At 39.1% G+C, this 285,342-nt stretch overlaps 3 protein-coding genes and 2 long non-coding RNA genes across 8 annotated transcripts; 3 read left to right on the plus strand and 2 right to left on the minus strand.

Moving 5' to 3' along the window:
* The first annotated feature begins 11,770 nt into the window (after positions 1 to 11,770).
* LOC306846366 (phospholipid phosphatase-related protein type 5-like) lies at positions 11,771 to 45,508 on the plus strand. Of its 2 annotated transcripts, XM_079379692.1 has the most exons (7): positions 11,771 to 11,928; positions 15,487 to 15,675; positions 23,343 to 23,475; positions 25,418 to 25,668; positions 27,637 to 27,813; positions 40,757 to 40,891; positions 43,277 to 45,508. In XM_079379692.1, the coding sequence occupies exons 1-7, from the start codon at positions 11,896 to 11,898 to the stop codon at positions 43,304 to 43,306; spliced, it is 948 nt and encodes a 315-aa protein (XP_079235818.1). In that variant the 5' UTR covers positions 11,771 to 11,895; the 3' UTR covers positions 43,307 to 45,508. The 2 variants fall into 2 exon arrangements, with proteins under 2 accessions (XP_079235818.1, XP_079235819.1); XM_079379693.1 differs by lacking the exon at positions 11,771 to 11,928 and having other exon boundaries at positions 15,287 to 15,675.
* A 981-nt stretch (positions 45,509 to 46,489) lies between these two features.
* Positions 46,490 to 48,321, minus strand: LOC306845946. The gene is made up of 4 exons (XR_013782027.1): positions 47,903 to 48,321; positions 47,643 to 47,712; positions 46,972 to 47,331; positions 46,490 to 46,847 (listed from the first exon to the last, which is right to left on the minus strand). It is a non-coding gene; the product is annotated as an uncharacterized lncRNA (long non-coding RNA).
* Positions 48,322 to 110,218: 61,897 nt separating this feature from the next.
* Positions 110,219 to 238,125, plus strand: LOC306846365 (dihydropyrimidine dehydrogenase [NADP(+)]-like). 2 transcript variants are annotated; one of them, XM_079379690.1, is made up of 24 exons: positions 110,219 to 110,511; positions 111,626 to 111,703; positions 122,009 to 122,119; positions 126,431 to 126,513; positions 140,807 to 140,894; positions 141,113 to 141,274; positions 143,230 to 143,426; positions 147,581 to 147,662; positions 148,668 to 148,755; positions 154,763 to 154,870; positions 155,211 to 155,380; positions 158,985 to 159,195; positions 163,202 to 163,386; positions 166,312 to 166,527; positions 179,941 to 180,105; positions 183,746 to 183,814; positions 194,428 to 194,511; positions 201,571 to 201,691; positions 204,214 to 204,333; positions 220,130 to 220,272; positions 225,797 to 225,976; positions 236,105 to 236,263; positions 237,077 to 237,217; positions 237,622 to 238,125. In XM_079379690.1, exons 2-24 carry the CDS (start codon positions 111,656 to 111,658, stop codon positions 237,784 to 237,786), a joined length of 3,096 nt encoding a protein of 1,031 aa, XP_079235816.1. In that variant the 5' UTR covers positions 110,219 to 110,511; positions 111,626 to 111,655; the 3' UTR covers positions 237,787 to 238,125. The 2 variants fall into 2 exon arrangements, with proteins under 2 accessions (XP_079235816.1, XP_079235817.1); XM_079379691.1 differs by lacking the exon at positions 111,626 to 111,703.
* An 11,033-nt stretch (positions 238,126 to 249,158) lies between these two features.
* On the minus strand, positions 249,159 to 264,785 carry LOC306846465 (polypyrimidine tract-binding protein 2-like). Of its 2 annotated transcripts, XM_079379884.1 has the most exons (15): positions 264,407 to 264,785; positions 263,695 to 263,725; positions 263,436 to 263,496; positions 258,759 to 258,931; positions 258,418 to 258,561; positions 258,142 to 258,300; positions 257,930 to 258,040; positions 257,399 to 257,597; positions 257,004 to 257,063; positions 256,233 to 256,348; positions 252,896 to 252,929; positions 252,249 to 252,341; positions 250,966 to 251,182; positions 250,595 to 250,672; positions 249,159 to 250,509 (listed from the first exon to the last, which is right to left on the minus strand). In XM_079379884.1, exons 1-15 carry the CDS (start codon positions 264,412 to 264,414, stop codon positions 250,380 to 250,382), a joined length of 1,614 nt encoding a protein of 537 aa, XP_079236010.1. In that variant the 5' UTR covers positions 264,415 to 264,785; the 3' UTR covers positions 249,159 to 250,379. The 2 variants fall into 2 exon arrangements, with proteins under 2 accessions (XP_079236010.1, XP_079236011.1); XM_079379885.1 differs by lacking the exon at positions 257,004 to 257,063 and having other exon boundaries at positions 264,407 to 264,509.
* Positions 264,786 to 265,230: 445 nt separating this feature from the next.
* Positions 265,231 to 267,911, plus strand: LOC306845629. Its single transcript, XR_013782000.1, has 4 exons — positions 265,231 to 265,302; positions 265,898 to 265,930; positions 266,043 to 266,307; positions 266,397 to 267,911. It is a non-coding gene; the product is annotated as an uncharacterized lncRNA (long non-coding RNA).
* The last annotated feature ends 17,431 nt before the right edge of the window (positions 267,912 to 285,342 follow it).

A 285,342-nucleotide genomic window follows, 5' to 3' on the forward strand; every position in this document is an offset into this window, starting at 1 on the left:
CTTTTTTTTATTCAGAATGACTCGGGGTTATTTTTTCCCCTTGAATGTTCTTCTAAACTCCTAAACTCATTCAGAGTAAATTTAGAAATGGCATAAAGCTGGCATAAGTCTGCTTTGAATTTTGTTTTAGTGTACACACGCGCCATCTACTGGTTATTTAGTTACAATTTTATATAGGATGAGTGACGATTGAATGAAATTCATGATATATTTCTACATTTCTACCTCCAAGTTTGTCTGTGGAGGAAGTTTTATTTTTTTCTTAGAAATGCATATTTGGGGACATAGTTATGGACACATTTGTTGAATATGCAGTATGCTTGGATGAGACACACTCTGCAGCCGCAAGAAATAAATTATCAAAAGACTTTTCTCATGCCTTTATTTCTCTGCACCAAATCCAGTACCTGATTCAGATTGTTTATTCATACATTCAGCTTGATGTGTCACTGGAGAACAATATGCATATTAGCAAAACATTATGTTCTGTACTTAAATACTGCATTCAGATATAGGTTAAGACATAGACTGAAATGATGAGCATCCACATGAAATGAACTCTCCAGTCACATTCAATCTAGAAAAAGCTGTTTTGTCTCCCCTTCATGGGTGCCGTCATTTTGACATCACATGACAAGCCTTGTCGTGTTATTAACAGAAGTACTACTGCTTCTACTACGATCACTACTACTACTACTACTACAGCTAAAATATAGCTACACAACTAATTATGAGAAATTATTACAATATGCAGAAAATCTATAGGCAGAGTAGCTCAAACATTTTATGTCAGTGTGTAAAGCAGTGGTTTCCAACATGTGATCCACACAGCCCCTTGCACAGGGCACAGGAATATTATGAATATTATTATTATTATATTATTATGGTCAAAAATGCAAAATGGTTGCCCTCGACTGACAGACTTTTGCTCCAATGTCTTAACTGCTCTTTTTGGCATTATCTCGAGACCTGACTTGACTGTCTGATCTCACCCGGTTATCCCTTTTACCGCTGTTTTAGCTAGATGAGAAACACATCATCCCTCCATCACATGATGTGCGGCTATAATTATTATAATAGTTCAGAGGGGGTGCTAAAAACTAATTAAATTGAGAGAAAGTAATGAACGCCTAAACTTTAGATATCAGTTTTTTAATATACAGCAGCTTCGAAAAAGGCATATTTTACTTTTTTCTGTGGTATTAAACCTCATATGCCACTGTTATTATAACTTCTAATGCCAACTGTTTTCTCTTATTCATTGTTTTATCTTATACACATATATATACACATATATATATATATACACATATATATATATATATATATATATATATATATATATATATACACACACACACACATATATATATACACATATATATATATATACACATATATATATATATATATATATATATATATATATATATATATATACATATTTATTTATTTGTTTATTTATTTTTACACATATCTAGTCATTTTTTCTGGCCATCAAGTGTCACTCACTCTCAGTGCCAACTGTTCAGTAGCCCCTCACTGCAGAACAAATATCCAGGGGGCGGGGTTGGATCCGCATCTAGGGGGTGGAGATGGGTGGGTTTAGGGATCAGGGTTGGAGACGGGTAGGTTTAGGTATATGTAAAGTCGGAGGAGTTGGATCTAGATCCAACCACGCCCCCTGGATCTTGTGTTCTGCAGTGAGGACCATCTCCCTGCACTAGCTGTTGTATACCGTCCGAATAATTAACACTGTGACGGCCACATGTGAACGTGATATTTTATTAACAGAGCTCGTGTCACCAACATGACATATCAGACACACACTGACTGCGTGCTCGTGCGTCTCTTGTATATATACCCAATGAGGGTGAGCCTGTTCTTAAAGAGCCCAACACATTTCTAATACAACACATTAGAATACACAAATCACATTGTATTTCTGAACAGATCATTAATCACAATGATCTACATCTCCTTCCTTTAGCTGACACCTCCTACCAAAAGAAAGAAAACATTTTTTTTTTTAACAATGAAGAAATTTGTGGCATGACATTAACTTGGTCAGCAACTGAGAATACGAATGACTGCCATTATAGCAATGTAACCATTGCAGAAACAAATCTCAAAATGGTTTCCGTATACATTAAGAAAACACATCAACAAAAAATTATATTGGCAATATAGAAATAGCCATAACAAACACATTTAGCAAGTATTCAAAATAATAACCAAAGTGTCACTAAATCTATCATTAGTAGAACTCACTGTTCATATCTTGGGTTAGGCTTGCAAATACGACCTGAACGTGTTCTATAAGGTGCACTGCCGACCTTAGTAGGGGACTGTACTGTATGCTTTGGCAAGGCAGTCGGTGTGGATTCTAGTTGTGGAAGGTGTGTTTGTGGTGCAGGGGGAACATAGTCCTGTGTATGTGTCGTGGTATTTTGAGAGTCAATGTACTCGGGGGTAAGCCGTGAAGGAGGGGGCTCTCCAGCGGGAAGGATGTGGCGTCGGTTCCTCCTGTATGTTCTCCCATGTTCTCCTTTCGGGGTTTGCATTCTGACAACTTGTCCCTCTGTCAGTGGTTGCAGTGGACGACTTGAGGCATAGTAGTATCGCTTTTGGGTCATCCTCTTATGGAGGAGCTGTGCAGTGACTTGCTGCGCAGGTTTGGGAGCTGGCTCTAACAGCTTGGAGTTGACGGGAATGGCTGAACGTGTCTGTCGTGACAACAGGCGTTGTGCAGGGGAACCTAACGTCGGGTCACGAGGAATGTTTCTCAGATTTAGGAGATTGAGGAATACATCCGTCCCATCTCTGTGAGATTTCTCCATCAGCTGCTTGGCACTGCGGACCGCTCTCTCTGCCAGGCCGTTTGACTGCGGAAACTCTGGACTACTGGTGACGTGGATAAAGTCCCACTGTTTGGCAAAGTCTCTGAATTGTTGACTTGTGTACTGCCTGGCGTTATCAGAGATGAGTGTGTGCGGAGTGCCATGCACAGAGAAATGTCTCTTCAGTTTCCTGATCACAGCTGACGATGTCGTGCCATGGAGTAGGTCAATCTCGAACCAACCCGAGTATGAGTCCACGAGCACCAGGTAGTTTTGGCCACGCCACTCAAACATATCTGTTGCCACTGTAGACCAAGGCATGTCTGGAACTGGGTACAGTTTCAGTGGTTCTTTCTGCTGATGTGGCTTTGTGCTATTACAGACTGAGCATGCGAGGAGTTCCGCTGTAATATCAGCAGTCATCGTTGGCCAGAAAATGATACCTCTTGCTCTGTGCTTGGTAGTGTCCAAACCAGGGTGTCCTCCATGGACTATGCCAATGTATTCTCTCTGTAATGAGCGAGGAATGACAGTTTTGTGGCCTTTTATCACTATTCCGTCTTCCACAGCTAGTTCATCTCTGTAGGGAAAGTATGGACGCAGAGCAGGGCGCAAGCTATGTTCTTTATTTGGCCAACCTCGTTGAATCACAGTGCTAAGAGCCTGCAGCACTTCATCCTCCGCTGTTTGCTTTCTGAGTTCCTCTAGTCGGCCAGTAGAGATGTAACTGACGGACATGACCTCAAATGTGTCATTTTCAGCATCTGGAGGGACTTTTGTGTTTGGAGCTCGAGATAGGGTGTCCGCAAGATACATGTGTTTACCCTTCTTGTACACCAGAGTGATGTCGTAGCACTGTAACCTGAGCATCATTCTCTGTAATCGTGCAGGGGCAGTGTGAATGGGTTTCTTTAGAATGGTCACCAGGGGCTGGTGGTCTGTTTCGACGACTGTTGATTTTCCGTACACATAATCCCTGAATTTGGTACAGGCGAATACGACAGCAAGCAGCTCCTTTTCAATCTGTGCGTATCGCGTCTCCGTGTCTGTGAGTGTGCGAGACGCGTATGCAACTGGTCTGCCATCCTGCACACATGCAGCACCGAGTCCAAAACATGATGCATCACAAGTTAATGTGACTGGCTTTTTTACATCATAGTATGACAAAACAGGTGGGGTGGTCAAACAAGCTTTGAGAGTATCAAATGCTTGTTGGTGCTGCTGGTACCAGCACCATACAGTTTCCTTGTGTGTCAGTTTCCTTAGAGGTGCAGCAACATCACTAAAGTTTGGGATAAACTTCCCCAGGTAATTTGCCATTCCAAGGAAGCGCTGCAATGCTGGAACATCCTTGGGAGCTGGCATCTCAGAGATTGCTTTTGTTTTTGAAGGATCCGCCTTCAAGCCTTCGCTAGTGAAGATATGGCCTACATAGCTGACTTGGTCCAGACGGAATTTACATTTGGCAGGGTTTAGTTTGAGCTTGATCTCGCGTGCTCGATTCAGCACTCTTTTCAAATTGACATCATTGTTCTACAGCATCATGGCCTCCAATGATGATATCATCGACAATGATAGCACAGGGGTAACCTGAAAACAGCTGCTCCATTGAGCGCTGGAACACTTCGCTTGCGGAGTTTATGCCGAAAGGCATACGAAGAAATCTATAGCGCCCAAATGGAGTGCTGAACGTTGTCATCATAGAGGACTTGCAGTCAAGTCGTATCTGCCAGAAAGAGTTCTTTGCGTCCAGCACAGAAAATACAGTTGCCCCCGACATCTGGGATGCTACTTCCTCTACGCTGCGCATTGGATGATGGGGTCTCTTTAAGGCAGTGTTGAGATCTTTAGGATTTCTGCACAGTCTGATTTCTTGTTTGTCCTTTTTATGTGTCACAACCATGGACGAAACCCAGTCTGTTGGCTCTGAAACTGGTGTTATGACACCCAAACTCTGCATGCGGTCCAGCTCTGCTTTAACACGGTCCTGCATTGCCAGTGGAATGCGATGTGCAGGGCGAACTACAGGCTGCACGCTTGAGTCTACTGTCATGGAGTATGTGATTGGGAGTTCTCCAAGTTCATCAGTGAACAAGTCTTTGTAGTCTTTGAGGATTTGTTCAGTACTGCTCTCCATACTGACCAGATGAACATGTGGGCTCATCGTGACAATCCCCATGTCTAAACATGCACGAAATCCTAACAGCGGTTGGACTTCTTGGTCCACCAAGAAAAATGGGAGTGAGTGACTTTGTCCTTTTAAACTACACAACAATGTAACTAAACCTTTAGTTTCGATTTTACCACCACCATAAGCCACAAGGTTAGGTGTGCTTTCTTGCTCCACTGGTTGTGCATTGGTGGCAATTCGTTTGAATGTCGTTTGCGACATTACGTTACACTTTGCCCCAGTGTCGACTTTCACCTCAATTGGGGTTTTGTTTATGTGCAAAGTGACAAATCCCTCTTCCTGCTCAGCCATGAAAGAGTTAACAGTGTTGACACACCTGTCAAATTCAATGCCATCAACATAGAAAGTGTCATCATATACAGGGGGCTTATCCATTTCAAGTTCATGTACAGTCTTTTTGTAGTTTGCTTTCTTTGGTCCAAACTGACAACGCAATCTGCAGCATTTTTTGAAATGATTCATTTTCTTGCAGTTGTGGCACAGCTGTCCAAAAGCCGGGCATTTTTCTTTCTTTGCCACATGATTGTTTCCACAGTTTTTGCAATTGGTTATGGTGGGTGAATCACTCTGTTCTATTCTGGGCTTTTGTCTTGTGCACTGGCGCCTCCTGCTGGAAATGAGATGTACTATTTTCTTCAGTCATTTCATGTATGCGACATATTGAGATGGCTTTAATCAAAGTTAAGTCGCTGTCCCTTAACAGTGCTTTCCTTAAGCTTTCACTGTTTATGCCGCATACTATCCTGTCACAGATTAGCTCGTCTGTCAATTCTCCGAAATGGCATGCTTTTGCTTTGATCCTGAGATCACTGATAAAGGACTCAATAGTCTCACCTTGTTTCTGGTTTCTGGGGTGAAACTTGTGTCTCTCCATGGTTTTGTTTTGTTGAGGGTTGCAAATTTCACGAAACTTCCTTTTCAGGCATTCAGGATCCTCCCTTGATTCAGCGGGAGTTAAAATAGCACCATCCGCACCCGGTGCACGCACCTCCGCTGCGTAGACGAACGAACGCTCTCGTTCTATGGCCTCCGGCCCTGCGAGATTGAGGAGGATATAGGCCCTTGTCTTTGCAGGCTTATCATGGTGCGCCGCCGCGATGAAAATGTCATACTCCTGCTCGAAGATTCGCCAATTGTCGGCAACGTGCCCTTCAAATGAGAGCGGGTCAGGTCTCCGAAAACAATCCGCCATATTCACTCACTATGCAGCTTTGAGAGAAAAAAAAAACTTTTAGGAGCAGACTCTGTTTTCTACAAAATGGTTCACTCGCAGGCGAAAAGTCCGTGCCGTCTTCTGACACCATGTTGTATACCGTCCGAATAATTAACACTGTGACGGCCACATGTGAACGTGATATTTTATTAACAGAGCTCGTGTCACCAACATGACATACGTCTCGGTTACGTATGTAACCCCGGTTCCCTGAAGGGAACGAGACGCTGCGTCGAAGCGCTAGGGGAACGCCCACAGCGTGACCGCGCTCTGAATCAAAGTGTAACGTGTCCAATGGAAGGGGGCGAGACGTCATAGGCGGGTGACGTCACTGACCGGAAAGCATATAAGCACGTGCGGTGGAGCCGGCGTTTGCTTCCAGGAATGAAGCAACCGCCCGCAGGGATACAGGAAGTATGGCTTCGAGACGCAGCGTCTCGTTCCCTTCAGGGAACCGGGGTTACATACGTAACAGAGACGTTCCCTTCCAGGAACTCGAGCTGCGTCGAAGCGCTAGGGGAACGAGATGCCCACGCCTCCAGACTTCCAAAATACCTGCCCTGTGTGTATCACTGGGAGCACAGCGAGGGCGAGAAAGAAGAGCCGGGAGTGGCCGTAAGATCAAGGTGATAGAACCGAACAAAGGTGAGGGGCGTGGACCAACCCGCAGCATTGCAGATATCCTGCATCGAAACCCCTGCCAGAAAGGCCTTGGAGGCCGCCATACTCCTAGTTGAATGGGCCTTAAGCCCCAGAGGCGAAGGGATGCCTGAAGATTCATAGGCCAAGGAAATAGTATCCACAATCCACCTGCTAAGGGTCTGCCTAGAAGCAGGCCGACCCCGCTTAGGAGGACCGAAGCAAACTAGCAATTGGTCCATCCTTCTCCACAGGGCAGCTCTGTGGACGTATGCGTCCAGTGCTCGCACTGGACACAAACAGTTATGCTTTCGCTGGTCAGGCTCCCGAAAGGGAGGAGGACTGAGGGCCTGCAGCACAACAGGCCGTGGTATAGAAGAGGGGATCTAGGAAATAACCCGCTCGAGGGTAGAAAAACGCTTGGCTAGTGGCCAGACCAGGGGCAAAGACGAGATAAGAAGGGGCCATGAAGGGCCTAGAAATCCCCACTCTCTTAAGAGACCACAGCCAGGTCCCCGTAGGGACACGTCGTACAGGAGGCCTCAGCCTCAGCGCACCGTGGAGGAAACATGTAACCAGGGGGTGTCGACCCACTGTAAGGCCACCGAGAAGGGTGTGGTAGGCCGGTAAAGCCGCCACGTAACCTTCAGTGTGGAGTGAGTTACCCCTGCGGAGAAACGGGCCTGCAGGACCTACAGCACTGTACCAAACGGGCAGTTAACTGGGTCAAGGTGGCGGTCTCCGCACCAAGAAGTGAAATATTTTCACTTCAGGGCATACAGTTTCCTCGTAGAGGGAGCTCTGGATTGGAAGATGGTCTCAGCAACCTCGGTTGAGAGACCGGAAGCTATGAGCTGCGCCCCCTCAGAGGCCAGAACTTCCACACGTAATGCGCGCGTCGCCTCGGCAACGCGCGCTGCAACAGCGAGCAGTCACTCAGAGGGGGAAGAACCGCACACGCGGGCTTCCACGAGCGAGAGCGCTAGATCTGGGGAATGCAGGAGGAGATAGGGCGAACCCGTCTCCAACCTGTTCACCAGATCCCTGTTGCCATCCAGAACTCCCGGGAGCAGAGCGATCGGGGAAAAACCGTACAGACGAAGCCTCGGCCAGGTCTGTACCAAGAGTCCAGTCCAAAGGAGCTGGAGGAACTAGAGGGGCATAGCGCTGACTCTCGAGTCGTACAGCCAAAAACCTCCATATCTGCTTCACCACCTCGGGGTGAAGCATCCATTCCCCGGGCCTCGGCCCCTGCCTCGACAGGATGTCTGCTCCCACATTGAGATACCCAGGGATATCGAAGGCTCTGAGCGAGCGAAGTTTGCCCTGGGACCACACAAGGATCTGGTGCGCCAGCTTGTACAAGGGGCGCGAACGCAGACCTCCCTGGTGGTTGATGTAAGAGACCACCGCTGTGCTGTCGGTGCGCACCAACACATGGTGATCTCTTAGGTCCGGGAGAAAGTGCTTGAGTGCACGAAACACGGCCAACATTTCCAAACAATTGATATGCCACGTTAGATGGCGACCGCTCCACAGACCGCGGGCAGGGTGGCCACTCATGACCACTCCCCAACCGGTGAGGGATGCGTCCGTCGCTAGCATTACGCGGCGACAAGAGGCTCCCAGCACCGGGCCCTGAGACAAGAACCAAGCTTGGCTCCACATGTCTAAGGCACGTAGGCATCGCCGCGTGACCTTGATCATGCGAAGCGGGTTTCCCCTCGGGGAGAACCCCTTGGTCTTGAGCCACCACTGTAGGGGTCTCATGTACAGGAGGCCAAAAGTAATCACGTTGGACGCAGCTGCCATGAGCCCCAGCAGTTTCTGAAACTGCCTGACAGTGAGTGACTGGCCCTCTTTCACTCTCTTGACTGAGGTGAGGATCGACTCGCTCCGAGCAGGAGACATACGTGCCTGCATCGTGGTCGAATCCCACACCACGCCTAGATAAATGGTTCTCCATACTGGAGAAATCACACTTTCTTGGCGTTCAGTCTCAACCCCTTCATGTGCGCGAGAACGACATCTCGATGCCGAGTCGCCACCTGCTCTGATCGAGCTAGAATCAACCAATCGTTGATGTAAAAATGCGGGGTACGAGTGCAGGGCCAACGGGAAGAACCCGATATCGGTAAGCTTTGCCCCTAAAAGCAAACCTGAGGGACTTCCCGTGAGTGGGAAGGATGGAGACGTGAAATATGCGCCCTTAGATCCATCGTGACAAACCAGTCCTCGGACTTGGTCTGAGACACGAATGATGAGTGTAAGCACCCTGAACGTCAGTCACATGACTGAGCGGTTCAACTGACGCAGATCTACCATCCTTCCTTGGAACAATGAAGTACCGGCTGTAGAACCCGGACTCTCTTCCGTGAGGAGGGACCACCTCGATGGCCTCCTTTCCCAAGAGAGTGTCTACTTCCTGTTCCATGATCAGAGCCTGCTGGGGGCCCACGCACGTGGGAATCACCCCGTTGAAAGGCGGTGGCGGAGCGCCGAACTGAATACAAAAGGCCTTTCTCTACAGTACGCAGGACCCAATGAGATCCATTTGGCAGTAGTTTCCACGCTGCCTAAATGGTCTACTAAGGGAACCAGTCTCTCGAGACTGGCCTCTGATGTACCCAGAGCTGCTGGCATGGTGCCCTGAAGCGGAAGACCGGCAGGAGACGGCCGAACAAGGAGCTCTAGGGACCCCCGCAGGGGTGGCGAGCTTCTCAGCACCGCTACACTTCGGGGCGGAAGAAACTGAGAACATCGCTCGCTGGAGCCAGCTGCGCCCTGGAACTCTGGCAGGGTTGGCAGACTGCTCTCCCGAGGGCACTGGGGGAGACGGACACCCGATCTGCCCCAGAGGGGTCTGCCCTCGTAAGTCCTGGGCACAGCACCAGGACTGCGTCAGCCTCAGCCTCCTAATGAACGACGGTCCTCAGACCCGCGTCATTCCTAGGAAGACCAAGCTGAAGAACCAGACCCTGCAAGGCAGGACCCAAAGAGACACATCGGCAGTAGTTCCCACGCTGCCCGATGGTCTCCTAAGGGAACCAGTCTCTCGAGACTGGCCTCTGGCGTGCCTAGAGCTGCTGGCTCGGTGCCCTGAAGCGGAGGACCGGCAGGAGACGGCCGAACCAGAAGCTCTAGAGACCCCCGCAGGGGTGGCGAGCTTCTCAGCTCCGCTACACTTCGGGGCGGACGAACTGAGAACATTGCTCACTGGAGCCAGCTGCACCCTGGAACTCTGGCAGGGTTGGCAGACTGATCTCCCACGCCCGTAGGCTTCTTGGCCGAGAACCCCCTTAGACTTAAGAACGGTCCGCAGATCCGGCTTAGCCTTAGAGGTCCCCGACCCAGAGCGTTAGCCGCCACGGCCCCACCTCGGTGGGGTGCGAGTAGCCACGCTCTGTTTTGCACCTCTCTAAAGAGGGGCTGGCACGCGGCGAGGGCTGCTCCCGCCCAGCAGCCCCCTGAGCTAGAGACAGGTGAGGGAGAAACCGCCGACAGCGTTTCTAGGGAGCTCAGAGATCAGCTTATATTTCAATCAAATTGAGCCCCAATCCCTCATCCAGCTCTCTAAGCAGGTACGTCAGCTTGGTGCACACTCTACTTTTTTTTTTTTTTTTTCCGGTGTGCAGACACGCACCAGCCTGACCTGCAGCCGCGAGCCTTCAGAGACAACGCCACGCAAGGGGACAGATAGCTCGCGAGCGTCTGTTCCACCCGGGGCATCGCTCTGATATGAATGAGAATACATAATGCACGCGTCGCCTCGGCAACGCGCGCTGAGATCCCCGCACTCACACTCGCCGCCGTGCCTCAGCAGCGGCGGGAATGCGAGATGTACAGCGGAGAGAAACACAATCAGCCCCCTTTCTCCTTTTTTAGAGCTGACTGCGCGCCGTTCTCATTCATAATATGCTTGTGCAAACACTGTTTCATTGACGCGTCCACCTCCTCGGAGGAAGACTGGTCTAGGAAGGGAAGAAGACACGGGCTCGCCCGTCTTCATTCAAGGCTAGTGAAACTCACTCCTCTCTTTTTCTTTTTCAAAGAGAGCCTTCAGAGAGCAGGCGTAAGAAATGAAAAAGCTCACAAACGAGCAGTCAGCTCCCTCGAGAGCTGAATCTGCGCGCTCTGCTCTCAAGCAGACCACACACAGACTGCGTGTATCCCAAGCAGTGATATAATGTGTGCAGGGAGGAACACACAGCCCGAATGCGATCTGCTATCGCCCCAGTGCTTGCACATATTGCTGGAGCCTATTCAAGTGATTGTGCAGGACAAACAACACTAAATAAGACTCACAACATGAAAAGACAGTACACACAGACAGAGTAGCGGTTGCTGATGCTGAATGACAAAAAGCAAACGCCGGCTCCACCGCACGTGCTTATATGCTTTCCGGTCAGTGACGTCACCCGCCTATGACGTCTCGCCCTTCCATTGGACACGTTACACTTTGATTCAGAGCGCGGTCACGCTGTGGGCGTTCCCCTAGCGCTTCGACGCAGCTCGAGTTCCTGGAAGGGAATCAGACACACACTGACTGCGTGCTCGTGCGTCTCTTGTATATATACCCAATGAGGGTGAGCCTGTTCTTAAAGAGCCCAACACATTTCTAATACAACACATTAGAATACACAAATCACATTGTATTTCTGAACAGATCATTAATCACAATGATCTACACTAGCCAAATCATGACAGTCCAGCATACGAGAAACTAATCCAATCGCATGTGAATAAATGCAAATATTCTGTAAAAACATCCAGTAAAGACAGTGATGCGGTCAGGAACGTGACGTAAACACTCTCATGCAGTGTATGTTTCATTTAGGGTGCTCGAAGCCGGATGGCGCTCTCGCGCAGAAAATCCGAAACTGCCTCATAGAAATAGCCTTAAGAGTCACGACGTGCAAGAATCCAGCTATCGCTGTAGCCAAAGCTATCTCTACTGTAGCTAAGCCGAATAAAAAGAAACGTGAAGACAGTAATGACACGATTGCGACAATATGGTTTATATGTGTTTGTCAAGTCATCTCCAGGTAGGCTAATAAAAAAGCATTTGATTCTGAATAATGCAGTGCTAATTGATAGCATTTATTACACTTGGCAGTATAGGGTACTGGGCTATAAAATATATATTCTGCCTTATTCTGTGATAAAAATGGGTAAAAATGTAGTAGCTATATTGGCTAAACAAATAATAAAATTGGCATTAGGAAAATATATTGTCGAGCAGTGTATTTGATTTCTCAGCCAATTAAAAGCAAGAGGTAATAATAAATAAATAAATAATAATCGCATTAAAATCTGTCAATTTGACAAAAAAGTTATTATATTTGACATTTCTATCCCCCTCACTTCTGAAATGATTGAGAATCACGATTGTTTTGTTTGTTTCAAACAGAGGTCATAATTCTCCCACAATTCTGAACAGACAACTAAACAAAATATTATGCGTATTTTTAGGTTCTGACAAAATGCCAGTTGCTGCAGTCTATTTATATTTATTTATTTTAATTAACATATGTATTGCAAAATCTGCACCTATTCTGTGGATAATATTATTTTCATAATTATCCTTACTCAAACAGAGGAAGTTAAGTGACAGTGTGCAATGCAACACTAGTTTTGCATGTCACTGTGGTCGTTCATCCTTTGCCAGGTCGTTTAAACAAAATTGGGGGCATAAATTAAGAGTAGGCTATACCTACTTCTCCGGGCACCACTGCGCCATGGTGCCGTCAATTCATAAAACTATTTATATACAGGGACACATTGCGAGCGATAACCTCCCCGTGCGTCGTATCATGTGTCGTTGAGGTATTGTCAAAAGCATCAAAAATGGGCAATATTAAGATGATTTAGCATTTCCATTTAATGTAGGCCTGTTACATTCTTCTTATTATTAGGCCTATTATTATTATTAGATTACTTTTATTATTAAATTACATGAAATTGTTTTTTAAAAGTTTTTTTTTTTTTTTAAACAGGTCTAATTTATACAACACTGTAAAAAGTGATAAGTTGACTTACCTTAAAAAACTGAGGAAACCCCTTGCCTTAAAATTAAGTAAATAATAATAAAAAAAAATAAGTTGCATGCTACGGGTGCGAAAACGCAAAAAATCGAACCTGATCCGAATTTTTTTAACGTGCGAAAATTTTGGACTCAGTGCAGACGAGAGACCCTTACTCTGTTCTCCTGATACTAGCACTAATACACAATACTTAACTTCTATTGGAAAGAGGGAGGACATTTATTTTATTTTCATTTCTTTTTTTATGTATTTATTCGTCTTTAATTATTTGCTTATTTATTATTATTATTATTTAGTCCCTTTTTCTTTTCTTTTTTTCCTCATGTATATATATATATATATATATATATATATATATATATATATATATATATATATGTGTGTGTGTATATATATATATATATATATATATAAAATATGGTTTAAATATGGACACACCCAGCGATTGGGTTGTTTAGACCCAGCGGTTGGGTTACTGTCCAGAAGGCTGGGTTAAACATCTAACCCACCTGTTGGTTGAAAACAAACCAGCATGTGTTCTGTCCAATATTTGCCCAGCACTGTGTTGTATTTAACCCAGCATTTTTTAGAGTGTATATATATCTTAAATGCATTTCTCAGAATGCTTCAAATGATCAGGCACTGAAAAATAAAACAGAATATAAAACAACAATAAAACAAGTCAATAAGAGTGTTTTTTTTGTATGTGTGTGTGTGTACTGAAGGAGACACTATTTTCAAAACAAGCAAAAATCTTAAAAATGCAATATAATAAGTGTACATGAAAAACTTTACCAGGAGAACAAATATAGGAAACAAATTTAAAATACTATATTATTAAAAAGCAGAAAATGTAATTTATTATAAATAAATAATTCAATATAATCTTTAAAAATTATTATATAACAATCAATGCATTAAATTATAAAAATTCTACAGAAGTTAATTTACATTTTACGTATTACATTAATTCATTCATTTATGTTTGTTTGTTTGTTTAAAGGGTTACTCCACCCTAAAATTATAATTTTGTCATTAATCACTTGCCCCCATGTTGTTCCAAACCCGTAAAAGCTTCATTCATCTTCGGAACACAATTTAAGATATTTTGGATGAAAACCGGGAGGCTTGTGATTGTCCCATTGACTGCCAAGTAAATAACACTCTCAATGCTCAGAAAAGTATGAAAGACATTGTCAAAATAGTCCATCTGGCATCGGTGGTTCAATCTGAATATTATGAAGCGACGAGAATACTTTTTGCACGCAAATAAAATAACTTTATTCAACAATTTGTCTATTCCGCGTCACCGTAGCGCCATTTTGGAGAATATCCATCCACTGAATGCAAACTGCGTATGCTGTTCTGTGTCAGCCACACCACACGGATACGCTGTTTTGTGTGGTGCGGCTGACACAGAACAGCATACGCAGTTTGCGATGCTTTTACGGGTTTGGAACAACATGGGGGTAAGTGATTAGTGAAAAAATTTCATTTTGGGGTGGAGTAACCCTTTAATCATGCTTTATGTGTAATCACACCGAAGGGTTGTTTTTAATATTGAGGATTTTGTTCAAATAACACTATAGGCCAAAGACTGCTTTATCGCTTCTTGAACACTTTGATGCTCAAATCATTGTATACATTACATGATTTTCGAAGTCTTCTGATCAGTTCCTTTCACACTTCATAACTGTTTTGGGTATCATGAATTTGCTGTAGTTTGCATTTACACACATTGCACAATATTTCACTAGTAAGAATCCCTGACTACATGACTACAACTCTTCTCGTGTAATTTTTTTACATGTAGATTTAATATTTGTTCCTTTTTTAAGTGAAATTGCTAAATTCTTTTCAAAGCCAGACTTTTGTCCATTCACAAGAGGGCAGCAATTCCTACCTCATCAGACTTAAGAAATATACTGAAGCCACTTTCCTACATTTCAGTCTAAACAGTAAGCCGATGGCATAACCTAAAAAAGTTAATCAGCTAACCTAATTTTGTGTGTGACTGATGTATCAACCCGAGGACTGTAGAACGGTTAATCTAATTTTCAGATAGGCCTATCATTCCAGTGTTTCGAGATTGAACAAAAACGCTTAAAATGAGCAGCTGTACGTTGGTCTTCGTACTTTTACCATATTGTTAATAATAAAGAGGAATTTTGACAAGTCCTCATAATAAGAAGCAGCAAAGTGCGACTTTGAGTAAAAAGTACATTAAATATTTGGAGTCTTATGAGCACGAACTGAAGTACTCGATAATATTGCAAGATCAAGTGCATGTTTGCAGGCATCCCATCACTTATTAAAGTGAGGCACGCCTACAGCGCGTGCGGCTGCCCAGTTCTTTCTCACAGACTACAGCGCACTTTACAGCGCTCAGACTGTCACTGACACAATGCGCTACTATTTCTGACGGATTTTTCTACGAGGAGTGACAGTGGAATAAGCGGAAATCATGCCAATGCTATCGTAGGAGACCGAAGACCCTTCACTTCTTTCCCGGGATTGTTCTTTTCTGTTTAACCCTTATCCACAATGCTTTACTTTCAGCTGGTGATCATGGCAGGGACTGTCATGCTGGCATACTACTTCGAGTACACCGATACTTTCAACGTGCACATCCAGGGATTTTTCTGTCATGATAATGCCTATACGAAGCCCTATCTCGGACCAGAGGAGTCCAGTGCGATCCCGCCAGCCATCCTGTACGCGGTGGTCGCAGGGGTCCCTGCACTCGTGGTGAGTTAGTATGTATTGAAGGTTAAAGGAGTTTAGAATAAGCAGTGCATGCTGGTCGTGGTTCTTGGGAAGATCTTTATTTATATAATACCATAATGTTAATCAGCTTGTGGATTGTAGATCTATCTATCTATCTATCTATCTATCTATCTATCTATCTATCTATCTATCTATCTATCTATCTATCTATCTATCTATCTATCTATCTATCTATCTATCTATCTGTCTGTCTGTCTGTCTGTCTGTCTGTCTGTCTGTCTTAAAGGAATGACTATTTTTAATAAGCAAGGATACATTTGATCAAAGATGTCAGTAAACACATTTATAATGTTACAAAAAAGTTTATTTGATTTAATTTTCCAATCATTAAGAATCCAGAAAATGAACCCATGGTTTCTACAAAAATATTATAAGCAGCACAACCGTATCTCAGAATTGAAAAATAATCATTAAAAAATGTTTCTTAAAAATAATATTAGAATGATTTCTGAAGGATCATGCGACTGAAGTAATGACTACTGAAAATTCAGCTTTGCCATCAGAGGAATAAATTATGTTTTTACAGTGGTGGCCAAAACTATTAGAACACCTGATAGATCTGAAAATATTGACCTTTTTTGCCTCCAAAACATGATTTCATTTCATAATGTTCATGAAACAAGCAAATGATTGCTCTGAGCACAACTATCAGATGAAGTGAGTAGTGCTGTCAAATGATTAATCGCGATTAATCATTTGACAGCACTATAAGCGAGTCGTACTGTTTTTATCAATTTTTAACTTAAACATTTGATATGTCCACCTTTTGCAGCAATTACAGCAGCACATCTCTTTGGCATAGTGTCAATATATTCCCTGAGAACTTCAACACTAATGTTATCCCACTCAAGCCAAAGGCTTTCTTTTGAATGTACAATAGATCTTTCCAGTTTATTTTCCAACTCGCCCCAAATTTGCTCGATGGGGTTGAGGTCCGTACTTTGAGTGGGCCAGTCCATCATTTTGAATGTTCCTGCAGATTCCCTCTATCACAGACAGTTCAGGCAATAGTTTATTGGTTTTGTAATGGTCAGTTCAACAAAAACAACTGAAACCTCTTAAATATGCCAGGTGTTCTAATAATTTTGGCCACCACTGTACAGGTGCTGGTCATAAAATTAGAATATCATGAAAAAGTTATTTATTTGAGTAATACCATTAAAAAAGTGAAACTTGTATATTAGATTCATTCATTACACACAGACTGATATATTTCAAATGTTTATTTCCTTTAATTTTGATGATTATAACTGACAACTAATGAAAGTCCCAAATTCAGTATCTCAGAAAATTTGAATATCAATTAAGACCATAGGTTTTCTATGGGGTTAAGGTCAGGCGAGTTTGCTGACCAATCAAGAACAGGGATACCATGGTCCTTAAACCAGGTACTGGTAGCTTTGGCAGTGTGTGCAGGTGCCAAGTCCTGCTGGAAAATGAAATCTGCATCTCCATAAAGTTGATCAGCAGCAGGAAGCATGAAGTGCTCTAAAACATCCTGGTAGACGGCTGCGTTGACCTTGGACCTCAGAAAACACAATGGACCAACACCAGCAGATGACATGGCACCCCAAACCATCAATGACTGTGGAAACTTTACACTGGACCTCAAGCAACGTGGATTATGTGCCTCTCCTCTCTTCCTCCAGACTCTGGGACCTTGATTTCCAAAGGAAATGCAAAATTTACTTTCATCAGAGAACATAACTTTGGACCACTCAGCAGCAGTCCAGTCAAGACGCTTCTGACGCTGTCTCTTGTTCAAGAGTGGCTTGCGACAGCTGAAACCCATGTCTTGCATACGTCTGTGCGTGGTGGTTCTTGAAGCACTGACTCCAGCTGCAGTCCACTCTTTGTGAATTCCCCCCCACATTTTTGAATGGGTTTTGTTTCACAATCCTCTCCAGGGTGCGGTTATCCCTATTGCTTGTACACTTTTTTTCTACCACATCTTGTCCTTCCCTTCGCCTCTCTATTAATGTGCTTGGACACAGAGCTATGTGAACAGCCAGCCTCTTTAGCTATGACCTTTTGTGTCTTGCCCTCCTTGTGCAAGGAGTCAATGGTCGTCTTTTGGACAACTGTCAAGTCAGCAGTCTTCCCCATGATTGTGTAGCCTACAGAACTAGACTGAGAGACCATTTAAAGGCTTTTGCAGGTGTTTTGAGTTAATTAGCTGATTAGAGTGTGGCACCAGGTGTCTTCAATATTGAACATTTTCACAATATTCAAATTTTCTGAGATACTGAATTTGGGACTTTCATTAGTTGTCAGTTATAATCATCAAAATGAAAGGAAATAAACATTTGAAATATATCAGTCTGTGTGTAATGAATGAATCTAATATACAAGTTTCACTTTTTGAATGGTATTACTGAAATAAATCAACTTTTTCATGATATTCTAATTTTATGACCAGCACCTGTAAATATGTTAAAATAGAGTTATTTAAAAGTGTAGAAATATTTCACAATATTAATGTTTTACTGTATTTGTGGTAAAAAAAAACAAAACAAATCAGCCTTGGTGAACATAATAAATGTCTCTCAAAAACATTTTATATAAAAAAAATATATAAATTTTTTTCGATTTTTATATAAAATAAAAATTACAGGCCCCAGACTTTTGAATGATAGTGTACCTCAGATGCAAAAATAGAAAACAAATGTAAGACACTTAGTAAGAGTATTGGTATAAAAATAACAGCATAGTTCAAGAGGTGTTGGGTTTTATGAAAATTTAAGAATTTAAGGAGAGTTTGTTATATTGTTGAGATCTCTTTTGAAACTCTAGAGGTGACACAAGATTACCTTGTATGAACATGAAACATGCAAAAGTCTAAATTTTCTTCCTATTTTATATAATTGCTGTGCAGAAGAAATGAAGAAATGAGATATGACAGATTTGAAAAGCCTGCATCTGCAGGGCACCATTGGTTAGTGTTTGCTCGGTTGGCCACAGTGAATGTCGGGATCTGTCTTTGAGAAGTCACTTTTTGGCTTTAGGCTCTAGCTTTCTGTGCCTACAGTATTAAAAGAGAATTTATGATGAGCAAGATATTGGCAGCTCCGAGGATCAATTAAAGAGCACCAGGATCACCACAGAGCCCCCCTGTTCACATCTCTCATAAGAATTCCAATGGATTTGCTCAATCGATCTGAAAACACTCTTTCTCACCTTATATTAAGGCCACACAAATCCCCCCCCCCACCACCAAATGACTATTATTATCACCCATTTGCTGAACGCATCACCTTTGAGCCAAGTGTGGAGTGAAAACTTCGATCTGGCCTCCAGCATGCCCTGCGGTGGACAGTAAAGGTCAGATATCATATTGAAGTGCAAGGCTTACAGTGTTAGTCCCAAATATTGCTGGCATGCTGAACTTGGGCATTTCTGACAAGGCAACTGATACGTTTACAAAATCTGAGACTTTTAATGCAAGTGTATTTCTTACCCTCATGTTACTTTACTTTCTTTACTTTTACTTTTAGTCATTTAGCAGACGCTTTTATCCAAAGCGACTTACAAATAAGAAAAAGTAACTAAAACTAAAAGTTAACACTCTGTAATACTCTATACACACCCATTTAAGAAAATACAGAAATTAAATAAAATTGACAAATGCATACAACAACAACATTTCAATAGTGAACATATAAAGAAAAAAAAATAAAAAAAAATAAAATAAAACAATAAAAAGCGATACTTATATCCTTTGCCGGTGTCCTAGCCCGGTGGAGTCGCACGGTAGAGTCGATGGTCTTTACACTCTTTACTTTTTACTTTTAGTCATTTAGCAGCCATTCATGTTTGTATTTATGTTATTATAAACTGTGTAACTGACTATCTTCTGTGGAATACAAATGAAGAAAGTTATTTTAGTTTAGTTAGTTTTTTTCTATGCAATTACAATTAATGTGGATTGGAGTTTTTAAGTTTCAAATACAATATCGCCATAAAAGTAGTCTATGACTTGTGTCCTGCATAACTACTTTTCTGAATTTATATGATCGCTTTGTGTGAGGAACAAAAATGAAATAGAAGTTTCTTATAACCTTTCTCCTCCAGTGAGCTGTTATATATATAAAAATTATATTTTAAGTTATGATTATGACAATGTCAAATTTAAGCTTTTATGCTTATACCTTTTGTTTTCTGAATTTTCAGTTTATACAATAACTGACTTTTCACCTCATAATTCTAAATCAAGATGTGAGCACAATGGTCAAAGATGTCTCATCTACTGCATGTTTACAAAACTATGGAAAAGTAGTGAAGTGGAATGGAAAAACACATTCTGTGTGAATGACCCCTAAGACAGCTATCTACTTGGAGAAGCACTTAGCAAACATACAATAGCTTTCCATAGCATTTCTGATACAGTGTGTGTCTACCAACCAGTGGTATCGATAGCATCAAGCATTCAGCTTTCATTAAAATATTGAAACCAAACAGTCCCAGTCCCTTGTATGATGTTGTGGTTATATGTGCATTCATAGCACTTTCACACTGAAAACTTATTGTGGCTTTGCAGATCAGCAGCATACATATGTACCTACCCAGTTTTAAATGACACACCATTTTTCACCCTTTTTAACTGTCAGTGTAGAGGATTCTTGAGCAAACCAAATAGATTCATCACTGTGCACTGACTGACCTTTGGCAATTGTTCCAGACAGATGTGAAACCTGCCAGATAGAGAGTTTTAACTCTTATAATAGGATTCGACTCACACTACTCTCCCCAATTTCAATGTGACCAACCACAAATAACAAGGAATATAATTTGAACACTTTCCAAAGCTTGAACTGCCCTTGAGGCTTTTTTAATACTTGGTCTGAACCTGAGTATAATCCACCACCCTCCCTCTGTCTCTGCTATTCATTTGGAAACAAACAACTATGAAAAATGTATTATACTAATTGTGACATAAAGCATGCAAAGATGCAAATTATATGTTAGGATGGATTATATATTGGGATGAATTGCTTTCATACTAATTGCTAACTGTGCTAGAGCTCTTGAATAAATCGAACACTAGGCCAGGGGTTTTAAAACCTTTTAACGCCACAGACCTTCAAATATAAAGATCCTGTAAAAATATGAAGCATTTTTTATGTATTATGGTAGATGGTAAATCTGCTTAACACAGGTGTGTTGTAGTTAAAAGTTCTCCTTTTTTTTTTTTTTTTTTTTTTTTTTTTTTACATGTGGAATGCCTGATAACGGATGAGATTGACTTGACTCCAGGCCGTGTGGAGTTGGAGGCAGAAAGCATATTAATAGAATTCTTCCTTGGGGCTGCATCTCACGTTCTTCATATTAAATATGAATATGAAAACAAATAAAAAATTAATTAAAGAACTTTTGGAGAGCCGATGTGCCAGTGAGAGAAACGTCTCACTCATCAGGTTTGGCTTTTTGACATTTATGGGCCAGATTGACATGATGTCTATTAGAATTGAATAGTGAGTCATGCCAATCCACAGTAACAGTCCCACAATGCATAAGAATTCTATCCTGTTCATTGACAGATCAGACCATATTTATCATTAATTTTTGAAAAAGTGTATTCATAAATCTCAGAGTTTGCCAATTTATGTATTATTTTCTATGATGATCTAAAGGAATACGTCTTGAAAGTGAAGTAAACAAAAATAACAAATATTCTATTCTGTAATATGGGTCTTGGATGATTTATATAATGCTTCTAACTTTCCAATTCAAAATTTCTACATTTAATCAGTGCAGTTTGTCTTTTTGCGCTTATTGTACACACCTCATATGTAACCAATAAAGAACAGAGATTCATGCTGCAGTACTAACAAGTGATGTCAAAGTGATATATCCTCAGACTCTTGCTGTAGGGTTCCCACTTCAAAAGCTCACTCAGCCGTGCTAATATTGAGATATCACTGATGTTGTAAACCTGGAGTTTGCTGCACTGTTGAGTTGGCTCAAGAGTTCACAAGTTCACCTGTCACTTCCTGTGTTTTTTCACATTGGTAAAGGTATTGGAATAAGGGCACTGGGCTCTTCTATAGCTGAAGTCTTCACATGCTGTGAACCAGTTAGTTGCAGACACTTTTATCCTAAGTGACGTAATACAAAGTTGCAAACGAGAAACCTGTTTTGCATTTTATGAGGTTGCTATGTAGCAAGAAAACAGAAAGTGCACATAGTGAACAATTAAATTATGTAGTTGAGAATAAAAAAGGTATTGTGATTGCTTTGATGAATCACAGGAAAAAGGACTTGATCAACATGGGTTAACAAAACAACTGTTCTTTTAGCTACTTAGAATTACTAGGAACTGAATCTCCATGATGGCAAGTTTCAGTTAATTTCATCTTCTCTTGTCCACATCTAAATAATTTTTGCAAAAATGGTACCTTTAGGGGTACAACAACTTATCATTGGGGCAGTATCCTCAAAGTGGCATCTTTTTACCTCTAAAAGGTTCATCATGTACAGACTGTAGTACTAATCTATTTTACTGACAATGCAAACTTGGAACTTTTTAAAAGTGATGTGAAAAATATTGACAGTTACAAGTTAAAGGTGAATTCATGCCAAACACTGAATGAAAGCAAGCAAAAAAGTGTATTTATTTATCCACACACACACACAGCAGTGGCAAGAATAAGCTTGAAAATATTTTTGAAAATGCCAAGTTCTGTCATGAAACTCTAGATGGCTCAGACTAATGGGTGGTTAATGCAAATTGATGAAATTCACAGTGTTAAACTACTTGGCACAAGCTGAATGGTTCATGTTGCATACACAGCCAGTGAGCTTGTTGCTTTACATTTAAATAGCTGGTTAGCATTCACTAGAGCTGTTCACAGCGCACTTTCAGAGTTCCTCTGAAACTCTTCACCTTCCCCAGCTCCACCTGTATAGATCTGATATGGGTCATTATTACATACAGTATGTTACTTGTGCAGTAGCAATCGTCTACTCACAGCATCATACCAGCAAAATCTTCACCAAATGTATTGTGTAGCTGCTTAAAAGACTTTTGACCAATTTTGGACCATCCCTCCCAACAGATGTTTGAGTTTATCAATTGTTTTGATAGTGCAGCATTCTTTAGGTTATGCCATAGCGTCTTGTTCACCGTAAAGTTTACCCTACAGGATTCAGTGCATTTGTCATTGATGCAAGACATTTGAAAGTTCCTGGTTTGCTTATAAAATGGGCTGAACCAATTTATAGCAAGTTATCACAAAACCCCCATAGCCTTCTACAACTTTGTTCTTTCAAACCCTTCCAGCTCTAATTGCGAGTGTTTTTTTCATGCTTCCTTTGACCCCTTGCACACCCTGCCAGTTTGGCAAAATCAAGTTCAAGACCTTGCTGGGAACTGGCATCTGACCGGCACAAAATCAACCTCTAATCATTTCCATTGTGTTCGTGAATTGGTCTTTATACGTGTTCCACTGTTACAAATAGCTGAAATACTGCCTGATTTTGTCTTCAAGCCTAGAGAATTAGATTTTAGCTTCATTTAGATCTTAGTTCTAAGTAAAGATCAAGGAAAAAGCAGAGAAGAGAGAGTATGTACAAACAAAATGTACCATTAAAAGCCTCTTATTTGATTTTTGTTGCCCTTTTGTCTGCAGATTACAGTGACAGAGTCCGTACTCTTCTTGCTGCAGTATGTCTCTGAGGATCTAGACAACCGAGAGAAGATCATTGTGATGGGTGACTGTTGTTACCTAAACCCTCTGGTCCGAAGGACATTTCGCTTTCTTGGTATGTTTTCACAGACAGAAGCACACTAATTAGGGCAAATGTAGATTTAGACTTTTTCCTTTCCTTGTGCATCTGTGCCTTCAGCAGAAGAAAGGCAAATCGAGATGTCAGACGCACATACAGTACTTGCTAAAAAGTTTCTTGTGTGGGGCAGACGATACATTCATGGTTCATGTCAAAGCATTCTCTTAAATTATTTATGATATTTCTTCTGCAGAGAGGAGTTGAAGGGGAAAAGTATGGGACGTTCCTTTACCCTGAAATCAGACCAGAACAGATATTAACTCATAAATCCAGTAGATGCTAAAAGGAAGCGTAGCCACATTACATTTCAATTAGCGTATTTTTAATATTCATTTAATCTTACAAAATCAAGAAAACAGGTTTTACATTTACTTTCCTTAAACACTTAAATCACAATCACTGACCACCCAGAAAACATCTCAACCAGTCAGTGATTTTTTCCTAGTAAAGAAATAGCATTCTTATCAAGACAATCACACATGCGTATAGAAGGTAAACAGTGTATTTAATGTAATTTATTTTCTTAGCATCTTCTTTTGAACATGACAGCAGCTGTTTATCAGGATTGACAAGAACATTATACATGAAAGATGTTAAAGAACTGATTTAAGTGTCTGAATTGCAGTGGCAAAGCAATACTGTATAGTTTTAGTAAAGTATGCCAGATTGTGGTAGTCTGCTCCATATTTCACAATTTTAAAAGGCAACTTCAAAACTATGAATTAAAATAAAAAACGTGTCCTGAGCATGAACCTTTAACGAGTTCATCCTGAAACAAAGACTATAATTGTACTAATGCAGTAAGTGTTAGAGAGATGTTGCATAGTTTCTGCATTATTCCTGCACAGTAAATTCACTGGCTTGTCTGTTATGCTGCTCTTCTCGCTTCCCATTTAAGTGTGCAATCATGTAGTTTTACGAACCATATGATTACACGTTAATTTTGTTGTGAGAACATCACAGCTGAAGTACATTAGATTTCTGGTTAAAAGATGGAGTCCTCTGGAGCATAATGAATAAGCTTGTTAATGTGGAGGCTGACGGAGGAGCTGTGAGAGTAAACTGACAGTGGTAGCACTCATTGTAAACTAGTTTCGGTCTGCTGCTTCTCCAAGCTCTGCTCATAGACAACATTCAATATGACAAAGCTGCCCACACTTACATTAAGATTTGAGTACCGTTCCTCTGCTTTCGTGCCTAATATTCTGGTTGTAAAAAATATGGAGACTCACCCAGCACTGAATGGACTGTCATTTTCCATGATGTGATTACAGTTTGGCATCACTGAGCTTTTCAGGACTGGTTTCCTTTTTTAAGTGTTACATTAATTATGAAAAAATAAAGTGCAATTAATCATCCCACTTGACCAATATTCACACAAATGTTCAGAAGTTTGAGGTCAGTAAGATTTTTTATTTTTTTTTGGAAGAAATTTATTCAGCAAGGATGCATAAAATGAATCAAAAGTGACAGTAAATACATTTATAATGTTACAAAAGATTTATATTTCAAACAAATGCTGAAGTTTCTGTTCATCCTGAAACAGAATTCTGAACAAAATGCATCACAGACCCCAATAATTTTAAACAGCACATCTTTTCTGAATACTGATAAAAATAATAAATTCTTCTTGAGCGCCAATTCAGCATACTAGAATAATTTTTGAAGGAGCACTTTTTCACAACAATTCAGCTTTGCCATCACAGGAATAAATAACTTTTTAAAATATTTTAAAATAGGAGAGCAGTTCTTTTAAATTGTTATAATATTTCACAATAATGCGGTTTTGTATATTTGATCAAATAAATGCAGTCTTGTTGACAATAAGAGACTTCTTTCAAAAATACAAAATCTTACCAACCTCAAACTTTTAAACAGTAGTGTGAAATCCTAGATTTGTGCCTTTGTGTTCCTCCAGGTGTGTACGCATTTGGCCTCTTTGCCACAGACATCTTTGTAAATGCCGGACAGGTGGTAACAGGAAATCTGTCTCCATACTTCCTGTCGGTGTGCAAACCCAACTATACAGCGCTGGGGTGCCAACAGGTGGTGCGTTTCATCAGCCAACAGGAAGCCTGTACGGGCAATGAGGATGATATCTTACATGCTCGCAAATCGTTCCCATCCAAACAGGCGGCCATCAGTATTTATGCAGCTCTTTATGTTGCTGTGAGTGAACTTGACATCTACACATACACAAAAGAAAGAGACGGGTCAAACTCAGTGGTTCCTGGTTCATTGTAATTAAATTTTTACTCTAAACAGCAAAAAAAAACAACAACATGAAATGCAAACCTGATCCAAAGCTATGAATTGTAGTTTGAAATCTTACAATTTATGAAGGCTGTTTATGAGAAAGTTAAATCAAGGGGGGAAAACAGCCTGTACTGTAAATATGGGTCAGACAGAAGGTGGAAACTGATTATTCAAAGCTAAATTAAATCTAACATTATAAGAGGAGCTCAGAGAAAAATAAAACAATAATGAAATAGCTTAATCTAATGTAATATGATGTATGAAGTAAATAAATAATATACTACGACCCCTTTCTAAAGCATATGCATAGCCTTTTGCAAGTAGTGCTGGGTAGAGTTTATAAAAGCACAGTATCTTTAATGCCTGAGGGCATTGTGTCCTTCTTAATATTTAGTCTGTACTTTACTGATTATTCAGACTGACTTGCGATTATACTTACCTTATAACATTGTTGTCCGATTTAAGATTTTAGAAAGAGCATAAAAGGATTTTGCTCAAACACGCCTTCAAATTCGAATGAGAGAAGCCTTTTATCCATGCTATGGTATTGATCCAGGCATGAATTAGGTTTCATAACATTTTTCAAAAACGGTACTTTTTATAAGCATAAAAAGCCATTTTCCATTTATTCTTGAAGTGCAATGACTTCAAGGCCCATCCCAGCTACACAGCACTCATTTTGGACACAGAAAATTGATTTTCATTTTCCATCAGTTCTCCTGAGGTCTTTACATTGCTTTGCCTTGCTCTCTGATTCTCGATCATGTTAACGTCTGGGGTGATCTGTAAGATTTAATACAGGGGTGTCCAATCCTGCTCCTAGAGGGCCAGTGTCCTGCAGAGTTCAGCTCCAACCCCAATTAAACATGCCTGTATCAGCTAATCAAGGATAAATCTTCATTTACCATCATAAAATCCGCTGAAACCCTGCTAATGTTTACGCACTGGTTACATATTTGAATTTTTAATTATTGTTATCAGATGATATCAGATATTTAATTGCTCATGCTTATGTACACTTCATTTTCAATTTATATTATCTTTTTCATCATCTAACACTCCATTGTATAAAATTAGTATAAAATTATAACATTGATTATTTATCGTTAATTGGACATAACATGGAAATAATTATCAAGCTTATCGCATTGGCCATAATTTTAATCAATGTATTACTAGACCTATAAAATGCAAGCTTCCTCAGGAGTATAAGGATGCTTGGAATACCAGGTCTATCAAAACTTCTAGCAAACCTTAATTTTTTCAACATACTTTGGCTTCTTTATTTCTTTATTCTTTATTTGCGACTTCGCTAATTTGTGCTGTGCTTGGTATATTGCGTTGGTTGATATGTAAATGAGATGCTGCATCTATGTTCTATAATTTGCACATTGTTAGTAAATCACCCGCAGAAATTTTCATATTTTGGAATTGTGCTCTTGCGCTAATTTGCCCTGTTTAGTAAAACTGGCCCTAATAGTTGTACTTGATCAAATCCTCACATCACCCCCACCTTCCCTTTCTCCCCTAAGGCTTGATTCAGGACAAAAGCAAAGCTGGTTGTCTTCAAATACTAGCCTTCAAATGCCACCCTTCCAGTCAGTGCCAAATTATGTCTGGGATAAATGAAACAGTGTAGCTGAATCATGGAAATGTATTAGCAGCAGACACATTCAAATGATTACATACACTGATCAGAGTAATTGGTGCATGTTAGCGTCCAGTTTATTATAGTGAAAGCCACTGTTTAAACGATTAAATTGAAACCTGCGTTTTCAGACAAACATGCCCACACGTGAGCAGGGAATGAATGAGCTATGAATAGTGATTACACAGTGGCTAGGATGAAGATGTACTACAGAGTGCTCTGTTTTTCCTCAGATGTACATCACATACTCGGTGAAGGCCACAGGGACACGGCTGGCCAAGCCAGTGCTCTCTCTGGGGCTCATGTGTCTGGCCTTCCTAACTGGGATTAATCGAGTGGTGGAGTACCGCAACCACTGGTCTGATGTCATCGCTGGCTTCATCATCGGAGGAGCCATTGCTGTCTTTATGGTGAGGTCACTTTTGAGAACACACACTAATAGTAAAGATACATATGCAGTTCATATGAATACTTACAGGAATATGCACACTTAGAAATTCAGTTGCATTTTCATATGCAAGTACTGGTACAATTTTTTTAATGTTTTTGGAAGAAGTCTCTATATTTACAGTAGGAAATTTACAAAATATCTTCATGGAACATGATCTTTACTCAATATCCTAATGACTTTTGGCATAAAAGAAATATCGATAATTTTGACCCATACAATGTATTGTTGGCTATTGCTACAAATATACCTGTGCTACGTAAGACTGATTTTGTGGTCCAGGGTCACATATGCTGATTTTGTGGCCAAGAAATATTTATTATTATTATTATCAATGTTGAAAGCTGTGCTGCTTAATATTCTTGTAGGAACTGTTTGACGGGATTTTTTTGATGAATTAAAAGTTCAAAAGAACAGCATTTATTTGAAATACAATGTTTTTGTAACAATGAAAGTCTTTACTGTTACTTTTGATCAATTTATCACATCCTTGCCGAATAAAAGTATTAGTATTTTTTAAAAGTACTGACCCCAAATGATTGAATAGTAGTGTATGTTGGATAATGTATAGTATTATGCAACATTATTCCTTTTGCATTTTCTCATTTTGTGTCAATCATAAAACATGCAAGTTATATAAAGGCTATATGTATATCTATATATATAACATGATATGCACAAATCTAAGTGCCTATGAAGTCACCAATGATGAGACCAGACATTTCAAAGCATTGTTGGGGAAGTGGGGAACATCAAAAGCTTGAAAACACCTGATTTAGAAAAAATATAAACAACAAACATCATAGTACTTAATAATTTAGCAGTGCTTTAGCAAAAATACAAGCTTAAAATTTCTGTTTAAATACCTCATAGACTTAAAAGTGCTTTACTGTACATATTTTTATAGTACACACTACATATTTGCAGGGAGTTTGGAGGGATCTGCAGCACTGTGTTGCCTTCAAGACATTTTAAATTTAAAGAAGCCACATAGCAGCAAACTTCTGATCTCATGCTGGTTTGACTTTTGCCCATCACACACCCTGCATATGCCTATATACTAAGAGAAAAGGTTTCAGATGTGTTTGTCAGTAAATACTCTATGTGTGTTATTTAGATGGGAAAAAATATGAATCATGAAGAAATGTTTTATACTGAAGAAGAAAAGTGACATATGGATAGGTATTTAGGTCAGGGCACAGGATTGGGCACATGTGTAGCTTCCTCTTCAACAAAACACTACTGTTTGTGCTGTGCTGGCCACACTGTTGTATAAAGAGTGCACAGTGAAGATGAGAAACCCATTGTGAGCCTAGAGAAAGGTCACACATCAACTCATGCCTGATTGCCTCACATTAGGCATAACAGCATTGTGAGTGAGTTTGTGGAAGCATGGATGTTTTATTTTCTGTGGTGCTGTAGTCATACTGTGCAATATATGCACTGACCTATTTCTGCTGTTAGGATGGTTTGGGGGAGGGGATGGAGGGAGGAAGGTGAATATAGCCATCAAACTCATGGTTAGATCAAATCTTATAAAGCATCACATCGTCAGGAGGCAGTAAAGGGGAACAACAGTGTGTGAAAAGAGGGGTATATTTAAATTTATACTATTTATAAACAGTAGGTGCAAATGTAACAGAGGCCCACGTCCCATGCCGAAATGCTGTTTTGAATCCCCCCTAAAGTACCCAGATTACCTGCTACTTCCATAGAGATTCTGAAGTGTTATCAAGTGTTATCGACTTATCAAAAAAGTAAGTTCTTCATCAAAGTCTCAGGTCCGGCAGGGATTGTAGGCAGGGGGATTGAATGTCCAGCGCTCTCTCCACCCTCGGTACCACGACTGAGGTGAGACCCTTGAGCAAGGCACCAAACCCCCAACTGCTCCCCGGGCGCCACAGCATAAATGGCTGTCCACTGCTCCGGGTGTGTGTTCACGGTGTGTGTGTGTGTGTTTGTTCACTACTCAATGCTGTGTGTGTGCACTTGGATGGGTTAAATTCAGAGCACAAATTCCGGTCCACCTACTACCTGTGATTTCAGACACAACTAGTCACTTGTTTTCTTCCATAAGGGTTAGTTCACTCACAAATGAAAATTACTCCATGATTTACTCACCCTCAAGGCATCCTAGGTGTATATGACTTTCTTCTTTCAGACGAATCCAATCTGAGTTATATTAAAAAGTGTCCTGGCACTTCCAAGCTTTATATTGGCAGTGAATGGGTGTTATTTTTCAACAGTCCAAAAGATGTCCAATAAAGCGCATCCATCCATAATAAAAAGTGCCTCACACAGCTCGGGTTGGAATAAAGGTCTAGATTCCGCTAACTGTCATACGTGTGTTCACAATAGAAAACCGTTCTGAGCAGATGACGTAGGACGTATGTGTAGCACATGAGCTGGTGAGAAGTTGACGAACGCGGAAGCGCAGAGGAGAGAGCAAAACAAAACACCGGTCATGAATTATGAGTATAAAACGTCTCAGGTTACGTATGTAACCATGGTTCCCTGAAGGGAACGAGACGCTGCGTCGAAAACGCATATGGGAACGCCTTCAGCGTGACCAGGCTCTGAATATGATGTGTAATCAGTCAAACAAGGGCGAGGCGTCACGGGCGGGGTGACGTCACGACCAGGAAGCATATAAGCACGTGCAGCGGAGCCGGCTTCAGCTTCAAGTCATGAAGCAAGCGCTGGCAGGGATGCTGGAAGTGTGGCAACGCGACGCAGCGTCTCGTTCCCTTCAGGGAACCATGGTTACATACGTAACCTGAGACGTTCCCTTCCAGGAACTTCGAGCTGCGTCGAAAACGCATATGGGAACGAGATACCAACGCCGCCAGACTGACAAGTCACTGCCTGGTGTCAGGACGAAAGGACAGAGGAGCCGGGAGTGGCTCGGATGTCGAGGTCATAGAACCTAACGAAAGTCAGGGGCGTGGACCACCCAGCTGCGTTGCAGATGTCCTGCATGGAACACCTGCCCAGAAGGCCTCGGAGGCCGCCACACCTCGGGTTGAGTGCGCTCTGACTCCCACCGGCGGGGGGAGGTCAGAGGCCTCGTATGCCAAAGCCATGGCACCCACAATCCACCTACTAAGAGGAGGGCTTCGTAGCAGGAAGACCCCTCTTAGGCGGACCATAGCACACGGGCAGCTGGTCCGCTTTCTCCACAGGGAGGACCTGTGGATGTATGCGTCTAGTGCTCGCACTGGACACATACGGTTGTGCTTCTCCTGGTCTGGCTCCCCGAAGGGAGGAGGACAGAAGGCCTGCAGTACGACCGGCTGTGGAACGACCGATGGGACCTTCGGAACATACCCCACGTGGGGGTAGAGGAATACTTTCGCCAAACCGGGCGCAAAGTGAATAGAGGCCGTAGTCAGGGCCTGAAGGTCACTCACCCTCCTCAGAGAGGTGATAGCCAATAAGAAAACGGTCTTGATAGTGAGGAGTCTCTCAGTTATCTCCTGAATGGGCTCGAAAGGTGCATTGCACAGAGCCTCCAGAACCACAGCCAGATCCCACGTAGGGACGAGATCGTACCGGAGGCCTCAGCCTCAGCGCACCGCGGAGGAAACGTGTAACCAGGGGGTGTCTACCCACTGACTGGCCACCGGTAAGGGCGTGGTATGACGAAATAGCTGCCACGTACACCTTAACAGTGTAATGGGTTACCCCTGCGGAGAAACGGGCCTGCAGGAACTCCAGTACTGCACCAACGGGGCAGTTGACTGGGTCGAGCTGGCGGTCCCCGCACCAAGAAGTGAAGAGCCTCCACTTCAAGGCGTACAGTTTCCTCGTAGAGGGAGCTCTGGATTGGAGGATGGTCTCGACAACCTCGGTTGACAGACCGGAAGCTATGAGCTGTGCCCCCTCAGGGCGTCACACCAACAGCTTCCATCACTCCGGGCGAGGGTGCACCTCGGTGCCCCCGGCCTGTGAGAGGAGGTCCCTCCTGACGGGCACTTCCCACGGAGTGCTGTCGAGGAGAGATATCAGGTCCGAGAACCATACTCGGCCCGGCCAGAACGGTGCTACTAACAGTAGACGGACCTCGTCCCGGCGCACTCTCGCCAGAACTCCAGGGAGCAGAGCGATCGGGGGGAAGGCGTACAGACGGAGCCTCGGCCACGTCTGTACCATAGCGTCCAGTCCCAGAGGAGCTGGAGGGGTCAGCGAGAACCAGAGAGGACATTGTGCTGACTCTTGAGTCGCAAAGAGGTCCACCTGGGCCTGGCCGAAAATACCCCAAATCTGCTTCACCACCTCGGGGTGAAGCCTCCATTCCCCGGGCCTCAGCCCCTGCCTCGACAGGATGTCTGCTCCCACATTGAGATGCCCAGGTATGTGCATAGCTCTCAGAGATAAGAGCTTGCCCTGGGACCACACAAGGATCTGGTGTGCCAGCTTGTACAAGGGGCGCGACCGCAGACCTCCTTGGTGGTTGATGTAAGAGACCACTGCCGTGCTGTCGGTGCGCACCAGCACGTGGTGATCTCTCAGGTCTGGGAGGAAGTGCTTGAGTGCACGGAACACCGCTAACATCTCTAGCCGATTGATATGCCACGTCAGGTGGCAACCTCTCCACAGACCGTGGGCAGGGTGGCCACTCATGACCGCACCCCAACCGGTGAGGGAAGCGTCCGTCGCTAGCGAGACGCGGCGACAAGGAGCTCCCAACACCGGGCCCTGGGACAAGAACCAAGGATTCCTCCACATGTCGAAGGCACGGACACAACGGCGTGACACTTTGACAGCGCGGAGTGAGTTTCCCCTCAGGGAGACCCCCTTGGTCTTGAGCCACCACTGTAGGGGTCTCATGTACAGCAGGCCAGAAGGTATCACGCTGGACGCAGCTGCCATGAGCCCCAGCAGTCTCTGAAACTGCTTGACAGTGAGTGACTGGCCTTCTCGCACTCTCCTGACTGTAGTAAGGATCGACTCGATCCGAGCAGGGGACAATCGTGCCTGCATCGTGGTCGAATCCCACACCACGCCTAGATAAGTGATTCTCAGAACCGGAGAAAGCACACTTTTCTTGGCGTTCAGTCTCAACCCCAGTTCTTTCATGTGGGCGAGAACGACATCTCGATGCCAAACCGCCAACCGCTCTGATTGAGCGAGGATCAACCAATCGTCGATATAATTGAGTATGCGGATGCCCTGAAGCCGCAACGGGGCCAGTGCCGCATCCACACACTTGGTGAAAGTGCGGGGTGAAAGTGCTAGGCCGAAGGGAAGAACCCGATATTGGTACGCTTTCCCCCCAAAGGCGAACCTCAGGAACTTCCTGTGAGAAGGAAGGATGGAAACATGGAAATATGCGTCTTTGAGATCTATCGTGACAAACCAGTCCTCGGACCTGATTTGAGTCACGACCTGCTTGATAGTAAGCATCCTGAACTTCAGCTTTCTGACTGAGCGGTTCAGTAGACGCAGATCCAGTATGGGCCTCAGCCCTCCATCCTTCTTCGGAACAATGAAGTACCGGCTGTAGAAACCGGACTGGGTCTCGTGAGGAGGAACCAACTCGATGGCTTCCTTCCTCAGCAGAGTACCAACTTCCTGTTCCACAACCAGAGCCTGCCCGGGGCGGACCGCAGTCATAACCCCGCAGAACGGCGGGGGTGGCCCGCCGAACTGAATACGATAGCCTTTCGCTACGGTCTGCAGGACCCAAGGAGACACATTCGGCAGCCGCTGCCAGGCTGTCAAATGCTCTACTAAGGGAATCAGTCTCTCGAGACTGACCTCTGGTGCAGCCAGACCGCTGTCTTGAAGCGGCGCACCGGCAGGAGACGCGTAATCTGGCGGCTGAGGCGAGTTTCTCGGCTCCGCGCTGCCGGGCGGACAAACCTGAGAAATATACTCGCTGGGACTGGCCGTGCCCTGGAACAGCGGCAGGGTCAGCAGACAAGTCCCTGGAGGGCACCGAGGTGAAGTGGTCACCGAGTGCGGCGGTGCAAGCCACTCCACCCCAGTAGGGGTCGTCCTCCGTAGTCCTGGGGCTCACCCGTCAGGACCTCTGAACGAACCAGACCCTGCAAGGCAGGACCTAAAGAGACACATTCGGCAGCTCGCTGCCCAATGATCTTCTAAGGGAATCAGTCTCTCGAGACTGACCTCTGGGTTCAGAGAAGCGGCCAGACCGCTGTCTCGATGCGGCGCACCGGAATGAGACGCGTAATCTGGCGGCTGAGGCGAGTTTCTCGGCTCCGCGCTGCCGGGCGGACAAACCTGAGAAATATACTCGCTGGGACCGGCCGTGCCCTGGAACAGCGGCAGGGTCAGCAGACAAATCCCTGGAGGGCACCGAGGTGAAGTGGTCACCGAGTGCGGCGGTGCAAGCCACTCCACCCCAGTAGGGGTCGCCCTCCGCGGTCCTGGGGCTCGCCCGTCAGGACCTTTTGCGCGAGGAGCTGGTATGCGGAGGAGGCTGCGCCCGCCCAGCAGCCACCTGAGTTTAGAGAGCGTGCATACCCTCTGCCCACCAAAGATGTTGTAAGCAGAGCAGGAGCCTTCAAAGGCGATGCCGTGGAGGGAGACAGATAGCTCGCAAGCGTTTGTTCAACCCGCGGCATCATCGCCGCATACCCGCGCTCATTCAGTTCCCGCGGGAACGACTGGCCGGGACGAAAAAATTTCACCCGCGATCTCGACACCTCGGTGAGGAGATCGGGGAAAACGGAAGGCTCCTGTGTAGAAGTAGCTCTCTGGGGCGAGAGAGGCGGCGAAACCTCGTCAACGCTCGTCACATCAACCTCCTCGGAGGACGCAGCGTCAAGCCCTCGTCTCGGGGGAAGAGACCGCTTCCGAACCGAGAGACGGGGCGCCAGATCAGGCGCGGGAGGAGATAGGGACATGCCCGTCTGACTCTCGCCAGCCAGATCAGCCTTTTTCTCTTTTTTTTTTTTTTTTTTTCTCTCCGCAAGCCCCGCGAGCGCAGCCGCCGCTCTGCCGTTTTTTTCTGATTTAAAGGCAGAAGCGGGACCGGCTTTATTCATTTTATGCTTGTGCAAACACTGCAGCTTACAAAGCTTTCATAGTTATATCATATTGGGGTGACAGAGGCGGCGAAACCTCGTGAACGCTTGTCACATCAACCTCCTCAGAGGAAGAGAGACGAAGCATTGAGCCCTCGTCTCGGGGAAGAGACAGCTTCCACACCGAGAGACGGGGCGCCAGATCTGGCTGATACGGGAGGAGATAGGGACATGCCCGTCTCACACTCGCCAGCCAGATCAGCCTGCGAGCCCCACGAGTGCAGCCGCCGCTCTGCCTCGGCAGCAGCGGGACCGGCACCGCGTGGGGAGATCGCGAAGGCTCCCTTCTCGAAGAGAGCCCTCCGGGTGCGGAGACCGATTTTGCGTGCTCCGCACCCAGGCAGACCACGCGCAAATCGTGTGTGTCCTCGCTCATGATATAGCGAGGGCAAGGATGCACACACGACTCAAAACATGGTCTGAAAGCTTCACCCCTGAGCTTGCCCTTGGCTTTGGCATGATACTGAATGCTTTCCACTTAAAACTAGGACAAACAACAGTAAATAAGACTGACACACACAGAGCGCTTCGCTGAATGACAAAAAGCTGAAGCCGGCTCCGCCGCACGTGCTTATATGCTTCCTGGTCGTGACGTCACCCCGCCCGTGACGCCTCGCCCTTGTTTGACTGATTACACATCATATTCAGAGCCTGGTCACGCTGAAGGCGTTCCCATATGCGTTTTCGACGCAGCTCGAAGTTCCTGGAAGGGAACAAGGATTTGTCAGAGGATTTCAGTATAATCCAAGAGGAGACTGGTTAATGTAAGGAACAAGTCACAGTTGCTAAAGTAAGGAAACTTTGCTTCCTTTACTCCTGTGAACAAACATTGGTTCTCACAAGACTAGCATATTCTCACTGGAGCAATCTATTGTGAATGTGCATACGACTGTTAACACAAGCTAGAGATGACTGTTTATAATGTTTTAAATATGGATATTTTTCTTACAAAAATGCATTGATTAGGTACAGGAGGCCGTTATTTACCCTCCGCAGCCATGCGAGGCACTTTTTATTATGGATGGATGCGCTTTATTGGACTTCTTTTGGAGTACTGAAAAATAATACCCATTCACTCTTATTATAAAGCTTGGAAGAGCCAGGACATTTTTTTTTTATTTAACTCTGAATGGATTTGTCTGAAAGAAGAAAGCCTTGAGGGTAAGTAAATCATGGGGTAATTCATTTTTGGGTGAACTAACCCTTTAATGAATCAGTGTTCAAATTCAAATAAATGATTCAATGAGTACATTTACATGGACAACAATAATCCGATTTGAACACAATTAAGAGATTGATTAAGAATCTACCATCTAAACAGAGATTTTTGATTACCTTAATCCGGCTAAAGTCATATTCGAAGTAAACAGAAATCGAATTAATACATGTGGAGTATTCCTATTTTAATCGCATTATTGAAGTGCAGTATAGAAATGTACACACCTTAATCACGTTATTACCGTCGTGTAGGACTTTTTGCAGCATTTTGCGACAGGATACACACGGCAATTTTCAACCGTTTGACAGCAAATAAAAGAGAATGACTATAACAACGTCTTCATCTGTTTGCACGTATAGGCATCATAATGAAGACAAACTATATGTTTATGTGAAATTCTGGGTTGAACGTCGGATGGCGTGGCGAGGGGACGTAATTATAATCGATCTATTTACTAAAACATGTAAAATGGGAACATGAAAGGAATATTCTAAAAGCAACTCATGTAAACACCTTAATCATAATATTGTCTTATTTAGAGTAAGGTAAATACTTAGATTACTGATGTCCATGTAAACGTAGTCAATGACTCTAAAAGATAGTGGCTATGTCTGAATCACATAGTCTATACGTAGTTCCTTTATTTGAGGATTGGCCTCATGGGATGGTAAAGTGTACATCAGATGTGCACTTAAGAGTCTTGCTGGAAGTAGTAAGTCATCCGAGTATTTACTTACTGTTTGTGAATACTGTCAATTCGGACATACTTACTGTAATGCTCACATACTATTTTTTGCATCACAAAAAGTAGGGCAGTATGAGATTTTGAATGCAACCCAGTTACTTTGTTCCTGAATTAATCAGCGTTTTGAATAAATTGCTTTAGTGAATGATTCAGTGACTCACTTATAAAACTTCTCTCCACCATGTTTCAATGTAACCTGCCGCAAGAGTTGTTGCGTAATTGATTATGTCATTAAACAGTACGTTTTCTTGACAAAAAGCTATAATTTAGCTGCATGACAGCTATAAATTTCTAATCACTTTGTCTGGAAAACTGTCAGGGAACTGTCGTGTGTGTGTGTCATGTGTTCCTGCCCCTTGTGTCCATATTTGGTTTGTTTCCTGTCATATCATTAGTTTAATTCTTGTCCAGCCTTGTTTGTCTCATTAGCTATGATTTACCTGTGTATATTAGTCCTGTCTGTTGAGTTACAATTTGTCTGGTCTACTCGTTACTCCCCTGTGTCCCTGTCAGTGTCTGCCTTGCCTTGTCCTGCCCTGATGTCCTAGTAAAGTATGTTTTTGAGTTACATCCTCGTTTCCGTGTTTCCTGTGTCCTCCCTGCTGTGTGCACCGTGACAGAAGACCAGACCACAACAGTAAGCGGCGCCCCTTCACCTCGTTTTGTTTTTCGTTTTTAAAAGTCTTTTGTTTGTTCCTGTTTGTCTGTCCCTCGCGGCATGGAAGTCGCCGCTCGTCATCCTGCCTTAGCCCGCGTCAAGTGGGCGTGGGAGTTTGGTGGGATCACCGCGAGTGCCGCGAGTCCGCTGGCCGCGAGCCCTGAAGTCAAGCCCGCGGGATCGCCGCTGAGTCAAGCCCGCCGATCGCGGGAGATGTCCGCCGCTGCCCGCGGCTATCCCAACCTCGCCGCTCACACCGAGCCCGCCGTTCGCGGGAGTTCACGCCGCTACCTGCGGTTCACCAAGTCCGCCGTCCGTGGGGAAAGCCAACCCACCGTCGGCGGCTTCACCGAGCCCGCCGTTCGCGGGAGATCAACGCTGCCGTCCGTGGGGAAAGCCAACCCACCGTCGGCGGCTCACGCCGCTACCCGCGGCTCACCGACCCCGCCGTTCGCGGGAGTTCACGCCGCCGTCCGCGGCACACCGAGCCCGCCGTTCGCGGGAGTTCACGCCGCCACCTGCGGTTCACCCAAGTCCGCCGTCCGTGGGGAAAGCCAACCCACCGTCGGCGGCTTCACCGTGCCCGCCGTTCGCGGGAGATCAACGCTGCCGTCCGCGGGGAAAGCCAACCCGCCGTCGGCGGCTCCCCCTGTTCACGCCGCCGTCCGCGGCTCCCCTGTGCACGCCGCCGGTCCGCCTCTGACTCAATGCCCGCCGGTCCGCCTCTGACTCAATGCCCGCCGGTCCGCCTCTGACTCAATGCCCGCCGGTCCGCCGCTGACTCAAGCCCACCGGATTGCCGCTGACTCAAGCCCACCGGATTGCCGCTGACTCAAGCCCACCGGATTGCCGCTGACTCAAGCCCACCGGATTGCCGCTGACTCAAGCCTGCCGGTCGCCGATACCCTCTCCGTGGATCAAGTCCCACCCAAGTCCGCCGTCCGTGGGGAAAGCCAACCCACCGTCGGCGGCTTCCCCAAGTCACGCCGCCGTTCGCGGCTCACCGAGCCCGCCGTTCGCGGGAGTTCACGCCGCTACCCGCGGCTCACCGACCCCGCCGTTCGCGGGAGATCACGTCGCCGTCCGTGGGGAAAGCCCACCCACCGTCGGCGGCTCCCCTGTGCACGCCGCCGATCCGCCTCTGACTCAATGCCCGCCGGCCAGCCTCTGACTCCAGGCCCACTGGATTGCCGCTGACTCAAGCCCGCCGGATTGCCGCTGACTCATGCCCATCGGCCGCCATGACCCTCTCCGTGGATGAAGTCCACACGTCACGGCCAGGAGTGCCGTATGTATGTCTCGTTGTGCCCACAGGAACATTTTAACTTACCATGTCATGTCTTGTCCATGGAGACTCGTCTGGGGCAGGCGGCTCCTTGAGTTGTGGCCATGGAGGCCAGTCGCAGCCGCTTGCCCCCCCTGTCGCAGAAGTGGAGGAGGTTGCTGAGGGACCCTGTGAGGGCCCCTGACTCCTCGTCATGCCCAGAGGAAGCCTCAGCTTCCTAGCCAGCCCAGGAGGGCTTCTGGTTCCTGTGGGATGTCTTGTCGTGTTTGTCTGACCCTGGAGGGTTTCCTGTCGTGTCTTGTCGTGTTTTGTCTGTCTAGCCCCAGAGGGCTCCTGATACCCCCTGGATTCCCCATGGAAATTTTGGGGGGGGGTAGTAGAGCTCTGGGTGGAGTGGGTGGGCCGAAGAAGGATGCCATGGCCACAGTTACCACCTGCCATGGCCTCCTGAGCTCCCTGCTCCGCCATGGGTCCTGTCTGTCTGTTCCGCTCTGGAGGTCCCCGTCCTGTGGTCCGTGTCTGTCCTGAGAGGCCTCCAGAGCGCCCACCCCCCCTCCCTGATGGAACTGTTAAGGCTCGGGACGAGCCTTTCGGGAGGGGGGAGTTATGTCAGGGAACTGTCGTGTGTGTGTGTCATGTGTTCCTGCCCCTTGTGTCCATATTTGGTTTGTTTCCTGTCATATCATTAGTTTAATTCTTGTCCAGCCTTGTTTGTCTCATTAGCTATGATTTACCTGTGTATATTAGTCCTGTCTGTTGAGTTACAATTTGTCTGGTCTACTCGTTACTCCCCTGTGTCCCTGTCAGTGTCTGCCTTGCCTTGTCCTGCCCTGATGTCCTAGTAAAGTATGTTTTTGAGTTACATCCTCGTTTCCGTGTTTCCTGTGTCCTCCCTGCTGTGTGCACCGTGACAAAAACAGTGCATGTGGTACAAAGCTATTTGATATCCTTTTCAACTGAAACTACAACTGATACTTCTGAGTCTATCACAAGTCATTCAGTAACACTTTACTTAAAGCCTGTATGTATAATGCATTCATAATGTATGTTGTAATCCATTTTATTTTTCATAAATAATTGTAACCAAACTTAAAATGCATTATAAGATTTTAAGGTTTGTTTTTTGTTTGTTTTAATGTATATAATGTATTCTAAATTATGCATTATACATTCTAATTGTGGTTATAATTAGGCGCATTACAAGGCATAATTAATGCATTAAAACTATGTTTATAATGTATTATATATAAAGGCTTCAAGTAAAGTGTTACCAGTCATTCTTTCTGTTGTGAAACAACCACAGCTATATTAGCCAAATGGATATTACATAAGCACTATTGGACAACAGTGTTCAGTACATCAAAAATAACAAAAACATATTTCATTTATTAAGCATAAAAACACATAGATAATCAACAAACAAAAGAAAATGACAACACAGCACTCTGATATGAGCAACAGAACCTCTGAGACTGGTCCAGCATCATCTTTATCATTGAGCCCTGCTGCATACGGTTATAAAATGGTAAGGGCAGCACACATAGTGCAGAAAATTAATTCCTCCATCTGTTTAGTTCAACTTAGGGCTCCATGAGTGGAGAACGCCCTGAGATGTCCTCTGCTGAAACCCTTCCTTGCGTTATGCTGCAGTCTTGCAGAGGCAGAGCATTGCCTGTAGTGTCTCATTGAAAGTATTCATTTTGGTCCGATAATGGATGAATCTCCTCCAGGACATGAACTCGCATGTTTCCTCTTCCCAAAAGAGTACAGAGCCTTTTTACTTTGGGCAACAAGTCATGCGAGCGTCTTTGCCCTTTCAAGACTTACATAAATCATAATTTACAGCTTGTGAAACCATACATGTGTATGTGTGCTACAAAAAGGCTTTCAGAGGTGTAAAACTTCCGTCTTTCCTTTTGTTTTGCCTACGGGCGCTCTTGTGTTAGGTGCTGTGTGTGGTGAAACATTTCAAAGGGAAGCCCTTACTGAGCGAGATACCGCCAGAGGAGAGTGTGTCCAGTGGTCCCATGATCACTCAGCCCAGGATGGAGCACACTATGGAGAAATACATAGCGTCCCAGGTATTCAACCACAAGCATTCATATTCACTAGAATGTACGCTAAAACGCCTTGCGACCAGTTTCTATCAAAAATTACATTATTAACTGTACACCGTAAAAGATTTTTAAAAGATGTAAATAAAGATTATTAGAGTTTTACAAGAAAAATAAATTTTCAGTCTTTCTCCTTCCCATTTCTTGTTTAATTAAATGTGTTACTTATTTATCTGCAAAATGTACTAGAAATTTGAAAGTCACTTTTTTTTTGCAGTGTATTAAGGCCTGTTTACACCAATAATGAATGTTTGGTGCAAAAATTGGTCCACTTTTAGCAAGTGATGTTTTCAATCAGCAGTTCAGATTTTTGTATTCGCTATGGTGTTTATCAAACAACACCAAATACAGGAGTATAACGACACAAGACAGCCGCTTCTGGATTCTTTCTCTGATATTCACTGCCACTTAGCAAAATAGTCCATCCGTGAATGCCACCAAGTCATAGTTTTATGTAACAGCAGAGGCTCTAAGCATGTGACTCTAAGCATTAATCTGATTGGTTGGCCAGTTTTCTCCACAGTGCGATGGAATAGAAATTAGAATTAAAATCTTTAATGCACTGGATTTTTGCACTGAATATTCGTCTTGGTGTGAACATACCTTTAAATATCAAGCCCTGTTCACACCAACCACAATAATTGTAAAAAATACCGTAATGATAACTATAATAGTCTAACATCCACAACAATGGATAATAAAATTCAGTTTATTATATAAGCATGTGCAGCAGTTACTTTTTGCAAGTTCTTAAGAATTAAAAAATAACTCTGAAAGTCTTTCTGAAAGTGATTCTAGCAATATTGTTCCTCTGTGTCATTATCATTATTGTTGTAGTGTGGACTTTGCTATTATCATAAAATTAGAATGATTATTAGAACTTTATAGTTATCATAGTTACCGTGTGAAAGGCCTTAACTCTAATATAGATGAGCTTCTTACATACGTCTTGTACAAGATCATTCATCCGTTGCAGAACAACATGTCATCTTTATGTGGGTCATCTTATGACTTTGCCTGTGGCAGTTTTCAGTTTGCAGCATTAAAATTTTAACTCTTACTGTATGGCTATGAATTAAAATTCTTAAACGGTATTACACATTTTTGTAATGGGGCTTAAAGATGAAATCTTTAATGTTTGATAAACAGTCCTTTCCTTTTAGCTTCTTTTTTTTTAGTACTAATCTCAGTTCAGTTTCTTTTATAGAATAATAAAATACTTTTGATGACAGCAAAGGTGAACAGCCTTTGGACACTGAATATTATGTTCTGAATGTTAAATGTTCTTCTCTAGTAAATCCCATAATTTCTTTTCAGTATGTTAATTTGGCTGCTTTGCCTCAGGCCAGAATTTCTTGTATCTGTGTCACAAGAGATCAGAGTTAGTCAGTGGGTTTATCTTCCAGTCTCGGGAAAAAATAGGCACATCCAGCTGAATATATCACTTAGTACATGCTGCTTTTGAGCTAAAATGTTGGATTAGACAGACACACCTTTTATTGTTGTTGTTTATTTTCAAATTTACATGAATATGATTTCAAATCCCATGTTTTCCATGTCACCATCCATCCTCAGTATCATCCACTTACTAATGTTTGTACCTTGCTGTCCACAGATCAGATGTACACTGCTTTTTGTTTCAGAATTCAACAGCATTGTTCAGCAGGGTTGCCATACAATATTCAATAGGTAGTCTGTCCCCTTGAGGTCATGAACCCACGGTTTGGTAACAGATATCGTCGACTTTGAACTCCATTATGCACCACAATCAGCAGGAGTCCCACCCATCTTTGATTAATAGTTCAATATGACTTCATAAGATTCATTTTGGATTCATATAAGGGTGAGCCCAGGGGCTCTGTGAGGCAGTTCATCAACATTACGTCTAAGCCCAAGACATATGCACCTGCAATGCATGGCTAGCACTCACACATAACACCTTGGTTATTTCAAGGCTATATCATTAATCTTTAAGGTAGATATTACTCATTCCCACAGCCTTAAGTGTGCGCCAGGTCTTTAACATTGCAATGAAATGAAGGTAGAAAACCACTGGATCCTCTGCGAATGAGTGAATGGGTACGACTCGTACGACTCCAGTTTAACAATTATCATCTTTTTTCTTCATTATGATATTAGGACAGTTTTATCACCCTGAAATTTCTGACCTAAGGGTGAGAAGCATTTTAATTCAGACATCAAAAACATGGTCAGCATGTCATATTCTACACCTCATATTCAAATGATCATATTTATAAATCGCATTTTAATGTTTTTAACAGATTGAGACAACAAATGAGTGTTTTGTAATTGACTTAGATGTTAAACTCTATTTTTTTGTTTGATTTTCAGAATCCCATCACCTATGCTGAGATCACATGACAGTGAAAAGCCCACTAGCCAAATTCTTTGGATAATGTTGCTGCTCTCCAGTGCGACTTCTTACTTTGAGTGCAACGTCGATATGTGCTATTTTTACACTTCTATTTTCAAGTGTGTGGGAAAAAAAAAAACATCTATACCTTGTTGTCCTCCTTTGAACTTTTTTTTGTAAAATAGTTAGGGTAGGGTAGCATCCCTATTTTTATACAAACATATTACTGTTATAATTTTTTTGTGGTTGAATATGCAGGGTAATGTGTGAATGTGAAATTGCAACATGATGTCCATTAAAATGTTTAACATATCCTGATGTACTATTTACAACTGTGAGTCCATTGTTGAATTTTGAAGAGGTTTCTGACCGACAATAATTATTGTTGTTGATCCTCATAGAAATCAGGTTCTTCTTTTATCTTTCTGCCTGCCGTAACATATCACATCAACACATTTACAAAGTTTTTCTTTTCAGAACAGCAAACTGTTCCAGTGTTGCATCAGATGTTATGGTATGTATTTCTAAGCATGTTTAAATAGCCAATAAGGTTTAGTTATTTTACAGTCATAAATTATGATTTGCTACTTTCTAGTTGAAACAGTACTGGGGGAGGGACATTCTCATTCTAGAGAGCATCTGATTGGTCAATACTCAGTGTAGTACAGGATGAGTCATCAATATTGTTGCTCAGTTTTATAGGAATATAAAGGAATATACTAGCAAATACATGATCTTGATGGGACTTAAAAAACTTTCATTTTGATTTCACAGGGTCTTTAAGGTGGGCCGATGTGAACATGAGGTGATAAGCAGAAATAATGATAATAATAATGATTTTGATGTCATTATCATAGCACCTTGGGCAGAGTTGATGAATTTAATTGTGACTGGCAATTGATTACAGCTCAAGCTTTTGCAAAAGAGGCTGCAGTGTGTGTATGAAGGATCGCTTTGTGTGCTTTAACGTGGCCAGTGTGTGTGTGTGTGTGTGTGTATGTTTGTGCTTATTTGTGAGTCTGCCCTTGATGTCGCCTCTGTGAGAACGCAGTCTCTAGTGGCTTAGAGAAGACTGTTTGTTTTCTTGGCTGAGCTGGAATAGTACCTGTACCTGTAAAAAACCGAGAGATGTGGAGACGGAAAGAAAGAGAGGATGGACCTTCACTGAATGGAAAACAATTTATTTCAGTGAGTTCACACAGATATATGGCAATATTTGCATTTGGATACATTTGCGATTTCACAATCATGTGTTTTTATTGTATCATAGACCTCATAGCATCGAAGGTCTGCAGTGTTTGGTTGAATTTACATTCTGCGGAGTGATTTTTACATCATACTGAACATATGTTTGATCTCTCACTGACTAGTGATGAGATTTGATTTTCAAATTCATGCTTGAATACATTAAGTGTCTCCTAATGATGTAATTCATCTCACTCATGTAGTACTACTACTGAACATTCTGAACCCTTTTATGTCCACTGTTTGTCTCATTAGTTGATTCTTTCATCAAGGAAATCTTGTGAATATAACTTTTGGCTGGCTCACTGCGTTTAGAAGGCACTCTTTGTAAAGCTGCTTTGTGATTGTGAAAGTACTATATAAATTGAATTTACAATTATTCAAAAAGAGCTACTGCATTACCTGCACATTGACTTTAATTCAGGGTTATTTCTAATGACAGAAATAACCCAATGTTCAATCAACAGGCTTTAAGTTGGTATATAGGCTAAATCCATCATATTTGGTTTACAAATGGATTTGAAGCCCAAAACCCAAAAGCTGTGAAAGGAATTTTGATTGTGAAAAAGCCTGAAATGTTTGTAGAACCATATTGTATGATAGGCAGCTTGTGTTGATGGGTTGGCAATGACATCGGTGACTGAACTGGAAAGGAAAGTAGATCTTACCTGAGTCCAAGATGTCAAACAGTAATTCAATATTTACCCTCAGACTCACTCTGTATCTTTTATGTATGATCACTGTATAAAATTCTGTGATTTTTTTGTCCTTAATATTTAGTTCTCATTTTAGATTTATAATTTACTGTTGTGTAAAAAAAAAAACAGTACAATCCAGTATATGTTATATATGCATTTTTTTTACTTATCACCAGAAAGTTTAATTGTTTCTTTATTTATGCATATAGCCTAATTTTGTTTTTAATACGACAATGACTATGAATAAAAATAATTACCTGCTACACTATAATTACCTTCATGTGATTTATGACGTTATAACAAGTGCAACAATTTAAAAGATGTGAGCGACAGGTTTATGTAAATATTTTGATGTCGATGAAATTTGCTCATTTTCGGTCTTGTAGAAGAAACAGTTGCCCTTGTGATTGTAGTATAACCAATACATTTTGAGTATAACCAATACTTATATATACACACGCAAAACTGGTTTAAACTGGTCCTCTTTTTTTGTTGAATGTCTCTCACGTTTAATCCCTGAGGATTACAGTATAAATAAAAACAACAAATGCAATTTAAAAAAAAAATAATTTTATTATTCAGATATTTATTCTTTTTCTCCTGTGTATATAATCTCATACTATGATGTATACAAATCCATTATAGTTGTTTTGTTTTTTTGTCATTATGATTGTTCATTGTTAAAAAGACCATCTTTCCCTGAGCTTATATGTAATTATAAATTCTGCAGTAATAATACTAAAAAGAAAATAAGAGCAACAGGTGCACAAACACCTCATAGCATCAATAAATCCACAACCCTACCTAGTACAGTTTTCCTCCATGTTTGCAATATCTGCACAAAGGAGACGCTGATCAGCTGCTCTAAGATCTCATCTTTGGAGAAGACTATTGATTTTACACTCGAAAAATGTAAGTATTACTACTTTAAGTAGAAATTAATTTTACCTCAGAATGCATTGCTAGTCCACACCAAAAACTATGAACAATAATAAAGATAAATGCTGACCAATAATTCATTATATTTTTTAGTAAAATAAGCTAAATGTATTTTGTTTTGTCATATAGCTATGCATGACTTCACACTAAACAAATTCAGCCAAGGTGAATACATCAGTAATGAATTAATGAATTAATGCATGTTAATGAAAGAATTATATTTTATTTATCAGGATATCAGGAAACATGAATAAATGAGTAAAACAATAAATAAAAGTAATCATGACAATAAATAAATACAAGTCAAAGGACACCTGAAACAAAGCTTTATTCAAACATATTGTTCTGATAATCATGTATTTACAGATGGTGAACCCAAATCCTACTGCCATCTCAACACAGCTGAGCCAGTTCTGCAGCTTTATTCTGATGAAGCAGCTGACCACCGTGTCCACATTCACATGTCTCTGCTGTCCATCATGTCCCTCACTGCTGCAGTCAGACTGAATCTGATCATGGATGAGAAAGGTGAGGCTATCATTATCTGAGTACACAGAGAGGATGAGGCTCCCCGTACCACACAATCTTGAACAAGAGCAGGAGAACGCGTGTGGGAAAATCTAGCTGCCGCTGTGTCTGCTCTAAACATCTGTGTGCGAACAACTACCTGTAAAACATTTACACAGAGTAAAACATTTTAAATCTCATGTTGTCAGCATTCCATTTCTTGCCAAATTTTACTTCACATTTACAATTACATGCTAATTTTTGATATACTGTAGCTTCGTTACTTTTGTGGTGTAGTGAACTGGTGAGCAGAAGGTTGCTGGTTCGATCTCTGCAGTCGTCACCATCAGTGTGTCCTTCAGCAACACAAAAGGTGATTTTGGTCAAGTTTGTCCTGCTGGTTTCATGATTCATGACCTTATTTGATTATGCTTTTGAAGCTTCTGAAACTCGGGCTTAATTGACTGATGTTGTATGAACAGTAACCAGCAGGACAAGAAGAGACCTCAGCAACATCCAGCCCAGATGAGGCAGTAAGGTCAGGTTGAGTGATGGAGTGTCTCATCCATGGCACTGGATCATTTCCAGGATGGCAGGATTTCTCCTTTCTCACTGCTCACACCAGTCTGCAGACATTTCAGCTCCTGTAAAAATGCACAAACACAAAACAAAAGCAGACATTTTAACAGCACAGTGTCATTTGATTTCTGTATTAGAAGTAACACACTGATTTTGTACTTTCTTACGTTATTCTTTATTATATTTGTTTAAAGTTTTTCTTTTTCACAAATACTGCTGTCACATGTTCCACCACAAAAGCTCTGCATCAAATGCAGAGAAATCAAGAATCAGAGAAGTGCTGTAATAGCTCTGTTTGAAATGACAATAATTACAATAAACTACAATTTAAGATTAAAAATATGTTTAATTCAATTCATAAGTACTGTATACTCACTGAGAGACTTTGATGGCAGCATTCCTTCATCAGTCACTCTTTACTGGATAAACACACGTCTCATCTGTCCCTGTAACATCCAGACAAGAGTCAGTCACCTCTGTGATTTATCTGCTCAATACTACATTTATTTACATGTTGAGGTAGTTGCTCCTGTGTTAACACGCTTTTTATCCAACACAATACTCAATTAATCGATAATACTAATGAATGAAATAGATAACTTATATTTAGTTACTCCATGTAGAATTGTTACTTACATTCATCTAAAGCAGTGTTGACAACAGTGAATTCTACATAACACACATACATCACTCACTCAGATGTCTGTTCATGTTGTGATCTGTAATTCTTTTAGAAAATTTTCCTGTCTCATATTAAATAAACATTAGTAATCGTCTTTAAGATGTATGGTTTATGTAAATGCACTTTGGAAACGTGTGTGTGTGTTTGGTGGAGCTCCGCTGTTCGCTATATACTACGTACATAACAAAATCGTAAATATACTGTAACGTTACTGTCTAGCGCCTTTACACCTTAAGCTAATGAACAGTTTACTATACAGTAGCTCAACAAATGCGATTTTAACACATGTAACCGTGTTTTTGGTTGATAATACATTTGTAAATAGCCTCGTCGCTCTTCTCCATCACGTTCGATGATGATGTATTAATCTCCCGTGGCCTCCTGGGATTGAAAAGTATCCATCGCATGAGCACTCGAGAATCTGGTCTGAAGCAGTAGGACATCCGGGAACTTCTCGACTTCTCTTTTATGAATACTGAGGTTTCGGAACTGAGGATTTTATGACTTTCTTCAGAAGTCGTTTGCAACTGCATGTAGAGTTAATAAGTTAAGTCACGGAAATGAAATGAACTTGTCAAATCTGTCGTCACTTCGGTTATTCTAATTAGGTTTAAAGTAAAAACGCTACGAATTTTAGTGAGAGCCACCATATTTAACTTTATGCGAATGAAAACGAGTCTATGAGGAGAGGCCTCAATGGGATGTATTGTTTGTTACTTAATATATCCTTACAAAAAAATGTTGGTTGTGAATATTAGAGCTGATCTAACACGCATTGCTATGCCTGGTGAAAAAAAAAAGTCAAAAATTCAGATGTTTCCAGTTCTTGTTAACTAGATGCTGTTTCAAGAGTAGCTACTTAATATCTTCCAGTGTTTTAGTATCGTTATCATCCATTTCAGTCAGGCTGGCGTTTTGTAAAAATAATAGGGATTTGATGTTTTTTACATCACTCAAAATGTTAATGCTAACAGCTCTCAGTCTGTATCTGTTTTCCTGACAATAACAAACATTCACATCACATGTGATAAGAGATGCAGGAGCATGTTGTTCTCTGGGTTGTATGCTGTGTTTGCTCTGGGATTATCAGTTCTCTGGTCATGCATAAGAGCGGCTGGTCCAAGCATAAAGATGCTGGAGTTCAAGGGTCCTCCTGGACTTCCTGCTTTCATCTCCTCCATTAATGTTGCTCATGTGTGGTGGGTGAGTCCCAGTGCATATGCCCACCACCTCCCATCTGCCCCATTTACAGTGCAAGTCTCCCATGGACAAAATGTAAATTAAAAATGCATTAGATGTTTCGAATGACATTTCAAGAACTCTGTACCCGGGGGTAATCTATCTTGATTTCATTTCTTAAGATTTCATTCAGGCTTCTCATAAAATGAATTTAATTCAAAGGAAGGGCATGGCAAGGGCATGAGTCATTGTCCAGATAAAGGAATGCAGAACACAGTGTATAATATATTGAGATACCGTATATTTTAAAAGAAACTTATTGCAGTATCTTTACATAGGACAGTTTTCATGTTTACACTTCACAATAATGTAATCGTAATCTATTTTAGTGTACAGTGGTTTAAAAAACAAACAAAACCGTGCAAAATACAGAATTTCTCTGCAAGATCAGAAAATGTTTGAAAAACTCCTTTTATAAGAAATATAAGAGACCCCTGTTTTTCCATTGAACATTAGCAGAATCTAAGGTTGAAGACGGAAATGAACGATTATTGCAAACAGGGCCAAAAAGAGAAGCAGCAGCAAGTTAAAAATGTTGTCTGAATTGCCTCCAAATCCTGAGAGAAGTATACACAACTGGGTTTGTATTGTACTTCGAGGGGTGAGTGGACAAAGGAGCACATACCAAGGCAGAAACCGAAGATGAAGATATAATCAGAGAATTATACCAGCTGTGAATTTTGCTAATATTTGCTGCCCAGTAACAAATCAAACAGTTGGGCAGACCAAGACCCCTATCTTTGAAGATATGCCTTGCTTAACCTAGCATGCCTGCGCTGCCATATATAAGCAGAAAAAGCCCCATCCAACAGTTTAAAAAGGACTTGGGTGAAAACACCGAGAGGTTCTGAAAAAGGAACAAAAACCTAGGTAAAATACTCATTTTAATTGACTTAATTCTACCAAATAGAGTAAGATGTAACTTATCCCAACATTGCTAATCTAATTTAACTTGAGCGAGTAATTTTGAAAAATTATACTGATAGATCAAAGGAATGTGAAACACAAGTAACAAAATTTTGTTGAGGATAAATGAGGGCAGCTGGAATTGAAGCATACACTTTTATTTATATTAATCTTATATCCAGAAAAAGGATCCAAAGGTGTTAAGCACATGCAAAAGATCTGAGATGGCAGGGTTTGAAATATAGAGCAAAAGGTCATCGGCATAAAGAGAGACACAATGTTCTATCCCTTCCCTAACAATACCTGAAAATAGCAGGGCATTTTTCAAAGCTATGGAAAGAGGTTCTATTGCTAAAGCGAAAAAACGTTTGTTCTCACACTGGCAACTGGAGCAGGGTACAGAAGGCGTATCCATAACATAAAAAAGGGGGTCAAAACCAAATTTAATATGAATAAATGATTCCACTCTACCCAGACATTTCTGCATCTAATGAGATGACTATTTCACTGGTTAAAGAGGTGGATAGGGAAGGGATACTTTTAAATATTTAAAAGTAATCGAATATTTTATGATAATTGTTGCCTAATGAAATTAGTCTGATTTTCCGAGATTATTGTAGGAAGACAGGGTTCCAGACGGCAAGCTAGCACTGTAGCTAATAATTTTTACATCTGAATTGAACAGACTTGGGCCTCCAACTGCCACATTCATCTGGGTTCTTTTCATGCTTGAGATATAAGTGAAATCGAGGCCTGAGTCAGAGTTAAGGGAAGAGAACCATTTACTAAAGAATCGTTATACATATCTTACAATAGAGGTGCCAGATGTTTGGCAAACCTTTTGCAGAAATCAACTGAAAATCCATCTAGACCTGCTCCCTTAGCACTTTGCATAAGCTGAAGATCTTTCAAAATGTACAACATTTCATTTAAATTTAAACATTAATTAAAAGAAATTAAACATCATTAATAAAAAAGAGTTTGCAAGCAATATGGGAAAGTGACAGTACCCATAATAAATCATGAATCAACATTGTTTGCATAAAAAAGAACTTGACTCAAGTACAAACACGCTCAGTGTTCAATCCATAAACAACAATAAAAAAGGGTAAAACAACTATAAAATCATCTGCAACTGAATTTAATGCGGTATAATTACATAAGTCATGTTTCAGGATATTGGTTTCAGTAAACATCTGGCATGTCTTATTGAATCTAATATAGTCAAGATATTGAGAAAATGATCAAGAAAAGATGAAAGACGTTGCTTTGCAATTAAAAAAGTAAGCCAATTGTCTTCTGATTTAATCAGTCACTTTCAAAAGCTTAATGTTTTTATTTTTATATATTTGACAGACATAATACCAAACTGGCTTACAGTTCATTCAAGCTGGAGATTTTATCAGACTGTGCATTCCTTTGTCTTTCTTCCCATGACCTATGCTAGTGCCATGCTCTAGTTGTGCTACCGGAATCCATTCTTTTTTTTTTTTAATGTTTGGTAGACTTAAATGTGGAAACTTTGCTACTTTACATATTAGACTTTTAATTGAGTAAAAGTTTGACACTGTACTCAAACTTCAACTTACTTTGTGCTCCCCTGGCATTAATAAAAAAACACGCCAAAACTAATTGACAGTTAATTTGTATATATTTAATAAACTAATGTGGCCTTGACTGTTCTGCATCAGAGGAGAGAATATATGAGGAAGGATCTTGACCATATTCAGCAGTGTCACTTTCACATTTCACATGATTTTATTCCACTGAATCACCCACTAGGTCAGGTAATGACCTTGCGATGAGGTGTTGGAGCTGATCTCAGATCAGTTTTGCAAAAAAAAAAAGTGTATGCTCTGATCTCATCATGAGTAGCTCACTCTCTGACCTTGAGAGAGGTTGTTGATGTGTCAGTCAGCCACAGCGTCTCTTTCATCCTCGACTGTTCTCCATTAATTTGCAGAACTACACAGGCGTATGTATCTCATATTCTATGTGTGAACTTCTCGTCTGTGAGTAATGAGTGAGAAGCATGTGCTGGGTGATAAACACTTACACCCATCTTCACTGCTACTGACAAACTAGAACACTACCATTATAATTTTTTTTTAAATCATGGGATCTTAATGGAAAGGGTTTTTATGTTGAGCTTAAATTGGTTAAAATGTGCCCCTTTTACAACTGTGATATTTTCCAGTTACTTTTTGCTACTCTGACCAATATGGAAGTCAAAGATCTGGTGTTTGAGGTTTCAGCAACATGATTTGTCTGTGATTTAGGGGTTGAGGTCAGGATTAAGGAGGAATATTGATCCAGAAATATGTCCTTGCTGGTTAAGTCACAAAGCATGGCACAAACACACTGCGGAGTGGGGTGAAGAACAAACACACATCTGCCAGTGACAGCTGTGCACTAAGGTCTCACAACACTGATGCTTCAGCAGTCATGTGTACAGTATACACTTTCATTGGGGCGCAATAAATGGATGTTTTCCTTTGCTGAGACACAAACTCTGCATTGCAGAAAGCTGCACTAGATTTGACATAAATCAAGACCGTTAAATTTTTTTTTTATCAGGCTGAGGACCTGAAAACAGCACAATGTTTTACAAATGACCAGTGTTAAGTTAAAAAAAAATCTTTTTATTTTTCTCCTGACCAAATTCCTTAGGCTATCATACAGTGAACTTCTCACCTAAAAAAATCAAAAGTATAAATCAGTACGAAGAAGAAAAAAAAAAACTATGAACAAAGGAGGTAATATTATATTAAACTAAACTACTAGCCAACAAATAATTTACAATCATTTACTGAAGACATTTTTAGACCAGAGAGAAACCTCACTTGCAGCAGGCAATGCTTGAATATACTGAAGTTGGTGTGCTGCAAGCATTTTATTTATTATGATTAATAATTAAGTCCAAATATTAGAGGCTGTGTCTGAAGAACTGAAATAAACATACGATTTGTCTAATATCAGCATCAGCTAACCAAGTACATAATATTTTTCTATACATGTAATATCCAAAACATTTAATAATATTTCCAACATTTATTCAAGTATTTAGTCAAATCCCGAGGAGCTTCTACTGTAATTCTTTGAATGAAATATGATGCAAGCAGGGTGCAACTGACATTCTGTTAGCTAAATGCCTATGTTTGCTTATCTTGTAATGAGATCTAATTTTAGGATAGTGATGCCATCCTTATACCTCATGAGTCTGTAATGTCTCCAGTTTGAAATTAAAATGCTTTTAATGTTGTTTTTGGCTTCAGTTTAACTTGTACTATGATTCTGGTATGTTCTGTCGGGAGTGATCATGGTGCCAGTCCTCTTAAATTCACTGGATTTTGTGAGATCTAGTTTCTTTAGGCAGTTTTTAAAATAGTAGTGTTTTACACAAGTAAAGGGTCTGATATGTAAAAGGAAATATATTCAATGTGAATTTTCTCCCTCAGTAAGCAGGCTGAGTGTGTCTCTTAGATTGTATGCCACAGAGCTGGGGGCTTTCAGAGTGTTGAAGTAAAGAGAGAGAGAGAGAGAGAGAGAGAGAGAGAGAGAGAGAGAGAGAGAGAGAGAGAGAGAGAGAGAGAGAGAGAGAATGGTCAGACGATGGGCTGCCTGCCTCTCTCTGTCTCATTGAATCAGGCGAGCATCTCAGTGCCCCAAATGCATCCCCTCTTAAAATGAGAGTTTCCACTGCACAGATAAAACAGCAGAGAGCTCCCAGGGCTTTCACTAGCATGCATTACTCTCTCCATATACACCGGCCACTTGCACAGAGACATAATGGAGTGTAATGTTTTTATTCACCTCTGCTCATCTAGATAGTTTAGGGGAACTTCTTCATCTTACATTTAAATGTAAGAATGAAGAAATGTTATGTAATGGATCTCGAATCAAGTAAATGTCTGACACTTACCATGTGACTTTTTGTACAGATGGTCAGATGTTATTTTTCCACCGAAGCACATGATACTCATTGGATCATTCTTAAATCAGGCTGAGAACCTGAGAATCAGGTTTTATACAAATTTGTGCAATTTATGCTGATTGATTGCTGTGGTCATTAAAGTAAAAGAGAGGCAAACCAAATATTAAGAAATTCTGACATTAATTTTACTTTTTCAAAACAGTTTTCAGTCAGACTTGTTTGTTAATAATATTAGTAAATTATGCATTCTATTCAAGTAATTCAATATATGCAGTTACTTTGAAATGCAGTTATTGCAGTAAGCTTAGTATTTCTCAAAATATGTTTTCGGATTAGTGTAAAATTGTTGTTATTGTTCATTAAAACTATAACAAATCATTTCTATTTTGAAAAAAAAGCTGAAATAAAATATAAATATTAGGAAAAATTAAAAAGTTCAAGTGATGACTAAAAGTGAAATTGAATAAAAAATAAAGCTAAATACAGAAATTTTAATTAAAATAAAAACTAAAAATATAAACACATTTTTATGAATACTACAGTAGGCTATACAAACAACACTAGTGCAAAACAATACAGCTGAATATGTGTTCCTTTAATTTTTGTACTTAAAATGATTAAATAGGAAAAAAGAAAACAAAAACAATTACCACTATCTAGCAGGGTATATGAACTAAAAAAGTTCATATTTAAAGTGAATTCAATTGACAATCAGACTTTGAGGAGCTCTTTGTCATCCATATAAAACCAAGGAAGTACTGCATAAAGAGTTGCACTGCACTCTCATCCCAGCCTCAAAGCCTGTCTTGTTTAAGCTTTTGACAGACGGATATTTAAAAGTTGCATTTGTACTGGTCTAATGCTGTTCATTTGCATAACCTTGCTATTGAATCACACTGAATCACAGTTCCTCTGGTCAAGGTGGTTGGTCAAGCAGGTCTTGGTTTATCTAGTGGCGTCACCAGCATCCAGGTCTTTTCCTTCAGGGAGTGCCTTGTGTGGAAAGCACAAGTGGCTCCCCTTGACTCATTTCTCTTTGTCATTGTGAGGCGCTGAGCCGCTGTTGGAGGTGCCACTCAGTCCTGTATCTGTCTCTGTCTGCATCACAGCAGCTGCTGATTTTCTCTGATAGGCTGAGCAACAGGCTGATATTACACCTGCCTCTGCTCTCTTATTAGCGAGGGAACTGAGGGTCAGCTGTGTAGATCGACATCCAAATATCGTTCAGAGGGTCTGAATGGGACTGTCCAGCACACACCTCTGGTTAACAACACGTTTACAGTCTGTAATGCTTCTCATTAATCAGCTGTGCTTAGTATTTGTAAAGTTAATGAGTCATGGGTTTAAGCCAACCCGATCTCAACAAAAACTTGTGGTATTGATACGCAAAAATGGACTTTGTGTATATGCTACGCGATGTGTATAGGATTAGGGTTGTGGGGTAGATGCGTATCATATGTATGCAAAAACTGCATATCATATGCAAGCCAACCAATTTCGTATCATATGAACATGAAAACTGCGTATCATATACACGCCAAAGTCAATTTTTGCGTATCAATACCACGAGTTTTCATTTTTATTTGGCGTACTATTTATACACATTTTTCATGAGACCGGGCTAGTTTAAGAGTGGATTAGTGACAAATAATAAAACATTTTCAGTTTTTAGTTGAAAATGGTATTGTGTAAATGCTTCCTCAGTCATTTTTTGCTAGTGAAGGGTTTGGGATCATGCAGCAAATCATCAGCCAGTCAGTTGTCATGATGTCATTTCCTGCAGCTCTAGAGTGAGTTGTTTCATCATTAGATTTCATTTTTGCACATTTGAGACTTTTACTGTTATACACCTTATAATAATACCATTCAAGAACTTAAAGGAAGTTTGTCCTTGTGTTCACCAAAGTGGCAAAAACAATAATACATGGTTACAATGGGCGAAAGAAGTGAAAGTGATAATAATAAATGTTTCTAAGTTCGTGGTGATGTGCTGATGTGAACCATTTGGATGCATAGGTAGTAGTGCCATACAAGCCAGTGACACTCATGAAAAAAGCTACAAGAAGATGAAACTTCAGGTAAATATCTTCATAATATGTCTGCAAGAATGTAGTGCTGCAATTATTTGATGAACAGAGGGCTTGAATACAGCATTTATCTGAAAGAGAATTAGTCATTTTTAACCTTATGTCTTTACAATATTTTTTCAATCAATTCACTGAATCATATGTGAATAAAAGAGTCAAGTATTTCCAGACATTTAGTGTATTTTAAATTTATCCAATACCAACGTCTAGCCTTTTAAGACAAGATATTAGACTTTCTTTGTAGAACTAAAGGGAAAAATCTTTGCAAAGTCATGTCAGAAATAGGTGAACAACTATTTAATGTTGTAATTTTTCTGCTTTATTGAATTTCCATCAAAAAATATTTGTTTCTGAAACTATGATAGTGTCCTTTATGCTGTAAGTTTATGGAAAGACTTAAGAATGAGGGATTTTAATCATGATTGAATGTCATGTTTTATGACATTATCTATGTATTACAAAAGACATATTTGAGTACTTCAACTGATAGAATAATCATTCTGTGTGCGATAACAGTAGTTCCCCCTTATTAATCTTCACATGACCATGAAATATTGACATTTCAATGTCAACAGACCTCTGGTCTGCCTATAAAAGCTTTTCAGATTGAATTTCATCAGTGGCAAAAGGAATTCTTCTGTGTTTAAGGATGATGTTCGATGCCATAGTGTTTTAGCATCTTCAGTGCCGGGAAGAAAAACATATGTATCTGATGTGAACCACCTCTGTCTGAGCTCACATGCACAATGAAGTGTAGCCCTCAGGACACAACACCTCTCACATGTGATTATAACCAACCTGATGCTGATCCTCTCCATTTTTAGTTACTTAACAGCACTCTCAATCCAGCTGAGAGGAGAGTTCTCTTCATTATCATCAGGTCAGACCTACACACACACTCTTGTATGACAGATAATGTTCGAGTTATAGTCTGTATCTATTTATTTATTTACTAAAAAAAATTATCGTTCCAGTTCTTGAATTTGATTGGTCAAGATACGTTCCAATAGTGATATAAAGCCCAACAGCACAGTGACTTTTGCAGTACTTCATGTTTGCATGCTCCAGACAGACTGGCTGTATCCAAAATCGCTCCTCCTTCACTATTCCCTGTTATTCTATTGATTTAGTCCAATGACACAGTGAATGATAATAAGGGAGGAAATATAGACACTGAGTGCGCCAGAAGTGGCATCTTCTGGTGAGAGGCAGGGATTCATGTGGCATGATGTGTCTTTTCTAGCTGCTAGCCATTCATTGTACATAGTTATGCACTCATTATTGAGGTGCATTATGGGATTCAGTGAGTGCACTTGATAATGTCTGTGGTTTTGGACACCACTATAAATGGCTGTCCCCTTAAAAAGTTCACTACATAAAGGTATAGGCCAGGGGGTAATTTCGGACACAGCGACTCTCTTTATGATTGAGTCATTGAATCATTTACTCAATCTATTGGTTCTATTTGTATCAGCAGTCAATGAGCTTGCTGTTCAACATTCAAATACTTAGCTAGTGCATGCTGTAACAGTTGCAGTGTGCTTCAAAAACCCTCCACCTTCCCCAGCTCCACCTGTATAGATCTGCTGCAGGGTGATTTCATGTATGTTATACATGGGGGTTATTATTTCATATGTTATATGTGCAGCAGCAGTATTTCTTACATGCTTACAACAGCATGTTGTGATGTATTGGCAGTAGCAAATGGTTCAACGCTCTCATTGTCAAGCCAAGATCTCAGCCAAAACTTAATGCAACTCTTGATGGAAATAAATGCTGTGATGTTGTATGACGTTGTTGAAATAATGTGGCAGCGAAAGCACAATGTTATCAAACCTAAAGGCGCTACAAAACAATATTAGAATGTAAACCTTTCTTTGGACCAGCAGTGTAAAGTCAACTTCAGCACATCCCAAAGACTGGTTTTAAGGTCAGGACTCTGTAGTGGACAATCTTTTACAATTTGAACTTGAAGAATCTGGACATCATCATCTGGAATATAGACAAAGGTATGTTTTCCAACATGGTTGTTTTAGAAATGATAAGCTACTGCATCAGTTAGGGTTAAAATAATTTTAACGTACAATATTCCTTATTAATAACTGCAATAATGAAGATTCAATCACAAAATCTTAAATATTTGCTATATTAATCCAGATGGCAATTTTTTTTTTTTTTTTTTTGCCAGGCAGTGTATTTGTGTATAAATAGCATATGGCTCCAGATGTGGCCTTAACTGACTCTTTTTCTACACTCTTTACCAAAGGGTAAAACATGCCTTAAAGTCTGATCTATCACATCATTCACTCATCTACTGCATGCTGTACTGCATGCCATGAACAGGATTACATAGCAAAGTATATTCAAACAGAAAACAGTTATTTAGAAATGTAGCAATATTAGAGTCACAAGGTCATTTCTAAAGCTACCAAAAGGGTTTGAGCCATTATATCAAAATAGATAGATAAATAGATTGATAGATCAATAGATCGATCCTAAGAGAAATTCAGGACCAACCAAGTGTAGTCAACCACTTGAGTGTGACTCATTTAGCACTGAACATACTCTAAAAGATAGAACACCGAAAATAAGACTCTCTCTCTCTCACTCGCTCTCTCTCTCTCTCTCTCTCTCTCTCTCATACTCTGTGCAGTTACTCTGTGCAAGACCCCAGAATCAGTGCTAATTACCACACATTAGCAGTAATTCACACAGCTGTCGGTGAGGCTGTTGGGACACACATATTGAACTGTGTTAATACTCCTGAATCCAGACAAGGACAGTTATGCTAAATTTGGCAACATTGTTGGTTTTATCTGAAATTCAAGGTCAGAGCACCACAAAGAAAATATATGATGGCATTATAGGACTAAATGTCAGCTTATTAAAGGAAACCCAGTAGTAAATGCTTTTGGATGAGTTGGTGAGATTTCTATTGTGGCCACACGTTATGTATTACTTGCATGTTATACCTACCTCTTTAATCCATATTCCAGTATCTGTGCATTTGTTACATTTCCATATTTCTGATTGTAGATTCGCCTGACCCCTGTCATTTGTACCTTTTATTTCTCATTCAGTTCTTGTTTAGGACAATGCAAATTTGGTCAAGATTCAAAAGTAAATTTAACATCTAAAACATGTGGTATGTACATTTAAAAAAAATTGCATTTAATTCATTAAATAATTAAAATGAATATTTTTAATCTGTATTTTTTAATACTTCTAACAAATATTACATTTTTAATAATTACAAGTAATTTTTTAAAAATACTTCAATGAAATGTATGTTCTATTATATGCAGTATCAAAATAGCTACATTGTTGTGCTGTTGAGAGAAAAAAAAAAGAAAGAAAATAATTTTCCTAAATGATTTCAGTAAGGCAAGTGTTTTGGATCCAGCCCATCTCTCCAAAAATCAATTATCTGTTGATTAAAGAGCTTTGCAAAGACCTTTGTTGAGGAGATATCTAAAGTGCTTTGAGATGCGGCTCCAGGAAGCACCATCTTTGTTGTCAGGCTATGTGTAATGAAGTGCTCTTGTGTTGTTTTTCCAAATCTTCACATCAGATTCTCTCCAGTGCTTTGGGACTCATCTGTTGATGCAGCCACTTGTACGTCAGCGCTGGAAACAAAGATGGAGAGAACCTTTGAAAGAAGCACAACCCTGCCTTTAAATGCCAAATCTGACTGAAGCACAGCTAAAAAATACATCTTGTGCTGGTATATGATCGATGACTCAAGCGGCTTTTTTACAACTTGATTTAGCCATTTAATTTCCTTCAGCTCACAGGGCTCCTTGCCATAAGCATAAAACGGCTATGAGACCATTCAGGATGTAAGGATGGATTGATAGTGAATCAATTACAGGCCATTTCATCCATTTATATCCATAGATAATATAGTGCTGTGTTAATTGGATTTACTCATGGCACAAGATTTGATACGGAGAGACTGGGGCAACTTGTCACACATTACTCTAATGAATATTTCTCAAGATTCGAAATTTGAAAGTCAGCTTGTGTATAGACGTGTACCTTAAAGTCTAGGCCACATTTTACTATAAATAATTAAAATGATTTAACAATTATGTTTAGTCAAAATAAATAGTAATAATATTAAGTAGTAAATAACATTTGTTAATATAATATAATATAATACAGTGTAATCAGTCGCCCCTGACTTGATATTTATGAAAAATACCCATCCTGAGAACGTTTCTGGTTAAAATCTACCTTAGTTGTGTATTTGATTATGATTATGTCTAATGGATGTATGTGTAAGAATACTAAACTGTGTAAGTATGAGTATGTGTGCTGTGTTCTGTTGATTCCTCTGGCTGAAGTTCATCACTCCACTGAACACAGCCGAGATGATGACGTCAACGTTGCCCCAGGAGGGAAATTCGGGACCTTGCAGCTGATTTGCTGGATTTCATGTCTGTAAAGAGAGTTTTTGTCACCCATTGGCTAGCGCTCAGGGTGAGTGGGTGGGACCTTATGGTTGACTGGCTTGGCATACTGATTGATTAGACACTGTTACGCTTTTCTTTCCAATTGAGACTCTGGTCAACTCATCATCCACAGTCAGTCAGAGTCTGCTGTCAGAAGCACAGCTTTACAGTGAGACCTCCCTAAATGCCTAATTACATGCATTTAGAGAAGCTGAATTTTTATAAGAATGTGAGTAAATTCAAGCAATTAGGATTTAGGAAGGCTTAATTGCCCTGCTGTGCTCATGAAAAAAATAAAATAAAAAACATATTTGGAACCTTTGTGCGAATCATTATGGCTGCTCTGAAATTAATTTTCAGCATAAATAGAAGGAAATCAAGAGAAGGGAAATATTATGCTTTAAAGTTTCCATTTAGAATTTTATTGATAAGACAGTACATTTTCTTTGTGGTATAATCAGGATTAATGGCTATATGATCTAACACTTTAGAGGAGACACATCTATAGAATCGCTTTATTTTGACTTAATCTGTGCATTTGCCTCCATCTGTTGGATAAAAATTGTATTACAATATTAAATGTAGAAAAAAAGTATATTCCAAGAACTTCCCCTTTAATTAAAATGCCTATGTGCATATCTGCAAAATCAAAACACTGAGGGAAAATAAGGACATGTACAAGATGTTTATTATTAATCTAACACATTTATCTCTTTGCAGTTATAACAGTTTGCCCTTAATGTATATTTATGAAGATATAAAACAGCATTTTGCGGGAGAAGAAAAAAGAGAATTAAACAGGCCTCAAATTAGCATAGAACAGAGGAAAACAAAACAGCTTGAGTTACAGTTACTTCCTGTTGTTATTAAATCAGATGATGTGACAACACAACAGGTAATCTCTCTCTCTCTCTCTCTCTCTCTGTTTTACAGAAAAGTTTGTTTTTCCTCTATAATAAGCATCTTTTGATGTTTTATGCTTTTACAAACACTAGCTCCATCTTCAATTATTCATTATAACACAGATGAAACAAAGTTTCAAATGTACACTGGCATGTAAAAATGAATGTAAATTTATAGTAACAATGATAGTATAAATGAAAACTATAGCAGAACTCATGACACAAATTTAACATGACTGATGAAGCACCTATATTTTATTAAAATATAGTATATAGTCTTTCTCTCTCTCTCTCTCTCTCTCTCTCTCTCTGAATATATATCAGGCATACAGTATTTGTTAATAGGGCTTTTCAAAATTTCCATTCACTGTGTTTACTATTCAAAATAAAACGGTACAATTTTCAAAGCAAAGGTTTTTTTTATATATTTTTTTTTTTTATACTGGATACCCAGTATGTCTACAGATGTATTTCACCTAAAATACATTATTTTTGGGGTACAACAGGTCGGGAAGATTATTTTCTTGCTTTGAAGCAAATTTAATGCATTATTAAAATATATATATTTAAAATATATACCGTTTGTGTTTGAATAATTAATTCATGCATCAGAGGGTTAAAGGTAACCCTTCATTTAATTCTTATAACCCATGTGATACCACCACAGTTTTCTTATCATATATCATTTTCAACTCGATGAGTCATGAAGGAGTAACTTCTTGTAGTGCAAAATGAAAGAATTTCAGTTTCATTTGTTTCCTTGAGGAACAGTCATTTTGTACTTTAATCTATTGCTGTGTGTAAAGGTTTAGTACCCTTAATGTATTAGTTGATGTCAGTATAGTAGTCAGCTAATGGATGTCCCACAATGCAGAGCGGGTGAACTCGAACCTGTAGTCTTTCAGTTATTAGTCCTCTTACCAATAAACTAGTGAAGTGTGAAGTGACATTCAGCCAAGTATGGTGACCCATACTCGGAATTCGTGCTCTGCATTTAACCCATCCAACGTGCACACACACAGCAGTGAACACACACACACCGTGAACACACACCCGGAGCAGTGGGCAGCCATTTTATGCTGCAGCGCCCGGGGAGCAGTTGGGGGTTCGGTGCCTTGCTCAAGGGCACCTCAGTCGTGGTATTGAGGGTGGAGAGAGCGCTGGACATTCACTCCCCCCACCTACAATCCCTGCCGGCCCGAGACTCGAACCCGCAACCTTTGGATTACAAGGCCGACTCGCTAACCATTAGGCCACGACTTCCCCTAACTATTAGCTACCACCAAGACAGAGTCAAGCTGGGGAAATGTCCTTATCTGGCCCTTACAATCTCAAACACAGTCTAATGCATTATAGATGTGACAACATCACTCATGACTCAATGTTAGCTAGAGACTATAGACTCATCAGTGATGTGAAAAAATGCCAAATTGGTACTGAATACGAACTACTATATGAACTGTGAACAGTGCAAATATTATAATTCTCATCCATTATACTATTATACCAGAAAATGAATGCCCATTTTGGAAAAAACTTGCTTCATGTTGCAAGTTCAAGCTGAATAAAGTTCAGCTGACTTGATAATTATTTTAATCTGAAATTGAAAATGAGTCAGCACACATTAGGAGCTCGAGAGGGGGCATGAGTTCCCAAATTTCTTAGAAAGGGAGCAACAGTTTTTAAGAAACCCATTTTACCAATGACTGACTATAATGAGGCTGAAATTGGAAAGGCATTCGTCAGATGACTGCTTTTTAAATGTCCTAGCTGTCTGTAACTCTCTTTGATCCGAAAGCAGCTCTTTTAAATAGACTGAAATGTGCCCGTTTTTATGACTGCGCTTCTAATTAGGTAGTAACACAGAGAAAAATTAGCTCAATTATATGGACTCAATGATGTTTTCCAAAATTCACAGTGTAAAGAAATTATTCGAATGGCATTCATCAATATCCCATCAATATCATCAATGTAATTATAACTGAGGAAGTTCAAAATGACAACCTGAACTCCAAAAGTTTGAGCATATTATACAATTTAAAATATTTTTTTTTCTGATCACAACATTGTTATACATTGTATATACAATGTTATTTACATACATGTATATACTATTTATGTATATGTTTTTGTGTACAGTAGGCCTACATTCTATTCTATTGTTATGATTATATGGAATATGAGTGTGACACCAGCAGATGTCCCTGTTGCCTGCTGCATTGTACAGTAATCATGTGGGGAAGCTGAAATAGAATCATGTAACCTTACATCATATTTAGAACATATGCCTGAATATCTGTTGAGTATTAATAGTGTATCTCCATAGATATATAGACAATAAAAAACAGGAATAAAATAGCAGTTTTACAACATTTTTATTCTACATGAAGCGGGCAGCCACGTAATCTCAGTAATAAAATGTGCTGCTCACAAATAATGATAATATTAATAACCACATTTGTAACTGAAAACAGTTTCTTGACAAACAAAAATGTCTGGCTGTGCGTGAGTGAGAGGAACATCATCCTGATTTGTATTTTGCCTAAATAGCAGTACGATTTCTATATCACTTGGATCTCATAACTCATTCCTGTATTTTGAATAACCTTTTGTTGATCTGTAATTGGCCAAAGGGAAAGATCCACTCAGAAGGTCATTCTTTTGTTTAGACCGTGCAGACCGCATTCTCCTGATTTTCTTGTTTTGATGCCCTGAGATTCCTTTATTCTACTGTTACACAGCGATCTGGCGCGTAACCTTCTGTTCATATGCATTTATAAAGGGTAATCCTAGTGAACATCTTCAAAGGTCACATCTTAAACTGAGTAGATTACAGTTCTGTATGAAAAAGAGCACTAGAAAGGTCATCAGAAGCCAGACATAACTCTTAACGCACTTTCAATAGATTTTTGCTTTGATTAATTACCATTATCTGTTTGTGACTGACGGCTTGTATGCATAAATATGCATTAACCCTGATGAATGCGAGCACGAACGAAGGCTGTGACATAAATAAATTCACGTTTCTGTCATGACCTCTCATCACATTGATCCAAAACGTTATCTCGACATGAAATGTTGGTGTGGAGGAAAGAAGTCAAACCCTGAGGGGGCTTAATGCGTTTACAATGGATGGAAGTCGTCTTGCTGGACGATTCAGGGTCAAGATGTTACAAATGCTCAGGAGAGAAAATATTAAGATGAATGTTTCCTGGGACGCCACCTAGCAGATGCCAATAGCGAGAAGGAGAACCATGCATCCTGATCCCAATTGAGCCTGGTGGCACTGTCCCGTCCCTGGAGTGAGTCAGGGCTCCGTACTCGGCCCTGCTTCATCACTGCCAGTCTCTAATCAGATCAACACTAACCTCCCCCTCAACAACAGCCTCCATACATCAGTTCCTTTCACATGGCATTTCCGTCCATTTGCTTCATTAGCGTGGCCAGTGCAGACAGTGTCTGTTCGAAGCATTTCTGGCCAAACCACACTGAGGTGAATGGGTGCATTATGTCCTATTAGGTCCTGTGGTCTCGAAATCACCAACAGGCTTTTGCTGACTGGGTTTTTGATGGAGTGCTAGTGCTAATGTTAATGTGTAGGCCTCGGCTGTACATAGATGCAATGGGTAAACACTTTGAGGTGATTTCACTAAACAGTGTTTCAGACCAAATAAAAAACTGCTTTTATTCACTGGCCGCCCTCAATCCGGTTTAACCAGCCACTAAATGTGCTGCAATAGAGAGTATCATCTGAATAATGCGCTAAAAAATCGAATAAAAATCAAGTATAAAACACATTTTTGTCCCATGAGTCTCATGGTTAAAGGCAGGCACAGAGACACACACACAAAATTTTGAAGTATTTTATGTAAGTTGGCAGATGCTTTATCTGAGGAAATATACACTTTATTGAAGGCATACAAGTTCATGCATGTTATTTTTGCTGGGAATCAAACCAACACTGAAAAAATTAACTTTGAAACAGTTTTCACTCAGAAATTGCTAGTAAATTTCACAAATAATTACAAAGAAACAGCAAGTAACATCCAAACAAATGTGAAAGTTTGAAGAAGTAAAACTTGTATAGTATTTTCTTGTAAAATGTTGTCCAATAATCCTTGTTTTAGTTAAAACTTTATTATTATTTTTTTTACAGTGCATGATTTTTGTATTGTTAGCGCCATGCTTTACTTGTTGAAAACACACGCAAAAATTAAAATAATATAAAATATAAACAAATTTAAAATACTGTTTACAATATTTACATTTTAATACAGTTTTAAGAATCATGTTCCCATGTTTAAATTTTTTTTTGTATTGAATTGTATTGAAACCAATTAAGATCCAATTGGACCTCATATACAGAATTTTAATATAATACAAGTTCTTTTTTAAAGATTTTTATCATATCAGTTGGGCTTTTTTATCATGATATCAAGACAACTGTATCACTCTGACATTTCTGACTTTATAAAAAATTTAAAAACTCATTAAAATAAGATGTACAGTTAAGTCATTGCATATACAAACTGCTTTTTTAAGTTATTCAACGTATTTAACGTAGCTGCTGGTGAAATCGACAGAGGCTACACATGTTGTGTGCTCCAGAGATCAATGCTAAACATAAGGCACAAAAGATGAAAAGATGATTGTCACAATGAATCGGAGGAGGGGGGGTGTTCTCTCCCAGAATCCTCTTCTCCTTGTCTCCATCCTCCCACCTCCCTCCACCAGCCATCTCTGTCTCTTTTCTCTCTCGCCCAGATCTCCCAGTTCATTTCCTGTGAACACATTCTCCTAATCCTCTGTGCGCGCGTGGCTCCTGCATGCTATCACACAGTTCACAGGAGTCACATTTGCTCCAACACACACCGGCCAGGCCGCCTCTCCTCTGCCTGCAGTTACTATAGCAACCTGGCCAGAGCCGAGTTACAGTGGCTGCAGTGCCGCTGCCAGCGCACTAAATGACTCCAATGTACAATTTGAAATTGATCGAGTTCCCTGGCACTTTGATTTGCCAGGTCTAAATTACAGGCCGTCTTTGGCGGTAGCACCTCACAGGTTAAAGATCCCAGGCCTTCGATTGCGCACGGCTACTTGCCATTTATGCCGGCCATGTGCGTGCATGCTAGCGGATCCAATTTAGATCGAAAGATAGGCTATGCGGTGAGCGCTTACATCTATCAAGGGCATATTAAGTGGGAGAAAAGCAGATTTCAAGTTTCTAATATTCATTTACAAGTCCCTCAGGAACTGGGCCCATAGTATCTAAAGCAGTCTTCCATTAATAGCACACACAGAGATTTCTCTAAAACAACTAATGCTTCAAGTAATTACTGTATGTGTTTTTCCCTGAGTCGTTGGAAATTCTTTTCGGCACTAATTAAGCTCTTTTAGTTTGCCAGTTAATTAAGGGATATATTGAATAGCGGTCAATTCTATTCTCATATAGAGGTGTCATCGCAATAATGAGTTATTATCCCGGTATAGATTTACCTTACAAATAATCTAGTTCCAGTTGAAGAGAGTGGGTGTTTAACATACCGATAATATTCACATCAAATTAGCTCTGACAGCAGAATCAAAAAAGTTCTGATTTTCTCCTGGCAGAACAATGAAAACAGCGTGGCCTCTTTTGAAAGGTGTGTAGGATTAATTAATTGGTGTTGAAAATGTGGCGTGATGCTTTCAAATCCTCCAAATCCTAAAAATGTCTTGATTGGGTTAGTGATGTTAGGTGATTTGTTTTGAAAGGAACCAGAATAAACACATCTGTAATGGAAGTTTTACTAAGAAAGTTTAGGTTAATTTGATATTCCGATAAAACACCACCACAAACAAAAGTGAAGTAAGAAATCTATCAAGCTTATATGTTGCACAGTGTCACCATGCAATCCAACACTCTTAAGAGTACAAACACAACTAGAAGACCTTCTTCATTCTGTTGAACTATGCACTTGATCAGGTTTTAGACTGGAATGTGACACATTATGACGGTAACGCTGACGGCATGTTATGATGCATGAATTGTACATTACTTCTATTTGTGGATTTAGTGCAGCATTGCAAGTCTTAAGATGAGTGTGAAGAAGTTAAAAGACGGTGTATGAACAAACTGATCGGGGTTTCAAACCCAAGCGTCTCTTTACTACTGATATTGACTCTAATCGTTTGTCTCTTTCTAACATACTGTCTCTTTTAATTCACCTATTATAACCTTTCTTGCTGCGAGCAGTTTATTTTTTTGGAAACACCATGCATAAGGTCCCAACTACATTGTATAGGTTTGTGGTTCCTGCCATCAGGTTGGCTGACACTTTTGCAGGGTGGGTTTGTTTAGGGCATGTGGTTGAAGAGATGGCAGTCTTAATATGGGGAGATACCACCCTCTGCGAGACCATTGGAGAAAAAGCTTGGATCATGTGTGCCTTGATAACCAATCACATCACAGCCTTGACGTTATCAAACTGCTGTCAAGAGTTGTACGACAGTCAATCACTGTTTGCGGATACCATGGAAATGAATGAAAAGTGCCGTAAATTGAATCCTGTAAGTAAATTGTCTGTGCATTGCTTCTCTTATAAAACTGTTTTTCTCAGTAAACTCTAAAAAAAACAAAAAAAACAAAATCAATCTAAAATAAATATGTAATGGCAAAGTTGTTGAAGATTATCTATCAGGCTGTTGATTTATTAAATGATAGCCTACAGGGGTGGGGAACGTTGGTCCCGATGGCCACTCTCCTACAGAGTTTAGCTCCAACCCTCAAAAACCCCAGAAAAAAAATAACTAACTGCATCCTGAAGACCTTGAGTAGCTGGTTCAGGTGTGTTTGATTAGGGTTGGAGCTAATCAAACTCCAGGATCAACGTTCCCCACCCCTGGCCTACTGGAAGCCTCTCCTCTATTTATAAAAAGAAAAAAAACTAAAGATTCAAATGCACCTGGGAAACTTGTACTTTTAAATAGTGCATTCGTTGTTGTAATTCAAGTCATGCATTCAAGTCAGAAAAAACTTGGAAGTACCCACAAAAAAAATAAAAATAAATAAATAAATGAATATTGTGAATAATAAACCATTAAATTGTAATGTAAAAATACATTTAGTAATTTAACGTTCGTATGCATATTAAACTTTTCGTAGGATATATACTAAGCTAGCAGGTTAATCAGTTAGCACAGGCTAAGCAGGTGAATCAGCTAGTGGTATGAAAGCTAGTAAGCAAACAGGTTAGCTTGCAAGCAAATTGGAAAAAAATAAAACAAATCTAGAAATGTTCATTTGTATTTACAGATAACCAATATGAGGTTTATTTGTTATACGTTAATTGTCATATATACAAATTAAACAAGAGCACAAACGTGGAGTGCTGAACAAGTCTGCATGGTACGATTCAACCTTATTTTTAACGTAGGATTGGATGTGTCTATTTTCAACTTGTGCAATTCTTCTAGTTATTTTAGTTGTACAAAAACAATCCGTTATGCTGCTTGATGTTGCAAACTGATATTTATTATTATATTTATTATAGTTTAATTTATTATCGGAATCATGAACAGGTTTGTTGCGCAAATAGTTTTACCGTTTACTGCACTTTGTTATTCTTACTTCCGCTTATAAGCATTACTCAACTGTTGTCCATTTAGCACCTGGTTAAACTGAATGGCGGGTGGTTAGTGAATAACACGGACTGAAATACCAAGTGCAAAAATAGTGTGATTTTAGTAAAGTTGCCCCTGAAGTTTAAATCACTTTTGATTTTCACTTTTTAACCATTTCTGTCGTATTCTTTTCCACCTTTTTCCCTCTCTGTCCTAAAAGAAAGTTAATTAACACACCCTCTTTCTTTTACAGTTAATGCAAGGAACCATGCATGATTGTGTGTGTGTGTAGCAGATCTGCAAAGGAGGGAAGGAGAGAGTATTTCAATAATTGGACTGTGGCAAGTCTGCAGTTCACCCTTACAAACTCGCCCATTATTTTCTGACCCCTCACCAGATCCAACACCCACTCCTCCCTTTTCATCCATCTCTTCTCTCATCTGCTCTCATGCACTTTGTTTCCAGGTTGCTTTTATTATCGGCAGGCAAGAGAAATGTTTTCTGCCTGTGAAACATATGGGATCCCAGCTCAACTCCAAATGTATGGATGACAGGAACTACAGCGCTCTAAAAGCACGCACCGCATGGGACCTGAACACAAATATCGGTGAGTGAGAAGGGATTGGAGGCTGGCGGGGGTGTTGAGTGGGAGGCATCATGGTAGCTCCACTCTTTAATGAGGCCTTTGTGAGCACACGGCAGTTTGGATGGATTTCATCGCCTCCTTCCCTCAAAGGTATTGATTTAAACTCGGCCTGCAATTAGCATACACAAGGGAGCGATGCTAACAAAGACGGGCAGGATGTGAAAGCCAAAATAATGGTTGGCTACAAGCACACCAGTCATAATTTTTACAGTCTATGTTCCTCTGCTTAGATCAGCTTGTTTGTACTGCTAAAAAGCTGCTATGTCTCTTTCTAGCACCACCTTACAGTTTATGCTACATCATGTCATGCTGTAATTTGATGATAGTTACACATAATTATGTAAGTTCAGCCCACAGTGGTTTATCACACTTGCGATGGTAAATGTTATACCACGAGCGATAACAAGATGGGGGAAAATAAATTGTTTTTGGTGCATGTTCTGATATTTTAACATTTTTGTTTTTTTGTTAATTGGATACTGTAAAAAGCATGTTTTTATGATTTTTTTTTATTTGTAAATAGATTCCCGAAAGTCACTGTGTGCGCGTTTACATGTACAACAAAATACTCATTACTCAAAACCAGTTAATTATAAAAACTGGTCAACAAAAGATGAAAAGTTTGGAAATGCTGCAAGTTTCAAAGTTGGGTTTTGGACAATATCAGCTTAAATCCTCATCATTTTTTACATTAATGCATTAAAGTACAACAATAATAATTTTCTTTTTCTTTCTTCTTATTTTTCAACCATACAGTAATAATGAATGGATGAATTGAGACATTTTTTCCCCAACCATCTCAATGGAAAAAAAGTGTCGGTAATCACAGCGTGCCGAAATACAGCCATATCTCAAAGCTACGAGTGTGATATTGCATTTATACAACAGTTTGACAGCATGAGTGTGTAAATACATACAGTAAGAAACAACAATGGAGTGTCTTTTGTGCAATCTCTCTTTTGTGCAGAGCTACTTCCTTCAGCCATGGATTCAAATCTCGGTTTGACAGTTTAACAGCTGAGCCCAAGCCTCCGTTACAAATTCAAAAACGTTATTTTAGAACTAGTAATGAAGGAACATTGAGTTGCTTCATTGAAAGCTTATTCTATTACTATATAAAAAGCTCACTGTATTATGTTAATTATTTAAAAGAGTAAAATATTTAATAAACAACAACAACAGCCCCCATAAAAGTTGCATCATAAAAATTTAGTCAAAAGTACAAAGGCAGTGCTCTGATATACAGCATTGAAGTTACATAAAATATAACTTGATGAGATTTTGCCCTCAGCAAAGACTATTTGTCCTGGAACAAATAATAGATTAATGAGACCAAAGACTAACCCGTTATTTACCCATGATGAATTATATCTCATGCTTAACCACTATGGAGACATCAGAGCCAGTGGAAAATTCCAGAAGATCTGGCCGAGGTGAGGCTGCTCTCTGTGGGTTTATGAGTGCTGAATGGCCAGTGACGACCTGGATCTCACATCTCCAAAAACGTGATAACAAATTTTCAAGTAGACGTTATCTTTATTAACAAAACGCATATTTGAAGTCTAAACAACTACATTCTCATCTAAAAAACTCTTAAAACTACATTTCGTGACACAAAAACAGTATTATTTATAAAATTATAGTGTATTCGGGCGTCTGCTATGACACTCTCTGTGGGAAATACTGCAAGCGAAGTGATACAAACTGTGAAATGGTTGGAGCTCTGTTATCACTATAATATCGCACTCCTCTCAGATTCGGGGACCAGAAAGAGCTGGTGTGTGTATGTATATATATATATATATATATATATATATATATATATATATATTGATTAAATACATTTTTTCTTATTTTGTGTTGTCCTTTATCATTGCAAAGTAGGGGTTGGAAATATGACCAAAATCGTGTTTTACGATATATTACGATATATAATTCGCCGTTCACCTGTCAAGCCCGGCAGCTGCGGCTAAACTAAGCCCGCCGGCTGCGGCTCTCTCCAGCCTGCCGGTCGATCCTCAGTCAAGTCTGCCAGCCATTCATCTCTCTAGTCAGCCGGCTGCGGCTAGGTCAAGCCCATCAAGTACATCAGTCAATGTTCACCGGCCGCTCCAAAGTCAAGTTCACGGGCCGCCACTCCCTCAAGTCTGCCGGCCGTTCCGATGTCAAGCCTGCTGGCTGCGGCTGTCTCAAGCCCGGCTAACTTCAGCTCCAGATTTCGCTCCAGTGTCCTGACTAGAGTCCAGTGCAGGCTCCAGCCCCTGACCAAGAGTCCAAGCCTGCTGGCTGCGGCTGTCTCAAGCCCGGCTAACTTCAGCTCCAGATTTCGCTCCAGTGTCCTGACTAGAGTCCAGTGCAGGCTCCAGCCCCTGACCAAGAGTCCATTGCAGGCTCCAGCTCCTGACCAAGAGTCCATTGCAGGCTCCAGTCCCTGACCAGAGTCCAGTGCAAGCTCCAGCCCATGACCAGAGTCAAGTCATGTCCCCTGAAGTATTGTCCACAGGAACAATTTTTATCAGTCTTGTTAGGCCCCGTTCACACCAAGAACGATAACTATAAAGATAACTATAAAGATAACGGTATTGGCATCTGTTTATCCTAAGCGCACGTGCATCTGCCGCTTGAAATTCTCGAGCACATTATAGCAGGATGGATTCTGATTGGCTGTCAGTGTTTTTATTGTTCATCAGCTGGAAAAAATCATTCTGGAAGTGATTCCAACGATATCGTTTCTTTGTGCCTTTATCGTTATAGTTGTGGTGTGGACGCTGCTATTCTTTAGTACTGAGAACGATTTTTAGAAGTATATCTGTATCGTTATCGTGCTTGGTGTGAACGGGGCTTTAGTCTTGTCCACTGGGGTTCTTCAAAAGCAGGCTGCTTCTCCCGTCATGGCCACGGAGGACATTCCCAAGCCGCTTACTTCTCTGGTTGGCCCGATGGAAGCGGTTCCTGAGTTCACCCCTGAGAGGGCCCCCATCACCACGTTCAGCCCAAGGAAGGCTTTTGGTCTCATGTCTAGAGAGGACCTCAGATTCCGAGCCTAACCCTGAAAGGGCTCCTGTTCCTGTGGATAGCCCACGGAGGGCTCCAGTCCCCATATTCCGGCCCTGAGAGTCCCCGTATTCCGGCCCTGAGAGAGCTCCAGTTCCCGAATCTCTAGACCCGAGATTCTAGATTCTAGACCCAAAGTTATTTTGAGGTTGGGGGGGGTTCTAATGGGATCCGGCTGTAGTGGCCGGGTTGAGACCAAGGCCACGGAGGCTGGCCCGCGAGGGCTCCCCAGACTGTCTATCCCACCATGGCCCCAGAGCTCCCAGCTCCGCCCTGACTTCCCAGACTGCATGCTCCACCATGGCCTCCTGAGCTCCCTGCTGGCCTCCCTCCCCATTGGATTTACATTTACATTTACATTTAGTCATTTGCCAGACGCTTTTATCCAAAGCGACTTACAATTGGGGAGTACAAAAAGCGATTCATCTTGAAGAAGCAATCAGACAGAGGAAGTGCTCGTAACACCAAGTCTCAGTCATTGTTCAAATAAGTACAAGCTAGTAAGGGAGGGAGAGAAGGCCCTGAGAGGGCCCCTGTCACCACGTTCAGCCCAAGGAAGGCTTTTGGTCTCATGTCTAGAGAGGACCTCAGATTCCGATCCTAACCTAACCCTGAAAGGGCTCCTGTTCCTGTGGATAGCCCACGGAGGGGGCCCATATTCCGGCCCTGAGAGTCCCCGTATTCTGGCCCTGAGAGAGCTCCAGTTCCCGATTAAGTTTTTTTTTTTTTTTCTTTTCTTGGATGTTGTTAAGGCGCGGGACGCACCTTCTGGGAGGGGGGAGTAATGTCACATTTTTGTCTTCTTTTGCCCTAATTCTTTTTCCTTTTCTTGTTTAGTTAATTAATATTTCCTCATTTAGTTTAATTACGATTCTTTGCATCTGTGTTTGTTAATCATCCTGTGTTTTTAGTTCTTGTTTGCTATGTGTTCCAGTGTCGGGTCTACTCATTATGTTCCCTGTGTTTCTTTGATTTATGTTCAAGCCTTCATGTTGGATTATCCCTGTGCTTCATCATTAAAGACTATTCGAGTTATTTCCTGCCTCCTGCATTCTCCCTGCTTCCACGTTACTTGACAGTAAGCAATTACTGATTATTTTACTGTTTATTTCAGACATAAGTTACTGTTTTTGTGAAAATTATGTGAAAATACTTTTTTATTTTGCATTTTGACAATTTTGTGTGTATTTGAATGATCAATTATAATAAGATGCTAAATAAAAGTGATAGATTAATATTGGGTGCTATTTCCATGACATAAATGGGCATATTGCCCAGCCCTAAATGATAAGAATTTATACTGATATCCAAACTTTTGCTGATAGTATTTTGCATAAACCATTTATGGCCTGATATACCTTGTGTTTTACCTTAAATGTCAAGTGATTTAGCATAATCAGTGTAACTCGTCGAATATTAGCTTCATGTCAGTTTCCCATTTCAGTAAATTATTTAGTCATTAATCAGACTTTGTGAGGCTATTGTAGCATTAATTTGATTACTACAGGAATACACAAATTAATGAGTGCAGCTTGTAAGATTTTGTTTTTGCTTACTTTTCAAACTTGTACTAGTTTGCTCTGGCATAACGGCCTATGTTTCGGCACAAAATAAAAACAACCACAAAAAACTGCTTGCTGCTACAAAAACCCACATTAATCCTACAGCACACACATTTCTTCGAAGAGCACTTGTTTTATACTTCGTTTTCTGTTGCAAAACCAAAAAAAAGAGATAAAAAGCCATAAGAAAACAAAGTCTGGGACAGCAAAACAGTGCAAAGGGAATACAAACAGCTAATATGTCAGCTGGAGATGTGACAATGTTCAAAAATGTGCAGGGAAACACACTTTAGTCAGTCAGCAGCGGCATGGATGAGTCACCTGAATGTAGTCAGGAGTTCTTACTCGCTCTCTCTTTATTTTGATGTGGAATTCCATTGTCTTCTCATGGGTACATGAGAACAAACAAATATTAATAAATAAATAAACCGTGCACAATACAACAAACAACCCACAGCTATTTAGAAATGTGACAGAACAGCTGTGGCGCTTGCTTCGCCTGAGCGCCTCGGCCTGTTAATAAAATACGGCAGATAAATATTTAATCCCCAGTTGAAATGAAACAACCTGTGCTTTTTATTTGTCCTGCATCTGTGTATGAAATGCATGCCGTCGGAGTCGGAGGAAAACAGGTTTCACCGGGTGTTTTACAAAGACTCTCCCCATGGGTGGGGAACAGCATGGCTGATGTGCTTCCTTGAATTACACACTTCACAAGCCTCCGTCTCTTTCTCAATCAAGGCCTGTTATCTCCAGCTGCTCCGACACTGATCACGACCTGGTTTTTACACCCGATCTGCAGCGTTGGGACTCTATGATCTCTTACCCGACAAGAACTCTTCATGTTGATGCCAAGGAAGGAGGCGTTACTGATTTGTCTTTGTGAATTGATTTGGTGCCCAGAAAGGGTTTGGTGGTAGGGTTGTGAAGTTTCGATGGGGTCTCGGGTCAGCGGGTTAAAAAGAGTGAGGGCTGTCTAACAGTGCTTAGGTCGGTGTGGATCAGAGGCTGCTGGGAGCGTAGCGTCACAATTAAAGCTGCTCCTCTAATGCAGTCCCCCATCCCAATTAACCACCGCCCCTGTTTAGAGCAATTAGTTAAGCTATTAGCACTCTGCTCGTGACTGCAAGCATGGAAATGAGATGAGCGCCGCTGCATTATTTATGAGGCACGAGTGGGGAAAGTGCCTCAAACAGGCCTTTGGCTCGCTCGCTCCTCTTGGCCCTCTCAGCAGTTCAGCTCTTCCACCCCATTGCCTCTGCTGGAATTTGAACCTCTTTAGCAATTCCACTTTATGGAAGACGGCTCCAATCTTTCCAAACCCCTCTCATGTTTAATGTATCACTCCATACTTCATGCGCACAATAAACAATAAAACTGTGATCTTTAAAATCAAGGATGTAACCAAATATTCAGATTGAATGTACAGGAAGACACTTAAGAATCAGCAACTGAAAAACCCATATTGATTAACCACTAATCTGAATATAGTACCCCTCTCAATGTCATTTTCTCTTATCTCCTGCAGATCAGAGATTTCCTAGATGAATGTCATGTGATCAGAAGACATGTACGCAGGTATGTGAAATTGGATTTTGGGCCCTCACCTAGTTGTCGCCCCCAAAGGGCAGTGTAAAAAGCTCATTACAATAAATGCAAGCTGCGGTTGAAATCTTTATTTACATTTATATTTAGGACACTGCAGTGCTGTGTTATTGGTTATGCATAATTTTATATTATATATTAATAAATAACTTTAATAAATAAATTGCATTTTTAATTTAGTAAAGTTTTAACTGAAAATCAATCCAAAGTGAAAAATCACTCATATAAATGATAAAATCATATAAATGCCTAAAAAACATTCATAATTCTTTCATTAAACTGGGTAGTTTAAGATTAAGAATCACTTTTTTAAAAACTGGATTAATTTTATTACTACTCATTTACATTAAAATACATTTACATTTACATTTGCATTTAGTCATTTAGCAGATGCTTTTATCCAAAGAGACTTACAAATGAGAACAATGGAAGCAATCAAAATCAACAAAAGAGCAATGATATGCAAGTGCTATGACAGGTCTCAGTTAGTCTAACGCAGTACACGTAGCAAGGTTTTTTTTTTTTTATTATACAATAAATAAAAAGAAAATAGATAGAATAGAAAAAGAATAGAGAAGCTAGTGTTTTTTATAAAGAAAACAAACAGCTAGTAAATTAATAGAGTGCTGAAAGGGTCAAGTTTTTAATTTATTTATTAGAATTAGAAGAGTGCTAGAGTTAGAGTGTAAAATAAAGATGGAAGAGATGTGTTTTTAACCAATTCTTGAAGATGGCTAAGGACTGAGCTGCTTGGATTGAGTTGGGCAGGTCATTCCACCAGGAGGGAACATTAAATATAAAAGACACTGGAAGTGATTTTGTGCCTCTTTGAAATGGCACAATAATGTACCATTCACTTGCAGAACGCAAGCTTCTAGAGGGCATATAAGTCTGAATTAAGTGAGTGAGTGAAGTGACATTCAGCCAAGTATGGTGACCCATACTCGGAATTCGTGCTCTGCATTTAACCCATCCAACGTGCACACACACAGCAGTGAACACACACACACCCGGAGCAGTGGGCAGCCATTTATGCTGCGGCGCCCGGGGAGCAGTTGGGGGTTCGGTGCCTTGCTCAAGGGCACCTCAGTCGTGGTATTGAGGGTGGAGAGAGCGCTGGACATTCACTCCCCCCACCTACGATCCCTGCCGGCCCGAGACTCGAACCCGCAACCTTTGGATCACGAGTCCAACTCTCTAACCATTAGGCCACGACTTCCCCAATTAATGAATTTAGGTAAAGGGGTGCAGAGCCACTGGTGGTTTTGTTAGCAAACATTAATGCCTTGAATTTTATACGCGCAGATATAGGTAGCCAGTGCAAATTGATAAACAGAGGTGTGACGTGTGTTCTTTAAAGTTTAATCCTGCAGCCGCGTTCTGGATTAATTGTAAGGGTTTTGATAGAAAAGGCTGGAAAACCTGCCAAGAGAGCATTCCAATAGTCCAGCCTGGACAGAACAAGACCTTGAACAAGGAATTGTGAAGCATGTTCCGAAAGAAAGGGCCTGATCTTCTTGATGTTGAATAAAGCAAATCTGCAGCACCGGGTAGTTTTAGCAATGTGGTCTGAGAAAGTCAGCTGATCATCAATCACAACTCCAAGGTTTCTGGCAGTTTTTGAAGGAGTTATGGTTTATGTGCCTAACTGGATGGTGAAACTGTGTTGAACCATAAACAGTTCTGTCTTGGCAAGGTTGAGTTGAAGATGATGGTCCTTCATCCAGCAAGAAATGTCTCTTAGACAAGCTGAGATGCAAGCAGCTATTGTCGGATCATCAGGATGGAATGAGAGGTAGAGTTGAGTGTAATCAACATAGCGGTGATATCAAAAGCCATGTTTCTGAATGACAGAACCTAGTGATGCCATGTAGACAGAGAAGGGAAGTGGTTCAAGAATTGAGCCCTGAGGCACCCCAGTAGTTAGATGTTGCGACTTAGATCACCTCTCCAAGGTACCTTGAAGGAACTATCTGAGAGGTAAGACTCAAACCACTGGAGTGCGGTTCCTTAGATGCCCTTTGCCAATAGGGTTGACAGGAGGACAGATCAGTGGACAGATCCGGCAAGATAAGTATAGAAGATTTGGAATCCGCTCTTGCCAGCCTTAGGGCTTCAACAACTGAGAGCAAGGCAGTCTCGGTTGAATGTTCACTTCTGAAACCAGACTTTCTGTCCAGGAGATTGTTCTGTGTGAGAAAGTCAGAGACTTGGTTGAAAAGCTCATTAACTTTTTGTGCGAAAAGAAAAGAAAAATAACAACATTATTTATTTTATTTTATTCCATGTCAGTGTGTGCCATACGTTCACGAGAGAGATAATTGATGACAGAATTTCCAATTTTGGGTGAACTATCCCTTTAAACCCCATGGCCAACATATTTTTGTCTATGCTTATATAATTTTTCATTATCTTCTTTCTTTCTTTCTACAAACATAAATGTAACAAAGGTCATAAAAAGGTCATAGGCCAGTGATTGTTGGACTTAAACTGCGTGCTTGCTTATACTGCCGAGATATTTCAGAGCGATGCAACAGAGCAGACTTTATATTCTCACACCCGCACACATGAAACTGCCCACTCATCACTGGCTCCCTGGCAGAAAACTATCAGAGGAGAGATTTTCCAATAACTGCTCCTTATTTGCACAAAGAAGTTATCTCCGCAATCATTCTCTGATCTTCATCACGCCTATTTGAAGACCCCATGAGACCTTTTCTCTTAAAACACAGAATCCGCCTCACCACTGGTGGTTTTAAGAACTGTAGATTAATCTGACACTATCGATCTGCTCTAAAGTCAAATGCAGGGCGCACCTGGTCAGGAAGCTCGTCTTTTCTGGCCCCTCGTGTCAATCATTAGGCTAACGATCCTGTTATTCATTTGCCTTTCCAGCACCTCGCAACAGGGAGCGGTGGCGACTGTTTCTTGTCCTTTTGTTTGTTGAGTTTCCAAATATACTCATGCTGCCATGCAAGAGAGAGAGAGAGAGCGCAGAGAGAAAGAGAGAGAGCCTCCCCCGAAACATTTGGAGGTCCATCTGTGAGGAGAGTTAAAAAAAAAAAAGAAGAAGAAAAAAACGGTATGTACTCTCTGCTCGTCATCGGACCTATCAGAAATTTCCATTTCAGAGAGCTATATGACTTCCTTGACAGCTGGAGCCGTATCTAGCAAGCCCCACGTTTTTTCTTCCAACACTCTTTTTCCCATCTTGGTCTCTTTCTCTCTCCCTCGCACTCCCTTTTTTACAGCTTCATAAGGGAAAGCTGACTTTTTGATGCTGGACTTTGATTCTCTTTCAAACTCTCTCTCTTTCTCTCCCTCTGTCGGTTTTATCTTATTCCCTGCAGGCGATGCGTTCCAGTCCACCATGCTCGGCAGGGGCTGCTGGAGCTCTGGGGTATTTGGAGAACATTAATGATTCTAAACAGCCAGAGGAGCTGCCAGGAGAGTCCGATGCTTCGCAGTCCACGGGTAGAAACCAATATATATGTGTGTGTATAAAAATACATAAAACCGTCTTGACAAGTCATCTGCCGCCCGGCCACAGAGCAGGGTGACCTGCTGCGTGGAGCAAGACGAGAGCCATGGGCTTTAAAAACAGGCCCACTCGCTTAACTGACTCCATTTGCTCTGATTAAAATGGTTTTACTTGGATGGACGCGTCTTTAAAACGAATCACAGGGCTTAGCTTGCGAAAGAAAGGCGCAGTTCGCTGAAACCCTGTGGACAGCGGGGCTGACTGGATATTAATGAGAGTGCTACGTTCAGTGTTGCATGTGTTTAATGATTCAAATGTGTCGGAATACAGGCATCAATTATTTACGCGGGATGCCATGGCTGGGCAAGGTTACAACTATTTTTTGGTATTATATATTTCATGAGCATGTAGGGAAAGAATGCAATGAGCAGCATGTGTCTTGCGTGTAAAGCGTTTTTGTGAGGGAGATGCTGAAGGGCATGCTGATCGCTGCAAAGTCTTGTCATGGAATATATTACCAGGCTTCAGACTACCCACACACAACTCTCACAAGAAACAAATTAGTCACTGAAAACTTTTCCTGAAATGAAAACTGATTCATGCGGTGAGATTTGCAGGCTAGATGGGACTCGGTAAACAATATGCAGTATGTTTGTTTTCTGTTCTTGCCTGATTACTCACGCTTGTCATAGTTTGCTTGTTAGCCTGTGATCGTTTTCTGGAGAGACTAATGCATTGAGAAAATATTGCTCATACTGTACAGTGGGGACCGAAAAGTCTGAGATCATTGGTGAATATGCCTCTAATTTAGCACATTTTTATTACAAATCATAATATCAAGGTAAAGTTTAATTGATTTTTTTATTTGGTTTCTCCCTCTTTTGCCAGCATGATCTGCTAGATGAGGCCTAGTGAAATACTGTTGATAACTCATATTACTGATAATTCATCGTCTGATGGGATTACCATATACTGTACCAACATGAAAATAATTTTCTCTAATATTTCAGAAATCATGTGTTTTCTGTTTGTGGTTTAGAATAAGTAGTGATGACAAATTTGTCAAAGAAGGACTCTTTTGATTCAATTGGTCAAAAGGTTGCGATTCAACGATTGATTTGTGCAGTTCACTCAAGCACACTGAATCATTTGCAGCAGGTTCTTACACTGAAATTGTAATGGCAGTAATATGTATATCCATTGTTGGAAACAAACTTGACTTTCCTTGTATCATGATACAATGAATATTAATCATTTTAAATTTAAATTTTAAATCACATATTTTCAATGCCTTTCAAAATGTTTGGATGCCATGAAAGTATGAAAGTTTACTGGTTATAATTTACCCTGCAATGCCTTTGTTGGCTACCACTTTGTTTCTCATTCTATAAATAGGTATTGGACTTCCCTGGGACAGTCAGACAGAGCCATTAAAACACAAATCAGTGAGCATGGAGACGGCTAATGATCGACCCAGCAGATCTATGAGCAGCAGGGGAAAATTCCTCATTATAAGCTATATGCTGTCTAACTGCTCCGACCTGAAGGCAACATTCTCCATATCCTTTACCATAATGCCATGCTCACTGACCACTCACATTATGTACAAATACAGGTCTGATTAAAATGTTATCTTATAGTTTCCTCATTTAAAGCGATCGTTCACCCATAATGAATATTCTCTTTATGTTCATATACTGTCCTTACAACTCTTGTTCTAAATTCCACATGTTCTGAAGCATTACTTTAGCTTTTGTTTGACTAACAGTCTTGAATTCAAGTTGTTCCCTGATAATCTTCCCCTCCATTGAGCTGTTAACTGCTGCTAACGAATCATTGAGTCAATTGAGCATCAGTCCAATGATTCATTCATGAAGCGGACAATGCTACTTTAATGGACGAGCCAAGGAAAGCTAAGGAGGATAACGAGACTTAAATTAACACTCTTGTATGGCTTCAAAGGGTAACACTTTATTTCAACAGTGTCCTTGTTACGTTACAGTAAATTATGAATAATTACAAGCAACTTACTCTAAACCATAAGTATAGTGTATTTATTATACTACATGTTGCTTCAAAGAGCCTGGAATATAGAGCATGAGTTTTATGATACCTTTATCTCTTTTTTTTTTTTAAGTTTGGCCGCTGAATAGTTGACATTCACTTTCATTATATTGAAAAAAGTGGCCATGATATTCCTCAAAAAGGCACATTTTGTGATCCTCAGAAGAATGAAGAATCAAACGCATAAGGACACGAGGGTGAGTAAATGATGGCAGGTTTGTGATTTTTAGGTGAACTATCTCTTTAAGAATGAGTTCTGAAGCACAAAAAAAAAAAAAATTAAAAGGGAGAAAGATGATGATGAAAATGTGACAAACCTGTGTCAAAAAAAGGGAAACTTTGGGGCACTTTGAGGTAGACATTACCCTGGATTACATCACAAGTAGACAGTGTTCTGAACAGCTATACTTAACAAAGCTCATTTTTATTCTCTGCTCTTTCCTCTTCCCCTGGAGATTCTCCCTTGTAAACAATCAATTCGGTAGGGTTAGAATAAAGGGTGACTCATAATCAAAAGATAAAGCAATAGGTATCTGTCGATACATTCAGCCGTGAGACAGTCTCTGGCACGGCGCAGCAGAGACAGGTTGCAGAGATTAGCGCTGACCTTTGCCGCTTTGACATTCGACCATTTGACTTAATTAATAGCGAGGAGCTACCCCGCATGCCATTCGTCATGTGTGTACTGTCCTTGGGCAGCTTAGCAGGTTAGTCTGACTGTGCTGTCATCAAGTCGGCTAGTACGGGAACAGGATCCGACAAGATAATCAGCATGAAGCTTAGCCGGCGAACCTGTAGGGAGGTGTGAGGGGAAGTGTCTCAAAGTGGCATTCATTACTGTGTAAAGAACTGAAACATCCAGGAATGCTACTGTCATTCTTGAGATAACCATTGGTGAGAGGTATTAAATGATAAAAACAGCTTTATTTCAGATATTATCCCTCTGCTTGGGAATACAGAGATAGAGAAATACCTCTGTAAATCTAGAGCATTTTGAAGAACTAAATTGCAAACTAAACCAATGACTGAAACCAAATGACTGTCACATCAAGCTACAATGCTTCATTAGCTAGACTCATGCTGATAGACAGCTACTCTTAGCCTCTAGCTTTGCAACAGAAAACACACAAACAAGATCTTATGCATTAAAAGCCTAGTTTGGCATTTTTCGCAAAGCCCCTGCTGTTTCTATTATGTGTTTTAAAAATATTGTTTGTCAACAAGTAAAGAAGAAAGGAATTATTGCTGATTTAATATTTGATTGAAAGCAGAAGTCAAAGTACTACACAATGCACCCGGTTTTGTATGGTGAAAACGTACCAGGTTACGTATGTAACCCAGGTTCCCTGAAGGGAACGAGAGCTACGTCCGAAGACGCTATGGGAACACCATCAGCGTAACCGGCACTCTGAATATTGTATACAACCAGTCTAATGAATGGGCGAGGCGTCACGGGCGGGGTGACGTCACGACCAGGTATATAAGCACGTGCGGCGGAGCCGGCTTCAGCTTCAAGTCATGAAGCAAGCGCTGGCAGGCGGCGTTGGTATTGCGTTCCCATAGCGTCTTCGGACGTAGCTCTCGTTCCCTTCAGGGAACCTGGGTTACATACGTAACCTGGTACGTTCCCTTCCAGGAACTTCGAGCTACGTCCGAAGACGCTATGGGAACGCAATACCAACGCCGCCAGACTGACAAGTCCCTGCCTGGTGTCAGGCTAAAAGGACAGAGGAGCCTGGAGTGGCTCTGATGTCGAGGTTGCAAAACCTGGCGAATGTCAGGGGCGTGGACCACCCAGCAGCGTTGCAGATGTCTTGCATGGAGACACCTGCCCAGAAGGCCTTGGAGGCCGCCACACCTCGGGTCGAGTGTGCTCTGACTCCCAACGGCGGGGGAAGGTCAGAGGTCTCGTACGCCAGATTGATGGCATCCACCATCCACCTACTAAGAGTGGGCTTCGTAACAGGAAGACCCCTCTTAGGCGGACCAAAGCACTCGAGCAGCTGGTCCGTCTTTCTCCACAGCCATTCTGTGGATGTATGCGTCCAGTGCTCACACTGGACACACGCAGTTGTGCCTTTCCTGGTCGGGCTCCCTGAAGGGAGGAGGACAAAAGGCCTGGAGTACGACCGGCTGTGGTACGACCGTCAGAACCTTCGGAATGTACCCCGTACGGGGGTAGAGGAAGACTTTCGCCGAACCGGGCGCAAAGTCGATATGCGAAGGGGCCACAGATAGGGCCTGGAGGTCACTCACCCTCCTCAGAGAGGTGATAGCCAGCAGAAAGACGGTCTTGATCGTGAGGAGTCTATCAGTTATCTCCCCGAGAGGCTCGAAGGGTGCTCTGCCCAGAGCCTCTAGTACCACAGCCAGGTCCCACGTGGGGACACGGGATCGTACAGGCGGCCTCAGCCTCAGCGCACCGCGGAGGAAACGTGTAACCAGGGGGTGTCTGCCCACTGACTGGCCACCGATAAGGGCGTGGTACGACAAGATAGCTGCCACGTAGACCTTAGTAGTGGAGTGGGTTAACCCTGCGGAGAAGCGGGCCTGCAGGAACTCCAGAACTGCGCGGATCGGGCAGTTGACTGGGTCGAGCTGGCGGTCCCCGTACCATGAAGTGAAGAGTTTCCACTTCAAGGCGTACAGTTTCCTCGTAGAGGGAGCTCTGGATTGGAGGATGGTCTCGACAACCTCGGTTGACAGACCGGAAGCTATGAGTTGTGCCCCCTCAGGGGCCACACCCACAGCCTCCAGCACTCCGGGCGGGGGTGCACAAGGGTGCCCCCGGCCTGTGAGAGGAGATCGCTCCTGATCGGTACCGGCCACGGGGTGCCGTCGAGGAGGGAAATCAGATCCGAGAACCATACTCGGCCCGGCCAGAACGGCGCTACTAACAGTAGGCTTACAGCGTCCCGGCGCACTCTCGCCAAAACTCCCGGGAGCAGAGCGATCGGGGGGAAGGCGTACAGACGAAGCCTCGGCCAGGTCTGTACCATAGCATCCAGTCCCAGAGGCGCTAGAGGAGCTAGAGAGAACCAAAGGGGACATTGCGCAGACTCTCGAGTCGCAAAGAGGTCCACCTGTGCTTGGCCAAAGACCTTCCAAATCTGCTTCACCACCTGGGGGTGAAGCATCCATTCCCCGGGCCTCGGCCCCTGTCTCGACAGGACGTCTGCTCCGACGTTGAGATACCCAGGAATGTGCACAGCTCTCAATGATAGGAGCTTGCCCTGGGACCACACAAGGATCTGGTGTGCCAGCTTGTACAAGGGGCGCGACCGCACCTCCTTGGTGGTTGATGTAAGAGACCACTGCCGTGCTGTCGGTGCGGACCAGCACGTGGCGATCTCTCAGGTCTGGGAGGAAGTGCTTGAGAGCACGGAACACAGCTAGGATCTCTAGCCAGTTGATATGCCACGTCAGGTGGCGACCACTCCACAGACCGCGGGCAGGGTGGCCACTCATGACCGCACCCCAACCGGTGAGGGAGGCGTCCGTCGCTAGCGAGACGCGGCGACAAGGAGCTCCCAGCGCCGGGCCCTGGGACAAGAACCAGGGTTTCCTCCACATGTCTAAGGCACGGATACAGCGCCGTGATACCTTGACAGCGCGGAGCGAGTTTCCCCTCAGGGAGACCCCCCTGGTCTTGAGCCACCACTGTAGGGGCCTCATGTACAGCAGGCCAGAAGGAATCACGCTGGACGCAGCTGCCATGAGCCCAAGCAGCCTCTGAAACTGCTTGACAGTGAATGGCTGGCCTTCTCGCACTCTCCTGACTGCCGTGAGGATCGACTCGATCCGAGCAGGGGTCAAACGAGCCTGCATCGTGGTCGAATCCCACACCACGCCTAGATAAGTGGTTCTCTGAGCTGGAGAAAGCACACTCTTCTTGGCGTTTAGTCTTAACCCCAAATCTTTCATGTGGGCAAGAACGACATCTCGATGCCGAACTGCCAACTGCTCTGATTGAGCAAGAATCAACCAATCGTCGATATAATTTAGTATGCGGATGCCTTGCAGTCGCAACGGGACCAGTGCCGCATCCACACACTTGGTGAAAGTGCGGGGTGAGAGTGCTAGGCCGAAGGGAAGAACCCGATACTGGTACGCTTTGCCCCCGAAAGCGAACCTCAGGAACTTCCTGTGAGAGGGAATGATGGACACATGGAAATAGGCGTCTTTGAGGTCTATCGTGACAAACCAGTCCTCTCCGGACCTGATTTGGGACACGATCTGCTTGACCGTCAACATCTTGAACTTCAGCGGTCTGACTGAGAGGTTCAAGAGACGCAAGTCCAGTATGGGCCTGAGCCCTCCATCCCTCTTCGGAACAATGAAGTGCCGGCTGTAGAAGCCGGTGTGCACTTCGTGAAGTGGAACCAACTCTATGGCTTCCTTTTTCAGCAAAGTGTTGACTTCCTGTTCCAGGACCAGAGCCTGCTCGGGGCGGACCGTAGTCACGCAGACCCCGTTGAACCACGGGGGCGGCCCATCGAACTGGATGGAATAGCCAGCCTCTACCGTGCGCAGGACCCAGAGAGACACGTTCGGCAGCCGTTGCCAGGCCGCCAAACGATCTACAAAGGGAATCAGTCTCTCGAGACTGACCTCTGGTGTTAGAGAAGTGGCCAGACCGCTGTCTTGCTGGAGCGTACCGGCAGGGGACGCGTAGTCTGGCGGCTGGGGCGAGTCTCTCAGGCCCGCTGAGATCACAGGCGGTAGAACCTGAGGATAGTACTCGCTGGGACCTGCTGTGCCCTGGAACTGCAGGGTTGGCAGACAGATCCCCGGAGGGCACCGAGGGGAGACGGTCACCGTGAGCCGCGGTGTGAGCCGCTCCACCCCAGTAGGGGTCGTCCTCCGAAGTCCTGGGGCTCGCCCGTCAGGACATCTGAACGAACCAGAGAGACACATTCGGCAGCTCGCTGTCCAACGAGCTACTAAGGGAATCAGTCTCACGAGACTGACCTCTGGTGTCAGAAAAGCGGCCAGACCGCTGCCTCACTGCGGCGCACCGACAGGAGACGCGTAATCTGGCGGCTGAGGCGAGTTTCTCAGGCCCGCTGAGATCACAGGCGGAAGAACCTGAGAGCAACACTCGCTGGGACCTGCTGTGCCCTGGAACTGCAGGGTTGACAGACAAATCCCTGGAGAGCACCTGAGGGGAAATGGTCACCGTGTGCCGCGGTGTAAGCCGCTCCACCCCAGTAGGGGTCGCCCTCCGCGGTCCTGGGGCTCGCCCGTCAGGACCTGTTGCGCGAGGAGCTGGTATGCGGAGGAGGCTGCGCCCGCCCAGCAGCCACCTGAATTCGCGCATACCATCTGCCCTCAAAGATTCCACCCACGATCTCAACACCTCGGTGGAGATCGGGGGAAACTGAAGGCTCCTGTGGCTCCTCACACTGGGGCGAGAGAGGCGGCGAAACCTCGTCAACGCTGGTCACATCACCTTTTCCTCGGAGGACGCAGCGTCAAGCCCTCGTCTCGGCGTGAAGAGTACCGCTTCCGAACCGCGAGACGGGGCGCCAGATCTGGTGGATACGGGAGAAGATAGTTTATTTTCTCTTCTCTTCTATATGCCCGCCAGCCAGATCAGCCTTTTCTTCTACGAGCCCCATGAGCGCAGCTGCCGCTCTGCCTCAGCAGAGCGGGACCGGCTTTATTTGTGTCTGTGCAAAACACAAAGCTCATCGATGCCTTCCTATCCACCTCCTCGGAGGAAGACAGGCGGGGCGTCGCGCCCTCTCTCTGGGGGAAGAGAACCGCTTCCAAGCACAGAGAGCGCGCGCTGGATCTGATGATCCATATGCGAGCCGCGCGAGCCCAGCCACCGCTCTGATTTGCAAGCGGGACCGACAGCGCGCTTGGCGAGCTCGCTATTACATTGGAGCGACGGAGGCGGCGAACCCTCGTCAACGCTCGTCTCATCAACCTCCTCGGAGGAAGAGAGATGAAGCGTCGAGCCCTCGTCTCTGGGGAAGAGAACCGCTTCCGCACCGAGAGACGGGGCGCCAGATCTGGCGGATACGGGAGGAGATAGGGACATGCCCGCCTGACTCTCGCCAGCCAGATCAGCCTGCGAGCCCCACGCGTGCAGCCGCCGCTCTGCCTCGGCAGCAGCGGGGCCAGCACCGCGTGGGGGCTCGCGAAGGCTCCCTTCTCGAAGAGAGCCTTCCGGGTGCGGAGTGTGCGCAGCGAGAGCCGCTCACAGTGCAGGCAATCGGCTCCCTCGAGAGCTGATGCCGCATGCTCCGCACCCAAACAGACCACGCACAGGTTGTGTGTGTCCCCACTCGTGATGTAACGAAGGCAGGGACTAACACACAACCTGAAACGCGATCTAGGATCGCCCCTAGTCTTTGCCTTAGCTTAGGCATGTTTCTGAGACAGACAACACCAAATAAGACTCACAAGACAAAGAATCAGACTGACAACACACAGAGCGCTTGCTGAATGACAAAAAGCTGAAGCCGGCTCCGCCGCACGTGCTTATATACCTGGTCGTGACGTCACCCCGCCCGTGACGCCTCGCCCATTCATTAGACTGGTTGTATACAATATTCAGAGTGCCGGTTACGCTGATGGCGTTCCCATAGCGTCTTCGGACGTAGCTCGAAGTTCCTGGAAGGGAAGCATACTTTTACATATGAATTAAAAGCATACAATTAAAATGGAAACTAAATAAGATATGTAAGACCCGCTTTTCCAAAAATTCCCAAATTAAATTTGTAACATACACCAAAAAACAAACAAACAAACAAACAAAAAAACATGATTTTGTGGAATATGTATCAGTGTCCAGAATTTTGAGACCACGTTCAAAATTGCTGATTCTAATCATAATAATTTGTTTATACTTCTCATAATTCTGTTATGAAAAGAATTCCAACTCATTCCAATGAATTCCAATGCACTATTTCTAGAACATGCTCATTAGGTTTTGAACAAACTTATGGAGTTCTTGCAGCTTGAGTGCTGCTGTTGTTGCCACTCAGAAAGCCTGTCATTTCTCAGGGTTTCAGAATGGCAAAACACTTCACTCAAATTATTATGCTGATTATATTAAAAACTAAAAGAGAAGGATGTCAGTTTTGGATCCCACTCTATCTGTTTTATATGTAATCATTCCATGCAGAGGAACATTAAGAATCTTCAGCATCTTCATATCGCCAGTGAACTCAGTCATAAACTTTTATCACTGGCTCCAAGTGACCAGACCACAGCAGTAATTGCTCTTGCCAGAACCGGCAACAAATCAGCAAGCAACCAGCAGCTGCTTCCAGGTCAATAATTTCTATTCAGGTCTAAATGAGCTTTTTCTTAACTTATCGGTATTCCTGTCCACCCAACCCCTCCCCACATCCTACTGGGGTCGATTGGCCAGTCAATCTCATGGGAAATCGGCACGTAATGGAGGGTTATGTAACATTTGCAGGACACCGTGCCCATAAAGCATTATTTGATTCGGGTCTTTTGGAGCTTTCTCTAAATGCCAGTGGGTGGCAGGGGCAGACGTATGATGGCAGGGAGCTGGAGACAGGGGCAGAACTGTTTGGGTTCAGCTCTTTCATCAAAGTCAAGCGATATACAGCTCTGGCATATTGACAGTGTTATTATATGCATCTATGTGGTAAACGATTACATTGTAAACTCAATTTATATTGCAATCACACTGATAAATTAAGTAATCAGTCCCAAGAGACCGCAAACTACAGTGATTTTTCAATGGGTAAAGAGTGGCCTTATAAAGGAATAGTTTGCCCCCAAAATGAAAATTTGCTGAAAGTTGACTCAGCCTCACATCTTAATGATGGAATTGTTTATTACAAACATGCATCTTTGCGTTACATTAACTGATGGAATGGAGTCATGTGGATTAGTTGTGGATTATTGTAATGCTTTTATCAGCTGTTTGAACTCTCATTCAGATGGCACCCATTCACTGCAGAGGATCCATTAGTGAACAAGTCATGCAATGGTAAATTTCTGCAAATCTGTTCTGATAAACAAACAAACTCATCTACATCTTGAATGGCCTGAGGGACAGTTTTCAGCTAATTTCATTTTTGGGTGAGCTATTCCTATAAAATGAGATTGTAGTGACAAGCAAGGCACTTTTCATATACCTTTGCCTAAATAATTTTCAATAACACATAACTACCATTACAAATTTAATTTAATTTAATTTAATGTAACCTATTTTACAGGAAGGTTCAGTTGTAAATCTATGCTAATTATTTTGTGTATCTATTCTTAGCGGTTTCTGCTGAATTTCCCAGTAGCTTAATATTCTAATGATTGCTAATGATCAATGTTAAATATTCTCACGGTCTTGTTCATTTTGTTCTGTAAAGCTTTATAAATGTATTTTGTTGAAATCCCTGTAACAAGGTTTATAAAGCTTTGTTCAGCTGTTGGGTGCCCAATGCACAAATGCACAGTCCTCCACAGGGTCAGAAGCAGAGTTTAAATAGTGCTTGCACATCTTTCGATATTTGTTAAAAAATACTAAATAAATAAATAAAAGATCCTAATAAGTGCCTTTAGAAGTCAATGTATTGTTTATTTCATTAGGCCTATCACTGGCCTAGTCCACAACATTAGTCCAGTGAATGAAATATATATATTTTTTGTAATTTTTTTGTATACGGTCTTCTATATTTTCAAGTGCTGTTTTATGCAAACATGCACTGAAGTCTTTGGATGCTGCATCACTTCTTGAGTTTAAAGTGTTTAAATGAAGACAACAACTACACAAGAATCATTCAGTTTATTGTATTTCGTTGAATATCATTTACTTTAGTTTGAACTCTCTTGTAATTTATTTTCTTCATTATTTTGAATATGTATTTGATTTCAGTACTCATAAATATGGTTTATAGCAGATGTTAACAGTGATTAACAACCATTACTAATGAAAGGTGGGGTCGGGTGGGGTTACTATAAACCATTAATGTTCATTTGTTTAGAGAGAATAACCACCCCGCTCTCCTGTTGTCAATCACTGTGTCACACCCCCCACCAAACACAGCACACTACACCACACCAGTCATTTACGACTCTACACGAACCCCCTGCACATCCACAGCCCACCACAGCCCGGCAGGGGGGCAACTATACCGGATTCACGTGCTTTTATATACCACAGGGGGTCTACATGTGAAGCTGGGTGCAAACTCGTGCCGGTCAGCAGGTAAAGTACCACGGAGTTACAACAGAGAAACGTGTCAGTATGCCATCATGCCTTTTTTTAAATAGCCTACGTAATGTCTCCAGTTTAATGGAGATATTAGGCCATACATACCAAGATCAATACCAAGAACTTGCACACATGGTGTTAAAGGGGATCATATTTTAGCTGGGTTCTTATAAGTTTATTAAAACTTTAAAATGGAAAGTCATTTCGGTTTTTTAAAATGTTTTATTATAAACATTTTTACCACATTTAATTAGTTAAATTTCGAATGCTACAGTATTTATGCATACTAGTTTTTATTGTTTAGTCCTCAAACTTCAATTATCTATAGAAATCCGTCAAAAAAGTGAAGTATTACATGTTAAAATTGTGATGAACAAAGAATAAAATAAACAATTTATATATTTATTAGTTGAATATGATTTATATAAATTTTTCGAAAATGTGTTCTATCAAACTCATATTGCAAAGTAGCGTATCTGAGCGCAAAACCACTCACTTTATATTTTCATGACTTCCGTGTTGCTTCACCAGGGGCACGTTCAAACTCACACAGGTGCACAATGTTTTGCTCCGGTTTCCGGGTTGAACGACATGTTTCCTGGAAATGGTGTGCAAATGGGTTTGAGATACGTTTTCACTTGTTTGGTGGGTGTGTCAAAAATGTCAGTCCAATCAGCAGCAACATGTATATAAATTTAATATGTGGTATTAAAGAGACAGTTCGCACAATGGGTCCAAGTAAAGTCATTTACAAATGTGTCCGCTTCAGCTGGGTATAGCAACAATTGAAGATATTAGAAGACATGTTGTCAAGTGTATTTTACAGTATTAAATACGTATTTATACCGATTTCATCAGGCTACGAAAATTCTTCAAAAAGAACACCAAGAATGGCCTTGCACTTGTATCATCAGAACAGGGTGTTCAACGCACCTTTCTGTTTAAAAAACGGGGCTGAACGTTTTGTCGAGGCTGAACACAGCCCAGATGGTAGGCCTATGCTTTTCACGGTTTCCTTATGATGGTATTTGTTAGATAATATCCACTTAATTGTCTACATCAGCCTCTGTTCATCCATATTCGGTCCAGTGTGAGCAGGGGCAGTAACTGTGCGACTACACACACACACACACACACACACACACACACACACACATGTTGGTTTTTGTGGTTTATGGGGACTCTCCATAGGCGTAATGGTTTTTATACTGAACAAACTGTGTGTGCTATTGCCCTACACCTAAACTTAGCCCTCACAGGAGACTTTGTGCATTTTTAGAATTTCAAAAAAACACCATTTAGTATGTTTTTTAAGCCCTTTGAATTACGGGGACATAGGCAGTGTCCTCATAAACCACCTTCATATTGTAATACCTCTGTCATACCCATGTCATTATACAAATTTGTGTCCTCATAAACCACATAAACATGCACACACACACACACACACACACACACACACACACCAAGAAACCGATGCAGTGTTGTTTTTAATGTTTTTTTCTTGGTAAAACTTGAGAGATCTGTAATATCTGTTTCTTCACAAACATCACAATCAGTCTCCTCATGTTTGTTGATAAATAGCCATTCGTGCTTGGAAGTTCATATTTATAATCGTAATCATTTCTATCGAAATGTTTTGTACATGCAAGCTAGTTTTGTTGTAAAATAAAAATAATAATTGTTTAACTTGAAACAAATTTACTGCAAATACAGATAATGCATCTGCCATGTTTTCTCACTGACACGCCCCCAACTTGCACATTCATGAAAATCCAGAATTTCCCCATTCACAATTACGACTTGTGATGCAATTCATATGTGTTCAACTCATAAATACAATCCTCTGAACATGATTTGCACCAATACTTACGAGGAACAGTAGCCTACTTCAATCCAATGAGATTTCACACAATGCCATGACAGATTATGAAAAAATGATTAACACGGAATAGATTCCTTTTTAGGAGGTTGTTTTATTGCATTGGTCTCGTTCAGGCAAAATGCCGCAATGCTTGTATGCGCTGTATAAGTAATGCGTTGTAATGCTAGTATAAAAAGGCTGCAATAGCAATATGTTAAACTTAGATGTTCAATGAAGTGTTACATTTATTACTACTAATAATAAAAGAAATCCTGTAAATAAATGAAAATTATTCTTCCAATTAATATAATCCATTTTCCTATTGGCACTGTCCAATTTATAAATGTAAACAATACACTGAACTGGTATAAAGGATAATCATTTTCGAGATTGGTAAAAGAAAGGCTTTTTTTAATGACACTGTCATAATCAAACACGAGACATGAGTTGTTGATAATAGAATATAGTGAGTATGTGTGAGGTAGAGGAACCGCAGCCAGCCACTCGGGGCCAAAAGCAACATGATCCCAGTGTAATGAGAATGTGTCAACAACCCGTCAGCCACGGTCCAACACACACGCACAGACACGCACACACATACACACAAGTAAAAAATACACACCCCATCTTGTGTGTATCTCACGCTGGAGTGGACGTCCAATCAAGAGCTCATATGTTTTGCATGATTTCATGCAGTCCCCGTCAGACAGGGATTGGGCTGGAGTTGGCCTTGTCTGCTGCAATTCAAATGGCCTGTAAGACTGTTGACTGCTGAATGATGTGGAGATGTACTGTTGTGCTATCATGCATGCTGAATGCCGCTGACAGGGGCCTACTAGACAATATGGAGATGAGAGATTTGCAAGATTATTGCGTCCTATGTGGCGAAAAACCACTCAGTTCAGCATTACTGGATCAGATATAGTACAAATGTTTAGAATGTGTTTTTGCATGCATTTTGATGCTGATTATGGGTACCTTTTTGCTTCAGAAATTAGTATTCAGTACTAGTGAACTACACTATATCAATCCAGAAAAACTTAAGCACATGCTCGAAGCAGATGCCACTTGCAGCACTCATAACTTGCAAATAATTTGCATGAGAGAGTAGTCAATTAGCATATTGGTGAGGGGGAGTGGCGAAGTGAAAGCGAGCTTGTAATCTTGACAGGATGGGCCAATCCCGTGATCCGCTGCTGCGTGGGTGTGTGTTTGCATCTCGGGCCACGGGCAGGTTCAACCGTCTTGGGGAACCTTTATACAGTACTGCATATTATTAAACTGCTGGTACCATTTAAATTTTATAATTTGTCTACTTTTAGTCTAGGATGTGCTAAACTGCACTGTTGGTGCTGTAACTGTGAATACAGGTACGATTTCCAGGCAATCCATTTCTCTTGTAGCACAATAAACGCTGAAGTTGGAAAAACTTGTTTTTAAACATTGAAATTGATGTATATTCACACTTAAAGAAAACACACCAAATCAAACCTCTGAAAGGAGCTGGAACCTGGTGAAGAATAAACATTCAGCATTGTATCGCACTATTGATTCAAAAGATTTATGTTTCCTTAAACATAGCGAGTGAATAACAGGATAAATGCAGAAACACTCGCCATGACCAAAACCACTCAGGAGAGGCCTGTTTGCAAAACACCTGACTTGCAACACATTCAGTGGAGATTCATGGCTGGATGCATAATGTTGTAAGAGAGTAAAGGTTGTGAGTGAGCAGCTTTATGCTTCCTTGACAGATACTTATCCCTGAATTCAGCTTGCCACCGATTAGCCTACTTGAAAAAGAGTGATTATTGAAAGTTGAGGTGTATTGTTCACTGTACTAACTGATGTCTTTACCCAGAGGTACAATACAGAAGTGTATAACACAGCAGCAGTATGTTGTAATGCATGGTTGGTGGGGAAACATGAATCTGAGGTATATTGATGTATGTTAAGAGTCTGAAAGCTGAATCTTTGTGACTCTGGTTCAAATGTATACTTTAGTAAATGTGTTTGTGTAGAACATTTTATTCAAATTAGAGAATTAAAATATAAAATACTTAATAAGTAATAATATATGTTAATAAATATAATACATTTAAAAATGAATTAGAAAAACTCTTTATTAATGATTTGTCTATATTTCCCCATTATATTAAGCATTGATGAAAGTCAGTATATTGTTGTCTAAATCAACAGATTTCATTATGACTTGGTTGTCAGGTAGCCAAAGAAACCGCATATTCTCTGAGCATAACAGTAATGAAGACTGGTTTTGTCAACCTAAAGGAGTGGCTCTGAAATGTGTGAACTACAGCTGGACAAACCAACAGAGGGCAGTATGTAGTTGCAAAATGGGGTCAATCACTTCGGTGCCTTTGTCTAAGATAAAAGCAGGATGTGCTTCATTATTTATCAAATAAATTGTCATATCTCAAATGTGTTCTTTCAGTAAAGTGATATATCTGGATTTAAGAAATCTGCTAGCATTTTTCTCCGACGCTATGATTTAATTTCCCAGTAATACACAATAGATAATGTCATGAAGCCTTTTCCAAATATTACAGTGGAAATCTGTCCATTCTGTGAATGTGTTTTACTTGAGGCAAGACTGAGAAACAAACAAATATAGCACAATATTTAATAACATTTATTGGTATATATGCTGATGGGTCCTTTATTACATTTTGATTTTGGACACTACTCTGATTCGACTCTGATTCATATCATACCTTTTTGGATTTAATATACTCTTATTTTCATTCCACAATTTTAGTTTAGGCTATAAAAAACAGTCATGACAGATAGACATGTATGCATAATTTTTAAGAATTAAGAATTTTAGTTTCTTAAAATGCTCATATACAAGCAGCAGCAGGATATACACGCAAATATCTATAAGTATGTTTAATATGACATCTTTTTAATTTTTGCTTCATGTCTCAACAGCGAATGACTCTCACAGTGAACTGAAGGGTTTGTGAGAAGCGGTGAAGTCATGCATACAGATGGCAGTGCCGGTATTGGTGGAAATGAGGCTTCCTGAACTGTTGTAGCGGCGGTCCCAGAGGACTGAGCCACAGTCCAATAAGATGTCATGAAGACTAGACCGATAGGAGCGCGCATCAGATCTCCCTCAATTAATCCACCATTAGATGCCTGAGATTCATGGCTCACTGCCTTTGCTTACTGCGTTGGAGCTCAAATCTAATTAGACTCTCTCTCTTTCTCTTTCTCTCTCTCGGCTTCTCTTTCTCCATGTCCATCCCTCCTTAGATCGAAAGATAGACAGATCTTTCCTCACTGAGCCCTGCGGTTGGGTATTTTAGGTGTTCCTCCCTCCCTCTCTCTCTCAGTATCTTATCCTTACAGCCACATACTCACTCTCAGTCTGTCCCTCTCTCGCACTCCTGCTTTCTCTCCCTCCCACTCTGTCTTTCTGTAACTCCCTCGCTCCTCTCATCCTCCTGTGACTTAGTTTGCCGTGCGCAACAACTGGCAGACATCTCTCCTGTTCTCCGGCGAGGTGACAAGCTTGTTCAGGAGGAGATCCTGCATGTTTGGGCACATGGTCTTACGGCAGCGACGGATCGGCGGCACAACAACCTGAAGGAACGGAGGCACGGCATCCTCAGCCTTCCCCATCACTGCCGGCTCAAGGCAGCGGACGAATGGGCGGCTTTGTGTTCAGCGGGTGCCGCTCTGTAGAGATCTCTAGGGTAAGCCTGCTTCAGTGGAGTAAGGATTTGTGCCTGTTTTTTTTTTCTGCCACTACTTTGCCTTTTGTTCCTTTTGTGACTCGTCACAATATCGTGGGGGAAAGAAAGATTTGTTGCCTTGGGTATTGTGTGAGCTGATTGTCACTGTGCTGCAGATTTGTGTAATCGCGCTACTATCGGGGCGGTGGATATTTTTCTGCTGGATTTGTCAACTGTGTTTGCGTATTAACATATTCATGGGATTCCTGCTCCTTCAATTAAATGGCAATCACTGGCAGGCAGCAGGAGCCCTGTGTCAGTGAGCCTCTGTAATGATGTGTGAGTGGAATGAAGAGGAGCTTCACGAGAAAAAAAAAAAAGAAAAAGCTTTTTTGTCCCTTCTGTCCACGTTTTGTCTTCTCTTTTCTTTCGTTTGTCCTCTCTTTGTCCACCTCTCGTCATGTTTCGTTGTTTTGTTGTTCTCAAAAGCCCCAAAATGGAGAGAAAAGTCACAAAAGGATTGGGACAGTCACACTCGTGCACCTGCTGCAGGAAAAGCTTCTGGAGATGAAGCAGAAGATCATGTATTTTTGCTATTGGCCAGAGGAAGATGTTGTACCATGGGAACCTGGCTGTATACATGCTTTGGGGGGCACGGGAGGGTGGTCTTTTAGCTTTGAAAGGGCTGTCCAAACAAGATAAGAAGGGAGTTTGTTTTTTGACAAGCCCATTGTGCTGAACCAGGGGTTGTGTTGCTGTTACACTGTCTCCCATGTGTTGTTTCTCTACTACATGTCTTTTTTGGTGTGTGAATTCTGACTAAAATGTTGTAACCATCAGTGGATGGGTGTGTCTGAGTGTTTCGAGTGTGCTAGATAGCCACGGTCCATGTTTACGCCATGTTTTTGAATGTGTTGTGTTGGCTTTCCACTGTAATGGTGAATCACCACTGTTCAGTCTCTTAATATTTGCATTTAAATGCTTTTTTTTCCCAATGGCATGTGAGAAATGTTTCAAGAAAGCTGTTGTAAACACATTTCGCACATTTACATCCTCCCAGCTCAGAGAATCTTTTTTTTTTTTTTTTTGTATATACATGTTCATGCTAATTTGTGGTTCCATGTGAGTCAGAACGTGTGTATGAATGAATTCCACAAGGCTGGAAAAATACATGTTCTGATGTCCATCTTTTTCCACTTCCATTTGGGAGCTGCTGCACCTCTCAGAAAATGAGAGCCATAATAACAGTCATTGTTCCCCGTTTCTGACAGCCATCATTGCATTCCTTTTTTTCCCCCAAACGATCTGTAATTTGCTTCCCGCTGCTAATGGATTTTCTGTATGACTCCTCTTCTCTCTCTCTCTCTCTCTCTCATTCTCTCTTTCTCCCTCCCTGAATGTGTGTGATGAGCATGTGAGACTTTGAAGGTGACAGTGTTTGACTGTTAATGTGCTGTGCAATAGCAATGTTAAACCGATGGCGAAGAGAATGTCAAGCCACACTTTTGTTTAATTCCTTCCTCCTTTACATCGTTCCCAGATCTGGCCTGGATGTTTGCGAGCGCTTTTGCCCCCAGAGGCCGGGCTGGACTGAGGACAGGACGTGAGGTCCGTGAGCACCAGGTAAGATGATCCCCCTCACCATCTGTCTCTCCACATAACTAGTTAAACCCAGGAAGGGAAGCGTTTTACATGCAATATCTTCCCTCTCCTGCTACAAATGCAAAGTGTGTTCATTTCTGTCTGCAGATGCAACCTTTGACGGGGGCCTTGCCTTGTGGTAAAGGGCATCTTCAATCAATTCCCCTAGAGAGAAAACTCTGCTTTGGCCTATGCCACTGTGGATGGCTGAAAATCAGGCGAAGCCCCCTTTTTCTAAGGCTCTCTTCGGTGACGGGTATTCTTGGGTGGATAATACGGCTCTCGTTGTTATTGCTTAAGAATACGCGTAGTTGAGGAGAGTCATTGTCGACTGTCTTCGGGGAGATAACCTCCACTGGTCCCAAAAACCTTCTGGCTTTGCACTGTAGCCATTTATGTAGCAACTAGATTTTCACTGTGGTTTGTTTGATTTCTGCAACAGGAGACAGACAGCTCTTGCTCTCACTGGATTGTCTCCACCTACATTGGCAAAGCGCCGCTTTATGTACCGCTATCCAACGAGCGGCATTTTGCATTTCACACAACTTGTTTTTTTTTCATCTGAGTGTGCGTGCGAGGGGCGGTTCATGGGGAACGGCGTTATTTTTGCTCTCTTCGGGGAGTGTTTTAGTGTACACATGCCTGCTTGCCTGGCTGATAGGAATGCATTTACTGCTCTTTATTGTTAGTCCTGAGCACCAGCGGGAGCCCCGGACTGCATGGGGTGTTCACACAGATTGATTTTGAGATGGCATTAGGCGTACAGTTTTCACCATTCAGCTGACAGCGATGGGAGGCAAAATGTCCACGGAATCTAAGAGGCTTTGCTATGAAAGGGGAGGGGCTTCAAGTCTAATTACGAAACGCAACTAAGCAGAAGCAGCATAATAGATTACATGAATGTATCTACTGGGCTCACAGCATCAGCTGTTTCCTTCTGATTGTAGCACAGTTTCTCAGGACAAAAACTGATTGAATACTATCTTTCTCCTAGATAAAGAGACACGTTCACATAATGTTTTTTTTCCGAACCACTAATTACTTTTTAATGATGCGCTCAAATGTTTGAGTTAGCTTGTGCTGGTGAAAGCCAATGAGGGCTGTGGCATATAAAGATGGTCAGTGTTTGCAAAGCAGTCATATCTTTCTCTCAGCTCTTATCTTAAGAGTATGCTGCTTGTATAATACTTAACCAAACAATTTTCATATAACTGAATGCATTTAAGGTTAACCTGAAGTCTATTTTGAATGCCTTGTTTTTATAAACTTAAGATAAAACTGAAGGACTGGCAATTTTAGATGAAAAAACAAAACACTTTTTTTTAATTATTTATAATAATGTTTGTGTGGGTTACAGTTTAATTGTTATACAGAACTGTTAAGAAATTGTAAATACATAGCTTACTTCTTTCATTCTCTGCTTTTTAATAAAAGGCCTGGTAGACAGAGGCAAAATGCAAATTGGCTGCAACTCTGTTTTAGTCACATTAGCCACAGAGCTTGTGAAAATAACTAGAGGCTTATTCGAAATGCTCATGAAAAGTCCCCATCACCAAACACAAAGCATATTACTTATATTATAATGTAATCTAGTGATATATTGCTGATATTATACATATCACAAGGTTATATCAATGAATGTTATATTATATTATTCTTTAATTTATTACTGTCATTAATTTATTGTAATGCCATTCTTTGTTACTGATGCACATTCAATGTTTTTTTCACTGTAATTGTATTTCACTCAAAATTTGCATTTATTGAATGATTTTACTCGAAACTGAATGAGCCTTTATCATTAAGTCATGGCAAATGTTGTATCCAATGACAATTTGAAGCCTTAAATAAACTCTCTATAAAAAATTTGTCATGACTTGAGTAAGTTTACTCTGCCTTCCCCCTGTTTCCTCTCTCTGTGTTAATAGCTTTCATACACCTGTATCCGTGCAGGTGTTTTCCTCTTTATGATTACCTCTCCCACCCACAGAGCTAATTTCAGCTTTGGAAAAAAAAAGAGAAAAACACGAAATAACCCATGGAAATTTCACTAGTTTACTAAATAACGACTTCATTTGGCACGCTCTTTCTCTCTCTCTTGTGCAGACAGCCACATTAGTGGAGGTGTTTAACTGTTGTGTAGCAGGGAAGCATTTCAAATCCATTTGAACTTTATTCAGCTTTAAGAGGTTTATCATGATGCATTCCCCTCTTGGGCTGCTATCAACAACAGTCAGGTACCCTATGTCTTACTATAATGACACTTTAAATCTAATCTATTTTTGGGTGTTTGTGACACACACCCTTAGTGCGAAACCTGGATCAAGCGCTCCATTTCACCAGCATTTTGGGGAGAAGAGATTGTGCTATGGGGAAAGAAAAAAACCTGTTAAAATGCAACTCCTTGATCAAAATGCGTCTTAAACTGTTCTGTATTTTTACAAGATGCATTGCCCACTTGATACTTGTGCTGGCAAATGCTGGTTTGCTTTAAAGCAGTTGTCAGAAATAAGCTGACAGATTCTTGTATGCCAACTGCTACCCAGAATTCTGTGTAGGCAAACGTGATCTAGACTAAACAGACATTAGCACACACTCCAAAGACTCTGCATACTTGGCTGAGCTCGAAGCTGCACTATCAGCTCACCCATATGAAATGAGAATGCTGTTCATGTGTGTGTGTGAGCGGGCGCTCTGTGTTTTTATCCCTTACGGAGGCAGAGACATTGGATACCTTAAAATCCCGGGCGGTGCCGCCCCCAAAGCTCTTTTCAAGAGACCCTCGGCTTTTAGCTACGTATCAGAGGCCAGTCGTAGTTCTAGTTAAAGGGCCAAACGAGGCGAAAGTATCTGAAGTTGAAGATGGAGAAACTGGGGTCTTGCGATTGTTTGCTCAAGGCTATTAGAGCAACGAACGCTTTGTGGTGACTGAAAGCTCTCAGCGAGGCCGTCGCAGTCCTCATGGTCAAGTGGCTGCACTTAAAACATTTGAATACTCTGAAAGGGCCACAAAATTGTGTTTGGCCCATCTCTATCTCTCAGTCTCGGCCTCGCTCACTCTCCCTTCCCCCTCCCTTTTCACTCTCTATAAGCTCTAACCTTTTGATACATAATCATCTCCTGGGGGCTGCACGCAGAGCCTTTGTTTACTCCATCATCAGGACCACCTTCAGACAAGACCCCCCTCCTCTCGCAGCTCCTCTCTTCCCTCTCCATGCAGGTCATATCTTTAATTATTCTGTGATAATTAGTCCAGCAGGGCATTTTCATCTGCATTGATATATGTGCAGTTCAGGGTAGGACGCTCGCTTTGTGAGTTTAAGAGCGCGCGGAGGTGATCGGTATGCACGCCATCTGCCCTCCAATTGCCTTCGACAATTTCGCTGTGGAATAAATGGAGGCCTATCGGCACAAAACAAAATAAGCAAATCAATTATCTGCGCCGCTGCAGCTCTTTTACCGAGCACTACGCATGTAGCGTGGGCTCTCCATGAGAAACAATCTGTCGGGTCCTCGCTTAACTGACGGAAGACTTAAAAAAAAAAATACAACTCAACAATCGCTCTTTGGTTGTTCATGCACTTATTTGCTAATTTAATAGCCACGTGTTCTGTTGTCGCAGCAGGTTTAACCGCGTCTTGTCAGGGCGTATCACAATAGAGGTATTGGAAGGAATCAACAGCTCTTTCAGAGGGAGATTTTAAGCATTCGGTGCCTGATAAGTCAAAGTGCAAAATAAAACCGACTCGGAGAGGCAGTTCACTCAGCCAGCTTTGTTTCATCCTCGGTAAGATTGACACCAACGGGAATTCCAGATCAACAGTTGCCAGTTTTGTGTGCTTAGAGCTGACACATAGCGGTGCATCTCTCTGTTAAACAAATGGCTCGTTGAGCCGCGGCTGACTCCGAGATCAAATAAAAGCTTGCCTAAATCCTCTCAAGGAGGACAAACTCTGTTTCTGTCAGCAAGACGAGCGACTGTTGTATTCACTGCTAATCAACTTTCACACTTCAAGCTCGCTTCAAGAGCTAAACGTGTAGTCGATCCATCGCCCTGAAACCCACAGGAGCATGCATGTTGCTATCACAACGTTTTTGGGATGGGCCCCGGCCAGCTGTTGTGGGTCCAGATGCGCACGCCTTGCTCTTTTCTCACTTGTGCTTTATCACTCTGACTGCCGGTGAAGAAAGTTTCGCAGATTGCTGTTGAACAGAACGCTATGGCTTGGCTTGTGCGTAGATCAGTTTTCATGATACATCTAACTCTCACAGGATTGGCCAGAACCCTGCCGAGAGAGTCTGTGCTGCTACAGCCATCTGGCATGCGTTGGGTCAGCAATGCTTCCCTGCCCTCTGTTTTGGCCTCTATCTCAATCCTGCCCAGAGTTGTTTAACAGATATTTACTGTCTGCGTGCCAATTGCTCATCTTCATCATTTTTTTTCTGTGCTATATAACAGGTTAGGACTGTTGGTTGTGCTTGGAGACTGCGTGGTTTGAATTAATTAGTCAATTTAGTTAATTAGTCATTTAGCTGATGTTTCTATCCACTGCAATGTACAGTGTGCTTAGTGCTATGACAATCACACTGGAGCAGGCAGGGGTTAAGTGCTTTCATCAAAGGTGCAATGGTGATTTTTCATGGTGTCTAAGTGTTGCAGGATATGGACAGTCACGGTTGGATGACAGTGTCTGCTAAACGAACAAATGTAAAAGTACAAATTGAAAAGCTTTGAGTTTAATTACATTTCTCAGCAGTAAGATGGTATCATCGCTAGTTTTTAAACCATTTAGCTTGTCTGGATGTATTGTGTGTTTTATTTCCTCATTGGTACAAAGTGGTACAAAGTATACTTGAGTTCAAGTACAGATACCTTATTAAATAATAGTCTTGCAAAAGTACTTGTTTTAAATTTTACTTTACTAAGTAAAACATGTTCTAAAAATTTTTTATCATTCAACATCCGTGAATGAATCAGTCTTTTGAGTCAGTTCCTTTAAATGAATTAGCCAAGCATGTTAGCAGAATCATCTAAATCAGTTCACGAATCAATCTGAATTCAGTCTAAACACACTGAATCAAACCCTAACCCTAACCCGGTTTGTAAATTAGTTACGTTGCAGCAGTTTGTTACTTAGTCAAATAATAACCTTTTAAAAAAACGAAATATTATAAAAATTATCAATAGTACCCAAAAAACGTTAAAAAAAGTACCACCGCATTTCCACGTGTTGTTTGTTGTTTTATTGTTGCTGTTTCTGATGTATTTTGGCATACTTTGTAAACAATCATTCAGTAGTAATCATTCGGTGTTGATGTTCAGTGGCGTTAGTCCAATTACAGCTGAGTATTTTTAATATTACATTTTTATAAAAAATGTAGAATAGCTCAAATGCTCAAACCTTTCTCAAAACTAGGGTTTCTTGGTTCTCTGGCGAACCCCTAGGAGTTTGTGAGTTGATAATTAAATCATAAAAAGGCATGTTTAAAAGTTGAAATAAATGATTTAAAAATAAAATCTGTTAGAATAAATAACATTTGTTTGCCTGCATGTCTTGTGCCCATTAAGGCAGCTAACAAAAATAAGTGCTAAGAACGTTTGCTAACATGCCTAAGTTATGAAAACATTATTTATGAATGTTCTCTGAAAATTAAACGTTTTTTAAATGTTTCTAAAAGTAGGTTCTGAGGACTCAGTAAGTTCTGAGGACTTTCCCAAGTAGACTGGCAAATGATTGAAATATTACTTTAAAACTCAGGGACAATCAAGTAAAGATTTTAGGTCAAAAGGGGTTCACAAAAAAAGTTTGCGCATCCCTGTTGCAAACAATATCATTGGATTTTTTCTGTAAATTAGCCCAGGACTGAGATATAAGCTCACAACCTTTCAATTACCAGCACAGAACTTTAACCATTAAGCAGCACCGTATGTTACACAAAGGTCCGTCACAGCAGTTAATTAATTTTTCGGTTATATCCTTTATAATGGAACAAACCATGCTGCTTCTTGTCACATGAACTTAAGCTGTTCCTTCAGCACTTGCTGACAGAAACCTGTGAGACCTCCAGTGAGTGCAGGGATGAAGTGGAGAGGACTGCAAGGGCTGACGCTTTTCTTGTTAAAGTAACCCAAAGGTCAGCCACAACCCGACCCTTCCAATCCAAGTAGAGCTGCCGGCAAAGCTGTCCAACACCTCGCTTTTTCTCAGTGCCCCCAAATCCTTGACTGGCAGTCAAAACAGCCCTGAGCAGAATCAGAGGTGTAGTTGACCGCCTCTCGTCTGCGCTTTGCAAACCATCCCTTCAAGTCGCCTCTAATCCTCTGCTAGCCCGGCTGGCCGCGGCGCCTTTAATCCCGATGCTTTCTGACAGAGCTGAGCCCAGGCCTGAAGTTTAGGCTCTGCTTGCTTGTGAGAAATAAAGTTTTGGTGAGAAGCGTTTCAGAGCTCAGCCAAACAGAGCCGAGTCTGGACGCATCCGATGACAAACAGACACGGCCCGGATCTGCCTTATGGCTGATGGTTAGTAAGCCTGAACCTGCTCTGTTATCATTCAACACGCTTTTCTCTGCAGTCTTCCATCAGTGTCAGATGGAGGAAAGCAGAGATGACAACAAATAGTAGCTTCTAACCTCTGATGGTTAAAAATAGCGTTTTTGAAAACAGGCTCCAAGTTAAGAAAAAGGTTGTTATTTGCTTTCAGCAGGTCTCCTTTTTAGGTGCCAATTTCATATGGTGCAAAGAATCATGTTTTCTCTCACTCTCTCTCTGTAGTTTTCCAATAAAAATATCTAAACATTATTAAAACATGATAAACGGAAACTGTGTAAGACTATATACATATTTTGATTTGCTTCTTGTTCATTTTTTTTTCTTCTTGTTTTAAACATATTTGGGGTGCATATTTTGTTGGATTTATTCTTAAAGAAAATAAAAAAAATTGCCAATTCATTTAATATATATTCTCTGAAAACGTATGTAAGATCTTGATTTTTATTGATATTTATATACACTACTGCCCAAAATTAGTATTTAATGCAAGGATGCATTAAATTAATCAAAAGTGAAAGTAATGACATTTATAATGTTACAAATGGTTTATATTTCAAATAAATGTTTTTCTTTATTCAACTTAACTTTCCGTCCATCAAAGAATCCTGAATAAAAGTCTTATGGTTTCCACAAAAAAATTAGATATTGATAGAATCATTTCTGAAAGATCATGTGACACAAGTAATGGCTGCTGAAATGTTAAAATAGAAAATAGTAAAAATATTTCACAGTGTTAATGTTGATTCTGTATTTTTGATCAAATAAATGTTTCTCGACGAGCATATGGGATTTCTTTCAAAAACATTCAGAAATCTTAACAACCCCAAACTTTTGAACAATACATTAGTATTTTTAATGGAAAACAAGAAATCGTGATTTAAAAAAAGGAGTTTTGCAGTGTTTCTAAAATCCCTACATTTCATTAGATGTTGAGTTGTTATTTGGTACATTATCTTTGTTGGGATTTCTGTGCACCGTTTCTGTGATTTCGGTCGTGACGTGTGAGCGACTGGCTCTCTTCTCAGGCCTCTGTGTTTTCGAATGGCGTTCTTTCTCATGTCTTCACCAAAGATGTACTGCTAGATTTAGACCTCTGTGGAACACTGAAGGGAAAATGAAAGAGTGTTAATGTTTAATGCTCCACCAACAACAGAGAATAGGAAGTTAATATAAAATGTCATGCATTTTGAACCTCGACGTTTCATTCGATCTGAATTTTCACAGACCTGTCATTTATATGAATTACTGTATCAATTAATTGGAATGACTGGGAAGCTGTGTGGTTCCTCCTGGAACAATATTGCAGTATATTTCTCTGTTGTTTCATCATATCAGAAATAGTTATGGTTTCCAATATTCTTTTTGTTCTGGATGTCTGCCAAGTTCTACACAGGCAGTGTTGCCAGACGGCAGGCATTTTCAATCCAGAATGCTAAGACCTACTGTGGTTGGCAGAGAAGAAAAACATTCGAAGCTTGACATTTGTTAATGCTTTGTCCTAATCCACGGAAGACATAAATGTAGAACAAAGAAAGTGAATAAAAATGAATTGGAATTCTCTAATTTCTCCGTAAAGAATGCGGAAACTGTTGAGTGCGCAGTTGAAGAGAACGATAGAAAGAAAAGCACTTACACTGAAAGTCATGACAAAAAACGTCCAGGCTGAAAACTGATGAAAGAGCTGTAATTTTCCATGCATGCTGCAAATAGGACATTTCCTTGTGTTAGTCTTTTCAGAGACATCAAATGATTTGTGTCACAAACATTATTTACAGAGGTTTTCTGAGAAGCCCAACAAGAAAAAAACGAAAGGAAGAGGGGAAAAAAGGGAAAGTGAACCAAAGTCTGTTTTCTCTCTTCCCTGTCACTGTCTCTGACTGCCACACAACGCTGTTTGTCGCTCCCTTTTGAACAGTTGCCTACTGGATCAAAGCATGCATGAAAGTGTGCAGGTTAGTTAAAACCAGGGATGTGTTGAACCACGTTCCATATTTACACACACACACACACACACACACACACACACAGAGAGAGCTCAGTCACTAAGGATAGCTCCACTCTGATGATAAAGCAATGCGCTTGTGTAAAAGGTATGTGAGACTGCAAATGAAAGAGACCTATTGATGCCGAAGAAATCACAGCTATTTTTGAACCCACAAAAAGAAAAAAGGCCTAAATGTTATAATAACTGCCAGATTAATTGGTTGCTATTTGGCCATTTTGAAAGCATCTGTAAAATTATGTCTGCTTGGCTGTTATTTTTGTCATGTAACACTTCCTAAATCCATGCAATAGACATTAAAACAAATTCACATGTTGTGTGTTAGTGAATTTTGAATATTTTGTAGAATAAATGAAGTAAATCATTTGAATTATTTTGCTATCATTGTATTTTATATACACTAACATTCATTTTTTTAAAGCGTAAGCCTCTTGTTATCATTAAAGCTGCATTTATTTGAATAACATATTAATAATAATATTTTTATTATTATTAATAATAATATTTTAAAATAGTGCAAAGTTGAATTTTCAGCAGCCATTATTCCAGTCGTCTGTGTCACATGATCCTTCAGAAATCATTCTCATATTTGCTGTTCAAGATATATTTCTTCTTATTTTCAGTGTTGAAAACAGTTATGCTGCTTAAGATTTTTGTGAAAACTGTGCCACATTTTTAATAATTCTTGGATGAATAAGAACATTTAAAATGTATTTAAAATAACAATCAACAGTATAAATGTCTTTACCGTCTTTTTTGATCAGTTTAATGCATCTTTGCTGAATTAAAGAAAAAAAAACTTTTGAATGGTAGTGAAGCCTATAATTGTTCAATTGGTTGAATATATTGTATACATAATACAATAAAATATATGCAATGCAATTTAATGCTAGTAAAATAATTATAATACTTATTTTAAATATAAAATATATATTACATATTTTAAACAGTTATTTGACACAAAATGTGCAATTGAATGTTTTTTGTTTATTTTTGTTTTGGTTTTATCATTTGTCACCCTAATAACTAAACATCAGTATCTCCATCAGTTTTTAGCCCTTTTTTGTTCAGTATTAAATTTCTGATTATCTACATGCAACCTCTTCAAAACTGTTTAAAAGCCTTTCAATATATAGCCGGCTGTTTTGTTTTACAGCAGGGCAGTGAAATATCCCAGTGTACTGACAGCAGCTCCGTTCACAAACAACTAATCAAGCCGCCTTCCTCTGCTTTGAAAATGAAAGGACACTTATGTGATGTCAGGTTTGTTACTGCCCAAGGACTGAGATCATTTCTCTTTCAGCACACAAACGCTGGGTGACGAGAATCAATCAAACGCTGATTCACCGAATTGGCCAACACGGAGGAGAGGAAAAATTCACGGGAGCCAAGTGTGTCATCTGTTGCCAGAACCTGTATGCGTGATGACAATGCTGTGCTGGATTCTGGTCCAGAACACTAGGTCTGTACTACTACAGCTGCTTGATTATAATGATATTCTGACCCCTGCTGATTCTAGAGGATCCACAATCCCTCTGATCAGTAAGTTGCCTCGGGCTTATCAGCTCTCAGCATGAGGAGGCTGCTGTCCCGAACATAAATATTAGATTTGAAAAATATAGGGCGAATATGAATGTAAGTGAGAGCAAATAGAAAATACTGTTTGGGATATTGTTTTTGTTTTTGTGATTATCTCTGAGTTGTTATTTGTATTATAACATCTAAATATTTAAATGAAGGATGTGTACTGCATTCAAAGTGCACTAAACTCTGCATCACTGTGATTACAATGAGTGGCAAAAATAATTGTCTTGTGGAAACGACTAACACTGTGTTGAATGATTATAATGAGTGACAAAAATAATTGTCTTGCCATAAAACACAACATTGCATTGAAGGCTAAGTAGACTGCAAAAGAACACTTGAGGTGCAAACACGCAACACACATGCATACACATAAACAGACCCGGAGGCACACACTCACCACTGAGAAGCTCAGCTCAGCTCCAGAGTTGCAGATTTGAAAAGTAAAGCTCCTCAGCAGTCGGCAGGTGTTTGAACATCAAGCCCTGCTCACGTTTGGCCTGCTGTGTTGGGTTGGAGAGAAACCCGCTCTGACTGCAAAGACGAGAGATGCAAGCAGGCAGGAGGAATAAACACTAGTGAATGGAAGGTGAAGTGACCTATTTCTGCATGTGATGGCAGAGGTGTCTACATAAAAGCAGCAAAACAAAGCTTCTTGTCTTAAGGCTAAATGGAATTACAAGTCTGATAAGACGCGCTGTATGTTCATTCTTTCATTCTGTCTCATGTACTACAGCACAATATTACGATGAAAAACACATCTGTTGGAAATATTTGTTTTTATAATAAAGTAGAACTCTTTAATGGCGTTGTGTGATAATTTATGTAATTTGGCATTATTTAGACACATCTTCAGCTCAAGTTTGCACTGATTTAAATGAAAAAAAGAAAATGTGAGATTATTATTTTTTTAACATGAGGTGGATCTTAGATAAATCCCACAAATATTTTAATTTAATTTTTGATTACCAGCATCTCCATATTTGAATTGCTATGGCTGTTAAAGCTAAATTCTATAAAATAGTAACACAATCAGTTTACAACAATATAAAATTAACCCTCACTCATAAAAACAAAGGTTCTATATTTACATCTATTGTCCCATGAATAGCTTTTAATATTTATGGAACTTTGGGCAAACAATTCTTTATAGTGGGAAAATGTTCTTTAGATTATTAACATGTTCCAAGGTATTATTTGGAGAACCCGAAATGTTTCTTTTATGGCATTGCTGTGTAAATTTTTAAGTGTGTTGAATATTGCATAATACCACAGCTCAGAGACATGTTAACTTGGAGTCATCAGACTTTGAACCTCGGGTTTACAGAAGAAAGAAAGAGGGGGAGGAGCCAGTGACATAGTTTTGATAAGCCCTTCCCCTCACTTTGAGACTGGCTCAAAACATTTAACCCTACATTCCAATCTGAAGCCAAGAGTTTTTCATCTTTTGAGTGTTCTGAAACCATAAGGTATTTTGAAATATGTGATTTGACCCAAGTCATATCAGTAAGCAGTAAAATTATATGACTTATTATGACTTACTTAAATTATATAACTTACCAATTATGACAACAATATTCAGATTAGATATGAAAAATGTCAGTATTATACCATTAAATAGATGAGTGTGTAAAAACAATTATATCGACACTGGAATGTATATTTAAATGTGTATATAAGCTTTATGATTATTCATTAAATTAACAATCACACTTAAACAATTATAATTTCAAACTGTAATATAAAAGTCATATGTATTCATGAGATTAATGACATATATATGAGACCCTGGACCACAAAACCATTCATAAATAGCACAGGTATATTTATAGCAATAGCCAACAATACACTGTATGGGTCAAAATTATTGATTTTTCTTTTATGCCAAAAATTTGCTTATTTGTTCAGCTTTGATGTGTATATCTCAGTTTAAAAATATTGACCCTTATGACTGGTTTGGTGGTCCAGGTTCACATATGTATAAATGGAAATATTAAAATATGTAAATTAATCAACTGTATAGATAGATAGATGGATAGGATTTATACAATTAGATATTGTAAATATTTAATTAAATATTGAAAACGGGGGCTATAAAATCAACACGTGCACGTGCAGCATAGCCTTTACCCTCCATGTAAACTTTGACCCTCTAAACTTCCTCTGTTGTCGGAATCTACCATTTCACTCAGAACTACTAACATTTTGCCCATTCGTGACAATTTCATAAATGAATGGGGTGAAAAGAGACAATAGATATGTGAGCACAGGTGGATTAAGAATAGCACTTTATCACGTCTGTGTCAATACAAAGTTCACAGCTGCTGCTGAGGTGACATAATGGACTAGTCGCGTGTTTTTAGAGCGCGTGCTTAGATCTGCTGCAGCGCTCTCGCGTCTCTATAACGGAGGAGAGATCGGATCACAGTACTGCAGATCGGACATAATGGCTACAATGCTGAGCAAAGAATTGCCGGATATCGAGGTAAAGCGACATGCATATAGTGTATCTGAGCGTTGTATATTTCGTTCGGTAAGACGTTTTTACACTCATCTGTTGCTCGACTATTTTTGGGCACGTGTCCATGTTTTAAAGTCAGGTAAGGTGATTTGTGTGGGAGACTGCGAGACACAACTTTGAAAGTTGCTCTGTTGTGCATAACACAGACACATCGAAAGAAGAAAAATAGGCGAATAAATGAAAATAATGCTTGATTTTAATAAAACAAAAATCTAAACTTTAATATTATACTTGTTCAGTAGGCTATATTTGATTTCAACCTAAAGATATTTATGATGATGATGATGATGATCTTATTATGAATTATGATTTTGAAGTGTTGGTCCATTTACAGTTTTCTTAAGATTTTTTTTCTCCAGTCTTTAATATTTACACTTGAATGACAGTTAAATCCCTCTGAATGTTTTAAAAGGTGGAGATGAATAAAGGTAAAATGAATAAGTTTTTAACATGGCCTTGAGAGCTGCTAGGAAGAGATTTCAGGACCTTGGACAGTGACTCGTTCAGTAGTTAAGCTCTCAGTAGCTGTTCAACACTGATGAAGCCATAATTAGAAGCTTAATGAAAATGTACAGTACCAATTTAAGGATCATTTCCTCCAGATAAACAAGTGCACAGTCACATATGTTCCACAATTTCTTCTGATGTACAATGCACTTTGGAGACAACAGGCCCATTCATTTGTGAGCAGTGCATGATTGATGGCCTACATTTAGTTTTTTTTTTTAGATTTCAAAGCAGTAAACATTACTTTTAAATCATGTTTTGTTTCTATCAAGTGCACTTAAGCAAGCAGGTTGCTAATTTAGTGGTTAAATTAGTCTAGAAAAACAGAGGCATTAAATGTTTTTTTAAAGACTTCATGTCGCTGAATTAAAATCAGTTAACCTAATCAAAACATAAGAAGGCATAACCAAATGTTGTAATTTTGTTCCTTTTGAAACAGTGCTTCAGCTCAGGCCCATTAATCTCAACTTCAGTGTCTCTATATTTCCACTATTAGTTCCTGCTGTCTGTAGCGTTTGCCATGTTTGATCTAGCATTTGCAAATCTGATTTACATGAATCCTATCTGTTAGCGGCGAGCCTAAGAGAAAACGGTCTTCTTTATGAAGTCTTGGTACACACACCACACGCCGGATGACATCTCTGCTCAGGTAAGATAAAGCTTTCTCTTTTAAGTTGAGCAGATATGGGCATTGACTTTCATAGAGAAAATAGAACTGTTACTGACAACTCTCATTAGCATTTCTATTCATGAGTGTTATGACTATGGCAACGTGACCTTGGCGTGCAGAGTGCACTTAAAACGTGCTCTAAACGACTCCTGTCTGCCACTGAAAATACCTCACTAAATGTCATAATAATGGCTGTCCGTGGGGCAATTAAATTGGCCATTCATTTTGGCAGTGCTGTCAGACGTCTCATTTTAATATCCTGCTTTTCCGAGAGCGCTAAACGTGTGCCTTTGTGTGTGCTCATGGATTCATTAAAAAATCCTCCGGGATGGCCATCGGTGTTCGTTAAAAACCAGATTAATGTGGCCGCTTACACAAAGGGCTACGGCTTTTTATGGAAGGCCCTGAACCCCAACAATGACCACTTCCTGATAGCGAGTCAAGTACCGTGATAGAAAATTGACGACTTAAAAGCCAAAATTGCAATATGAACGTTATGAAAGCCCCATTAGCTGACAGACATCCATATCATGGACGTCAAAGTTAGATGCTGTACCTGCTGGAGCTTTTATCCGTGCCGTAAAAAAAAGAAGTGCTTTTCGCATTCAGGAGGAAGTTTGGGAATATTTACAATCCAGTAATATAATCCAGTAATGGTCTGCAAACACATGCGGTGCTTACCAAGACATTGGCCTTATGACATATGCTACTGATGTAAGAGCTTACATAAATGGTTACATAGTGATTGCACAAGGTACCGCTCTCTGTCAGTGACCAAAAATGTGTACTTGTTTAAAACAGATTAGTTGGGAAGGAGGAGCTTTTTTATTTTTGAATTAAGGCTGATAAGTAAACAGATAAATTCTTGAGTAATATCCATTTTTTTTTAGCATAAGATACAAAAACAAAAACATTAAAAATTGTAATTATTGCAAATTTTTCACCAGTAATATAGATAGATATATAGATATTCTGTATTCAGATTTGATCTGGAAAGTGGCAATATCATAATATGAAATATGAATGTGTACAGTTTCAAAGAATTATGTGAATTGTGGTCTAAGAACTGTATATTAAATGTTTATAGGCTTTGATTATTCATTAAAATTAATATTTCCCATACATTAATAATTGTAATATCTTTGATATTAAAATAATATAAAATTTAAATGAATTAATTTAATTAGATTATAATTAAAATCGATAGATAGACAGACAGACAGACAGACAGACAGACTGACTTTTTTTAGATCTAAAAATACCAGAATTCAACAAAACAAAAAAAACTTTTTTTTTAAATTGAACTTTTAAAAATCCTGTTCTGTAACATTGATGAGCCAGAAACCCTTCAGCTTGGGTTATCATACTGTCATCCACTCAACCAGTTCATGACCCTAAGAAGTCAATGATTAACCCAGGCACAAGTGAGCGGTATTAAGAAATCTGTTCACAAACACCCCATTCAGAACCTTTGAACGGCATGACAGGTCTCTCATCTGGAACACAGGATTTTGAACTTGGTCTACCCTGTTACCCCCTCCTTAGTTTGAAATAATAAACCTTAATATATATACATTTTCTGAGTTGTTTAAACATCCAACATGTTAAGACAGTATCTTGAGAAATAGTCTGACAAACTAGCACATAGCCAAGTGCTTTTCTTACTTTTTGGATTTAAATTAGACCAATCTAATGATCTAGTCGTTTTTTTGTCCATACACTAGTCAGTTGAGGTCTAGTGCTGTCTTGGACCACACAAAAACATTCTTCAATATAGCTTTAATGAATCTTTTCAGGAATGTTTAATACATTTCACATAAAATCACGTGAAGAATGTGTGAACATGGTTGGTCAAAAGCATAGTAGGCCTCTTACAGATGCCCAGCCGGTAATCGGAAGTGATTTTCTGTGTGAATCAGCTCCATTTCACTCATTACAGTCTCTGAAACCTGAAGAGAAGCTTCAGGAGACCTATAGCTGAGCAAGATGATGTTGATGCCAAATGATCTGTATTGCTCTCTATAATTATGTTACAGGACTAAATGATATTCTGGGCTTGTACTGAACATTGCTGGGCTGCTGAGCGCTGTGGCTTCATTTCAGCTATGGTGGATCAATTCCTGTATTGATTTCAGGCAAAAAGACTAGGCAAGAATCTCTGTAGATTGTGTTTAACTATTCTGCCTTAGGGAGGGAGGGGGTTGTGTTATGAAAGATGAAGTGTGCTTTGGGAAGGGGTCAAGTTGCCTACATTGAGATCATTGCATAAATGCTTTTAGTTATGAATTTGACCTTTTTCTGCATCTTGATGATGTTTCATTGGTATTAATTATAGCAAAGAACACACCTGAACTAATTTAGACAGAGACAAAAGCTTGCTTTTAGTGTGGGCTCTATGTTCTGGGCTGGTGCTGTCGTTTATAAATTACCCATTTAAAAGTTCACATTGAAACTCACTTTGGGGTTCAAAATCTAGTTTAAAACTTTGGTTAAACATACGATTTTAGACAAAAATGTAAAACAAGAAATACATAAAAGAAGGTAATAAAATATGAAAAATAAAATAAATAAGATATATTGACGAATTCTACTTGTGTCATTTATCATGTGAATCTTTGTACAGTCAGACAGATGTTCTTCCACTGAAGATCAAGATGCGCTTTGGATCATTAAATATGAATTATATTTCAATAAAAAAAATATTTTATTCAGGAACAATGCTGAACGTGACAGTAAAAACATTCATAATGTTACAAAAGATTTGTATCACAGATAAATGCTTTTAAACGTTCTATTTATTCTAGAAAAAAAACGTTACAAAAATCAATACATTTTTACATTTTAAATATATTCAAATAGAAATTAGCTATTTTAAATTGTAATCACATTTCATAATATTATTGTTTTTACTGTATTTCTTATAAAATACATGCTACCTTGGTGAGCATACGATGCTTCTTTTGAAAACATTGAAAAAATCTATATGGAAGCTAAAAATGGAAGCAAATAAAAAAATGGACTTACTTCAAGCAGATTTCAATTGGACTGTATATATTACACCCTATGAAAGGCTTGCAGAATCCTTATGACTGATATCAGACAACATCATTTGCAATCATTTGATCATATTCACGGTTCTGGATAGGGAGCAAATTTAGCTTACTTTGGCAGGAGAAAAGCCAGTATTGATTTGTTGTCTCAGTGGATCACTATGACCAGCAGAGAGTGATAAAGCCAGTCTCCAGAGCTCTCCCTGTGGAAATGAAACACAGCACATCACATGCTGCTTAAAAATGCCTTCTCTTTCTTGCCAAAGCCTGGCATGTTTTCATGAAATGTATACACTTGCTCTTCAGTGTGCGATTCTGCTTTGATTTCATCCTGCTGAATTCCACAGCTTTATTTTCATCTCGAGGCTGTGGTGTTTTGAGAGGAGAAACCTACCTCCCGGAAGATACTCGAACCTTGCTGACATTTTAAAACAGGTTTTATTTCAAGCGACAAAGCAATGTACCCTCTTGTGAACAGAGTTCAATCTCATGAAGGCTTACTGCATATATCTAGTAAAAGAAACCCATAATACCTCACCAATTACCTTACAACCTTTAGAAGTGAATACACAAAAAGCAATAACTACGCAGAGCGACCCTCAGTTTGGTCATAAAAATGGGCCCACACTTTCATTTCTATCTTTGTTCCACTAAAAGCCTATTTGACATGAAATAGACTATGATTTCCATCTAGAGCTTGTTTAACCATCACAGAGGGACTTTAGAAGAGATATTGGTCTCTTCTTATATAGATCTTCTCTTCTTATGGATGTGTTTCCCCTTACACAATATTGATCTAATTGGCAAAGGTGCACAATGTTTTCCATTGCTTACAAGAAACAGCCTTCACTCTAAAATCCTTAAGTCACTCTAAACATACTGGGCATGCTTTTGTACTGCCCTTGATTAAGTGTTCTTTTTGATTATTAATGTTTGTTTGTTTTTCCTTTTCCGGCTCTATGTGGACTGTGCACCACTTTGAGGTTGCCGTCTATAGATTTCCAAATCTGTTCATCTGCGACTGGTCAAACATGGCTTAACGCACTCATTATTACTTCTGCTTCTCAGACTGAGCCTATTATAGCAAATAAACAGTAGCTTGACTGATTCGGTTATCAGTTGTCCCAGCAAGGAAAAATACTCTCCAAACCTAATGTTTTTTGTCATTTCTGTGAGACATGAAATGAATGAAAACAAACAAGATTTCCTTTAAACAACACTATTTAGAATTGTAAATTCCTTCTAGTTTAAGCAGTGCTAAAATAGCCAAACTAAATGCCACAGAGTGACTATATGCTGAAAGGCTATATGGTGGAAGTTTTGTGTTTTTCTTTTTAAACTGAAACTGATTCGCATTATTCAACAGTCAGATATTCCCTAAATATTTGCTGTCATGCAAATAAACTACAAAAACTGGCTAAAACTGAAATGCTACTTTCATGCCTCAGCTCTGACGCTTGATAGTATACACAAAATCACATACAAAAGCAACTTGTGACGTCTCAATTTTTTTAGTTATCAGAGGACTTCAGAATTAACCTCTTGAGCGATATGGTCCCACATATGGGATTTTTATTTCCGTGCCCCTGGGAGTACAGTCCCACATACGGGATTTATAACGTTCGGTGATGTCGCACTGCGATTGTCATATTATCACAAATATGCAGTGCTCTTAACTGCATAATGCATATTTTAGGTTTCAGACATTTAAATACACATGTACTAGTAAAACAATACATTTAGAGCTTGTAAAATACACACAGATGTCTATGGAAGCAGCAATAACAATCCATTCAAATTTAATTTGCCAATATGTTTTATTCATGTCAGATACACATAGTGTAAGTAACTATAAAGTAATAAATTCTATTCTTCACCCAGTTCACCGGCCACTTACTTTCATGTATTTCGGGAGAAATTGATGAATTCACATGCTGTAAATCCGACTGACAGGACTCTCTGAACTGCAGCACAAACAAACATTGCGGCGCCCATCTCACGTTACAGATCACGATCAAGATCATTTATAAAGGTGTTTAAACAACGAAACACACTCATTTACACATATGTTTGAATTGGAATATCAGATTGTCCATGACATGAAAAGCAAGTTTGTGAATATATTAAATAAAAAAGGAAAAACGAAATCAAAGCGATCCATCTGTCGTACAGTGTTATTGTGGCCGCTGTGTGTCACGTGACAATCATGACGCGTCGCCATGGAAACGGTAAGGGCAAACGTTCTAAAATGGTCGCCTTAAAGGGATCCCCGGGTATTAAGACATGTACAGCTTAATATAACGTAAATTATGTCTCTTGTTTATATGTAGTAGAAAACCCATCAAAATATATGTTATTTAAAAAAATCTACATAGTTTTTGGACTATGAAGGGCGCCATTATTTGATAATTCATTATTCAGTCAAAGGGCAACAAGAGAAGCAATGTAAGGCCGTGTTCACACTTGGCGTCTTTTTCGAAGCTGCCGGCGTCTGTTTTACATTATAATCCTATGGAGTAAACCGTGTTTTCAAAAAAGTCCTGAGCGCTTTTTAAAACGCCACCGCCGGCGTATTTTTCTGCAGCTCAGAGCGTTTATTCGAGTTGAAAAAATTTCAACTTTTCTGAAAAAAACGCCCTACGTCAAGCGCCTTTTTGACAGCTGACCAATGACAAGCGAGTAGCGAGATCTGTCGTTTCCATAACAACAAGAAGAAAAATGGAGAAGGTGCCGGTAGATAGACTGCTCGTACTAGTTTCGGAGCACAAGGAGCTGTATGATATGAGCACAAAACTCTATCATAATATTGGTTCCTTCCCCGTATAATGTCGTGTACCCACAAACGTCGTTGTGAATCGACATTTTCTTTCCCGTTAACTTCAAAAGCCAACGCAAGAGCCAACTTTTTACTCTTTCTTGACATTTCTGCAGTACACAGCGCTAGGCTACTGTTACAGCTGTTGCTATGACAACAAAAGACGCTCTCAGCTGCTATTTGTAACAGACGCTGCCAGCTTTGTTTTTCATTAAAAACACGCTCTTGTCAACTTTTTCTAGTCAAAAAAGACGCCAAGTGTGAACACGGCCTAAGACTGCTTTCCTAGCGATAATAGGAGCAAAGCATGGGAAGATGCCTGTGGATGAATAAAACTTCATAAAAACCTGCTTCTTTTTTCTCTCCACTTTAGCCCTGATGCCTTTGAGTCTTTTTTACTGCTCCGGGTGTGTGTTCACGGTGTGTGTGTGTTCACTGCAGTGTGTGTGCACTTTGGATGGGTTAAATGCAGAGCACGAATTCCGAGTATGGGTCACCATACTTGGCAGTATGTCACTTCACTTTAGTAGTATAGTATACTTATATCCATCGCCACCTGTAAGCTCTTTCAGTAGCTGTGGTCATCATATCAGTATTTTATTTTCTGTGTTGTCTATTCCGAGATGTGTTGTGATGAAAATAGCAACAGGTAGCACTAGTAGCTCACCGAGTGCAACCATTTTACGTCATCGGAATAATGGCAGCCCCATAGTCCATAATATGTATAAAATAATGTGATTTTTTTAAAATAACATAAATCTTTGATGGGTTTTCTACTACATATTTTAGTAAGAGACATCATTTACGTTATACAAAGCCATACAAGTCTTAATACCCAGGGATCTCTTTAAAAAAACTCTCTCTGGGGGGACCGCTAGAATATTTTAAACTCACCACTGAAAGGGTTAATATTACTGTAATTTGCTAATGTGTTTGTTTTGTTGTTACACTGTTGTTAAGAAAGCTTGTTGAAATTTTTCGAGTGAAATCCAGTCATTTGCTGCCAGGGCGGAAAGGTTCTCATGTAGTCTTTGCGAATTTGCTGCATTCACCAACAGACAGCTGCTTAGCCCGTTTAATTTTGTAACTGCTGTGACATCTTTTAAATGTCTGTAAAAATGTAATAAAAGAAACATGGCAATAGAACGCTGCATGGTTTGAAAGAGACTTCTGTAGCTGCATTTCCATTATCCTTCAAATTGCGCTAAATTGAAATTGCGAATAGAATATACCCAATGGAAACACATCAGTTTTGACAAAACTCCCATGTGTTTAAATTATTAAACTCGCTCGCATGAGGTGGTTTTTCAGGCAATTCGACAAAGGAATATTTTGCAAAACTGTAATAGAAACAGCATCTTCACCTTTACAGGTCACCTGGTGTATTTTAACATCACATGATCATGTACTATAACCTCCAAGAAACACCTCATACAAGGCCGCTCTCAAGTTCAAGGGGTTTTCTTTGCCATTAATGCTTGGATAACCCCTTTTTTACACTGTACACGTCTGCACACATAATTTCAGAAGCATCCCAAAAGTGGTTTTCCACGTTGCTTCCTTTGTTAAGAGGATCTCCCTTTGTCTCTTTTGAATTAAAAATAATGGCTAGTGCAGTGGCTGTGATATATACGTAAACCTACAAACATCCATCGCCATGACTTATTGTTAGAGAAAAAAAATTGCGTTTTAGTTGCATAATGCCGTCATTTTGCAAGTTTTTTTATCAACATTTATAAAATTTCACAAACGTTTTGCTCAAATCTGTAATGGAAATGTGAGCTTCAAATCTCTGGATTATTGATAATAGACTGGACTTTTTGCGTTTATCACCTTCTGTTATGGTTACAAAAGAATGTTAACTTAAGTCAGTATTAAGTCCATATTTATTTGGCGAATAGCCATGTAATAAGATATGCTGTCAGCCTATTAGCATCCAGCGTTGGCATCCTGTTGCAGTTTATTTTTTTGATAATGGCCAGCTGACGGTTTCGTTACTGCAGTTGTTACTCTTTATTAAATGTTATGAGATTTAACAACAATTATGGTGAGATTTCTTTAATGAGTGGTCAGTGCTGTCACTTTTGAGTACTTGCGTGCATTCGCTCATCCTTAATAGAATAAAATTATAATAAAAGATACAAATATGAAAGTTTCATGCAAGACCTACCTTTTCAGCTCAGTGCACTATACCCCCAACAAAACTAAGAATGATTTACACATGCTACATATTAATAGTGCTATCAATAATTTATCCCTCCATGCTTCTAAGAGTAAATGGAAAGCCTGTAAGGACTGTTTCCTCCATCTCACTATATTTGTTGTCAAACATATTTCTTCTGGAAGTTTTGTAGCATAAAATGGCAAAACACAACACTGAAATTTGTTTAGCAAACAGTGCATGACTGATTGCAAACCATATTAATTGGACAAATATTCACGCAGATAAAACACAAGAGTCGCCACAGCATTCAAATACCATGTCAGGAATTTCCATCAGTGGTTTTACTGACACCTAGCTTATGGGCTAGAATGCCAAAGTGGCTTATTTCAATTTGCTCCTGGCCTCCTGTTCTGGCCTTTGTCAGATAGTGTTTCAGAACAGTGAAATGACTGTGGACATGGTATTCTTTTACACTACGAAGAGCATGAAATTGGTATTAGTGTGATCGTAATGGTTGCTTCTCCCTCACTTGTTCTCTTCTCCCTCAGTAAACTGCCTGTTAATTGTGTTTGCTATTAAAAGATCCCACACTGGTGCCTGCCTTCAGCTCCTTGACTGTGGTGGGGTGATTTGACTGGCAGGCGTGAAGGTGCCGTGCGTATTTGAAATGAAGGTTGCTCCTGAATCAAATGATGATGGTCCCCATCATGATTCTCATTTCACACTTTACTGTTTCAGTTGGACCCCTCTTTATTGGCCCCACTGCACTGGCGTTCTAATCAGTCTTGTCACAGACGGCTTTGAAGGACCTTGACTTAAGTGTGCTTTGTAGTTCATATCAATGTTTTAAATGCTTTCATGTTTGTGGAACACAAATGCATGATTATCTTTGCTTTTTCTTCATTTGTGCTGTAGAACTAGACATGTTATTTAGTGTTGGGTACTTCAGAGTTACTTTTAAATGTAATGTGTTGCAATATTGAGATTTTACATTTTATACAAAAGTAATGCATTAAGTTACTGTATTACTGTCAGTTGACTCAGAATAGAAGGGCATGGCTTGCATGCATTTTTTTTTATTTCAGAAGTGCTACTTGCAGGTCTATCACATCTCAAAACTTTTTAAATTATTATTTACATTGTTTAATGTTTCCTTTTGTATCTGAATATCAACATATGTGAGATTAATCAGTTGAAAGTTTTGAGGTTAACTGATCTAATTTTATGTCTCTGGAAAATATCAGTTTACATTTCCAAACGTTCATTTTGCCATTAATTGTAATAATCCAGTGAGATTTTTGTTTGCACAAGAAGTCTGACAACAGCCAGTGCTCCACACAGAGATCTGATCTTATCATCTGGAATGACATGAAGAAACAGAGACAGAATAAATCCAGAAGAACTGTGGCAACGTCTCCAAGATGCTTCAAGAGACCTTCCTGCAAACAAAAATCTCACTGGATTTTTACAATTAATGGCCAAATGAATGTTTGGAAATGTCAACTGATATTTCCTATTGACACACTGCAGGAAAAGATAGAAATAACTGACTTAAAACCATTTTTTTAGCTGGTGAAAATACTAGTGTTTGAATAATTTTGTTATTATATGGTGGCCACTGGTATATTATATGATGAAAATTTGACTTTCAGAATATATATATAAAATAAGGAATAAAAATGATAATTTCATACATTCTGTTGAAGTTTAGCCAGGGGGCTTCATTGAATAATGTAAAATTCTGTGCTAGAATAATATAACTAAATGAGCAAATGTTTCTATTTATTTCCCTTAATAATAATGGCTGATGTGCCACCATCCTGCACATGCTAAACTTATATCTAAATATATTTAAATTTAAAAGTAAATGCACATTCCCCTATATGAATAAACAATAGAACATAGACTCTCACTTGTGAAAAGTAACATGGCTATTATGGTTTAAATTATCAAGTAGGCCTACTGGGATACTTTACTCATTACTACTACTTGAACATAATGATCTGATTATGTAACATGCATCAATTTTAACAGTATTTATCAATGTATCATATATATATATAGTATATTTATGTAAATTGTGTAGATCCATTACAACAGTTATACAACATATCTTTATTTTTGTTGTTGTTGTTGTTGTTTACATTATTTGTTCTGCATTGATTAAAAAACACACATTATACATTCAGCAATGATCTTGCATTGATTGAACCTTTGAAATGTAACAATCTTGATTAAGTGTAATTGTTCTTCAGAGTATCCTTGCCTTGAACCCAAGGGTGAAGACCAACACAAGTCTCCATTCCACCACCGCTAAGAAGAATGAGAAGAAGCACTGGAAGAGAAACCCAGAGAGGAGCTGTGATGTGAGTAAACAAAGACAAGTTCTTTTCACGGGCTGCCTGAAATAACTCACTTTTCCAAAACTCGCACATAAACTGCTGCCTTTGAGCTTTACATTAAATATTAAAGAAACAGCCAATGAGAAGAAAAGCCCTTGTCACGACATTCCAAACTTACATGTCTTTCCTTGTTTGTGCAATGTTTACATGCTTCCGTTTGTTACAATGTATTACGGTCACAACATACTTCTCAGCATTATGAAAATTAGAGGTTGAAGAAGAACAACAACAGTGAGTCGTAAAGATGTTAGAGCTGGTTCTCCGAATCTCCTGGAAGCTGTATCCCTCGTATCCTGTTTTGAGAGCAAACTTCGTCCCAGTTTACCGATGATAATGAGTACTCTGTGATGTAGTTCATGGTGTGGTGATTCAATGATTATGTCGGCGATGGCTGTGATCATATTACTCTGATGAGCAGTAATAGGGCCGAAGATTATAATTCTATAATTAGCTCCAGCCGGCTAGTTTGTCCAATTATTGTAGAGATTCAAATTTTGACTCCTTCTGCCCTTTTGCTTACAATTTGTCAGTGAGTAATTCTTTAGCACTCATCAGAAAACTGCAACAAAAGCCTAAAGGAGACATTATGAAAATGCATCATAAGCAGATGCCCCCCACCCCCCAAATCCCCCAAGTGGATTAAATATTCCAAATTTCCTCTCAATTATTATCATGTCCTCTGAGCCCTATGAGTCGAGGCTCATAAGCATATTCAAATGTTCATTTTAAATGCTTTTTCACCATGTGGCGACTGTGTTGATGAAATACCAAATCTTGTTTCCAGAGCTTGCATATTAATTACCTGTTAAATTATACTACCAATTCCCAGCACTAAGCATTTTGTCTAATTAATAATAATAAAGCCCCCAAGATGTTGGATTAGACTAATCCTTTGCAGGGGGAAATGCTACACACATAATTTCAAGAGAAAATGTCAATGGTTATCCCAGTCCCAACAATGCCTCAGTGTAATTGGAAATGTAATTATGTTTCATTTTACCACACAGATGAGTTTAGATGAGTTTTAATGCCACACAGAAGCTGTGAGATTAGTCCACTGTGACACAGGGTTGACCAAGGTCAAGTATTTTTACATTTCAAATCACAACACAACATAACACATGGAGCTTTATATGATATAAGAAAAGCTACATATAAAATTATCTACATAAAAATGTGTGACTGAAACAATTACGCATTCTCTAATGGCTCTGCTCCAACCCCACTCTGGGTTTTCCATTGCCCACTTCTTGACTGGAGAAACACACAGCGATTTGACTCCATTACAAACATTATTATTATTTTGAACATGTGCTTACTATGAGGATGTGTTTGTTTGATATGTTGACTACACTATATATCTAGGATGGGATTTGACATATTAAACATTTTAAATGTTATTTTCATATCTGAAAAGAACAAATTATAATATATTTTTTCTCTACATGTCTTCTTTCATCACACAACGTCTCTTCACGCTTGCATCCATTTAATCTTCTGTTCATTTTTACCTAATATTTGACATTTTTAATCTTTTTAATATTTCAGAAATTCCATGTTTGTTTTTTGCTAATAGTCTGTTTTCGCCACTGTTTATCATGTGGTGCATTCTTGGTGACTATGGATGTGTCAGCTCTGGTTAGGAAGCACACAGAAGATTCCAGGAAACAGTCTTTTGGTAAATTAAACCAAACAATTAATAGATTTCAGGACTAAGAACACTAACCATATAAATCTGGAACAAGTGGACACAATTGTTTGCTACTGGAACACATGATCACACATTAGCAAATGTGATCAATCTGAACACATGATCAAGGAACACTAAGTAAACCAAACAGAACATACATGTGACAGGATGGGCGATAAACTACTAAAAATATAACTTGTGATTCCAATATTTTTTTTAGTCACATGTCTTTACTATCATTTTGATCAATTTAATGTGCCCTTCCTTAAAAAAAAAGTATTAATTTCTTTCAAAAATAAATAAATATAAATATAAAAGTACACTAAATAAATAAAAAATCTTACCCCAAACTGAATGGTTTGAATGGTAATGCATTTTTATTAGCCATCATTTATTTGTACTGCATTAATCTTTCAACGTTTATACTTGTGTTCAGATAAGCAGAAAGAGAAATGGCTTCTATCTGCTAATGCAATTACTTTTTCCTTTTCAAAACTTGGGATGCACATAAACTTTAATGCTTAAATCACTACTTAAACTCTTAAGATTAATAGATTTATGTGAGGATCGTTCATCTCGATACAGCATCAGTATCAAAAGTACTTCAAGATTGATCCACCCATCTGTATTGCTGACATGCAGTTGTATTATGGACTGTTAACATGTGTTCTGCTCGTGATAGAGCGGTGTCAGATTGATCGCGGAGAGAGCAAAAACATGCTCCAACTTTCAAAAAACCCGCTTTTCTATCCAGGCAAAATCATGCAAGTACATCCCGCTTACAAGATGATATATAATCAGATGTTTGAACTTGGTGAGGTTATCATATGATATTCTTTGAAATCTCAAAATCAAAGTATCATACCGAGGCACCATTTAAAAAAATTGAAGATGTGCACTGTAAAACAGACTCTATTCTGGATTTGTCTCTTCTGAATCTGCATCTTGGCAGAGGTTTCTGCAACACAATGTTGAATCCAGTGGAGGTTCATAAAAGAACTATAGCAGAATATCAGATGGCTTGCTGGATTGGTTTCTTATTCACCACCCATCTGTGTTATAATAAAATGTAGTAACTCTGTCTCATGCCATAAATTAACTCAGTGTGTGAAATCGAGTTAGCCTCAATCTCAATCATGTTGTGATTTTATTTTCTTGGCTCCTAAGCCGTATATATGTGCGGGGGAATTTCCTGGCTGCTCATCCCTTTGAATTTCATTAAATAGCTTAAGTCAGTTGTCACAATGGCTTCTGTGAAACTGTATTAGTTTATGGAATAAAGAAAACAGCTTAAGCGGCTTGAACTTTGCCTCCTAAAAAGGGAGGGGCTGGGGAATCCTCTTTAATGCTTCTCTGATAATGTCAGCCGTGTCATGTTACAGTGTTAAATGGCACTAATTAATCCTTCCGTTTTAAAGAAGAAACTCGTAAATCTTTAAAAGCAGGATAATCTCTGAGCAGTCTACTCGACGGCATAATCCTTCAGTGTGGTCATATTCAAATCTACAGACTACAGAATATTCCTTGTGTTCCTTACGATTTAGAACCATTTAGAGGATGTTTGGTTTTATTTGTAGGTTAAGGATTGCTGTTTTTCTCAACAGCAGTCTTATTTACAGAATAAATAGGTTCTATAAATATACCATAAATTTATGGTTTACAGATTAAACCTACCAAAAAGACCAAAGGTTGGAGTGATTGTAAAACAATAAAAGCAGTTTTAATTCTTCATATTACATGGGGGAATTTTCAGGGTCACGTGTCACAAAAAAGACGCATGTTTCACAAAACATGTTGCTGCAAAGTTGTTATTTTTTATATATATTACTGTATTTTTCAAAGCCTATTAATTGTTAAAAATAATGGCTTTTATTAATTATACTGTAATGTTAAATGGCTATAATTAATGGCTAAAACTGAGGGGGAAATGCATTTAATAGAGACAGCAGTAGCAGTATTTGCATGCCTTCCATTATACCAATATAAATATATAATATTAATATGGAATTGATTAATTGCAGAAAAATGTGTGATTAATTAGTCATTTTTTAATCAATTGACAACACTTATATATATATGTATACAGTATATATATATATATATATATATATATATATATATATATATATATATATATATATATATATATATAGTAAATTATTAAATAATTTTAATCTATGGTTTCAAATTTTGTTGTTGTTGTTTATATATGTATATATATATATATATAAACAACAACAAAATTTGAAACCATAGATTAAAATTATTTAATAATTTACTTGTCGTCATATATATCATTCCAAGTTCCAAAACTGTATGACATTTTTTTTTCATTCTATGTGGAACATACAGTAGAAGATATTTTCAGATTTTTTTTTTATCAAAGAGTAAAACGATCATAAATAATTTTGATATATATTCAGAAATAAAGTAGCCTATTTATTCACAGATCATTCATAAAATGTATTCTTTAACAAACACATTAATTTAAATGCGGTTGTTTTTGTTTTGTTAGTCCACCCCCAAAAATTCAATAAATGTGCCGCTTTGTCCCACCATTGTCTCTGTGTGTCTCCCTCCCACAGACTTGTGTGAATTTGGAGAACAACTTCGATGACATCAAGCACACGACTTTGAGCGAGCGTGGGGCACTTCGGGAAGCGCTGAGGTAAGCACTGTCTCCATGGCAACAGTCACAGTCAACGCAAAGAGGAGTTTTGGGTGGGCAGCTGAAGGAACGCGTGTGCATATGTGTGCCGTTTAGCGAGGTGAGGACGAGTAGCGTCGTAAGTCATTCTTCATTATTGAGGGAATAGAGGAATGTACAGGCAGCACTCTGCTTTTCTCAGGGATTAATTTGTTGGAAGAAAGCCTCCCTCTGGGCTTTGCCTTGACTCTTCAACCCTGCAGGAGATGCTAAGGCTGAGTGCACAGTGAAAAATGTAAATGTTTAATTTGTTAGTTGAAAATGCTTTTGGGGATCCCAAGACAACATCAGAATACTTGATCATGAGGACCTCTGGTGTTCTGGTGTAGCTTTCAGTGTGCAGTCTTAAAAAACAATGTTAGTGATAAATAAAGATTTGCGCATTGCAAATAAGCTGAACAGGCTCCTAACTAAAATCTGTTGATCTTCATATAAATGACACTGTTTGCTATTAGACCTGTTTCCCAGAAAGATCTTAATGTATACTGTATATATTGGTGTCATTTTTGCACTACAGAGATCTGTTTATCTAGTGTAAACTATTCATCCATTGTTTTAAAATAGACATCTTTTGGGCTTTTTCTGACTAAAATGCGATGATTAAGTTGTATATAGTCTGGATTTTGGCCTTTGGGTTTCATTCTGTGCCAGTTAATTACTGTGTAATGTGATCTCTTCCTCCTGTAAATTAGATTTTATGATGGTATAATTTGTGATAATTCTCAATGGCTCACTCTATGCACGGATTTGATAAATTATGGCTTATATTAAAGGAAATATAGAAAAGGATAGATATCATTTTATTTTCTGCATACAGCGTAGGTCTGAGTGATATAATGAATATTCACAATGTATTTGTGATGGATTTGCTAACAGTATAAAATTCAGCATGAAAATGATTTTAGTTTGCTGTTTATTTGGTAGTCTCGTTAGATTACTTTCGTAATCATTTCTTGTCTTGCATCGATTCAAAATTCATTTAACTGTTGCTGCCATCAATCAAAATTAAGTTTCAGGCATTTTTAATATGTTAAGATGTTTTATTAAATATGTCATGTTAGTGGATATCAATGAAAATGATTAAATATCATCTTGGGCTCATTAGGATTGTTAAGTGTTTTTGAAATAATTCACTTATGGTCACCAGGTTTGATCACCATAATATTGTAAATAATATTATTATTAAAACAACTTTTTTGCAAAGTCACATTATCCTTCAGAAATCCTTCTTATATTCTGATTTGCTTCTCAAGAAACATTTCTCATTATTATCAGTTTGTGCTGCTTAATACTTTTGAGGAAATTATACATGATACATTTTTTTCAAGGTTTTAATTGAAATATAATTTAATTGAAATATAAATCTTTTGTAACAGATTAAAAGTCTTTACGTCACTTCTTAAGTTAAATTCATCCTTGTTGAAGAAAAAAATAATCATTCAGTTAACACTTTAGTTAAAATTGTTGTATGTGCTAACATTATTTAATGGAAGTGAGTTAACAATAACTAACAATGAACAGTTAATGAATGCTAACAAAGATGAATAAATACTGTAACAGATGTATTGCTCATTGATAAATAATGTTACTGCAATAACTAATGTTATCTAATGTGACCTTATTGTAAAGTGTTACAAAAAAATATTTTGAACAATATTTCCCAGCCCTAAAGATACCACAGTTTGGTTAGTTGTGAAACGCAAGCCTGTTGAAGCAACACTTATACGTTGATTATTTGTATGGTAGTGCATTGACTTTAGATGAGCCTTTCTCAGTCAGCCAAAGGATACTATCATTGACGACACAACAGGTAAAGTTAATCAGATCGTTTACCCTGTATCTGTTCTGATCACATCTAATCTGCTTTTCGGACATCTGTCTCCTAAACATAATGATCTATTCAGATGTATACTGAAATAGCACCACATAATGAGTTCATTTGAATAATAATTCTGCATGGCATGAGCACAGCATTGCATCTGCTGATCATGAATAAACAAACAAAGAGTTGGGAGAAGAAAGAGTGCTAGAGATATATTGGAGACATTAATGCACACTTTTGTCCTGCAGAGGTTTGATTTTAATCCTTCTCTAAACGAAACTCCCCTGCAGTGCCGGTTGGAGGATTTGATGAAAGATTTAGGTTTTATAACTGCTAATAATGCTGAACATGAAAGTCCGAGCGGCGCGCTGTTCTGGTGCTCATCACAGGAGGCAGCTGGCTTATTTGGCCTGTTTGTTGGGTGCAGAGGAAGCCCCAGGTCTGGATCCCAGTGTCACGAAACAGCCAGAAAGTTGAGTCCTCATTAAAGACCACAGATTGGTTCACATAGTGAAGCAAAGTTACTAAAATACTACTTTCATACCTAAAAACTCTTATCAAAGAGGCTGCCTTGTAGCTCAAATAACTGTATTTTGATGGCTTAACTTTATGTCAGTAAAATCACAAGCACTTCTAGCACACACAGCATGAATCCACTTTGATTTCAGAGTAAATGAGATAATGACTATGGAAAATTGTGATGTTTCATCTGGAAATATTTTCTTGATGATTATGAGGTAAGGCAGTTTAGTTGTCATATTGAATTCTTTATGTAAGACCTACTTTGACATTTCTATTAAAATTCTAGTTGAAAAAGCTAGTTCCTGACATGCTTCATCTTCAGTTAATAGAGGGAGGTGGAACTTTGTTATATTTATTGTGTTCTCACTTATAAAATAATCATCCATTTGAACTGCTAGTGGTACATCTTACACTGGCCTGTCCAAATCCCATTTTAGGGGTCCCATCAGTAGGGTTGGGAACTGAGAGCTGTTTTTAAATATGCCTCGCATGAATCAGAAACGTACAGCAGAGTTAGTGTAGTCCACCTACTGAATGAACCACTCTAATGAGTAAGTTCTTTTTTTAGTGAATCAAGTTCACATAGTGTACAACTGTGAGACGTAACCAGTCATTACACACTTTTGTTCATACAGTATGACTACATGTAGTTGAAGATACACATTATATATTTTATCAGTGATATTTTATAAAAATTTGCTGAAATTGATCATTCAAAAGTTTAAGGTCAGTAAGTTTTTTTTCTTATGCTCACCCAAGACTGCATTTATTTGATCAAAAACACAGTAATATCGTGAAATATTATAACAATCTAAAATAACTATACAAACTTGTAAAATGTCCCAGATGCCCATTTTCCACAAGTTGATATGATTCTTTAGGGTCTTAATGAAAAGTCTATAACATAATCTCAGTGGTATTGTAAAACAACACCCTTTTTACCTTGTCAGAAACAGCTCTTTACACAGCAACCCATTCCCTATCAGTCAGTCACGTTTGACGTAACGTCAGTGTGACTGACTAATGGGATCTCGCCCGAGAGCCCAATCACCTACGAGTGTTAATAAAACAAGCCAATGACAGCTGGCGTGCGTGTTTCGTCATGTGCATCCTGCCCCGCAGCGTGGGTATTAAAGGAGAGCCTGTGCAAGCGCACATCAGCTTTTGGCTTCAGAGCCGAGCCTTTTCAGCGAATCTCCGAGAGTGTTTCCAGACAGAAAGTCTCGGCATAGTGTCAGCGGGGGTTGCCGATCCAATGCTGCTGCTTCTCTCACGGCGTGTTGCAGCCTATCAAAAGCGCTTCTCTAAAATAGTTTTTTTCTAAGAGAGCAATATCTAAAAGAGCTCCACGAGTGATGGGCGTCTTTTTAAAGATGGCTTCCCGCTCGTGTGTTTCTGGATGTGGTCGTTTCCTGGCTTCATCTGACGCTCACGATCGCTGTCTCTCGTGCTTGGGCTATCAGCACACTGAGGCAGTGCTCGTGGATGAGTCTTTGCTCATTGCGGGAACATAACCATCGCGACGCTGCACTCCAGATACCTCCTCATCAAACGGGGGGTATCCCCCTTGCCATGCCTCGTTCTAGCTCCTCTGGTTCTTGGAGGGCTACTTCAGCTCATGGTCAGGGTGACTTGAGGATCACAGTGAGAGCTTCCCCGTCGAGTGTGTCTCCACGGGCCTCTCACTCCTCCAGTGCCTCGCACCATCTGGTGTTCCTGGACCAGCTCGCGGGGTCCTCGGACAGGGCGGGGCCCAGCATCTCATTCGGAGCACCAGCGGATGACATGATGTCGACCGCTGCATCGGAGGGTGAGCTAGGTTCTGGAGATAACGATTCGGCTGCGCTTCCTCCGTCAGGAAGAGTGGCGTTGCCCGAGCCAGATCCAGAACGGACTGCTATGCTTTCCCAGGCCGCTGAGAGCGTCGGGCTGCACTGGAGGCCTCCTCCTTCTCCCGAAAGCTCGAGGCTGGACGATTAGTTCCTGGGGGCGCAAGCAACCGTGTCGGCAACCGGCTCCGGTTCCAATCTTCCTGGAGGTGCATGAGGAGGTGACTAGGTCTGGGAGGGTACTTTTTCTGCCCGAAAAAGGCCTATTGCCTCCTCCGTCCTCACTACCCTCGATGATGGGGCGGCCCAAGGGTATGTGGAGATCCCCCCCAGTCGAGCGCACTATTGCCATGCAGCTCTGCCCGCAAAGCGCCACCGCCTGGAGGGGTAATCCACGCCTTCTGTCCAGGGCCTGTAAGTTCTCGTCCGCTCTAACGGCCAAGGTTTGCAGTGCTGCTGGACAGGCCACTTCCGCCCTGCACGCCATGGACCCTCCTGCAAGTCAACCAGGCCAAGGCGTTAAAGCAGCAGCCCGTCTCCGCCCCTGCCATGCCCGTGAAGTGCCAGGGCAGGCGGCGTCCCTGAGACGAGCGACCCAGAGTCTCTGGATCCTGCTCTTCAGGAGATGGTGACCGCACCACTCCTTCCTCCGGAGGAGGGCCAGGTGGAGAATCTTTTGTTTCCTTTTTGTTCTGTTCCGCCACTGGCTCCCCAGCCAGTGGTACACAAAACCTCAAAAAAAGAGCAGTTTCCTTTCTCTCCGGGTTCCAAGAGGGCGAGGATGGCAGTGTACGAGACACTCCACACTCCCATCCCCCTCTCCTTTCGCCAGTGGGCAGTAGGGTTCGGTCCGAGGACGCGATGCCTTCTCCCGCACCCCTGCCCAGCCGTGAAGCCAGGCAAGTGTCGCACCACGACACTTTAATGCACTGGTCCGTATAGACAACACTGCGACCATTGCATACATCAACCACCAAGATGGCCTACGCTCCCGTCGCATGTCGCAACTCACCCGCCAAGTCAGAAGCATCTGAGGTCGCTTCGCGGCGTTCATGTCCCAGGCGAGCTCAATCGTGTAGCCGACGAGCTCTCACGTCAGCCTGCTCTTCCGGGAGAATGGCGACTCCACCCCGAGACAGTCCAGCTGATTTGGAGACGCTTCGGGGATGTTCAGGTAGACCTGTTTGCCTCCCCGGACACATCCCACTGCCAGCTGTTTTACTCCCTGTCCGAGGGGACCCTCGGCACGGACGCGCTGACATACAGCTGGCCTCGGGGCCTACACAAATATGCATTTCCCCCGGTGAGCCTTCTCACACAGACACTGTGCAAGGTCAGGGAGGACGAGGAGCAGGTCCTCTTAGTAGCGCCATACTGGCCCAATCGGAATTGGTTCCTAGAACTAATACTCCTCGTGACAGCCCCTCCTTGGCAAGTTCCTCTGAGGAGGGATCTCCTTTCTCAGAGAGGGGGCAACCTCTGGCACCCGCGTCCAGACTTGTGGAATCTCCACGTGTGGTCCCTGGACGGGACGCAGAGGTTCTAGGTCGGCTACCTCCAGAGGTAGTAAACACCATCACTTCGGCTAGAGCCCCGTCTACAAGACACGCTTCGGAGATACCCGATCGCGGTCGTGCTCTCTTTCCTGCAAGATGGGTTGAAGCGAAGGCTGTCTCCCTCTACCCTCAAACTGTAAGTTGCCGCGATTGCCGCACATCACGATTCAGTAGACGGTAAGTCTGTGGGGAAGCACGACTTGGTCATCAGGTTCCTCAGAGGGGCGAGGAGGTTAAATCCTCCGCGCCCTCATCTGGTACCCTCTTGGGATCTCCCCTCGGTCCTGGCGGCCTTGAAGGAGGAGCCCTTCGAGCCTCTGGAGTCAGTAGAGCTTAGGCTTCTGTCGTTGAAGACAGCGCTCCACACTGCATTGGCCTCGGTCAAGAGGGTAGGTGACCTGCAGTCATTTTCGGTCGACTATTCGTGCCTAGAATTCGGGCCGGCTAACTCTCACATTGTTCTGAGACCCCGGCCTGGATATGTGCCCAAAGTTCCCACCATGCCCTTCAGGGATCAGGTGGTGAACTTGCAAGCACTGCTTGCCCGGGAGGAGGCAGGAGAGGAGGAGGCAGACCCAGCCATTGCTCTGCTTTGTCCCGTCCGCACTTTGCGCATTTACGTGGACCGCACGCAGAGCTTCAGGACCTCAGACCAGCTCTTTGTCTGCTTTGGAGGACAGCAGAAGGGAAAGGCTGTCTCCAAACAAAGACTTGCCCACTGGATAGTGGAGGCTATAGTCTTGGTCTATCAGGCCCGGTGCTTACCGTGCCCCCTCGGTGTGAGAGCACACTCTACGAGAGGTGTTGCTTCCTCTTCGGAATTGGCACGGGGCACCTCGATAGCAGACATTTGTAGAGCTGCCGGCTGGGCCACACCTAACACGTTTGCTAGATTTTATAATCGCCATGTAGAGCCGTGTCCTCCCGTGTACTTGCCTCAGATGGCCAGTAACACTGGAACCTGCTCGGTGTCAATCACGCTTGCTGCGCCATTCCCCTCTATGGACTGGATACGTGCGCTTTTATTGCTTCTCAGTTTAGTTCCCCGCGGCGAACCCCGTTTTAGTTCCTCCCACACCCTCGGCAGTCAGGTTCGCCAGGTCCAGCACTCGTTTGTTTGCCCAAGGTCAGCAATTCCAACACCCTTCGGGTAATCCCACATGTGTATTCTTCCACGGTACGGCTCCCCTCACGGTGAACCTGTGTCTTTCCCTGGCAGAGACCTTCTGCCGTCTCTGCTGTGTAGTTATCTCATCCCAGGCTGGCTGAGTCTACCTCAGAGACTTCTATATGTAGTACTGCCCCTGGTCAGTCAATGTTTATCTCCACATGGTACCTCCTTTACACAGGATGTGGCTTCCCCTACTTGGAGTACGCTTTCCCATTATGGGAATGTCAAACGTGACTGACTAATAGGGAACGTCTAGGTTACGTATGTAACCCTCGTTCCCTGATGGCGGGAACGGAGACGTAACGTCCCGTCTCCACAGTTGCTGTACCACCGCTGTACGGCTGGGGCGCACAGTCTCGGCTCCTCAGCGAAAAACTGATGTGCGTTTGCACACGCTCTCCTTTTATACCCGTGCTGCGGGGCAGGGTGCACATGGCGAAACACGCACACCAACTGTCATTGGCTTGTTTTGTTAACACTCGAAGGTGATTGGGCTCTTGGGGCGAGATTAGTCATTAGTCAGTCACACTGACGTTACGTCTCCGTTCCCTCCAGTCTCTCCTCCAGAATCACTAAATTCTTGAAGGGATAGTTCACCCAAAAATGAAAATTGTCATTATTAAGACCTTTGTTCATCTTCGGAACACAAATTAAGATATTTTGATGAAATCCGAGAGCTTTCTGACCCTCCATAGACAGCAACACAACTACCACATTCAAGGCCCAGAAAGGTAGTAAGGACATCGTTAAAATAGTCCATGTGACATCAGTGGTTTAACCTTATTTTTATGAAGCTACAAGAATACCTTTTGTGCACAAAGAAAACAAAAATATTGACTTTATTTAACAATTTCTTCTCTTCCATGTCAGTCTCCACCACGCATTCACGAGAGTACCATGACACATGTCTGTGATGCTGCTGACGAAGAACTCGGATGCGCTGTGCCTTGTTTACAAGCAGAGGAATGCACATGCATGCGTCGTGGTACTGTCGTGAACGCGTCAAAGGCTGACACGAAATAGAAAAAATAATTTTGTGCACAAAAATTATTCTTGTAAAATTAAGTTTGGAGCACTAATGTTACATGGACTATTTTAACAATGTTTTACTACCTTTGAATGTGGTAGTTGCGTTGCTGACTATGCAGGGTCAGAAAGCTCTCAGATTTCACCAAAAATATCTTAATTTGTGTTCTGAAGATGAACGAAGCTCTAACTAGGTTTTGAACGACATGAGTCATTAATGACACAATTTTCGTTTTTGGGTGAACTATCCCTTTAAAAATGTCTGTCTCTAGTCACAAAAGTTTCACTGCACTTGTATTAACAGTCTGAAAGGTGAGTTTGGCTTTATATGATACATTCCTGCATAAAAGCGAGGGTCTCAAAGCTGACAGCTGCCTTTAGTGCCTATTGTCAAACCGATTTCACAGATGTCAGATGACTGAAGTCAAGTAGCATGTTGCGTTGTTAAAATGATGAGCTCTAATGAGAAGTAACTCCTGTTATTATTCTCTTCTCCACCACACCCCTGACAGAAGCCCTCTTTTTCTTTCCCTGTATTTTCTTTGACACAAGAGCCACAGTATATAAAGGTGGATTGATCATTAAAACCGTCCTCTCATCCCAGCTGTCCCGGCACCTAGTTTGAAAGGAGGCGCCTTTGATTCGGAGCCAGGCTTAATTGGTCGTATCTGAAATGGTTTAAGTAATTAAGATGACAGAGCCGGTCTGTGAGAGGACACTTTCCTCGTGTCCTCTCACAGAGGTCTGGCACCTCCCTAGGGTCCTCATTATGACTCGGTCCCCACAAGTTACATGTCCTCACAAGTGAGGATTTTGACGGGTATCTCTCCAAGTTGACCTCCCACACATACATGATAAATTCATCATCTCTACAGAAGAGCATTTGGGATTAAGCTGGTAGTGGTGGGAGGCAGGAGGTGATTTGACAGCATTTGCTAATGCCCACGTTGGTTTTGAAATGAGCTAACATTGTATCATGTTTTGTTGTACTGAGCAATGAATGTGCTGCGTGTTATTGCACCAGAACAAGCGCGCTAGAGGGATCCAAAAGAGAATACGATGAAAATCTGGGTTGTAAAATCTAATTTAAACCTTAGAATTTAAAGGATTAAAAAAAAAATGAACAAACATTCAATTTAATTCAGATTAATTCAAAATATTTCAGATTCTAAACTATTTCCAGGTCAGTATTCGAGTAAATTTGTGACACTGATCATGTACAGATTGTCAGATGTTCTTCCAGGATGCTCTTTGGATCATTCTCAAATCATCCTGGAGAACATGATCATCAGGTTTTAAACAAATTTGGGGAATCGTTCTGGCAAAAAGGGGGTGCAACAACTTGCTCAAAATGGGACATTTTTAATCAATTTTCCAATTCAACTTTTCAGAAATTGTTATGCTAATTATGTAATTTTGAAAAAATGTACTTAATTTAAAAAATGCAAAACAATTTTCACTCGTGTTCTCAGACCACACTGTATTTCATTTGTAAAATTTGATAGGATCAGTGGTTCTTGCAACTCTGCCATTAGCATGCATTTATTGGTGTTATTGTTGCTATTGTTATTATTATTATCATTATTATGCAATTTGAGGTGATCTATTGATTCAAAATTAATTTTACAATTAAAATGAGAAAGGCAGATGTCTGAGAGAGTAAGAGAATCTGGTTGTCAGTGTATTTTGTTGAAAAGCTACACAAGCAATGTTATTTTAGCAGTAATATTAATATATATTGTAGTATATATAAATTTGCTTTTATTTTTATACTTTTCAGTTATAATTTTTTGGTTTCATTTTAGTAATGTTATATGTTTTGTCTTTTTTATCAGTTTTTTTAAATATTTTTAAATGTTTTTAATATTACTATTTAAATGTAATTTATTTTTATAACATTATTTTATATTTATATATATTTTCATCTAAATATATAAATATTTAATAACCATATAATATTTAAATATTTAATAGTTTTAGTTTTATTTAACAAGAATAACCCTGTTCCCAATCCCTATCCATCCAAATAAAATGTTTTACAATTATTGTTTTCCACCCATGTATTTTATGCATGCATATGCTCCTCAGTTGGTCACGTTCTTAGCATCCCCCAGGCAAATCCTGCAGGCATCCTTGTGAAGGATGACTGTGCAAGTAAAAGAGAATATAAACTGAAGTGTCACAGGAAGATGGTTTCACAGGATCTGTTTTAACCTCTGTTTCTGTAATAAGAGTGGTGTAAGTCAGGCTTATGTGAGGCTTATGGGGTTGAAAGAAAGCCTATGTTTGGGCAGTGACTGGGTTTCTGAAATTAAAACCAGGCCGTTTGTACTTCAGCGATCAATAAATCATTGAATTTTCTAATATCGTCTATGAATTAAAAAGGAGAGTACAGCTTTATGTATTTTGACCCTGATAAATGAAATACTGTGATGAACTGTGATGATGGTCATACTACTCAAATGTACATTTAGTCATTCACAAAAGCTTGAACATGAAAGACTGTTCAGAATAACCACAGGCACCCTTGTTCTCTTCAAACTGAATTAGGTATAAAAATTAAACTGAATACTGTCAATAATATTGTTAATCATCTAATCAAGTGAGTAAATCTAATGCCATAAGTAGAAACTGTGAAGTAAAAAGTATATATGTGACCCTGGAACACAAAACCAGTCATAAGGGTCAATTTTTCGAAATTGAGATTTATACATCATCTGAAAGCTGAAAAATAAGATTTCCATAATTGATGTATGGTTTGTTAGGATAGGACAATATTTGGCCGAGATAAAACTATTTGAAAATCTGGAATTTGAGGGTGCAAAAAAAATCTAAATATTGAGAAAATCGCCTTTAAAGTTGTCCAAATGAAGTCCTTAGCAATGCATATTACTAATCAAAAATTAAGTTTTGATATAATTACTTTAGGAAATTTACTAAATATCTTCATGGAACATGATCTTTACTTAATGTCCTAATGATTTGTGGCATAAAAGAAAAATCGATCATTTTGACCCATACAGTGTATTTTTGGCTATTGCTAATATACCCCAGCGACTTAAGACCAGTCCAGGGTCACCAATTTGGTCCAGGGTCACATATAGTGTGCTCGGCCTAATTACTTTCTGTTCAGTGAGTTTATTTTGTTAACCTTAAAAATGATGAAACAGGACATTTATGAAGACAGTAATATAAGACAGCTCAGTCAGAGATAAATTAAATAAATACAGTCCCTTGTCACTTTATGTATCTTGTATATTCCTTCCAGCTGTGCTAAGTGCAGACAACGCTACTTAATCAGGTTCATTAGGATTATTGATGGGATTCTCAGTTGAGGATCATTAACAGCGAAAGATTCCCGACCACACTGCACTCCACATGTGTGGATGACTAGAACATATATTTCCTCAACATCAGTCAGATACGACCTATGTCAGATTAAATGAGCGTACAATGCTTTGACACTATAGCGACATGAAGTATTACCGCTGACACTGTGCTGGAGCAGAATGCTTATCGCAGAGGTCATGTTTAGTCTGACTTCCCATTGTGGCTCATTTACAGGCAGGTGCAAAGAACAGGTAACACGCAAATAAATAATGAAACAAGGTGTTGAATTTAAGAGTGCAGGGGTCAGAGCTTAGCGCTTCTTCTGCGTTCATACAAGAGAAAAATGCCCAATTTCCAATTCAAAATGTGTACCCTGCCTCCAGCGCTGCACTGTGCAATACTAACGAGGTACGTACTGTACATGCGTAAATGAGTTGTTTTACATCAGCCGAAAACAAACTGAATTGTGCCATTGTTAGGCATAAGCAAATATTTTAAGTCATAAATGTTGTGAGATAATGTCTGATATCATTGCACGGCCTGAATCCCCACGGCCTCCATTCTTAAATAATGTAAAAATCCCAATAGCAACAGCGTGCAGCATCTATCAAAGATCTCAGCCGCAGCCCACAGCACAAGCTGACTCCCTTAATGACCACACTGCAATTATTCTGCCCTTGAAACTTCAAATGCATATTCATTTGACTGAATTGCATTTAAGGCTTAAATTTATCATTTCTCAAGCAGTGTAGCATTGACTTTTTGAGCATTATATGTTTGTCTTCAGTGTCCCATGCTACAAATAAAATTGTCTCTGGACGTTTTGTGAGATGGGAGACTTTGGAAATGTGCCTTTGTATCTTGTAAATATGCTTGCCACATATTTACAAGACAGAATTGCGATGTTGCAACACCACTACTGAACAGCATGAAAAAGATGCAACATTGTAGTCAGATTACAGAACAAATGGCTCTTATGAGGTGGCTCTTTTTAGAGAATCAACAACACAATGCACAACCAGTGCAGTCTGATTCCAAAATACTCTTATGAAAACAATATTATTAATTAATCAAAAACATACATCACAGACAGTGTTGTCTGCTTCTTATGAACCAGTTCTTTTTAATGAATAAAAACCTACAGCGCAGCCTGTATAGTATGACTCATGATACTCATGATACTCATGATACATATGAACCGATTTTTTTTAGAAAATCAGAAATACAGTGCAACCAGTATAGTCTGATTCCTGAACAAATGACTCGTATGAAACATTTTTTAAAGAATCAAAAAACATAGAGCACAGACAGTGTAGTCTGATTCCTGAACAAATTATTATTTTGAACCACTTTTTATTAATAAACAAAAAAACCTACAGTGCAACCAGTTTTGTCTGACTAACAAACAAATGACTCTTATGAGCCAGTTCTTTTTAGTAAATCAAAGACATACAAACAAATGACTCTGAGTTGGTTCTATTTAGAGAATGTAATACATACAAAAAAGTGATGCTTGAATCAGTGTTTTGTGATAGTGAATCACCACTATTTTATAAAAAAAAAAAAAATCTAATCACATATTACCAATATAATAGATGTTGCCACATTTAAAAACGTAACCCATCATTTGGTGATGTGAATTTCTTTTTGCAAATATTCATTCCTTACAAGTTCTAAAAGAATCGTTAAAGAAACCATTAAGGTACTGGAACCATACTGTTTCAGTAATTCTTAACGATTCCCATCTCTACTCGTTTTATTAGTTGCAGTTTTAAGCCAAGATTTTTTTGTAGACTCATTCAGCCTTCTGAAAACCCTTAAATGAATGCAGTCATTTCCGTTGACATTTACTTAAATGCATTTGCTCCCGATCAGTCAGATATTGTACGCTCAGAAAAAGTGGCAGGTCATCATGAGCCAAACCATTTTTGAAGATATACTGTCTGTGACACTGACCAAGAATCGGAAAAGTGACCTATGATTATTGCACCACTATTGCATGTGTCAAACGCATGATATTTTCACTTTAGATTTCACGGTCACAGGGTCCTTACCTATATCCAAAGCTGCTCTGTTCGCTCTCTTCGATGGAATGTGCCGCATGCACTTTGTTCCTCCATGAATATTTAATTGGCTGGAGCCAAATTATCCCATGTATAATTTAAAGCAGGCATGTTGTTGTCTACCAATATGGCGTTCCCTGGTCATTATGAAGTCAGCAGTATTTATAAGAGGTATCAGTCTTCACCATAGTCAGTGCAGAGACATGTCTAGGATAAAACAAGCATCGCTCAGCCATTTGTTCTCAGCTCTCCTTTTTCCAACTGCACAATGGCCAAACCATCATCTGCTGCTGCACACCATCAGCAGTGCCAGTAGTACTGTATATCTGACTTCAGATATTGTATGCTTTACTTTTCTTTGGTATATAAATGTGTGGGTTTTGATTTAAAGGAATAGTTCATCCCAAAATGAAAATTTGACACCCTTAGAACATTCCAGATGTAGATCAGTTTGTTTTTTCATCTGAACAGATTTGGAGAAATTTAGCATTACATCACTTGCTCACCAGTGGAGCTTCTGCAGTGAATGGGTGCCGTCAGAATGAGAGTCCAAACAGCTGATAAAAACATCACAATAATCCACAAGTAATCCACATGACTCCAGGGGATCTATTAATTTCTTGTGAAGCACAAAGCTTTGTTTGTAATAAACAATTCATCATTAAGATGTTTTTATATTTAAACTATTCCTCTATTGTTCTCTTCAGTAAAAAAAAAAGTTGTCTCATCTGAGTCAGATGACGGCACCCATTCACCTCATCCATTAGTGAGCAAGTTTCGTTTATATCTTGGATGGCTTGAGGATGAGTACATTTTCAGTAAATGTACATTTTTGAGTGGACTATTCCTTTAAAGCAACGGAATAAAATTTTCTTTCATGTATACCGGTTTTGCATATAACTGTGTGGTTTCAAAATTAAAATGATTTTTCATAGATGCCTGAAATGTGCAGATGCTCCTTGCCAGAAAAGCTGCCCCACCAATTTGGATATCAAGTCTTTCATCACCAGTATTTCCAACAAGGTAACACCTACTACAATGCTTGAACTTGCTCATTCAGCAGCTACACCGAACACAGTTTATTGATGTTGGCTTAAGTGATAATCTCATAATCCTTTGTGTATTATATTGCTCAGTTAGTTAAGCACAAGCACTTATACGTGGCTTTATTCGGTCAGGTAAAATCTCCAAATCTCTGCTTGAGTCCATGTTTATAGTTGACTGTATTGTGTGTTTTCTAGAACTACTATGGTGCTGCCAAGGCAATCCTGTCTGATAACCCTCTGGGTTTGACCTGTGGCATGGTGTGTCCCACCTCTGATCTGTGTGTGGGGGGTTGTAACCTCTATGCCTCTGAGGAAGGCCCCATCAATATTGGTGGGCTGCAGCAGTTTGCTACTGAGGTATGATGCTCTTCAATGCAATGGCTAAAATTGCAGATTTTTCACCCTTAAGTCAAAGGTCTGGTGTGGTGATGATTCAAATAAACTTGAAGCTGAAAAGTCTTATTTTTGTACTTTAATGTAATGATTCTGTCAGTGGTCTACTAATGGTGCTCTCCTCTGTTCTTTTCTGCTCTCTTGTACTTTGTGCTGTTTCGTACGTTGAGTTCCTCACTCACATCCCTATAACAATCACCAGGCTCTTTTTAGTTCCTCTGAGAAAACTCAGTGGGAAAGTCTTTTTCTCTGATGGAATGTTTTTTTTTTCAAAGGTGTAAATCAAGAACAAGCTCAGAGAGGGAGAGAAAAAGTTAGCCTTTGCTCTCTTTTTCTTTAGTTTTTAATCTTTTTGAGAAAAAGTAAAAAACAAGGACCTTAGAGTTGTGTTTTTTTTTTTTTTTTTTCATGTTGCCTACCTAGTAGCCTACTACTTTGCACTGTCCTATTTATTTAGCTTATTGGCTTATTTGCTGGTAAATATTTATTGCTTGTTGTCTGGCTGTGATTGAGTTCACTGTGTGATTTCAAATTCTTATTTTTAACATTAAATCAGACAAATACTATATAAACAATTATACACTACCATTCAAAAGTTTGGGGTCCGTAAGAAGTCTCCTATGCTCACCAAGACTGCATTTATTTGATTAAAAGTACTGCAAAAACAGTAATATTTTGAAATAGTATTACAATAAAAAAAAAAAATGTTTTCTATGTTATTATATTTTAAAATACAAGTTATTTCTGGGCAGTATTTTCAGCAGCCATTTCTCGAGTGTACATTATTACATGATGCTTCAGAAATCTTTCTGAGCTGATGTTAATGTGCTAAAATATTACTGACCCCAAACTTAACTGAACTGTTATTGGTGTATATATTATTTATAAGTTATGGAATTTATTATATTAGTAGGGAAATATGACTAAAATGATTAATGCATAACCTAATGACACTTTTCTTAAAAGATAAAACATACATTGTCTAACTATGCTTTATTTTGTTTACTAAAAATTTCTATATTACAACATGGTTATCGCTGGCATTTTTTTTTCCCCCACACATGGCAGCATTTCTGTAGGATGACCCAGCTTTACAATAGCCTGCTCTGCCTTATTTCTGAAACTAGTCTGTCCATCTGTCAAATGTCAAGCTGTCCCATCTTCACTTCTGTCTTATCTTCTCTTCACCTGACCTAAGCGAATCTCTCCATTTTCACATCCCCCCTCTTTGAAAAAAAATCATCCTGAGAGGTCCAGAGAGTCCTGCCATACCATCCCACAAGCTGCCCCCCCCCCCCCCCCCCCCCGTCACCTCTCAGCACAGAGATGACAGCTCCTCTCTTCTCAAATGTAAAAGGCCAAGGTTGTTTATCAGCCTGTTGATTAGATAAGCCCTAGACAAGGCCATCAGCGGCCGCTCACCTCCTCTCCTCTCCTCTCCTCTCCTCTCCTCTCCTCTCCTCTCCTCTCCTCTCCTCTCCTCTCCTCTCCTCTCCTCTCCTCTCCTCTCCTCTCCTCTCCTCTCCTCAGTATGAGCTCGCTGACATACACAGACCAGTGCCTGCATTAGTGTAAAGCAGGAACTGTATAGTACATCACATACAGTAAATCATATTATATGCCTAGGCCGGCTTCTGGTAAACAGTCAGTTGAGATGATGCAAACGGGGCCTGAAAGGCTTTCTGGAGCTAAATAAGAGAGGAAAGAGAATAAGGCAATCACACCATAATGTTGTTTCATTAGGCCTCGGCAGATCTGTGCCTTTACTGTAAAAAGCTCTAGGGAGGTCAACTTCGAACAGTAATTTGCACACTGATTCCTTATAAATATTCCAGAGGTTACAGTGCCAGGGAAATAGGATTTATGTGTAAATGTAAATTTTATGCAGCCAGAATAAAGGTGAAGTTTGCTCTCCTCAGGTGTTCAGTAAGATGGGCATCCCTCAGATTAGGAATCCAGAGCTTCCTCCAGCACACGAAATGCCGGAGAGCTTCCACACAAGGATCGCTCTCGTTGGCTGCGGCCCTGCCAGCATCAGCTGTGCCTCCTTCCTGGCTCGGCTAGGCTACGATAACATCACTATCTTTGAGAAACAGAAATACATCGGTGGCCTCAGGTAAAGTAAATGATTTTTGAATCTCTTTATGCAGTGATCCTCTTAACGTAAGCCTGAAAAGACCATGCTAGTCTTGGTCTTGCTGGTGGATGACTGTAGTCATGTTTTTATCCAGAAAAACATTATCATCTTGTCAATAGACTTAGCTGTCTAGTTTTTGCTGACAAAAATACTGTAGGTTGGTTAATTGTCAATCAAATAAACAAACATTAAAATAGTCAGTAACACTTTATTTCGATAGTCCACTTTAGACATTCTACTAACAGTAAGTAACTTTGCAACTACATGTCAACTAGCAGTCATTAGAGTATTAGTAGACTGTCTGCTTAATACCTTCTAACACTTTATTTTGATGAGTCCACAACATACAACATACTAAGTATGAGAAACTTTGCAAGTATATGTCAACTTATTCTACTAACCCTAAACCTACCCTACTGAGAGTTAGTAGACATGTAGTTGCAAATTAATGAGAATTAGTTGACATGTAGTTACAAAGTTACTTATAGTTAGTAGAATGTCTAAAGTGGACTATCAAAATAAAGTGTAACCAAATAGTCATTTTAATAGGCCTTTAAAAACAAGTAGGCTTATTTTTATTTTATCAATATTTGCAAACATTTTAGTATGTTAATGGAATATTATTTATTTTATTAATAGTATATTAAGGATAGCCAAACTTATTTTAAATATAACACACATGTAATTAAATGTGACAGTTTAGTATATTACTCATTTATTTATTTGTTATTATCATTCAATGACATTTTATTAATTTTGTTTCTGAATATTAGGTATTTATAATACTGTTTTGGGGTCAGAAAGTCATACATCATACATTTATTCATCAATGATGCATTACAATATTTTTACATTACAATTTATACAGTTATTTTTTACAGTTACAGTTATTTGTAATAATAGTTGTAATAATAATGTTTCACAATATTAAGGTTTTACTGTATTCTTGATCAAATAAATGCAGTCTCGGTGTGCATAATAGCCGTCTTCTAAAACATTCGAGAAAAAAAAAAACTTTTTAAAAAAAGGTGCCAAACCCAAACTTTTATGTATGTCAGAATACTGCTTGCTTGCTTATTTATTTATTTATTTGGTTTTGTGTTGGTAATATTAGTTTCTCTATTGAAAGTATGTTCTTCCTGGATCTTTAATGAGCAGAACACGTGCTTGAGTGAATCACATGTGTGATTTGAACAGGTGGCGTTTCCCCCGAAAGTTATTTACTGAAGAAGTCTGAATTATGCACCATCTTGTAATTCCCATTATTATTATTTTACTCACGCCCGATGGAGAATGAGATGTTGCCGATCTTGTCAAATACACTATATCTTTCACCAGTGCTGGGCAGTAGCGTCGCTACAAGTAGTGACGCTACTAGTTTAACTACATTTCTCAGTAGCGTGATGGTAGCGTCACTGTTTTCCGAAACAAATAGCTTTTCAGTAGCGAAGCTCCATTTTTTTATCAAGTAGCGTGGTAGCGTCAACAAAAGCTAACGTTACATTTTCCAAAGCATTTCTGGAACTCAAGCTCAAATCAGAAATATAACTGCTACGGATCTCTGATCTTGGATCAGTAAAAGTGACGCCACCGTCACTAAAGCTTGTAACGCCATTGGCTCCTCAAACTATCAATCAAACTTCGTTATTCCTCCCGCCTCTCTCGTCAATGAAATGCGGCGCTCAGTTTGGAGCTTCTCAGTTTGTTTGCTGTCTGAAGGGAAATAAAGAACTGTTGACTGAATAAGTACAGTGTTTTCTTTACTCAATAAACACTATATTTATAAAGGCTAATGTTTATTTTTTTGTATTTGAGGAGCGGAGAATAGTGTCTTAGTCTATCATTTGTTGCCAAGTCACAGCAAAATAGCTTGTGCGAAGCGCTGAAACTTTTATTATATGATACTTTGGCCAAATAACAGAAAAAAACTGAGTGCCCACATAGCGACAGAAAACTGTATGACCTGCAAGTTCATGAAAATGTAAATAGGACGCACGTACTGCATTTGATGTGGTGTTAATGACGAGGGGAAAAAAACATTCGCTGGTCAAAAGCTTGAACTTGATTTTGGTGAAATGTTAATAACACGAATGTAACGCTGCAAATAAATGTAGCCAGGCCTATACATCTATATGGTAACATCATACAATACGATTTTATTCATGTTAGCTAATGTATTTACTAACATGAGCATACAATGAACAATACATGTTAATGTTACATTGTTAATGTTAGTTAATGAAAATACAGTCGTTCATTGGCAGTTCGTTAGTTCACAGTGCATTAACTAATAATAACAAACACATCTACAGTTTTACAGTTAGCACTTTAGTGCATTTCTCGAATCTTAATATTTGCAAAGTATGTGCATTTCTCAAAACAATTTGTACAAACAGCACCACACAATGGATTACATGCAAAAGCCTGTAACATATTCAAAAGCTTTAGTTCATCTCTCAAAGTTAAGTATTTATGTCAATGAACAAATCAGTGGCATGAAAATGAAAAGTCCTTGTGTCATTGTTCACAAACAAGACAGGCAAAGTGCTTAGTCATGTTGTCAATATAACAGTTCACTCTGTTACCTGATGTAAACTATGGCAACAGTTTGGATGACAGTTGCTGTACTGAAATGCAGAAGGCTGCACTTCTTATATTTGCCATATATTCATTTTAAAAGTACAAATGTACACATTACTGTATGTGGGATATTGATTGAAAGAGACAGGATTCACAGTTACACTTTTACTAGTGGTCTGACCAAAAAAAGACAAAAAAAAAAAGACCTTACAACATTATTGTGATATAGAAAAGAAATATAGGCACGAAGGCAAAACTACAAAATTAGAAAGGCAAACACAGGCAGAGCTTTGCTTTTGCATGCAGCAATGTATGAGGAATTTCAGAGAACTGGTTAATCATTGGTTGATCTACATTCTCTTCATTAGTGAAAGTCACATGAGCAATCCATGGCAAATTTACAAAAAGACTAATAGAAATGTGTAGAAAATGTGCTTGACAGTTTATACACAACTAGATCAACCATTTTGCATTTAATGACTTATACGATGAACTAATGACTAAATGTTTTGAGGGGTAAGACTATTGCACAGAGAACTAAATAATACATATTGAGCAACATGACATTAACAACTGATAATGTAGGAAAACGCAGACAAATGTACATAATCATTTGCATGAATGTACCAAAGCAATTGCAACTTGATCAAACGAATGAGAAACTCTTTTATCATGTGCACAATTGACTAGATGAATTTCATTTCTGATCTAAGAAATGCACAAAAACGACTGAGAAAAACTGTAATGCAAATGTTGTAATTAAAATACTTGCTGCAGAAATATTGTTCATTCTTAGTTCACGTTAACTACACGTTAACTAATGTTAACTAATGAACTTTATTGTGAAGTGTTACCATTAATATAAATGTATCTGTATACAATAAAGCCACAATATCAACTACCACTAGGAGGTTTCCGACCGACAGCAAACATTTATTTTGCCTAGTATGTCACAATATAATGTAAATCTGGCCCTGTACACGATACTGATTTTTGTTGCTAAATTGGTTTGGAACAGTTGTTGAATAAACAATTAAACTGAACTATTATGCCTATCTATCTGCTTGACTGACAGTTTTATTGATCACTGAGAGAGCATTGACTTGGTATGATATTGGTTCAATATAAAAACATTTTTTTTAAATAGCTTGGATGTAGTAAACTACTTTTGCCATGTTGCTGTAGCTTAGCTTGCTACATTTCCCAGGGCTGTAGCTTTAGTGTAGTGAAGCTTCATTTAATGAGGAGTAACTGTTAGAGTAACTGTTAGCTTAGCTCACTATATTTTCCAAGTAGCTTGCCCAACACTGTCTTTCACAAGCGTCATGGGGTTGTTCACTCGGACATCGATTTGTACAGCGTCAAAGCAACTGGACGTCATTCATTTTCAATGAGAGGTGGCACAAGCATGAGCTAGAGAGACAAAGTTGAACAGAGCTCAGCAGACTGATCAATCAGGGCATCCTGATCATGACTAATCAATATCATGCCACAAAGAAACAATTGCAAATATTAAAAGTTGTGTTTATGTGTTTCCCTGTCTTTTTTTGCAGCACTGCTGAAATTCCTCAGTTCCGTTTGCCCTATGAGGTGGTGCAGTTTGAGATTGATCTGATGAAGGATCTTGGCGTAAAGGTACCAGTGAAAGAGAGATGGGGGATGTCAGATCCTTCCAAACCATCAACAGCCAAATGTCACTGACATTAATAACCGTGCAGCGAAAAAAAGCAAGCTAACAAAACACAATTAAAAGCCACATTAGTGAGGCAAGTGGCAAAGACATCCATCTGTCCATTGCCTGAGAGCTGTGATGGTGAGAAATGGCAATCGATAGTCCTCATCCAGATCGCCTGACCATGATTAATTTGATTTTAGTCTTGAGAGAGCTGGAGAGAGACAGAAGGGGTGAGGGAAAGGGTTTCTCAAACTCGATGGAGGTTGGTTAAGGTTAAGTAAGGGGGACACTGACTTCCATGTACATCAACACTTTATTCATTTTCAGCAAAGGAATACCATTTACAATTATTTTAATTAAGAAAATGTGTGCTGATGAGGATTCCACCGTTCATATTCTGTGAACAAAAACACTTAATCTTGCTTAAATAATTATTGTTTTTCTCTCTTTTTTTCCCAAAAATAAATTTTTCTTGGTCCTAAACAGACTTAGAACTACATACAAGTTTACATACATCATCTTTACAATCAAGCACTGAAATGTACTAATATTACCATTACCAGGTGACAAATCAATTGCTGCACAATATTATACAGTCTGATTTATATTGTTAGCTGTGCTTTATTATTTGCATTTGGCATTATTTTCACCCTGCAGCCTGTGACCCTTTAAGAATAGACCTGTGACCTACCACTTGTGAACCACGGGTCTATTTGTCATTTGTACCCCAACACATAGCGGCACATGTGACCATTGAATCACTCTGTTTGCACTAATGCATCATAACTATACTCGTCTGTATACTGCCGTCACAAAGGTTGCGGGATGATTGATGTGATTATGTCCTGGAATTCACAGCAGCGTAGAATAATTGACGCTAACATCCTCTTTATGTGAATAATACAGACAGATGGAGGCAGCTGAGACAGATGCAGTGTGGATGTTTTGTTTTTTGTTCTCGACAGGTTGTTCTTGAGAAGGGACTGGGGCAGAATGGGATGACTCTGACCTCGCTGAAGGAAGAGGGCTTCAAAGTGGTCTTTGTTGGCATCGGTCAGTCCCTCTCTAGAGGTCTTTTTTTCTTTATTTGAATAAAACTGTCACGTGCTTGTTGACATCCTGTGCCTATAAACTAATTAGTCGCTGCATTAAAAAAATCAGTGTCCTCCATTGGAGGTCACTCTGTGAAGTTTTTTTACTCTCAAGGGAAACACATAACCCCTGTCCTCGCTTCCCTTGATATCTAACTGGCCTGTCTGTGTAATGCTCCCTGTTTCATTGTCTCTTTTTTTCTGCCTTCCTGCATGTCTTGTATTCTGCCTTGCTCTCCATCACCCCATCTATTCTGTGTCCTTCAATCTGTCATTCCTTTTTGAACACACACACACACTCACACTCACACTCACACACACACATATTTGCGCTCTTTGTTAAATGGCACATTTATCACATTTATTCATTATTCCGTCCAGACATGAAATAAATGTTTAACCTTAAAGAGATCACCAATAAATGAGAAAAGTGGTTCAGAGTTACCAATAAATGAGAATGCTGTTATTTTTTGTCAAAAAAATTTATAATATGACTTTGAAATTAAATAGAAATTCACCCCGTTTATTTTCTTAATGCATGTCCCTACTGTGAACGATTCATCCATGCGTCTTTAATTTATTTATTTATTTATATGTCATAACTCCATATTCCATTTAAATGACAGATCTCATTTCGTTTAATCATTTAATCCTCTTCCATTTCTTACAATCTTCTGCTACCCTCACAATATCATAAAATGTCTTCATAATACGTCTCCATTTGAAGCTGTATTTGTGTGAGGAACAGAATAGAACAAAACTTTTTTTTTAAATAATCTTTATCTCTCTTTTGCGAGACGTAGCGAAGTCTGATTTGTATGGAATTGTTCTTTTGAGTCAGATCTTTTCAATGAATCAAAAAACAAACAAAGTCGCAACTGTTAACAGCTCACTGGAGAGGAAGATCATCAATAAATAATGATGGTGCTTTTTATGGGCATTTTTTAAGCATGAACACTCCAATCTTTATTCATTCTAATTCGAAAAAGATCGACCAGTACATTATTCAAAATATCTCTTTTTGTGTTCCACAGAAGAAAAAATGGACACACTTTAGTTTAGGGACCAATTCTCACTATTAACTAGTTGCTTATTAGCTGCCTGTTATTAACATATTAATTGTTTATTAGTACTTACAAAGCACATATTCTGCATGACCATATTCTACATCCCTAATCTGACCCAATACCTAAACTTAACAACTACCTTACTAACTATTAATAAGCAGCAGATCAGTAGTTTATTGATGCAGAAGTCATAGTTAATTGTTTGTTAATGGTGAGAATTGGACTTTAAAATAAACAGTGACCGAGAAAAGTCATATAAGTACAGTATATATGGACATGAGGTCAAGTAAATGATGACCGAATTTCAATTTTTTCAACTAATCCTTTAATGCCTGGCATTTGTGGATTCTTTGAGCAAAAAGAAATGTGTCCGTTGAGTCATTTTGCCTTCTATTTTTATTAAAGTAAGGAAATATTGTGTGCATTGGTGTATTGATTTGATTTGAGAAATTCAAACATTCCTCAAGGGTGACTGTGTACTTTGTGCTTCTTTCTTCTCCTTATAATTAAAAGGAATGCGTATCATTTATTATGTTTGAATAGCACTACTTTTTGGTAGCTAAGCTTCATTGTTATTGAGACGGACGAGTCTCAGAACTGCTGTGGGATTTCTTTTTCTCATAAAGCAATGGCAATAAGCTGGGAATCATAAAGGAAATGATTACATTTGCGCCTCTGTGATATTTTTTCACCACTTCTCTCATGTTGTCTCTAATGTCAGCCTCTACAGTGATTGACATGCAAATGTGTACCTTTGCCTTTGAGAGAGAGAAATGGTTGAAAAACACAGATAAGGATGTTTCTTTTCGGCCTGTAAAAATAACCGACGTGTTCCACGCACACCCTTTTTGGTCATTTTATCATGTGATTTCCATGTCGTACGCTCCCCGGCTCAGTAATAGCTATCATCACAATATACATTTTTGGACCGTTGCCTTAAAAATATTGTTTTCCGTGTACACCCACCACAAAATCGTTCACAATGGAGGCAATTAAGCCCGGAATGCTTTAAGGTTAGCAGCAGTCATGTGGGTTTATCTGAGGTATTGAAAAAGATGAATGCAGCTTCTAAACTACACCATATGGGTAGGCAGATTGGTCTAGATGTTCAGTTCTAATGAATATGACTCTAAGGAGGTCTTACTGAGGTCAGCGTGTATATCATAATGTTGCATTAGTTGAGTTTCCTACAAAAGCTTATGAAATGCCAGGAGTTGCCTAATAAATATACAATTTTCTTAGATTAAAAAAAAAAGATTTTCTCAGTGTCGCTTTACATTAACTATAATTTAAAACTTTTACATTTTACTGCATTATATAATGCTTACAAATCATTAGTTTGACAGCTACAAATAAGTTCATAGTTAGAAATGTCATTTACATTTTAAATACTATATTTTTTTTTAGGTATATTCCTTCCTGGAGTGCCTTCGGGGACTCCTGGGGAAAAACTTTGGATTTAAGGCAATCACTGTCAGGGAAGGATAAAACCGCCTTTTTAACTGTTTTGCATCGTATTACTGCATATGGCATTTAAGCTGTTAAAGAAAGCAGTCCAAGAACTACTTTTCAACTAAAGTTGAACACCAGATGGGATATTGGATATCAATATGTTGGGCTTTACATTTATAGCAGAACTCCAAACAACTGAGCTGGTTACTTTTTATTGTAGTATATTACTTCTTGGTGTTGCTGTTAGTCACACAAACTTCGATTTATGTCCTCGCTGTGGTGCTGATCCAGGAACAGTAAAAACCACAATCCATCTAAATCATTACTTAAAAACTCAACTTCTTTTATATTTCCCCATCGATCGTGCTGTAAATAGTTAGCCTAGAAGATCACAACAGGACACAGAACAGAAAACAAAGTGTTTCCTTATTACTCGAGTATAAAATCTGGAAACAAATGTCTTGATCCTAATACAAAACCCTAATGTTTGTAACACTCTCGGCAGGGTAAGACAAGACAAAAACAGCTCCTGTAAAATGTCTACCATATAGATATACAGTGTTCTGAGACCCTACTTTTGTTTTAGAATTGTCAAAATCCTAACACTTTGTTTATTTTTCAGGTTCAAATTCAATTTAGAATCCCAGAAATATTTAATTTAAATCTGTAAAAAAAAAGAAAGCTACAATGTAAAAATAAAAAATGGCAATATTTTAGATTCTGTGCTATTTCATGCTCACTACCATAGTGAAAAATAAATATACTAAAATGTATTTGAAATACTTTTATTTCATGCAGAGTATACTACAAATACATTTACATATTTATGTACTTAATAAGAATATTGTTTTACTTTTAGTATTACTAAACTGGTATACTTAAAGTTTGCTAAACTGCAACAAGTAATTTTTTTACTTAATGGACTTTAATTGTGCGGAAGTCCAACTCAAGAAATACTGAAGTATATTTGCTTGTGCTAAAGTGGAGCTATTACAAGTAAACTTCAGGTATCTCGCATTTAAAGACCGATATTATTCAAACTTCAAACAATCCTCATCAATAGTGACATTAAAACACATTTTAGGCTTAATAATAAGAAATATTCATTGTGCACAAGTAGTACTCCAAATAAAGTTATTAAATTGTCATTTTTATATCAGTAAGTCTTGAGCAATATATCAGTAAATATGTCATATAAATAAATGTATTTTAAACATATAATTATTTTTTACTTGGGGAATCAAGTGACCACATTTAAAACACACACAATGTGTATAGATTGAATAGACTGTCATATGTTCTTGTTCTTTGGATCACCTCAAATCATGCTGGAGAAGTAGTTGCCAATATTATATGGTATACTACCAAATATGGGCTTTTTAAAAACAGTTTTTGAATAAATAGAAGAGGAACTCGCAAAACACCTTCAGGGTCCCTCATAAGATTTCATTTCTAAAACTACATCTACTTCTTTACTTACCTTTCCTATAAAACCATTACCAGTCTGGGAATCACTGTATTTTTCTTCAGCTCTTGCAGTTGCTTAATGCATTATAGGCATACGGGAAAAGACTAGTATTTAATTTGTTCATGGATTTGATCTGAGAAGTGTCAAATGGTGCTACGAAGCAACTGCTCTTAGCCGGTTCAAGGCAAAATTACATTTTTAGACATCTCTCAGCAGCATAACTTTGTGAATTTAACCGTTATCCTTATGTTGCCTTGTATGAAGCGCCCACATTGTTCAGAACAGACTTTAAATAGCCTATAATGATGGGAAAGAAGTACAGGCAATATTTTGTTTGTACCTGGAGCATCTGTGAACTTCCAGTTACCTTCTGCATGTCGTATTTGTTAATCTGTTCTTTGTTGCTTCGGCGTACAAAGTTTTCGTCTGTTGCTTCAAGGCACACAATGGCTTTTCCCTCCCATCACACACGAGGCCTTCGTGTTCATCACTCAAACAGTGATGATGGGCATAATGAGATAGAGATTGATAGCCTCCATCATGCAGTACATCCTTGGGGTGCGTGCCAGCCGTAATAGACAGATTTGAAGTGACAGGGGGTTAAGTATCCCTTAGATCCATTTCTGTTTGCCCTTTGTCTTATCGACATACTTCTTAAGGAAGCCGCCTGCCATTGCTCTAGTTCATTATTATACGTTACATGTCTGTGGAGGACATAATTCCAAACAAACTCTATTAGATCATTGATTTATATTCAATTGCTGAAGTGTGTTTATGCTCTGTAGTTACAGTTAATGTTTGTACTCATAATGTTGATATCAGCTGCACAAATCATGACTTCGCTGAAGTTTTAACATGGGTTGTTTGCCCTATTACAATAAGCCAGATGCTCTGTGAATATTAGTGTTCAGGGACGTCATGCACCTCATTTTATTTTGAGGGGGCACAAGTAATAGTTGCAACTCACTTGGTGGAAAGTAATAGTTGCAACTCACTTGGTGGATTTGTGGTTCTGTTTTTGTTTAGCATGTATAATATAATATAATATAATATAACACTTAATTTTAAGGTGTCGTCATTACACGTTACATGTACTTACTATTACAATTAATTATGCATAATTGCATGCAAGTAACCCTAAGCCAAACCCTAATCTTAACCCAAACCATATAGTAAGTACATGTAGTTAATTAATATTACTCAGTACTTAAAGGTATAATTGCACTGTAACAAGAACACCTTAAAATAAAGTGTAACCTAATATAATATATTAGATACTATACATGAACAGATGGATGAATTCATATAATTAATTAAATTATAATTTATTATTTGGTGTGCTATATTGCCACTGAGCTTGACAGCAAGTGATCACCATGCATTTTTACTTATTTTAATTTTTTGTTCTGTTAACTCGTTACACTTAAACTCATTTTCAAGTTAAAAGTGACATGAAGGTAGATAGATTATAAATTAAATTTGAAGCAAATGATGAACAGAAATTAAATTGAGACATGTTTAGAATAGGCAATTTAGACCATTATTTATGCTTAATCACTGTAAAAAATAAAATTGTAATTTTAAAGGAAAACACTGGAAAAATGCTACCTTAAAAATTGGTTGACACTTTGTTCCCTTACTATATACAGAGAAAAACTTTTATCGATATAACGGGACATTTCATTTTCCTTCATTTAATTTACAATACACACAAAAAAAAGTAAATTCACAAGTGCAAATTTCCTGTGTGACACTGAACATTTGATGTTTTTTTCATTGAAATGTCTTCATACCATTATTTTATTTATTTATTTGTTTATTTATTATTTTGAAGTTGCATTCTGAATCCACTTGGCTCACAACATGAAAGGACACAATGTTTCCAATGTTGTTTTATGCACCTGGTCACACATTGCCTCCAGGTGTATTCATCCTAACACACAATATACATTCTTGATTATTATTTTTTTCATACTGAACAGGTCTTCCACAAGCCAACAGGGACAAGATCTTTGAGGGCTTGACCACAGAACAGGGATTCTACACATCAAAGGATTTCCTACCCTTGGTTGCAAAGGCCAGTAAAATAGGTACTGAAAGAGATTCCAGTTTATATTCCTTTCAACATGGTGTGACGTAAAAAAAAAGTGTGAATTTACAGTATACCTTTGAATACCAGCTGCTATCATTTCACAGTAATTTTATTTTACTTATTTCCTGTTGTGTTCTCTTGTAACACTATTACACTGACTGAAAAAAAAAAAAAAAAAAAAAAAAAACCTCTCCTCAATAGTTCTCAGTTGTGGCATTCAGTGGTAATAGTTTCTGTTAATGATATTTGATGCTGGTTAAATCTCAATACACTGAATTTTACTTACAATTTGTGTTATTTGTTGTGTTTTTTTTTTCTGTGGAACATGTATTTTGCAGGCATGTGTAATTGCCGTTCGCAGCTGCCAAAGCTGCATGGGAATGTGATCGTCCTAGGCGCAGGAGACACAGCGTTTGACTGCGCCACCTCTGCTCTCCGCTGTGGAGCTCGACGAGTCTTTGTGGTCTTTAGAAAGGGCTTCACCAACATTCGCGCTGTTCCAGAAGAGGTAAAAAAAATCAGTTCAGCAGCACCTGCAGCCAGTGATAAATTCCTATTGAAAGAACAGCTGTATACCCCACGTCCTTAAGAAGACATTTTCTCTTTTTGTCCTCTTAAATTACATTTTGTGTTAATTTTGACATGTTTTTTTGTTGTTGTTTGTTTGTTTGTTAGAATTCTGGCAAACTCTCTCACTACATCTCTACTGCTCACTCAAATGACAAGTATAGATATATAGATTATGGTGTACCTCTACAAGCTCTTTTACTCAAAGAAGTATTCTGCCTTGAAGATAATTCCAATCTTTTTTTAAAATCTCTTTATAGGTGAAGTACAGTATGTAATATCTGTTTTGTAAGTTTTTTTTTTTTTTGGTCAGAGTGGGTCAGCAGTAACAAAATTGTCTTAACCACAGAACCTTACAGTAAAGTGTTACCATTATTTGCTCAGTTGCACAGAAATAAAACTGTTCACCTTTAAAATGATCTTGTCTGGAACCTGGCAGACTGTTGCATAAAACCCTGAAATAATTAAAATGATTCCCAAATGGACATAATGTATTCAAGGGAATGTAAAAAAAAAAAAAAAAAGTGAAGTTATATTCACTATCCACCTTTCCTCTGCTCAATTGAGAACGTAGCCTAGTTTCGAAAGCCATTGTCTCAGTTATTACTGATATTTTGCAAAATTCTGTCTGTAATGTGGAATAGTTTCATGAAATATTAATAGTTTCAAATGGAACCTTATCAAAGTTAACACAGCTAGCCGTAGATTACACAACGGACAGTCGGAATAAAAGCGATAAAAGTCAGCTGAGAAAAACTGATTGGCCTTACTTAATGGAGTAGGCTGACAGTAAAAAGATTGAGTAAAATATCTATGATAGCTGATCTGAAATCTAGTGTAAAATCTAGAGTGGAGTGAGCTGGAGTTAAAAGTGGACCTTTCTCTGTGATAAAAAAAAAAAGGTTAAAAAACAAAAGGTACGTGAAAAAAGAAGCTTATGTGTTTTAAAACTATTAATTCTGCCTCTATTTCCTATACAATATTTTTTTCAGTTACACACAAATAAACATTATATACAATGATTATACTTTAATACATAGAACTGAATATACAGTATTGTTTATGAGACATATTTTGAGACATATGAGACAAATTTATGTATTACACATATAAAGTATTATGTACATTTAGAAAAGCTAGTAATGTAGTTAAATGGTGATAGAAAAATAGTTTTTTTTGTGGGGAATGTTTAGTAACCTTCACAGTACTGTATGTCTGTGCACTGTTAAGACTTGGACAGAGATTAGTCTGTCGATGCATCTGTGAAAATGAATTACATGTTTGCTATATTGTCTTCCACTTTATGCTCTATACAGTTTATAAATAGCAATTTAATTAACTTAAATCTTACTTTCCTCTAGTTTATACTGTATACAATTTATATGTCTATACTTTACCTAGTGCTTAATTTAGCTGTTGTCAAACACAATAGGTATTAAACATAAAAAAGACTTTCCCATCTCAGAGAAAAAAATACCTTGGAGTTAAAGCAGTTGAAAAAGAGTTTTGCAGAAAAAAAAAGTGAGAAGTTTCTGTAAAGGTGACCATGTTGAGCTTTATATAATAAGATTTATTTTTCTGTGGAGCTTTTTAAAAAAGTAATTAAGACATTCTTTTCTCAATGACAACTGTTGCAATGCTGCCATGGCAACAGTGACAAGAAAGTTAAACTTAGAAATGTGTAACTACAGCAACTATTAGCTCTGCCTTTGCTCTGTGAACGTTCAAACAGGGGTGTGCTAAAGCACCATGGCTTTAAATTAAGCATCTTCATAATGGAGAGATTTTTTTATGAAAGGTGTTAGTTTTACTCTCAGTTCATGTACGTTTAAGGAATTTAGCAGACTCTTTTATCCAGAACAACTTACAAAAATCTCTTTAGCTTGTCGCATGAGACCATTGTGATTAACAGATGGTAAGCATACAGTTTAGCACATTAGCTAAGAAAAGAATTTATTTGTGTACAAATACAAACAAGTGCTTGCTAGTACAAATACAGCTGATATATACATACTATAAAACCTAGTGCAAATAAACAAGACACTGTTTGATTTCTTTTTTTAATAATATAATATATTTGAAACTTTATTTGCAATTTCAGATGTCATTGTGCAGTGGAGTAAATTGCAGAATGGGGGTGGAGATTTAGATGATAGGGGTTGACGTGCGGCCAATGTACGAATAAAACCTACAGCACTGTTCCCTAGTAAGGAAAGGGCTGACTCTGGATATTCAGCTGGAGAAATCTGTGTGTCTTCACTGTGGTTAGTTTATGTGGTGCAAATGACAGGTTGTTGTCCAGTGCGGCATCAGGTTTCTTGGCTTTCTGTGTGGGTGAGATGGTGGAGTTGTTTATTGAAATGACAAGGTCTTGTCAAGGGTGGATTTTAGATGGGATGCACAGAAGCTTGTTTTTTTGATAAATTTAGCTTCAGAAGACAGCTGTTCATCTAGGTATAAATGCTAGCCAGACATGAGGTGATTTGTGAGAATCGTGGTTGTCAGAGGGTGGGAAAGTGACAATTAATTGATTATGAGCTCAATGAGAATGATAGATGAAGCCATTAGAGGTGTAAAGGAAGAACAGAACTTGTCTGAGTACTGAACCCCGTGGAACTCCAGTGGTTTTGGAGATGAAGTGGGTCCTTCCCATTATATCTAGTGGGTTCATTTCTGAAGGTACAATGAAAAAAAAGTGAGTGCAGACTTTGTAATTCAATCACTTTTATTAGGGCTGTTTTTGAGGATTGTGCCATTTCTAAACCAATTTTCATCAATGAAATTGTTTTTGCAGGTGTAGTCTGGGATACGGTTGAACACCAAATTCTGTGTGGTTCTACAATTGACTTGCTTCACAATGGACATAAAGTTTTATTTTATTTTTAACTCTTCCATCCATGATCCTATCAGAATAGACTTGTCACCAATTTTGGGGTCACTACCTACCAGTTGAGAACTACTGCTCTTCACTGTTGAGAGAGGGCAGTAAAGATTCCTATAACCTGTCAGATGTCCATGACTACAAACCGATGTGAAGAGTACCTGAAGTTAGGAAGGTCAGGTGATGGTGGAGGTGATGAAAAATAATCTAAGATAGAGTAAAAAAGGGTTGAACAAGAGTCCAACCCATTTGGACTCTTGTGCTTGTGGTCAGTGGTTTATACTGGAGTGTTTTATTGGAGATTATTAAGGGGAAAGAAGCAATGTGCTGGAAAAGTTATCAGGAGATACAGTGGAATGAGTAGGATAAGCTGGATATTTAAGTAGAATATAGAAGATACAAAAATGCTTTCTGGGATTTGAAACTTGGCTTTGTAAAAACTTTTAGGAGATTTTCACTGGGAAGATTTGGGTCTCAAAATAAATGGTACGGCTGATGCTGTCTGTAAGCAGGCTCAGGCAGATGTTCAGGTGTCTGTGAAGTATAGCCAATACTTAAATTTTAGTGTCATGACCACCTTCTAAAGATGAATGCACTTTGTTTTCAGTCAATACAATGTTAACAATTAGGATCACATGCTTCTCTTTTGATTTCTGTTTTTAAGATGGAGGTGGCCAAAGAGGAAAAGTGTGAGTTCCTGCCCTTCCTGTCACCACGTGAACTAATCAAGAAAGATGGACGTGTCATAGGCCTGCGTTTTTTCCGCACAGAGCAGCAGGATGATGGGACCTGGATTGTTGATGAGGACCAAATTGTCCACCTGAAAGCAGACTTCATCATCAGTGCCTTTGGGTCCATGTTGAACGATCCAGAAGGTGAGATCAGAGTTGAGCCTGGTGACTCAGAAAGGACACGAGATGTAGCTATATTAATGAGCTTATATGGGTTTATTTTGTATACATTTTTTACTTCTTTTTGAAGCTGCTTATATTGTATGAAGTGAGAATTACATTTCTCATCATGCTCTAACTGTATTTGTTTCCAGGGCAATGTAGTTTGAAGGTACCCAAATGAATGATTCCAGTACGTATTGTTTTGTGTTGCACACTGGGTCAGTTAAAATCTGGTTCTAATGTGGTATAAAGGAGCACATGTTGGCATACCTGTGGTCCATGTGAAAGATTTCCCCAGCGAGCCATCACGGAATCCAGACTGTTCTCTCATCAATAAGCATTCAGCACCGCCCCACTTATCTTTCCTTAGCAGATTTTAGTAGCCACAGCGTGATAACCATCACTCTGAGGGAGAGGCAGGAGATAAGACCCTCAAAACGAGAGCCTTGTTTCATTATGGGAATCCTTTATCAATCCACCATCACAAAAACAACCTTATTTCAACAGATTAGCCAAAAACATCAACCACACATTCCGATATTATGTCTGGATCACATATTCTGTGCTCCTTCACTATATATATATTAACCAAGGTCTTTTTGTTTAATCTTTATCATAATATATTTTTATTGCAATTTATATATTTTCATATTTATATATTTATTATATAACTTGTAAAAAAAAGGTTATTAAACGCTTACAACTTGAAACATATTCACAAATCATACAAACCAAATACCAAAATGACAGTTTTGTTATTATTTACATATCCAATCTAAATCTCTATACTGTTTTTCGTCATTTTAATGCTTCAAACTTTTATTTTAGTTGCAAAGGCAACATTTCTAGTTTTCATTAGAGTTACATTTATTTAAACTCCCTCTCATGAAGTTCTGATTTTATTTTGTTTTGTGAAAGACAAAAAGTGCAATTTTAAAGACTCAAGACCAGTGTTTTTTATGGTTAACCAAACCTAAAACTATTAAAAAATATTTTTTAAGTGAATTGAAATAAATATTGAAATAAATATAATAAAATAAAATAAAAATATTTGATGAAGAATGTAACTTTAACTAAACTGAACTCTAAAACTTTGAAAATGTCTCAGTATTTGGTTTGTATGATTTGCTTTAATGATCAAAGAGTTACAGTATTAAATATGTAATGTTTATTTGTTTTGTATTTTTAGATCCCAAAACAGTTTATTTCCAGGCTTAAATTAGATTTTAAATCCCAGATGTGGCCTCAGACTTTTGTACCTTGCTGCATTTCTTTGTGTCTTTTTGTCGGCACACATTCGCCCAGCTATTTTTCACCTCCTCATGATGTTTTTTTCTTTACTTAGCATTTTGTTGTCCCAGTGTTGTTGCTCTCTAGTGGACCTGTCATTCATCCTAAACACTGTAATGTCTCTGAGCAGAGAGTCGTTTCATCACAGGCTTGAAGCTCAGAGATAGCAAGCTTATAAATGCCACTCACTCCCCACACCTTGCCCAAGATATGAATTACTTATCCACTCCAATGGCCGGCAGAGCCGAAAGAGAGGGTTGTGTTGCAGCGTTAGAGAAGAGAAATGCTTAGATAGTGAGACATTCTCCCCCTGCAATCTTGGGTGGGCTTGCTGGTCCGTGATTATATCACCACTGGCCAGCGGGATGTGCAGCTGACTGGCTACTTTTACCACTGTGGGGACCCTTTGCTGAACCCCATGAAGCATGAAGTTGTCTGTATTCAGGCCCCTAGGCCTCAAAGAAATGCAGTTTTGAGACAGTTAAATAAGTAGTCCACCAAAAAAAAAAAAAAATTTCATCATTTTGTCCCTCTCAAGTCATTCTGATCCTGTTATTTTCTTTTGTGAAAGACAAAAAGTGCAATTTTAAAGAATCAAGAGCAGTGTTTTTATCTTTAACCAAAACTAATACTATTAAAAAATATTTTTAAGTGAATTGAAATTATATATATATATATATATATATATATATATATATTTATTAAAATAAAAATATTTGATGAAGAATGTATGTTTAAATGTAACTGATGAAAATTACAAATGTTGCCTCTGCAACTAATATAAAAGGTTGAAGTATTAAAATTATGAAAAATAATGATTTAGATTTGATATGAAGTGAGTAAATAACAAAACTGTCATTTTCTGAAGCAGTGTGATGTTTTCACATCGCTCTTTCAGCATCATAACAATAAATGAATCCATATATTTACATTTTCAGTGATGCATTCTGCATTCTCACTTTCATCCATCCAAAGTGGCTTTGTCTCCTGTAAGCTGTTGCATTTCTTCATGCCAGTATCTTCCTGCTTGTATTTCACACAGCGGTGTGCATTCCATCTTCTAATGGAGCTTGGCAATGAGCAGCTGTATGAGAAGTGACTCGGGAGACTACTGCTGGATTCTGAGAGGAGGCCATTTCATTTAAGGGGAAGATCTCAGGAGTCCCTTAGATTTGTCACACTCCACAGCTCGCGTGTGTGTGCATGAGACAGACAGAGAGGGTGGGAGCAGGGAAACAAACAGGAGGGTGTGAGGATGTGTTTTTTTTTCTTTTGCTGAAAGTGATGAGACCGGCAGTCTTCATGATCACTGGAGCGTCAGGCGAGGAAAGCTGACGGAGGGACCAGGGGATTGGTCTCGAAAAAAAGGAAAGGGAAAATATACTCAACAAAAACAGCCACAGCAAAAGCATCAACAGGGCCGTCAGGGTTACAAATTCCTCTGCTTGTCTCAGGCAAGAATCCGGAGGGACTGTCATTTCTTCCTCCATCAAAGACATGTCTTCATTTTTCAGCCTAAACAATATCCAGCAGTCACTAAGTGAACAGTTATGTGTCCTCAGTGGCACCAAAAAGTATTTGGACTTAAAGATGCTATAAAATCAAAATCTAAGTTTTGTGACTTTGACTAGGTCTATTAGGCTGTTTACACTGGCTCACGTGATTTTTTTTTTACTCACATGTGACTCTGATCGGATATTGCACACATGTAAACACAAAAATCAGTTTTTTGCATCCGTTTTGAGATTCTTCGAAATGTGGTTTTAAATCAGATACACACAGATACCACATCTACATCTAAATGCGTGAATCCCATTCTTATTGGAATTCCAAGCCATCAAGATGTAGCTAAAATAACCCATGAAAATACATTTATTTTACCCGTTCAGTCAATGATCATGGTAGGCTATAAGCAGCATAATCACATCTGATGTGAATTAAAGTCAGAGAGCCATCTGACTTTCACGGTGTACACACGAGGGAGGAACAAGGAACACGCATACGAGGATGTAAACTCAAATAATACTTTACTTAAAGACATCAAGGTCAGGGCAGGACAAGGCAAGGCCGACACAGACATCAAACACCGGGAAGTAACGAGTAGACCAGACCAAATGGCACTACACAGACAGGACTATAAATACACAAGTAAATTAACGAACACGGCTGGACATGAATAAACTACTAATTACATGAAACGAGAACAGGAAACAAACCAAATATGGGCACAAGAGGCAGGAACATATGACAGACACACAACAGTTCCCTTACACTGACATAAATTATATTAATTATTTTTATATATGGCTGTTCAAAACACAAAGGTCAACCGTGCCATTAAAAGTGATCAAGGTGGAATTATTCTAGTATGGATTTATAAACTCAGTATAACAGTAAAGTCAGATATCGAATTTGAGTCGTGTCTTAAGTGTAATGTAAACTGGTGATACAAAAATTGAATATGGGCAAAAAAATCAGATCTGTGCATTAAGCCTTGCAGTGTAAATGAAGTCCAACTAAAGATATACTGAAGTATATTTGATTGCACTAAAGTGGAGCTATTGCAAGTATACTTTAGGTACACTTTAAATATCTTGCTTTTTTTAATGCCTAGGGTGTCCTGACATAGTTGTACAAAAAGTTGTTTTAGTCTAGCTTTGATACACTCTAATCTCTTTAATATTATGTGCTGGAACAGTGAAGAAGGCCCTGGAACCAGTAAAGCTGAACGGATGGGGGACACCTGAGGTGAACAGCGAAACCATGCAGACCAGTGAACCCTGGGTGTTTGCCGGCGGAGACATCGCCGGCTTGGCCAACACCACCGTGGAGTCTGTCAACGATGGCAAACAAGCTTCCTGGCACATCCACAAGTACATCCAGGTGGGCTCTCCACTCAATAAGCCAATCCATCTCATTCTGCATTTGGACGTCTTACACAACATACTTAGTGTTTGGCCACAGTTGTGTAGCTCTGAGAGCCTGCTTCACATTATGTGTCAGTGCCAGCAATTTTCAGCATTAGTGTAGCACTCAAAGTTTTACGTTCACAGTTTTTATAGCGAGGGCATTATTCCACTGGGACTCTTTTTTTTCAGGGTGACAACTTGATTGCTTTTTGGCTTCGACACTCAAACAGTAGAAGTTTCATCCTTGGTTTTCCTTGCAGAAGACTATTTTCTGTGATTTTGCACACAGACCTAAGCGGCAGCATAAAGAGAAGGTTCATGCAGAGGTTAATCGCTAATGTAACTGTGGCCAGAGGAAGCCACGCTGAAGTGTTTGTTCGGCAAATCCACCCCCCCCAAAACCAGTCTGTAATTTTGGAATACAGAGAAAGAGCTGTACAAATATTTGCTAATGGGTTCAGCGGTTCAAGATCACGTAAATGATCGGAAGATAAGATTTTGTTGTGAGTGTTCTGTTTAAATTTTGGTCATTGGGCTTTGTGTTTTGATTTTTAGCAGGATGAGCAGCGTGCTTGTTTTTCTTCCTTTTTAGCTTGCAAGAAATATTTCTGTGCTAGTAGGGGAGACCGGAGGCAGTTGTAACACAATAAATTTCCTCAGCCACAAACAAAGTGATGACACATGCTCAGAAAAGTCTCCCTCTCTGCCTAAGAAAAATAAGTGCCATCATTTCAACTTCTGAGAAATTGTCAACACAAAATGTTTTTGTGGTGTGAAAGTGTTTTCTTTTTTTTGGATGAAAAAAATATTATTTTGCTAAGTTTATTTTATGCCTAGTATGTACAAATTAAAATGAATTGCAAATTTTAACACTTTAACTCAGTGTAGCTTCAGAGTAGGATTTTCTCTCAGGGTCATGTGTAACAGATTATGAAACAGAAATGATTTGACTTTAATAATAAATAAATCCTATTTATTTATAATTGTATGTGCATGTATACATGTATGTTCATTAAAGAGCTTTATTAAGCTCTTTATGAAGCTGTACTTTCATGATGCAAATCTCTCATATTCCAAATTTGCTGTATTTGATTGGGATCTATCTATTAGAAAATATCCCCTACACAATTACACCACCAGCTTGAACTATTGATACAAGGCAGGATGGATCCATCCATGGCTTCATGTTGTTTATGTCAGATTCTGACTACATCATCTGAATGTTGCAACAGAAATGAAGAGTCATCAGACCAGGCTACCATTTTCCAATCATCTATTGTTCAGTTTGGTGAGCCTGTGTGATTGTAGGCTTGGTTTCGCTGTTGTTAGCTGACAGCAGTGCTCCTTTGCATACCTCATTTGTAACAAGAGGTTATTTGTGTTGCTGTTGTCTTTCTATCAGTTCAAACCTTCAGTCTTATCAGTTCAGTCTTCCCATTCTCCTCTGACTTCTGGCATCAACAAGGCATTTTGCCCACAGAACTGCCACTCACTGTATATTTTCTCTTTTCTGGCCTATTCTCTAAACCCTAGAGATGGTTGTGCATGAAAATCCCAGTAGATCATCAGTTTCTGAAATACTCAAACTAGCCTCTCTGGCACCAACAACCATGCCATGTTCAAAGTCACTTAACTTCTTTCTTAACCCATTCTGATGCTGAGTTTGAACTTCAGCAGATCGTCTTGACCATGTCTACATGCCTAAATGCAATTGGGCATGAGTTGATGCCATGTGATTGGCTGATTAGATATTTGCTTTAATGAGCAGTTGAACAGGTGAACAGTTGAACAGGTGTTATGCTTATATATATATAAGCATAACAATAAGCATTCTTTAATGAATATTATTGAGCTAAAGTACTAAAATTCTGTAGTTTTTACAAAATAATTCTGGCAGCTGTGGTTGCTAGAATAATTTTGTAAAAAATACATAAAAACGGTAAACACATTTACAGAACAAAATTTGTAAAATACAGTAAAATTTATAATGTAATTTACAAACAGGGAAATTTGAATGTAAACCACTAAATTCAACAACACACACTGCTATTAAAATCAGTTTTGTACCTTTAACATACTGACAACCACCATAATAATGCAGGTGGTAAAAGAGAAAGCCACATGAAGAATCAAAGCTCAAAGCTTTGCCACAAGCAGAAGTATATACTAATATATAGAAGGTGCACAGAGTCATTCGTGTAAACACAAAACACCATCATGGCAACACACTTGATACTTAAATAATGCAATAAACTTTCATTAAACAACAGTAGATGTAACATAAAGCCCAAATGTACATAACTGATAACAAAAACTATTAAAAAACATGATTATTTAAACAAAATACTTTCAAATGTGGAGTGTCACGCAGGGAATTCTGGGAATGTCAGTTTACAGTTTTTGACTGTAAATTATACATTGATTTGTTATTTTTTACTCCTAAAAATTTTACAATTTACAGCATTTTACTGTAAAATTACATGAAATGTCTGGTTAGATCTTTTACAGTTTTTCCCTGTATATAGTACGGGAACATACTGTTAACCTATTAACAGTTTTTTTCAGTAGCATTTTTACAAAATGTTACAGTTAAAATTACACTTATTTTTTACAGTGTAACTGTCTGAAGGCTGTTTTTCATTCATTGCAGTATATATATACAGTAGTATGTAATATAAATATTTACAATCAAATATAATTGTAATATAGGTTCAACCTAGACCATTCCTTTAAACATTTATCTGCTAAAAAAAACAACAACATATAAATGGGAAAATAATTCAGCATTATTATTTCCTTTGAGATGTATTTTTTTGTTTGTGTGTATTTATTTTTTTTATTTTTGATGGCAGTGCAGGCACAAGAAGTAATTGTTTATACGTGTGTGTTTTCTCTGCAGTCCCTTCATGGTAACACAGTAAGCACCTCTCCCAAACTGCCTTTGTTCCACTGCTCCATCGATACAGTGGATATCAGCGTGGAGATATGCGGGATTAAGTTTCCTAACCCGTTTGGGCTGGCCAGCGCTCCACCCACAACCAGCGCAGCCATGATCCGCAGAGCCTTCGAGCAGAGCTGGGGCTTTGCCCTCACCAAGACCTTTGGCCTAGACAAGGTATATTTACAGAACACAGAAACAAAAATCAACATGCAGTACGCCATAGCCTCTACATGCACTTGTGCTTGGATTTGGGTGGTGTGTTTGTGTGGGAAGCGCACACTGCATTGCAAAGTATCAGCAGAGCATTTTCGTACAACATCACAGAAACTGGAACCTTGGCAAAAATCCCCAAAAGGTCATAAGCATATGAAAGCACCAGCACTGGGCACTGCTAACAATAATGCAAGCCTTTCCAGCTTGTGCTCGCAGACACACACTCATACACATGTATGCACACACTAACACCAGTCATAATGATCCACATTCTGGTGGCTTTCTTAAAAAAAAAAAATCAAAACCAACAACCCTCCCATTAGGCAGGCATGCATCTGCCTTGTTAGCAATGTAACATTTGTTCTTGACAGAAGGTAAAAAAAAAAATGTAAAAAATGAAACAGGCATGAGTTGTTTATTGAACTCCAGCAGAAAATCTTTTTTGTTTTAATTTACTTTCTAATTCAAGTGATGGGAAAATTAATCGGTAACATCTGTTTGTTCTGGGCTTACTGGCAGTCCTTGATTAGTGGAGCTAGAAATGGAAATAGAATTAAAAAAAGAAAAAAGAAAGGAGAAGAGAGGCAGAGCACAGGGTTTGAGTCGTATCAGATGTCGCCATGACGACGGCAAGAGGCGTCTGCACAGCTCTTCGATCAGAGCGTCAATTTCACAAAGAATTTAAGAAAGCAAATGACAGCGTTTAAGGGACTTCAAAGAAAAAAAGTAGTGGAAGAATAAAAGAGCAAACATTTTCAAAGATTGCAGTTTCATAGGAGGAGCCTAAATAGTTTCAAGTCTGAAGAAAGGAGAAAAAACAGAATGATTTTTGTAAAAGTTATTAGTCTGGGTTGAATGCAGTAAAGATATTACTGAATTAATATCTCATTCTGTTGTGTCCACCGTTTGCATTCTGTGTCTTTGCTGTTTACTTTTTCCTCAAGACTAAACAATCAAATAGAAATAAAAGCATAGACAGAGTACTAAATAATTTGATTTTGTTCAAAATTCACTCACTATTGGCTGGTATATCAAATGTACCAACCACCTAAACCCCCATTTTTGCTCCTCCACTCTAAAACTGAATTTATTTCTAGTCAGTTTTAAATTGGTCATGAACTGAGAAATCATAATTCCCTTGATCTTTTGTCATATAATAGGTCATTGTGCTATAAAAAAAAACTTTCTATAAATTTCAAAGTGCAAAACTTTCTTGTTAGTCTAAAAACTAATTTATATTGAAGTCAATCTGCCAAAACGACAGGATGTGGAATGTGCCACTTTATGAGTAATAGTGTGGCTAAACACCACCTCCGCAGAAGAAGATCAACGCCTGCTTCTACATCGCTGCCTATTTAGTCCTGCCTACCAATTTGTGCATGTAGTGTAAATGACAAGAGAGGCAAATGCGAGTCTATGCAGAAACCAAATTATCAACTTTATTTGATTAACTTTATTTTTAATGAATGCCAGGCCACTTTGTTCACTTAATTGTACAGCAGATTCATTTACAACAAAATGCACAATTCGACGCAGGATTTTCAGAACGATTGAAATTAAAAGATGATGCTGTGCCGACTATATTGGATCCGATGTTGCACCACACAAGTGTAAGTAACTGTATGGTCCCTATTGACCACTATTGGTCACTATTGCTTTGTCTGTTATTATAAATCATTTGATATTTACTGAGTATTTATTAGGGGTGTCCCCGACTAAGGATTTTCATAGTCGAATTGGAAATTTTGAATCTTGCCGATAGTCGACTGATAGTCGAATCATATGTTTGGGGGCGGGGGCAAAATACATTACATTCCACAGTCATAAATACTGACGGTAACACACAGGGGAAAGGTGTAACAGACAAATCGCAGATAATGCTTTATCTTTTGATTAAAAGATAGTTAACATTAAACGTAAGCGAAACCCTAGGAATTCACAACATTTTTTACAATAGTGCTCTCATTATAACGTTAGCCTATGTAAATGACAGTAGTTATTAATCTTCTGCATTTCTGTTTTGAGCTGCGCGCGCTGAAGATGACCAGTAGAGTGAAGCATTTGATAGCAGGTTTATAATCAATGGGATTTAACGTATCATTTATCTCATATAGAATATGCTTCGTTATTTATACAACATAACGTTAATTTTACGACTTATAGGCTATCTGCACAAAATCCCCCGAATGTGAACTTGTTTGCTTGGCTCTGAATTAACTCATTTTGTGGACGCGTTCTTCTCACAACAACGTGCAGAAACAGGCAACTAAACTCTAAAAATTTTCAGCGTTTTATTATAATAGTGTTCTCATAATGTTATGTATATGACAGCCCCAGTCATAGTTATTAACATTATGCATTGTTGTTTGTAGTGCTCGCGCGGCACACCGTAGAGATAATCACCTTTTAGCAGGCTACAATGAACCGCTTACTGCAGCTTATACTTATACTCTAATACGAGATAAATAATATATATAAACCGGCTGAAATGTTTCTGATGTGTCTGAAATCACTTGTACCCTACCTGATCGAAAAAATCCAGACTTGGATTTGAGTCTTGTTAAAGATTTAAATTCCTGCCGCCAAGATGCTCCTCTGTCGGTCACAGATTATGGAAAGTGAAACTTAAATTTATAGGGGTGTTTGCCTGGTTGGATTTATTCAAAATATTTATTTAAAGCTTCCTTCTTTTCAGATTCTTATTTACTGCATTATCACAATAGGCTGTATAATAACTATTACTTCTAAATTAGGATGTCTTTTGATGTTAAAAATCTTGATAACATTTTAAGTGGACTTCAGAGAAAATAAAAAAACAAAGGCAGTTCATGACCAATGTCAACAACAAACCCCAGCTAATAATTCTTTGAATCTTACTCTGCAGCAGCGAGATGAAGCCATAGTCTAGAAAGACTGCACTGAAACACTCTGTCCCTTTCATTCTCTCTCGCAGACAGGATAAAGAAAACCCCTCAGTGTCAACATGTTCTCTGTGTCTCTGCACAGTGCTGTCATTAGAACATAGGGGACTTCTTTTTAATATCCTGTTCTCTTGAGCTGAGCTAAGATGCGTCGTCCGTCGAGGCCGCCCTGCATCAATAGCGTTTGGAAAGCCCTGCGATTGTCACGCTGGATATGAAAATAGCCGTCTGTGTATATGTGCGCCGAATAGCTAATTTACCTAGTGCTAACAGGGGCACCCAGCAAGGCGGCACTTTCATTAATTATAATTAATGAGATGCATTGCATATGTAAATGTTTTATTTTTCCCTTCTGTCTCAAGATGCGAGTCCCTCGGGAACTGGCACCACAATGGCTTGGAACGGGCCCCGGGAACGGTTTTGCATGACAGTTAGTGGCACTTCTCTGTTATTCCTCGTCTCTGATGATCTAAGAGTCCATTGGTCCTCAGATCCACACGAGAAGGTCATGTGGTCAGATCTTAGCCATCAAACGGCGACTTGTAGAGCTGATGGGTGCTGAGATTTCAGATGGATCAGAACCTCCAGGCCCAATTAGCCTTTTAAGTTGTCTCTGTGTGAGAGAATTCGCACAGTGTCACGCTTTTCCTCCGTGGTGCCATCGCAGGCAGGCAGCCAGGAAGTGGCATGTCAGAGCGCCGGAGGGCTAAGGGGCCATCACTCAGTCAGCGCTGCGCTAATTGTACATGAGAATGAATGATGGCTGCTATTGTTCTTTTATGCGAGGTTGATTGCCTATTACTCGTGTTCTTGAGCTCACATGAGCGGTATCCTGAGCCGACGGATCAGCTGGTTGGAGATGATGTTAATGCCGGCTGATTTTTGATGGAGTTCATTATGCCCCTGCAGAGTCATGATGAATTTTAAAGTTAGCTAGAAAGGAGGTGAGCCAGATTTTCGGCTGCGGAAAAATACATCTCCCTCTCACTGACACATTCATCATAACATTGTCTGGGCCGCTCCTGACAAAGCTCCGCAGCTATACCCACTTTCCCCTCTACTGATTTAGCCGGTTGGTTATGGATCGGAGTGCAGTGCAGAGACAGAACTTGCTCGCTTCCTGCATGAGAAATAAGCCCATCCCCTGCTGTTTAAAACACATTCAATCATTGTCATAGCTCAGACAGGAGCTTATCACACCTAAGCTTTAAAACACACCACTTCAGGCTACGAGACTTAATATCTGCAGTATAAAACTGCAATGGAAGAGCAGATGAGATCCACATCTCCTAATTAGCCTGTAATTGCACAGTGCTTTGTCTAATTAAGTTACGTTTATAATGGTGGGTGTGAGCACATTGTGTTCTTTCTAGTCCACTCTCAAAGCTATTTGACTCATTGATCTAATCTACTTGGCAGATATTGACATGTAAGGTTTCATAAAACATGTAATTCAGTGGCTACAGTATATTCATACAAGCAGTATTTGAGACTGACAACCGCATTTATCAACATGCTTGACTCAAAAAAAATTTAATGTGTTCATTCATTGATGGACAACTCTCAAAAGCTGCATTCACACAGTCAGTGTTTGGGATTGACAACCATATTTACTAATAGGCTTTATTCTCAAAATCTCACAGTTTTTGGATTGACAATTTTATTTATTAACAGGTTTCACTCTAAAATGCTGTGTTCACAGTCAGTATTTGGGATTGAAAACCGTAATTACTAACAGGTTTCACTCTCAAATGCTGCGTTCAGTCAGTATTTGGGATTGAAAACCACATTTACTAACAGGTCTCACTCTAAAATGCTGTGTTCACAGAGTGTTTAGAACCGAAAATATTATTTAATAAGAGGTTTTCAAACCTAAACACTGACTGTGTGAATGCAGCTATTGAGAGTGAAACCTCTTATTAAATAATATTTTCAGTTCTAAACACTGTGTGAACACAGCATTTTAGAGTGAGACCTGTTAGTAAATGTGGTTTTCAATCCCAAATACTGTTAATATTTATTAACAGGTTTTACTCTTAAAAGCTGTGTTCACACTCAGTATTTGGGACTGAGAACTCTATTTACTAAACCATAAAAAACTATGAATATTGTCTGTATGAATGAATAACCAAAGTAAGCTCACACTTCTATTTGCATAATAGTTGTGAATAACAACTGTAACCACAGTGAGTAAATATTAAAGATGGCGACTGATGAAATCATAAAGACTAATCACAATTCACACTTTGTTTAATAGTTTATGGTTTCCATAATTTCTACTGAATCATGGAACACTAAACCCAGCAAAGCATATCAGTCTGACCAGACCAGGAGACCACTGAGGACCTGCATTTTAAGACTAGTTTAAACTTTTTTTCAGCAGGGCACACAATACAATATGTTCTCACTCCCAACTTGTCACATATTGAAGCTTGGTCAGGACCACTTGGCATCCCTTTTTGATGCTCAAGGTACCCTTTTAGCATAATTTTTCGACTTACAGGCTTTAAATAAGAAATTATTGGCGTCAATATGCCGACTTGAAAGGTACTGGCAATTTTATCATCATGATTAAATTATTTATTGTGTAATAATATTGCCATTATTGCATATATGTTGGGGTGTGATTTTTCAATGTAAACATTCACAACAGTTTTATTTATATTACATTATTTACACATTTATGAGCATGTAACCTGCCCCTAAACCTACCATTTGTCAATAAAACAAGATATAACAGGCAGATACAACTGTCGTCATAATTTATTTAAAAAGTATTATCCAGAAAATGCCGCCAGAAAAAGCCTTACATCAGCCTTGGTTGTGAAATGCTAGCGGGCTCTTGTGTGTCTTGTGACCGACTGTGTCATGCCATGGGACAGGAGTGCTTTTGAATGAGATCTGAGTAATGCACGGGATCATTTTCAGCAATTAAAACCTTATGTTTTACATTCTTCTTCACATAAAGACATTGTATGGCTTCAGAAGACTTGGAATGCAACATGACTTGTTCGTAATGCTTTTATACTGCTTGTTTATGGTCACTTTTTGCAACCTGTGACTGCACTTATCTTTGCCTGTTACGTGTTTTATATTGTTCTGAAGTGGGTAGGTTTAGGGTAGGGGTGAGGTTAGGCGCTCCAATGAAATTATAAAATTATTTCAAATTTTTACAAATGCATGCAAACCATTAAATTAATACAAACAACTGAAAACAACGGAGAACCCTGCAAGTCGAAAAATCATGCTAAAGGGGTAACGTTACCTTGAGCATCAAAAAGTGACGCCAAGTGGTCCTGACCAAGCTTCAATATGATGAGTTGGGAGTGAGAAATTGTTGACACAATATGTCTGTTTTCTGTTATTTTCATAACCTGAGAGTATTTGACAGCCCTAACATTAGTGACTGACTGCAAAGAACAACCCACAACTCCTGCCATACCTATATGTCAATAACATCACCAGCACCTAGTTGTCCACTGCGGTTCCATTTATACAACAAATATATAACTTAATCTCAAAGTTCAGGCAATATTTTAAAGACTGTCAGTTATCAATCTCTTTCATAGCCAAAGTTGTGTGAGCATAATCATATATAGCACTCCAAACAGGACTGACAACCATGGTCTGTTGCTGTGTGAACATAGCCATTATGACATACACTTGTCTGACATATGGCCATTATTGAGGTCAGGTACTGACACTGCATGATGGGGTGATGGTGCCTGGAACACTGTTCCAATTTATCTCAAAGGTGTTTAGTAAGGTTCAGCTGTGGACTTAGAGCAGGTTTCAGCTGCGTGCTTTGAGCAGGTTTGTCAAGATTTTTTCTTTTCCACACCAGTCAATAAAACATTTCTTTATGGCACTGCTGCAACTAAATTGAAAGCATACATTTCTCTAGAATTGTATACTGCAGGATTAAGACTAGTTTTCCCAGGAACATACAAACCTGTTTTGATTTAATTAGTAGTATAGTTAGAGCTACAGTATGTCTGTATTGCCAGTCCATAGAAAACATTCTTGACACGCTGTAACCCCAACAGGAGCACCAAGTATTGTTGCACAGTTAGGTAGGACATGTGTGCTCTCTTCCACTTCCTGTCTGCTAAGGCCCTTAAAAAAACGGGCATCCTACTCAGTCCCTCACGCCCATGTGGGCCAGCCGGAGCAGGCAAGAAATCAATGGTGGCTGGGGACAGACGGCTGCCGTCCCACAATTAATGCCAATTTGTTATGTGCACGTATCTCTGCAGGGAGACATGGTGTAGGCGGAACTTTCCTGTACTGATTCAGCCACCTTGAGTACACAACTCTAGAGAGCGAGCTAGATAAAGAGTCTTTTCCCAGAGGTGAATTTAGATGGCTTTACATTCGTAGATGTTTGCATGAATATGAATGATTGCAATGAATTATTCAGATGTCTTGACATGTTTTGTCACTCTGTACTGTTATTAACATACACTGTATTCAATGGATTGTAAGTCACTGCCACTGAGCTATAAGGGTTTCTTTGTATAGGGATTATAAATCTTGGTGATGTTCTACATTTAACTAAGTGGCATTTTCATAACTGGATGAGGGAAATTTTTTAAATTTAAAGGTTTTATTATTTCATTCCATACAGTACATGGCAACTGAACACATGAAATTGCTGTTGCTAGGCCATGATGCATGAAGATTTAAGTAAGATCTATATATATATATATATATATATATATAATGATATATAAATAATATATATATATATTAATACTTTATCCAGCAAGGGTGCATTAAGTTGATTAAAAATAAACATCTTGAACCTTCTATTCATATATATTCAAAAATATTCAGCAGCATAACACCATTACTGAAAACCGAGCACCAATAATAACTGACAAGCAAATCAACATATTTGAATGATTTCTGATGGATCATGTGGCACTGAAGTTTTTATTGTTTTTTTTTCATCAAAAATGCAGCTTTGGTGACCTTTTGGCCAGCGCCAAAGGGGGGCACTCGCGGGCCATGCCGCCCCAAACGAGTCACTGTGCCCCCCCCCCCCCCCCACACACACACACTTTCCATCCTCCCCCCTACTTGCTGAACGTGATCGATTTTGAAAGCGAAAGTACCGATAAAACAGCGCACATAAGAAAGCGATTGCAACGCTCCGAGACATTGCGACAGTGTGATTTATGCCCCCCCGATGGAGGTGACCTGGCGCCGGCTCTGAGCATAAGAGACTTCTTTCAAAAACATTAAAAAAATGTTAATTGTTCCAACCTTTTGACTGCTAGTGTATATTAAATTAGCAAATTAAACATCAACAAAACAGCTCCATTTGGAGATGTACACATGCTCCTACATGTTTTAAGCACACAACCTGAGCTTGTTTCATATTTTTGTTCCCATCCCCCTGTTTTACCTACTGTTTCCTGTCTTTTCTTTGATCGTCATTATCTAAAGGCAAAAGGCAAAAATCCTTCACACTAGACTGTGATATTTGTACATGTAGAAGAAAAAAAAATACATGACATAAAACAAAAGGGAGAATTTATCTAGAGGGCTTTTTCATTTGTTAATGCAGTACATGTATATCAATAAGCACTATCCTCCTCTACATACTGCTGGAATGTCCTTGAGTGTGCTTCTTAATTCACTATCACCCCAGGCATGCTATATGATAGCCAATCCTTCAGCCTATAACATGTGTATCAGATCCTGGAACAGCGTTCGGCGGTGCTGAATGGGTGTAACAGTGCCAAGGCCCTCATTAAAGAATATATAGCATGGAAACTAAAAGATTCACGCTGAGATGGCAGAGATGAGTGCGAGAAACAGTTTGGTGCAAGAGTGAAACCTGCGTGGGGATGTTAGCATGTAGCAGTTAATTTTATGTTTGTTAAATGCAGGTGTCGTGTGTGGGAAGTTTGAGTTTCATGACAGAAGAGAAAGCTTTGTAGTGACTTTTTAATCAGTCTACGTGAAGAGTGGGAGTTTTAAGCCTAACTTTTCATTCCTTACTTTGTTGCAAAGATATTTTTATGAGATGTAAATCACGTTCACTCACCTTTATAAGGCCTTGGAGTTAGGAGAGTTCATTTTTCTCTACAGCACTTGAAGCCCTGAATTATTAACAGATGAAAATAATCAAAGAGACATAAAAAAAGAAAGTTTTAAATCCATGTTTAATTGTAAAAAATACAATATGAAGCACAAAAGTTTTTTTTTACGTTATTGCTTAAAGGAAAAAAGTGAAGGTTCTGTCACCTCTTACTCACACTAATGTCATTTCTAACTTGTGTGAGTTTCTTTCTTCTGTGTAACACAAAAGTTTTGAATGATAATTTTATATGAGGAAAAAGATTAGAATTTTACCTTAAACCCTTCCTTGACAGCTGTAGTCTCCATTCAGGGCTAAACAATGAGGCTCACAATGAGCTTGCAAATTTTAATTATTGATTAATTTAACATTTTTATGACAAGTAAATGTATTTGATTGGAAAATTAGAATAATGCATAATATTTTTAATAATGTTAAAATAAAAAATACTGTTGTTGTATGGAACAACGCAGCTTGGACATTCAGCTAAATAACTCCAAATGTGTTTTTCCTGAAAGAAAGAGACATTTTTGGGTTTCCAAAAACAGTGAGGGTGCGTAAAAGAAGAATAAATTTTTCGGGAAAGTATTCCTCTAATATGGGCAATAGCACAAATACACTATATTGCCAAAAGTATTGGGTCACCCCCTTCTAATGAACAGGTTTGACTACTTTAGTAATTTAGTACTTTAGTTTGACTATGAGTACAAATTCTAATGTTAAAGCATATAATGATATTCTACGGAATTGTGTGCTTCTAATTTTATAACAGTTTGGACAGGACTCTTTTCTATTCTAGCATAACAGTGCCTCTGTGTATAAGGCACGGTTCAAAAAGACATGATTGATTCAGTCAGTGTGGAAGAACTTGACTGGTCTGCAGAAAGCCAAGTCCTAATCCCAGTTGAACACCTCTGGTGTGACTTTATATGCAGACCTTGAGCCAAAAACTCATCACCAAACACCAATGACTTGTACATAAGTGTACTGTCATTTTAGACATGTCCAAAACTGTTGCAACAGAGATGGAAATACAGTTTTTAAATACATGAATTATGCTTCCATCTTTGTTGCCACAGTTTTATTAGTGCATTGTTCTGTTCTAAAGAAGGGGGTGTCCCAATACTTTTGTCCATATAGTGTATGTACAAATCATTGGTGTTTGTGATGAGTTTTCAGCTCAAGGTCTGCATTTAAAGTCACACCAGAGGTGTTCAGCTGGGATTAGGAATTGGCTTTCTGACTCCACACTGACTGAATCAATCATGTCTTTTTGAACCATACCTTATACACAGAGGCACTGTCATGTTAGAAAAGAAAAGGGTCCTGTCCAAACTGTTGCTATAAAATTAGAAGCACACAATTCCCTAGAATATTATTATATGCTTTAACATTAAGATTTGTACTCATAGAAATTACTAAAGTAGTCAAGCATGTTCATTAGAAGGGGGTGACTCAATACTTTTGGCAATATAGTGTATTTAGAGGCCCTTAATGAAGTCAAGAGCTACTTTCATGGGAGTATACAAAACATCTTTCCACTCTTTTTCTCTGATAAATGTTGGTTTTATACAGGCCTTGGAATATGTCTCATACAAGCAGCATTCATGTTTTTCTTGAAGGCTTTTAATGACTGAGATCTTTCCTTGTTGTTGTACTTCTCATCATTGTGTCCTAAGTGCTGTTAAATGACTTCCTACATTAATGACACTCAGTTATACCATTGAAATTTGCTCTGAAACGTGTATTGAGTGTATATCTTTTCATTAGCAATTTGTGACACCATCTGCGATGTTCAGATACTGTACTACTTTCACAAAGCAATTCATATTTGTGTGCGATTTTCTGGTAGTACATGAATCAAAAACAATGTAACTGTTGTTGTAAGAAACTCATATGCACAATATAACATATGACAGCGTCTAAGATGAGTATCTGATTATATAGTCAGTATATATCAGTATGAGTGTGGTCATGTACGTTTTTCAGGTATTGAAAAAGCTCCTCAGAAAGCTTGATCTATACAGTATTTGTTGATGTGAAGTCATAAAGGGACATTTATCCTCACTAAACAAACTCAAATTCCCTTCACTTTACAGAACCGAAAGCCCAGATAGCTGAACTCAGTGAAAAGCAGAGTGGAACCACTCTGTAAAATGTGAATATATCAATTAGTAAAGTGGCCATGACTGCTGAAAGTTTTGAAAGATGGTGATTTAAGGCCACAGCCAGTATACTAGACGTATAGACTTTTTCAATGAAAAAAAGAGGACTTGAAAGTAAAGGTCATTTTTTAGACTTTCTGGAAAATCCATGCAACATGAATGGATCGATTTATAAAAGCCTGCTCCGAATAACCACAAAAAAAGTAAATAATAGACAAACATTAAATTTAAAGCTTTATTTTGTCCATTCATTGCCATTAAGGTAAAAAAAGCTATACAAGCAGAAAGAAAAGCAGTTACGCACGTCATTACCATCAAGGCAATTTAGCTGTTTACCACGCCACATCCTGAGGTAAATCAGGTTGCTTTAGCTATACATCTAATCTGCAGTCAACGACCACGGTCTCCAACTTGTACTTCCAAGAATTTGCTTACATAAACCAGCAGCCAGCGATTATGTAAGGTGTAATTGTTTTGCAGTCTCCAGTCACGGTCACTCGTCCCTTGATCTGCGTCGGACCTGAGCTCAAACGCAAGGACACAGCAAAAATAATAGCAGCGGGAATGGATTCTGCACCCTCCCTCACAGGAGTGTCAATATAATGGCAGCTATAGCCGTAGAGATAATTGTGGCCGAATGCTTTCCAGTGTCAGCTTAAAAAATAGCTGGACTGTTTAAATGGCAGGCAGACTAATATTTAACCAGAGATTTTCTCTGAGGAGAACGAGAAAGAGGAAACGTGGGTTGGCAGCTCGTCGGGATGGCGTAAACGCAGCGTCTGTAATTACCCTGAATATGCCTCCAAGCTGGCCTATCAAAGGGCTTCCTCGGACGCTCGAGTGTGGCGTATGGCATGACATTTAATCATCCTATTATCATGTGTGTTCCTTTTGGGAGAGGTGCTGGCTTAAAAGGGGGGATTACTGGGCTGTGCCGGTCTGATAACCCCCTCAGTTTGTTCGAACGCCACACACGCGGCCACGGCTAACCACTGACCTCATCTCTGACTAAAGAAGTGTGTGAATTCAACCCAGGCTAATGTTTAACAGGTTAAAGCATGCTAATGGGCTCTGAGAACCAGAGATTATTTACTTACCACTGGATATCCTTCACACGCATTACTTTAAAGAGGGTACTCACGCTGAAAGTGTAACTGTAGGTGGTGATGTGGGTAATGTGAGTATATGTACTTGGTAATCGCAGCGTTTTCTACTCTCTTATTACCTCTAGACAATTTGTCCACACGTCTCCTTTATCAGCAATGCAGCTACGCTTAGTTTCTAACTTAAGCAATGTATATCATTCCTGTGAAGACACTTGGGGTATTAGCTTTTCAAGGCAGATGTGTTGAAACGGAAGCTACAAACCACAGGCAACAAAATCACTGGTAGGTTTAACACTCTCACGTTTGGAGGCGTTTCATGTAGGCGTTTATGATCGGAAGATGCTCCAGTTTCACTACAAATCACATGTGTTTCATTGTAATAAAGATGTTTTTTTCTACCTATGCTTTAAAAGGAAACTTACAGTAGATACGGTAACAGATTGTGCTGTAGTTATTTTCAGAAGCGTACAGATTTTTATTTATTTTTATTAAGGTTCTATTTTGGAGGCAGAAAAATATATTTGCATAAATCGTTGTGACCGATATCAATTTAAAATCAATCAGTCACAGGGGTCCACAGACTATTTACAGAGAAAAATACATTTAAATAATCATATTTGAGGGTCCCAAGTATTGAAATGTTTGAAAACGCCTGTACTTGTCTAATGTATCTGAAACTAATGTAAAGAAAAATTAAGTTTTGTTTGGTCATGTGTTATCTTGCCTCTGGTGCCACCATATAAAATGTTGCACGTGTCAGCTCTGGTTATCTTAATTGTTTAAAATTGTGTGAATCCTAATTGCTCTTACTAATGGGCCATGCTCTTATCAATTCATTTATCATAGTTTTCTCTTAATTGTGAAAATAATGCTGAAATGTGCTTGATTGATGCTTATATCATGAACATATAGCAAGCATTTGTGGAATTTGACATTTTGATAAAGAAAGTACAGATGTGTGTGTAAAGGTTCCAAAGGAAAAATGCATTCAGGCTCCAAGTTTGATCACTTTTAGCCTAGCGAATGTGGTTTGTGTGCTCTCTCAGTGCTAATTGCAGTTTAGCGAACAGTGACAAAGTTTCTCTCTCCTGCAGGATTTGGTGACCAATGTGTCACCGCGAATCGTGCGTGGGACTACCTCAGGTCACATTTTCGGTCCTGGCCAGGGCTCGTTCCTCAACATTGAGCTCATTAGTGAAAAGACAGCCGCCTACTGGTGCAAGAGCGTGGCCGAACTCAAAGCCGACTTCCCCAAAAATGTGAGTTCACTTTCAGCTCCTATTTATCTCATCTCTATCTCTCTTTTACTCTTATTCTTACAGAAGTTTTCTCATAATGTGATTCATTACTTTGTTTCTCACTTTTTGTGGCTGGGGAGCCTGTCAGTGTTTTATCAACAGCCATAATTCTCCATAATAGAGGTGCCATCTTTTTCCCTCATTTTCTGTCCCTCAGTAATTTGAGTCGCTTTTGCTCTGTGCATGTTAACTGCTTCACGAGTAATTGTGTAATAGAATCTCACTAATAGAAGATTTTCCAAGGCCTTCATTCTCTTCTCCTCCCTCCTCTCAGTAGCTCTGTAGGCAGACGACAATAGCTTTTTGTAGTGTTCTTTTCATTGCAATCAGCCATCTCTTTTCTCTCTAATCATTTGCAATGAGACAGCCCGTTTGAGCACAAAATAACTTCCTCAACTTTTGTTGTCTGGCTGCTTCACTCAAGGGTGAGATTAATTTTGAATTACAGGGTGTAATTATGAAGCACAACGTCACTTTTCACACTAACCCTTCGAATCCCTCCTTCACACAGATGTGTCTCTGGGTTTATTTTTTTCAGACTGGCATTTACCTCAATGTCTACATAAGCAGCTATATTCTTAGGCTACATCCGAACCTAAATTGAACATCATAATGCCCTATTTAGGTAGTAACTCTGCATGCCACACAAATTATAGTGGAATAAAGTATTTTAAAGAATAAAATAAAAAAACAATACATATCACAAATATTTTTGGCAAAATAATTCTTTTTAATTACATGCTTTTTAGTACTGAATGAAATATCTGATTTATTTCAGTAGCAATCATGCAGTAGCAATCAAAATGTTGGCAGCTTCAGCAGTAAAATGTTTCTGTTTAATAATTCCTATAGTTGACTTTTGGTAATGTTAATGCAAGATTAATCTGAAAATAGATGAACCTCATACAAAACAGTTTATAACTTTATTCATACAGCACTAGTTGTATAACTAACATCTAATGCCCCATTAAATAGCTTTAAATGTTTATAAATAAGGCATTTACATAACATGTAATTCTAAATCCAAAGACACAAACAGCTCCAAGTAGAACATAGAACAGTTATCATCTGTAATTATGACAAGGCATGAACACACTATTTGACATTAGCTAACAACATGTTTACTCTGGTAAACATTACAATACATAGCACTCACAAATAGTGCACAGCATATTACCTTAAAGGGAAAGTTCACTCAAAAACTTAAATTCTTTCATTAATTACTCACCCTCATGTCACTCCAAACCTGTAAAACCTTTGTTCATCTTTGGAACACAAATTAAGATATTTTTTATGAAATCCAAGAGATTTCTGACCCTGCATAGACAGCAATGCAACTGACATGTTCAAGGCCCAGAAAGGTAGTGAGAACATCATTAAAACAGTCTATGTGTCATAAATGGTTCAACCATAATGTAATAAAGCTACTACACTGCTGTCTATGCAGGGTCAGAAAGCTCTCAGATTTCATCAAAAATATCTTCATTTGTGTTTCGAAGATGAACGAAGGTCTTATGGGTTTGGGACGACATGAGGGTGAGTAATTAATGACAGAATTTTCATTTTTGGGTGAACTATCCCTTTAAGGAGTTAATTCTACTTCATCTAACCCTAAACATTTTTGTTGGTGTAAGCCAGTGAATTTGATTCAGTCATATTAAATCTGTGTGACTTTTGTCAAACCAGTTCATTTAGAAATAGCCGCATGAACGATTCTTTTTACGGCGTGAGTAAATTAATCAGTTTTTATTTACACTGAACTACTTCGTGAATGAAATAAGTTTATTTATGGTCAACACTTCTCTCACTTCACCTCGTCCATCATCTTGGATTTGTGTTTTTCCCTTCTCTCTGCAGTGCATCCCACAATTGCCTTCTCCAAAGAGAATATATTAGAGGCAAAAAAGGCATCTCATGAGGAATCATAATTAAAATGCCTACATTTAGCTACGCACCCTTAAAATCCTTCCTCTGTAGGCAGCACGCTCAGTTTTGGGACAGAACATCATATATCCAGTGAGATAAACATAATCTACACAGAATAGTTCAGTAAGACTCTCATTGATAATGCTCATCGATTTTGCGCAGGTTTCAGCTATTCAACACGTCCATTATATCCATTTACGATCTACAATTTCCATTTCCCCCCAATGCTCCTCGTCAGCATGTCGTGACCAGCGCGTGCCACACTCTAGGGAGCGTTGAAGTGTGTGTTCGTTGGAGCTCATCACAGCGTGTGACTGGTTCGTGGTCAGGGGTGATGGGCGCACGCCGCTGGATGAAATGAATACTCAGAGAAGCGTAATGAATAACAAAACCACCGCAATAATATCAAATTATACCGGCTCACACATTTCATCCCCACAAATACACTCTCTGCGAGGCTCACGAGAGGTTAGGAACAAGTCTGCGACTGAAGAATAAACGTGGCGTATAGAAGAAGCTGCGACCCCGCCCCCTTTTCTTTTTTTAATATCCTCATATCACCGCATGATTGACAGTTTCCACAGCAATGTGGGTCCCTAGAGGGCCAGTGTTGCTACTGTTGGCGGAGGGGCTCGGTTACCTCAGTACAGCGTTATTAAAGTGATAACAGGGTGATCCCTGCTTCTTAGAGACGCAGCCTGTCTCTCTTGCTCTCTTTTTTCTGTCTAATTAAAAAAGGGTAGAGCAATGTCATGCATGCACATTCACAGATTTATTTCATCTCAAACTCGAGTTTCTAAATGCTGGATAGCAAAAAGAACTGGCTTTATGTGACAGTATATAACAGACAGGCATGTATAGACTGAGATCCGGCCCTCAATTGTCCTCCTGACACCAATATAACATCAACGCTTTTCTAGCCATGCATTTGTGGAATCTGACGTTATGATAATGTGTTTGTAAAAGTTTCAAAGCAAAAATTCATTCATGCTTCACGTTTTATCAGCAAAAAGAGATGACTTGCTCTTAAAATATATTACAGATATACATGTATATACAGAGACCCGGTTCTCAGTTATTCTCCTGACACCAATAAAACATTGACGCCGCTTTCAGTATGTGTGGTTGAGCAGAGCTCCCAGGGGTGAACGGATGAGAGGAGGTGGGGTTAGAGGCGCTACAGGTCCCCCAGGTCCCGGCGAGATCCAGGATGGATGGACTCATAAACTTCAACACATGCTTTGGCCACCAACCATTTCTCCCAGCGCCCTCCGTGCCGATTTGTTTCCCTTAAAAGCACTCAGTGAGGAGGAGACACGTGGCATATATCTCTCCGCTTTATGGTACGATTACAGTGTCTCCGCATACAGTGAGAGTAATACAGCTAAATCCTGCCTTGCCACAGAGGAGCTGAATAATGCCGTCAGCGTGATGTTTTTATTGTTTTAATAATACGTGCATGCCACTGGGAATCTACAAACGCACTGAATTAAAAAGCAGCACAGTTTAAGGCGGGGTAATAGCTTTTGCTGGGAGCCGGGCTGTTAAAAAATGAAATAAATAAATACGGATTGGAAAAAGTGCAAGCGCATCAGGTGATATCGCACTTCATCAGTCATTTTCATTCCCCCTAAGGTTTTTTTCTATTCCTCAGACTCTTTTCTTCTTTGTCTAGATTATCATTGCCAGTATTATGTGTGGGTACAACCAAGCCGACTGGACTGTGCTGGCAAAGATGGCTGAGGTAAGCTGCCATTCCTTGTGTGTGTTTGTGTTTGACAAGTTTGCTCTGTTTGCTCCTTACACATCTCCCAACTTCAGAGATTAATCAGGCTTATTGGAAGCATAAAAAGTAAATGAAACATGAATCCGTGAAATTAGTTAATGTTCTGAAGATCTTGTTTTTCAAGATATCAATTTAATTTACATGTTTGAAAGTCTGTTAATGTGAAGGTTTTTTTTTTCCTTGGCATATCACAAAAAGAAGCATTTGTTTATCACACGCATTCTCAACACAGTGACAAACACAGTCACATCCATATTCATAGTGTAAAGCCTCATTGGTTCTGTGGAAAGAGGCTTTTACATTAAATTTGCATTAGATACTGTATCATTGGATTTCAGCCTTTCGAGTGACAGAATCCAACTGTGCCCACAAACTGTGAATGAGAAGTTGTGAAACTTTATAAAATGCATGTTTGCCATAGCCGGAACAATCAGAATCAGAATCAGAATTAACTTTATTGCCAGGTATGTTTGCACATACGAGGAATTTGTTTTAGTGACAGTCGCCTCACAGTGCGACAGAATGACAGAGACAGGGCAGGACACAGGTAGTAAAATAAATAAATAAATACATTAAAAATAAAAATAATATAAATAATGTACAAATTAGATATTTATTAGAACAAATTAGAACAAATCCTCTTCATCTGTCATAACCACACTGACCCTGACAGACTAAGTGTGCTTTTCTTTGTCAAATGGCCAAACAAAGGCTTGATAATTCAGCCAAATATGAACATTGTTCATCAATTACGCACTTCATATTGGCATTTCTTACTTCTGTGGAACACAAAAGGAAAAAAGTTGAAGAATGTACATGCCACTCTTTTCCACACCATGAAAGTAAATGAGAATCCAAGCTGTGCAAATTGACCATAATACAATTTCTGTCATGTCATCCATTGGAGAGTTTATGGTAGTATACATGGCAATGTTAATGTGTTTGGTCTTGGTGGAATAGATCTGCTAGACTGCTGCGGCAGAGCAAGTACAGAGACTTTCTATTACCAATGCATCCAGAGACAAGCTGCTATGAGCATGTAGGAAATACTGCTGCTGCACAGATAACATGAAATAACACCCATATATATCATATATGGAATTACCCCGTAACAGATCTATACAGGTGGAGCTGGGGAAAGAGGAGGTTTTCTGAAGATTTGAATAATGATGTGATTATATCAGATTGAGTTAGAACCTATCAACCTGTGCCATCTAGAGTTTCATGACAGAACTTTGTATATAATATACCAGTTAAAAATTGGGACAGTATGATTTTTAATGTTGAATTTTCACTCTTAATTGTCACTTAATTCTTTAGAAATCATAGTAACACTTTAGAATAAGGAACACTTATTCACTATTAACTACGACTTTTCCCTCAACAAATTCCTAATTTGTTGCTTATTAATAGTTAGTAAGATAGTTGTTAGGTTTAGGTTATTGGGTAGGATTAGGGATGTAGAATAAGGTCATGCAGAATAAGGCATTAATATGTGCTTAATTACTACTAATAAATGGCTAATATTCTTGTAATATGCATGCTAATAAGCAACTAGTTAAGAGACCCTAAAATAAAGTGTTACCGAAATCATCGTTAAAAACAGTTGCTTATTATTTTTGTGGAAACTGTGATATACTGTTTTATTGCCCATTTTTGATAAACTTAATGCATCCTTGCTCAATAAAATCAATTTGATTAATAAAATAGTACAAAATAGAACATATGTAATATGTATGCCTTTCTTCAACTTTAACTGAATAGACCTGCAGTCTGCACCTCCAATTTAAAACCACTAGTATGAACTACTTTTATTGTACTTTTATAGTACTTTTTGTCCTAAATAACAATGAAGACGGATGAAGAGAAACCATACAGGTTTCAAATAGGATGAGTAAATGACAGTTTTTATTTTTGAGTCAACCATGCCGCTAAACCCCCAATCAGTTTTTGACAAATTCTGTCTTAACAAGGTAAGACTGAAGCACCTCTTCCGAAAATTCACAAATGCAGGCGAGCTGCTTGTTTAATGTATACTTGAGGGCAGACTGACGTTATTGCATTCAACGTAAGTGTGTGTGTGTGTGTGTTCTCTGAGGTGTTATAATTCCCACTGGAGCTGTTTCGTTCTGTATGTAAACAACCGGTGCTGATTTAGACAGGACGTACAGTATGTAAATGCGGACAGGACCCTGCCATCACTAACACTTACTGCTGCTGGTGCTCTAATTGAGGTGTCGTACGCTCTCGTACCTTCCAGTTTATCTCCTCGACGCCCTCACACTCAAGATTCAAGATTCAAGATTCAAGATATTTATTTGTCACATACACAATTATACAGAGTATAACCAGCAGTGAAATGTAGGTCAGGTCCGCTCCAAGGACAGTGCAATTATAAAGTATACAAATATTAAGAAAAAGAAAAGTAGAAAAATAATAAAATAATAAAATAAAATAAAAGATAAGATAAAAAATATAAATATAAATGTGCAGGTCAGTACAGGTCAGTATGTTGTTGACTTAAATAGTAATAAGAGGAATGTGCAAAAAGAATGTGCAAAAAGTTGTCCAGGGTATTTAAATAGCTGCAATATGAGGTAGAGAAAAATTATGAATAGCTATTGATATGGTGATATTTACATGGAGTCAAGTGATGTTATGACACAGAGTTAGCGTTAAGGAGCCTGATGGCCTGGGGGAAGAAGCTCCTCCTAAGTCTCTCAGTTTTTGCCATCAGGCTACGGAAGCGCTTACCAGATGGAAGCAAAGTGAATAGTCGGTTACCAGGGTGATTTGAGTCCTTGATTATTTTGACAGCTCTATTCTTGCAGCGTTTGAGGTAGATGTCCTGCATAGAGGGGAGAGCAGACCCTGAGATGCGCTCAGCTGAGCGCACAACTCTCTGTAGTGCTTTGCAGTCCTGATTGGAGCTGTTTCCATACCACACTGAGATGCACTGAGTCAATACACTTTCTATGGTCCCTGAATAGAAAGTTTTCAGGATAGCTGGTGAGACCCTGAATTTCCTCAGCTGTCGCAGGTGGTGCAGTCTTTGCCTGGCTTTCTTAACCTGTGTTTGGATGTGTGTAGTCCAAGTCAGGTTCTCTGAGATGTTTACACCGAGGTACTTGAAGTTACTCACCCTCTCCACAGGGGTCCCACTGATCATAAGAGGAGTGTAGGGCTGCTGCTGTCTCTTCCTAAAGTCCATGATTAGCTCTTTAGTTTTGCTCACATTCAGAGAGAGACAGTTGTCCTGGCACCATGATGTGAGTCTCTCTACCTCATCCAAGTATGCGGTCTCATCGTTGTTGGAGATGAGGCCCAGAACCACAGTATCATCAGCGAATTTGACAATAGATGTGGAGCTGTGAGAGGACACGCAGTCATGCGTGTAGAGAGAGTAGAGCAGGGGACTCAGGACACAGCCCTGTGGGGCTCCTACGTTCAGGGTGATGGAGTTTGAGGTGAACTGGCCAACTTTCACCACTTGAGGTCTGCCGGTGAGGAAGTCTTGAATCCAGTCACAGAGTGAGGAGTTTAGGCCGAGGTCTTGGCCAGCTTGATGGGGACTATAGTGTTGAAAGCTGAGCTATAGTCAAAGAATAGCAGCCTTACATAATTCCCATTGTTGCTGTCCAAGTTTGTGAGGGAAGAGTGGAGGACGTGAGAGATGGCATCGTCAGTAGATCTGTATGGGCGATAGGCAAACTGAAGAGGGTCCAAAGTATCAGGTATGGAGGAGCAGATGTGGCTCTTTACAAGTCTCTCAAAAACCTTCATGACTATAGATGTGAGGGCAACTGGGCGATAGTCATTCAGGCAAGAGGGTTTATTGTTCTTTGATACAGGGATAATGATGGATTTTTTGAATGAGGTGGGAACCACGGAGGTAGCAAGAGACTCATTAAAGATAGATGTGAACAAACCAGCAAGCTGATCGGCGCAGGACCTCAGAACACGGCCGTTTGTCCCATCAGGTCCGGCTGCTTTCCTGACGTTCACTTTCTTTAGCGCCCTCCGAACCTCATCCTCCGACACGGTGATTACAGGATCATCGCTGCTCTGCCTGCTGCTTCCTGATGCGTTGGTCGGCACGTCAGGAAGCACTCACACACAAATGAGCTCAGCGAACCCACACACATATACGTTTACATTGAGAAAAAAACCCAGGAGAAGACTTGTCTCGTGCAGCGAGGAGGCTGGTGTGACAGTGAGCTTCAAGACCAATGAGGAAGACCAATGTTTGTGAGGGAGTTTAGTGGGAAGTTTCGTGCACAATCATGTCAAGTCAGTCTACTCTAGAATCGTTATGACAATCTTCTTCCTCCTCAACGTGCCTGTGATATAATACACATTACAAAACAACCCACACTATGCCCTGTTTACATCTGATATTTAGGGCTGTCTATTGAATAATGTATAATGATGTAATAATAATACAATGTTCCATAAAATAATGATACGAAACGTCTTTCTTTTTAAAGTACTTATAAAATAAAAGACTGTTTAGAATCGATTCTTTTTAATGAAGCAAGAGCATACAGTGCGATCAGAGGAATTTGATTCCCAAAATGAATGTCTCTTATGAACTGATTCTTTTTAGTGACTCAAAAACATACTGTTCAGTGCAAACAGTATAGTGAAACAAATTAATAAACCTGTGAATCAGATAGGCTATGGCTTGAATCAGTCTGAAACACTGCTCTGTATGAATGTAGCGTTTCTGATTTTATGACCATTTAAATTTTTTTTGAAAGAAATTATTTTTAATTTGTTTTTATCAAGGATGCATTATATTGATCAAAAATAACAGTAAAGATGTACACTGTTAAAAATATTCAATTTCAAATAAATGCTGTTCTTTGAACTTTCTATTCATCAAAGAATCCTGGGGAAAAAAAATGTTTCCACAAAAATATTAAGCAGCGTAACGGTTTTCAACATGATTAATAATAAAACGTGTTTTGAGCAGAAAATCTGGATATTTGAATGATTTCTGAAAAATCATGTGACACTGATGAACATGATGCTGAAAACTCACTTTTGGAACATAGGAATAAATTACATTTAAAATGTACAAAATAAATGATTAAAATATGAAATGGTTATTTTGAGATTGAATGTAAATTTCATAATATTACTGCTTTTACAAAAATCCCCCCAAAAAGCAAAAAATAAATCAAATAAATGCAGTCTTTGTGAAAGTCTTTCTATTATTCTGAGTTTTGAATCATTTGACCATCAGCACTGACCGCTTGTAACCACTTGAAACTGATCTTAATACCAGGAGTAAATGGGGTATTTTACTCAGATTTTCACTGGACTCAAGCTTTTAGGCATTTGAATCAGAATTTTCATGTGTCATGCTCACTTTTCAAAACATGCTTTGCTTTTATGAATCATTCAAAGACATAGAAGATACGAGAGCAGCCTTTCTGTGGCGAGGAAGCCTCACATGTTCTTGCTTTAGCTTAGAGAAGGGTCCGAGAATTTTCTTAATGCCGATCATTAATTAATTCATTAAAGAAGTGCACAGTGTTAAAGGGCCCAACAGAATTGTCTATCAAAGGAGCCTTGATGTAGCTATGAGCTGGATTGGGCCGGGCAGCGCAGCTTTGATCACACTGGAGTGGTTAGTTCTTGTCAAAGTTAGTGTCAGGTCTGATCAGTGTTTGTGTTGAGGCCTCTGGCTGTCTAATGGAGCGTATCCAGACATCCTCCACTCACTCTGTCTCACTCACACACATACAAACATCATTTTTCGGAGTCCTGCAGGTAAGTCACAGCTCAAAGCCTGGGCCATATGTGAAGACCAAAAACATCTAGGCTTACAAATGGAAATCTACTATACATGCAAGTACTTAGCTTCGTCTCGACGAGCACAACAGTTGGTTTTTGTTTCCTGTTCAAGTGGGGAGCTTTGATGTGATGCACTTTTTACTATTTCTGGATAAGAGGTCATCAGCTTTGAAGTTTTCTGTTGTATTAGGTACATGAAAGCTCTTTCTTATAACACACAGGTGACGTTCTTGTTTTCGTTTCACAATTGTTAGGATTCACAAATAGAATTACTTCAATTCTGTCCAATATTTCCGTAAGTCGCAGGTGGAAAACGCAGAAAGGGGCTGAATGTTAAGGTGTATTGTGTGTAAATATCATCTGTCCTTGGTTGCGACTCTCCTTGTTGAGTCCACCAGCCTCTGGAAACACAAGAACGGTTCATCAGGGGCTTTATAAATTTAGTTTCAGTGGCCATGCAGCTGCATACAAATCTAAGATCACCACTGAGCAACGGAAAGCATCAGCTGGAGTGGCGAAGAGCTCGTCACTATCGGGCTCAGGAGTGGTGGAAATACATTCTCTGATTAATCACTCACTCTTCACCATCTGGCAGCCTGACAAACGGATCTCAGACTGACGTGAGAGTCTGAATCTGACAGAGAGGGCTACCCACATTCCCAACCTTCCACGCATGCATATTGCCAGCTGTAAAGTTTGATGGAGGTGGAATAAGAATAGTGTGGAGCTGTTATTTTCACGGTCATGTTAGTTTTTCCCTTTAGGGAAGTTACAACACACTGACATACACATATATATAAATATAAACTGTGTGTGGTTTGTATGCTGTATATATACACGCACACACATTTAAATTTTTGGGGTCACGAAGCAGGTTTTTGTTGTTGTTTTAAAAAAAAGAAATCCAATAATTTTAAAAGAATTTAATAGTAAGGATGCATTAAATTGATATTTATTATGCTACAAAAAATTATATTTCAAATAAATTCTGTTCATCAAAAAATACAGGAAAAAATGTTTTTAACATTAATAAGAAATAAGAAATTAACTTTGCCATTACAGGAATAAATTACACTTAAAATTTAAAAAATATTAATTCATAACATTATTGTTTTTACTATATTTTTGAAAAAAAAAGTGTAGCCTTGGTGTGCAAACTTTCATAAACATTAACAAAAAAGAAAGAAAGAAAAATACTTTGGGGCTGTAGAAGGCTTTGATCTGATTGGTTGACGAATGTTCTAATGTGTGCAATTATTTTTAGGAAAACGCATGGCTTAAGTAGTTCCAGGCAGGTCTTGACCGTAGTACGTCCATAACACTTTGCCAAATGATTTCAGTTGTTTCAAAGGTCCTTACAGACTAAAACTGTAGAGGAACCAAAACCCACAAATACATTGACCAAGCAAAAAAAATCTAGTAAACAATAGGTTAAAAACAACAAATTATTTCCATGTTTTTGCCACAAAATTATATTTTATGTAGTACAGAAAACACGCTCTATTTCTCCCACTCTCTTTCCCTTGCAAAGCACACACATACAGTTCGGACACACACACACACACACACACACACACACAGACAAAACACTTATAAAGTACAGATCCACAGTCACACACACACTTGAAACACGTTTCCACTTGAAACAGAAACAGAAATGTGTTGTCAGCGTTACTCTGACAATTTTATCAGTAAAATAGTTTAGCAACTTAAAAGCAACCTGTTATTTCTCACTAACGAGGTAATAATGGAATTTGTACATGCTTAACCTCTCTTTCTCTATCGCTCTCATTAGCTGCATTAATAACTGCATCACCACCTCAGGTGTGCATTATTTTCTAATAATTCAGCGGCCTGTCATCAATTGTGATCCTGGACCACAAAACCAGTCTTAAGTAGCACGGGTATATCTGTAGAATCAGCCAACAATACATTGTATGGGTCAAAATTATAGATTTTTCTTTTATGCCAAATATCATTAGGATTAAGTAAGGATCATGTACAATTAAGATATTTTGTAAATTTCCTACCGCAAATATATCAAAACTTAATTTTTGATTAGTAATATGCATTGCTAAGAACTACATTTGGACACCTTTAAAGGCGATTTTTCTCAATATTTTGATTATTTTATTTTTTTATTTTTTTTGCACCCTCAGATTCCAGATATTCAAATATTTGTACCTCAACCAAATATTGTCCAATCAAATATTGTTGTATGGTTTGTCCTAAAACAAACAATACATCAATGGAAAGCTTATTTATTCAGCTTTCAGATGATGTATAAATCTGACCGTTGACCGTTAAAATTGACCGTTGTGACTGGTTTTGTGGTCCAGGGTTACAATTATTCCTTACATATAAAATGTAAAATTATGTAATTTTACAATATAAAATTACTTTAAAAAAATTGTTATACTTTATTTTATGTACTTGATACAGTGTAATTATATCATCAATTAATGAGTAATATTATTTAATTAAGGTTTGCTTAAAGGTTATTGCATGCAATAATGCATAATGTGCTGTTATTACTATAGTAAGTACATGTAACATGTCTGTAAAATAAAATGTTACATTTATGGCCACAGATTAAATGTATAATTTTTTTTTTTCTTCATTCAAAATTGTTATCGCCCAACATCAGTTCTGATCCCAGAATGTGGATGCAGGAAGGAAACAGGCACTGACAAATTCCAGCATTTACTGGAAACCCTTCCCAGAAGAGTGTGTTATTGCAGTACGGACCAACCTCATATTATTCTCCATCATTTGTGGAATGAAATGTTCACAAAGCAGATGTCCTCATATTTTTGGCCATATAAAGTATTGTGCACCTTATACCAGCACACCTTGGAGTAGATTTGCACAGTTCTGTCTTTTGCCTGCCTTGTCTGTCATTTTGTGTCTCTCAAACCCAGCCAAATCACTCGCTTGCTCGCTCGCTCTCTCTCTCACACTCACTTACTATGTCTCTCTGTCTTTTTTTTTTTTCTCTCCTCTCTAATGGCTGTCAGGCTTTAGGAAAGCCATGGCTGTGTGTCTGAAGCAGCAGGTTTGTAGGGTGTGTAGCGGAGAAATCGTTCTGGCTCTCCCCATTTCAGTGCAGTTCAGAACGGCCGCCAGAGCGTAATTGCCTGTTGAATGCTTTCCCACTTCCAGCACCCTCGCTCACTCACCCGCTCCCCATCCACCTGTGCTGCCTTTTTTCTGCTTCCCTTTTTTATAAGACGACTCTGTGGCAGCTTTGACATGTCAAAGAGTTCTTCTGGGTCTATTTTAAGAACACCATTTTATGCTTTTTGAATGCTGGGAAGTGCTCAGGGTGTTTTTTTCTTTGTTACAGATTTGACTTTTTTTCTTTGTGCAGCTTCTAGGAGGCTGTTTTACATACACTGGCCCCAAAAACTATTTGGACATCTTAGTATATTAAAGATCTATTTATTGCAGCACAAAATATCAAACCAAATGGCATTTGTAAACAAATATTGCACAGCTTTTTTTTTTTGCTCTTGATTTTAATGACATATGTTTTTTGTTTTTTTTTAGAGATACATTTAATAAATGTAAAATGAAAAATCATTTATGACACACGACTGAATTGCTATTTGATTGGATGTGCATATTACATTTAAACTTGGCCGCATAAATGCAAAATGTATATAAATTCATCTACTATTCCTGAGTTCTATGGAAATATGCAGCTATAATAAGAGCTCTCTTCACCTAATATGGAAATTATTGTTTCGTGATTGATGCATCTATGTGTCTCATCCATGATTGCATGATGCTTACATATTTGGCTGAATCTCATCTTGCATGCATCTCAAACCACCTCCTGAGCTTGTTTGAGTGATCGGAGCATTATCAGTCTCAAATCATCTTGTAGGGTAGTTCCACCTGGTCTTGCCATGGTCAAATAGCAATCTGATGTTTAAAAATGCATGACGTGGCCATGTGTCTTTTGTATGCGATGTTTCAGTAACACTTTATTTTAAGGTGTCCATAATACAGAGTAATTACATAGTTAAGTACTTAGTAGTAGTCGTTGTACTTACATGAAACAAAAAGTACTTACCATGTAACTAAGTTATGGAACAACCTGCACTTACAGTTTGTAATTATGTACCTGTAATAGGCAGCTACTGTTACATATATGTAACAGACTGAGTCTGCAACAGACTTATGTAACCAAAAGATTTGTACATATGTGTTGCAGACTTTATACAACGTAATTATAAATGTAAGTACACAGACATAAGCTACTTAAAATAAAGTGCATCAAGATTGTAATTAAGTGTACTTCATGTGTATCTATACTGTACACCTTATCCAGCTGCACCTTAGTTTGATTTAACCCACCAGTACACAGCTTAAATACCTGTAATACCTTTCTAATTACATTGAAATTACAGAATATTACACAGGCATAAGCTACTTAAAATAAAGTGTATCAAGTGAGCCTGTTACATATGTGTAACAGAAGCTGCCTATTACATCTACATAATTACAAACTGCAAGTACAGGCTGTTCCATAACTTAGTTACATGGTAGGTACATTTTGTTTCATGTATGAACAACAGCTACTACTAAGTACTTAATTTGGTAATTACTCTGTATTATGACTTAAAATAAAGTGTTACCGATATATCTGCTTTGGATTTGTTTGTCTGTAAATGTAATTTTGCAGTGCAACTATTCTTGCACATATTTAATTACGCAAGTGACTATATGTTGATGATGTTTTACCTCATTATTTTGCTTAACAGGACTCTAAAGCTGATGCTCTGGAGCTGAACCTGTCCTGTCCTCATGGCATGGGAGAGAGAGGTATGGGACTGGCCTGTGGACAGGTAAGACATCATTTAAAAAGCACTGCTGAAAAACTCACTCCTGATTTCAAAAATCTGAATTTGCAGACCCTTACGTTGTTTCAAACCCATGTGATTTTCTTTCCTCTGCAAAACACAAAATGAGAAAAACTGAAGCCTGTTTTCCATGCTTTTTCTATGCAATTACCCTGAACAGGGACCAAAGCTTTTAAGCTTCAGTAAAGACCATAAAAGTGTGAAACAGATAGAAATTCAAGTCATTATTCTCTAACTATCTTGACGCCTGTCCTAGATCTCCTTGGAGCGTTCATGAGAAATGTAGTAATGTCCTGTTTGTGAATGAACCCCTCTTTTTACCTTTTAAAAAACTCAGGGCTGAAAGTTGATATTAGGGCTGCACAATATGGGATCATTCTAATTGTTGTTGCTGTTATTTTTATTATTAAATAAAGAAACAAAATAAGAAATATTGCCATTGTCCACTGATAGAGAGTTGAGTTGAGAACCCATGTGCAGTTTATTGAGCAAAATACAAAACAAAAAAAACTAAAACATGACAAACTGGAACACTAGATTTTGACTATAAACAGGCTTAACAATATTCATCAACAGAAGGTTACAATAACAAAGCTAAGAGACTATAGAAACATGAGGGCTATATATAGATATTCCTGAAAATGGTCAAGATAATGAACCAATGGCATGGCCAGATTACATGAGGGACAAAAGGAGTCACATTACATAAAACAGGAGCCATAATATTGGCAATATGCAAAATAAGACACGAAAACATGAACATAAATAAAACAGTTTCACAAATAAAGCTCATCATAAATAAATAAATAAATAAATAAATAAGTAAAAATTTAAATAATACTAATACTAATAATAAGAAAAAGAATAATAAATAATACTAAACAAATCATACTAATATTTTTAAGACTTTTATTTTGTAATTTTTTTACAAGCTGCTTGCGTGTAAAAGAACACATTGCCGCACCGCACTCTGAAACACGCAGTACATATTTATTTAATTGCAGGCTTATTGTGTTTTCTTTCCTTTAATCATGCTCAGTTGATTTGGTTAACACAACTAGCCTGAATGATTTGTTCAAAATTATCTGGTTCTTAGTCTTTGGCCACAGTGGTTAAAGGTCAATGGAAGGTAAGATTGTTAGTGAATAACAACTTGAATCCATGCCTGTTCCTCACACAAATTTATCATTTGACTTGGGATTTAGCACAAGATTTTGCCATTGCTTCAAAAGCTTAGTTTACACTTCATCATAACTATATAGACAAGAAAGAGCAGCATAGTCCTCAGAATTTCACCTTTTGTATTCCAAGTAAGCAAAGAAAGTCATATTTCAGAATACGGGACAGAAGGTGAATCTGGAAATGGCATTAAGTTAGACTCAGACTCGGGTCACCTGCACATCACCCACCCCACCACATCTCCGCTCCCAAGCTGTGTTTTTTTTTTTTCTGCCGGGAGATCCTATAAGCCTCACAAGACATTCAAATGCAGACTAAATGGACAGAGCAGGTCAGGAGGCATCTAATGGTACCCTTTTCCTCTCCATCTCCCTTCAGCTTCGTTATGGTTGTGAGGGAAGCGGGAGGTGTTTCCCCCCTCAAACAGGACACAAAGCCATTGTGCTCCTGCAGAGGCTCTAAACGAGCCCTGTGCTACCTCTCTCTCTCACACACTCACACACACACACACACACACACACACACACGCACATATGAAGCTAATCACAGCCTGCTGCCTCCTGGCAGCTAACCTCTGTGTGAACTAACGCAAGGCAATATCATTTAATCACACTGTTTGCCACATGCTCTCTTGTGCTCTCTCTGTGGCTGGCTTTCTCCGTCTGTCTGTCTCTGTCTGTCTTTGCTTCCTATTTATTTTTCCCCGTCTTTTAGTCTGGATCACCCCCTCCGCCCCCCCATCTGTATGTTTCTGTCTCTCCCCCTTATACTGTAGGGAACAGGGGGAGGTCTCGTTGATTGTATGAGAATAAGTAGGAAATTGTGCACCAGTACAAAAATGTATTATTGCAGCCCCATACTGTTGGGTATTTAATCAGGGAGCGTGGCCCTCTCTTTGAACCCTGGAGCGTACGGCACACTGGGCAGCTCTATCTGGACACAGCGCTGTAGGAGGGGAAAACTCATTTACATTTTACAAAGACAGAAATCAACTCGCAAAGATGTAAATATGCTAATGTTAAACAGTTTCTTTCTCTGAGCGCCAATGCGAGAGAACTTCAGGAATCTTAAGCGAGGCGTTGTTTCGGTTCAGGCATAGCTGGATTTCTCTTTTTATCTGAACTACATTTAGTTCTGTACTAGAGTCTGTTTATGATTAATGCCAAATGTTTATGCTATTGAGTTACTGTGGTTGTGATTTCTTTATCACAGATTTTTCATACACAGGGCAAAACATTCTAAAATTTTCCTGCTATTCGTTTTAAAATAGCAACATTTGCACTCTAATTAATCAGAGATGATCACTAGAATATTCTTAATACAGATGTACCATATTTGAGTTCCTTTTTATTTTATTTTTAAAATTATGATATTACATTAAAATCACACCCTCTAAAACCACTTGTCCTCATATTTCATACAGACATATTTTTATTAGAATATCATATAATATAATATTTTATAATATAATAACTTAATACTTCATGTAGATATTCTATTATACTGTATTATATTATATTACATTACATTATCACACCCTGTAAAGCCTAAGAATAAGAATATGATATAATATTTGTATAATATAATATAACTTAATACTTCATAGTATATAATATTATAATACATTATATTATATTACAAATTCTATATCCTGGCACAAGGAAAAGCTTAATTCTAAAAAACTGTAGTAACATACATTGTATATTATACCTGCTTTTTGTCATGAAAGTCTTTTTTAATAATTTATCTGCTATGAAGTCAAGACTCTCTCTCTCTCTCTCTCTCTCTCTCTCTCTCTCTCTCTCTCTATATATATATATATATATATATATATATATATATATATATTTATATTTATATTTATTTATATACACATATATTCAGTATAACTGTTTTGACTGATGTTAAGTAGCTTATATTTTCTCTCATAATGATGATTATGAGAGAATGATGAAATGATAACAAATTATTTTTACCAATTTGGTTTGGATTTTTGATCATTTTTCATTACTAATAGCAACACAAAACCAAAATCGATACTGCAAAATATAATTATTTTGTCCACGACATAAAACGAAAAGGAAGGAAAGGGCCAGGACATTTTTTTTAATAATCCGAAATAATTCTTTGATACAAATACTTCTACTTTTTCAGTTCTGTAGCCCGTTTTGAATCAGTAATATGAAAATCATCACAGCATCCGGAGCTGAAGCAGCTGCTGTCCATGGTTCTGAAAACAGACATCCCACAATCTGCAGGACAAAGTACTTTCCCTCCCAGCTTGATTTATATTTATAGATCCTCCTTATGTGTGATATTGTCTGCAGTGGATGAGATACTGCACCCATGGCTTACTTTACACCACCTGTGCTGTGTTTCTGATGTGTTCGAGTCCTCCGCTTCATATATTACCACCTTAGAAGTGAAACATATTCATTGATCTTCCACTGCACCTTCATGTGTATCAGCCCTTGTTTCAGAGTCTGACCAGAGTGTGTGTGTGCAAGTGAGTGATCTCATACTCGGACTCAATGCCCTCTACATGAGATTGATGCATCTCATAAGTGTCCCGAGCCTCGCCGGAACCTGTTCTTCCCAGATTTCGAGGGAAAGGGTTTCAGACACGTCTTGCCAGAGGTGCCTTTCTCCCTGCATTCAAAGCACCGGCAAAGCACGAGCCCTGAGCTCAGAGCCTTGAAAGCCAAGCTTACAAACACTTGTCAGCCAGAGGCCTTTAATAAGCTGTCATAGGCCTTCCCAGCACCACTGAGCTCCCCTCTGTGAGGACATTAAGTTCTTACAAGCAGCATCTGTTTCAGGGCCAGGCACCTGCCTCTGGCCCTAGCGCTCCGCTAATGCTTTTCTACCTTCCCTTGACCATGCTCCCTGCTGTTAGCCACTATGTTTTAGCCTTGCCACCAGTGACCTACGCACAGATGGACACGCACACACACACTTGCGCTCGCAGACATCTGCTGGCCAGCCTCCATTATGCTCCTGGAAATCTTAATGTGTTCTCAATCTCTTCTGCGAGCCTAAAGGTGGCGTTTTTTTCTCCTCGCTCAAGCATTTCATTCCTCGGGGCGCCCGGGTCCCATATCCACCGACAGCTTGCATAGTTTTCCCTCTGTCTTTTGGGTTTTTCTAGCTTCTCTCTGTAGACCGTAGAACATTCTGGTTGCTACCCTCTGACAAGATTTAGTGTGCGTGTGCATGCATGTGTGTGTGCTTTGCCAGCCTTGTTATAAATGCTCGCTGCCCACATCCCTCCCACGGCCCATACTGGTGGCTATTTTCCTCCAATGCACCACATATCATCCCTTCATGTTCCTCAGCACAAAAGAAACTCGTTCAGACTGAAGATCTCCACCTTGAAAAGCACTGGAGTTTCTCGTGTCGTGTCAGCATCCACCGGTTTCCTGTGTTCAGGCGGCAAATTCTCAAGACAGAAACAATAGCTCGAGGGTAAGATCCACAATAAAGTTTCTCGCGCAGCGATTACAGAGCGCAGCACAGAGGCTGCGTTTCAATCAAACGTGATGGGCTACAACAAGTTAGACAATAGGGCTTTTCCTCAAAAGCGCCTCATTTCTATCTCTTTGTTTGCTGCTTTGTGCTCATCCCTTTCCTTTCACTCACTCTGACACTTTTCCGCTGAAAAAAGAAAAGAAAAACATTAAAAAAGAGATGTTTTATGGGCCCACACATGCTATGAACAAACACGCTCATATTCAGAGGAAAACAGAAATGCCCCGAAGCATCGCATTTCCAACAGATGTCTGAGGAGCCCGGAGCCTGGTACGACAGAGGCACATCACATTTCCATTTGGCACATCTCAGCCGTATCTCTGAGTTATGACAGTTTGCGCTACTCTCAAGATGCGCGCCATTCAAATCTCATTCATTATGAATGCCAGTGATTTGGAGGGCTGCCATCACGTTGCTCTCCAGAACCACAGCACCAACAGAGGAGGAGATACGGCTTCACTATAAAACACCCTTTATTCTGCTCCAGATGGGTTCTTTTCCTTCGTTTAAAAGTTCCGAGGGACTCGAGCTGTATCCGATTCAATGTTTTAATTTAGTCTTTCTTTTGATTAAAATGCAGGATGTTTTAGGCAGATCTGACTTATTGAACTCACATTGTTCGAATTACAAGAAGTTTAGAGGAGGCCAAGACTCCTAATTTTCAGTCGTAACCCCTCTAGTTATCTCTACAATCAGGCTGAGAGGGTGGCAACCCAACCATCCCTCAAAGTGTCATATCATTTTTTTTACAACAGTTCATCACCTCCATAATGTCAGATTGATATTGATTTAAAAGAAATATTTCAAACATTAAAAATAACTTCAATGACAATAGCCAGTTGCAGTGCTGTATATCCTGTGGCAGATATGTTTAATATAGCAGGGAGTAAAATCATATCTTGTTTACCATAGTTACCCTATTATTTCAATTGTGATATTGAATAAACATATTATATTAATTATCAATCAAAAGTTTGGTGTTCGTAAGTCTGTTTGTTTTTGTTTTGTTTTGTTTTTTAATAAATATTTTATTCAGCAAGGACAAGTTCAACTGATCAAAAGACAAAAGATTTTATTTCAAATAAATGTTTTTATCATTTTTATTTATAAAAGAATCACGAAAAAAATCAACACAGTTTCCAAAAAAAAGCAGCTCAACAGTTTTTTTACATTGATAATAAGAAGAAATGTTTATTGAGCAACACATCAGCATATTAGAATGATTTCTGACAATAAAGACTGAAGTAATAGCTGCTGACAATTCAGCTTTGCCATTATAGGAATACACTGCATTTTAATATATATTCAAATGGAAAACAGCTATTTTACATTGTAATAATATTCCACAATATTACTGTTTCTACTGTATTTTTTTTTTTTACTAAATAAAAACATTAACTTTTGAATGGTAGTGTACAGTACTGGATATAAAAGAATAGAAGTTATAGGGGAGACTGGGGTTACTTGTCTCTTCAATTATGAAAAAATAAATAGTAAAAGGTAACCAGCATACAAAATTACTGCTAGAGACACACACTGGTGTAACTGGACTCTTGAATCAAAACCTTCTCATTATTGAGATATAGCACTTTTCCTCATGGGACAACTAGCCCCGGTCTCCCTTGTACTGGAAAGCAGATCTTTGAGTATTGGTTCCCCTGAAGCTTTGTTATAATTTAAACATTGAAGAACACCAACCTTAAATGATTGCATTCCTATCAGAAAGGTGCACACACAATATAGATTTTTTTTGTTGTTGTTGTTGTTTACTGAATGAGAGGGAGATGAGAGGCAGAATGAGCGGCACTAAGAGAAGGCTGGGGGAAGGGAGCGGGAAAAGGCAGCCGCAGAAGTGAAAAAGCAACATGAAGGCGGCGATGTGTTTCAGACGACATGTTCAGACACAACAGCGTTTTCCTCCCTGGCCACATCTGAGAGAGTTCATGAGAGGAAACCATTTGGAGTCCTTGGTGTGTGTGTGTGGGCGGTAGAAAGAGAGAGACTCTATGCGAGTGAGGAAAAAAGAAGAGAGATTGAGAGAAAACACATTTTAAACATTGCCTCTGTGCTCTGTGGCCAGTGGTCGGTGAATATTTAAGGCAGCCTTGCTGTTTTAAAATGGACCGGCAGATGAATGTGAATGAATGAGAAATACACCTCAAATGTCCCAGTTTTCACTTTTTGTCATTTTTGGTTTGGCCTCTGAGAACCTGAATTAACAGCTAGAAGTTCCTGGATGTCTGAAACGAATGTCAGAATAGGTCTTAAATAGTAGTTTCTTTATGTGATCCACAGAAGCATGTAACAAGTCTTGACTTACATCCCCCATTACTCTAGGACCCTGAGCTGGTGAGGAACATCTGTCGCTGGGTCAGAAAGGCCACCACCATCCCCTTCTTTGCCAAGCTCACACCCAACGTCACCAACATCGTTGACATCGCCAGAGCCGCATATGAGGGTATGAGCAGCCTCATCTACAAGCAAACATATAACAGTATACACAGTCGTTTTGAGTGCATTTGTAGATATGTGGATTTAAAAACAATATGTTACGTATGATGGGGAGGTCTTCTAAAACAGGAGTGCATGTATATATTTGGGGTCTGTACACTGTAAAAAAAAAAAAAAAAAAGTTGGGCCAACTTAATATTTTAAGGCAACCAGCTTCAGATTTTTGAGTTTTCTCAACTTGTTGTTTTAAGTATATACAACAAAAAGCTGAGAATCTCCAACAAAAATAATTTGTTGCCAAAAAGCTGGTTGCCTTAAAAAAAAGTTTTTTTTACAGTGTAAGATGTTTTATTTATATCTTTGAAAAAAATCTCAAATGCTCACCAAAGCTGCAATTCAAAAATCAAAAATACAGAAAAAAAGTAATATTGTGAAATATTTTACAATCCAAAAGAATACGTAGCTTTCTCTCTCTCTCTCTCTCTCTCTCTCTCTCTCTCTCTCTCTCTCTCTCTCTCTCTCTCTCTATATATATATATATATATATATACATTGAACAAATATAAATGCAACACTTTTGTTTTTTCCCCCATTTTTCATGAGCTGAGCTCAAAGATCTAAGACTTTTTTCTATGGACACAAAAGGCCTATTTCTCTCAAATATTGTTCACAAACCTGTCTAAATCTGTGTTAGTGAGCACTTCTCCTTTGCTGAGATAATCCATCAACCGCACAGGTGTGGCACATCAAGATGCTGATTAGAAAGCATGATTATTGCACAGGTGTGTCTTAGGCTGGCCACAGTAAAAGGCCACTCTAAAATATGTATATGTAAAATATGTAAAAGTGTTGCGTTTATAATTTTGTTCAGTGTATAATATATATATATATATATATATATATATATACATATATATATGCTTTTGATCAATTTAATGCATCCTTGCTGGATAACTGTTAATTTCTTTAAAAATACTAATAACTAACTATTAAAAAATAATAATAAAATAATATTAATAATAATAATAATAATCTTACTGACCCTCAACTTTTGAACAGTATTGTACATTCAACTCATTACCCTAATCAGTCATTTTTAAATTACATTTTTACATTTATTATTATTATTATTATGACGTTCAAACCATTTTCAGATGGAGGAAAACATTTTAAATAAGATTCTATTGTTTATATTTTCGATGTACATTTACATTACATTTAGTCATTTAGCAGATGCTTTTATCCAAAAACCTTACAAATGAGGTCAATATAAGCAATCAAAACCAACAAAAGAGCAATATATGTAAGCGCTATTACAAGTCTTGGTTAGTGTAACGCAGTATACGTAGCAAGTTTTTTTTCTTTTCGTTATAATAAATATAATAAAATAATAAATAAAAACAAAACAAGTAGGTCAGGGTCAGGTTTTTTTTTAAATAAATAAAAAGAAAACAAGTTGAAAGAATAGAAAAAGAATAGAGAATGCATAAAACAGAAATAGAATAGAGAGCGCAAGTGTTAGATAGTCAAGCTTTTTTAATAAATTAAAAGAAAACAAGTAGATGAAATAGAAATAGAATAGAGAGCGCTAGTGTAAGAGGGTCAAGTGTAGGAGTAGATGGAAGAGATGTTTTTTTTTTTAGCTATTTCAATGTACAACTATTGTATATGCATCTACGTGGTAATCAGCATATTCTTCATGCAAATTTTTATCTTCATGCAAAATCTTTTATTACACTGCAATTTAAGTCATTTAACCCCATCATTCATTCTCATTCATGTTCTTCACAATAGAAGTCAAGAAGGTGAAGGATGAATTGTACAATATAAGCCAGTAACCTTTTTTAAACACTAGATTTGCTGAGTATTGATTTATGTTATTTTGTTAAAAGTCTCCTCCTGGCTCCAAATTTGCGTTTGATGCCTTACATTACATTAAATTACATTACAACTACATATTTTTATATCTGTACCCTCATGGACACATTCAGATATATATAAAAAAAAATTATGTATATATATATGTGTGAGTGTGAGTGTGTGTGTGTGTGTGTGTGTGTGTGTGTGTGTGTGTGTGTGTGTGTGTAAATAAAAAGTATATATTGATCAAAACTACAATTTAAATAGCACATCTGAAGTATTCTCATACACGTGAACAGTTATTTATTCATTTAGTCATTTCCTTCACACATGCATAACTCAACATGATTTAAAAATTAAATTAGCATGTACAGGTATAGCAGTGCTTGTCACTTGGCATAAGAACATTTTCAAGTCACTTTACACTTTTATATATCTTGACTTGTTCCTGCTTAACATATGATCACTTCTATACAAATTAGCTTCACAATGTAATTATTCATGTATTTTATAAATAAGGACCTGGTAAAGTATGATCTTTTTTGGCAGGATTAAAAGTAGCACTGTATTTATATGTTCTGATATTACTGGAACAGCGTCTCAATGTAATTTCATGAACACAGTGTGGCTGGTTCAGGCTTTTGTAAGAACCTCTGTGGTTGTTTGTAGGTGGGGCAGATGGAGTCACAGCCACCAACACTGTATCTGGACTAATGGCTCTCAAAGCCGATGCCACACCCTGGCCTGGGATTGGCAGAGGCGCCAGAACTACATACGGTGGCGTTTCTGGTAAGAGAGGGAGTGTGTGTGGAGTGTGTGTGTGTGTGTGTGTGTGGTGTTGGCTGGCGCACTGGGTGCTGAGATGTCTGGGCTTGCTCTGGTCAGGTCCTGCCTGCACAGACAGATGGACTAGATCAGGTGTGAAAGTACTGGGCATGCTCTCTGCTCTCTAGAAATGGAGCTTCAGTATAGGAGGCTTATAGTGAAAATACATAAATCCAGCTTGAAGTACACTGCAAAAATCACTTTGTCAATCAGTATTATTATCCAATAAAAATCAAGCATCCTTAAAACAAGATACTTACTCAAGAAAAATAATTATGTATTAAGACAAATTACATTTATTTAAATATTATTTTAATTAATAATATTGTTGCATAAATCCAACTAAATTTAGATTTTTTTTTTTTTATAAATGAGACTTACGCTTAAAGCAAGAAAAAAAAAAAGTAAATCAAATTTATAGCATTGTTTTATTATTCAAGATTCAAATTTTTGTCTTACTTTAAAACATATTTAAATGTCAGTTAATATTTTTTTAATCATATTTCCCAGAAAAAAAGTATATATATATACATACACACAGAGGGGCAAATAAGTATTTGATACATTGCCGATTTTTCAAGTTTTCCCACTAACAAAGAATGGAGAGATCTGTAATTTTAGGTACACTGTGAGAGACAGAATATAAAAAAAAAAAAATCCAGAAAGTCACTGTAACGGTCCGGTGGTTGTAGGGAAAAGGCGCACGACGAAAGAATAAACAAAAAGAGTAGTCTTTAATAAACAGCATCAACTCACTTTAGACAATTGTTAACTTAAGATCAGACAAACACAAAGGCAGAACTGAGGACTTATAAAGGGGCTGGAACAAACGAGAAAACAAGATAATTGAATCAAACACAGGTAATGCATATAACTAATTAACAGAACTAGGTCAGAAACTAAAACAAGAAGAACCAAATAAGGACAAAAAGGAAACTAAACAAACAGTTCTGTTACAGATATCGCCCCCCTCCCGGAAGGTGCGTCCCGCACCGTAACAGTAACATCGGGGAGGGGGGGGCAGGCGTCCTGGAGGCTGGAGCAGGACCAGGATAGGACAGGGAAGCCTCCAGGACGGATCAGGAGCCTTGGGAGACCATGTCAGGACTGGAGATTCGGGAGGCCATGGCGGATCTGGAGCCTTAGGAGGCCATGGCAGGACTGGAGATTCGGGAGACCATGGCGGATCTGGGTCCTCGGGCGGCCTTGGCGGATCGGGGTCCTCGGGAGGCCATGATGGATCTGGGTCCTTTGTGGCCTTGGCCCTTGGCCTGGCCACACAAACTGCGGCTATATGGCCCCCCCCACCCCCCCAAAATTTCTTTGGGAAAGTTCCCCTCTGGGGGCCACATTGGAGGAGCGGGCGCTTGGGGGCGCTCTGGAGGAGCGGACTCTTGGGGGCACTCTGGAGGAGCGGACTCTTGGGGGCGCTCTGGAGGAGCGGGCACTTGAGGGCGCTCTGGAGGAGTGGGCATTTGAGGGCGCCTTGGAGGAGCGGGCACTTGAGGGCGCTCTGGAGGCGCGGAGCTGGACGGAACCAGCGGAGACGAAGGAGAGCTGGACGGGACCAGCGTAGATGCAGGAGGGCGCTCTTGCAGCGCGGGCTCGTGAGGGCGCTCTCGCGGCACAGACACTTGAGGGCGCTCTTGCAGAGCAAACACTTGAGGGCGCACAGGAGGCACGAAGCTGGATAGAACCAGCGGAGACGAAGGAGAGCTGGACGGGACCAGCGGAGACGCAGGAGGGCGCTCTTGCAGCGCGGACACTTGGGGCCGCTCTGGCAGCGTGGACACTTGGGGGCGCTCTTGCAGCGCGGATTCAAAGGGGCGCTCTTGTAGCGCGGACATTAGAGGGCGCGCTTGCCGCGCGGACATTAGAGGGCGCTCTTGCAGCGCGGACATTAGAGGGCGCGCTTGCAGCGCGGACATTAGAGGGCGCGCTTGCAGCGCGGACATTAGAGGGCGCGCTTGCAGCGCGGACATTAGAGGGCGCACGGAAGCGGGGCTGGACGAGACCAGCGGGAACTCAGGTAGGCTGGACGGGACCAGCGGGAACTCAGGTGGGCTGGACGGGACCAGTGGGAACTCAGGTGGGCTGGACGGGATCCTCATCGCCGTGAATGGCGTAACGTTCATCGCAGGTTGCGGCGGTATCCTCTTCGCAACGGGCGGAACATTCATCGCCTCTTCAATAGGCGGAATTAACATTGTTGCGGACGGCGGAATTTTCCTCGCAGCGGACGGCGGATTAGTTCCGACTCGGGCCCGGACACTTCCCAGACACTGGAAAATCCCCATTCTCCAACATAATCCTGTCGTGTCTGGGAGGTCCATAGGATAGAGGTAACTGGCCCCGAGCCGGAACAGATGGAGGATGGCTGCATCGTGCAGGTCCACTGCCGCTGCGAGCTTGCAGAACTCCTCAGCATAACCATAGAATGAGGGGTTCTTCTGAATTAAAGAAATAAAACGGTCGACGAACTGCATCCTAGCAGGCGTCGGCTGCGTCTTCAGTTTCGGTCTGATCTTCTGTAACGGTCCGGTGGTTGTAGGGAAAAGGCGCACGACGAAAGAATAAACAAAAAGAGTAGTCTTTAATAAACAGCATCAACTCACTTTAGACAATTGTTAACTTAAGATCAGACAAACACAAAGGCAGAACTGAGGACTTATAAAGGGGCTGGAACAAACGAGAAAACAAGATAATTGAATCAAACACAGGTGATGCATATAACTAATTAACAGAACTAGGTCAGAAACTAAAACAGGAAGAACCAAATAAGGACAAAAAGGAAACTAAACAAACAGTTCTATTACAGTCACATTGTATGATTTTTTAATAATTTCCATTTTATTGCATGAAATAAGTATTTGATACAATAAAAAAATAGAACTTAATATTTGGTACAGAAACCTTTGTTTACAATTACAGAGGTCAGACGTTTCCTGTAGTTCTTGACCAGGTTTGCACACACTGCAGCAGGGATTTTGACCCACTCCTCCGTACAGGTCTTCTCCAGATCTTTCAGGTTTTGGGGCTGTCGCTGGTCAACACAGAGTTTCAGCTCCCTCCATAGATTTTCTATTGGGTTCAGGTCTGGAGACTGGCTAGGCCACTCCAGGACCTTGAAATGCTTCTTACGGAGCCACTCCTTAGTTGCCCTTGCTGTGTGTTTGGGGTCATTGTCATGCTGGAAGACCCAGCCACGACCCATCTTCAATGCGCTTACTGAGGGAAGGAGGTTGCGCACGCAGCAGGATTTTAATCCATGACAGTGTAGTGTGTTACTAATAGTAACCGTTGATGTGGTCCCAGCTCTCTTCAGGTCATTGACCAGGTCCTCCCGTGTAGTTCCAGGCTGATCCCTCACCTTTCTCAGGATCATTGATACGCCACGATGCGAGATCTTGCATGGAGCCCCAGTCCAAGGGAAATTGACAGTCATCTTGAATTTCTTCCATTTTCTAATAATTGCGCCAACAGTTTTTGCCTTCTCACCAAGCTGTTTGCCTATTGTCCTGTAGCCCATCTCAGCCTTGTGCAAGTCTACAATTTTGTCCCTAGTGTCCTTAGACAGCTCTTTGGTCTTGCCCATAGTGGAGAGGATGGAGTCTGATTGATTGAGAGTGTGAACAGGTGTCTTTTATACAGTTAACAAGTTCAAACAGTTGCAATTAATACAGGTAATGAGTGGAGGATAGGAGGGCTTCTTAAAGACAAACTAACAGGTCTGTGAGAGCCAGAATTCTTGCTGGTTGGTTGGTGATCAAATACTTATTTCATGCAATTAAATGGAAGTTATTTATTTAAAAATTATTCAATGTGATTTTCTGGATTTTTTTTATATTCTGTCTCTCACAGTTGAGGTGTACCTACGATGAAAATTACAGATCTTTCCATTCTTTGTAAGTGGGAAAACTTGAAAAATTGGCAGTGTATCAAATACTTATTTGCCCCACTGTGTATACTGCCCTCCAAACGTTTGGAAACGCCCTAGGAAAGTGGGGTTTTGGACAATATTGGCATGAATCCTTTTTAATTTGTGATAATTTTGCACTGATTATGGACAACACAAACTACGAAAACATATTTTATTACATAAACAGTGTATACATAGAAAAAAACGTAAATTTTCGATTCATCAGAATATCCACCATTAGCAGCTATTACAGCTCTGCATAAACTGGGCATCTGAGCTGTCAGTTTATTCAAACATTGACTTGATATATTACTCCAAGCCTCCTGAAGGATTGCCCAAAGATGATTCACACTGGTTGGACACTTCTTACGGACATCACGGTCCAGTTCCTCCCATAGTAGCTCAATTGGGTTGAGGTCGGGTGATTGGGGAGGCCATTCCATGACAGACATGATGCCAGCTGACTGTTTCCTCTCCAAATAGGATTTGCACAGCTTGGAAGTGTGCTTGGGGTCATTGATACGAATTTATGCTGATATCATCCAAAACCACACTTTGCCAGGGGTGTTTCCAAACTTTTGGAGGGCAGTGTACATATATATGTGTGTGTGTGTGTGTGTGTGTAAGGGAACTGTTGTGTGTGTGTCATGTGTTCCTGCCTCTTGTGCCCATATTTGGTTTGTTTCCTGTCCTTGTCTGCTGTAATCATTAGTTAATTCTTGTCTAGCCGTGTTCGTCTCATTATCTATGATTTGCGTGTGTATTTATAGTTCTGTCTGTTCAGTTTCGTGTCGTCTGGTCTACTCGTTACTCCCCGGTGTTTGATGTCTGTGTCTTGCCCTGCCTTGTCTTGCCCTGCCTTGATGTCAGTAAAGTATGTTATTTGAGTTTATATCCTCGTCTGCGTGTTCCTGTGTCCCCCCTCGTGTGTGCACCGGGACAGAAGACCAGACCAAATCAGTAAGCGGCGCCCCTTCACCTCGTTTTGTTTTCCGTTTTTAAAAAGTCTTTTGTTTGCTCCTGTTTTGTCTGTCCCTCGCGGCATGGAAGTCGCCGCTCGGCATCCCGCCTTAGCCCACTGCAAGTCTGCGTGGGAGTTCGGCGGGATCACCGCGAGTCCGTTGGCCGCGAGCCCTCCAGCCTGACAATCGCGGGAGAAGTTCGCCGTTGTCCGCGGCTCATCCAACCCGCCGATCGTGGGAGATATCCGCCGCCGTCCGCGGCTCCAGTCCCAACCTCGCCGCTCACACCGAGTCCGCCGTTCGCGGGAGTTCACGCCGCCGTTCGCGGCACACCGAGCCCGCCGTTCGCGGGAGATCACGCCGCTACCTGCGGTTCACCCAAGTCCGCCGTCCGTGGGGAAAGCCAACCCACCGTCGGCGGCTTCACCGAGCCCGCCGTTCGCGGGAGATCAACGCTGCCGTCCGTGGGGAAAGCCAACCCACCGTCGGCGGCTCACGCTGCTACCCGCGGCACACCGAGCCCGCCATTCGCGGGAGATCACGCCGCCGTCCTGTGGGGAAAGCCCACCCACCATCGGCGGCTCCCCCTGTTCACGCCGCCGTCCGCCTCTGACTCAATGCCCGCCGGTCCGCCTCCTGACTCAATGCCCGCCGGATTGCCGCTGACTCAAGCCTGCCGGCCGCCGCCATTACCCTCTCCGTGGATCAAGTCCACATGTCACGGCCAGGAGAGCCGTGTTTGTGTTTGTTGTGCCCACAGGAACATTTTAAAAGAACCTTGTCATGTCTTGTCCATGGAGACTCGTCTGGGGCAGGCGGCTCCTTGAGTTGTGGCCATGGAGGCCAGTCGCAGCCGCTTGCCCCCCCCGTCGCAGAAGTGGAGGAGGTTGCTGAGGGACCCTGTGAGGGCCCCTGACTCCTCGTCATGCCCAGAGGAAGACTCAGCTTCCTAGCCAGCCCAGGAGGGCTTCTAGTTCCTGTGGGATGTCCTGTTTGTCTGACCCTGGAGGGTTTCTGTCGTGTTTTGTCTGTCTAGCCCCGGAGGGCTCCTGATACCCCCTGGATTCCCCAAGGAAATGTTTTTTTTTGGGGGGGGGGGGGGGTAGTAGAGCTCTGGGTGGAGTGGGCGGGCCGTAGGAGGCCACGGCCACGAAGACCACCCGCCATGGCTTCCTGAGCTCCCAGCTCCGCCGGGGCCTCCGTCTGTTCTGCTCTGGAGGTCCCCGTCCTGTGTTTCTGTGGATGTCTGTCCTGAGGGGCCTCCAGAGCGCCCACCCCCCCTCCCTGATGGAACTGTTAAGGCTCGGGACGAGCCTTTCGGGAGGGGGGAGTAATGTACGGGAACTGTTGTGTGTGTGTCATGTGTTCCTGCCTCTTGTGCCCATATTTGGTTTGTTTCCTGTCCTTGTCTGCTGTAATCATTAGTTAATTCTTGTCTAGCCGTGTTCGTCTCATTATCTATGATTTGCGTGTGTATTTATAGTTCTGTCTGTTCAGTTTCGTGTCATCTGGTCTACTCGTTACTCCCCGGTGTTTGATGTCTGTGTCTTGCCCTGCCTTGTCTTGCCCTGCCTTGATGTCAGTAAAGTATGTTATTTGAGTTTATATCCTCGTCTGCGTGTTCCTGGTTCCTCCCTCGTGTGTGCACCGTGACAGTGTGTGTGTGTTTATTTTTTTTTAAATATCCATAAAAATCCATAAATCCATCCAAAATCCATTCATAAATTCATTTCAATTCATCACATCATAATTACTACAATTATTTTTCATACATTAATGGTATTTTCCCCCTTACTTTAAGCATAAAAACAAGAAAAAAAATGCTAAAGTAGTAAGAAAAACAAACAAATGTAATTGAAGATATATTCTCTCAAAACATGTTTTAATATCTTCCACAGGTACATCTATCACATTTTTTCCATTTATCCATATACACTAATAAAGAAAAAGTGTTTGTAATAGTGTAATATATATTACTGCAAATGTGTGTATTGTCACACATTTTAAACTCCCAGGTTATACAATCACAATGTACGCATTTTACAAATTGCTTTCATTAGTGTTCGAAAAGAACATGTCAATATGCATCTGTGTGCTTACCACTAATAAAAACAATCTCTGTGGTCACACATATTAAACAACTTTTAAACAGCAAATGGTTTATGTATGAGCTGCCACAATGTCTGCAAAGGCAAGGACAGGGTCACAAACACGGCCTGCATTAAAAATTAATACTCATACTATTGAGGCTCTATTTTATGCAAGCAAAACTGACTGGCTGTCATATTTTTCACTTTTAAAGTCTTATGCGCCTCACCGTGCAGCTCTCCCATGGGACCCAGCCTTGCAGCAATGGTCTAAGACTCTGCCCGAGACCAACCTATTGATCAGCGGGGCCCTAAAGGGCCCGTGCGGCCCCACATATTTTATCTGCTCCCAGAACTGTAGCTCTCTTCAGACTTTTTGGTTTCAGAAGCCCATATCCAGAGCATAAAACCATGTGCAGAGCATCCAGGGGCACATAAATGTGTGCCGCCCTGAGCTCTCGGTGGAGCTGGCTTGATTCTCTAATGTATTCAGTAATTTAATGTTTAACTCAGCAGCTGTGGCTAGGTTTAAGGTGCTTTGATTTATGTGGCAAGTGTCATAAAGTCTGAGTGTGGAGGAAATCAATCTTTTCTGTGATGTTTTTTTTTCTCTCAAAACTTTATAATCACAGTTTTTGTACTACATTCTTGCATTAGCCACTAATGATTAGAATACGGATAGAGAGGGTATTTTAAACTTTTAGACTAATTTATTAATATGAATAATTCAACTCATTAGTTGATTAATAAAAGTTGTTTAGTGCTGTTTTGTTACCCCCATTTCTGTGTTCAGATTTGTTCAATAGTCTAGATCAGGGATTTTCGATTGATGTACGATTGAAGAGGTTTCCATCCATTCAAAGGTCCAAATAATAACTTAAACAGGGGTGCGTTTCCCAAAAGCAACTATGGTCGAACGTTCTGTCGTTACCAATAGAGTTCAATGGACCTAACGACCAAGCTAACGATGCTTTTGGGAAACCCACTCTAGGTCAAGTTAGGAATGCACCGATGTATCAGCCAATAAATGATATCGCCCATTGGCCAGTTGTTTATAAACAGTCAATGACTAGTGACTAGGGCTGATTATATTCTGTCAATCAAAAGGAGGCAGAAAAACATGTGTGAAGAAACTGCAACTTGTGTGTGAAGAAAACGTCCCTTGTGTAGAATTTAGGGCTGTTGAATTAATGCAATAATGCATTAATCTCAATCCCACTGCACAAAAATAGAGCGGTTAACGCTGGTTCTGTTTGACCCTATGAGTCACCCGTAGTTCAAGCCAAGGTTGCCAAGTCCACAATTTTTCCCTTTACCAAACATTTTAGTAGTGCGCCTATCCTATCCAATAATTGCTTTGTGCTTTGTTACTTCTGATAAAAAACAAAGCCTCAGCTCACAAATAATGTCCACTTCCTCACAAAATTCAAACAATAAATGTTCTTTGGCACTTTTAAATGAGGCCACACAGATTGCTTTAGCCACCTCAGTTCAAGCAGCAACACAAGTCATCTCTTCCTTTTTAATACGTGTTATAGTGAAAAATAATATAAATATGACTGAACATCATAAGGTAAGTTCTGTACATATACAGTATACAGGACATACTGAAATGTATCATGTAACCACTCAATTGTTTCAATGACAGAAAGAGTTTTTTTCCCCCCTCTGGAAAGTTATCAAGTGTTCACGGTTGGTTGGTTAGTTAGTTATAAAAACACTAGAGGGGAGCTTATTTACTGTTAATTATATATGCATGTCTGTCATGAAGATTTGTATATGAACATTTCAGTTTTTATTTAAGTATGATTATTAAATCTGAAAATAAATGGCAGTTAAATATAATAGTTTGGCCTCAGTTGTTAATTTTAATCTCTAATATTATAGTCATGAATGCAATGAGAGGGTTCCATGTGTAGTTTACATGTCATTCTGAATAATCAGCTATCGGTTTCATAAATTTATTATCGGTGAATCACTAGTTTGGATAGCTGGGAAACTACATTATATTAAAGTGCCCCTATTATGGGTAATGAAAAGTTCATATTTTGGTTTTGGGAGTCCCCAAGAACAGGTTGACATGGATGCAAGGTCAAAAAACACTTTCATTTTCTTATAATATGAAAGTCCGATTGGTCTCATTTTCATTTCATCATGCCTGTAATGCCTGATAAAGCAGCATTTGTGAGCACAGTGCTGCTTTGTGTACAGCGCTACCAGGGGAATTGCTATTTTTACCGCTCCAAAAGTGTCACCTAGTAGCAAAGAATGAATCTGCATTTTCATTCAGAAAAGACCAACAAGTGGGCGAGCAATATGCTAATGTTTCATGTTGACGTCAACATGAAACGGCTTGGGATTCATTTTAAAAATGACTCGATTCAATGATTCAGAGTTGACTCTTTCTTTTGAGAGACAATAACTTTGCAGGATGTTTTCATTCATTTAGAGCTGTGTTACACACTGTATGAAAGTTAATTTTTAAAAATCCATAATAGGGGCACTTTAAAACTTCAACTGAATATCAGGTTATGTAGGATTGCATTTACAAAGAAGCATTATATTTTGTGATTTCACTGTAACAGAGGGCTGTCGATGAGCGATAGGGCAATGGAGTGTGAGTAAGCTGAAAATATTTGAAAGCTAATCACTGATTTTTAGGGCATTGGGATGAAAGACCAAAAATGGTCTAGTATCGCCTAGAATTCATTGTAAATTATCTGGTTGGCATTAACAATACCTTGTAAAATTTAGAGGTCATAAACCCTCGATAGTCTCTCAAGACTGCTGCTTTACAAGCTGTACAGTATAGCAGAGCTTCTCAAGCTGTGGTCCACAAAATTTCCTAGTGTTCTGTAGGTTGAATAAAAAAGTTAGCACTGCACAATTAGTCAGTATTATGATAGTCTTTCTTGTGATGTTACAGCAATGCAGAAGGCTGAAATTTAATTAAATAATTGGATAAATATTAAAGTCTGTCTGTGTTGGGTGCTTCAGTGCTCTGTTGTGTCATCTGTATATGTACACTTCACACAAACTCCATCTCTAGTGGTGTTTCGAGTTTTGTCTGCTTCAAATTTATGCTGTGGTTTGATTATAATGTAGCGTGAATACAAAGCACTTTGCTTTTGCATTTTTGTTAGTATACAAATATAATAATGTGACACTGGGTCAAGATGAGGAGGATATGACAGATTTATAAGATATATAAAATATAAATCTAAAATATATATAGCGTATTAAAATATAGATATAATATATTATATATATATATATATATATATATTATCTCTCAGGTTTAATTCAAATCTTCATTTGTGTTCCAAAGATGTACGGAAGTCTTATGACTTAGAACAACACGAGGGTCAGTAATTGAAGACCATTTTCATTTTTGGGCACACTATCACTTTCTTGATGGTTTGACACCCTATGTGAAAAAAACCAGTAATATATTTGTATGGTTTCACAGAGTGCAGTTTTTGATTTATTATTACAATTTTTTCTGCCATTGTAATTTTTGCATATATACATTTGTTATTATATCATCTGTGTATATTGCTTCAGATGCAGCTTCTGTGTCATCTTTGCCATTTAGTGATGACTGAAAATGTTTGTGTGTAGAGAAAAACACTGCTATGTTTACGATTATATTAATTTATGAGAAATGATTTGCAGTCCGTATGGAGCCAATATGGGGTACGGATCCAGGCCGCGGTCCGGTAATTGCTGACCTCTAGTCTAGATCATATGGTCACTTTATTTTTCCCCTGGTTGGGCCTCCCACTGTGATTTCATTTAGCTGGCAACGTGCTCCTCATTTGATGTGTGTTTTAATGATTGGTCATGCCGACCGGCTAGTCTGCTGTCACAGATATATTATTGCATCTCTTTCATTGTGCATGGAAAACCATGTTCCCCAGACACCCTGGCAGCATCGGCAGGCGTAATTAACAGAGAGCTGCACCGTTATTCCCGTCTCTTATTTGCTTTTGTTATCTGGCTGGGTCTTTTTGAGGCACAACATATTCGGGTGAAGATAGAAATCGTAGAGGATGCAGAGACCCCACGCTCCATCTCGCGCTGTGTTTGGATTTATTAATCAGAGAGTCTGGCATCGGGAGCGGACGCCTCGCACTAACAGATGCCACCGATGGCCTCACTGAGCTGTCAATCACCTCAGCACGGGACCAGACTGAGGATGGCGCTCGTCCGGAGCTGTGCTCGCTCACATTGGAAGCTGTGATAGGACCTGCTTAGAGTAATGAGGTATTGATGAAAGATACAGAGCGCTAGCAAATCCAGGACCGTCTCTGTTTGAAAAGCGTCTCTGTAAAGCACAAATGTGATACCACTGAACACATGCAGCCTACAGAAAAAAAAGTAAAAGGACTAGGAAAACTAACTCAATAACTCTTTCACAGTGGCACTCACGATAGCAAGCGCGTAAAAAGTGCTGAGAAATGAAGTTGGTATGTATGGGTACTTTATTAAAATTGTAAGTGCATTTTTCCCATTTAATGTGAAACATTTAAGCATGTTCTCTTATGTTTTTTTTTCATTATTTAAATAAATATTATGTAAAAAAGCTAACTTAGCATAAATACGTTATAATAATGTCATTTAGTTCAACCTTCAAACCTGTTACTTGTCTTATTTTCTGGGAAAGATATCAATACCTACAGACCAAATTCCAAACTAGCCACAATGGAGTGGTAGCTTAATTTAGTCTAAATTAAAATAATGAATATATATATTTATATATATACATTTTCTCATTTTCATAAATTTTTTTGATTTTATTTTTTTATTGGAAATCAAAACTGTGAAATTGCTAAAGCACATAAATAAGGGAGTGTCCTAAAACATTTTGACTGCCCTAAATGTTGGAAGAAAATAGTTTGACGCCCTCAGCTTAACAGTTTTGCTAACCATTTGTTTTGCATAACCATTGTTATGACCCTATTTTGAACCCTGTTTATGGAAAGATTGGACAGTCTGGCACACTCAAAAGACTAAGAGATTAAGATATGACACTTAAAAAGTTGTAATAAACAATTACCAAATAATATTATTACAAAATTACACAAAAAAGCACATAAACATGTATTTAGAAAATAAAATCTATATTTTATCTATAAGTTACTTTGATATTTGATTGTATAGTGTAACCAGTGACTGTCAAGTTTGTTTTTAACATGGTTACAGTTTTAACAATATATATATTTTTTTTAATTTGCATAAAATACTCTGTGTTGCTGTTTACGAAGAGACATCTCTTCATCTGATGTTACTAGTTATTTTTCGCACTGAAATACATTTAATTTACAGTTTTAAGTAAAATTCACAGGATAAGGTGATTTGACTGGTTAGCTCAATAAGACAAACATACAGACTATAAATTTGTCATGACCAGTGAAATACAGTGCATAGTAAACTAAATTACATTTTTAATTAAGAATGTAATTAAAAGGTATTCTGTTGCAGTGTTGTTTGAGTGAAGTACCAAAGTAGTGATGAAGTAGTTACTCAAGTACTTAAAACCCCTGCTCAATAGACAATATTAGATCATCTGAGCTAAGTTTAGCATTTGCCTGGCTGTGCTGCTGTTGACATGCAGTGAACTTGTGCCGACAACTTCACCACAGGTACTGGTGACAAACAGGCGTGAGCGACCCTGTTTGACAAGGACATGTTGGGGTTGTCAGAGCAACAGGAGCTGTCACCGCGGCCGGCGTGAAAAACATGAACAAAGCGCAGGGAAGGACAGAGCCAGTGCCACAATAACATCACAACAATATCACAGGACTGAAGCTTTTCTTGAGTGGAAGTGTGCTGCATGACAACATTATCTGTGTTGGCTGCCTTTGGCTGAGAAGTGCTTTGATGGCTCTCAACCTTTGTTGCACAAGTCGTGTCCATATTAATGCGATTGTGACATCACTCACAGTACAATAGCCCATTGCCGGATGAGTTGTAGCAATGTCTTACTGGAACATTATTACCTCCGTACGTATTTGACTCGCTCAGACATTTAAGAATGATGTGTTCAGAGCTCTAGCCTCTCGACTTAAACTGTACTAAGTCGAACCCCCATCTCTAAATCACACCCAAATGGCTTTCATTGCGAACCGAGTGATGTCTTCTTACGATATTAGGTTGTCAGAACAGAGCAGAGATGACAAATTGTACCTGACGTGCCATCCATTCAGCCAACAGGTGGAGCAGAAAAAATGGCGGTAGGAAATGCCAGAGGCTTAGGAAGCGCCCATATGTGCATAATTAACCTTGCAGCATGGGGATGCAAAAAAATATGTGCCGTGATTGTATTTATCTCCCCAATTTGAGAATAGTGTGGGTGATGAAGATCGTTTAGCACGCCGGAGTGGGGCTAAAAAAGAAGCTGTCTTGAGCCATCAAACGGTGGAAGTGGAGTTCTGAGCCGAGCAGGTGAAATGAATGTGGACAAACGTACGGCTGTGATCAATGAATGGGAACCTGCTGGGAAAATGAGGTTAAATGTAATGTGATAAACACTTCCATCTGTCTGACTGATCAGAAAGCCGCTCGGCTTTCATTAGGGAATCCTGCCATCCTGAGAGATGAAATGAGAAAGGCACGGGGAGGGTTGTACTGCTTCATAGGTGAACCCAGACACCTGTAGACACAGTCGCTCTGATCCCAAACCCAGTGAGCAGCCTCGCTGTCCACTGATTGCTTATAAGGCAGCATCCTAACTGATATGGAACATTGAAGTGACTGTTATGAAACACTCTACATAGTTCTGTCACGCAACCAGCACTCCACTCTGGAGACTCAACTTACAATAGAGCACTGCAGGAATGAGTACTAAAACCCAAAAACATGCATTTTTGCAGTACCAATTCCATAATTCCGAAGTCAATAGTGTTTTTGTTTAAATGCCTGAAATAAGGTCTGTGGTTAACATAAGCTCATGATATTGTCGTGTTTTAATTTTACAACAAAAATGAATCTGTAATTCCCCACACAAGACTTTTTAAGCTTTCAGGTGTTTTGAAAAGTGTGTTTGGCTAAATGAGACTGGTTTTCTGGGACATCAAACAGGTAAACTATTAAATAATCTACAGAGCCCCACAGAAAAACTTTTTTGTTCCCCCTAGGAACTTTGAGGAGTGTCTCGCTGCAGCCTACAAGATCCAGGGGGCGTGGTTGGATACAGATCCAACTCCTCCCACCTTACATATACATAAACCTACCCATCTCCACCTCCTGATCCCTAAACCCACCCCATCTCCACCCCCTAGATGTGGAGCCAACCACACCCCCTGGATCTTGTGGGCTGCAGCGAGCCCAACTTGGAAACTTTCGCAACAGATTTGCAAGAGAACACAAATGATTTGCGAACGAAACGAAGTTCCTCAGGGCAACACAATACTTTTAAATATTAAATAAAGATCAAAACAGTTGTCAGAAGTGGTAATGTTAAAGTTGTGGTGTAGTTTGTTCATAGTCTTTAACTTCAGGGTTTTTTTTCTTTTGACGATAGTATTTAGGATTTACAATTCATAAAATTTGTGGTAATTTGGGAATATTATCTTAATAAACAAAACATGCAAGAATGGAAAAATGTTGTTGTCTTTTTGCAGAGGGAACCAGGGTGATGCTAAATTTTAGGTTGAAACACAAAAATACATCACTGTAGCGCTCTATTGATCTCAGAAGATGCTGACATTAGCATGTTGCCAACCAAACAGCGCACTACTCTATTATGCATAAAAATACATTAAAACATTGAGTAATATAGTCAATTTTAATTAAATTAAACAATTTATTGATACTTTTCAGTAACAAAATAATAGTTTGCCATTTTGATTTATTTTCTTCACAGAGCTCCCTTCTATGGTCACAAAGATTTAATTAAAATTTAGAAGAAAAAAAAACATGTCTAATGAGGCAGCAAAATGAAGATGTTTATCTTCTGAACAGCTTTTGCATTACTAGTATGCTTATGATGTCATAAAATGCTTTAATTTTATTGCTTAAGAAGCATCTTTTATCATGATAAATGTTGAACAGCTACTTAATAAAACTTAAAAAAAACTTTTTAGGATTAATTGAGGGATAGAAAAAAACAGCATTTGAAAACACATCTTTTGAGAAGTTATAAATCCAAAGTTCTGTCATAAAACTCTACACTCCAGTCTGACATAATGATATCATTATCACATGGCACAGCTATTTGGTTCTTCTGTAAAAGCAGCCAGTGAGCTTGCTGCTCAACATTCAAATACTTGGCTAGTACTTGCTGCAACAGTTGCAGCGCGCTTCAGAAACCCTCCACCTTCCCCAGCTCCACCTGTGTAGATCTGCTATGGGGTGATTCATGTATGCTATAAATAGGGGTTATTTCATATATGTTATTTGTGCAGCAGCAGTGTTTCTTACATGCTCACAGCAGCATGTTATGGATGTATTGGCAGTAGCAAGTCTCTGTACTGGTTCTGCCTCAGCAGCAGCAGCATAGCAGATCTATTCTGCCAAGACCAAACACATTAATATTGTCATGTACATTACCATGCTAAACCCTCTGAGAGTTGTCATGATAGAAATTTATTCACTGTCCCTTTTAAACAATTTAATGTATCCCTGCTGAATAAAAGTATTAATTTCTTAATTACCCCAAATATTTGAATAGTAGTCTATGTATAAAGTATGCTCTCTGATCACAAATTGGATTTGTAATCTGCATGAACTGATTTTATATAATTATTGCTTTACGTTTAATAAATGTTTTTCCTCCTGTATTTGGATAGGCAATGCAATCCGCCCCATAGCTCTGCGCGCGGTGTCAGCTATAGCAAAAGCTCTTCCTGGCTTCCCAATCTTGGCTACCGGTGGTATTGACTCGGCAGAGTCTGGATTACAGTTCCTCCATGCTGGAGCATCTGTTCTGCAGGTAACCACTTACATTCATCACCAACTACCATCAACTTCACCAGTGTTGGATTTGAACAGACAACCTTTTGTTTACCAGTCTAGACCTTTAATCACATTTGTACCGCCCCTCAGCCTAATAACATCTCCATTTGTAGGACCACAGCTTGGGTAAAAAATATATTAGTTTTGTTTTTATACAATATGCAAGCTAAAGTCTGGGTTTAAACATATATATTAAGTAGTCTGTTCTAATTGATCCTTAATATGGAGTCTACTAACGGCTACACTCACACAGAAATGCTACATCCGAGGAGCAACAACAATCTCAGAGCAAATTGCAATTTACAACATGGCTCTGAACAACTTGTTAGTGCAAATAAACCCATTATCTCAACATGATGCCACAGCCTCCAAAATCTCTTTTTAAATAAATAAATCAAAACACTCTCATTATGTGCAGAAATAACATTTCACAAGTGCCTGGGAGTTCTGGGGGGGAAAAGACTGGAATTAAAACATTTTAATCACACCCACATGTAATAGCAGAGTGCTGGCTTGTAGTAATAAGAGAAATTGTAAACTAGCCAACTCCTCACTACACTACAGTTGAATCAGTGTCACTAGCGGGTTACAGGAACACATCGTAGCTCCATCTCCTGCTTGAATTAGATTAGTTCAATGAGCTGTTCTGGCGAACAATGTTAACTTCTCACAGACTCAAGACAAACAACACATGTGATAGTAAGTAAATAAGAGTGTTCTTTATCGAACACATCTGCAAACAGTGTTTAATATGAAGCTTGGTACACATATATTCCTCTATGGTACTCGTGACGATCAAAACGAAATGAAATTTTATCATCTCACTTGCATATACTGCATTTTAAGTTTCCGTTTTTTAACATAAAATGGCATTTGTAATTTTTAATAATAATTCAAATTAATAACCCCGCCCCCCAGATACACGTCACATAGATGTCATGTTCACAGTAGGGACCAAGTCATGAATAATTCATGCAGGTTGCCACTTCATTTGCACTTGTGTCATCAGGTTAATGCTGTGGTTTTGAGTATCACCGTCACTGTGTTAATATATTACAATACACTTTCAAAAAATAATTAAATAAAATAACTACAATAAAATAATTGAGAAAATTATCTATAAAGATCTGACAAGCATTGGTGCAATTCAATTTGTGGGAATTGTTATGGCATTGTTCTTACTTCATCGGTACTTCATTAGGAAGTCATGTACAGACGTGTTTAATATAGTAATTTGAGGTGCACTTCAGCATGTATTTTCAAGGGTGACTCTAGAAATATGAATTCTCGGATTTACCTGCCTAATGACAACTGAAAACAGAGCTGCTCTATTAATACAATAGCCACTTTTCTGTTTTGAATCATGCACAATAAAAAATCAAATGAATAAAAGATGAAAATATAAAAAGGCATGTTGCCTAAAAACAGCATATTCAAGGCCCTTTTAAACGCCCCTTTAAACGCAATTGGATATGTACACTGCTGTTCAAAGTTTAGGTCAGTAAGATTTATTTTTTGAAAGAAATTATTACCTTTATTGAGCAAGAAGGCATTAAATTGAACAGTAAAGACACAGTCAAAAAAGATTTCTATTTCACATAAATGCTTTTCTCTATTCATCAAAGAATCCTAAAGAAAAACTGCATAAGATTTCCACAAAAATATTAAGGAGCACAACTGTTTTTAACATTGATATTAATATCAAATGTTTACAGAGCACCAAATCAACATATTCTAAAGTCATCATGAAATAAAAAATGACAATTTTTTTTTTTTTACAGTGTTTCAGTATTTATTATAAATGCTGTATCCATGCACATCTTTTTTTATTATTCATTTGCACGGGTAATCTTTAATCAAGAATATTAACCTTCCCTTCTCAACAACATCTCTTCTCTTTATGACGTAAGACTCAGAAAATGGGTTGGACTATACTGACTGCCCAATGGCCAGGCGTTTTAACACCCATTACTGGGAGTTTGATTGACAGGCGATCTGACCAATCATAATGCCGAATCCCCCATTTTGTCTGACAAACACACCATATAGGAGAGTTAACATTGTACAGTTGAACTTGAAAATGGTGTATTGACGTCTTTCCGCGGTTGAGACAACATACATTTTGATGTTCATTCATGTTTATTTTATTCTATAACTAGCAGGAAGTGATCATTCAAGTTTAAACCGCTAGAACTGTCACATTAAAGAGCCACAAAATGGTATTTATTGGTTGAATTTATTTTAAAAAATTACAAAATTTGAAAGCTAAGACTTTTTCATGCCAAAAGTAACCTTCTCTGTTTTGTCTGACGGCACGTTGTCAGTGTCTTATTTGCTCCAATATGTATTTTTCACTGCGTGATGATGTGTGGCGTAAGAACTCAATTGCCTCAGTTCAAGCGGCATGTAAACCGATCATATTTTCCTCTTTACTACTCTATATAGCACAAAATAAGCATAAATGAAAATCAGAGTTATGGTGCCTCAGCCGCAAAAAGATGTCAATATACCATAGTCCACTGATGTTAATCCTGTTTGGTTTGTTTGTCAGACAAAATGGCGGATTTTGCATTATGATTAGTCAGAAAGCTTGTCAATCAAACTATCGGCGAAGAGTGAAATCTCTCCCTACATTTTTTCTTATTCCAGAAGCCGTTTCACTCGGATATACACCACAATAGGGAAGAAAAGACTACCGCAACTTCTGCTTCATGCTGACTTTACTGATTTTTGAAGGATCATGTGACACTGAAGACGTAAAGTAATGCCTGCCAAAAATTAAACTTTGCCAACAAAGAAAGAAATTTAATTTTAAAATATATGAAAAAAGAAAACAATTAATCTGAATTGTAATGATATTTCACAATATATGTTTTACTGTATTTTTGATCAAATAAATGCAACCTTGGTGAGCATAAGATACATATTTAAAAACAGAAAAAAATCTTACAGACCCCAAACTTTTGAATGTCTACATAAACACATTCATGTAATAATGAAAGAAAATAGAATAAAATTGAATGTGCAGATAGAAATATAAGGAAATAAATTGTAAACACCAAGAGTAATGTAAACTTGAAACTGCATGTAACTGCATGTCAGGTTTTATATTCCAGTTTTGGAGCTTACCGGTAAAGTCAAAATTTAAATATCTTGAAATTAACTCAAATAGTATTAAATAGATTTACATGCTGGAGTGATGTGGAGTGATGGACAATATTCTTCATGGAATATTGCACTGTTTATTATCAAATTAATTAAATAAAATGAATCCACATGATTTGTTAGACATCTTTTGGCAGGGCAGCCAAAACACTACTGCAATAGTGAAGTCTTGATGTGACAAAGGCGTGAATGAGATTCTAGCTGTCAGTAGGGAAAAGAATTCACATGGCTTAGAGATGTTGTGAAAGTGATAATATGCTGTTTTTAAAAACATTGTTAGTATAGTTAAAAAAAACAGCATATTTGTCAATCACGATTCCTAATTATTTGAACATTCGGAGGCAATTAGTTTATATATGGCACAATAAAGAATCTCTAGTTGCAATCTTTAGATGTAGTCCAGAAGTCTGCTAATTGGTTTGTGGGCATCTGGTGCAAGTTTAAAAAAAAAAAAGTTGGAATCATTTACACACTGATGATGGATATTGATTCATTACACCATCTAATAGATGCACATAATGTTTAAATAATAAAGGACTTGTAACTGAGCCATGGGGAATATCACAAGTTGTCTGGTGTTGTGTGCACCCAGTGCAGCATAGTATTTATTGTCAATTAAGTAAGATCTAAACTAATCTAGAACTGAGAATAATAAATCAGTCAAGTACAATCTTACGATCAACAGTTTTAAAGACAGCACTGAGATCAGACAGATCTGGGATTGACAGATTACTTTATTAACTTGCAGATCTGTTAAAAGAGCAATTTTAGGGCTATGGTAAGGCCAGACTGGAATGTCTCATTAGGATTATTAATGTTGAGACAGTTATTGTGCTGTAAGAATATTATGTTTTCAATTATTTTGAAATGGAAGATTGGAGGAGAATCAGGATCACTTTGTTTCACCAGAGGCCTAACAATTGCTGTCTTTAAACTATGTGGTAAAGTACTTGCTGGAGGAACTGATTAACAATGTTCAAGATGTCCAGTAATTAGGAGTTTAAAACTGTTTTGAACAAGTTAGCGTGTAATGGGTCAAAAAAAGACTTTTAAAGAATTCATAAGTGATGTGACCTGGGTGAGTTTATTAAGGCTGATGACTAGGAAAATGGACATATTACTTTCTATAGCAGTAAATGGAGAGCTAGAAACCACTCCAAAAGGAGAAGTGCCAGCTATGGTTTGCCTGATGGTAGCGGATATTAACAGTGAATAATACTGCAAACTGCACTTTTCCATTGGGAAACGGTTAGATGATATTTGAGGTGAGGGGTTAAACAGCCTCTCTATGGTGGTGAAGATGAATCTAGGATAGTCTCTGTGTCTGTTAAACTTGAGATTGTCTGGCAGACTTCATCTCATTATTGAAGGGGTCATACCATGAGGAATAAATCTTGCTTGATCTTTTGAGAGACAAAATGTACGATGAAAACACTGTGACTTTCAAAACTTCCTCCCAAGTCCAAAAAGACTGTTTATTGAATCTATAAGCTGCACAATTGACTCATTCTAAAGTGATGTCAGGGAAATATATACTAAAGTTTTAAAAATTGGGGTTGCTAAAATGTAATGTTTTTAAAAGTCTCTTATGCTCACAAAGGTTACATTTACTTTATTATCATTTAAAATGACTGTTTTCTGTTTCATTATTTTAAAACATAATTTATGATGGCAAATCTGAATTTTCAGCAGCCATTACTCCAGTCTTCAGTGTCACATGATCCTTCAGAAAGCATCTAATATGTAGATTTGGTGTTCAAGAAACATTTCTTATTATCACTGTTGACAACAGTTGTGCTGCTGAACATTTTTTATGCAAACTGTGATACATTTTTGTTCAGGATTTACCTGAATTTATTTGAAATAGAAATGCGCAATCTAGCTAAATAAAAGTCCTTTAAAAATATTCATACTGACCCAAACTTTTGAACAGTAGTGAACGTCAACATTTACATATTCAGTGTTCAGAAACAGTGAACTAATAAGCAGACAATTTAATAGATGCTATTATTCTTAAACAGTAGAATGAACTAAAGAGTTTAAGCTGTTCCTGGCAGTGTGTAGCTCAAAGGTTTGGCCATTTTTTGAATCTGAAGGCAAATGAGATTTCAGAGCTTCAGCAGAGAGGAAGATTATCAGTAATCAACAGCTTAAACTCAGTTCTATTGCTCTGCAAGCACACAATCAGCTTTCTTTCTATTATGCTGCATTGAGCTACTGAATACACTGCTTTTAAGAAGACCCACGCGTACTAAAAAGATGATGTGGATAGTGTAATCACTGGTCTTTCACAAGGTCTAGGCCCTGAGGTCTGTTTATCTGTGCATATTTAACAGGTGTGCAGTGCTGTGCAGAACCAGGACTTCACAGTGATTGAGGACTACTGTTTAGGCCTGAAGGCGCTGCTGTATCTGAAAAGCATAGAGGAGCTGCACGATTGGGACGGCCAGTCTCCTCCCACCATACGCCACCAGAAGGGCAAACCCATCCCCCGTGTGCAGGAGCTCGTCGGAAAGGTGAGCATCTCTGTAGCTAGTCGCCTTAGGCTTGTTTTAAAAAACGAAACTCTCTGTGGTGTTTTTTCTGGTTAACCTTTAGTGATTTGTGTTGCAATTAAAGAGGCAAAATCTGCCTGGTGTGGAGCTTTATTGAGTCATGAAGGATGTTTAAGGTTGTGGGTGTTAGTAACATAGCCGTGAGGTTGATGCTAAAAAGCGTGAGAGTAATTCACTTTCCTCTGCTTGGCGTGAAAGAAGCCCCAGGCTTCTTCAGACCGGTTAGTGACCCCGTGACCATTTGACCAATGGTGGCTCTCAGCTACGCTGTGCTGTAAAAATGTGGTGTGAAACCCATCTAGTTTTGCACAAATCTAACAAATTCTTCTGTGATCGATATCAACGAAGAGAGTTTTTTCTTCTTCTTCTTCTTTTCCATTTTGGGCTTTAGTTGTGAATTACATTACACGCAGAAAGCACAAAATGTGAGGGTGCTGAAATGTTAGATAATCAAAGCTGGCGTGTTTTTCGACTGGAATTACCATATATTTATTTTTAATATCACTAAATTATTTGAATTGTGATTATGTTTGTCTCTCTCTTGGTCGCGGCCAAACTCAACCCTCTATTGAAATTTCACAGTTGCACAAATAAATATTTTCCCCATCGCTACACCATATTCACGCAGCATAAAAACGAAAGCACACAAACATATGCAAATGTTTCTCTCTCCATAAACAGCTTTGTGCTTCTGTTAAAAGTGATGGAGGGGGAAAAACATTGTGAACTGATAAGTGCTATTCCTCGACTACGACATGATTTTGAAAAACACGAGGGGGGAAATCTCTCTCTCTCTCTCTCTTTCGTGCCAACATAGTGTCTGTAGAGCCCTGTCCAGAAACATGCACACGGTTTTGGAAAACTAGGAGTGGGAGGAGGGTGTTTAGACACTTTCATTTGCTTTTATTATAAAACATTGGAAGATCATATTTTTGTCAATATATGCAAATACACTGCAAAATAAATTTTCTAAATCATAATTTTTTTCTTGTCTAGTAAAAGTTTCTAAACGTCCTTGAAGATGAGGATGATAAACTTTGTAATTTCACAAGACAGACTGTAAGGGAACCCCTTTTCACTTTTTGTTACTTTAGCATAAAATGATCTGCAAGGTTACAAAGCTCAAAGTAGATACGAACGTGCTTCTTCTGAATATTGGGAACTCACAATGTCGTTCATTTAAATAATTCTGGCTTATGGAATACACAATTACTGGTTGAGCTGTGCTAGACAAGATGAAGAAGAGCTGCTTTAGTAGCATGTTGCTGCTATGTCTTCCGCCCTGGTTCCAAAACCCCTTCATTTGTGCTTGCAAAGGTTTAGCATGATCGTCTTGTTCATAAACATTCTCAGGGTCTGAATTTGTGCTTGAATTGGTATATGGCAAAATATTTACAGCTGAGTAGATGAAATTTACAGTTATGGTGAGGGGCATTTCTGGAACATACTCAAAGTGATTCGCCAATCACAACACAGTGGTCCAGCTAACCAATCAGAGCACATTTCTTGTTTCAAAAGGAGGGGTTTAATTGAAACAGGAAGTAAGCAGGGCATTTGTGACAGACTGGGAAGAGAGGTACAACAATAATGTAAATATGTGCAAAAAGGCGGGGGTTTTTTAACAATCAAGCATGAAGACCTATAGTACACCCCATAAAACAAATCAACACTTCGTAAAAAGGGCATAATAGGACCCTTTTAAATAAATATTGATTATACAATTATACGTTATATAATTTATGATTATCATATTATAATATATTCTTTAAATGTAATATATATTATATCTAAACAAGTCTTAAAAATACATTTTGAATGTAAGTGTTATTGGAAAGAAACTGCTTTTAAACAAACAAATTGTATAATATGAAAACGTTTGCATTACTTATATGAATTTTTATTTTATTTTCATTTATATTTAAATTTTAGACATCATTTCATTGTTTATGCTCATATTATATTATATTATTTTATATGTAATACATATAAACAAGTCTTAATATTTTTTGAAGTTCTGATTAAGTATACTTAAATATAACAGTTTTAAAGATGTTTAGATATTTTTAATGGAAACCAAGACAAAAAAAGAGAACTTTTTAGCCCAATTTATAATCCAAGCACTGAGAAAGAGGTGAAAATTGAAATAGTCTACTTATTTCAGATTAATCAATTGGGGTGTGTGTGTGTGTGTGTGTGTGTGTGTGGTCCTTAAGCAGCTCACAAAAAAACAAAACAAACAGCATGCAAAGCAGGTCCCAGCACGCGCACACACACACATGCACTCGCACTGTTATCTGAATGTTTGCTGCTGTTCAGAAATGGAGTGAGGACACTGGCAAAAGGTTTCCATTATCTTTGCACCCTGATGAGAGGAGACACAAAAATAGATGTGTGGTCTTGGCTAATACAGTATTTCTTTCTCTGGCAAACAAGAGCAAATTCACTGCCTGGAGCCAATTAAAGTGCAGAGATCAATGCCCACCATGATACCAGCACTGAGCTCCTTACATTAAAATGAGCTTGGGGGATTAATGTTTTGTTATTTTATTCTGTATTATTTAGTGCCATTACATAAGAGGATCCTGTAAATTGAAAATATGCTACTGGAAAAAATAAGCCAAACTTTAACTAATGAACTTTCACTGATTATAAGCTACTGTATTTGGTGTTAGTTGGGAATTTTATAAGAGCTTTTTACCCATTATGTTGTTGTAACATAAGAAATAATATTCAGAAAAAACGTTTTAACTGAAACTTCAAAAGTTTTTTGAAAAAGTTTTCATAATTTTTTGATATTCTGATATCTGATATTCTATAGAAAGCATGAAACTAAGCACAAATAAGCAATTTCATGCAGTTGCTGAAATTTATAAAGCCAAAAAGTAAGATGAAATTCTGGAAGCTTAAATCAATAAGATATTTAAATGAACAGTTTTATGATCAAAGTAAAAACAAATAAACGTTCCACAAAATTGTAATTTTAACATGATTTTTCTTTAAAAAAAAAAAAACAACAACAAAAAAAGAAAAGAAAAGAAAAGAAAAAAGCCATTATCAAGTAAACCTAAGTTGCTTCAGTCCAGTAAGTGTTCATCTTGAAATATTACACAACAAATGTAGAAGAATGTGTTCAACAGGTTTTTCAGCAAAGTTTTGATCATGTTGATCATTTAGAGTCCATATAAAATATGAGACAGTAGGCTTTGTATGGTTAAGCATGACAAGGAGACACTGAGGTCAGATCCTTCAGGTAATGAAATCATCTGATGATCATCCCATTCGGACCCAACCGCTTCCTTACTTTCAGTCACATCAGGACAACAAATGTAACTGATGTCCCTCTACAGCTGCTTTCCATAGAATGCAACGTTTATCAAGTGAGGTCTGTTTAGCTTTTTTTTTAGCTTAAAGTGCGATTAGTGGCCATTACAAGGCAAAGATAAAGATTAATGCTTCTCTCGTCGAATCCCTCGGCGATCGGTGCGATGCTACAGAACATAGGAACCCAGGCTCCCATTCTAATTCTCGTATAATTTAAATCACTCAGCCCACACTGACATAATGTGCGCTCCTTCCTCCACTGCACTCTTGATTTACAATCCAGAGGGGAGATGGGAGAACTGACAAGCCCTGTGTTTTGGAAAGCTCTGCATCTAATTAGCAGAGGCTTTCTGGTTGCCCGGGACATGAGATTTGGCAGTGCGTGTAGCTTCTCTCATTAAAACAGCACTCCTCGTGGAGTGGACGCGCAAAAAAAAGCCTCCCTCTCAATAGAAAGAAAGAAAAAGGAAAAGATTCCTTTTCCACCAACACATTTGTATAACTGTTATTTAGCGCGCTCGCTTTTATATGCAAGTATTCAACCTCTCTGCTTAGCAGACGTCCAAAGCAAATGGCATTTTCTTTTTCTTTCAGTGTTTCTTTGTAAAAAACATTCTTTGTGAAAACTCCCATCATTATATTTTTCTTTTCCATTGTTAAGTGTATTGCTTTGTAGACTCTTCTTTGAATCCTTTGAATGATCTTAGAGCGAATTAGCATAAAGCAGATACGCCGTGGCTCGTCGCTAAACAGAAAACAGAGAAAGAGAAAGGAAGAGCTCATCTAATAGGGCTGAATGGGGTTGCTGCGAGTCGGGCAGACTGCAGTTTGTGTATCTGGAAGACATGAAGTTATAATAGGTTTCAGGGATTTCCGCCGGTTGCCATTTAAGTACCTGGCACTTACTCACAAAACTGCCGGAGGCAAAATGGTGGTCAGTTGCTTTGTGTGGGGTTTTGGTGAGATTTGAGAAGGACGTGTAAGCCAGTGAGGCGTGATCGAGTGGTTTTGGTTTCATGGCACCTATGTCTGTGTGGGATGCGTATTAAAATAGATATTTGTCCTGTTGGAAGTTCTTGTGCAGTTTTGGAACAGCAGATTAGCTCATGGTTTTAGGCAAACAAGAAAACGGAAACTGAGTATTTTATATAGTGCCATTAAAGAAATGTGTTCAAAGCTGAATGGACAACATCTGTTGCATGTTGATTAGCACAAAAAATCATTTCAATTCAGCTTGTAAAGCCAAATGAAAAACACTCACAGAAATACTCTTTGTAAGTATGTGGGGCAATTTAAGTTAAACTCATGGATTTACAATGTAAACTCAAATTTAGCCAATAACCAACCATTATTGGCTTCATTAACCGCCAGGCTACATATGAAGTTAATTTGCAAAAACAATAACTCCATTTTTATTTTATTTTCAGAAAACACGTTTTTAATTATTATTATTATTATTATTATTGCACATTCCAAGTAATATCAATCAAACTGCAGTTGGGTTGTTTTGATTAAGTAATAACAACTTAAACAAATACAGGTAATTTACAAAATTAAACTTCATTGAAAGTATGTTGTTGTTGTTTTTTACATATTGAAAGTTTATAGCAAAAGCAGATAACTCCAACAGTTGTTTTTTGGCAAAAGCAGATAACTCCACATTTCATGTTTTAGAGTTTAAGAAAACACTCGTTTAATCTTTGTAATCTCTTTAGATGACAGTGTAGATCCCTGAGAAATGTTGTTGTTGTTGTGATAAGGGTTTTCGCATGGTTCCGAGAAAACGTTTCAGCCTTTATTTTCCTTTACACCCTGAAGAAGATATAACAGGTTCATCAAGCTGGTCAAAATTATCCATCCTCGATCACTTTTAGTCAGCTTTGTCAGCACCCTTGTGTTCAACAGTAAAACGTAAATTCGCGATGCCTTGAAAATGGCTTTTTTGACAAAACGGGTTTAGGGTTCAGATCACGCTATATGTGGTGAATAATGTACGGCTATCTGCTCGGCTAAAGGTGCCCCGGGATAAAAGGCACCTTTGATATTATTTTCATCTAAACCACTAGATGGCACAAAAACATGGCTCAGCACTTTCCAAAACATTCGCTTTTCAAGATTTGTCTTGAAAAGCGCGCAGCAGCGCTAAGTTGAGTCTGTGCTTACTTGATCTAATATTTTATGTTTTTTAAAATGTTGTAGATTTACATAGCAAATTAGAATCGCTAAAATGAATGCATATATTTTGAGACAAAGGTCTTCTTAACTATTTTCAGTTTTGTTTAAGATAATTAAAGCAACAGTTTTTAAATAACGAAAGAATAGGCTATGTAAAAGCATGCTATTTGGGGTAAAGAGCGCCCCTGTTGTTGGGGATAAAGGCACAGTAATTAACATGATAATTAATAGATCGCTGACTTTTCCATTTTGTTGACATGACATGGTTAGATTCAGATGGTAAATATCATATATTATGTTGGGTGTCCATAGACCCTTTTAGGGCCGACGTCTCAATTACGTCACAGCGTTAGCTGGAGGCAAAACAAAGGGAAAACTGGAGGCGGTCAATTCAAACCAGCACAGATCCGGCTACATAAGGAGCTTAAAATATCATCTTCTTGTGATGTTGGGTGCCCGAATCGATGTTGTAGAGACTCCCATTTTAAATTTTAAGGCATACCTGATGCCACTGCCAGATATAAAACCGACGACAGCTGTGGTGAAACGAGATAAAATGAGCGTCAAAAATGCTCGCATTTGCAGGGCACACTTCTTATCAGAAAAGGTTAAATAAAGTATTGTCTTTTGTTGTTATGTCTGCATCTAAAGTTTTCTTGTGCATCTCACTATGTGTGTATGAAATAATGTCTGTGTGCATGTGTGTAAAATGACAAACTGACAATTTGCTTAATCATATGTAATTGTATACACATTGTTGTGATTAATTGCGGCTGGAATAATAAGCTGTAAAAATAGTTGCCTGCTGAAATTGAAATATATATACATCTTCATGACTAGATAGACACAGTGAGTTTGTCTTAACTATACACGTTAGATGGGAGTCACTCAACCGAAGGGAATCCTGTCAGATCATCCATCCTTTGAGTTAAAGCGTTTGTGGGTCGGCCAATCTAATACGACAGAAACTGTATTTAACGTGATCATAGTTTAAAAAAACATTGTATGCCATTAATTTGAATTAAAATGGTGCAAAATGCATGTAATTACACATTTGAGAATCAAGATATTTCCTGATATAGTTAACACGTTTGGAAATATTTTGAATAAAAAGGAAAAAATAAATGCAACATAAGCCTATATCAGTTATACAGTGCTATCGTGGCTGCTGTGTGTCACATGACAAGTGTGACGAGACCCCCCCGCAACCCCCCCTCCATTCGTGTCCCCTCAAAAATCATGAGTGCATGACGCCCCTGTTTTTTGTTACTACTATAAATATATATTCAATTATTATTGGATCTCCTTCAATATCTTCAGAATCTTATTAAAATGATTTTGTTTCTGTATTTTGAAATATATTTTTATATTAACATTTTAATGACAGTAGGCCATTATTTATTGAACAAAAATTATTGTATTATTTTTCAAAATAAGCAGAAAATAGTACAAACTTTGCTAAAGTGATTGTTTTGAACAAGTATTAACTTAGACATTATTTTTAAAAACATTATTTTAGCTGAAGTATTTGTATCAGTACCGTGTGCCTTTTATCCCATGCTGGTGGGGTAACCCTTGCCACCTCATACATTTATAAGATTTTTAAACAAAATAAACAACTTGAATGATTTATTTTCACACAAAATAAATTGCTCCATTAATGTTCAATACAATGTATATATTTGTTCTGCAATTATACATTTTAGGCACAGTGAATAACACATTTTTTCTTAAGGTGGGCTTTTAGCCCCGTTTTACTCTACTTATAAAGCACATATTAATGCCTTATTCTGCATGACCATATTTAAGCCCTTAATCCTACCCATACCTAAACTTTACTACATTTCCATTAGTCATTTAGAAACGAAAAAGAATAGAAAATGATAGTGATAGAGGGTCCATTTTATTGCTACCAATTTATTTTAAATAAATAAAATCAAAAGTCGAAAGAACAGAAAAAGAATAGAGAATGCTAGTGTTAGAGGGCCTTTATTAAATAAATAAAAAGAAAACAAGCAGATAAAATAGAAATAGAATAGAGAGCGCTAGTGTTAACTACCTTACTAACTATTAATAAGCAGCAAATTAGGAGTTTGTTCAGGGAAAACTCATAGTTAATAGTGAATATGTGTTCCCTATTCTAAAGCGTTATCAATAATTTTAATGTTATGGCCGGTAAATGACCTATAAATATCCGATATTAAAATTCTTAAATATTTTATTTGCAATTAAAAGTAAAAAAGATACCAACTAAAATCAATGATTTTAAATACAAAATTATTAACTGAATTTAGGCAGTACAGCATTATAATTTAAATGGATTTTAATTTTTAGAAGATTAAATTTTACATTTAAGAGTGTTACTAAAGGGTTCTGTCTGAAGTTTTTAAAGGGCGGCTCCTTTAAGGCTTGTCAGTAAACGGCCACTGTTATGATTTGCTAACATCATTTCAGGAGAACGTCAACACCTCCAGATCCAATACAGTCAGTGGCTTCATCTTTTAACAAAAGTCCTATCAAAAGCTCAAAGAAAATTTTATTTATCATGTCATGATCCCTTTAAACTTTTTTTAGATTTAAGGGAATCTAAAAGTAAAAATAGCAGCTACGCACGCCCAATTAAATATCCAATATCGGCTGATCTGTTATATCGGTCGATGACCGATATGGTATGATATATTGTGCTTTTGATGCATATTTTTCAGATGTGACCTAATGGTTAGTGCTAGGTGTTAAGCTGTGATGCTCATTCAAGTTCATATTCAGCTTGTGTTTGTGACCCCTTCCCCACCCATTATTTCCTGTCTGCTGCTGAGTGTCACTGTCAGAGAATGAAACAAAAAACTAAAATAATATATATAATTTATATTTTACGGCACACCCTTAGGCTGTTTATTTCAATAGTAAGCTGTCAGCATGTTAGAAATAAAGTAGTGTTCAAAGTTGCCATGTAATCAAGGTTTCACAAGCAAGCCAGTCATCTCTGTGTTTATTTTGACTGATGCACTGTTAATGACATATCTCTGTCTAGCCTGTGTGTTTTTGTGTGCACAAGAACAGGTCCGTGTGTGTAGTCCGTAGTGTGTGTACGTTTATCTCCCCAGCCACTGATGGGTTCCTCAGACTGTCTGCTTCAGGGCTGGAGCGCTTGATTCATTAGACTGTCAGCCTGTGCCTGAGAGAGTAATGCTTTTATGCAGGATTAGAACAGGGCCACCAGTGTTAGCTCTACAGGGAAATAAATACATGGAGGATGCGCCCCCCCTAAGCTAGCCATTAGTCCTGCAGTCAACACCGCCACCGTAGATTTGTTTCTCTGATTCCTCTGATACATCCTGCTTTACCAAAGGCCTCCGATCTCTGTTGGCCTGTTACTTTTAAAAAAAAAAAGACTTGTGAGAAGTTTGACGTGGGCGGCTAATAACTAAGTCCTTTCCTGTCATGTTTTGATTCTTTTTGCTTTGCAGTGGAGACACTTCCATCTGGCCATGGTGGAAATGAAGGGTTACAGGAGGTTGTGGATGACAGCTTTGAGGAGATTGTGTGTCTGGGAAAACGCTAGACCAATTTAAATGTCCTATCGTTGGGACGAATGGATTTGAGGCAGGCGTTGGAAGGAATACTTGTTGCGGGAAATGTGGAATAAGGTGTTGTTAAAAGGCTTGAATAATCGAAGCGTTCTTTTGGAGACAGGTCACAAAGAGAGATGCAGAACGAAACCGTCATTAAGAAAATTCAGTGTTTGCTCGATCGTTTCAAATTATAAAACTGATAATTAGCCGCCAAAAAAGACTTCTTCATGAAAGAGCATTTAGAAAACTGAAAATATCAGTTATTGGAAGCGGTGCCCATGAGCAACCCATAAGTCCATTTCCCTCAAATTACCATTCATTACCATTTTAGTGTCAAACCATTAGTTTGACCAGCTAATCCTTGCAATTACCGGTAGTATTATACGATTTCCTAACAATTCATTGCAGATTCTCTTTATGGGTCCATTAAAAGGATGGCTAATTTTGTGGCAAACTTGATTTCTCGTCAGTGGAGCCAACGTTTCCTGTCGAATGGCCTTTGGAGAGCGAAGCCTCAAGGCTCTTTTATGGCCACCTCTCAGGCTCGGTGCGTCGGTATGAGAGTGTGACTGTGAATATGAATCGCCTCTTTAGCCCTGCTGCTCTGGAGGGTCAGGCATGTGTGCGAGACTCTGAGGCGAAGACAGCACTACAACCACTTTTGTTCTAAATGGATGCGGGAAGTGATAGTAAGGATGTTCTAGCACACTTTCCATTAGATTGGTGTAAAAAGGTTGATTTAATATGGATATGAATTACATGACGTCCATACCTGACATGCTTTCTCAATTGTGTCTTGGTATAGTTTTTAAATAACTTTCATTAAAAAGTCATTAACGCATATTATATAATGTCGAATGGAACAGATTTGTGTACATTCTTAGACAAATATAGAAATGAATAAATCAAAGTTTAATGATGTTTCAAACTGAAAGTACATTAACCACTGATCTGGCAAATATTTTAAGACTTTCTTTGAATAAATTTAACTTGTTATATCTGCAATCCTTTTCTCCAAAAGAGTCTGCCTAGCTTTGGACCGTACTTAAAGACGAAGTCTGAAGCCCTGGCAAGGTACAAGAAGTCCCTTAAAGATGCTAGAGGCAATGTGATCACAGACACCAGTGATTCAAGAGTTCCCCAAAAAAACATCCCCAAAGAACCCATCCCTAATGTGAAAGTAAGTAATTTCTTGAAGTGTTATATCACATTTTATTATTGGCTGTCAGTCAGTTAGAGATTTTATTCAAATTAATTACACGATATGCTTATGAGTCTCTCTATTAATAAAACAGTAAACTCTTACAAGTTGAAATAATATTTGTACTGTAAAAAAAAAAACAAGCTGTAGTGAGCAAAAGAGAGTTTCCTTCAAAACATCTTACCAAACCAAACGTTTTGAATGGTAGTGTACATATATTAATGAGCTTTTTTGATCATTTTTAGTCGTTATTATAAGTACACGTTATTTTAGGCACACACAGATGGCTGCTGGATGGTATCCCACTGTTTTTCAGTATCTTACGCCATGAACACCAGGTTTTTGTAAGAAATGTCATGTTCAACTTGTTAAAAAAATTCATTTACGTACAGGACAGGTGGTGTATAATTAATTGTTCTTTTTTAAATCACATTCCTTTTTAGTAATAAATCATCTTGTTAGTTTGTAATACATACATTACGCAAACATACAGAAATTCACCAACACGTCCTCAACAGTTTGTCCTTGTGTAATCTGTGAGGCTGTCTTGCACATGCAGTTTTCCTGCTCATAACATTACAAGGCTTTACTCCTCGAGGTGATTATGCTGTGAGGCATCTCTAGGAGGAAATGGAGATCACAAACTACCAGTCAGACATCAAAACCGATCGGCTCCCTCCAGCGTTGACTTAATTAAGCTAACTTAAGAACGGAACGCTGCCTTTCAAATGGTTTCTTTGAGATGCCACTGTTTTTCTTGCCGTTTAATCCCTGCCTCTCCTCTCTGCAAAGGATGTGATTGCCAGAGCGCTGAAGCATATTGGCGCCTACCAGGAGCTGGACAACATGGAACAAGTGCAGGCCCTCGTTGATCCAGAAATGTGTATCAATTGTGGCAAATGCTACATGACCTGCAACGACTCGGGCTACCAGGTACAGATGCACACATTAGATTATTACACGATACGGTGTTATTTACGGAAAAGCAATTACTAGTGGATTTTGTTTGCTAAAATGCAGAAGCTAGTGAATGTTTTCAGATTATATGTTGTCTTTGGAGGTCACCCGATTATAGCGTTTATTCACCGCCATTGGCCTTGCATATCGAAAACATAAAGAGACAAACGCAGAGTCTGAAATGAATAAGGCTGGTGTGCGATGAAGGAGGCCAGCTATTTACCTTAGAGAACGACACTGTTGTGCTAGCTGCTGTCATTGTTGCAGTTTTTTTCCGTCCATGAAAAGCTCTCCTAGGAGTGGGGAAATCCTCCTATGGAGAGTCGATAATTGCTCTAATGTAATAGCTTTTTTTCCCTCCCCTTCCTCTTCTTTTGCAGGCTATTAAGTTTGACCCTGAGACCCATCTTCCTGTAATCATGGACAGCTGCACTGGCTGCACTCTCTGCCTGAGCGTGTGCCCCATCATCGACTGCATCAAAATGGTTACCAGGACAACGCCGTACGTGCCCAAGAGGGGCCTGCCTGTTAATCCCGTTTGCTAAAGCGCACCGTCGCTCCACCTGACCGGAGAGAAAGAAAACCATGGAGCCACGTCTCATTCAAAGCATCGATTCCACTTCTAATTTCTGTGTGAAAAATTACCTTTATTATCAAAATGAATAATTAGCCAGCAGAAATAATTGCCTTATATTCCCAAGCCAGTTATGCTAGAATAATTGTGCTGGCACAAAAGAGTTACATTATTTCAAAACAACACAGTGCAATGTTATTTAGTTGTCCCTTTCACTATCAAAAGTGAGAGGGAGGATTGATTGAGAAAGATGGTGAAGTGCTGTTGTTTTCTCTGGTAAAAATGAATAGCAATAAATACAATAAAGCAATTGACAGTATTGAAGTCTCATTTTCACAGTATTATTTTGAAACTCAGGGAAATAAATGATGTGATTGGTAAGTGTGATTAATAATAAGCATAATTATTTATAAAGTTTTGCTTTGTTTAATGTTTGTTAGTAATTAAATCACAAGGTTTCTAATGATACGCAATTTAGTTCCAAAAACATGGTTTTTAAAAGGTACGAGCCATAATTAATTTGAAAAAAATATCAGTAGACTTGTGAGTTTGAACAGTTTCACTCGCAGACTGTTTAGGCTTCTTGAAGAGCAGCTTTAAGTTTAGACACAGACAGAACAAATCGTTCTAATGATGTTTAGAACGCTTCCTCTAATGTCCCAATTGATTTGTTTTGCAAAACAAAGCATTTATTGGAGCTGATACAAACACGAGTCTGAGAGGTCTATGCTGAGTCTCTGTTGTGTTAATATGATCTTCCTATAATTGTTACATCTGCGAACAAACATCCAATTGGGAGCGGTGGACAAGACGGTAGACGGAGTTAATTAAAATGCTATCGTTTTCATCTCCGAGATGCAGACCGCTCGTTCTCTGAGTGGTTCCATGTTTGAAATGCAGGAAAACGCTGCTTTTGAAAAACAGTAGCCAGACATGTCAGAGTTATTTCATCATTTATTATAACCGCACAATAACAAGGGATTAGAAAGAAAACCAGGCCACCATAAATCTAAAGTTTGTACTGGAGCTCCATTAATTTGGCCACGACTTAACTTGCTTTGTAAAAATGTTTGCCTTTGAAAAATTAGCAACCATGCCAGACACGATGAGAAGGTTCAGCAAATTTACTGAAGTCCCTTAAGCACGCTCATTATTAGCTGCCAGAACGGCATTTACACTACAGATACTTTTACTTGCACTACTAAATGTTTTTTGTATTATTCTTCTTATATCAGGACAAAATCATGTTTCCATACGCACAGCATCAGGTCAATAACGAGTATATAAGTGTGATAGTTATTACAGCAAGTGGTGCGCTGAAGCTGAATCCTCCTCACCATCTCTTCCTCCGCCTGTCATTCATACATCACTGTGCATCAACCTACTTCCTCCCTCTGATTGCAATTAAGAAATTATGTGTATGGACCCTGGACAGGCGTGCCAGGTTAAATTATTCATAAATGTTAATAAGACAAGCAAGAGCACTCCCTCTTTTCCTCCTCCTGCTCCCCTTTCTAAGTGCCGTATTAGAAAAATAATATTGACCTTTCTGTCGTAACGCCCACATGTGACATCGGGAAGCAGCCCATCTGTCATAATGTCCATGTCTTTTTGAAAAGCACACAGAGACAGGCTCTACCTCTCTGACATATATAGATCTGCATGAGTGTGATGTACTCAGTGCTTATTTAAGTTGAGAACAAGCAAAGAAAAAAATCTCTATTAAAATCATAATGTCATAATTCTTCAAATATTCACAGGGTTTTCTAATAGCTTCTGTAATTCTGTAATCATACTTACCCTCATGCCATTCCAAACCTGTATGATTTTCTTTCTTTTGTGGAATGCAACATATATAATCTTTTATTTATCTATTTTTTGAAGAATTTGAGTTCTATTGTATGGAGAGAGAAAAAACACTAAGACACATTTCCCAAAATATCTTCTTTTGTTCCACAGAAGAAAGACAATCATACATTGTTTGATTGTTTCATATTTGAGTATTCATATACTACTATAACATTTATTAATACTTAATTTATAATATGTTTATTTATATTAATAATATATTTATATTATTTTTGTTTTGTTTTATTTGTTTGTTTTAATTTTAATTTCAGATTTAGTCATTTTATGTGCTTTTGTTATTTTTTAATAGATTTAGTTTTTTAAAATATTTATCACTTTTTTATTTTTTTATTTTTTTAAACTTTTACTTCTCATGTCAAGTTAGTTGCCAAGGCAATATTTCTAATGTTCAGGTTTTCATCTAATATTTATAGTTTACTTTAGTTCAGCTTTATTTCAATCATCAAAAGCGAGCAGAAAAACTTTCTGGTATAAACAATGAATGTCCTTTCAAATTGCCTTTTTAATAAATATCTTACAGCAAACATTGTAAAACTCCCCACAATCTGATTTCTCCATATAAACATTAATATTCCAATAATACCTTCGCTATCCTACACTAGGCCTAGCAATTCATGAAGAAATTTCATGAGCTAACCAGTAGAGGGTACCATGAATGTTACATTAGAAACATTTAGTTACCCCACAACAACTTATTATTAAACCCAATGGGCCAAGTTTGTCAGATCATCTACCTAAAGTCTGTTTACTTTCACAATGTTGTTCTGAGGGCAATCTTCCAGCATTTTTCCAATTTACAAGTGCTGCTAACTTTTCACTAGCTTTGATTGCAATAGAATGAATATGTTTTCCTTTTATTCCCATGACAGTACTATTGTCTACGGGTTTGACCTGCCCCTTGACAAATCTAATTTGACTATCCTGAACCGCTGTTACCTGCAAAGTTGCAGACGTGAATGTAACAATAATAATTAAAACTATTAACATGGAGTGAATGGCAGCCACTGGTGAGTGCTGTATAGACTCATGACCTCTGACCTGGACTAATTGGCAATGGCAGGAGGCTGGCAGAGAGCCTTTCATTTCTCTCCACTATGAAAGACTGAAGAGGTGAGAGACAACAGCACTGAGCCACGGCCACCCATGATTATAGGTGCTTCACTGCCGGGCTGGGATGCGTATAGTAAAAAAAAATTAAAAATTAAACAAAAGCCATTATTGGGTATTTACTTTGCTTTTTCTATTTAATTATTGTCTGTATTGTCTTGTTTTTCATAGGCAGTTGTTTATTCGAATTTCATAATGTTACAAAAAAGTTTGTGTGTTTATTTTAGTATTATCTATATAATTAATATAATATTTTACATTAATTTATCATTAGTATCATTAAATTAAAAATGTAATAACATTTTAAATTGTTCATTTTTATATTTTGAGTTTAAAATACACATTTTAAAAATATTTTTTATATATAGATTTCTATGTATTTTTTGACAGATTTGTGTGTAACTTAGTATACTTCAACTTGTTAGTTGCTACGTTTTTCATCTAATATTTATATTTGATTTGATTTGAGCTATACTTAAATTACAAAACCTATTTTTAATTTTAATTAACAACAACAACACTGGTGAATGATGACAGAATTTGTATTTATGGGTGAACTATCCCTTTAAGTCAGAAAGAACTTTAAAATAAGTTATTTTCTGAGTTTTTAGAAATAGTCTTTAAAAATTGTCTTTTTTAATAAAGTTAGTTGTTTTTGTTTGGATGCTTATAGTAGAACAAATGAAACAAAAGCTATCCTTGGGTATTTACATTGCTTCTTCATTTAATTATTGTCTGTATTGTCTTGTTTTTAATAAGCAGTTCTTTATTCACACAACTGTAACTTAATAAAAAAGTTTCTTTCAAATGAGAATGTTTGAGAGTGTAAATTTTGTAGATTTGAATAATTCTCACAGTGGGGAAGGTGTATTTAAAAAAAAAAAAATAGAGAAAACAGTGCACGGCAGGATGGTACACGACGCGCACACAGCTGCACGAACACAAACAATCCTATTGAAGGCGCAACAATGGCCCTTGTCAGTGTTTTCAATACTGTGGCTCCCTCCCAGTCATAAAGATATAAACTCTTGTTTGCTGCTTTAATTCAATTAGACTGGTGGAGGTAGGATGTCTGTGGAACACTGGCCAATGCTAATCTCATTTCGTCAGCCATTACGCCAGAGCCCGGTCCTGGCCTGCTCTCCCCATGAATGCACCTTCCTGCCAAGCCTTGGCACATCCTTACAGCTTCACAGCCTCCGTACAAGCCAACGTGAGCCTGGCTCCATACCTTCAGACCTCTCGTTTTCCTTCCCTGGTGGTAAGAGCTTGCGCTCCAGGTCATCAGTCAACCTTTCCAACGAAGACACCGAAAGCTGCAGGATGTCAGTGAAACCGTCTCTCTCCCTCCTGTCCTGACCGGCTGGCCGACTGACCGACTGGGCCAGACGCATGCAGGCCTTCTCCACAGGAGAACCGTCTCCCTGCACAGAGCGTGAATGAAAGCAGATGTTAAATGATGCTCCCCTGACAAATGCAATGATAGATGGTAATGGGGGTGATTACTTTAAAAGGGAATAAAATGGTCTCTAAGCTACAGCCTATCAGCAGTGGCGGCCGGAGCAAAGAAGCGAGCGAGCAAGCAGGCTTTCGTGCTTCTCTTTGAGCCCGGATTTCAGCAGATCAATTGGATTTTTTAGTTGGCCAAAGGAGATACGATCTGATGGCAATCCTCCCTCACCATCGATCTCTACTTTTACAATGGCTATGAAATAGCTTTTACAGCATTGTCAAAATGAGCCCGAAATGAGGGATAGGGAGAATCATCTGTTGATCGGGTTAAACTTGATTTTCTTTCGCAGTCGGCATCACCGGCGAGCTATAGCGCTAAAAGTTTATTGTCAAAAAATAAGTAGGTCTTTAATCGAATCTGCATCGAGTCGTGGAGTTCTCTGCTTATTATTTTTATCATCAAACGTAAATGAAGCCTTCACAGAGGAGGAGAAGCAAAACTTGGTTTGTGTGATGCACAAAAGCTCAGTCTAGCGCATGACTTGCAGTGTTTTTAACTCTCTGTCCTTCTTCAGAATCAGCGAGTCGAAATTATGTTCAATTCTCCATCTCGAGCATTATTGAGGTGCAAACAATCCCGGTTCAATTTTCTAGCATTCACACCAATAACCCCCTGCCTGTCCTTTCCTCCATACTTTTTGATTTTACATTTTCCTCTTGTTTTCTTTTTGCCATCTGATTTTGAAGGCACTTGTACAATTTAAATCTTGTAAGACATTGAGGACAAAAAGGAACTGGGCATGTAATTCTCTTTGTGTGTTCATATAGGGGTGATTTGAGACATTTTGGTCCACTGACTGATTCATTCATTTACTCATTCGTTAAAATCATTTTTGCCAAAATATAAGAACAGAGGAGATTCTTTAACATCACAAAGGCTTTCTGGACTGGACTAGCCACCTGTGCAGGGTGTTTTCTCTGGAAAGACTCCAGCACTCCCACAACTGGATCACATTTCATTACCATAAGTGGCAGACAAACTGATGAGGGACATGACCTCTGATTTTTTTTCAGTACTTAATTGGCAAGAGCACATACTCTGATAGTATACTCTATGTAAATTGTTATGGGTTATGAGTCTTAAATGAATAAAATATATTCAGACATTTGATTGTACTGTTACACAAATGTGGTGGGCCTAATCCTCCCATTACAGGTCAAAGTAGATGAAAATTTCAACTGTGTTACATAGTATATCATTTTATGATCAATTATGTGTCATTCATTCATTGTTACAGACATTTGATAAAATATAACATTTAAGTACAGCCTTCCTGTTGCTCAAATAGTAGAGCATGGCGCTAGCAACGACAAGGTCATGGGTTCGATTCCCAGGGAAAGCAAGAGCTGATAAAATGTAAAAACTGTAACTTGAATGCAATGTAAGTCGCTTTGGATAAAAGCGTCTGCTAAATGCATGAATGTAAATGTACTTATGGCTGATCAAAAATACTGTAAAAACAGTAATATTGTGAAATATTTCAATTTAAAACAAATGTTTTCTATTTGAATATATTTTAAAATGGAATTTATTCCTGTGATGGCACAGCTAAATTTTTAGCAGCCATTATTCCAGTATTCGGGCTCACACAATCCTTCAGAATCCTTCAGATTTACTGCATAAGAAATATTATGTTGAAAACAGTAGTGCTGCTTAGTAGTGATGCATTATCTAATTTAATATGCACTAATTTGCATACATTTCCAAAATAGAAATTTGAACACTGGATAAAACCAGGTTCAGAATTATTGTTTCATTTTGTTGATAATAGAGTCAAAGTTTGTTTGTTTTTTTTTTACAGAGGGGAATTTGGGGTATTTTTTTTTATCATTCAATATATCAGATAATACTGTCAAAAGCCAGAACAAATAAACAAACAAATAAATAAAATAAACAAACATTTCTGGCTCAGTGCATGAGAAAATAATTTTGAGAAAACAGCATTTAAAGATATGTATTGTAATTGAAATCTACAGACATTAATCAACAAAATGGTGCAATAAAATAAGCACTTTACAGTTTATTTTTAGATGTTTTCTTTTCAGTAGTCTGAAACAATGCAAAGAGATGGAAATTCTGACCTATTACATATATTGTCTGTGTACACAGGTCAGACTTCCAAAAAAATACTAAAATGATCCACAATGCAAAAAAAATATAATTCTGTCATTATTTACTCACCTAAAGCTCTTCCAACCCTGAATGCATTTCTTTCTCCTGTAAGTCATTTTGAAGAATGTTGGTAAACAAACAGTTACTGGTCCCCACCCCATTGAGTTTCATAGTATGGAAAAGTCAGTAGGGACCAGCAACTTTGGTTACCACCATTCTTCAAAATATCTTCTTTTGTGTTGAGCAGGAGAAATAAATTTATACAAGGTTTGGAACAGGATGAGTCATTGACTGAACATTTTTGGGTGAACTATCCATTTAATTGCAATAAGTAAAAACTGTACACTGAAGAAATACTGAGTAAATGTTACGTTTGGTTGATGTCAAATGTACCTCTAAATATAGAATACCATATGTCCTTAAACATGCTTACTAGTTGCTAGTTACTGTTATTAAAGCTGTTTGTGAGACATGACAGATGTTCTGGTTATTCCCTTTAGCATAACAATTCTATCACAAGAAACAATTTCTCTACAAAAGATAAAATAAAAAAAGATGATAAACAATGTCTGCTGTTCTGCATACACAGCATAACAATACCCTCCACTGCTTGAATATTAGCTGAAGTCACTTAAAATGAATAATAGCCCACCGACACGTTTCTATTTTTCTCTATGCATCAGTGTAGGTGGGTTGAGATGTCTGTATATCATTTATATCATATCTCACAGACCAAATCTGACTAACCTATTCTTAAATTAGTTTTAAAGTTATCCAAAGTTCAGAGTGACCTACAAAAGGAAGGTTCTAGCCAATCAAGTCAGTCTTTGTTTCAATAAGCATACAACACTATCTCAATCTCTATGGTATAATTCAATGATCTGAATAGTGGAATTGAAACATTGACAGTGGTGAGCTCCCATCCACTATGAATGCTTTGCAGCTTAGAGCCATCCTCGAGTCATTAAAATGAAATGCAAGAAGGCCATCATGACATTTGCATATAGATAAAAGCCCATTTGATTTGGGAAATCACTACCTCATTCCATGATTTAAGAGATTCTGCTTTAATCTGTGGATAAATGCCCAGTGCACATTTTTCCCACTCCTTATTTTTACAGCACTATAGCGTTGGTAAAAAAGATGTCACTTTAGAGGCCTGACGTTCAGGTTTCTGCTGAGCCCCTGAGATAAGCTGTGATACCATGTTCTGTCCTCGCTGACAGAGCTGTTCTGTAATAAACAAACTGTGCTGCTGCCATGAATCGTTGACAAATGGGACATAAGCGTTTGCCTTGCTGCCTAAACCATATTGCATGTATACAACAACATGCTAACAACAGCTGCTCTAAAGTGTTAGCTCACACATAAATAAATATCAACTTTTACTTATGCCATTCCGAACCTTTGACATTTTTCCATACAATTGCAATAAACTGAGCCGAAAGCTTTCAAGCTTCAAAAAGGATGCTAAGGTACCGATTAATGGTACCGACCTGCTATGACCGAAATCAATCAGTCAGTGAGCTGAACTCGAGAACCGGAAACACCGGATTCATAAACAAATTATCCAGGGTGCTTTGTTGAACCACACAAAGCGATTCATTGAAGAATCAGAATACACCATTGTCTACATTTTCAGTAAATAATGACTTTTGCGTTTGAAAACGCAAGACGCAGGGCATTGGATTGGGGAAAAAATGCAAGATCTAAAATGTATTTTTAAACGTTCAATTTCAACTTGAACGTTGCATTTTTGAATGCTATCATGGCTAGAAACTACAGGCGTGACTGACAAGGAGTCCATCAAGTCTACAGCGCATGTTAACATAAAAAAAAAATAGAAAATCAGCATAGTGGGATTCAAAGTTCAATTGTGTTTCTTACAAAAAGCTAGAGTTTAGAAGACTTGTAATATAGCATGGGTTTTATGAGAATTGTACTTCTACATTTTTTGTTGTTATTTTGCAGCTTCTCAGCTAACAAAAATTCTAAGAACGATTTGCTAACATTCTCATTATGCTATGAAAATGGTAGGCCTATTTGTGAATGTTCTCTGAACAACGAAAAACAAAGGAATGTTCAGTGAACAATGCATAAATAAGATTCTATTAATTCCATTCTATTAACATTGCTGAAAGAACATTAGCCTAAGGTCTCTGCACACTGAGTCCGAAATGTTCGCACATTCAAAAATAAATATAGGACCTCACATTGTGTCACTCACGTTTGCATGTTTTGATAGGAAAGGATGGGGAATACGGAAAAACGCATGCGAAAATTTCCGACTCAGTGTGCAATCTGAGAATGGTCCTAGGTAGCTGGGTGTTATCCCCAATACACATACAGTTTTACGATATTGAAAAGAGTGGCCATGATATTCTTAACAAAGAAAAATAAAATATTATGTTCCATTGACGAAAGAAAGCCAAACAGCCTTTGAACAACATGGGGGATTAATGACAGAGTTTTCCATTTTGAGTGAACTATCCCTTTAAGAACAAGAGCTGTAGGTTTTCCTCAAGGTTATTCTACATCCTGAACTTCACAGCTAGTCTATGGACCAATGCTGTTTTCCAGTTCACGCTAGGAGATACAAACCTTGCAGAAAGAGCAAACTGTCAAACCGACACATATCAGGAAGTGATTAAAGGAAAAAATAGAGTAATATATGGAGATCGGTTGGAGATATATTTAATATATGGAGAACCATGGAGTCTGTTGACATTTGGGTCATAATTACGCTATGCTAATTAAATCTGCTGAGTATCAGAGAGCTGTTTAATCATTCAAACCCAGTGCAACCTCTAATACCAATGCCAATTTCCCAAAGTAAAGACAGTGGAATGATCATACTTGTCTCTCCTAAATTTTTAATTCTCCTTGGGAAATCATTTTGACCTACAAAGACTAAGGAAGGGCAAGACAATGACACTATTTCTGTACTTACAGTGGAGAAACTACTCTGAACCAGACTGGGCACGTGGAAATGCGATCTGTCACAGTACAACTGAAGGCTCCTATTTAGCACTGCATGAAGTCTCACTATAACCATCCACAACTGTGCTACAATTATATCAGTTGTTGAAGGAAAACATATCAATTGTCAAGTCAAACAATGCTAGTAGATTTTTGTGTCCTGTTGATCTCTGAACTGGCCTGTATTGGGCCTACAGCTTGTTCTCTGGCAGTCTTTTCTCAAAGCAGAGAGAAACAGCAGTTTTTTTGTTGTTTTTTTCTCTCTCCAGGCATGAACAGTATTAAAGGCTACGTGGCGAGTTACAGATGGCCTTGCAACAACACAATGAGCAGAGTGGGCTTGGATTGCTCAAGGGAGCTTTGACATCCAGAATATTCGCAGCACAATAACAAGATCCCAAAGCTTTAGGAAAAAGCCAGAGATTTAGAGTAGACTGGTTAAGTTCAATTAGCACATTCAAAAGAGCACATTTTTATTCAGAAATTTAAATGAGCAAATGTTCCAATATGGTTTGGAGCAGAACTACAGTGGAGGCCAACAATATTGGCACCCTTGCACTTTAATAAGGAACAGTTTATTATTGCAAAAATGTTTAAATTAAAACATGTAGTCTTCGGCCAATATTTTAATATAAAAATATTTTTTAAATAAAATAAAATTGTTTTGCTTTGTCATTTAGAAGGCTTTTAAACTACTAAACAAAGGGAAATTACATATTAGGGGCCACATCAGTACATAGTTTATTAATACAAGTAATGTATAAATTAAACTCTAATCTGAATTAAAATGAAAGAAAAAAATCTAAATGAAGAAATCACTTTCCCCCACAATAATTGTTTTACTGAAGAAAATGCCGTTCTTGAAACGTCTTGAATCACAAAGTATTATGATTAATTTAATATATCAATATTCCCAGCTTCTGTTAATAGAACATGAAAACAGGCAGCTTTGTCATAATTGTCTTTGCCTATAAACACATTTTCAGTTACTTTATGTTCGGTTTCATGTGCCATGAAATTTGGTGGAAACAGCCTTATCACACTGTTCTAGGTTGCAATTTTTTTTTTTATGGTAAGCACCCAACCCTGAAGGCAACACAACCCCAAAATACTGAATCTCCTTCATGCTTTACTATAGCAAAGGCATTGTACTTTGTAAAAGCTTGCTTTCAATAAAACAAATATAGCATGCTTGCCAAAAAAGAAACACTCTCCCAGAAGGATTCTAGCACTGCACTGTTACTATCTTTATACCAGTTCACAAAAATGGTGCAAGCTGCAATTTTTGTACCTTGCGTCTTTTTTCTCAAATCGGTGCCAGTTGATTGTCCTTTCTCCACCAGACAATCAATTGCTTCAACACACAATCAGCTGCATGCTGAAAAGCTGTAAGCACCTTTTCTCCATTGTACCACATGCAACTAAACACCAATCTGTTGCCCAAACACCCTACTTTTAGAGAAAGATTACTGGGACATGAAAATGGCATGCACATGTCTAGGTTGGATATGCAGACAGAGAGATCCGGTGATAAGCATGAGAAAATAGAGAAGAAAAATGATAACAGGATGGGAAAGTTACAGATTATCACTGCAAATAAAGTAAAAGATTACATTGTTTTCATGTTTTACTTCCAGGGTGTATTTTTATGCCAAGTCAAGTGAGCATTTCTCCACCCTGGAAACAGTGCATCAGAGAAAAAGAGCTAAGTGAAATACAGAGGACAGTACAGGAAGAGGAAGAGACAGCAGAGAGGCAGAGGTGAATGCAGAGCGAGAAGAGTTTATTCAGCATGCTACAGGATAAAAGCACTACACCACACAGGGACCGTCAAGCATGAGCTTTGTAGAAAAAAGAACCTTTAATTATGCCGCTTCTATACTGAACTTTACATTCCTAAAGATGTAAAAACTCAATTCATGTAGAAAATGTACAGAACACCCCCCCCCCATTAGTTTCCCAGGCCTAGACCACAAAAAAATGTCATTTTTCAGTAGAATCAGTGAGCAATTCTCATACAACCACGACCAAGGACAATTAAGGATCATTTATATGAGTGATGTCAGCTGGGAAGTCAGATTTTTTTTTTTTCTCAGTTGATAAAAATATTCCAGAGGTTGAATAAAACATTTTGTACAATGCAGAATAAAGTAAGACTAAAGGCACATTTACTTTGGTCCCAACAGTCCCTACATTAATGTGACATCACAACATCAAACATGGTCAATCTGACACATGCAACTGCCGAGATCCATCAGCACATGCTCTGATTTTCATCTAAAAAAATGGGTAACAGAATTCACTGAAGCAAAAGTGAATGAGAAATATCAAAGCAGGTACTATACGTCACACACTGTGCTTCCCACTGTCAGTGTTTTGTTTACCACAGGTTTCAATCACAAAAAGTACCTTGGGTGCCTGATCAAAAAAAAAACAAAAAAAACACTACAGCCCAAAATAAAAATGCACAAGATAATTTACAACTTGGAGTATGTTCCATCAAATTCAGTTACTTGTGTTCAGATTCAATTCAACAGATCATAAAAAAATGAGCTTCTGCCTTTGAATCAAAGCAAGCCGACTAACTTTCAAAGCTTGAATTGGTTTTGAAAAATGACAAGGTGAGGCCACATTGAGCAAGAGTGAAAACTATCACTTTCAAAACCCATTAAAACAACAAAGCAAGGTTACGTTTTCTGTATCATCACACATAATGTGCCTAAACCTCTATAATGTGTAACAATGGGAGCAAAGAGATGATGCTATTTTGCTAAGTAAGGCACATTTTTGTCAATCCATCCTAAAACAGAATAACAGCTGGCCATACACAAACAACAGTAGGAGCAGATACAGAGCGAGTGTTCCTTTAAGGGCCATTCTCATTGAAGTTCTTGATATGGTGTTAAGGAATGACTGGTAAAAATGAATTCGACTTGAGGCTCCTGGGGGAGAGAGAGGAAAGGTGGCATAGCACCAGGGGATCCTCAGATGGTGGACTTTGAGAAGGACACTCTCAGGCGGTGGCCACGGCCCATGTCATAGTTGTGAAGGTCAATGAGTGTCTGAATCGCCTCCTCCACTGTGGACATCTGCAGCAGAGCCATTTTGCGATCTCTAAAAATAAATAAAGTGACGGTCATAACGAGGATCGTGAACGTAGACAAAACTGACTAAGAAACGGAATGCAATGAGTTCTTACTGGAAAAACTTGAATGCTTTCACTGTACCGCCAGAATTTGAGAAGAGCAGTCGTAAATCCTCCTCTGTCACATTCTCACTGGAGGGGAAACAAGCAGTTATTAGCATTTCCTCAGAGTAAATGGTAAAATGTTATCATGATGCATGAACCAATAAAAAAGGAAAACAAATTTTCCTTGGTAGCCACATTTTAATCTCAGACTTGAGCTGAAAGACACTGCGAGGGAAAAAACTGACAATTAATTTAAAAAGATGGTCAGCAGTTGGTCCAAGATTTATGACTCCAGAGCAAGACACAACATGTATTAATAAAATGGCAAAAACCTACAGAAAAATCACCACTAGCATTCATTAGGACTGATGCATACTCACGGTATGTTAGAAAGATGGAGAGTAGCTGAAGGGGGGAAGATGTTCTGGAAGTTCTTGGACCCAGGCTTCTTGAAGCGATGCAGAGGAGAACTGGTGAAGTCCTTGGTCAGGCCCTGATCATCTAAACCCTCCCTGGGCAGCTGTACTGTCTGGTGCTTGGAGAGGGTCACACGAATGATCTTGCCATACATCTTCTGCCCGTTCAGGTGGCTCATGGCTAGATAATAAAGACACAGCGAGCTCTTTCTTTGTCTTAAAGGGTTAGTTAACCCAAAAATTAAAATTAACCTGTGTTTTACTCACCCTCGAGGCATCCTAGGTGTATGAGACTTTGTTCTTTCAGACGAATCCAATCGGAGTTATATGAAACATTGTCGTGGATATTCCAAGCGTTATCATTGCAGTGGGTGGGTGTTTCCGTTGAACAGTCCAAAAGACCTCAAATAAAGCGGACGCATCCATAATAAAGCATGCCTCATACGGCTCAAGGGCATGAATAAAGGCCTCCTGTAGCGAATCCATGCGTTTTTGTAAGAAAAATATCCATATTTCAAATGTAATAAACACTTCTCTCTCGCTTCATCTAACTGTCATAAGTGGAAGTCTTTCAGGCGGATGACGTGGGACATCGGCGTCGCGTGATTAGTGACGAACGAGATGAGAACAAAACAAAACAAAACACCGGTCACAAACTAGAAGTACAAACCGAGGATTTGTAAAGAAAAATAACGGAGGATTTGGATATAAGCCAAGAGGAGACTGGTTTTCCTTCATTATAGTAAGGAAACTTTGCTTCCTTTGCTCCAGTAAACAAACTCGCGAGACTAGCATACCTCAGAGGCGTGCGCGACACATACGGCCTACATCATCCGCCCGGAACGGCTTCTGCGTACGACAGTCAGCAGAAGTAAGAGAAAAGTGTTTATTATGTTTGAAATATATTTATTGATATTTTTCTTACAAAAAAAATGCATGAATTTGCTACAGGAGGCCTTTATTCATGCCCTGAAGCTGTGTGAGGCACATTTTATTATGGATGCGCGCACTTTATTTGACGTCTTTTGGACAGAAACACCCTCCCACTGCAATGATAACGCTTGGAATAGCCAGGACCATTTTTAATATAACTCTGATTGGATTCATCTGAAAGAGAAAGTCATATACACCTAGGATGCCTCAAGGGTGAGTAAAACACAGGCAAATTTTCATTTTTGGGTGAACTAACCCTTTAATTGATAGAAAAATGGTACATGTTAATCACAAAGGACAGCATGTCAGCTTACCTAACTGAGCTTGGTTTCCATCAGACATCTGGATTAGAGCACTGTCCTTCTTATTGTAAAGGATCTTCACGCGCTGCACGTCACCGTAGACACCTTCGGTTAAGCAAGAGGCAGATGGAAGAGGGAGGGAAGGAGGAGGAGGAGAGGAGTGAACCAGGAAGGACAAATTAGTGCTTCAGAAGCTCCGGTTCTGACATGAAAGGTGAAGAAGATGGTACAAATCTTCCAAATTATCTACACAAAAGAGTCCAAAACAGTGTTTCTAACAGACACAACTTATTTGATACGCCCTCCAAAAACAAGCTCATGTGATATGGCAAAGTTAAAATCAAAAGCCTACATGCAAAATAATCAACCATGCATTAATATAAGCTGTACATGAAGAGAGACAGATAGAGCAAGATAGAGACAGAGGCTTCGAAAGCCAAGAAAAAAAAAAAAAATCAAACAAACAAACAAAAAAAACTATTTCATTTGAAATTTGGCATAGAACTAAAATTAAATTGGAAAACTAAGAAACTGTTGTTACACTAGTACCAGATTAATAACTAACCTTTAAAATGATAAATGAAAGAGAAAATAAAACAACTGAAATGAAATTAACAATAGATAAACAAAAAAGAGGTAGATTGCTAACAATAACATACCGAAGAGGGTAAACAGACTTTGGGGCGTAACCATCTTTAGAAGGAGAGAAGAGCAAGCAGCGTAAGACAGGAAGAGAGAAGAGTCGAGGTAGAGCGGAGATGAACAGATCATCCATAACGGAGGGTGGTTTCCCGTAGAATGGTGAGGTGGTCATGGAGCATGGGTCAAGGCAGTTAATTGGGGTAAGTCGGTCCGAGGAGGAACATTTGTTTTGGTTCAGGCACAAAGCATGAATGGGTGGAGGGCGGGGAGACAGGATTGCAGGAGAGAAAGGGCCAACCAATCATAGAGGAGTCAGGAGAGGAGAGAAGGAGAGAAGAGGAGGGGTTGGAAACAGCGTGGGATAAAATAAAAAAAAAAATAAAAAAAAGTTGGAAGGGGGGACAAAAATAATATACAGGTCAGTACATAGGAAATGCAGGAGTTTGGTCAGAAAATGGCAGGGTTCTCTTTTTCTTTTGCTTCCCCGACTATGTTTAACAGAGCCAAACGTAGTCACCTGAGACCGAGCGTGGGCAGGGCACATTTACTCAAGACTAACTGCAGCACAGAAACGCTGTGAGAAGGACAAAGCATGCAGAGAGCGTGGAAGGCTTTGGTATGTGAGAGCGTTAAGGGAAAAAATAACAAACAAACAAAACATCAGCCTATAGCTGTAAAGGGGCGGGGCCATGCAGCGGGTAGGCATGAAAACCACCTTGCAGAGTTATGGCATCAATAGAGAGCACGTCATGTCGAAAACTCCACAAACCCACAGGTGTTTGGGAAAACAAAAACCATGATGGGGAAATTACTGGGACACTCCAAAAAGACAGAAATCAAAGTGAGAGAGAGTGTGAGAGAAATGAGAGAGGCGGGGGGGGGGCTACCATGTTTCATACCAACTTTGAATAGCTTAGAGAGAGGCAGTGGAGCATCAGGACAGGAAGAGAGAGAGATACAGCTTAGAGAGAAAAGACAGTTAGATATTACTTCCAGACAGAGCGCTTGTGAAAAGGTGCGAGGGAAAGAGAGAGAGAGAGAGAGAGGAGAGGGGGAGAGATAAAGAGAGAGGAGAGACAGTGATCAAAATTTGCACAGAGGAGAGACTGCAGTGAGACCCTCCATTTTGACGAAAACCTTACTGAGAATGTTTTCAGTATATTTCTGTAAGTATAAATGTCACAATAGAGAACAAAGAGCTACAGGTTTTAATTCATTACTAGTCACTATCAATTCACTACTAACTACAAATATACTGAAATAACATTGAACATATATGAAATACACTGAGGATGGAAATGAGACACAGGTCAACTTTGAAGTCATGTCAAGGCAAGTCACCTGCTCAGTGTTCATTGTGTGTGACTGAATACATCATTCTCAATCTAATGCACATTAGAAAAGTGACTGAAATGATTTTCAAATCAACTTCAAAACATCCAGCAAAAGAGCAAAGTTAACATGGGAATGTGATTACAAGGTTTTGGGGATGAAGGAAGCTCTGACGATGTAGGCTATTTAGTAGGGCTGGGTACTGGCACTGATTTTTTTTTTCCTTTCATAAAGTGTACTGTGACAAAGACACTTTATGTGCTTTTATTCACATATACACATTGATCACCGCACATAGAGCTCATCAAATAGGGTAAACGGAGAAGCTCAACCATGCCTGCTTGACAAGTGAGAACCAATGAGGTTTGTTCTGGCACATGAAGCAAGCAAGGTTGAGTTTTTATGTGTAGGTAAGCTGACTAAAGATTGAAAAAAGGCCTAAATGAAATCTGTTAATCATATACAGCTGGAGATCACAACAAGAATTTTGAAATCTGACCAAAAAAAAAAAAAAAAAAACTAGGCCTCACACACCTGCCGACTTTGTCAGTGGTTACAGGAAAACATTGGGCACCATACACTAAATGATTGAGGATCATACACTGCCAAGCGTTCAAGACATTCTAAAGCAAAAACAGCAAGTGTCTGTGCCCATCATACACTATGCAAAGGCAATAAATAAATTGCAAAGGCAATAAATCGCGATTAGGCAGAAGCTGCGATTGTCATGTGTATCTTTCAGTGAGGCACGGTTCTGTGATCAGAAGTAAATCTCCATCCGAAGGACAGAGGGCGCTCTCACACAAAAAACTCAAAATATGCCTCGCAGAAGAAATCCAGGAAATGCATATGGCTGAAGCTGAATAAACAGAACATTTAACTGCTTTCATTGATTCAACGTGACTAATAAACACACGACTATGACAATACATGGTTTACCTAATTCGTCTAATTATACATTTTATTATAATAAAGTATATAATAAAGGCTGTCGATTAGCATTTTCACAGCTATGAAATATTGCATGCCTTATTCTGTTTAAGCTACATCTCACAGAAGGATTTATTTCAAACACTCGACTGACGTAATGAAGTGAGTTTGGAGTAAAAACATGTTATTAAATGTCGTATTTTCACGTGCTTTCAGATGGAGCAGCATTTAGTGCACAGAGGCGTAGTTCACTGAGAAGCTATGCAAACAGCTTTCATAATCGCAGAACGATATCTTCGATTTCATTATCGCGCAATTATATCGTCTGCGATTATGAACGCAATTTTGCATAGCTTGTCTGTGAACTTCGGCTCTGTGTAGTAAATGCTGCTCCATCTGAAAGCAGGTGATGGAGATTTACTATTAATCACAGAACCGGCTTTAGAATATGCGCATGACTATCACACTCGATTAACCATGCAGCCCTATTCAGAAGACTTGCATTAAACCACTTTTTGACAAGTGAATGTTTTGGCTGAGTGGACTTTCAATGGATGGACAAAAATGAAGAGAGAATAATTAAAACATGTCTTCATTTGTGTGCTGAAAATGAACAAGTCTTTTTTGGTTTTCTGTTTTTGGACTGACATTAGGGTGAGTAAACGATGACAGAATTTAACGCTTTCATTTTCACTCTTGTATATTACATAATATTTTGAGCATTACAGCTTAATTAAGCAAATATACTACAATTGCAAGCTTTGAAATACAATAGATGATAAAGATAAAATTTTAAATTCTGTGTTTTGATACAGCTCTAGTGTTTATTGAAAAATATGAAAAGGCTTATGACATCACCAAGAATCCTTCTTTATGTTGTACTCTCACAGTCACAACACAACACTGTTTCATGTATGCTAACACTGCTCTGCTGCTAAATGTCATGAAGGTTATGTTAAGGCCCCTCAAACTCAAAAAACCTGAGACATACAGTGTACTGGTGACCTGATTGACATAATGAAAAGACTGTGAACAGAGAGAGCAGGGATATATGTGTGTGTGTGTGGGTGTGTGTTCTGTGTGTGTACTGACCTCTTCGTTGAGGTTGCTGACCAGGAGCACTCCGCCAGGTCCCGAATGTCCAGACAACGCCACCCTCCCTGCTGCTGCCGCCGCTGCTGCTGCTGCACTCAGAGGGCTAATGGCCCCTAAAGAGAGAGGAGGAGAGAGGAAGGACCGCGTCAGCTCACACAGCCCAGAGGAGCCTACAGCTCAGCATCTCAGGCGGATCTGCCCTGTGGCCATGCATTCTACCTGTCTGCACCCACCACACCAAGCACATCCAGTTACGCAGCCAACACCACACACCTCGGGCAAACCCACATCCCAGAGTCAATATGTTCCGCTAAACAGATCGCTATCTGAACAGATTTCACACAGACTGGCGCTCTAGAGCAATATCCGAACTAAATTGCTTTTTGAGCCCTCTCTGCTCGCTGTAGTTAGCCGCTCAAAAGGCCGCTCTGCTTTAGCTAAAGGGAACTCGTGTTTGGCAGTTTGGATTGCCAGTCTGTCTGAAATACGGGTCCCTAATTAGTGTGCGTGTCAATCTATTACGTCAGGCCCATAATGCAGAATGGAAGGGCTTATTGTTGCAGCTTCAGATTTATGCTTTGACAAATAGCGACACTGTTTATGAATCCTGCATGTCAAGTCAGGACAAATGGTTGGGGTGGTTTCAACATGAGAGCCCTGCCAATTCTGACAGCACTGGAAAAGTCCCTGTCCTTCAGAAGGAAGAGCGCATTCAAGTAGGGTTAGAAAATCAAAAGGAAAAAGGAAAGTAAATGGAAGCATAGGTACCTAGAGAAGATGGAAACCCTCCACCACTAGAGTAGGAAGTTACCATTCCAGAGGGAGTACCTAAGGAGAACGTGTACAGTCAAAGTCTTACGGGATCAAACACAGACTGGGGGCCGTGGAAGCGGCAAAAACGTAAAGCAACGTGTTTGAATGTCACATCAATTAGACGGGATTGCATTTCAGGCACCATTGACCCATTTTCCACTAAGAACTAGAAAACTCTCATGAATCACAATAGAGGGGAAGCATTCACACCTCTACCCTGCTCTGAAACTGAAGCTATGCAGACAAGAGATGATGATGCATGTCAGAGAATGACAGGGAAGATGGGTCTTAAAGGTGTGATTGAGCAACGTCTGCGTTTAAGGCACACATGAGAGCGTTTTCTAACTTACCGAGCAGGGAGGTGGAATCTTTGCTGAGAGTGGCGGCCACAGACGGGTCAACGGGTGGCTGACCGTCTCCTGCGGGCAGCTCGGGCCGGGTGTAATCCCGGCTTTTGTCGTTGTTGTATTTTACATTCAGGTTGACCAGCTTGGAGAAGTCGATACGCAAAGTGCAGCAGGAGTTGTATATGTTCTGGCCATCCAAAGACTTTAATGAAAGGAAACGAAAAAGACAGACAGAGGATGAGAGCATGACATTTGTTATTCTATGACATGGGTGAATAAGGATAAGAATAATTACAGCCAGCGCATAATGTAGGGCCCTGGCTCAAAGTAATAAAAACGCTCCTCTACAAGTAATGACAACTGCAGTCATTTCATCACATAAATGAAAGAAAGGTACTAAACCAACATATGACTGGATCATAATTTGCCTGTGGCCATAACCATCACATTAAAAATCTCATAACAGTACTTTGGCACATCATTACACATTTATAGAGTTTGCGGTGGTTTCAATCCTCCTCTTCGTTCACTCACCAGTTTGGCCTGCTGGGCATTTACTGGGTCACTGAACTGCAGAAGAGCCTGGAACTGATTATTTTTGGTAAATGTGATTATCTTCATGACGGTCCCAAACTTGGAGAAGATCTAAGAGAGATCAGTGCAAAGTCCTGTTAATTCAGAGGCATGAGTGTGTAAAAATACATTTGGCAGTTTATTCCAGATGGATGCCTGCTGTGGCCAGTGACCTGTTGGAGGACGTCCAGGGTGACTGGGTAGAACATGTTGTCGATGATTATTCGCAGTACTGGGCTGGGGGCAGGCGTCAACACACTCTCGCCGGCCGCTGAGCTTGGAGAGCCACCCTCTTGGACCGCGGACACCGCTTGTAGCACAGCTTGAGCTCGCTTTGGAAGGAAATCAAGGGAACCGATAAGGACTAGAACTACACTAATGACACGCTTCCATTGCTAATATAATTTTAGTTCTGAAATATTAAAAAAAGGAGGAGTGCATTTTCTAACCTGGTTGAGTGCACTGTCAGTCTTGAGCTCTTTGTGGTTGGAGTACTGAATGAACACTGGGACATTACGCACTTGAGGTGTAACAGCTGTGTAGTAGTTCACCATGGTAACAGCTGCTTCCTCTGTTCCTAGCTCCAAAAATGCCTAATTGAGGGAAAGTGTTCAAAATGAAGAAAGAGGCTCTTTTTCCAAATGAAGGAGTAAAAACTTTGTTCACCCAATTTGAGAAACAGCTTTAACAAGACATTTTAAACACTAAATTGAAATTCAGAAGATCTACCTCTTTGCTATCACAAAAGGAGCTAGGTTGAACGTTCCTCACCACCATACCCATCACATACCTGATTTTTGCCTTTAAGCATCAGGATATTAGTGACCTTTCCAAAGGGCAAACCCAGGGCGATGACCTCAGTCTCAGAAACCTCATTGGGGAGTTTCCGGATATGAATGACTCTGGATGGTGGGCTGTCCATGCTGTCCTCGACCCTCAGTTTCTTACTGTCACTTCCATTAGCTGTCAAATAATTCAGAAATACACCCGTACTTCAAAAGTAGTTTTTTATGGTTTATATGATATTTAATTTAACAAATTGGACCATCTATATATTATTTGCCAGTAACTGGGGACAATAATCATCAATACAGATGTACAGTGTTTGAATTTTCTATATTCTGTTAATATTTCATGAATAAGCAAAAATGACTTTGTGTCCTTTCACATTGTAAGTGATTTCGCATTCTGCTAGCACTTGTTTTACAAAATGCCTCATCAAATGATTTTGGCCATTTTGCTGTCCCTTGATGTTTTTCAGCATCTCACACCATGAGCATTGGGGCTGCAAGATTTGGGGGAAAAAAAAATCGAATTGCGATTTACAACTTTTAAAATTGTGATTGTTTAAAATTCATCTGTGTATTATATATATATATATATATATATATATATATATATATATATATATATATATATATATATAATACACAGATGAATTGCCTCTGAGAGATATATATATATATATATATATATATATATATATATATATATATATATATATATATATATATATAAGGGGTGTGCAGCGGAGCCATTATTTGTATCTGTGACGATCTCAAAATTATTTGTATCCGTATTCGGAAGTGGGCGTGGCTTAAACTGGAAGTCCATCAAATTACGTGAAAATACCATTTTAAATGCAAATCTGTTCGATTCGTAGTTTTCATTTAACAAATATGCCTTGTATAACTAAATAAATTATTATTTTTATTATAATTATAACAAATATTTTCAGTTTAAAACTACAGAAAATGTTGATCAAAAAAGAAAAATAACTTTATTCTCCTTGTTTTCCAGTGAAACTGTGTACAAATTTGTCAAGAGACAAGCATCCACAATCTTAAATAAGAGCACTAGTAGAAAAAAAATAAATGGAAAGAAAGTGTTCAGTACTCATAGCAGAATGACAATAAAGCTCGCTTGAACTTGAAGTAACTTGGAGATCATGTATTGCTGGAGTCTGTGATCATTTACGAGTATTTTATCAACAGAGCGCAACAAGCCTTGATCAAACCTCGCTTTTCTTCGTTTTGTATAATTAAATGTAATGCCATTCACAAAAAAAGGCTAATGTAATGCGTTTTTACAGTTGGATTTCGAAAAGGTTTGATGTTAGGACCGTTTTTAGGATATTTTTGCGAGTTAGTTGATATAACTCCAGACAAAGCTCTGATTTCTGAAAGACGCGCATAGACCCCAACACGGCTATTGATTTGCGCTCATTTTATTCATATAGGCTAGTTTGCACTCATTCACTTTACACATCCAGGCCCATAGCCAGCTATGAGGTCCAGACCTCCGTAAATGTTTCATGTTCAAAAATAAAATTTGAAAACATATGAAAAATTATTTAAAATCATGTCGCTGAATAAATTCATGTGGCTGACTCGCAGCAGCTGGGGGAACGAGCTTGGCGCAAATGCCGTCTCCACTCCGCTCCGCCATGTTGCCAGATCTAGTTATTAGCGTCACTGGACTAAATGTAATAAAGTTAATAAAGTAATTAGGGCATTAATAAACTTGGAAGTTGAAGGTTGAGATTAGAGATTCTGTATCCTACATGTGATTGTGTCTGCCGAATATTTTTTTCTGTTATTCGGATGAATTCGTTTTGAAGCCATTATCCGTGCCTTTCCGAATAAGGTATTCGGCTTCGGGCACATCCCTAATATATATATATATATATATATATATATATATATATATATATATATATATATATATATATATATATATATATATATATATATATATATATTATATACACACACAAAAAATAAATCAATGTAATTAGGGGTAACCCCGAATAGTCGAAGATTTGATGCTTCGATAGGATGAGCCTAACTCGACTACCAATCTCACAGTTGAATATTCGCAGAGGTGTTACGAAATGAGAATCATGCCATTTTGGCTATACGGTGGTGCTCAATGTCTGATTTCAACTACAGGTTTCTCCCAATAAGTTAATATACAGCTTATTATGATAATACTGTAAATAAGAATGTGACAAGAAAAAAGCTTTTATTAAATATTTTTGACGTGCATGAATAAATCCAACCACCGCTGTGACAGATTTAAGTTTCACTTTCCGTGATCCGTAACCAACAGAGGAGCGCCAGGGATTGACGCAGGCAGAGTGAAAGACTGGATTTTTTCAATCAGGTAGGGTACAAAATTTCAAAACATTTCTGTTTTGATTAGATTCTAATTAGATTTTTGGATGCTGTGAACATAGGCACAGAAAAATTTGAGATATTATCTATTCACTAACATATTGGCGAAACAGATCTGGCAAACTATCCAAAGCATATCTTTGTTTGCACTCTGAAGAAAATGAAAAGGTTTATTTTTGTCCAGTGCAAGCTTGCGAATCCTCTCATTAAACAAAGCTTTAATCGCGCGAAGACAAGAGACAGCTTTTAGTGATTTTAAATTGAATGCTCTTTGTGTGCTTTCTAGGCAATATATAATCCATTCAGAATTTTTATAAAACTTGTATTATTTGGCCAAATATATACGCTGCAGAGCTTCGGGAATGACATGCGACATTTCTACAGGATTCAAACTCGAAAGACCAATGGACGGAACAAAAATATGTGTGAAAACTTACGCGCATTAAAGCTAGAGCACACTTTCTAAAGCATCCTCAGTATTTAATTTTGGAACAGAGTCTGGATAAAACTAGTTGTGTTTGAGCAGTTTTCACAGCAGCTCATATTTATGCGATCGCATGGAGTTTTACGTGGCAGTAGGCTATGCTTTAAAGCCGGCAAAATTAGCAGGATTTGTTCATTTCCTCTGTGAAAATCTTTATACAGTTAGAGTAAACATGCACACGGGCTTCATCAACTATTTCATGCAGCTGTTGATTTAATCTTATGTGTGGATTATTTGGTTTTATCTGGAGCAAATCTTCCATTTCATCAAGCTCTGATAAGTAATAAACAACATATGCAGCTGACCAATGTCAACTATCTATTAATGTTTTAAAACATTAAAGTCTGTGTAAAGTAATATTAAAATATGTGTTCTGAGTTTGTCACAACAGAAAAAGGTGTTATTAACCACCCAGCCAAATTTGAATGATTAAAAAAACCGACAAGTAACTAAAATAAATTATCAAAATCTTTAAAAAATAAGGACTCTCTGCTCTCAAACGCTGGGGGCGTGTCCGCTGTCGGCGCTGAATCCACGCCCACTCGCAGGAAAGCGCGCGGCCGTCTCTCTCAACTGTCAAATACCGCTACAACCTGAATGGATGCTTTTGATACTACCTCTAGTAGCTTAATTGGATTTATACAGCCATACAAGTTTGAGCGTGCAAGTTCGTTAATTAATTGTAGACACACGTCAGCGCTGCAGTGAGCTGAAACCTTCTCGTCTCAAGGCGAGCGCGGCTCATGGTTGCTTAGCAACGGCAAACACCAGGAGAGCGCAAGCTCCGGTGCGCTTTGAAAGAAGAGAAAGTGGTACAGCTCGCGTTTAAAGATGTGAATTGTGAACGCTCCATGTTTTTAAATTGTATGTATTCTGCCACATATTGATGCCTCTGGGCTAAGACCCGGGTAGCCATTCACCCTATAACCGTCCCTGCCTAGAATCTGTATATCTAGACATTCAAAAAGACAAATTAAGAACTTGACCTCTCAACAGTTATTATAGTGTTAGGGGCGGGGCCACACTCGGTGGCTCCATTGCATCATCAAGCCACTGTTTTAGTCCCGCCCAAAACAAATCCTGAACACCGAATTGGTGAAAAACTGTTTAACGGTTTAACTCCCCAATTCAGTACTACATAGTTCAGAGTCTTTGTAATGTGTTTCAGCAATACATTTCTAACATTTGTAATGTGTTTAGAAACAATTCTCAGAATTCTCTTTACACGGACTTTAAACATTATTTACCCTGTTTGCGTCCGCGAGGCGTCCGTTAAACATTTTCCCTGGGTGTTAACATCAGTATTTATGACTGTTGAATGTAATGTATTTCTTTAAACACACACCTGTGACATTTTTACAGGAGTATTACTGTGTTGATAAATGTTTTCTGAATAACTACATTTGTTGGCAAAATAATTATTATTTGTATATTTGTGTTGCTATGTGCATATTTTATGAAACCTTGCCAGATACATGCAACCATTTAAAAAAAAAAAAAAAAAGCAGTAAGCCCCATAAAGCCAAGGATTGTAGTGATTTATGAACAGCTTTGGGGGTTTAGCCGTTCTAAAATAGTTGTAAGGCACAGTTTCTAGGGCTTATTGCTTTAAAATGGCACTACATTTTAGACACTTATACGCAATAGGGGCGCGTATAATTTTTTGAATGACAAAGCTCTCAGATCTCTGGCCTTTCTGTGGAGTTTTCTTTTTTGTGTTCATGTGGGCCTAGTTTTCATTTATCAATTTCACACAAAAAAATCTATACTGATTGGAACCAATTTAGAGTTTTATTTCCCCACTTACCAGTGACTGAAGAGTTTGGGCTGTTGTACAGGCTGCCAGACAGCAATTCATCTGAGCTTCTCTAGAAAGACACAGATGTACACTGCAAATTCAGTAAATCATTCAAATGATTAAAACATTGTATAAGTCATAACTTTACATCATTCCATTATTCACATTCCACCAAAGTAATACAGACCTCTGTATTAGACTTATTTAATATATTTTGGTAAAATACCTTAAAATTTCGTTAAGACGAGCAAAAAAAAAAAACACTTACCTTCACACCAACTGCAACATCACTTGCAATGCTGTAGAGAGAAAATACAAAAATGCCGATAAATTCTGGGCTGTTTGTTTTGTTACACTGTCGAAATCACATATACACATCGAGGTCACGACTGAACAGAATGCAATTAACACTAACTTCTCAATTAACGTTACAAATAATACAGTATAATAGTACAACAAGACACAACGTAATATTTGAAGGAATCCTCAAGTATGGACAGTATTGTCAGCAGTTTGTTATAAGAGGCTTAATAATGTTTGTACAAAACTGAGCTGAAAAGCAAATTATGCATAATAAAGTCGTATTCAGTAACTACAGATTAATATTCAGCTCATGGATGGAGCGAGTGACCGTTACATTTCAAACAAAGGAAATCTGACGCGCAGCTCCGGAGCTACACTACATTACAAGTCCCTGTTGCTCACATAATACCAAACAAATCACATACTGATATTAAATTATTCAGAACGCTGCTATTTGATATTCTGTATACACAGCGCATCTATTTAGCGGTAAAATATGATCTGCGGAGCTCGCATGCGTTTATTATTAGTCAGCATTGGTTTATGCATCAACAGTCTGCGCGAGCGGCCTTGTCAGAACGCTTAAGATTGTGGTTACATTCGTTTCAGAATGAACTTAAGCTACTCTCAAAAAAATGCATTTTTTATCTCTTATTCTGTAAACAACGCAGTCTTACCCGTCCATTGCAGGGAAAACGTTCTTCACGGTGTGATACCGATCGCAGGAGCAGAGGAGCCTTCAACACAGACACGCGTAACTATGCAAAATGGAGGAGAGTCTGTTATTCACGGAGTCACCCGAACACAGCCGAGACACAGCCGAGCCGAAGAGCATACTCAGAGCGATCTGGGTGACTGATTTTAAAAGTTAATCAAAAACAACAAGAACAAAAATCCTCGTTTTCCTCAGCATAGACAGCTGCATTCAAGGACTTCCACCGTTATGGAAACAATACACGATTATTAAAGCTGATTTCCATGCTTGGAAATATCATGGAAACAGCCCAGCAAACACAGAACGTCGTGAGGACGTCGCCAGTTCGTCGTCCTTTGGTCAGCGCGACATTACTTTATGGCGACGTTGTGATGACGTCGTGGTAAAGTTCCATTTTTTTTAGAATCTTTGCTAACGTTCCAGTAACGTCCTGAGCACGGAGTCCCATGGAGAACGTTGTAGCGACGTGGTCAGGGTCTCATGATAACTTTTCATATTATTGCACTACATGTATTATCATATTAAGATACCATTTGGATAGCCTATATTTCGGTCTATCCCAAAATATATACTTAATTCATAAGCATTTTAAAAGATGGCATGAATGATTATATTTATATATATATAAAATATTTGTCATCAAGGGCAACACAAAAACCAAATAGTTTGCTTAGCAAATGGTGATCATTGTTAATGATATGTTTGTGAATGACTGAGAGTGAGATTTATTGAAAGAGGGCACGGGACAAATTATCATTTATAAACCAGCAGCGCACGTCACTGTCTGAGCACTGCGCGAGTGCGCGTGCCCGTCGTTCTGTAACGGTCAACTTCCAGCGGACGGACACGGAGGAAAAGGTAAGCGCTATAAATCTACTTGTATTCATAGTTTTTACTGATATAACGTTAGATGTCACCAAAGATGAGTAGCGTTTTGTATTTTTGTAGGTTTTCTAATTTAATTTAATAAATAAATGCCCTGTTCGGTTAATTAGCTCAGTCTCATAAGGCGGTCTGAGGTAATTGTTAAAACCTTAAGATAAAATTGTATACCTTCGTTTTAGTTATTTGAATTTTAACACTATAAACTATACAGTATTCACTTTCAAATTCATTAAACTTTAACCGTGGTAAAGTTAATTAGCTTGTTTGACTGCCTGCCTTTCGCGCTAGTCGATGATGTTCATGCTACCTTAGCTCTATTGTAAACTTGAATATAAACCACTGTGTAAAGTTTAATTAGACCTCGGCTGCCGAAAACATGTTCAGGGTCTGTGGGATTAATAATTCCCGCCTTTCCCCATCAAGGGGGAATGACAGGCCTGTAAACTGTGTCATCTGCTGGTTAATGGTGTTTTTCACATGCATGCTTTTTATATTAGTTTTATTCTCAAATAGATCTGATACTTTAGTTTCAACAAATATTTAACAAACAAATGGTTAAATTTTTTAGGTCCTGCCTGCCACCAGTTGAGTCAGTGATTCAGTGAGTGGCTTACAAGAAAAGATGCTAATTTGTTACCACCTAGTATTATAAATATTTTATTCATTGCTGTAAAACGAAGTTGTTGTTTTTTTGTTTGTTTTTTTGTCATCAGGTGGAGAGACAGTCTGGGCAGCAGCAACAAGACAACTATTAGAGATGGGTTTCAAGAACTGGTTCTACTTTGGTTCCTGACTTGTTCAGTACGGAAAAAGGGATATAAGATACAGGATCAATAGTGCTTCTATCAGTATTTTAGTAACACTGATTCATTACCCCTTAGACACAACCACACATCATCCAAATCATCTCCAAGTGGATGGCAGCAAGGATCCAGGATCAAGAGATCATTCCTCATGAAGACCGTTCCATAGGAAGCAGTGGGTGAAAAACTAAACCTGGTTGTTTCCGCATCACTCAGGCAAGACTAAATACATTTCAATTGATTTCAGTTGGTTATATGTTTCAGATCATCCTGACCATTCTGTTGTCCTGGATGTGAAGACATGCTGGAACTGCATTTCTCATGGTTGAAAGATTTGTGCAGCGGTATCCAGACATATAAGCAGCCTTCCTGGACCCACACGACTAAAGGCTCTGGAGGAGAGACAGGTAATCCACAGGGTTAGATTCAGGGATTCAATGAAACAAATTTTTCAGAAACGATCCAATTCCGAAAATTTGGAGTATCTGCCGATCCGATACCAGTGCAGTTTTTTTTTTTTAATCAATGTAGAATTTCTTTACTTCTGTGTGTGGACCTGACAGTGCGTTCACACCAGATGCGACTTGCGCGAATAAATCGCGCTAAATATATGAATGGAAAATAGTCTTTTATTCAACTGAAAATCACAAAATGCAAAACAATTTATGTGCATTTTGAAATCAACTTGTAATGAATGTTATTTTACTTCTATTTTAATTAATTCTATGCAGTAAAGGACATGCAAACACTGCAAAATGTTTTGTTATAAACTCTACCGACTGCTTCTCCCCTGTACGATTTCACATGAGAAATCTAACTCCTTTCAGTATAAATATATAAATAACAGAAATAACACTTTAAATGCAAACAGTAAGTGTATCCATAATCAAAGTACTGCTCTCTCAAAACTAAAATCGCAAACAGAAACAATTTTTTTCTTCAAGCATGAAAAGGAGATAAATTAACTACACAGGACAGCCTAAGATATGGTCATGTTCTTTTTCAAGAATATAAGCATGTTGACGATTTCTGCCAGCAGTTGAGACCTTTGGGCAATAACTATGTCTCCTGCTGTTGAAAAAACACGATCACTTGGAACAGAGGTAGCAGGGATGGAAAGGTATGCTTTGGCAAGTGGAGATAGCAAAGGATATTTAGAGCTGTTTTCTCTCCACCACTTCAGAGGGCAGCAACTGAGTGGGATAGAGGCCTCTCTTCTGTAGAGATTAATTTCCTTCTCAATCCCTCTGCTGGACTTTTCTGTTTTAGAGAAAGAGTCCCCTAGTAGATCCTCAAGCGCTGTCTTCTTGGAAGCAGGTTCTCCCTCTTCTGACTCGATTCCCAGAGCCCCCTCTCCCCCATGTGTGGAACAGTGAGCTGCTGCCTCTTCTCTCCTCTCTGTACGCTTCTCACCTGTGGTCTTTAAACAGCAGAAACACTGGCTTTAACCTTAAGCAGCAAAGCAGTCCCCCCTCTCCCTCTAAACACAAACACACCCACTCTGATGCTGTCATGTTTCTAATACACACACACACACACACACACACACTTTGCATTAATCCATTAAACATTTTCGGTTGGTACTGGGAACATAAATCTAGTAGGAAAACAAATTCACACACACTTTCACACTTACAAAAGGAGTAAAGCAAAGTGGCAGGGGGATCTTCAATACTAATTTCACCCTCACGCTAGGGCTGGGCGATAAACCGATTTTATCGATTAACTCGAATGTGTAGTTTATGTCGTCGACTTGTTTGAATAAAAATCGTTTTTTCTAAAAAAAAAAAAAAAAAAAGACGTGTACTACAGAACTCCAATAAATACGAGATAGGAGATAAATATCAATACTTTCTCTCGCAGTTATATCATTAGGTAGTGATAATTGCGAGCATCAGGGAGCCGCTATTATGCATGGCATTGAAACGGCTTTTGAATGCACGATGGCTTTTTAGTTTCACTTTCGAGATTGGCGATCGCACGTACTCTGTTTTTACTATGGAGCGGCAGTAGCCTACTTGCCACACATTTTACACGATTAGATGTTTGTCATGGTGCTCATGATCTGCAAATCATTCCTCATCATCCTCGGTCATCTCTCCTTACTCTATGTTGTAGGCTAAGTGAAATTTTATGTTCTGTAATGCAGTGGTTCCCATACATTGATTTAGTTGTGGCGGACTGCCACAGTATCAAAACTGACTGCCACAATTTTTTTTTCAAAAAGTTTTGACTTCGTTGAATAAGCAAGCGCTGCACATTTCAGAATCGAATCACGGTGCAGGTGTCTTTATATCACTGCATTTCTGAAGGAAACAGACTGTCTTCAGAAAATTTTGGATGTCATTTTCATTTCATCTTGTATAATGTCTGAAAACGCAGCGTTTGTGAGCAGAGCTAATTTGTGTACAGCGTTACCGGGGAAACCGCTATTTCTCCATGCTCTAAAAGCGCCTTCTGCTGGCAGATATTTAATTTGCATATATGCAGCCACAAATAAAGTCCAAAGTCTGTGGGAAACACTGGTAATGTAACAGGCAACTGTTAACAATCGTTATTTGTTTCCTGTGCCTTTCTGAATACTGAATATTTGTTTTACTGATAGTGTTGTAAAGCACTTTGTGACTCCTTGTCTGTGAAAGGTGCTATATAATTAAATGTTATTTACTTCATTCAAATTATTAAATGGATGCCACCTTATTGGGACAATAAAGCCCTCCCTACACCTACCCTAACCCTACACGATACTTTTATTTTCAACTTTTTGACCATTCCCTTCATTTTTATTGAAAATATACTCAATATACTCAACGTCAAATTGTTAAAACAACAATTACGATATTATCGCAAATAAGGCGAGGCTATATCACAAATAAAGACCATTATTAATGTTTTTTGGGCAAGTAAATGTCTCATTCACTTGCCCGTTTAAAACATTAACTTGTCCCAGACAAGTGTTAATGTCGAGCCCTGTACCAGTGTTAATTTTGGCATTCATTTTTGATATAGTCTTAAGGTCTCTGCACACTGAGTCCGAAATTTTCGCATGCGTTTTTTCGCATTCGCAATCTTAAAAATTCGTCACGCACAGAGACCTTGCACACCGAGTCCGATGCGTTTTAATTAATCCGTTGCAAAAAAAAATGCAAAACTATACAAAATGTCTTCAAGCAGTGAGGATGATTTTGTTGACCTCTCTCTTTTTAAAAAAAGAAAAAGGAAATATTGGGTCCATTCAATCCTTAGATTGCGCAGAGAGGAAGGAGAGTTCCACCTCCTTATCAAAGAGCTGCGGGATTATCCCGAGAGATTCAAAATTTATTTCTGGATGTCAATGCCTCAGTTTGATACTTTGCTAGCGATACTGAATCCACATATTAAAAAGAAGACCACCAATTTCCGTGAACCAATTTATCCTGAACAGAGACTGTCTGGATACACCCACAGACACACACACACACCGAACTGCGGCATCGGAAAGGTACGCGCCAGGCATTAAAAAAATAGGCTACAGCAGTTCTTTATATTCTGTATCTTTGTATTCCGCAATTTGTTTGTCATAAAGTGCTCTGTGCTGCAAGACGAAATGTATTAATTTGTCGGACACTATTTTGGATTTTGGCTTTCGCTTGTACGGTGGCTCTGAATTGTCAAAACACCTTCTCAAAGCATCTCAAAATGCTTTATACGGATGCGAAAAACGCAAAAAATCGAACCCGATCCAAATTTTTTTTTGACGGACGAAAATTTCGGAGGCAGTGTGCAAACGTGATTGACAAAACGTGAGGTCGTATTTATTTTTCAACGTGTAAAAATTTCGGACGAAAAATTCGGACTCAGTGTGCAATGGCCTTTAGTCTTTATCTTGAGATGAAAATGCTTAATAGTCTTAGTCACATTTTAGTCATTTGAGTCTTTCATAGTTTTAGTCTAGTTTTAGTCGATGAAAAGTCATTGCATTTTTGTCAACTTTTAGTCAAACTGCAGTTACCAACATTTATTTTTTTTATATGTAGTATTCAAACAAAATTAGTCATCAATTCTTCTCTCTTTAGACCAAATCAATTAAGCTTATGAAAAATTTTAATCAAGGATTGAATTTGGAAAAACTGGAATAAATTTAACACAATTATTTATTTTTCAGATCCAGTAGGTTTACTTAAGTATACATTTATTTAAGATCTTTTGTTGGTTGACATTGATGACAGATAATTAGGAATGCTGTCTATTTAAGACGGAAGCTATGCATGTAATACTGACACACATTCAGTTTTCACCCACCTGTTTACGCTCACTAAAGCCATAACCGACTGTATTTACGTGAGATACTCTGACTCTACACAATATACATTTGGACTGCTTTGTGTGTATTTGAGCACAGAGAACTGATCGCACGCTGTATAAGAACTGAAGAAGTGGATCATGCACGAGAGAGAACAGTTCTATCATCAGCGCAATTCCGCCTACACTAACTTTAACTTAATCGCCAACGAATTGTGACTCCCGGGAAAAATGGGACGTCTGGTCACCCAGTCACTAACCCTTTGAGTGCTGAGGCCATTGTTTCAGATTGCTAGTTTGCGTTTTGGTAGCTGCCATACTGAGACTAGATATGCACATTTTGAAAGACAAGACATAGCCTATAGGATGTATTTTGAATCTCCGGTAGTCCTCAAATAACATTTTAGTCCCTTCTCGTCTTGTTAATGAAGACGCGGCATAAATTTCGTCATAGTTTTTATCATCAGATATTAGTTTTAGCTCATCAACGGCTTGTCTTAGTCACAGAAAAAAAATGTTTATTGAATATTTTTTGTCTTCGTCTACGAAATGAACACTGCCCTGTACAGCATTAAATTTTGATAAATAAAGTTTGGTTCTGCACCAGAAACAAAAATATCTTATAATATAACTAGAGGTAAAGCTTTAAAATTAAAAATTAGCATCAAGCTACACTTCAAAATTTAATTATTAAAGTATTTGTTTATAAGTCACTTTAAACCACCATGGAGTGCTTCTAGTAACTTACGATTGTGATCTATAGTTGACGTTGATTATAAGAGGTAGACTCTTTGTATGTCATCAACATCCTTTATTGTTATAAAAATACCATGAACTATATACTGTAACGGAAGCAGTCGGACACGGAGGCAAGTGATAACAATGTGCCTTTATTTACAGTGATTGTGCTGGAGATCTTGCTGAAAGGTGAGTAGGTGAACTTGAGGCTGGATGACAGGGGATCTGACGACAGAACTGATATTGTCCTTTGCTTCACAGGTATTACAGGACGAGACTCGAGAGGATAGCCGGAGCCAGACGAGATGAATCCCCAACAGTGGCGAGACTGCAGACAGGGGTGACTGACGGGACGGAGAACAACAGGTTAGACAAACAGGTAAGTTGAAGGTAGGTATACTCATCGGCTTCTGGAGACGTAGGAGATGAGTCCACACTGAAACAACGGCTTGCAGCATGTTACGTCAAGATCGGACACTGAAGTGAGCTGAGGGAAGTGCTTTTATGAGTGTGGTGATTGGAGATTGATGAAGTGCAGGTGCGGGTGATGATTGAAGATAACCAGGTGACAGTGATGAGTGACGGGGAAGACGGGCCATTCTGTGACATATACAAACCACATACCGAAAATATATTGTTATAATCATATGTCTATTTGCTTTCATATGTCATGTGTAGCGGCACAAATGTGCAACCTGTGCGCAGAATGATGTGCTTGAAGCAACACGGAGTCACAGCGTGCAGCGCTACGCATAGAAATGTTCAAAGCACAAAGGAAAGAGATATTGGTGTCTAGTGTATTAAATCTGTGCGATAGTTTGAGCCTTTTCTTTTAACAGTTTTAAATCTCAGTTATTGTGCTCTCTTGAAGAGAGTTTCATCGTTTTTGACTGTAGTAACCAAATGCAACATGCAGTTTGAATGCTGAATGGACAATGACAGACAGCCGCAGTACAGAGAAGAGTTCACATGAACTTCAATTTAGCGACTTAAATACTCTTCTGTACCACACACTGAACTATTTAATAGTTTCAGGACATTTGGAATATAGTGCACAAAACGTTGTGGTGCTTTATAATGTTTTTGTGGCTTTTGTGGGGCTTAAAAATAACACAGAATAGTATACGCACAATAACGGATTTGGATTGGTCTCCTCTGACCGATACCTGATCTGGCAAAAAATGCCAGTATCGGGAGCCGACACCGATCCTGAGTATCGGATAGATACATCCCTAGTTGGATTTCACAATTCAGTAGATAATAGATAGATATCGATTAATAGTCTAATCCCAGAGCCTTGTTTTTCCCCAGTCAGGAGGAATTTTGTTGAAATCGTTGATGTTCATATGGTCTTGGTATGAGAAAAATGACGAGCTGAGCAGAGTACTTTATGATAGTGGTTTTCAATTCTGTACCTGGGGACACAGCACTGCACATTTTATACATCTCTCTTTACTGATACAAGCTTATTTTAGTTCATGGAGCTCTTTCCTAAGGAGCTGATTATCTGAATCAAGTGTATTTAGCAAGAGAGACATACAAAGTGTGCAGTGCTATGGGTTCACAATTGTGAACCACTGCCTCTATGAGCACCTCCCGAGCTCCTAGTCGATTGTAAATGTTTAAAAAATCTTGGAGGTGGCCTAAATTTGACCAATGTAAAGGCTCTCCCCTATTCCTAATTCATACACAACCCAGGGGTGCAAACTTGTCACCTTTCGGTGAAATTCGCCGTTTTCACCTTAAAATAGGTAATTCTCGTGAATCGTGTAGATCTTTAAAAAAAGGGGGGGGGGGGTCGTCATCGTATCTGCGAGTCATCTGTGTCACCTTCCCTGTAGCTTTTTTTTTCCCCCTGTTGGCAAAGGAATGGACCCACCCTACTCTGCCTCTGATTGGCTTACCTTATGTTCTTTCCCTCATCTAACCAATCTCACTCCTGAAGCCTAACTTTTAGACGCTGCAGGCAACTGTCCATATTTCAGACGGAATGCATTTGTATCTGTTGTAAATTATGGTGTTTCAGTTTAAATGGTGATTACCGCATGAGGCTGCTGGTTTTTTTATTTGATTGTTTGTTTTGTTTTGCGTGAGGCTGCTGTTGCGATAGCTATGAAGTTACGTTATCGCTACATTAGTTCGCTACCCTTTGCAAAAATGCTCCTCAGTCTCGACCTTAACATTTGTCTCACATATCAGTAAGTTATTACTCTGACATGAAGTCGATTTGAGAACTGTTCGACCTTTTTAGTTACTGTAGACCCTTAAGAGTTTTGTTAATAGGTTTTAACCCTTTAAGACCTGCCATAGAACAATTCTGCCAGAGTAGATCTTAGTATTTTTACATGCTGTGCTGTCATTCTTTTGAGTATTTTCAAATGTCATATATCAATACAATCCTTAGACCCCCAATTTGATGGATATGTATGCAAGAAATCCATAGTTACTAGATAAATAGCTCAAAAGTTCAATAAACCAACAAAAAAATGAAAATTAATATTTAAACCAATCTCACATGATTCTGTTGAGTTTATGATTACAATGGCCAATAAGACAACCGCCCGCGGCGAAGTCTGTGCCGCCAGCGATCATTCAGGAGCATTCACTTATGGACAGGGCTTTCCCGTGTAGGCCCCTTCAGCCCCTTGAAGCCTGCGCATTAATTGTAAGGGTCTCTATACTTTAATATTGCTTTCTCCAGTGAAAAAGTACTCTTGTTTCAGAAATATACAATAAGCATTGTTTATAAGTCCAAAACAGTTCACATGTTGATGTGAGAGGACAACAGGGGATGGACTTTTACACTGGAGGAAATGTTATTATGGACTCGTATTTTGTCCAGAAGTGACATTTTAAAGTTAAAACTTTTTAAAGTTAATGATGGCTTTGTTTCTTATAAACCCACAGTTTTTCACAAAATGTTAACTGAAGGACTGAACTCAAATCAATTCCTTGTGGTTTATTGGGATGTTTTTATCAGCTGTTTGAACTCTAATTCTGACGGCACCTATTCACTGCAAAGGATCCATTTTTGAGCAAGCAAAGTAATCCTAAATTTCTCCAAATCTGTTCCGAAGAAGAAACAATCTCATCTACATCTTGGATAGCCTGAAGGTAAATTGAGTAAAGTGAGTAAATTTTCAGCAAATTTACATTTTCTAAGAGGGGAGGGGGAGAGGAGACTATTTCTTTAAAGCAAGTGAAAAAGGCGCGGATACCTCAGTGCTCAAATATCAACTTGAGCGACCCTTTCTGTTCAGCTCAACAGCAGCAGCTCAGTGACCCTTTAAATGATGTTGCAGATTGCTGTGAGATCATCACACTTCACTGTTCTGAGAGCCCACAGAGAAAATGTAATCATACTCTGGACGGAGGGGGCAAATCGGCTTCAACTGACCACAGATGAAAAGATGTTTACTACACATTTCTGCACCAAATGTAACAGCTTGGTCTGAGCATCATTATATACCCTGTATTGATTTCCAATAGCCAGCACATGTGACTGTTGCCTCTGGGGCCTTGGCCACCAAGTGAATTGGGAGCTTGCAGTCCTTTGTTACTGAATCAGATTATTGATGAGAGAAGTGGGCCTTCTGGCTATAGTGTTTCATATAACCTTTACCTAACCCTCCTCCGCTGCTCCAACACCAGTTCGGCCGTCTGTGGAAAACTGCCAGTCCTTGCGGGTCTCCACTATTTCTGTGAACCTTGCAGAAACTAAGCAGAGCTAATGCTTTGTTAAGAGGTCACAGTGTGAATATACATGACTCTGTGGTTACCGTAAGGTTTGCTGCAGGGCTTGATCTGCCATGGTTACCTCATATAGCATTTCCTTAATTATTCAAACTGTGCTGTGCATCTCATTTAGCTTGAACTCAGGTGAACTGTTCGATACGGTGAACCCGCTGACTCCTCTGTAATCACTACAATCTGTTTGCCTCTGTTGATTAAAGCCTTTTACAACATTCTCAGAAGGCCTGCATGCACCCAGAGGACCAGGAAGGGTAATGACGACACAGACAGGACCATAAACAGGACCATTTTCAAGCCGAGTTTTTGTGTTACAGTCCCTTTTGTCAATATTCATTTCATATTAATAGAGAATGCTTTTTACCCTCTCTTAGTTAATATATTTGCCTGTGACCTTGAATCTGACTTCCTTTTGTAATATAACTTTTATTCCTCCTTGAGTTTGTATCAGTTTGCCCATGCTTTTAATTCAAACCCACATGTTAGCTGTTTTCAACCTCATTTGGTCAATACAAGTCTTGTTATTAGTGCATCAGCTTTGTGAAAGCATTACAGCTGCGTATAAAATCTATTTTCTGTGCAGTTAATACAAAATTAATATGTAATGTGAATTCTAAATAAGGTGATAATTTACACAATAATTAACACAAAAAAAACACAAAATATGTTTTGATGAACATTGGGGCCCAAAACAATGTAGACCTATGGGGTAGTGCCATATTTCATTAATGACAGAATGAAAATGAAACTGTGGGGGATAGAAGTACAGTGTGTTCAACAGATTAGACTGTAGTTTAACAATAATTGACAGTTGTTCAGCTGACAAAACATCTTTGTAATAAAATGTTCAGTATAGACTAAAGCTGTACAAAACAGTTTTGAGAATTGTGAAAATAACGTGATCTAGGAGTTTTATCAGTGCATACCAATAAAGTTTGTATGACTGTAAGGCCATTTGGAAACCAAAAAAACAAACATTTTTAACACATCATCTTTAGTTTTCTACAGATGAAAGAAAGTCATACACGTTTGATAGTGAGTAAATGACAGTGTTATTTTATATACGCTATTTCTGTATTTAATCATTTTAATTAGCTTTCATTTATATTTTTCGTCATGTTTTTTTTTTTTTTTTTTTTTTTTTCTTTATATTTAAAATATTACAAATTTGACTATATCTTTATTTTTATTTCAGTTTTAATTGTACTTATTTTAGTATTTCATCTTAAACATAATCATTTCAGTTAGTTGGCAAGGCCAAGACATTATTTAAAATCTTATATTTACATTTTATTTCAGTTTTAACTCAATTAGCAAAAAAAAAATGTAATAGTTTTAGTTTGTTAACAATAACATAACTGGTAAATGATGACAGATTTTTCATTTTTGTGTCAATCCTTTAACTTGATTTTTTACTGTTTGGAAACTTGACAAGGACTTAGTACTCTACCAAGCAATTTGTGATTACTTTTCACTTCTGAATCAAATTATATCAAGCCTGGAAATTACTTATAGATGTTAATTAGAGATCTCATTAGAATGCTCAATAAAAGCTTAATAGTTCCCTTTAAAGATTAAGTTAGATTCTGTGCCGTCATTCTTCTCTGGCCCACATTGAATAGGTTCTCTCAATGCTGGTTAAATTAATCAATTCTTTATTCCAATTAGATGCTCCAGCGTCTTTGTTCTCTTACTCTTTGTCGTCTTTGGGCCTGTGGTATAGCATTATCCAGCTTTATTTTTCCGAGTGACCTCCAAGACAACAACCCACCAGCAGTGGTTTATCACCAGCAATGTGCTGATTTTGTGGTAAAAAAAGGAAAACGCACAAGTGTTTATGGTTAACAACTTCTGACACAGACCTTCCCCTTCTATTGTAAGAAAACATCACTTGATGTAAAGCAAAAGGAAGTGCCATTACCAGGTGAATACACAGATATTACACTCACAGTCTTGTTGAGCCGAGTGGCCTTTGGGAGTGACGGCTTGTGATTTCAGACGTGTCTGTTGAAATGTCAGGGCACTTCACATTTCCGCCCTGCTTCCTTCAGCAGGCCACCACCTCATCTTGCAGACAGGACAGTAGTGTTGAGATTTCCTCCGCTGGCCTGCCATGCACTGCTCTACTATAATGGGCTGTGTTCACTGCGCTCCTGACCCTGCCTGATGGATGAGCTTTAACATACAGTGGAAGACAGCAGATGAAGAAAAGTTTTTTGTTGTTTTTTTCTAGGCACAAGACAAATGCTGTACTTTGGGGTAATTGATATAATATTTCTACATCATCAGACAAGTGAAGTGAAAGGGCAGTGTTGGTAGTGTTTGTATGGTTTCTTGTGCTCTCTTACAAATGGAAGTGATTCTTGAGCTGTAATTTCTGCTTTTCCTTGTAGAAATCAGTTCAATGCTCCAAGGATGAGAAGTTCAGCAGGGAGGGTGTTTAGTCTTAAAGCTGTAGCTCAAACAGTATGGCGCTATACATTATGTCATGGACATTTATAATAATGTTTAAAAGTGCTATACTGTTTTACTGTATGTATTTCATGTGACTCTTAAGACTGGAGTAATGACTGCTGAAAATTCAGCTTTGCAATGAAAGGAATATGCTATATTTATAATAGGCCTATATTAAAGGGGTCATATGATACGATTTCAAGTTTTCCTTTCTCTTTGGAGTGTTACAAGCTGTGCATAGATAAGATCCCTGAAGTTGCAAAGACTAAAGTCTCAAAACCAAAGAGATATTCTTTATAAAAGTTAAGACTTGACCACGCCCTCCTAAAACGGCTCATTCAAACATGCCCCCAACATGTCTACATCACGGTGTGGAAAGATTTGCAAAACACAGCCCAAATGTATGCACAAAGTAGGCGGAACTATTATTCTAGCTGTATATTGTTGCTGCCGCTGGCGCCATGTCGTGGAGATGCAGTGTTTCATTGAGAAAGCGAAAGTTGGGCTTTAAAATGAGGACACAACTAGAAATCAGTGGTTAAGTTGTATTTACAACACTGTTCCAGAACAGTTCAACCCAAATATTAGAGAGTGTGTGCAGCGCATTTTATGGAGGACCTGGGAGTAGCCTGCCAGCTTTGCACAAAGGCCGTTTCTATAAAGTGGGGCAATTACAACTTTCCAAGGACAGTCTGGTGCTTCTGACTCACAGCCTGTAAGTTTGTTTTCATATTTAAAGAATTTGCCACTGATGATTCAAACGCAAGTTTTGAGCAGTGTAGAGTAGCACTTGTTGTTTGTCATTTCTCTGATCACAAATGCAGACATGGTAATTGGCGCAATGCAACACTACGGGTAAAAAGACAATATAAGTCATTATAATCAGTAATTATGTCCCCACTGGATGCAACAAATGCCTCGTTTATAATGGGTTTTATTGTTTTCTCGTCGCGCCGGGACACGACATCACAATAAGGTAAAGGGCATAACATTTCCGTCACACGCTTGAGGTATTCGGCCAATCACAACGCACTGGATAGCTGGCCAATCAGAGCATGCCTCGCTTCTCAGAACGATGAGCTTTGTAAAAATTGACGCTTTTCAGAAAGGCGGGGCATAGTGGAGCAACAATAATGTACAGTATGTGGAAAATAATGTTTTTTTAACCTTAAACCGCATAAACACATTGCATTACACCAAATACACAAAATAATGTTCTTTTTAGCAACGTAATATGACCCCTTTAAGATCAACAACTCTTATTTTTATTTAAAACTGTAATAATATTTCACAGTATCACTGTTTTCACTGTAATTTAAAAAAAAATCTTTCCAACTTTTTGTATGATAATCTATCAGTGTCTATCAGCCTATACAGTGGAAGTCAATAATATGTTTTTACCCAAACATTCTTAAAAAATATCATCTTTTGTCTTCTGTAGAAGAAAGAAATTCATACACGTTTGGAATGTCATGAGGGGGAGAACATTATGACAGATCTTTTTTTTTTTTCTATGACTGTCTTACATGGAAATATAAGTCACTTTGGTTTAAAGCATATACTTGTGCATAAATGTAGTGGCAATTTAAATATATTTTGAAAAATCATGTCAATTTTCAGATATACAGTAAACAATAGTAAATGTGAGATTTTAAACAAACACCGTCAAACTTACACAAAGTTTGAGATATCAAAAGTTAAACAAAAAACAAGAGTCCCAGATGGATCTCTTTCCAGCTACACTCAGAAATATGAAAATATCAGAACCATTTATCTGTGAAGACCCACACACTGTCATATCATCACGACAGATAATAATTTATATGACTGATGCCTATTAAAAATACATTTTAAATCCTCAAAGCTTGCTTTTTATGGTATATATATATATACATATATATAGTCCAGATTGTGTTAGTGGTGTCTTTGGGGCCTCTGCACAAATGACAAAATGATGAATTTACCAACATGTTCCACAAACACTTTCTTGCACATTTTTTAAAGTTAGGTGAGGCGTGTCTTGTCTCATAATTTACAACATGTAAACACGTCTTTATCTCCATGGGTGCGTGACACTGAGGCAGTTTCCATGGAGACATTCCTCTAAAAAAAACTGTTGTACAAATAAATCTCATTAACCTCTTCACCTCTGCCTACGTCTCTGGAGAATGGTTCTTCACAAAGAGGAGCCTGGTTTCTTCATTATGCCACAAAAATTCATTTTAAGCACATTGTAACCTGAAAAGGTGTCACAGAGGGCAAATGCGGAAGGGCAGGCGGCTTCAACGCACACACATGAACTGTGCTCAGCGGCATATGATGCCGAATGGACGTGGGCTCACATTAATGACTCCCTGTCTGTCCTTGTTTTAAAAAAAGAGGTATTTGTACCAAACAAGTTGCCATCCACTGAAGAAGGTTATTCCAAGTCTTTGAATTAATGTTGGAATATGTTTGTAGCTGTTGAAAGTCTTTTCCTCTGAGTCTGAAACTTCATTGTTCTTTTACAACTGCTGTATACACAGAGCCAGCCTGTGGGTTTGTGAGGCTCAAGGCCAGAATATGAAAACGGACCCAACTTGTGTAAAATAAAATAAAAGAAACGCCCATAGAACCACTACAATGTTACAAATTTTCAAGAGAAAGCACTTATACAGTGTTCACATAGTACAATATTATGCTTATAAAATATATAGGATTAAACAAATTATTTTAATTATGCTTTTAATGTTTCACATTTGTATGTGGTTAAAAGAGCTAAATGAATAAATTAAATGTTTCAAATAAACAGTGTAAATAGATTGAGGATATATATAAAAAAAAAAAACTATTGCAGATTTGTATGCATAAGTGACCAGAACATACTTGCAAAAAAAAAAAAGTGCATTCAATGTGAAATAAATTATTTAATTACAAGTTGAAACTAAATAAAATAAACAGAACCTATACATTGAAACATTGATGTTTAACATGTATTTTCGAATATAATATTTACATGTTAGAAATTAGTTGCTCTGTATTTGTTATGAAATCAAGAGAAAGGATTCAATTACGGATATACAACAGTTTATTGAGAGAACAAACAAAGTCACTAGTCAGGGCAGAGCTTGTGCATAGCGTGGATGGAAACCGGGCGCAGGGACGCAATGGGCAGCCAAGTCCAGCAGTGGAACTCTCCGAAGCCAGGGCAGAGACCGGAACACACCAGAAAACAGATCGAGTGGCAGAACAGGAACACCGAGAATCTCTGAGGATCTGAAAATGCGAGGAACGTTAGTTGATCTCAAATAGACCCAGTAATGAGCCACAGCTGGGGCAGATCAGCCCGTGATCACGAGCTTGGACACACCCACTCACATTGTGCAGAACACAAATATATATATATTTTTTTTAAACATTTTCTCCATATAGGGAAGTCAGATGGGTCCAAAACAAAACTGGACCCCACTAACTTCCACTGTCTGAGCAATAAAAACAGTCATTCTTCTTTTTTTCCTTTTTTTTGTGCTTTTCTTTTATGAAAGTCATACAGATTTGAAACAACATGAATAAATAATGACAGAATTTTGCATGTTTTATTATATTGAGTCAAGTCATAAAACGAGTTTTTTCATGAAAACCTGAGACTATTATAATGTCTGTATGTGTTTCCAGCAATACACAGCAGCATGAATAAATTATACAGGTTTGCTGCATTTATACTGTTGTTAGTGTATTTCTTGCTCTATATCTGTCATAATGTGGCAACCGCTTATATCGCCCATAGGATGAGCAGCCCTGCGTATAATTGCATGTCAGGCATACAGTAGCATTGTTAGGTCAAATAAACTCCACTGGTGTTAAATACTCATTAGAACCACAAGAGAGCAATTACATCTCTGTTCACAACATAATGATTTCCACACATACAATACACCAGAGAATCGCAGAGAAATAAAGATGTGTGTTACGCTCCCTGGGAGTGTGCATGTGTAATGAGTAATATAAAAAGAGTTGATGTGTACTTGCATGCACGCTCGCATTCGCACGTACATCTGTGGCCCCCACACCAAGAGACAGGTCACCGTTACCTCCCAGGGGGAAGATGCTTGAGCACAGCTTGTTATCCTGTTGTGGGAGACAGAGTGTGACAGCCCCTTAATCCAGCCAGCTTTGTGCCACTGCCCCCGACACCATGCTAAATTGTGTTTGCTTGAGGAAGCTCTCAGAAGCATCCAGCCCGCACCACATCTGTGACCTTCCTGACACATATAGAGCAAATACCACAGAGACCGCACTGATGGGAAGCTCTGCCATCTCCAATGCGACCAGAGGCTCTTTTGTCATAATTCGTCCATTGATAGCATATGACGTTCCATCTTCCACTTGAGAAGGCAAAGCGCTGAACTCAATTCCCCTTCCAAGAGCGCCGGCGACGTGGATCTGATGTTTCTGTGGTGTGATTCCGAGTGAGAGCACCTGCCATGGGAGGATGTGGGGTGGAACGCGACATACAGAAGTTGGCAAGCTGCTCATACACTGAAAAAGATATATACTTTGGACCAAATAAAAAAACTAAATTAGTCTAATTTGTTAGTTTTTCTCAATTTATGGTTTGGTTCCACGTTTTCTAAACCTGTCTAAATTTCTGTCTTCTGATGAGCAAAAAAGAAGATATTCTGAAGAATGCTGTTAACCAAACAGTTTACAGTTGCCATCAAGTTCCATTTTATTGTTTCCATACAATGGAAGTCAGTGGCAATGGCAGTCAATTGTTTGGTTACTAACATTCTTCACAATATCTTCTTTTTCATAAGAAGAAAGAAACTCATACAGGTTTGAAACAACTTGAGGGTGAATAATGATGACAGAATTTGAATTTCTGTGAACTATTCTATTAATATTAATAAAAAAATGACATCCACATAAAATAAAAAGATTATTATTATTTTTATAAAGACCATATACTTAATAAATATATTTTAACAAACCAAAATATTAATGTAGGTCTATATATATATAAATACATAGATAGATAGATAGATAGATAGATAGATAGATAGATAGATAGATAGATAGATAGATAGATTATATTAATATGAAGGTAGAATATTGCTTACTCTGAAAGACAAGAATTTTCACTTCGAATCGAAAGACCTTAATTTTCATTGTGATGTCTTTCTAAAATATGGATAGTATTTTCTGTTATGACACTGGTGTCAAGAGAAAATACTATTCAAAGAATATTCATTCATTCATTCTATTGGGAGTGTTAATTGCTTTAGACCAAACTGGGAAAAAAAAAAAAAAAACTTTAAACTGGAAACCATGATCTTCTAAAAAAAAAAAAAAATAATGCACTTATATGCACTTCTAATAAATGACAGCCATTTCCTTTTTTTCTGTGGGGAGGCAGCTGGGAAGAAACGGTAATGTTAGACTTGGGCATGTGTCCCTCTGAGCGGAACTTTAGCTTGTATGTGTGTGTGTTCATTTTGGGGTTTAATGTTCAAGGGAGAAAATCCACTGTACTTCTAACACCTGATCAATAGCTTCCCAGTTTTGCCTTTAGGTTGTCTAGCAGGAGCAAGGCTGCATTAAGAAATACCACTGGGCTTTAATTCATGGGGGACCTTGCAGTCCCAGCGCCATGGACGGGCAATGGGGGGCCTGGCCCGCCCTGTGAGTCACTAGTGCCCGCCCTGGACGAGCCTGCTGAGTAAAGAAAACGCTGTACTATTCAAACATCTGTTATTATTTATTTACTCTTGAATTGTGAAAAAGCAGAGATCTGTTTCCTCCAGGCTGTGCGCGGCACGTCAATCTGAAAGGAAGTGGGGTGGAGTTACGAGCTTTTGCTGAGAGCTTGAGGATCCAATGGCGTTACGAAGTTTTACTTCACTGTAAAAAGTGATAAGTTCACTTAACTTAATCACTCCAAAAATTATAAGTTGACTTAACTTAAAAAAATTGAGTAAACCCGTTGCCTTAAAATGATCAAGTAAATAATAATAATAAAAAAATAAGTTAAGTGAATTGTCAGGTTGAGTGTTGCTGTGAGATGAGACGAGTGAGGTTATGGTTCTGCTGTGATCTTTGAAATATTTTCGCTACTGAAACAACAAAAACAGTCAATATTGCTTCTAAAATGCAAGTGACTTAATATTAATTACTTGTTTAGTGAACTGTCATATGAAATCAGTGTCACATTTTCAGTCGTGATGGTATTCAGCACTCTTGGTCGTGTGATGTTGCTTAACTGTATCATGTTATAAAATCTCCACATTTCTAAATTTTACCGCAGTATGTTAACTGAGTTTAACTCACTTTGTTAACACACTGCTAACTCACATTTGTTTCTATTTCTCTATTTCTTTTGCAGCGCAGCCTTGTTAGTGTCATTACATTATGCACTATCGCCATTCACACTAAAGGGGACACACTACACGACTAGCGGAAACATTCTAAGACTGACCCCAACACACTAAAGCTGGGGACACACTACACGACTAGGGGAAACATTCTAAGACTGACCTCAACACACTAAAGCTGGGGACACACTAAGACTGACCCCAACACACTAAAGCTGGGGACACACTACACGACTAGGGGAAACATTCTAAGACTGACCTCAACACACTAAAGCTGGGGACACACTCTAAGACTGACCCCAACACACTAAAGCTGGGGACACACTACACGACTAGCGGAAACATTCTAAGACTGACCCCAACACACTAAAGCTGGGGACACACTACACGACTAGCGGAAACATTCTAAGACTGACCTCAACACACTAAAGCTGGGGACACACTCTAAGACTGACCCCAACACACTAAAGCTGGGGACACACTACACGACTAGGGGAAACATTCTAAGACTGACCTCAACACACTAAAGCTGGGGACACACTCTAAGACTGACCCCAACACACTAAAGCTGGGGACACACTACACGACTAGGGGAAACATTCTAAGACTGACCTCAACACACTAAAGCTGGGGACACATTCTAAGACTGACCCCAACACACTAAAGCTGGGGACACACTACACGACTAGGGGAAACATTCTAAGACTGACCTCAACACACTAAAGCTGGGGACACACTCTAAGACTGACCCCAACACACTAAAGCTGGGGTCACACTACACGACTAGGGGAAACATTCTAAGACTGACCTCAACACACTAAAGCTGGGGACACACTCTAAGACTGACCCCAACACACTAAAGCTGGGGTCACACTACACGACTAGGGGAAACATTCTAAGACTGACCTCAACACACTAAAGCTGGGGACACACTCTAAGACTGACCCTAACACACTAAAGCTGGGGTCAGTCTTAGAGTGTGTTGAGGTCAGTCTTAGAATGTTTCCGCTAGTCGTGTAGTGTGTCCTGGCAGACATTTGGTGACGTTCCTTGCGTTTTTAGAACTGAGAAGCAGCCAGTCACTTGTTTTGTTCCTGAATAAATCAGAGTTTTGAATGAATCAGTTGAGTGAATAATTCATTGACTCAATTAAGACTCACTTTTCACCACTTTGGGGTGTAACATATTATTAAAAGCAAGAATAAACTTGCACTGTGCAGAAATGATGTTCAAATTTGGGATTAAATAATGATTTCTAATTTTAACAGAGCTTGACAGAAGTGTTTTTCATATAAGCATATTAGACAAAAGAAAATTGGATCCAATCAAAAATCCACTGTACTTCTAACACCTGATCAATAGCTTCCCAGTTTTGCCTTTAGGTTGTCTAGCAGGAGCAAGGCTGCATTAAGAAATACCACTGGGCTTTAATTCATGGGGGACCTTGCAGTCCCAGCGCCATGGACGGGCAATGGGGGGCCTGGCCCGCCCTGTGAGTCACTAGTGCCCGCCCTGGACGAGCCTGCTGAGTAAAGAAAACGCTGTACTATTCAAACATCTGTTATTATTTATTTACTCTTGAATTGTGAAAAAGCAGAGATCTGTTTCCTCCAGGCTGTGCGCGGCACGTCAATCTG

The sequence above is a fragment of the Barbus barbus genome (assembly GCF_936440315.1).
Source record: "Barbus barbus genome assembly, chromosome: 26".
In the NCBI taxonomy this organism is placed as follows: domain Eukaryota; kingdom Metazoa; phylum Chordata; class Actinopteri; order Cypriniformes; family Cyprinidae; genus Barbus; species Barbus barbus.

What these genes read in the sequence shown, in the direction of transcription:
- LOC306846365 (XM_079379690.1), top strand. Translation starts at nt 111,656, where the DNA reads ATGAAGTCTTGGTACACACACCACACGCCGGATGACATCTCTGCTCAG. An exon ending in ACCCAGAGAGGAGCTGTGAT is followed by an intron (nt 122,120 to 126,430) that starts GTGAGTAAACAA and finishes TCCCTCCCACAG; the next exon opens with ACTTGTGTGAATTTGGAGAA. An exon ending in GCAACGACTCGGGCTACCAG is followed by an intron (nt 237,218 to 237,621) that starts GTACAGATGCAC and finishes CTTCTTTTGCAG; the next exon opens with GCTATTAAGTTTGACCCTGA.
- LOC306846465 (XM_079379884.1), bottom strand. An exon ending in TGCTTAAAGGCAAAAATCAG is followed by an intron (nt 258,562 to 258,758) that starts GTATGTGATGGG and finishes TCCCTCAATTAG; the next exon opens with GCATTTTTGGAGCTAGGAAC. An exon ending in CTGACAGTGCACTCAACCAG is followed by an intron (nt 258,301 to 258,417) that starts GTTAGAAAATGC and finishes TTCCTTCCAAAG; the next exon opens with CGAGCTCAAGCTGTGCTACA.
- LOC306846366 (XM_079379692.1), top strand. Translation starts at nt 11,896, where the DNA reads ATGGTTTATATGTGTTTGTCAAGTCATCTCCAG. An exon ending in GTTTGTCAAGTCATCTCCAG is followed by an intron (nt 11,929 to 15,486) that starts GTAGGCTAATAA and finishes CTTTACTTTCAG; the next exon opens with CTGGTGATCATGGCAGGGAC. An exon ending in CAGGGGTCCCTGCACTCGTG is followed by an intron (nt 15,676 to 23,342) that starts GTGAGTTAGTAT and finishes TTTTGTCTGCAG; the next exon opens with ATTACAGTGACAGAGTCCGT.